We start from the raw sequence: 286,731 nt of genomic DNA on the forward strand, positions 1-286,731 counted from the left end.
CTTCCTGACAACTCAGTTCCTGACTTAGAATGAGCTGGCAGACAATGCTTTAGACGTAGATTCCTGGGACATCCTGGATCTTTTCTAGCAAGACAGCCAGAATCAGTATTTTGAATATTTAAAATTTTATTTACTTTTGTGAATAGATAATATGTATATTGGTACAGAATTCAGAAAGTTCCAGGACTTTATGTCTTTTTACCGATTTTTCATATCTTTCCAAAGAGAGACAATTCTTCGTTAACTGACGTAAATATTTTTTCCCCTTTTCACACAAATGGCAACATGCTCTACTCAATCTTTGACTTCCTACTGCTTCTTCTACTTAACTCTGAATCTTGGAAACCTTCCCCCAATAATACACGTGGAGCTGCCTCCCTTTCTTCCATGGTGATTTGGTAGAATTAAGACTTGTGTGAAGATTCCCAGGTAATCCTGATGCGGCTAGGGGCTAAGAACCAGAGGTTCTACACAAGATGCCCCGAGTTCATGATGCAAACCTCTGCGGACGCCTCCTGGCCATGGAGTTCGAAGATCAATCACAGATACCGCCTTCAAGGAGTTTATGGTTCAGTGGGGAGCCCCCAGGATGGGAACGCTGGTGGGTGGTCAGTGCTGAGGACAGGGTGGACTGAAAGGCCACCTGAGGGTCCTGGACAGGGACAGCAGCATGAGCACAGGTGTGGAGGGAGGGGAACACGTGGTATGGGGGGAGGGGAAGAATAGCCAGGGACAAACTGGTTGGAGGGAACTTTGATTGGGAATGTATTAGTTTCCTATTGCTGTCCTAGATTACCACAACATTAGTGTCTTAATACAAATGTAATGCCTTATGGTTCTGTAGAGGTTGGACATGAGTCTCACTGGGGTAAAATCAAGATGTCTGGAGGGTTGCATATCTTTCCGGAGGGTCTAGGGGAGAATCTATGTCCTTGCCTTTTCTAGCTTCTAGAGGCTATCCCCATTTCTTGGCTTGTGGCCCCTTCCTCCATCTTCAAAGCCAGCAATATCCTATCTCTTTGACCTTCCATCATCATATCTTCCCACAGCCATGAAAGGTTCTCCACTTTTAAGGGCTCCTGTCATTAGGTTGGGCCCAACCAGATAATCCAGGATGATCTCCCCATTTCAAAGTCCCTTTTGCCATGTAACACATTCACACGTTCCAGGGGTTAGAATGTAGACACCTTTGGGAGCCATTATTCTGCCTTCCAGGATAGGAATTGTATCCAGGTTATAGCAGCCCTAATGTCAAATCAGAGCACATCAGCCTGAGTGATGTAGATGGGAACTACTGAAGGATTTTGAGCAGAAGCTACTCCGTTAGAGCTGTCTTTATGGGAGAAGATATTTGCAAATGACATATCTAATAAAGAGTTAGTATCCAAAATACATAAAGAACTTGTAAAACTCAACACCCAAAAAAATAGTTAATCCAGTTAAAAAATGGGCAGAAGACGTGAGTAGACATTTTTCCAAAAAAGACATGCAGATACATGAAAAGATGCTCAACATCACTCATCATCAGGGAAATACAAACCAAAACTAAAATGAGATGTCACTTAATGCCAGTCAGAATGGCTAAAATTAACAACACAGGAAGCAACAGGTGTTGGTGAGGATGCAGAGAAAGGGGAATTCTTTTTACACTGTTGGTGGGAATGCAAGCTCGTGCAGCCACTCTGGAAAACAGTATGGGGGTTCTTCCAAAAGTTAAAAAAGAACTACCCTATGACCCAGCAGTTGCACTACTAGGTATTTACCCAAAGGATACAAAAATGCTAATTTGAAGTTTTAAGCAGCAATGTCCATAATAGCCAAATTATGGAAAGAGCCCAAATGTCCATCAACTGATGAATGAATAAAGAGGATGTGGAGTCTATATACAATGAAACACTATTCAGCCATAAAAAAGAATGAAATCTTGTCATTTGCAACAACACAGATGGAGCTAGAGAGTATAATGCTGAGCGAAATAAGTCAAAGAAAGACAAATACCATATGCTTTCTCTCACATGTGGAATTTAAGAAACATTAGAGCTGTCCTTTAGCAAGAACGGGCAGGGCTGGAAGCGTGGGGTGGAGGAAGAAGGCAGGAAGCAGTGTTTCATCTGGAAGAGACCTCAGATTTCTCACAACCCTCTGTAGATGTAGATGTGTGTTCTTGGGGATCCATGTGTGACAATGAGCTCTATGTGTAAACTTGGGAGGGTAATGATCAGCATGAACTGCAGGAGGCAGGCGTACCTAGGTCCAAATTCATGACTCTGGAACCAGTTGAGCTGGTCTTCCTACAAAGCCCAGTAAAGATCCCCCAGCTCCTGCCATCCTGGGGCCACCTCCCAGCAACCTCCACACACTAGAATAATCCAGGTAGGACAGGCCATCTTCCAGTAACTGCTGAATCACAAAGGGACCCAAAGCGTTCTTTAAAACTAGAATATGAATTCCCCAAGGTACATTTGACAAGCGCAAGAGTCTACTGGGACTTATACACACACGAGTGTTTTCTTAATGCATTGGAATTGGATCTTGCAGTTTCTAAACAGATTAGGAATTGGGGGGGTGGCTGACACCAAGACCCCATTGCCTTACAGGATTCACTACTCCACAGGCTCCTGCACCAGGGCACTGTTTCTCTAGTTTCCAGAGCATAAGAATCCCTTAACATCCGAATTCCTGATCCTGAGCCAGAATGTACTGAACCCAACATCTCCTAGGCAGTGACAGGAAAACTGCATTTTTTTGCAAGTGCCCCCTGTGATCCAGGTTTGGGAAATCCTAGACCTGGATAAAGAGGCATTCAGACATTTTTGGAACTCCCCCTACTCCAATGTCTTGGAGGTCCCACCGAATTATACCTGCCAGCTTCCTCGTACCAGAGCTAGACTTTAAGGCTCTCTCCCCTAAGCTGGATTTTGTTACTGACAATCTTACGGCGTGTGTGTGTGTGTGTGTGTGTGTGTGTGTGTGTGTGCGTTAGTCATTTCAGACGAGATCGGGCGCGTTCAGGGTGGTATGGCCGTAGACTAGTGCGTTAGTCATTTCAAAGGCTGTGATCTACTCCTGAATTTAAACATCGACATAACTTCACCCCTAGGTTAGTTTGGGCAAAGGCAGGTCCAAGCCCTGCCTTCCCCTCCCTTAGCCTCAGTCGCCTAGAGGAGGAGGCGAGGGCAGCTCCAAGTTGTCCCACTGCCACCTGAGCTGGGGACCACACCCTGCCCTGAGCCTCTGTTCCAGTGACTCAGCACTTCCCCGCAAAGTTCGCCCTGGAATCGGACTGGGCAGGCCCGGGCAGGCTGGAGCTGCAGAGAGAGCCCTGTGCTGGGCATCCGGGACCTACATTCTAGTTCTTCCTGTGGCCCGCACCCACCCGGGGCAGCTTCTCCACCTCCGGCCTTGGTGACTTCCTGCGTGAAATGAGAGGGCTGGACTTTGATCTTCCTGGGCTTCTTCAAACTGCAGACATTCTGGAACAGGGCTTCTCAACCCTAACTGTACTCAGGATGCCTTTTTTAAAACACAGATTTCTGGACTCCACTTGCATCCCAGGTTCTAATTCACTGGGACCCAAGCATCTGAATTCATCCTTCAAATATTTATGAAGCACCTACTATGTTCCAGGAATTGGAGATATAGCAGTGAACAAAGCAAACGGTAATCCCTGCTCTGGGGAGGGTATCTGTTGGGAGGAGACCTACATAAATAAACCAGTAAATATATGGTATATCAGAGAAGTGTCACAGAGCAAAATGGTAGGGAAGAGAAAAAAAAGACCTGAAGAAGGTTAGGTTAGAAAGCAAAGGGAAGAGCAAGTGCAAAGGCCCTGAGACGGGAGCATGCCTGAACATTGGAGGGAAGCAAGGAAGCCAGCGTGGTTCAAAGCATGGAAAGGGGAGAGTGGTAGAAGATGAAGTCACAGAAGGAGAGGGTGGGAGGTGGCATGTCTGATTCTATTGACCTTGAAGGATATCATCAGGGTTTTAGCATTTAATCTGAGTGAGATGGGAAACCACTGGAGTAATAGAGCACAGAGCTGGGAGGATTCCTTTGGATACTGTGTGATGAATAGACTAGGAAGTCAGGAGCTGGAACGGAGACCAGGTCAGATGCCATCGAGGCAATCCAAGTGAGAGATGCTGGTGGTTCAGTCAAGGTGGCTGCAGTAGAGAGGGTGAGAAATGACTGGATTTCAATACGTTTTGAGGGTAGGACCAACAGATTTGCTGATGGACTGGATGGGGGAGGTGAGTGAAAGAGGGGTCAAACAGGACCCCAAGGTTTGTGGCCTGAGCAAGTAGCGGCTGGAGCTGCCCTTGAGATGGGATGACCGCAACAGGAGAAGGTTTGGGGGTGGACTTCAGCATTTTGGTGTTGGACAGGAAAGTCTAAGATGCCCATTAGATGTTCAAGTGGAGATGTCAAGGAGGAGAGTTCTGGGCTGATACAGAAAGTTTGGAATCATTGGTTTCGAGATAATGTTTCAAGTCATGAAAACGGATGAAGTCACCAAGGAATGAATGCAGACGGGAGAAGGTTGAAGCCTGAGTCCTGGGGCTCTTCCCCATTTGGAGTCGAAGAACATTCCATGGAGCCAGCAGAGAGGGCTGAAGTTGGGAAGCCAAGTGGCTCATCCGAACTAACATTTTTGAGTTGTCTCAGTTTACTGATTCCTCTCTGTCAAGGACTATTAACTGGGCACCTACTATGTTCCAAGCACCATTCTAGACACTGAAGCTACAGCAACAAACAAGACCAACAAGGCCTTAGCTCTCTCACAGCTTACCCTCTAGGTAGAACATGTTTTCATACATGTTCAGTCTTTGTAACAATCCCAAGAAGGCAAGTTCTATTACCATCATTTATAGGTGGAGCCCCCCAAGCTGGGAGAGGTTAAGTCACATACCCAAAGTTACACAGCTAGTAAGTGGTGAGATAGGTGTTTAAATCCAGCCACTCTGACCCCAGGCTCATTCTCTAACCGTGGACATGTATTGCCTTGTGGGGAATTTTGGTGCCCAGCCAGGGTTGAGAACCACTGCTCTACGACTGGAGGGGCGGGGGGTGAACTCTCTTAGTTTTCTATTGCTACCTAGCAAGTTATCCCCAAATTAGCAGCTTAAATCAACAAACATTATCTCACACAGTTTCGGTGTGTCAGAAATTCGGGAGCACCTGCCAAGGACACCGACTTCCAAATTCTCCCACCCTCTTGGTGAACACACCCTGTATGCATCTCCGTCCACCTCCTTGGTCTCCTGCCCTCAGTGTGACTGGGGGATTTGTGAGCCAGGTGGGAAATAAAGCCCCGGGGGCGGGAGGTGGGGGCAACAGGGTGGGTTGCTACTGATGAGGAGGAACACAATCAACATTAAACACTCACCGAGTTCTTACAATGTGCCAGACTTCCATAACACTCTTCATCCCCACAGCAACCCTGTGAAGCAGCTGCTGCATTCCCATTTTAGAGATGAGGAGACTGAGGCACAGAAAAATGGAGTAAGATTGCACAGGTGGTAAAGTGGGAAGACAAGCCCGTTTGTTGAGCCTGCTGGGCACTTTTCACAAGCGACATCGTGCATCCTCCCCATCACCTCTAGCAGAGGTACAGCCCCTGTTTTCACAGCCTTCGTCTTGTCCTTGAGTAGCCCACTCTGCCCCTGCCATCAGAACACGGGGGAGCACGGCTGTCACAGCGACGCCTGCTGGCTGGCGCGGCATGTGCGCCCCTCCAGACCCGGAAACGAAGAGACCACCCCTCCCTGCGTGTCAGCCCCCTCCTCGCGCAGGGCCCCCGGAGTCCGGGTCTCCCTGCATTCCTGGGCTTCCTGCTGCCGGGCCAGCGACCTCCCTCCCCGTCTCCTCTCTTGGTCTTGGCCCAGGAAAGATTACGGATTCTGAACTTTGGGTCCTAGCTCTGCCACGGGCTACCTGGGCAAACTTGGCCAAGTCTTATAATCCCTCACTTGAAACACGCCTCCCCGGGCCGGGCTCTAGGAGGGCTCTAAGAGCAGCGGGCGGCTCTGCGAGGGCTCTAAGAGCAGCGGGCGGGGCTCTAGGAGGACCGCAGGAGGGAGGCGTGTTCCGGCGCTGGAATGGGTCCTCTCCGCCTGCCTAGAGCCAGCGTGTGACCTAGTAGCATCCCACTCATCTGGGAACCTCCGCATCTTGCCCTCCCCTGGCACCCCGCCCCTTCTGAAAGATCACCATGGATGGGGATGGGAGGTTTCAGGGCCCCAGGAAGGGGGTAGATGGGGAGCTGGGGTTGGGAGGAAGTCAGTGGGGAGCTGGAAGGAGCGGGGATGAGGTAGAGCCCTGGGAGTGACCCGGCTGGTGAGTTCTTGTCTGTTTAATGGATCCCTTCAGGCAGGTCAGCCTGCTGCTCTGAGTCTCCGTATTTCTCTCTGTAAAACGACCCTAATGATGTGTGTCTTCAGGCCCGGGTGGGTAAGGGTAAGGGCTCCCCAGGGCAAGAACTCATTGTATTTGTGGGTGGCCTGAGGCCTCCTTGCCGGATCACACCTGGAGCAGTCTGGAGGGACAGGACTCTCAGCTCTGCCTCCCCAGGGGCTTACAGAGGCCTCTCTGGCCTGGGGCAGCTCTCAGCCCCTGCCTTCCTCCCTCCACCTCTGCAGCCCCTGCCTGCCCTCCCAGGATGGCGATGGGCAAAGGGCCCTCTCTCGCTGTCACAGAACTTGGCCCTGAGAACCAGCCACCATTTCCTTCTGCCTTCTCTCTAGCCGGGATCTGCTCACCTTCCTGCAGCCTTGCCCAGGAGCCCTGTGGCCCTGTGAGGTCTCTCCAAGCCTCCACTGTGATGAGCACTCCCATTGCCTAGAGGTGAAAACAGAGCCCCTGGAAAGGAATAAACGGTTCCAGGCCCTGCGATGATCATCTCCCCAGCCCCTGTTGCCTGCAAGGATTGGCCAGGCTGGAACTACTGCTGGGGTCACACCGTAGCTTTGGTCCTAGGCCTGGTCCTGTCTGCTCTCGGTAGGTGTTTGTTGAGTAAGTGAGGGAAGGAATTGGAAGGAAGGAAGGAAGGGGAAAGAAGGAAGGACGGAAGAAAGGAAGGAAGGAAGGGCAGGGTAGGTGCTGTGGTTATTTCCTTTTTATAAACGAGGAAACTGAGGCACAGTGAGGCAAAATGCCATCTCCCTGACCTGGCCACTCCCCGTCTTAAAAGTCCTTCTTCTCCCCCCTGCAGAGATCCTGCTTCTCTGCCTGCCTCATGCAGCACTCCATGCTCTCCACCGGCATGGTGAGAACAGTTGGCCTGATTCCCTGGGTTTTAAGGGCCCTGGGGGCCCCACGTCACTCATCCTCCTTTCTCCGGGCCAGGTATCCTGGCAGGAGGCGCCGCGGCCCCTCCTCCAGGGTTTGTGCACATGTGCTGGGGGCCCCCACTCAGCCCCGCCGGGAGCTGCGGTCACCACCACCACCACCGTGACATATTCCAGGCCCTCTAATCCTTCTGACTTGGCCAGGCCACAGTTCTAGAACTGGAGCCCAGGCTCCGATCCCAGCTCTGTCTCCCCCTCCAAGCTTCAGTTTTACATATTTGAAATGCAGATCCAGCATTTGTGTGTGTCTCTCTCCCTCTCTTTCTTTCTCTCCCTCTCTGTCTCTGTCTCTTGATCTCTCTGGATTGTGCTGGGTTTGTAAGAAACCATGCATCACTGGGCCTGGCACACAGTAGGTGCTCAATATATATGTGCCCTTTTGGTCCCGTGTCATCAGTGTGAGATACATCAACACCTCCATTGTGAGGCCAGTGCCATGGGGACCACTAAGGACTGTCTCAGCTTAGGCCAGCCAGGGAGAGATGGGGTGGCCAGCGTCTGCCTGTCCAGCCACAGCCCTGCCAGGGTGCAAACGAGGCTCTCATTGCTTTCCTTTTCCCACCAAAATATCACTCACCTGCCCTCCTACATCCTGGTGGCTGCCCAGCCAGCATCCTCGGGCTGGCTCCCCCAGGGTCTTGTTCTCTGTTCCAATTAGCTATTGCTGCATAACAAACCAGCCCCAAGCACGGTGGCTTGAAACATTCCAATGTATCTCGCAGTTTTGTGGGGCAGGAATTTAGGCAGGGCTCAGCTGGGTTATTCTGCTCCAGATGGCATCAACTGGGGTCACTTGGCAATATTTAGTGGGTGGCTCGTTGGACCTGAGGGTCTAAGACACCCATGAGGCTTCACTCACATGCCTGGTGCCTTGGTGGCATCAGGAATAAAATGGAGCCCAGCTGGACACGCTCTGCGTAGCCTGATTCTTCCCACATGGTCTCTCCAGAAGGATCACTGGAGTTTTACATGGGAACTTGAGAGCCCCAAGAGACCAAGGAGGATACTGCCAGTCCTCTTAAAAGCTAGGTTTGGGGGCGCCTGGGTGGCTCAGTCGTTGAGCGGCTGCCTTCGGCTCAGGTCACGGTCCCAGGGTCCTGGGATCGAGCCCCGCATCGGGCTCCCTGCTCGGCAGGAAGGCTGCTTCTCCCTCTCCCACTCCCCCTGCTTGTGTTCCCTCTCTGTCAAATAAATAAACAAAATCTTTAAAAAAAAAAAATAAAAAAAAAAGCAGGGGCACCTGGGTGGCTCAGTCGTGAAGCGTCTGCCTTCAGCTCAGGTCATGATCTCAGGGTCCTGGGATCAAGCCCCGCATCAGGCTCCCTGCTCGGCGGGAAGCCTGCTTCTCCCTCTTCCACTCCCCCTGCTGTGTTCCCTCTCTCGCTGTGTCTCTCTCTGTCAAATACATAAATAAAACCTTTAAAAAAATTAAATTAAATTAAATTAAATTTTAAAAAGCTGGGTTTGGGGGGCACCTGGCTGGTTCAGTCGGTAGAGCGTGTGACTCTTGATTTCAGGGTCATGAGTTCGAGCCCCATGTTGGGCGTAGAGATTACTTAAAAAAAAAAAAAAAAAGCTGGGTTTGCAACTGGCACAGTGTCACTTCCAGCACAATCCATTGGTCAAAGCAGCCACTGGCCAGCTCAGACTCAAGAGCAGGAACCACTGGCCCTACTTTTTTTTTTTTTTTTTTAAGATTTATTTATTTATTCCGGAGAGAGAGGGAGAGTGTGTGTGTGAGCGGGGGGCGGCAGAGGGAGAGAATCTTCAAGCAGACTCCCCACTGAGTACAGAGCCTGATGTGAGGCTTGATCCCAGGACCCTGAGATCATGACCTGAGCTGAAACCAAGAGTCAGATGCCCAACCGACTGAGCCACCCAGGTGCCCCTGGCCCTACCTTTCGCTAGGAAGCTTGGCAAAGAGTCTGTGACCACTTTCATTGGCCACACCACCTGAAGTCTCCATTCCCCTGAGTTTAATAGGACACAGGCAGCCTCAGTCCCTCCTGTGCCAAGCCCTGGAGAGGGTGATGGTGATGAAAGTGTAATGGCAGAGGAAAGGGGACGTTTCAGCCCACAGCTGTGTCCTAAGGCGTGGCCTCTGGTTTCTTCTGAATTCCTGTTAGATTCACAGACGGGTCTGGAAGTAGGGGCTGGAGAGAATGGAACATGTTCTGCATGACTGGGTGAGAATTTTGGAGGCCTTATGGGACAAATTGGTTCCAAAAAAAAAAAAAAAAAGGTGAGAAAGGGGACAGGGAGAAGGCCTGAGAAACTTCGAGGGGGTTTCCCAGTGGAGGATGAACATTCAAGACGGATGTCTGATTTCACAGTCATTCATTCATTCAACAGCTGCCTACCTCACACCTTCCAGTGCTGAGCACTGCAAACATGACGGCAGGCAAGATCAGTCCGTGCTCCGGAACTAGTGGAGGAAGCAAACTAACCAAGAAAAAAAGTTAAAAGACACAGAAATAAAATAATTGCAAATTGTGATAAGTCCTGTGAAGCAAACTCAAAAGTTGCCGAGATAAAGAAGTGAACAGGGATCAACTTTATATATTAAAACCCTCCCCCCACGTCCATCAAATCTTCTGTAAAGTCCGCTACCTGTGCTAAGACCTGTGTGAGGGGGATTTGTGGAAATCAGAGCAAGAGGATGAATTCTAAATCTGGTTTAACAAAATGTGTTCCAGAGACAGGAGACTAGGATGGAGATGCTTCCATGAGCTGCACTCACTAAGAATGAACAGCAGCTCAGATTGTCAGCTGACCTCGAGAGCCCTAATTTCATCACCCCCCTGTATGTCCCAGGGTTTTGCAAAGTTCAAGCACTACGGACTGTCACAGGGTATGAACGGAGGAATCAAGTGATCCATTACAACCTGGGTTCACAGTCCCTTGCAGGGTCACAATCCGATGGGGGAGGGCCCCTGTACCTCACCAGAGCATGCTGGAATCTGGTGGGGGTTGTAACAGAAGCCTATAGGAGGGACTTAGGAGTACAACCTTGAAACACAGGTGAAAAAACAAAATTCAGGGGTGCCTGGCTGGCTCAGTCAGAAGAGCAGGCAACTCTTGATCTTGGTCATGAGTTGGGGCCCCATTTGGGGTGTAAAGATGACTTAAATAAATAAGCTTTAAAAAATTCAAACAAGTACACTTGAAGATCTGATTGGCTTTATTAAATGATTCATGAATCAGGCAGCATCCCATCTCGCAAGTGGAAAGTAGCTCCACAGTGTACAAAATGGAAGGTTTTTATAGGAAAGAGGAAGGGACAAGAAAGTTATGATCAAAAGAAAAGAGGGGCGCCTGGGTGGCTCAGTTGGTTAAGCGACTGCCTTCGGCTCAGGTCATGATCTCAGGGTCCTGGGATCGAGCCCCGCATCGGGCTCCCTGCTCGGCGGGAAGCCTGCTTCTCCCTCTCCCACTCCCCCTGTTTGTGTTCCCTCTCTCGCTGTCTCTCTCTGTCAAATAAATAAATAAAATCTTTAAAAAAAAAAGAAAGGATTATTCCAGGCAAAGTCATTTTCCCTTAGGGGGGAAGGGTCATGCAGATAACCTCATCTTCTGGGGAATGGAGAGGACCCATGTGACAGATGACCTCTCTGGTGCTTATCAGAAAATTTCTGGGGCGCCTGGGTGGCTCAGTCATTAAGCGTCTGCCTTCGGCTCAGGTCATGATCCCCGGGTCCTGGGATGGAGCCCCACGTCGGGCTCCCTGCTCGGTGGGAAGCCTGCTTCTCCCTCCCCCACTCCCTCTGCTTGTGTTCCTGCTCTCTCTCTCTCTGTCAAATAAATGAATAAAATAAAGAAAAGAAAAGAAAATTCCTGACTGACCAGTTAAGACTTACATTTCCAGGGGAGGTCGAAATGGCCATTAGATTGGATATTAAGTCCTGGCCTGGACTTGCACAGGCCCAAGTGACATCATTTTGGGCCTGTGGTTTTCTTTTTAATGCACATAGCAAGGAGAGCTGATCATTCTTCTGGGTGAGTTCAGAGAAGACTTCATGGTGAGGCGACGTTTGAGCTGAGCCTCAAAGGTGGAGAAGGAGCTCCCTAGGCCTCAGGGAGAGTGAACTAATTGGTGTAAGGCCAGCCTGCTCTTACAGAGAGACCCAACCGTGCAGGGGCTTTCTCTTTCTCACAGAGCAGCCCCCATATGAATGCTCCCTGTGGGTGAGCGGCTCCTTGTAGTGATGCAGGGACCTGGGCCATTCTTGGTAAAAGTGTCATAAAAGTTCCCTGCAGTGGTAGGGCCCTCACACCTTGGCTGCCTGTTCCTCTCCTGCTGCTCAGTCTGCACTGAGGGCCCTTGTCTTCTCCCTCCACATGCCTATGACCGTCTTGCTCTTCCAAGAAGACACAGCATGGGGCTAAGTCATCGCCTCACTGAAAAGACAGGATAGGGGCGCCTGGCTGGCTCAGTAGGCTAAGCGTCTGCTTTCTGCTCAGGTCATGATCTCAGGGTCCTGGGATCAGCTCCCTGCTCAGTAGGGAGTCTGCCTTTCCCTCAGCCTCCCCCCCGCCCCCGTGTGTGTGCATGTGCGTGTGTGCTGGCTCTCTCAAATAATTAAAATCTTCTTTTTTGTAATTTTTAAAAAGATTTTATTTATATATTTGACACAGAGAGAGAGCACAAGCAGGGGGAGCGGCAGGCAGAGGGAGAGGGAGAAGCAGACTCCCCACTGAGCAGGGAGCCCGACACAGGGCTCAATCCCAGGACCCCGAAACCATGACCCAAGCCGAAGGCAGATGCCCAACCGACTGAGCCACCCGGGTGCCCCAAATAAAATCTTTAAAAAAAAAAAAAAAAAAGGCAGGATGGACTCACATCCAGGCCCTTCCCAGATGGGTTTCACCAATGTTCCAACCTCAAGAACCAAGTGGCAGAAAGCCTAATGCCCACCAGGGGAAGCACAAAGTTATTGGCCTCATAACACAACAGCCCAGGAATGGGCCTGGCCGCAGGTTCTCAAGTGATGTCACCAGGGATCAGTTTTTATCTTCATCCTGCAGTGGCAAGGCCTCTGGACTGGCTCAGCTCTCAGGTCCTATTGTGAATGGATGTTACAGCCCCCAACCTCACTGGGATGTCCTTATTAACTTACTTACTTACTTTATGTATGTATGTATGTATGTATGTATGTATTTATAAGTAATGTCTACACCCAAGGTGGGGCTCAAACTCGCAACCTGGAGATCAGGAGTGGCAGGCTGCACCAACTGAGCCAGCCAGGCATAAGGAGGCTGTCCTCACTTCTGAAACCCATTCTGATTGGACTGGTGGATGTCATGTGACCATGCATGCGCCAATCATCACAGCCACGAGAAAGTGATCTAAAGATGGGCCAAGCCAGGGGGCGCCTGGGTGGCTCAGCTGGTTAAGAGTGGGACTCTCAGTTTTAACTCAGGACGTGATTTCGGGACTGAGCGACTTTGGAGCCCTGCGTCTGGCTGTGCCCTCAGTGGGGAGACGGCTTGAGATTCGCTCTCTCCTCCCTCTGCCCCTCCCCCCGCTCGAGTGTGTGCACACGCTCTCTGTCTCTCTCAAATAAATAACAAATAGTTAAAAAAAAAAAAAAAAACTTGGCCAAGCTAGATCATATGCTTCCTTCATCCCTGATGCTGAGGGTTTAGACCCATCCTCGTGACACTACGTGGGAGGGGAACAGTGGCTCTCCAAATAAACATCAGGCAGGGGATGGATACTAGGGAGGCAGCCAACCAATGACCATTATGGTGCAAACCTTCTCCACTTGCTACCAGCCTGGAAGTCTCTTCCCCTTTCCCCAAATCAGTTAAGTCTGTTCCTGCCTCCTGCCTTTAGCCTGGACCCTCACTTGGCCAGAAGCGCCCTTTTTATTCCTCCTTTTCTGAGACACAGATTGAATGCCCCCCTTTCCAGTTTGGTTCACAAACATTTGCTGAGCCCTCTCCCTCTATCGTGGACCTGTAGACACAGAGAGGAAACAGGTACAGTCCCTGACCTCTAGGAACTTACACTTCAGGGAACAATATTAGAAGCTACCATTTGAGGGTCTGCTGTGTGCTAAGCACTGTTATGCCCTTTCATACATACATCACCTCATTTAATTTACACACAAAAAAATGTAGCACTCTCCTTATTAGCCTCTGAGCACCCCCCCCCCCCTTTTCTCAGACTGAGCTTTGGGAAAATCCACCAGACCTTCAGCCTCATCTCATGCCAGTCCTTCATTCTTGCTTGCATGCACCAAACTTTTTTCAAGTCCTTGAATATACCATGCTCTTTTCCACCCCAGGACTTTTGCATATTCAGGTTCCTTCATCCAAAATGCTCTTTCTCCTATTTTGCCTAATTAAACTATTCATCCTTCAGGGGTGCCTGGATGGCTCAGTCGGAAGAGAAGGCAACTCTTGATCTCAGGGTTGGGGGGGGCCAGGAGTTTGAGCCCCACATTGGGTGTTAGAGATTACTTAAAAATAATAATAAACTTAAAAAAATGTTACTTTTGGGGGCACCTGGGTGACTCAGTTGGTTAAGTGTCTGCCTTCTGCTCAGGTCATGGTCTTGGAATCGAGCCCGGCATCAGGCTCCCTGCTCAGGAGGGAGTCTGCTTCACCTTCTTCCTCTGCCCACCACCCACCTTGTGCTCTCTCTCTCAAATAAATAAATAAAATATTTAAAAATAAATAAATAAAAATGTCAGTTTTTAAAAAAATAATTTAAATAAATAAACTATTCATCCTTCAGATCTCACATCAAACATTCCTCTGAGGAGATCGTCCCTTACCTTCCAGACCAGGCCAGGGCCCCTGCTTGGAAGCTTTTAGGGCACACTACTGTTCTTCATAGCACTACTCACAAGTATAATTATATACTCATTTGTGTTTAGTGTCTGTTAGCAGTCTCTCCACCAGCCAGTAAGTTCCCATGAGGGCAAGACTGGGGTCTGTTCTGCTTACCAGATGGTTTTATGTAGCACATCAAAAGCTCAGCAAATATTTGTTGAATGAATAAGTTGGATATCCATGTAGCTATCCCCCAATCCGGGATGGAGAGGAGCCGGGTCAATACCTGTGAATGTTGCCATAACCCAGAATGTGACAAAACAATGCTTAATTTGGAGCCAAATGGTACAGACATTAAGTTCAGTGGTTGTTATAAAAGAAAAGTAGTTAATGCTGTATCTTTAGATAGGAGACAGTGAGACATTCAGACAGACCTGGTTTTGGGATTCAGCTTTTGCAAGGGTTTAGGACAACTTCAGGGAGTTTAGGGAGAAACAGTCCCAAGACTGCTTTTCTTACGCTGAAGCCACTGGAAAGTATGCTTTCTCTTTTGGGACTGAGAGCTGTCAAGTCAATGAAACCTAGAGCTGTTCTATAGCCATCTTTCTTTCTTTCTTTCTTTCTTTCTTTCTTTCTTTCTTCTTTTTTTTTAAGATTTTATTTATTTGACAGATAGGGACACAGCGAGAGAGGGGACACAAGCAGGGGCAGAGGGAGAGGGAGAACTAGACTCTCCACTAAGCAAGGAGCCCGATGTGGGACTCGATCCCGGGACGCTGGGATCACAACCTGAGCCAAAGGCAGACGCTTAACGACTGAGCCACCCAGGCGCCCTATAGCCATCTTTCTGGACTGCATGGAAAGAATTGAGGGATGCTGAGACAGAGGGAGCCCTGAAAACCTCTCTTGAGCCTTTAGGATCTAGCCATACCCCAAACTCCTGTACTTCTAGAGATTGTCAGTAATTCTTTTCTCCCTCACCCCCTTCTTTGCTTTAGTTTTTGGAAGGTTCCTGTCATTGGCAACTGCTAGAAATTTGGTTAACACAATGTTGAAATAAATCTGATTGAGATCTTAAGTGGGCAGGAAACCCAAGTCAAATAATAAAGGCTTTATTTTTTTAAAAAAGATTTTATTTATTTGAGAGAGAGAATGAGATAGAGAGAGCGAGCATGAGAGGGGGGAGGGTCAGAGGGAGAAGCAGACTCCCTGCTGAGCAGGGAGCCCCATGCGGGACACGATCCTGGGACTCCAGGATCAGGACCTGAGCCGAAGGCAGTTGCCTAACCACCTGAACCACCCAGGCGCCCCTCATAAAGGCTTTAGGATAGAACCTGGCACATGATAGGCACTCATCGTTCAGGAAACACCGTTCCTGTAGTTCCCTATACTTGTCCACTAAAGTACATATCACAATTTTAATTGAGTAATTATTGTCATTAATTGCTCACTGTCTTCCAACTACATTGTAAGCTTCATTTGTGTGGGGACTGTAACTTATTCCCTGTATTCCTTACACCCAACAGATGACCTAGCACAGAGGTGATCAGTAAATAGCTCTGAATGAATGAAAGAATGAATGCATGCATGCTACTTAAGAGCATGGGCTTTAGGGTGAGAAAGACTCCAAAAACGCCAAGTGAGACCCAAGGCTGAAGTCCTGCTTCTTGCCACTTACTTGTTGTCTTCATGTGGGCATGCCACACAAGCTCTTCTGAGCTTGTTTTCTCAGCTGTAAAATGGGGATGATAATATTACCTTTTTCATGGATTGTTTCGTACAATAAATGGAAATGTGTGAGTGAAGTGTTAATACAGCTATTAAGACAGTTCTTCCTAGCAAGTACAAAACAGACGTCTGTGAAGGAGCTGTCTGTTAAGGAGACTCCTCCTCACTTCCGTTCTCTCAACCCACTCTTCAACACCCGGCAAAACAAGACCGGTCTTGTCAATTCCCAGAAGAGGAAACAGGCAGGACCACGCAGGAGAAGGGCTCGGTCCAGGACCCAGCCCCGAGCGGCAGAGCCTCGGGCCTGCGCGCACTCGGGGCGGGCGGGAGCCCACCGCTCGGCCCTCTCCAGCAGCCCGGTTCCTGGCTGCGCGACCCCGCGGCTCCCCGCCCGGCCGGGCCCGGGGCCGGTCCCCCTCTGGCCCCACTCTCTCCCGCACAGGCCCCGCCCCTCTCCCCGGGGTTGGGCCCCGCCCCCACTCCCCCTCCCCCGGCGCAGGCCCCGCCCCTCTGCCCCCATTCTCTCCGGCGCAGGCCCCGCCCCACTCCGCGTGGGCGCCGCCGCTCCCAGCCGACTCCTCGCGGTCGGGCCCCGCCCCCACTGCCCCGGCTCCGCAGCCTGCCTGCCGCCTGCCCCCTGCCCCCCAGCCCCACGCGGACTCTCTTTGTTCCGGAGCCGCCCGCCAGGGTCCCCGGAGCCGCTGACTCAGCGCAGTGGAGCCGGCCTTTGGCGCCCCCGCCCCCACCCCACTCTCCCTGGAGACCTGGAGGCTGGCGCCCCGGGAGGTGGGAGGTGCGAGTGCGCCGGCCCAGCCCTTCTTTTGTTCCCCAGGACGTTCCTTTGCTCCAGCCCTCCCAACCTGGAGAGTCTGCGGTTACTGTTTCAGGTTATGTTTCGGGAAACTGACACCAAGTCAGCCGCCCTGAAACCTGGCTCCTGCCACGTCCTAGTTGTTGGTCTTCCGTAAGTCCTTCGACCTCCCTGAACCTCCGTTTCCTCACTTGTAATGTGGGAGCCAGAATGCCAGATTTGGAAGGGTCCCTGTGAGATTAAATGCGAAAACAGTACTTTAAAACTGAAGGCACAAAGTGAACGTTAGAGACTTGCTTTTGGAAGGTCTCCACTGATAAAAAGCTAACATTTATGTGTTGAGTTAGCCCCTCCCTCATCCTACTTCGCAGGGACAATTTGTCATCCCCTTAGGGCCTTTCAAATCTCTCTTTGTTAGTGGGGGCCCTCCCTGATCTCTAGGGTACACCCACGCCCGCATGGAGTCATCCTGTCGCACATTTCCCTAGTATATGGTAACTTCCCCTATTCAAATACTTTTTTTAAAAAATGAGTTATAGTTTACCTTTGATGAAATGCACAGACAGAACTTACACATACAGTACCACGAGTTTTGAGAAATGAAAACACCCCTGTAACCCACATCTCTTTCCAGACAGAACATCTCCAGCCCCACAGAAAGTTCTCTGGAGTTCCTTCCCAATGAATCCCACACCCCACCCCAGGCAACCACTGTACTCACTTCTCTCACACTAGGTAAGTTTTGCCTGTTCTAGAACAATGTAAATTAAAGCATACAATCTGTTGTGTTTTTTCTTCTTTTTTTAAAGTAGACTCCCTGCCCAGGGTGGAGCCCCAAATGCAGGGCTTGAACTCAGGACCCTGAGATCAAGATCTGAGCTGAGATCAAGAGTCAGAGCTTGACTAACTGAACCACCGAGGCGCCCCTAGACTATGTTTTTTTGAATCTGGCTTATTTCATTCAGTATAATCTTCTTGAGATTCATCCATATCCTTTCTCCTCTCCTCTTCCTCCTTCTCCTTCTTTGAGAGTCATCCATATTGGTGTATCAGTAATTTTTAAAAGTTGATTGAAACTGATGAGTAGTATTTCATTATATAACTACACCATAACTTGCGTATCCTTTTTTCCCCCCTGTTGATAGACAGTCGCATTGTTTTCAGTTTGGGGTTGTTATTAACCCCAAATTTGTATAATATTCTTATACAATTTTTTTTGTGGCCCTGAGTTTTTATTTATCTTGGATAAAGGAGTGGAATTGCTGGATCATAGATTTAATCTTGTAAGAAACTGCAAAATAGTCCTCTAAAGTGGTTGTAGCATTTTACATTTTCACCATCAGTGTGTGAGAAGTTCTGTTGTTCCCCATCCTCCATTTGGCATTGCCAAACTTTTTACTTTAGTCATGTAATGGATATAGTACATCTTTTTATGGCATTACTTTTAAAAATAAGATCAATGTTTTTTTTAAAAAGTGATTAATACAAGTATACAATTGCAAAGGTACAAAAGGCTATTCAGTAAAAAAGAGGCCCAGGTCACTCGATTTTTCTCCCTACAAGGTATCAGTCTTATGAATGGCTTTTGTCTCCATTCAAATTGTTCTTTTTGACTATCTTTTTTCCACTAGAACGTACAAGCCCCAGGAGGAGAGGGATCACCTGTGGTGTTCACAGCTGTGATCTGAGCTCCTCTCCGGTGCTAATAAAAGCCCAATAAATATTGTGGATTGAATGCCAGGCACTGTTCTAGACAAGACATATAACCTATTACATTATCTCATTTTGATTCAAGAGGGTAGCAGAGTCCCTTTGGAGGAAGCCTGGAATTAAGTGATATCAATAAAATTTTGTGAACTGAGTGAATGTTGATGAAGGAGACCCCTGGGGGTTCTAGCAGGCAGTGCAAGCTGATCTTTTCTTTTTTTCCCATCACTTCTTAGGTGTCAGACACTGTGCAAACCAAAAACTACACATGCTATTTCTTTTTTAAAGATTGTATTTATTTATTTGACAGAGAGACACAGCGAGAGAGGGAACACGAGCAGGGGGAGTGGGAGAGGGAGAAGCAGGCTTCCCACCGAGCACAGAGCCCAATGCAGGGCTCGATCCCAGGATCCTGGGGGTCATGATCTGAGCCGAAGGCAGACGCTTAACGACTGAGCCACCCAGGCGCCCCTATACGTGCTATTTTTGTTGCCCAGCATTATTTCACCCTCAAGGTACAGGACCTCAGGTTTTCTCGGGGAAATTGTCTTCCACTCAGCCCGCACTTCCATTGGCTCCAGGTGGGCAGGTGACTTGAGCCTAACCCAGCAAAGCGTCTCAGCTCCTTGGCAACAGTGATTGGTTCAGGGATATGCCCACCATGCAATTTGGGCCAATGAAAGCCAGCCCTGGACTCGTGTTCAAACTGGTGGGCAAGTGGGCTCTCTCCTTTCTACTGGACTTGGAACTGTGGGGCTGGAAACCTGTGAGAGATGAGATCAAGGGAGGCCTAGGGGTGAGGAAAAACGAGAAGGCCAGCACAGTGGCGTGAAAGAGGAGGACCCTTCACCGGGTCAGACAGAGGCCAGAGCTTGAGGGGCCAGGTGGGCCATGGACAGGGATTTGGATTTCACACTGAGAAGCTATTGGAGTCATATGATTTGATTCACATTTTTAAAAGATCATTCTGTGGAGATGATGCTGGGAATGAGGAGCAGGGGCATAGGAAGAAGGGAGACAGTTAGGAGGCATCGAGCTAGAAACCACAGACTTTGGACTGGGGTAGTAGCTGTGGTGAAAAGTAAGTGATTTAGCGTGGCTTTTTGGCAATGGAGTCAGAGCAAAAGAAAGAGTCTACAGGGTTGTTTCTTTTTTCTTTGCTTTTTTTTTTTTAAATTTTATTCATTCATTTGACAGAGAGAAACACACAGAGAGAGGGGACACAAGCAGGGGGAGTGGCAGAGGGAGAAGCAGGCTTCCCGCCAAGCAGGGAGCCCGATGCGGGGCTTGATCCCAGGACTCTGGGATCACGACCTGAGCTGAAGGCAGACGCCCAACGACTGAGCCACCCAGGTGTCCCTACAGGGTTGTTTTTGATGACAATATTTGAGCCACTAGATCCAGCTATACCTGAAGCAAGTCTTCCTCCTGGACTTTCCAGTTATATGAGCCAATGAATTCTTTTTTATGATTAAAGATAGTTTGATTTGGGATTCTGCCGCTTGGAAGTAAGATGAGTCATAGCTATGTGTATTATTTTATTAATCTTCAAAAGAAATCTTTAGGATTGCCACTATTAGCCCAATTTTGCAGTTGAGAAAATGGGAGCTTAGAGAGGGAGAGTGAGTTGCCCAGGGCCATATAGAGTTGAAGTGATAGAGGTGGGATTCAGACCAAGTCACTAACCCCAAAGCCTGGGCAATTAACCCTACTGGCCACAGGTTATAAACTATACCCACCCAGGCCTAATATCATCTTTCTGACTGGCCCTCAATTCCTTTTGCTCTACCCTAAAGGAGAACCCAAGGCCTTTTAGTTCTATGGTGTGGCATGAGACCTTGTGCTCCAAAAGAGCCCTGAAGGGATCAGAATCCCACTTATCTCTTTACATGGTACTTATGCAAAATGAGAGGGATCTTCAAGTTCTCAAGCAAGTTCTCAGTATTGACCGAGTTATACGTAGAGCATCTTCATGTATGTGAGAGACTCAAAAAGCACATGTGTCAGTATTGGGAACTATAATGTATGATAGGACTGATCCTCTTAAAAGAGGCAGAAACTGAGATCAGGGATGCCTGGGTGGCTCACTCCATTAAGTATCTGCCTTTGGCTCAGGTCATGATCCTGGGGTCCTGGGATCGAGTCCCACATCGGGCCCTTTGCTCAGCGAGGAGCCTGCTTCTCTTTCTCCCTCTGCTTCTACCCCATGCTCCTGCTTGCGTGCTCTCTCTCTTTCTTTTTGTTGTGTGCGTGCGTGCGTGCAAAAATAAATAAATAAAAATACTTAAAAAAAACAAAACAAAAATTAAGAAGGAGGTTTTTATTCCCCAAAAGGATAAGGAAGGAGTGCTGGCAGGCCAGTACAACAAATCTACTTCAGAAAGCTCTGGCCATTCCGTTATGACTTTATGCTGTTGAACCTGGGAATTTGTGTTGAAACGAGGCCAGATTTTGGAGGCAAACAGGCCTGAGTTCAAGTCCAAGGTCTGACACTGAGCTCTTCGAGCCTCCATCATTAGCTCACAGCATTGTTATGTGGCAGTGATTCAGTCTTGAATTTTTTGATAGCAACCTGGACAGGATGAAAAGAAGTCATTCTAGTGCAAGAGGAGCACGGAACTTGGATATTGCATGATGTGTGCCCAGTGCTCACAAGGATCCTGCCGGGTCAAGGGCTTTTAGTACCGTTTCACTGTTTGAGAAGAATGATTTCCTGCCTTCACTGTGCTCTTTCATACTCAGAAAGCCAAGGTCTTGCATGTTACAGTCAAGACACGTCTCTCCCGGGCCTCAGCTGGGGTTGCTGGACCTCTCAGCCATCTGTCTGCCAGACATGAGGCTAGCAGTAGGTGTGCTCAGGAAAAGCATGGAAAGTGCATTGCACACATGGATCCGGATTCAGCAGCATACCCGTGAAGACTGCAGTGAGGGACAGTTGAGGACACCGGCCTGAATCGGCTCCAGTGCAGCTGTGGCCCAGAACAGGAATCCCAACGGAAACTGGTTGGAGCAACAAGGATGCTTATCATTTCCCATCAAACAAGGTCCAGAGGTAGGGGAGAGCTTTTGGGCTGGCCGACAATGATGACTCCACAGTGCTGCCCAGGATGCGGGCTCTGGCGCTTTCTCTGCCCTGCCAGTCTCAGGGTCGGCTTTATCCTCAGGCCGGTAGAAAGACAGAGCTGCAGTTCCTAGTGCTCACACCCGAGCGCCACAGGGTTCAGGGAATGAGGAGAGTCCATACCAGTCTGTGGCTCTCTCTTTGGAGAAAACGTTTCCCAGACGCTCTCCAGCAGAGCCCTCTCGGGTCCCGTTGGACGGAATTGGGTCTCACGACCAGTCTTGAGCCATCCCTGTCTAAGGGAAGGACTTACCATGATTGGCTCAGACACGTCCTCTGGGTGTGGAATGGATTCGGGAGGAGGGGGCTGAGCAAGCCACCACGGACCGATGCAGGTGATAGATGTCAAGGGCCTGGTGGGCCCTCAACTACAAAGAGCTCCCTTCTGTTTCCATCTTGGAATGCTGCTCTGATTAGGTGATGTGTTCGAGGAAGGCCAATGTCAGATGGCCCTCGCATCCAGGGAGAGCAAGGTCTTTGATAGGGACCTGGTGGAGGCTATTTGTTTATGAGAAACTGAGTTCCATTCAACCTCGATCAAATACAAAGGCGTTTGTGAAAAGATTTGAGAGAACTGCAAGACCCCTCCAACCATCTCCCAATTCAGCCCCAGCCCTGGTGTCTCTCTCTGTCCACTTACCACGCTGCGGTGGTCTTTTGTTATTGTTGTTTAAACAAACTTGTTACTTCCTGTGAATCATCTTATACCTAAAATTCTTTCTTTTCCTTTTCATAAACTATAATCTTCTTTTTGCTTCAGTGCCGGGGAGGACAGAAGCACCAATCAAAGAGACGTAAAAGACTTCTACAGAAGATGCCCTCACCTGAGTTAAATAAGCTGTCAGGATTTTCATAATTTTTGGTGGGAGTGTAACTCAGTACCAGGCCTAGGGAAGGCTATTGGCAAATATCTATTTAAAAATTTTGGGGGGCACCTGGCTGGTTTGGTCAGAGCGTGGGACTTTTGATGTCGTGGTTGTGAGTTCAAGACCCATATTGGGTGGAGAGATTACTTAAAAAAATTAAAAATCTTTTTTTTAAAGATTTTATTTATTTATTTGTCAGAGAGAGAGCACAAGCAGGGGGAGCGGCAGGGAGAGGGAGAAGCAGGCTCCCCGCTGAGCAAGGAGCCTAATGCGGCACTTGATCCCAAAACCCTGGGATCAGAACCTGAGCCGAAGGCAGACACAACCGACTGAACCACCTAGGTGTCCCAAAGTTAAAAATCTTTAGGAAAAAAAATTTTTGTAAAGATTTTATTTATATATTTGTCAGAGAGAGAGTACAAGCAGGGGGAGCGGCAGGCAGAGGGAGAGGGAGAAGCAGACTCCCCTCTGAGCAGGGAGCCCGATGCAGGACTCGATCCCAGGACTCCAGGACCACGACCTAAGCTGACGCAGATGCCCAACCGACTGAGCCACCCAGGTGCCCCAGGAAAAAAAAATTTTTAACTCTGTATAACCTTGGATCAAACATTTCTATAAATCTGACTTTGAGATATACTTGTTCATGTACACAAAGATATAAGCAAAGAATACTCATTGCAGTTTTGTTTGTTGTAGTAAAGACTAGATGCAATTTAAATGTCCCTCAGTAAGGAAATGCTTAAAGTTAGGTCATTCCATGTAACGTAATACTACGTAGTCACTGAAAAGAATGAAGAACATCTTAGTGTAATGCCATGGCACCGTTTCCAAGGTGTGAAATGAGGAAAGTGAAAAATGATATACACAGTATGCCCTTTGTGTTTGTTTTTATTTTTGTTTTTAAGTTTTTCTTTTAATTCCAGTTAGTTAACACACAGTGTTATATTAGTTTTTTTTTTTTTTTTAAGATTTTATTCATTTATTTGAGAGAGAGCGAGCAAGAGAGAGAGCACGAGCGGTGGGGGGGAGGTGCAGAGGGACAGAGGGACAGAGGGAGAGGGAGAAGCAGATTCCTTGCTGAGCAGAGAGCCCGATGAAGGGCTCGATCCCAGGACCCTGAGATCATGACCTGAGCCGAAGGCAGACGCTTAATGACTGAGCCACCCAGGCGCCCCCCTTTTATCATTTCTATGTGCACCTCCCCTGGTTTCCATGATGGTGATTCAGCTTCCAATGCTTCCCTCCCCGCTCTATCCGCCCCCCCCCCCACCAGGGGGAGGGAGCTGTCTGCAGAATGTGCAGACTGGACTAAGCTACTGGAGCCACTTTGCCCTCAAGAGAGCTGGAAGTACCCCGGAGTTTAAGTTCCTGCCCTGGCCCCATTCCCACGCCCACTATGGGCGTGTTTGGCCAGTGACTGATCAGAATAGAAAGGAAAGCCCAGCTTCATTGCTTCAGGGCAAGACGACACAGAGGTTGTACCTCGACTCCAGCATTCCCAGTGCCCACAGGGATCAGGCAGAGGCTACCGGCTTTGGGATTTTACTGAAACCACATCTTTGTTTGCTCTTTTCCCCATCCCCGTCCTGCTTCCCACACTCCCCTACCAGCTTCTCCTGGGGGGCCTTTCTTAATATATCACCTGTACAAGAATCTTCACCTTGGGCTCTGCTTCTGGAAAAAACAACCTATTTGTTTGCTTTTATTAAAATGACGTTTATTTATTTATTTGGTCACTTATTTAATTAAGTAATACAGACATTTACTATCCCTGTAAAATTCAAATAAAACTGAGCCCACAACAATGTTTAATTTCACAAATCCCAAGTCTGTGGCTCCCTGAGAAGGCAAATTATGCTATTGATTGATTATATATGTGTCCTTTCAGAACTTCGACTGTGTGTTTTCACTCAGACTTGTATTTTGTCTGCTTGTTTTCTCATAGCTGGGATAGTTCTGCATGTTTCATTTGGCAACCTGCCTTTTTTCTTTAAGAATCCATCTTGAATGTTTTTCCATGTCAGCCCATCTAGTCCAGCCTCCAGGGTGACCTTCCTAAATTGCCTGTGACATGAAGCTGCTCTCCTGCTTAGAGCCCTTGAAGTAAAGCTTCCCACAGCCCTTGGAATAAAATCCAAACCCCTGACTTGGCCCCACCCACCACTGCCTGCCCATTCCCGCTCCACGCTGGACTGCCCTGGTTTTCTTGAATGTGCCATATACTCTTTATTGCCTCAGGGCCTTTGCACAGCCCATTTCTTCTTTCTAGAATATTCTTCTCCCTTCCTCTTTGCCCAGCTAACTCCTATTTATCTTTGAGGTCCCAGCAGAAAAGCCTTCCCCTAGGCCCCAGACTGGGTGACATCTTGGGCCCTAAGTCTTTATCCTACATTCTATTTTACCTTTGGAGCCCTTGTAAAGAATTAATTCATCTTGTCATTAATGCACATTGGTCATTAGGCTGCTAATGAATGAATTAATTATCCCTATGACTCTGTTTCATGGTTTTCTCCCTGACTGGAGTACAAGCTCCACAAGGAAAAACTCCCTTCTGTCTCGTTTGCCCACATCACTAGTGACCGGCACAGCTCCAAGCAAGGACGAGAGGCTCAGGGGTTGTTGAGTGAGTGGAAGGAAGAAGTGAAAAGCTGTCGGAGAGCTTCTCTCTGTTTCCCTCTCTCTGAGGCAGCCCTGTCTCTTGTCTCCGCTGTGCTCAGGGGCCTCCTTGCTTCTCCTGTCTGCAGACCAAAGGCTACTGCTCTCGGTTAGTTGCTGTTCTTCCTCACTTTGGCCTCCCCACAGCATGCCCTCAGCCAACTGCAGTCCCGACTCTACACCAGGACCTTTCCACCCTCGAGCCCACCACCAGCTGCCCGTGGCCTTTGGGTCCCTGTGCTCAAGTCCTTGGGAAAGAGTCTTCTTTGGCTCGACCCAACAAAAAGACTGGGGTCCCTCAGGCCAGGGATCCATCCTAGCCATTCCTTGCTGGCCAGGACCGCCCTAGGAGGGACTGTGAGAGCCAAGCCAGCTTAAGTCAAAAGGGGAAGTTGAATGTGGCAGGAAACTTGACTGGCATTTTTGCCACAAATGTAAAAGGGAACCAAAAATACAAAGGACTTTATTGTTCTGTTTTGTTTCTGGTTTAAGAAAATCTAGGTGGCTGCTACCACTGTCCAGATAAATTTTAGGTTGCTTCTTCACATTCACAGCGCCTTTTGGGGCCATCTGTCCAGCTCTGATTCTCTGGGAACTGACCCGTACCACGGAGAAGTGTGTGTATATAGATATATGCATCCCAGAGGCCAGAGCTGATGGGTCCCGGGCTGAAAACTTGGCTCAAACTAGGTCAGTCGGAGTCCTTGGGCTGAGAATTTGGAATTTATCACAGAGCTCCAGAACTGACCCCGCAATTTACCACCAGATGCTGAGGAAAGCAAGAAGGAGGAGGAAAGGAAGGAGGAGAAGGGGGAAGAAAAGGAGGAGGATGAAGAGGAGGAGGAGGAAGAGAAGGGAGACTACAGAGAGAAAGGAGAGACCAGACTTTCATTGACTCAATAAATATTCACTAAAGGGGGCGCCTGGCCGGCTCAGTCAGAAGAGCGTGCAACTCTTGATCTCAGGGTCCTGAGTTCGAGCCCCATGTTGGGTGTAGAGATTACATAAAAATAAATAAATTAAAATAAATAAATATTCACCAAGCAACAACAGTGTGTCAGGCACTATTCCGTGTGCTCGGGATGCATCTATGAAACACGAAAGCCAAAATCCCTGCTCTCTTAGAGGGTACATTTTAGTAGGGAAGAGACCATAAGGGATATAAGAAAAATAATAAGTGGTGGTAGGAGCTAAGGAGGAAAAAGAACGAAAGCTAGGAAGTGGGGTAGGAAGTGTAGGGGCAGGAGAGGGCAGGTACTGAAATAGTAAAGATCTGAAGGAAGATGGAGCTCCTGGGTGGCTCAGTAGGTTAAGCACTCTTGATCTCAGCTCAGGTCTTGACCTTAGGGTCGAGAGTTCAAGGCCCGTGTTGGGCTCCATGCTGGGTGTGGAGCCTACTTAAAAAAAAAAAAAAAAAGATCTGAAGGAAGACAGGATGCTGTCGCGTGGCGGGGGTGGGGGGGTGAGAGAATAATCCAGGGAGAGGCAATGGTTAGAGCTAAGGCCCTGAGGGGGAAACTCTGGCAGCAGCAACATGGGGAAGGGGACAGGAGTGGGAGATTCAGGCCGAGAAGCCACAGGGGCAGAATCTGGGGTCCCCTTAGGAGGCCACGGCAAGGTTCCAGGCCCAAGGTGCCAGTGGTTTGGACCTAGGGGATAGCAGTGGAGTTGGTGGAAAGGGTCAGATTCTGGACGTATTTTGAGGGTAAAGCCAACAGAACTTGCCATAGATTGCAGAGAGGTGTCGGAAACGAGAGCTAAGGCTGACTCCCGTGGGGGACTGGCAGAGCCCCCAGAAAGGGCCCAAGTGACCGCCAGAGGGCCACTGCAGACGACGGGTGGCTTTGCTGCTTTCTGGGTCCAGAGCCTCTTGCCCACAAATCTGGCCCTGGGAACCCATAACCTGCACTCTGATCATTCTTTAAAAAACCCCACTCCCACCCTTTCTGCATAAGCCAGTTTGAGTGGGTTTCCATCAACTGAGAGATAATCCCCTCCTGATGCGCCCCTCCATTTCTCATTTCAGCGACCTGAAACCTTGTAATTCTTCATATACGTGTCTGTCTCTACCACTGGACCCTGAGCTCCCCGAGGGCAGAGACTTCATTGTCCACATCTGCATCCTCAGGAGCTAGTGCAGGGCCTGGCTTAGAAAAATCTTGTGATTGCTGCCCATTCATTGGACTCCAACATAGAAAGCATCCAATGTGAAGAGCGTCTCATTCCTACTCCAACCAAAGCAACTGTACTTTTTCTCTTTAATATATTGGACTTCCAAGTAGCTTCCCTCTGAAACCAGATTCTCTGGCTTAAAAAAGTGCAAAAGAGTTTGAAAAAGCACTGTCTACTCCCAGGTAAGTGTGGCAGACTGTATACACACTTAGTCTGTGTCCCTGCTGACAAAAAGGAGAGGAAAGTCGATTGAGCTGAATCTACACCAGCAAGGGCACCACAGAGAAGCAGACCCCAAAGCTCCGGGGATGGTAGAGCCGAGGGGCTCTGGTCTCCACGACAGGGGGCCAGGCACTGGAGCCTTACTGAAATGCTGTGTTGGATGAGTAGACCTCAGATCCCTCTCCTAGTTTTCATACCACCGACACACCATTTTCAACCTCTGCCTCCCAAAGTTGAATTTTGCTCGAATTTATGAACGTTTTAAGTACCAGTTAACTATTTTCATGTCCTCTTTGAAATTTTTGGTCAAAAAGAGGTCAAAAGAATAAAACCTTTTACAAGGACAATAGTGACCTTCAACAAATCTGAGCAGTAAGAATTATTCACAAAAAGTCTTTATTTGAGCCATAAAATTTATATCTTGGAAGCCTATGTACTTCGATATGAAATATTGGAAGTGATATTCTGATCCAAAATAGAAGGGATTGTAGCGGTTTGGATTACTTAGATTCATCATATTCTTTTTCTTTATTTTATTTTCTTTATTTTTATTTTTTTTAAATAGGCTCCATGCCCAACGTGGGGCTTGAACTCACAACTTGGAGATCAAGAGTCACATGCTGCACTGACTGAGCCAGCCAGGCACCCCAGACTCATCATTTTCAATAACTTCATTTTTAAAAAAGATTTTATTTATTTATTTGAGAGAGAGAGCACAAGCAGGGGGAGAGGGAGAAGCAAGCTCCCCGCTGAGAAGGGAGCCCAACATGGGGCTCCATTCCAGGACTCTGGGATCATGACCTGAGCCGAAGGCAGACACTTAACCGACTGAGCCACCCAGATGCCCCTTCAATATCTTCATTTAACATGGAATTCAGATCTATAGGCAAACTTCTACATGCTTACACAGAAAAGCTTTTCTTTTTTTTTTTTTTTTAAAGATTTTATTTATTTATTTGACAGAGAGAGACACAGCAAGAGAGGGAACACAAGCAGGGGGAGTGGGAGAGGGAGAAGCAGGCCTCCCGCGGAGCAGGGAGCCCGATGTGGGGCTCGATCCCAGGACCCTGAGATCATGACCTGAGCTGAAGGCAGGCGCTTAACGACTGAGCCACCCAGGCGCCCCCAGAAAAGCTTTTCTCAGAGTAAGACAAATATCACCTGCCTCATGTTTCTCAGAGGGATTTTTTTTTTAAGTTTTATTTACTTAAGTAATCTCTGCCCCCAATGTGGGACTTGAACTCATGACCCTGAAATCAAGAGTCACGTGCTTCTTGGCCTGAGCCAGCCACGTGCCCCTCCCAGAGGGAATTCTTGATACCCTATACCATCAGTACCCAGACTTACACATTGTTTCCAAAATATCTCATGTGTTTCAAAATATTTGTTACCACATTGAGTGTTTCATCCCAGCAGATTGTCTTGGAATTTTGGAAGTTCTTCCAGACATTTCTCTTTCGGGATTCTAATTGATACCACATAAATACAATAGTTAGTAAGATCTATAGGGTCATCAGTCTACGGGGAAAGCTTTACTGTCAATGTGCCCACCAGCGGCATGGAGTTAGTCTAAAGTAACACCTTTCTCATTTCCAGCGCTTCCAAATGTGATGTTTCCTTTGGTCCAAGATGCGGTGTTGACTAGTTACACGCAAGCCAGGAAAACCAGTGCTTTGGCAATTGCACAAAGGCGTCTTGGTTTTAGCTACTAATTGTTTGGAGTTGAAACTACCTTCTTGAGCTGGACCTGATACTGTGAAAACCAATCTCATAAAAGGAACTTTGTTCTGTATTTTGCATGAGGAGATGCTTTAAAAAAAAAATTCAAACCTTTCTTCTGTGTCAAATGATGTCTTACGCACATAGAACACAGCTCTTGGAATTAAAATTATGATAACATCCAGGAAGATTAGAACAGAAGAGCTGTAAATCCTGGTATGGGAATGTCACAGAAAGTACAAAAGAACAGAGATGGAAAATAACTGAGAAATTATCAGAAACTTGGAGGGCCAATCTAGGAGGTCTACTATCTCCATTTCATGAGTTCCAGAAAGAACAGAGGAAACAGAGGGGAGGAAATCCTCCAAGAAAACAATTCAAGAACTCCAAAGAACACTGGTTACCATAGTGAGGCCCACTAAATTCCCAGAAAAGTAGATGAAAATTGGCCTATGCCATGTTACATTGGCAGGAAATTTCAGAACAATAGGGACAAAGAGAAGATGTTACAAGATTGCAGAGAGAAAAACAAGTTTTCCACAGGCATGCACACACAGAGAGTCTGGTTATGGTGTAAAACTTGCTATACAAAGGACATTGATTCTGTTATGGTGCAAAAAGCAATATGTGCAAGGGTGTACTTTTTTTTTTTTTAAAGATTTTATTTATTTATTTATTTGACAGAGAGAGACACCGCGAGAGAGGGAACACAAGCAGGGGCAGTGGGAGAGGGAGAAGCAGGCCTCCCACAGAGCAGGGAGCCCGATGCGGGGCTCGATCCCAGGACCCTGGGATCATGACCTGAGCTGAAGGCAGACGCTTAACGACTGAGCCACTCAGGTGCCCCAAGGGTATACTTTTTTTGAGAGTGAGTGAAGTGTGGGTAAACTCATTTGGTCTGTCTGGAAGTACATGTCACTCTTCTGGGAAATGGTTCTGTCCCTCCTTCCTTCGCATATACCATGTGTTTCGAGTGGGTGCTCCCCAGTCTTAGAGGCCCCTTCCTCCGTGGCCATGTTATATCAGAACCACCTCCAAAATTATGAAAACAGAGCTCAAAAGTCATTACTGATTTCCTGCTGGGAAGTAAAGATGGAAGCTTCCATAGCTGCTGGCTGCCATGAGCCCAGGAGATGTTTAAGAGACTAGAGTCCAGGCAGAGAGAAGCAGAGGTGAGATTTGGCTGAGTCACAGCCCTTGGATCTGGCTGTCCCTGAAACTAGTGCAAGCTAGACCCTTATGCTTTCTGTGGCAGTGTGAGGTCTTCCAAAACAAAACACAACAAAACACATTTGTCTGACCTGAGTTCCCGTCACTTGAAACAAAGTCTTGTGCATCGTACAGAAACGTAAAGGGCAACCATACTTTCTGGTGTAGTAATTAATCATTAGAACTGACATGTATTGGGACTTAGGCGATGCCAGGCACCGTGCACATGTTTTCAGCATATTATCTTGCTGAATCCTCCCAAGAGACCCGCGAGGTAGATCCTTTTATCATCTCCATAAACCAGAGAAAGAAACTGAGGGCACAGCAGGGGGGTTACTTCTTCACACTCTGAGATTAAAGCTCAGGCACTTAGGAGACCATCGGAGACCCTCCCCTCAATGGGACGCCTCCCTCCTGCTCCACACTCCACTCCTGACACCGCCCCCCCCCTTTGTCTTCTGCCAGGATGCCCTTCCTCCTAGCTCTCCCCTGCCAAATCCTACTCACCCTTCAGATCTGTTCAAAAGTGTCCTGCCCTGGGGCGCCTGGCTGCCTCAGCCAGTGGAGCGCACGACTCTTGATCTCAGGGTCGTGAGTTCAAGTCCTACATTGGGCATGGAGCTCACTTAAAAATAACAATCATAATAATAAGTGTCCTGCCCTGCTCCATCCTGAACTCCTCATCCTCAAATACAGATTACTTCCTAGCTTCTTCTCTCTCCTCACCCCAGAGGCAAAATATTATGAAATTAAGGGCATAAGCTCTGTTCAGATGGAATTTATATCCTAGCTCTACCACTGACTTGTTTAACATACCTGGGTTTTGACACATCTGGGCTTCAGTTTCTTCATCTGTAGAATGGGACAAGCTAGTACTGCCTTACAGGGTTCTTGGGAGGATTAACTGAGTTTAATACATGCCTATAACAAGTTCTTAGTGCCTGCTTTGTAGTGAGCATTCAATAAATGTTAGCTAGTGTGAATGCTAGCATATGACTCTATCCTCAAGCAACCCCCTTCCTCTTTCTAAGCCTTAGATTCTTTATCCATAAGGTGGACACAATGATAGTCCAGCCTGCATGATTAGCATGAGATTGAGATCCGCTACTGCTCGTGAGCACCTGACATTATCAGCACATCATGAACAGGAGCTCCCGGAAACTGATGTCTCCATCTCCATCTATTTCGAGACCTTCCACAGTGTACTTTTCTGGGGTTCTGTCTCCACCCCAGCATTGGCATCTCCAGGGCAGAGATCCTCTGTGGTGATCCAAGTGGCTACTCACCGAAGACCTCTCCCCGCCTTCCAACTGATTGGCTTCCCAGTTAGAAACTCAACATTTGAGTCTGGTTAGGTTCTTTTAAAAATAGTTCCTGATTGCATATGAAACACACAAATCCAATCTCCTTATTAAAAATGTATGCATTACTGCTAAGGCTAAAATCTGCTTTGAGCATCACGCCAATCCCAACCATTTCAGAGCTGCCCACTGCTATCAGTTTGAGGGCTTAGTTTTATTGAAGCTGCTCAGTACTTGGGTACTTTCAACCTGGAGACCGATATCTTTCTTCTACTCTGGAAAAATCCTCACCCCTTGTTTCTTCCAGTGCGGTCTCTTTGCCATTTGCCCCATTCTCCACTCCTGGAATGCTGGTTAGATGCTCTCAGTCTAACCTCCAAATGTCTTAATTTCTCTCTCTTTTCCCTCCTCTCTTTTCCTTTTGGGTCAGTTTCTTAGTAGTATCTTCATTTCCCCCCACCCCCCGACATTTGGTTGTGTTATAATAGGCAATAAAGAATGCTTTAGACACCAGTGAGGTGTCTAAACACTTCACAACAATTTTGAAAAGCACATGATATTAATATTAAAATGTAGCAATATCTGGACACCTGGGTGGCGTCTGCCTTTGGCTCAGGTCATGATCCCAGGGCCCTGGGATCTTGTCCCACATCGGGCTCCTTGCTCAGCTGGGAGCTTGCTTCTCCCTCTCCCTCTGCCTGCTCTGCCTGCCTCTTCCCCTGCTTGTGCTCGCTCACTCGTTCTCTCTGAAAAATAAATAAATAAAAATCTTTTAAAAAAATGTAGCCATATAAAATAAAAACTTTTTCACTAACAAATGTTAAAGGTAAAATGTAATTGTACTTCTTTTAAAAGTCTTATCCATTTTGAAAAGCTGGATATTGAATATAAATTTTTTTTTTTTTTTTAATATGGAGAGGTACCTGGGTGGCTCAGTCAGTTAAGCATCAGACTCTTGATTTCAGCTCAGGTCACAATCTCAGGGTCGTGAGATCAAACCCAGCCTCAGTCTCTGTGCGCTCAGCATGAAGTCCACTTGAGATTCTCTCTCTCCCTCCCCCTCTACCCTTCCCCTCCTCCGCTCACTCTCTCTGTCTAAAATAATAAATAATCTTTTTTTAAAAAATTGAAGTATGGAAAAAAAATTTCTCACCAAAACATTTCAAGAACGATTGGCTAACATTTGTCTTTTAAGTGCCTTGAGTAAAATATTAGGAGGCGGAACCATTTTTTTCAAAGGCGAGTAATAACATTCAGTTTGTGAATGTTTATTGGATTTAGCCCAAAGCGAAGTGAAGGTGAAATGTGCCTGTCGGTCTCTGATACGCTGCTCCGCACCCGCCCCATGCCTGGCACAAGCAGGCAACCCCCTTTGCCTCACTTGGGACTCCAGCACCATAATGATTACAAAATGGCCATTCAGACTACACTCAGTAGCCCGGAGGTTGAAGGGCCCTGAAAGCTGTGGCCAGTACCACCTGCTTCCAGTAGGAACAAAGATCCCTCTGTCGCTGAATTACTTTCCAAGACCTTCTTAACCTGTGACCTTTGCCATGTAAAGTCTTTTATTGCTATTCCTGTTTACTCATGATGACTGCAATTTGTGTCTGGAGATTTTTTTTCCCCCAGATATGCCTGCCGTCCTTCTGCTTCCTGATGACAGAGAACATTGGCGGTCCACGGGGCCACGGCTATCTTTTGCCCTTTTTATTGTCCTTTGGTTTGTTCCCCATCAAGGCATTTTGGGGCAGAAAGAAAAACTGGGAGGTCAATCACAACACACACATTTCTCAAGCTGAGTAACCTCTGATAACACAAGATCTAATTTAGCTTGCCCCTGGAGAAAATTCAAGCAACTTTGGTGCTTATTCAAACATTCAGACCATGGTGTCAATTTCTAGCATAAATCACAGCTCTCAACACACATGTGCTTTCTTTTCTTTTCTTTTTTTAAAGATTTTATTTATTTATTTGACAGAGAGAGACATAGCGAGAGAGGGAACACAAGCAGAGGGACTGGGAGAGGGAGAAGCAGGCTTCCCGCTGAGCAGGGAGCCCTACGCGGGGCTCGATCCCAGGATCCTGGGATCATGACCCGAGCCGGAGGCAGACGCCTAACAACTGAGCCACCCAGGTGCCCCACACATGTGCTTTCAAAACAAAAATAAAAGCAAGCCATTTAAAAATAATGTTTTCCTAAATGTCACTTGATGGATTTTTATAGCAGATTTGGGTATCCAAAACTCAATCTCGAGTTATTTTTGAAACAGATAAACTGAAATGTGTTCACCAATGGAATAAATTCAGTACGTGTAGCGAACTTGTTTACATGTTTCTTATTTAAAGGCAGTAGGGAATTTATATTCTGCAATATCCAATCTGCAAATCAGGTTATTTTTACTCAGAATTGCATTTTATAGATAACAGAGCATCACAGACTGTGTCCTAGGGTAGGAAATGTGGGTTTTTGACAGGAGTCCACACAAAAACTCTTGTTGGGGTACTTTCCCAAATTAGTAGCATGTAATTTTTTATTACTTTCCCAGAAAAGCAGGGAAACACTATAAACACATTACCCTTACGGATAAAAAGAGGTAACAACCGATTGCTCTATTATTCTTTACTGTAAACATTTTTTTAAGTTCAGTATAATTAGATGTTTAGACATTTCTATGTTAATTGTTCATTCACAGGAGATAACTAAGTAAACCACTTTAGACTGTTTTAAAAGCTAAATCTTTTTTTAAAATTTTATTCAGCTTTTTCATTTTAATTCCAGTAGAGTTAACATATGGTGTTATATTAGTCTCAGGCGTACAATATAGTGATTCACCAATTCTATACCTTCCTCAGTGCTCGTCATGCTAAGTGTGCTCTTTAAAAGCTAAATCTTAATATTGAACCCTTTTGTTCATCTTTTGGTATCCAGATTAAAATCTGTGGAAATGAAATGGGAACACGATCAGAAAGAATTTATATCGGCTAGGGTCTTAGGCCAAGTGTCTTCTGAATGACAGGAAAGGGAAGTTCTGCTCATTTTACTAATTACTCATTTTTCATCTTGAAATAACTGCTGCTTTCTATCTTCTTCGTGGCACTTTTGTTTGCTTGCTTTTTTGTAGGAAAGGATATGAATAAGGCCAGATCTTATTGGTTTCTTATCAGGAGACTGTTTCTCACATCCTTTTTTTTCTTTTTTTCTGTTAATGTTGAGGACTGCAGGACAGGTTTCCTTTGGGCTTCCTAAGCCTTTGGTCTCTTGGTAACAGTGTCTGGTCAGATCACAGATGCCAGTGGGTTGGGGAGAGTTGGATTTGACATGGGACTCAGGGCACTGGCTCTAGGAACCCAGGAAGTAGGAAGGCGTTGCTCCATGGTCTTTCAAAGGCATGCTCAGATTGATGACTATCTCTGTCGGATAAACTTGGTCCAACATCCAGCTCTATGGGGTGAGGTTTTTCAGCTGAGTCACACCGCCTGGGTTGAGCATCCCATGCACAATGAAAGTCTTTTTTTTTTTTTTTAAGATTTTTTATTAGAGAGAGATAGCAAAAGTACAAGCAGGGGGTATGGTCAGAGGGAGAGGGAGAAGCAGACTCCCCCTGAGCAGGGAGCCTGATGTGGGGCTCGATCCCAGGACCCCCGGATCATGACCTGAGCTGAAGGCAGATGCTTAACCAACTGAGCCACCCAGGTGTCCCACAATGAAAGTCTTGACTGAACACTGACTTCTGGTTCCCTGGGTGTGTGGCCTTGGAGCAGTGACCGGATAGAGAGATGGAGGCTGGGGTTGTAATGATGGCCCACAACAGAGTAGTACTCTTGCCTAAACCCAGGGCCCTCCTGGTCTCTGTGATCAACAGCTGCCTGGACACCTCCATGATGGAGAGAGAGATTAGGGCCATCTCTGGGGTAGGGTAAGAGGAGGGTTTTGGCCTGGCCCAGTGAAGCTGCTCACCTAGATCTTCCTCATGTCCACTTGTTAATTTGTATGCTTTTGAAAGTCCATTGTAATCATAATCATGCCCTGTCCCCACTTTTTTTCATTTCTTTTTTTTTAAGATTTTATTTATTTATTTGAGAGAGAGACAGAGCAGGGGGAGGAGCAGAAGGAGAGGGGCAAGCGGACTCCACACTGAGTGCAGAGCCCGATGCAGGGCTCGATCCCACGACCCCAAAATCACGACCTGAGCCAAAATCAAGAGCTGGATGCTCAACCGACTGAGCCACCCAGGCATCCCTTCAATTCTTAATAGAGTTAAATTTCCATAGAATGAAATCCTCAGGTCATAAGTATGCAGTCAGGTGGGTTCTGACAAAGGCATGCACCAGGTAACCCACCCTTTTCAAGATAAAGAATATTTTCATCACCCTTCAAAGGTCCTTCAGCTCTCCTCTGTTAATCTCCCCCACCTCCATCCCAAGCAACCGGTGCATTCCTGATAATAAAGCACAGGAGGAGTTTGGTGTTCTGATTTTTGCAAATTGTGTTATAGCATAAGCAACTACTCGTGGTAATGCATAAAAGGAAGTCAGATTTATCGACTCATTGTCAAGTACTTCACGAATATTACCTCATTTATGTCTCACAACAACCTGGTCAGGTATCAATAGCCCAGTTTTACAGGTGAGGCAACTGAGGCCCAGGTCGGTCAGGTGGCTTAATTAGTAGCACTGGTCCTAAGTGGTGGGACTGCCGTTGGGAAGCCAGGCTATGAGACTCCCAAGTTTCTGTCCCATTCTGCTCACATTGCCTCCACATAATGCCTTACAAGTAACATTTTTTTTTTTTTTTTAAATAACAGGGGACTGCTGAGGTGGGACAGAGGCCAGACTTGACCTAGAAGGTACCAGAACCCTGGGTCTGCAGGCCGTCGGGAAGGTATGCTGCGGTCGGCTCACTTGAGAGCAGACCATTGAAGCCAGCTGATGCAGAGTTGGAAACCAGCACGAAATCAGCCACAGTAAGAGGGTTCACACCAAGGAAATCGGCAAACACTATAGATCCAAGCTGTCTTTTCACCCTGGGGCCAGTTGGTGGACACTGAATAGCATGCTGCTGGTGACACCTGTCAGGCCGATCGCCCTTGCCTGTGCAGAATCGTCCACTGTCAGATCAGCCCTCCTAAACAGCAGAGTGGAAAAGGCCCAGGAGACCAGCATCAGAGCTGAGTCTGGCAGTCCACTAGGTGGGTGATCCTTGAGCTCATTGCTCACCCTTAAGTTTCGGGTTGATCCCCTGAAAATGAGGGGAGGAGCAAGCCAAGGCATATGGAGTTAGGATCCTGATAGCACATCTACTTGGGACTTTCTGAATCTTCTAGGCCATATGGGGTGCCTGGGTGGCTCAGTCGGTTAAGCGTCTGCCTTCAGCTCAGGTCATGATCCCAGAGTCCTGGGATCGAGCCCCACGTCGGGCTCCCTGCTCTGTGGAGAGCCTGCTTCTCCCTCTCCCTCTGCCTGCCTCTCTGCCTACTTGTGCTCTCTCTCTCTGTCAAATAAATAAATAAAATCTTAAAAAAAAAAAAAAAAAAAATCTGACTCTTCTAGGCCATAGGGCCCAGGCAGAGATGGGCAGGACCAGGCAGGTTTTAACGGTCTCTTAGCCATTAATAATGTAGAAGGCTGCCTGGTGAGACAGGCCTTAATTTTTGGTTTGGCAAGAGAAGCTGTTATTTTAAAATGACTGCTTGCTTCTCACCCTGGAAGGACACAGAAAGTCACCCAGGGGCTGAGTTGTCTAGGCAAGGATTCTGGGAGTGACCCCTATTAGGTATATAATGTAAGGCTGGTTTGCTCCCTGTCTCTTTGCCTGTCTGTCTCTCTGCCTGTCTGTCTCTCTCCATGTGTGTGTGTGTGTGTGGGGGGGCACACTTTGTACCCTGACAAGGGCTGCTTCTCCAACTGGAGTCTCGACGGAGACAGAAGGAAGGAAGGAAGGAAATTTGCATTGTGGGAATGACCAGCTGGAGACCCTGAGACCCCTTCCCTTTGAGGGTCAGTGTTTTTAGACCATTTCTGTAGGACTAACATGTCTTCTATTCTCTTTCTGGAATTCCTTGTCATTAGACGCTGTTCTTCTGAACTCAATTCTCTTTATCCCCCTCAGATCTGAAGTTAATTTAGAAAAATTTGAGGGGTGCCTGGCTGGCTCAGTGGGTTAAGCGTCTGCCTTCGGCTCAGGTCATGATCCGGGGTCCTGGGATCGAGTCCCGAGCGGGGAGCCTACTTTTCCTTCTTCCTCTGCCTGCCACTTCCCCTGCTTGTGCTCTCTCTCTGTCAAATAAATAAATAAAATCTTGAAAAGAAAAGAAAAATTAGAAAATGCACGTAAATGAAATTAAGGCCAGCATGGGGAAAAGGGACCGCCGCCCCCAGATCTCACAAGCGCAGATATTGCTGGGAACTTTCTCGCCCATTCAGGCTGCCTTTCGTTTATATTCAAATACACACATAGAAGAGATCTCACTATGTATGTGCATTTGCAGCCTCTGTTTTTACCGGACATATTCGTCATAGAAATGTACAAGTGCAGCATCGTTGTCCAATGGTTATCATGTATTCTTCTGGAGCTATTTCCATCCCATTATTAATTTAATCCAAACCCTGAAGCTAACAGTGAGATCGTTCCCTCTAATTTTTGCCACTAATGTATTTATCGTACTTGTTTAAGAACAACCATATTACTGTCCTTGTTTCACGGACTTAAAACTTTTTTTTTTGACTTTTTTTAACCTCTTCTCTCCTCCTCTCCTTCCAAGCACCCCCGCCCAAAGGTAATCAGTTTGAACCTTGTGAACATGATAATGTATATCCTTCTACATCTTTCCTCGCGCTCATATAGTTATTATATATATACACACACTTTATCATGGTTTTTTGTCCATAATAGGATCGTGTTATGTATGTTTCCGTGCAATTTCTTTCTCTCACCTGACAATTTGACATGGAGGATCTTACCAGTCATGAATGGAATTACCTCATTTTTTCTTTTAATAGCTGCCAGATATTCCATAGTGGTGATGGGCCACCACAGACTCGACCATTCTCCTACCCATGGGCATTCGGGTTCTTTGCAGATTGCGTTCTGTTTTGTTTTTTTTTTGACTCTCCAAACAATATTGTGATTAACATTCTTATGCATCTGTCCTTTTACTATGCCTTCAATTCTATCAAATACTTTTCCAAATGGACAAGTTTAAATTGTAAATTTTAATTTAAAATTCACATTCTCACAGCCTTGCTAAGAACCATGGTTATCATTGTCTTTAATTTCACCAGGTGAGAGACAAAATATAGTATTTTATTGTTATTTAGATTAGCAGAGAGCCTAATTTATTTATTTGATTTGATTACTAAGGAGGATGAACATCTTTTCATATACTTATTGGCCATTTGGAGTCCCTCTCTTATAAATTGCTTGTTCACATTCTCTGCCAACTTGTTTTAGAGAGTTTGCCTTTTTCTTATCAAGTTATAAGAGCTCCGTATGTACAAACTATGGAAGCTCTTTTATCTGTCATCTGTGTTACAGGTAATTTTATTGGTTAGACATTTGTCCTTTGGCTTTGTTTTTGCTTTTAAAATTTTTATGGGACAAATACATCTATCTTTTATTTAAAACTTCTTTACTTCCTATCTTGCATAAAATTATCTCCCTGAACTCAGAGTCATTCACATATTCTTCTAGTTTTTCTTCTAAAATTTTTGTTTTATTTTCATATATATTTTTTTTCTCTTAAAGATTTTATTATTTACTTGAGAGAGAACAAAAGTGAGAGAAATCACAGAAGGAGAGGGAGAAGCAGACACTCCACTGAGCAGGGAGCCCAATGCAGGGCTTGATCCCAGGACCCTGAGATCATGACTGGAGCCAAAGGCAGACGCCCAACCGACTGAGCCACCCAGGAGCCCCAATTTTCATATATATTTTTATATATATTTTAAGTATTTTATTTATTTATTTGAGAGAGACAGTGAGCAAGAGAGAGCACAAGTGGGGAGGGGCAGAAGGAGAGGGAGGAGCAGACTCCCCACTGAACAGGGAGCCCCACTCCAACCCAGACCCCAGGGATCATGACCTGAGCTGAAGGCACTTAACTGACTGAGCCAAGCAGACACCCTTATTTTCATATTTAAATCTTTAACCTGTCTGGAATTCACTTTTTAAAAAAGATTTTACTTATTTATTTAGAGAGGAGACTGTGGGGGGGCGGGGGGAGGTGCAGAGGGAGAGAGAGAAAGAGTCCTAAGCAGACTCCATGCTGAGTGCAGAACCCGACAGGGGGGACGGGGCTCTATCTCACAACCCTGAGATCACAACCTGAGCCAAAACCAAGAGTTGGACGCTCAACCAACTGTGCCACCTGGGTGTCCCTGGAATTCCTATAATAAGGATTTAATAAGATATAAGAGGGGAGTAAGCCAGCTTCATTATTTCCTAGAGTAGACCAATACCAGTTGTGCTAGCATCATTTAATACATGACCACCTTTTTTATCTGAAATTAAATACCACCTTTGCCATTTGTTATACATGCCTATTTGCAGGTGTGTGTTTATATATATGTGTGTGTATACATACATATGAGTCTATTTCTGGATTCTGTTTCTTTTTTCTTTTTTTAAAGGACTCTATTTTTTTTTTTTTAAGATTTTATTTATTTATTTGACAGAGAGAGCGAGAGAGCACAAGCAGGAGGAACAGTAGAGGGAGAAGGAGAAGCAGGCTCTCTGCTAAGCAGGGAGCCTGATGCGGGGCTCCATCCCAGGACCCTGGGATCATGACCTGAGCCGAAGGCAGACGCTTAGCCATCTGAGCTACCCAGGTGCCCCCTTTTCCTTTTTTTTAAGATTTTATTTGTAAATACTATCTATACTCAACCTGGGGCTCGAACTCACAACCCTGAGATCAGGAGTTGCATGCTCTACTGAATAAGCCAGCCAGGCACCCCTGGATTCCATTTATTGCTTTTAATTTTATCATATTTAATATATTTATTGTTACAATATTATAATATTTGCTCACTGCTATCGGCTGGTATGGCAAGACCCCATCTTTATTTTTCTCCTTTACAATTTTCTTGGCTGGTCTCAAATGTTATTCCTCTGCATGAAGTCTGAAATAATTGCATGTTTCCCTCTGTGTTTAGCTCTTGTTTTATATCATTCTATAAGATTTTATACTTTTCTACAATTAGGTGCAGTAACTTTTTTTAATTGTGTGGCTTTCCTAAAATATTTTTTCTAATTGTTTATTGTAAACACAAAGAAAAACTCTTGATTTAGTCATATTTGTCTTGTTGTCATCCTCCTTGCCAAATTAGTTTTCCTAATCTGACAACAAATTATGGTAAACTTGGTGGCTTAAAGCAACAGACATCTTCTCTCTCACAGGTGCAGAGGCCAGAAGTCCAAAATCAAGGTGGCAGGACTGCGCTCTGTAAGGAAGGGTCCTTCCTTGCCTCTTCCAGCTTCTGATGGCTCCAGGTTTTCCTTGGCTTGTGGCTAAGTCCAATCTCTGCCTCTGTCTTCATATGGCCTTCTCTTCTCTGTCCATCTCTGTATTGTGTTTCTCTTAAAAGGGCATTAGATTTAGAGACTACATAGATAATACAGGATGATCTAGTCTCTACATCCTTTTAAAAAAATTTTATTTTTTTAAAAAAATTTTATCTATTTATTTGACAGAGAGACACAGCAAGAGAGGGAACACAAGCAGGGGCAGTGGGAGAGGGAGAAGCAGGCTTCCCACTGAGCAGGGAGCAAGATGCGGGGCTCGATCCTAGGACCCTGGGATCATGACCTGAACTCAAGGCAGACGCTTAACAACTGAGCCACCCAGGTGCCCCTAAAAATCTTATTTTTAAGTAATCTCTACACCCAACATAGGGCTTGAACTCACGACCCCAAGATCAAGAGTCACATGTTCTACGGACTGAGCCAGCCAGGCGCCCCATCAACATCTTTTTTTTTTTTAAAGATTTTATTTATTTATTTGCCAGAGAGAGAGTGAGAGAAAGAGAGAGCACAAGCAGGGGGAGTGGCAGGCAGAGGGAGAAGCAGGCTCCCCAATGAGCAAGGAGCCCGATGCAGGACTCGATCCCAGGATGCTGGGATCATGTCCTGAGCCAAAGGCAGATGCTTAACCTACTGAGCCATCCAGGCGCCCCCCCATCAACATCTTTAACTTAATTACATCTGCAAAGACTCTTTTTCCAAATAAGGTCACATTCATGGGTCCCAGAAGGTAGACATATCTTCTTAAGGAGAAGGAAACTACCTACTGCAGGTAGTTTGGTGTTTCTCTTTGTTTTTTATTTTGTTTGTTTTTTAATACCTGGAGTTTACTGGGTTTTCCTTAAGAGAATAAATATATCATTCAGCATTCTTTTTTTTTTTTTTTAAGATTTTATTTATTCATTTGACAGAGAGAGACACAGCGAGAGAAAGAACACAAGCAGGGTGAGTGAGAGAGGGAGAAGCAGGCTTCCTGCTGAGTAGGGCCGATGCAGGGCTCGATCCCAGGACCCTGGGACCATGATGTGAGCCGAAGGCAGATGCTTAACGCCTGAGCCACCCAGGCGCCCCCACTCAGCATTCATTAATTCAACAAATATTTATTGAACAGCTACAATGGGCCAAGGGTTCTAGGCACTGGGATACCATTAATAAACAAACATAAAAGTCCTTGTCCTGGGGCGCCCGGCTGGCTCAGTCAATGGAGCATGTGACTCTTGATCTTGGGGCGTGAGTTCAAGCCCCACGTTGGGTGTAGTAGATCTTACTTAAAAAAAAAAAGTTCTTGTCCTTACAGAGCTAATATTCTAGTGGAGAGAGGTAAATAATCACACACAAATAAATATAAAATGTATCAGGGGATGGTAACTGTTATAATAAAAGTCAGGCAGGCTTTGGGATAGAGAGTGACTACAAGGGCTATTTTATTTTTATTTATCTATTTAAATATTTTATTTTTTTAAGTAATCTCTACACCCAATACAGGGCTTGAACTTAGAGCCCCAAAACTAACCCCGAGATCAGGAGTCTCAGGCTCCACTGACTGAGCCAGCCAGGCGCCCCTAGAAGGGCTAGTTTAAATACATTGATTAGGGAAGACCACTCTGATCAGGTGACATTTGAGTAGTGACTTGAATCAGGTGAATTGCTGGAAGAATATTTTTGATGGAGGTAAAGGTCCTGAGGTGAGCTTGATGTGTTTTGGGGATAAAGAGTTAAGTAGAGAAGTTACAAGTTTTAAAAGTATCACTCTAGCTGCTGAGTTGGCGAGTAGACCACACAGGGCAAGGGCAGAAGCAGTTAGGAGCCAAACTGAACAATCCAGAGAGAGATGATGGTGGCTTGGACCAGCTTGGTGACTGTGGGGTGTAGGAAGTGTTCAAATTAGGGATGTATTTTGAAGGCAGGGCTGACATCATTGCTGATGGATTGAAGAGGTGACACGTGAGAGAAAGAGAAGAATCCAGGAGGACACAATATTTTTGGCCCGAACAACTAGATGAATGGAGGCTTTGCTGGGAAAATCAAGTTTCCATTTTGATGAAGTTGTGTTTGAGATGCTTATTTGGGCCACCAAGTGGAAGAGGTTAGCCGGCAGTGGATTTCCTTGTCTGGAGGTCAGGGGAGAGGTCGGAGCTAGTGATCCAAATCTGGGGTTGTCAGGATAGAAACAAAATTTAAAGCCATGGAATTGGATGAACTCACCTAGGAGGAGAATGTAGATAAGAGAGGTCCAAGGACTGTGTCCTGGGGAACTCTAACATTTAGAGGTTGGAAAAGTAGGAAAGATTCTGCAAAGAATACAGAGGAAGAGAAACCAGGGAGGTAGGAGGACCAAGAGACTGATATTCTAGAATTCAACTGAATTCAAAAGAAAAGGTTTCTGGGGGCACCTGGGTGGCTCAGTGGGTTAAGCATCTGCCTTCGGCTCAGGTCATGATCTCAGGGTCCTGGGATGGAGTCCCACATCGGGCTCCCTGCTCAGTGGGCAGCCTGCTTCTCCCTCTCCCCCTTCCTTGGCTCTCTCTCTTGCTATCTCTCACTCTCTCAAATAAATAAATAAAATCTTAAAAAATAAAGTAAAAATAAGAAAAGGTTTCTGGGCGGAGGAAGTGGCCAGCCGGATCAGGAGCAGCTATTCGGACAAGTAAAAGGGAGCTGAGATTGACCATGGCACTTGGCAGCAGGAAGGTCATCAAGTGACCTTGTTTCAATGGAGGAGTGGGACCAAAAGCCTGACTGGAGCAGATTTAAGGAAAATGAAAGAAGAAAATGTGGAGACAATAAGGCTGGATAATTATTTTGAGACGTTCTGCGGCAAGGGGACCAGAGAAGTAGGGTGAAAGCCTCGTGGGATCTGGAGATAATAATTTTATCCTTTCTTGGGGCGCCTGGGTGGCTCAGTCATTAAGCGTCTGCCCTCGGCTCAGGTCATGATCCCAGGGGTCTGGGATCGAGTCCCACATCCGGCTCCCTGCTCCATGGGAAGCCTGCTTCTCCCTCTCCCACTCCCCCTGCTTGTGTTCCTGCTCTCGCTATCTCTCTCTCTCTCTCTATCAAATAAATAAATAAAATCTTTAAAAAATAATAATTTTATCCTTTCTTTTCCAATATTTATACTGGTTACTTCATTTTCTTGTCGAACCGAATGATAAAACCTCTGAAAACAATATTGAATAATAGCATGCAAGCAGAAATCCATTTCTTTTGCCAATTTTGATGGAAAGGGTTTTAGGGTTCAACCACTTAGAATGATAGTTGCTGTTGAATTTTGGTAAGGAAGTTGTGGGCTTTTAAAAAATAATGTTCAAAGAGTTTTTAAATCCATATTTAAAGGAATTAATGAGGAGGCATCTGGGTGTCTCCGTCAGTTAAGCCTCTGACTTGATTTTGGCTCAGGTCGTGATCTCAGGGTCCTGGGATTGAGGCCTGTGTGGGGCTCCCTGCTCAGCCCCCTCTCCCCCTTCCCCCCAACTCGTGCACATACACACTCTCTCTCTCTCAAATAAAGAAATCTTTTAAAAAAAGAAATAAAATAGCATTAGATATACCTGATTTTTGACGATTAGAGAAAATTGAGCTATGAAAAGCATCTGATCTGGTATTTTTTTAATGATTTTTAAATTTATTTTGATATAATCTTAGGCTTACAGAAAAGTCATAAGAACCATACAAGGATTTCAGATTCAATAAATATTTACATTTTGCCCTACATAATTCTCTCATCTTTCTCTCCCTGTCTCCCTTTCTCTCTGTGTATATAAAACAAGAACATTCTCTTATATAACCACAGTACATTTATAAAAAATCAGAACATTTAGTATTAGTGCATGACTATTGCTTAATATACAATCCATATTCAAAGTTTATCAATTGTTGCAATAATGCTCCTTAGAGCTATTTTTTTCAGGTCCAGGATTCTAATTCCAAGATCACAAATTGCATTTAATTGTCCTGTCTTCAATCTCTTTTAATCTGGGGAATAGTTCCTCTGACTTGGCATTTTGGAAGAGTCCAGGCCAATTATCTTGTAGAATGCCCGTCATATGGGTTTGTCTGATGTTTCCTTGTGATTAGATCCAAGTTGTGCATTTAGCAGGAATACAACAAAAGTGAGCTGTGTCCTTCTTGGTGCATAAGATCCTGGTAAACTGTCAGCTTGTCCCAGTCATGGGGATGCTACTCTTGAACATTTGGTTAAGTTGGTGTCCTCCAAGTGCCTTCACTGCAAAGTCCCCATTTTTCTCTTTGTAATTAATAAATATTTATGGGACATAGAGTCCACTTAAATATCCTGTCCTTATCGAAAATTTGGCCTCACCCCTTTTAGAAAAATAATAGAGCTTTCATCACTTTCCAATCTCTTCTTGATGATCGGTGTTCCAACTTTTCTATTTATTCTTGGGTTAGCTCTTAAATTTTCTGCCCGTCTTCTTAGCTCTACATTCTGTGGAATTTTGTCACCTTTTGTTTAAAATCATTTAACTGCACTAAAAAGGAAAAGCTTAAGCAATCATATAATTAATTTCAAGAAGTCTTTCCTGTCCTCTGTTTATTTTTTTAAAGTGTGCTGTTGTTGTTGAAGGGATTATAATAACTTCAAATTTCTCTAAGGATACTAACTAGGGTCCCCTGAAGTACCTTTGCTACCTCCAAGACTTTTTTTCCTCCTTGTTTCTCTTGGTATTCCTCTTTCACTCTTTCCCATAGAGGCTTTCTTCAACTGCCTAGCAAATCTTGTTTGGTGTGCATTTCTTTTCTTTTTTTAAGATTTTATTTATTTATTTGAGTGAGAGAGAGTGCACAAGCAGGGGGAGGGGCAGATGGAGAGGGAGAGAGAGAATCTTTTGATTTGGGGCTCTATCCCAGGACCCTGGGATCCTGACCTGAGCCCAAGGCAGACGCTTAACTGACTGAGCCACCCAGGTGCCCCCTATGGGGAGAGAGAATCTAAAGGAGATGACGCAGGGCTCGATTCCAGGGCCCTGAGATCATGACCGGAGCCGAAATCAAGAGTCGACACTTAACAGACTGAGCCACACAAATGCCCTGATAACCAATTTTTAAAAATTTAAAACATTGTTCTGGCCAAAGGAAACAGGCTTTAAGGCCACATTTGTTACTTCTGATTTAATCCCGTAGGTTTTTAATCACATCTGATTTATGGGACACTTTTGTTACTTCTGCTGGTGACAATTTTACTGTGTATTTACTACTAGGCATCATGCTAAGTAATTTATGAACATAATTGTATTTCACTGATATTACTTTTCCATTTTATAGATGAGGTTGTCTGTGCAGCAAGAGTGATCCTTTTGAAATATAGCTCTTGGGCGCCTGGGTGGCTCAGATGGTTAAGTGTCTGCCTTCGGCTCACGTCATGGTCTCAGGGTCCTGGGATCGAGTCCCGCATCCGGTTCCCTGCTCAGTGCAGAGCCTGCTTCTCCCTCTCCCTCTGCCACTCCCTCTGCTTGTGCTTTTCTGTCTATCTCTCTGTCAAATAAATAAATAAAATCTTTAAAAAAAAAAGAAATATAGCTCTTAAATCCTTAAATCTGTTCAAGGCTTCCTGTTCCCCTTAGAATAAAAATCAAACTCAGGATCCCTTAGCTTGGGGCACCTGGCTGGCTCAGTCAGTGGAGTATGTGACTCCTGATCTCAGGGTTATAAGTTCCAGCCCCACAGTGGGTGTAGAGATTACTTTAAAATCTTTTTTTTTTTTTTATGGGGCGCCTGGGTGGCTCAGTCGGTTAGGCGTCTGCCTTTGGCTTAGGTCATGATCCCAGGGTCCTGGGATCGAACCCTGCATCGGGCTCCCTGCTCAGCAGGAAGCCTGTTTCTCCCTCTCCCCCTCCCCCTACTTGTGTTCCCTCTCTCGCTGTCTCTCTCTCTCTGTCAAATAAATAAATAAAATCTTTAAAAAAAATAAAAATAAAATAAATAAAAAAATTTTTTTTAAGATTTATTTATTTTTCTGAGAGAAAAACAGGGGGAGGGGCAGAGAGAGAGGGAACAGACTCCCCGCTGAGTGTGGAGGTGGACACGATGATTGGTGATCGATCCCAGGACCCTGAGACCATGACCTGAGCTGAAATCAAGAGTCAGCTGCTTAACTGACTGAGCCATCCAGGCACCCCCCTAAAAAATCTTAAAAAAAGAGTAGAGAAATGGGAAGTAAGGCTGCCCTTGAGAATTAGCCTGGTCAATGGAGTAGAGTTTTAGGGGGGCACAGACCCTTGAGGCAGATAGACCTGGACTCAAATTGCCTCCTATCAGGTACACAGTATGACCTTGGGCAAGTTAATCAGCTGCTCTGGCCCTCAATTTCCTCATTTAGTCATTCAGCTGACTATTGAACACTAACTCTGTGCTGGGCACTGTGCTAGATGTTCATAATACAAAGGTGGACAGGGCAGTCAGGGCTGATGGTACTTGCCTTCATGGAGCTTAAAGTCCACTGGGAGAGACAGACTACAAAACAAGCTACATTTATTACGATCGGGTTAGCTGCAAATGCAATTACGCCCCAAGCAACTGTGTCTGAGTGGTGGTCCAGGGTTTCTATGTCATTCTGTTGTCAGGAAAATAGGTTTCCTCTATTTTGTGGCTCTACCATGCTTGGTCTCAACTTCATGTTGCAAAAAAACAGATCTACACTCCAGAAATGAATGAAGAAGTGAAAGAGCCTCACATTGGGGATAGAGATTACTTAAAAAAAATTTTTTTAAAGATTAATATTATTATTAATAGTAGTAATTATTATTTCATTTCCTTCCTTATTCATTCTTTGTGCTATGAGAAAAAATCTATTCCATGCCTCTCCCCTAGCTTCTGGTGGTTTGCAGGCAATCTTTGGTGATATTTGGCTTGTAGAATCAGCACCCCAATCTCTTCCTTCATCATCATATGCTGTTCTACCTGTGTGTGTGTCTGTCTCCAGATTTCCCCGACTAGTCCTATTGGATTAGGGCCCATACTAATGATCTCATTTTAACTTGATTATTTTTGTAAAGATGCTGTGTCCAAATAAAGACACATTTTGAGGTGCTGGGGGTTAAGGCATCCACATATGAATTTTAGGGGGACACGACTTAAGCCGCAACAGTCTCTCAATGGCAAAACGAAAGTTTCAGCCTGGATAGTTGTTAAGTTCCTCCAAACCCAGGGACAGGAAGTGGTTGGCCCAAAGCCACAGAGATAGTGACTGGAGCTGGGATTCAAATCCAGGTCGGCCTGACTCCAAACCCTGAACTTCTAAACCAGTACAGATTTACGATGCCCAGTTCATGGGGAGGGAGCCTTCAATTTCACGGACACATAGACCTCTGTTCCAGGGTCAGCGTGCCGGCCATGTCTCCTGTCTCTGCAGCCATGCTCAGCCTGACCCCCACATCCTCCCGCGGAGCTTTCTGTCCCATCCTGAGCTGTGCGCAGGAGCTCCCCAGCTATCTACCTGTCCCACCCTCAGCCCCAGCAGGGAAACAGGGAAGCCCAGAGCTTCTCCATAAATATTTGTTTTATGAATGTGTGATGGGTGGATGGTGCTGGGTTGCTAGAATCCCCAGAATGGTTGGGGAGAAATCCACAGTGAAGGGAATCTGCATCTTACCTCCTGTGCTGAGGCCAGGAAACCTCTGGGTTTTTTCCAACATGGTACCCAAGGAGTGTGTGGTGTGGGCGATGAGTGAAGAGACACCTTTATGGGTGGTCTCCCACACGGGGCACTGCCACGAAGTCTCAAACACCCCAGAACAATGCTAAAGAATCACAGGAATGGCTAGTGTCACTTCTCATTTCTTTCTTTCTTTCCTTTTTTTAAAGTAATCTCCATACCCGACATGGGGATCGAACTCACAACCCTGAGATCGAGAGTCACATATTCCACCAACTGAGCCCACCAGGTGCCCCTCACTTGTCATTTCTGACTTCAATTTCACCATCTGTAAAAATAGAGATAAAACTACTGATCTCTTACCATTGTAATAAATAGTTAACATTCATTGAGCTCTTTGTAAGGGTGAGGAATTGTACTAAACCAGGGGTTGGCAAACTTTTTCTGTAAAGGGCCAGATAGTAAACATTTTATGATTTGTAGGCAAAGAGCCAAAATTGAGGCTATCATGTAGGTATGTTTATGACAAGAGAGAAAAACAAATTTCCACTAATTTTTTTGATGATATTAAAAATGTAAAAACCACATTCAGCTCGTAAGTTGTGTAAAAATAAGCAGCAGGGCGCCTGGGTGGCTCAGTCTTTAAGCGTCAAAGGACTCGGGTCATGATCCTGGAGTCCCAGGATCGAGTCCCACATCGAGCTCCCTGCTCAGCAGGAAGTCTGCTTCTCCCTCTGACCCTCACCCAACTTGTGCTCTCTCTCTCTTTCTAAATAAATAAGTCTTAAAAAAAATTGAAATAGGCAGCAGGCCAGATTTGGCCCATGGACTGTAGTTTGCTGACTCCTATTCATTGTATTAGGTGTAATGGCTCAGTTAATCTTCACATCAACAGGGATGTCTGTTGATGAGGGATACGCTGTCTTTATCCTTGTTTTACAGACAAGGAAACAGAGAATCCCAGAGAGTTGTTTCTTCTTTTTTTTTTTTTTTTGAAGATTTTATTTATTTACTTGTCAGAGAGAGAGAGAGAGAGAGCACAAGCAGGGGGAGCGGCAGGCAGAGGGAGAGGGAGAAGCAGGCTTCCTGCTGAGCAAGGAGCCCGATGTGGGACTCGATCCCAGGACCCAGGGATCATGCCCCGAGTTGAAGGCAGATGCTTAACTAACTGAGCCACCCAGGCGCCCCCAGAGAGTTTAAATAACTTGCCCAAATTCACATAATTTTTTTTAAAAGATTTTATTTTTTTTAGGTAATCTCTATACCCAGCATGGGGCTCAAACTCAGAACCCCTAGATCAAGAGTCATGTGCTCTAGCCAGCCAGGCGCCCCCTAAATTCACATAATTCTTCAGTGGTGGAGCTGGAATTTGAACCAAGGCAGTTCACTTCTGGAGTTTGCAAACTTAACCACCTCATTGTGTAACAAACCTAAGGCACATGTAGGACTTGTCCCTTATATATATGTTTATCTATGACTGCTTCCCTTTCTCATCTCAAGGGTGCCGGATTGGGAAAAAGATATCTCCAATGCAGAATGATAAGTACAAAGAAAGAAGGACGTGCAAAGGGCTTTAGGAGCAGAAGACCACCCCAACACTTCCAGTTTCATGCCCATCACCCCCGACAACCCTCTAATGACTCAGTGAGGGCAGATTTGATGATCTCTGTTTTATAAACACAAAGGAGAAACTTAGAGAGGTAAAGCGACTTGCCCAAGTTCACACAGCAAATATGTGGCAGAGCCAGGATTAGGGCTCCAGTCTCCTGGAGCTTGTCTAGGTGCATCCTATCATCACACTCTGTCTCAGACCCTGTCTGAGTCTGCAACCTCCTCTGTTGGGGATTAGGTTATCCAGGGCCTGGTTCTTCCAGAGAACACCATGTGTGATCCTGGGTTATGCACCAAACCCCAGAATGTTGGAACCTCTAGAAGATCAGAAGTAGTGAGCCCATGAAAGACGATCAGGGACCCTCCTACTTCTAGTAGATGTCAGTATCCCAGGCATTGCTGGCTGCTTGGCACCCATTATTCCATTCAATCCCACAAGAGTCTCCTGGCTCAACCACTTAGCATGTCTGCCACCCCAGTTAAGTTGCTTTACCCCTCTGGGCCTCAGTGTCCTCAACTGGAAAATTGGGATAATAAAACCTATCTTGCACAGCTGTTGTAAGAATTCAAATTAACATTTGGGGTTCTTTTTTTTTTTATTAATATATAATGTATTATTCGTTTCAGGGGTACAGGTCTGTGATTCAACAGTCTTACACAACACCCAGTGCTCACCACAACACATACCCTCCCCAACGTCCATCACCCAGCCACCCCATCTCTCCCACCCCCCTCCCCTCCAGCAACCCTCAGTTTGTTTCCTGAGATTAAGAGTCTCTTGTGGTTTGTCTCCCTCTCTGGTTTCATTTTGTTTCATTTTTCCCTCCCTTCCCCTATGATCCTTTGTCTTGTTTCTCAAATTCCTCATATCAGTGAGATCATATGATACTTGTCCTTCTCTGATTGACTTATTTCGCTTAGCATTATACCCTCTAGTTCCATCCACGTCATTGCAGATGGCAAGGTTTCATTTTTTGATGGCTGCATAATATTCCATTGTATATATATATATACCATATCTTCTTTATCCATTCATCTGTTGATGGACATCTAGGCTCTTTCCATAGTTTGGCTATTGTGGGCATTGCTGCTATAAACATTGGGGTGCCTGTGCCCCTTCGGATCACTACATTTGTATATTTGGGGTAAATACCCAGTAGTGCAATTGCTGGGTCATAGGGTAACATTTGGGGTTCTTTTAAAGATTTTATTTTTAAATAATCTCTACACCCAACATGGGGCTTGAACTCACAACCGCAAGATCAAGAGCCACACGCTCCACCAGATGAGCCAGCCAGGCACCCCCAAATTAAGATTTGTATGTCAAATTGTTCTCAGTGGTTATCACTAAGGGGCAGAATTATGGGAGACATGTTTTGTAGACTTCTATAATTGTAAATATTTTATAATAATCATGTATTATTTTGTAAGTAGAAAAATATGTATAGATGAATATGTCATATATATAATGTATATATATAATATGTATAGTAAGCACTCAATTCACTTGCTTTCATGTTTATTTATTCAACAAACATTTAGGGAGCATCTACTGTCTACAAGGTCCTGGCTATAAGAACTTGTATGTGGGATTTGAGCCCTGAAGAAGTTCCCAGTATGATTCTCACTGGGTGAGGGTGGGAGGCATCTGCTGGGGTGGGAACAGAGTGCTGTGTGTAGGTGACAAGGCCAGGCAGGGAGTGTGAGCCTCTAATTGCCAGTTAGGGGTGACGGACACACTGGGGGAGGCGGGCACACAGAACAAAGGGTAGGTTTTATGGATTAGTAGAGCTTTGCCGGAGGGCAGACTGGAAAGGTACTTTCCCACAGCAGCAATGGTTTTTTGCCGGATTATAAGGAAAAGAGTTCTTTGTTTGAGGATGGCTCAGTATATGTCAACCTCTGTCGCAGGGAAGACAGGGCCATAAGATTTAAGGACCCACAGGTCGCTCACGGTTGGGGAGGGACAGTTCCCTGAGAGAGGCTGGACTGTCATCCAGATGGAGTCCAGCTCCCTTGAGATTTATTTATTTATTTATTTATTTATTTATTTATTTATTTTAAAGATTTTATTTATTTATTTGACAGAGAGAGAGAGACAGCAAGAGAGGGAACACAAGCAGGGGGAGTGGGAGAGGGAGAAGCAGGCTTCCCGCTGAGCAGGGAGCCCGATGCGGGGCTCGATCCCAGGACCCTGGGATCATCCCTTGAGATTTAAATGTTACACCTACAACCAACAAAGTTCAGGAAGAAAATATGTGAATGAGTTTACAATGCAGGGTTGAGAAAGGTGATCCCTCCTAAACATAGAACCAGAAGCTATGATGTAAAAGACTGATTAATTTGATGGGGGAAAAAAAATCTAAACATAAGTACTGCAAGAGTCCAAAACTAAGTTAAAAGACAAATGACAGATTGGGGGTAAATATTTCTAACAAATATAACATGCATAGTATAAGCACAGAGCACCTATAAATAAGCAACAGAAAGACAAAGAATATAGACAGTTCACAAAAGAAATGACTGAGAAACATAAAAAGATGTTTAAAATTCCTACTATTTATGAAAAATCCAACAAAGGAATACAATCTTTTTTATCTATCCGATTGACAAACTTCATGAAAGTTAATTATAGCCTGTGTTGGTGGTGGTGTGTCTCTGTGTATTTGTGTACCTTTTTTTTTTTAATGTAAACTCTACCCTCAATGTGGGGCTCAAACTCATAACCCGAAGATCAAGAGTCCCATGCTCCACCGACTGAGCCAGCCCCTGTGTACCCTTTTTAATAATGGTTCTGAAATTGGACAACTACTTTGGAGAGCAGTTTGACTGTATGTATTAGCACTTAAATTATTTGCTCTCTCCTTCTCCCCTCGCCCCCCAAGAACATAAGATCCATGGGGGTCCAAGGACCTCATCTACCATCCCCACTGCTATATTCCCAGCACCCAGAAGAGTATAGGCAGAGCACAGTAGACCTTTGATAAATATTTAACTCACTCAATGGAGGCATGAATTTTACATTCATGTTTCTCTAGGTGTGGAAATTCTTTTCCAGAGAATGTCTTTAAAAAAAAGTTTTTATTTATTTGAGAGAGAGAGAGAGAGAGCAAGAGAGAAAATAAAAGCAGGGGGAGTGGCAGAGGCAGAGGGAGAAGCAGACTTCCTGCTGCAGAGGGAGCCTGAGGTAGGACTCGATCCCAGGACCCTGGGGTCATATACTGAGCTGAAGGCAGATGCTTAACCGACTCAGCCTCCCAGGCACCCCATATTCCAGAGAATCTCTTGTTGAAAATACTTTCACTCCAGAAATCCCAATATTACGCTGTATGTTAACTAAAATTTAAAAAAAAAGAAAAAAGAAAAATACTTCCAAGAGTGGACAAAGCTATTCCTATAAAAATATTTATTGAAGGAGCTCGGTCAGCAGAGCATGCAACTCTTGATCTAGGGGTTGTGTGTTCAAGGCCCAATTTGGAGGCTTAAAATTAAGCCCTTAAAATTAAAATAAAGATTACTTAAAAATAAAACCTTCAGAAGAAAAAATTCATCGAAGCATTATATGAAATGGTGAAAAGAAGATGACAAACAGGGATGCCTGGGTGGCTCAGTCGGTTGGACGACTGCCTTTGGCTGGGGTCATGATCTTGGGGTCCTGGGATCGAGGCCGGCATCAGGCTCCCTGCTCAGCGGGAAGCCTGCTTCTCCCTCTCCCACTCCCCCTGCTTGTGTTCCCTCTCTTGCTGTCTGTCTCTCTGTCAAATAAATAAATAAAACCTTAAAAAAAAAAAAAGATGACAAACAAAATAAATGTTCCTCAGTAAAAAGGATGCACAAAAACAATTTTTCACCATGGGATACTATGTAATGAGTATGGATATCTCTTTGAAATCCTGATTTAATTTCCTCTGGATGTATACCCAGAAGTGAGATTGCTGGATCATAACAGTAGTTCTATTTTTAATCTTTTGAGGAATCTCCATACTGTTTTCTATAATGGCTGTGACTTTTTGGTTTTGTTTGAAATGTTTATCATGAGCACATATTAGAATTATAATTGAAGAATAAAGAAAAGTTAATGAGACATAAGTATTATTTTAGAACAAAAAGCACTAAAGAGAAAAAAATCAGCAATCTGCCTAACCAGAGTCTGGATTTGGGGTTTTTGGTTTTTTTCCTCTTCTCCTTTCCCTCCTTCTTTACTAGCTCTTCTCCTTCTCTTCTTACTCCTCTTTTATTTTTTTTAAAGATGTTTATTTTTCAGTAATCTCTACACCCAGTGTGGGGCTCGAACTCATGGTCCTGAGATCGAGTCATATGTTCTTCTTCTTCCTGGGCTAGCCAGGCATCCCTTCCTTCTCCTTCTTTTAGATTCAGTATCTTTGTTTTTGTTTTTTTTGTTTTGTTTTGTTTTTGTTTTAAGCACAGAAAGACTCTATCATGTTTGTGCAACTGGGGCCAAGGTTGGGACTGGTTCAGAAGGCCACCTGACGATGATGGATGGCAGTGGTCTGGTGTTTACTGGGGGGTTCCAGGCGGGGGGCTGGTGTTTACTGGGGAGGTTCCTGGGGGCCTGGTGTTTACTGGGGGGGCTCCTGGGTGGGGAGCTGGTGTTTACTGGGGGGGTTCTTGGCAGGGGGGGCTGGTGTTTACTGGGGGGTTCCAGGCAGGGGGCTGGTGTTTACTGGGGGGGTTCCTGGTGGGGGGGGCTGGTGTTTACTGGGGTTTCCAGGCGGGGGGGCTGGTGTTTACTGGGGGGGTTCCTGGCAGGGGGGGCTGGTGTTTACTGGGGGGTTCCAGGCAGGGGGCTGGTGTTTACTGGGGGGTTCCTGGTGAGGGGGGGCTGGTGTTTACTGGGGGGTTCCAGGCGGGGGGGCTGGTGTTTACTGGGGGGTTCCTGGCGGGGGGGGGGCTGGTGTTTACTGGGGGGATCCTCAGAGCAGGTGCAGTGGAAAGCACTTCGCATTCCCCGTCTCCTATACCCCTAACATGGAGTCTCTGAGGCAGGTGCTGGTGAAGGCACCTCCCGTGTGGGGCCCCGAGAGCTCAGGGTTGTCACACTGCTTGTGTTCCAGGCTCCCCTGTGCCACCCACCGGCTGTGGGGCCTTAGTTACTTTCTTCCCCTTAAGTGTCTCAGTGAAATGAAGAGAAGAATAGCACTCCCCTCGCAGGGCTGTGGTCAGGATGAAGTGAAGTGCTCCCTATCAGACTTCCAGAGCAGGGCCTGGCACAATCCCGCAGAGGAAGAAATCGAGGTAAGCCAGCGGGGATGCGTGCCCACATCCCTCGGCCCGGCTCCAGAGCCTGCTGGGTCCTTCCACTCGGCCCTATTTTGGGAACCAAGGCCTCACTTGGACTCTGAGGCGGAGTGGGGAGGCGGAGTCGGGAGAAGGTCCCTTCTTGCTCCTTCCTGTGTTTCTTCAGCTGCGGAGCACAGCAGGGGGCAGCCCTGGGAAAACCAGAAGCAAGGCCTCCGCGCTCCCAAAGCCCCCGGATTTGTATGCTGGGCGTAAAGTGAATTTGTCCGAGTGCCTGCGAGGGGCTGGAGTGGTGAGGGTCTGAGAGCACCGCTCGCTGCTCCTTCCCCGCCACCACGGCAGCCTGTGCAAGCGGGCCGGGCGGCACCCTCGCGGGACAGGCCCTGACCCGCCCCCCCCCCCCCCGCCCCATCCCCGGGGACCCCGTGTGGCGGCCGCACGGCGAGGTAAGTGAGAGAGAGCGCCACGCAGAAGGTTGTTTGGAAAATCACCTTTCAAAAACAGTTTTGCATCGAAAATTTCTAGATGTTTATAGAAAAAGAGCAGATGTGAAATCATTTCTTTTTACGAAAACTGAGGTCACAGAGGGAATGTGGCAAAAGCCAAGGCTTCCTCTGGGCTGCCCCTACGCGGGCTGGCCCCACACCCCCCATTCCCTGCGCCCCTCCCCATCTCCCCCCTACTAGGTGTGTGTGGAGGGGGTAGAACCTTCGGTGGGGTGTAGCCTGACACCTGGTCAACGGGTCTCTTCCTACCCAAAAGCTTGTCCACACTCTGACCTCTCCAGGACCTGGACGCCTCCCCCACCCTCTTCTTCCTACTTATAATTTTGTATAATAATTTAATTCCTGGGGTTTGTATGTGTGCTGAGTCTGTGTGTGCCTTGTGGAAAGGAGTCTGGCTTCTACTCAACTGAAAATAAAGAATAATAAACCACAAAATCAAAACACATACACAAAAAGGCAACCTAGAAAGCAATATTTATTCTGGTTTTGCTTTTGCTTTGAAAGGTAATACACGTTCTCGACAGCGCAAAATGGAAAACACAGCTACTCCGGCACCAAGAGCAAGCCAGCCTTTCTGTTAACAGTTGGTTTCTTCTCTGTGGGTTACAGGGCACCTGCGATGTTTATTTACCCCCCGGGCTGGGGAAGACACGGCAACCTGTCACTGCACCCCCTCACTCCCCGCCCCCCTCCAGCATGGAGAGGACAGAGTCAGGGGCATGGCTCTGGGAAGTGGGTGGTTGGAGCTGAGGACTGGGCAGGAACCCGAGTCAATTTGTGCCTTTGCTGTTGTGGGAATGGTTTTGGGAAATGATAAGTTGACCAGAGATTCCATCTGGGCCCCTTGACTCAGCAGAAGGGCTCCCAGAGGGTAGAGCATAGACTCCTTTTTCCTCCATCTTCCTTTAAAAGATACGCATTCACTCACTCATTAAACATTAACTGACTCTCACCTCGCCAGGCTGTGAGAAGTGGCCTTCCTGGCCTTCCAAGAGCTCTCTGAGGCCTGCTGGGGACAGGGGGAAGGTAAGACAATGAAGATGACCAATGGGCACCCCAGGGATGTAGGGGGAGAGAGGGGGGAAAAGGAGAGAAGGAAGGACCTGTAGCAAAATCTAAAATGTGTGTGGACCATTTAAAAAAGAATATTATATATTATAACAGCATTTTTATTTGGAAAATGCAAAACAAAACTTTTTTCTTAATGCAGACTATGGAAAGTAAAGTGGGAGGAAATCTGGTCAAGAAATCTGGTCTTGGGGGGGCACCTGGGTGGCTCAGTCGTTAAGCGTCTGCCTTCGGCTCAGGTCATGGTCCCAGGGTCCTGGGATCGAGCCCCGCATTGGGCTCCCTGCTCTCCCTCACCCACTCCCCCTGCTTGTGCTCTCTCTCTCTAGCTTGCTCTCTCTCAAATAAATAAATAAATTCTTAAAAAAAAAAAAAAAAGAAAGAAATCTGGTCTTGGGGTTATCACAAGTCTTATACAGTGACCCCAAACCTGGTGGGAGTGGAGGGGGTGCCGGGCCTTGCCCCTTCCCAGACTCCTATCAGGAATGGATAGGTATGACCTGTTTTTATTTACCAGAATGAGGAGGACTGAAAAAGGTGGATTCCAAAAGGATGGGGGAGGACTGGTAAATGGGAGGTTAAAGGACCATCCTGAATAGGAAGCAGGGATCTGAGCCCTGGGGGTCAAAGGGAGAGCTTGGCCAATTCTGGGACACACCAGAAGCTGGAGGGGGGAGGTGCTCAGAAGGGTAGTGGCAGGAGGTGACACTTAGGACAAAGTTTCTGCCCTGTGTCCACAGGGGCAATGGGAAGCCACAGGGGGTGTTGGCTAGAGTTCTTTGGTTAAAAGGGACAAAATTCCACTGGAACTATGTTCAGAAAGACAAAGGAACCTCTTTTTTTTCTCTTTTTTAAAATTATTATTATTTTTAAGTAGGCTCCACGCTGCAGGGCTTGAACTCAAGGCCCTGAGATCAGGACCTGAGCTGAGATCAAGAGTCAGATGCTTAATGGACTGAGCCACCCAGGCGCCCTGACCCAACAAAGTGTCCTTCAGTCCTTCATGTGTATGAACCTAATTAATCCTCAAGTGGTTTGGCCCCAGTAAGTAGGACCTGTTGTTCTGACCCCCGTTGCACAGGTGAGGGGGGTTATGTGACACGCCCAAAGTCACAGCTGAACGAGCAGTGGAGCTGCAATTCAAATCTAAGCAGTATGACTTTAGAGCCCATACCCAAACCCCTACCCTATAAAGCTGCTTCTCATGTCGATTAATTCAGCATCTAGGCATCTTCACTCAAGATGGAAATTCCCAGGAAAGAGAGCATGACTGGCCCAGCGTGGGACACATACCCAGCAAGGGGTGGTCCTTGGGGCCATTTGCCAGGATTGTCAATCTCATCATCCCCACACAGAGAGAGGCCTGAGGAAAGATGGCGCCATGACAGGATGAGATCATGAATGGACGCATGGTCTAGTTCTCCACCATGGAGGGGCTGATGAGGTCAGAATTGTATTCTAGGAGGACCACTCTGGGTACTTGGTGGAAGATGGGTGAGAGGGCTCCAGAGAGGGGGCCAGGAGCCCCACCAAGGACACCGGTCCAGCCATCCTTCAGGAAACTCCCCTGACTTCAGCCATGGTGGTGGCAGGAGGTGTGTGGAGAAGGGATGAATTTAGAAGATACAAGAGATGATTAATAGGATAGAGGAACAAGGAAGTTCAAATGGAGGGAAATCAAGAATAATTCCAAATCTCTGGTTGAGCAACTGGATTGATGAGGGTGCCAGAAGGAGCAAGTATGGGGCCATGCTGAATTCAAGATGTCTGAGGGCCATCAAAGTGAGATGCTCAGGTGGCAGCTAGGTGTTTGAGAGATCCAGAGGGACCTTTGCTTGGATTCAAGTTTCTATGGGGCTGCCCTAAACCCATAGGGTGGTTTTTAGAGTTGGGGTTGGCAATAATTTTCTGTAAAGGGCCAGATGGTATGTATTTTAGGCTTTGTAGGTCATATGGTCTCTGTCGAAACTACTCAGCTCTGCTGTTGGAGCATAAAAGCAGCCACAGACAGACAATACTTAAACAAATGGACGTAACTGTATTCCAACAAAATTTTATGTAGGGACACTGAAATGTGAACTTCATATCATCTTTATGTGTCAAGATATAGTATTCTTCTTTGGATTTCTTTTTCAACCATTTAAAAACATTAAAACCGTTCTTTTTTTTTTTTTTAAGGATGTTATTTATTTGTTTGACAGAGAGAGACACAGCGAGAGAGGGAACACAAGCAGGGGGAGTGGGACAGAGAGAAGCAGGCTTCCCACTGAGCAGGGAGCCCGATGTGGGGCTCGATCCCAGGACCCCGGGATCATGACCTGAGCTGAAAGCTGATGCCCAACGACTGAGCCACCCCGGCGCTCCAACATTAAAACCATTTTTAACTTAGGGGGATTGTATAAAAACAGGGAACAGGGGGAGAATTAGGCCCTCAAGCTGTACTTTGCTGATCCCTGAATGAAGAATTAGAAAAGTAGCCCCAGGGATGCCTGGGTGGCTCAGTCGGTTATGCGTCTACCTTCAGCTCAGGTCATGACCCCAGGGTCCTGGAATTGAGTTCCACATCAGGGTCCTTGCTCAGCGGGGAGCCTGCTTCTCCCTCCGCCTGCCGCTCCCCCCCGCTGCTTGTGTGCTCTCTCTCTGACAAATAAGTAAATAAAATCTTTATAAAAAAAAGAAAGAAAGAAAAGTAGCCCCATCCTCCATTAAGACATTGTAGGATTTAGTTAATTATTTCTCAATAATAACAATTATGACAAATATTCAATCATTCTGTATAAATTATACAAATCAAATGTTGGTATAAAATAATGGAAACATATCATTGATGCAAATATATTGCAGTTTTTCAACAGTAATCATACTAGATTTTAGAGAAGAACAAGATTTTTGGTTCTTAATACATTAATATCCCATCAAAATCACTTCCTTCTTGGGGCACCTGGCTGGCTCAGGCGGTGGAGCCTGCGACTCTTGATTTCGGGGTTGTGAGTTTGAGCCCCACATTGGGTGCAGAGATTACTTTAAAAAAATAAAATCTTAAAAAAAAATCACTTCCTTCTATGTATACGGTTGATTTCAATTGTAAACTTTTACAGAGTGGCAATGGTCCATATTTATCATAATCCTTTCAATTTCATATGTTGTCTGGATTAGAATACTTTTAAACGGCCATGATCTTTCAGAATCACAAATTTCTCTTAAGGATGTTGCTAGTGGGTCCCATATAGCAAAATAAAATGAAATAATTTTGAAATTTAGTTTTGGATCTTGGAAATCACAATAAAATGAGTCTTCCTCCCTTTTCTTAGCATTGTTTACATGAGTAAGGGCACCAAGATTGAAATTCTGTAATTTGGCATCAGTAACCTATTTTTCATAAATCTTGCTTCCTTGTGGGTTTTTTTTTTTTGCTTTCTTTTTAAAACAAAGAACATCTTTTTATTTTTTTTTTTGAAGATCTAATTGGCTTTATTAAGTGATTCATGAATTGGGCAGCATCCCATCTAGCAAGCAGAAAGAAGCTCTTAAAGAGCATCTTAATTCTTTTAATGCTTTCAAGGGCAGTATGTGTGTTAAATTTTGGCTCTGGTATGATTGATTGACTTATAAGATTTCACCCTAATGCCATGTCATATTAGCTAATACATTTAAAAGTTGAAATTTGCTAGAGTGTACTTTGCATTTTAGAATCTATCTCTTTATTAATATAATTAACCATTCCTAAAAGGTATCTTACCTTTTAAGTTTTTAGTGACACGATGGCATCCACTTGACTTTCTCATTGTGGATTCAACATTGACATTCAATATTTGAAAATTTCTGTTTGAAAATACTTGTTCAAGGGGTGCCTGGGTGACTCAGTTAAGCATCCAACTCTTGATTTTGGCTCAGATCACGATCTCAGGGTTATAAGATCAAGCCCTGCATCGGTCTTCGGTGCTCAGCAGGGAGTCTGTTTGAGATTCTTTCTCCCTCCCTACTCCTCCCCCGCTTCTTGTGCGTGCACTCTCTCTCTCAAATAAATAAATAAATAAAATCTTAAAAAAAAAGAAAATACTTGTTCAAAACACTCCAACATTTCATCAAAACTGAAATTTTGCTGTGTAGTTCCTAGACACTCTTTAAAAATTCAGTAATGTCGGGACACTTGGGTGGCTCAGTTGGTTGGGCGTCTGCCTTCAGCTCAGGTCATGATCCCAGGCTCCTGGGATCGAGTCCCGCATTGGGCTCCTTGCTCAGCAGGGAACCTGATTCTCCCTCTGACTGCCGTCGCCCCTGCTTGTACTCTCCCTCTCTGATAAATAAATAAAGTCTTTTAAAAAAAATTCAGTGATATCAAAGGAATTTTTTAACACATCATTCACTATCAAGTTTAAAGAATGCACAAGACAAAATAAAGTAGATTTCCCTAGAATTATTTTTCAAGGCTCTTTTATTACAATCCATCATAGTTTTCCATGCATTTTTGTTGCATTGTCATATTCCTGGCCCTCTGGGTTATTTTTGTCTTCTTCTCAATTCAGTTTTTATAAGTCGTCTACTGAGAATATAAAATCTTTCCCTAGTCGAGTCATCTGCTAAACAAAATCCCCCAAGTGTTCACACATAGATATATCTGCATTTTGGAAATCAACAAATCTAAAATAATTGTTATGTATTCTGCATAGCTTGTTCCTGGAGTTGTACTTGAAATAATTGAGTAACGTCTAACATTTCTTTATTCAACATGATCTTATTCATTGCATCTCTCACTTTAATTAGTTTTGTCTTTTATTCCCTAAACAATGTGTAATATTATTTTGTGTCAATGTTTATATTTTGCATAACTGTTCTGGCATAATCGTATCAAATTTTGCTGTGATTCCTGCCAAATAAAGAACATTTCTCATTATCACACTCATTAACTTTCTTGGCTGAGCTTAGATATTCCCTCACCAAAAAGTGAATCATAAGTATCATATGCTCAAAAACAGCACCCAGTTTTTCTTCTCATTTTCACATGGATATCATATATTTTTGGAATCCGATTTCAATTTGGTTGGTGTGCATTTCACTTCATGTTTATTAGAATATGCAGTCAACACTGCCAATCTTTGCTTGCATTCCCGTTCTCGTGTTGATTTGATTTTTTCCATCCCTGAAGATTTTACAATGTAGACAAAATATAGAATCCGTTGGAGTAGAATAAAGTAACCAAAATTTAGTGATTTTTTTTCTAGAAAAACTATGAGTATTTTTTTTCAAAATTTTATTTTAAAGTAACTTCTATACCCAAAGTGGGGCTTGAACTTATAACCTCAAGATCAAGTGTCCCATGTCCACCGACTGAGCCAGCCAGGTGCCCCAGAAGTATGCATATTAAGTTTCTAAAACTTTCTACCTGTGATGTTATCTGGAAATTTAACATTTCTTACCTGAGATAGATCATTTCCACCAGAGTTGCCCATTTAATACGTGAAGTTATGTGGTCAGGTACCTGACAGGCAGAAAGTACATTTAGTTTAATGGATTCTTTGAGGGTTTTGTTTTGTTTGTTTTTGTTTTGTCCTCTTTTACAGCATTTCTCAAATTCCTTCTGTTACAGAGTGTTGAAGTCCAAGGTAAACTCACAACCTGTAAGTTGTGTTAGTGCTACATTTTGCTAAAACTGGTACCTCTGATGTGTTTCCTTCTCTTCTAGCAATCTTTCTAATTTTTCCAGAAATCCAATCATCTGGAGGAGTCCTTAAGTTTGGCCACTGGAACCGAAATGCATAAGAGAGTGCCTAGATCATTTTGTAAGCAAATTATCTATCATCTATCTATCTAACTATCTATCTATTTTTTAAAATTTTTTATGGTGCACCTAGCTGGCTCAGTTGGTAGAACACGAGATTCTTGATCTTGGGATCAAAAGTTCCAGCCCCACACTGTACTTAAAAAAAAAAAATTTTTTTTTAAGTACAGTTGACACACAATATATTTTATTTATTTTATTTTTTCCAGGAAAACAGCTTTATTTGGACTGAGAGTTGGAGAAGGAGAGAGACCTGAGCCAGCCTACTGAGCTAAGGGGTGAGATTAGGTGCCAAAATGGCAGGCAGAGCTCATCAACCAAATGGACTCCACCTCCCAGCAGCCTTCCAGTTAGTACAATCAATAAAGGCTGCTGGGAATTGTATTTGCCACTAAATCACCAAAGGTGCCAGCCACCATCACAAAAAAAGGTACAGTTTCTCTTTGTCCATAATTACATTTCTACAACACCACCCGACCACAAGTATTACAAACGAAAATTAAAAAAAAAAATCACATTTTACAGATCTTAAACTCATCTTTGGCATCTAGGTCTCAACATCCTCAAAAACTAGTTCTCCTGGTAAACTCATCAGCTGGAAGTTCTACCCAAGTAGTGAGAAGCTGGTGTTTGTTAGCCCATGGTAATTCTTTTATTTATTTATTTTTAGAGATTTTATTTATTTATTTGACAGAGAGAGGTCACAAGTCGGCAGACAGGCAGGCAGAGGGAGCGGGAGAAGCAGGCCCCCCGCTGAGCAGGGAGCCCGATGTGGGGCTCAATCCCAGGATACTGGGATCATGACCTGAACCGAAGGCAGATGCTTAACGACTGAGCCACCCAGGTGCCCCAGCCCATGGTAATTCTGCTCCCATTTTCCCTAGCCAGTTAGGGCTGAATAGCAGAGTGAAGCTCAGATTGGGGGGTGAGGGAGGAGGGGCACGAGGGCTAATTATCCCCAGTACGAGATGGCATCTGGAGTGTGATGGGGAACAGAACCGGAGAGGCTTGAGGGAAGGGTTCAGGCCCTATATTCTAGAGTCCCTGCTGGAGGAGGAGGAGGAGAAGGAATGCTTTGCCCTGCTTGTGGTGTATGTGCTGCTTCTTTTTTTTTTTTTTTTTTTAAGATTTTAATTATTTACTTGAGAGAGAGAGAGCACGAGCGGAGGGGAGGGGCAGAGGGAGAGGGACAAGCAGACTCCACGCTGAGCACAGAGTCCCGCACCAGGTTCAAGCCCATAACTGGGAGATCTTGACCTGAACCAAAACCAAGAGTCAGAGACTTTAACCGACTGAGCCACCCAGGTGCCCCTACTTTGCAGATTTTTAATGGTAGATTCATACTAGTTATTACATAAGTTTGTCACAATAAAAATTCTGATAAATTTAATTGGAAACTCAGTAATAACCTCGTGGTATAGATACATAGTAGCAGATGGTATGAACTGTAAGATAAAATACAGTTGGCCCTGAATAACACAGGTTTGAACTTTATGGGTCCAGTAATATATGGATTATTTTTGATAAATATAGTACAGTACTAGGGTACCTGGCTGGCTCAGTCAGTGAGGCATGTGACTCTTGATCTCAAGGTCATGAGTTCAAGCCCCATGTTGGATGTAGAAATTATTAAAAGTAAAATTTTTAAAAAAACAACATTTTCATTTTTTTCTTTCCTCTAGCTTACTGTAAGAAAACAGTATATGATACATACAACATATAATACTGTTTATGTTATCAGTAAGGCTTCCGGTCAACAGTAGGGTATTAGTAGTTATGTTCTGGGGGAGTCAAAAGTTATATGTGGATTTTCAACTGTGCAGAGGAGTCAAGCACCTCTTGTTTATATTAGATGATATTAGAACAACAAGGTTTTTTTGTGTGTGCAAGAAAATTTTTTTATTATTGTCAAAATGGAATGACATATGGTGACTTTGTTAGAAAAAGATATTTTAGTATGCGCTTAAATATTGTTGCATTAATGATACAAATCACTAATCTTTGGAGTCAGCAAAATTTAAGATTTTAAGTAATCTCTACACCCAACATGGGGCTCAAACTTACAACCCTGAGATCAAGAGTCACATGCTTTACTGACTGAGCCAGCCAGGTGCCCCTATAATGAGATATTCTTTAAAATTCTAAATAGCAAAGCTATCTACCACTTGAAGGACACTCCCTTAGATAAGGTGGTGTTGTGCAGTGTACAACCTTAACAACAACACCCAGAGGCTCTGCTATGAGAGTGATAAGATGAGAATGGTGATTAATGCCATGGGAAGGGACACTGATCTCAGATGAGGGGCATGATTTTATCCTAACCCCATGACCACAACTGCCAAGAGAGGGTGGAAGGGGAGATAAGAGGAGGGCTACAGATAGAGCCTGGAATGACTCACTCCCTTTGAAGGTTACCCCCAATTATCCTACAGTGTAGCCTCTTTCCTCTTATTTCTCTGACCTGAAGAACTGGCCCCTAGCAACAGCCTAGTCCTTACTCAAGCTTACTCCTGCTTGCCTTTCTGAGCTGCAGCGCCATTTTGGTTCGCATATTCCCTCTCAAAGCTTTTTGACTGGTTCTTCCTGCCTTCCTCAGGACCACAGTGATGTTCCCTTTTATTGCTTCTCTAGTCTTTCTCCCTATACCATCTTCTCGATCACTCACTCACTCATTCATTCATTCATTCATTCACTCACTCACTCACTCACTCATTCAATAAGCCTATCAGACCTCATGCTAGACTCTGGACGTTTGAAGATGGACCAGTCATGGTCCCTGGCCTCTGGACCTAATGGAAGACACAAACAGGTAGACTTACTATGTTTCAGACCCTGTTCTCAATACTTTACATGGGTTATCTCATGTAATCCTTGCTACACTTTCAGTAGTGGATTGGAGGAAAGAATGTGAGAAAGAGGAGGTGCAGTGACCTGAGGTTTCTGGGCTGATTGGATGAAACAGAGAGAAGTCTAGTATAATTTTGGGGAGCAACTGGGTGAATAGTGATGTCACTTACAGACATAGGGATAAATAGTAGCTGTGGAGAGAAGGAGCAAGATGATGGGTGAGAGTCCAGACAAACCAGGTTTTCAATATCTGTGGCTATCCATGCAGGAGAGTCTATAAACAGTTAGTGGCTATGAGAGAAGTCTGTACTAAACCCTTGAATTTGAGCATATTTAGTATATAAATTGGAGCTGCATGGATAGAATCACTCAAGGAAAGACTGATGAAGAAAAGAGAATCCAAGATTGGGGTGCCTGGCTGGCTCAGTCAGTAGAGCATGTGACTCTTGACCTCTGGGTTGTGGGTTCGAGCCCTATGTTGGCTGTAGAGGCTACTTAAAATCTTTAAAAAAGAAAGGTCTAGGGGCACCTGGGTGGCTCAGTCGTTAAGCGTCTGCCTTCGGCTCAGGTCATGATCCCAGGGTCCTGGGATCAAGCCCCGCATCGGGCTCCCTGCTCCACGGGAAGCCTGCTTCTCCCTCTTCTGCTCCCCCTGCTTGTGTTCCCTCTCTCGCTGTGTATCTCTCAGCCAAATAAATAAATAAAATCTTTAAAAAAAAAAAAGAAAGGTCTAGTAAACAATGGAAATTTCAGAATCTGAACCCACACACATGCCTTCCCACTGGCCACAGCAGATGAACTTTCTTTGTTCCTGTCTAAAGCCGATCATCTCTCCTCTGAGCCACCAGACTCAATGACAGCCATCTTCCTCCCTCCCCTACATCATCAACTCTAGCTCTTTGCTGGCTCATTCCCACCAGCTTACAAACATTCTGCTGTTTCTCCCATCTTAGAAGAAAGTCCTCTTTTTTTTTTTTTAGAGATTTTATATATTTATTTATTTGACACAGAGAGAGAGACAGCTAGAGAGGGAACACAAGCAGAGAGAGTGGGAGAGTGAGAAGCAGGCTCCTGGCTGAGCAGGGAGCCCAATGCGGGGCTCGATCCCAGGACCCTGGGATCCTGACCTGAGCCGAAGGCAGATGCATAACGACTGAGCCACCCAGGAGCCCCAGAAGAAACTCCTCTTCACTCTACCTCCCAACCAGTCTAATCTTCTTCGAAGTCAGTCTCCCCCAAAGAGTTGACCTACCCACTGTCTCTGACCTCTCTCGTTCTCTGTCAACCCTTCTTCTCCAATCTGGTTTTTGCCTCCAGCATTCCACTGACACTGCTCTGGCCAAAGTCACCATTCACCTCTGCTTCATTAAGTTCAGTGGTTAATTCTCCTTCTTTCTCTAGTTTGACTGTCTTATTCCTCCTTCATATACTTTCTTTTCTTGGTTTCAGGACACTACATCATTCACCTCCATTCCTTCTGTCTCTCAGTGGAACCCTGCCCTTCTCCCAGACCTCAGTGTAGCAGTGCCCCAGGGACCCGGGTTTGATCTCATTCTCTTTCTCCACCCACTGTCACTACCCCCAAACCCCCCACCCCCGGGTCATCCAATCTCATGGTTTGAATACTAGTTGTGTGCTGGCAACTTCCAAATTCGTATTTCTAGCCCAGACCCCTTTCCTGAACTCCACACTTCCTTATCTGTCTAGACAACAAACTGCTCAAATCTGCTTGAATGTTGAATAGCTATCGCAAATGTAAAGTGTTCAAAACTGAACTCCTAATCTCTCCTCCACCCACTTCCTTGTTCCATAGTCTTCCCCAACCAAATTGAGGACAACTGTCTAGTACTCAGGCCTCTAATCCTCAAGTCATCTAAGTGACATGCCAAGATTGGGGGTGGGGGTTGGGAGAGAGAGTGGCCGTAGCCTGCCATAGTGGGGAGGGAGTATTTTATAACTTTTTGGACCATGCTTGAAATTGGTGGTGTGTGGGGGCCAGCTCAGTCGGTGGGACATGAGACTCTTGATCTCGGAGCTGTGAGTTTGAGCCCCATGTTGGGTATAGAGATGACTTAAAAATAAAATCTTTTAAAAACTAAAAATTCAATAAAGTCGGTGGTGCATGATGATAATAAACAGCAGAACAACATCTAGTCTATTTTATTATGATTTTAAAATTCTCTACAGACAAGGCACCCCCCCCTTAATCCTTCTTACCTACACCCAGACATTCTAGAACCATCTCATTGCCACGCATCCCACCCCTCCCTTGGTGGGCTACTGTCTTGAGTCCTGCCTTTTCTTTCATCTTCTTCATTCTTCCGTTTAAGAAATTCTATTACTTCTACCTTCAGAAATATCCAGAATCCACCCTCTGCCACCTCCTCTGATGCCACTTCGTTTGAGCCACCATCATCCCTTGTTCACATCTATTATAAGTAGCCTCCAACGAGGTCTGTGCCTCCAGCCTTGCCCCCTCAGTCATTCCTGACACAGCAGCCGGAGTGATTTTTTTTAGAAGCATGAGTCATGCCTTGTGGAGGCCCTGCTCAGTATCCTGCAATGGCTCCTCATCTCAGTCTTTGCAATGGCCTCTATGTCCCACAGTCAGCCCAGACCCTTCAGTCGCTCCTCCTCTCTACTCTTATGTCTCCCCGCCTTGTTCTTGCTGCTCCCACCCCAGTGCCTTTGCAAGAGCTGTCCTGGTTGCCGGGACTGCTCTTCCCCCAGATGTCAGCTTGGCCAACTCCCTTACTTCCCTCAAGTGTTTGTTCAGGTGTCACCTTCTCCGTGAGGCCCACCTACCCTGACCACCCTCTTGCAAAGCTGCCATCCTTGCTGCTTTCCCCCACCCGGAACACGAGACACATGTGAATCCTCTTACCTTTTCTTTTTATTTGAAGATATAATTGGCTTTACTAAACGACCCATGAATTAGGCAGCATCCTATCTAGCAAGTAGAGGGGTGCTTCAAGGAGGAGGTGTACAAAATAAAAGGGTTTTTTTGTTTTTTGTTTTAAAGTAGGCTCCACACCCAATGTGGGGCTTGAACTCACGACCCTGAGATCAAGTGAACTCAGGACCCTGAGATCAAGAGCCACATGCTCTACCGACTGAGTCAGCCAGGAGCCCTCAAAATGGAAGGTGTTTGTAGAAAGGAAGGTGGGGCAAGAAAGTTATAAGCAAAAGAAAAGAAAGGATTGGGGTGCCTGGGGCCCCTGGCTCTTGATCTCAGAGTCATGAGTTCAAGCCCCATGTTGGGCCTACAGCTTACTTTAAGACAATGAGGATTATTCCAGGCAAGATCACTTTCTCTTAGGGGGAAGGACGGGGGTCTCATCATGCAGATGACCTCATCTTCTTTTAGGGAATGAAGATGGCTCTGTGAAAAACTCACTGGCACTCAGTGGAAAATTCCTGACTGACTGGTTAAAGCTACATTTCTGCGGGGAGAGGGGTGGTGTGAGTCCGCTCACCTTCATCTCTGTTTTGTTTTTCCTTTTTCTTTAGCAATTTCCCTGGCTAATGTACTACATAATTTGCTTATTATGTTTATTGTTTCTTGTCTTTCTCTCCAGACTAGAATGTAAACTCCCGGAGGGCAAAGATCTTTGTTTATTCACTGATGTTTCCAAAGGTATGGTAACCATGACATTTATCATCTCAACCCAGAGTGAAAGAAGGGGTGATTTTCTGTGATATCTTGTGTGTAGAGACTTTTTGCCAGCAAACTGGCATAAGGTCATCCTACCCAAAGACACAGATAGAGTCAAATTTTTCACCTGCTTATATGAAAATCTTTGAAGTTGCTGCACACTGGGTCTGAGGACGGAGAGGAAGGTCCTTGCCTTCGTGCAGGATAGAAATCAAATGGGAGCTGGAGAAAGTGAAAGCAGAATTTACTGAATAGCGTGACAGGTAGAGAAAGGCAGACGGAGTGTCTGGGAGACTCGGAAAGGAAAGGAGAATGGGTCTCCTTGTTGCTTCGAGTGAGAGGTTTATATAGGAAAGGGGTCTAGGGTACGTGTTCCTTCAGGAATCCAGGGTAGGGTCCAATCAAAGGAGAGTGTCAGGTGAAAAGTAGGTGCTATTTTATAAATCATCAAAGGTAGGGGGTATCAAAGTCAGCATCAGCCGAGGTTTGTTTGAAACTAATGCTCTGGAACAGGTTTGGGATCTGGCTTCTCTTAGGATTATCAGGTATTTGGGGCCTAGGACAAAACTCAGAGAATGATTAACTTTCTTGTCTCCTGCTTGGAAAGGGAACATAGTTTCTTTGTCTTTTTCAGAGGCAAATATGGAACATGAGTAAATGGGGCCCAACAGAAAAACAACAGAGATCGAACCTTTCTAAAATGGGGCCCCAGGGTGCCTGCCTGGCTCAATCCGCAGAGTATGAGACTCTGATCTTGGGGTTGTGAATTAGAGCCCCACGTTGGGTGTAGAGATTACTTAAAAAAATAAATAATAAATAAAAAAATAAAGTAAGATGGGGCACCTGGGTGGCTCAGTTGGTTTAAGTGTCCAACTCTTGCTTTTGGCTCAGGGCTTGATCTCAGGGTTGTGAGATCCAGCCACCTCGGGCTCCGCACCCAGTGGGGAGTCTGCTTGAGATTCTTTCCCTCTCCCTCTGCCCCTCCCTCCCCTGCAAGCGTGCGCTCTCTCTCCCTCACTCTCCCAAATAAATAAATCTTTTAAAAAATTAATTAATTAAATAAAATAAGATAAAATGGAGTTCTCTCATCTTCCCTACCTCAAAGGGATCCAAATATGTAGTTGACAACAGAGCTTTCCCCATCCAGAATTTTCCATCACAGTTCTCACCTCTTTGCTTTCATTCTGAACCCTTTATGATACAGTCTCTTCACTCCTGCCTGAATACATCTCTCTTTCCCCATTTCCATTCACTTAACTCTCCTCACCCCTCAAGGATAATCATGAAATGTATTATACTTAGAATTATAATGAAGTAAAATTATAAATTCTATTTTAATACTAATATTTTTGTGGGTTTGAATTTAATTTATGAGAACGGGACTGTGTTTCTTAAAAATTTTTCTTTTCGGGATGCCTGGGTGGCTCAGTTGGTTAAGCGTCTGCCTTCGGCTCGGGTCATGATCCCAGGGTCCTGGGATTGAGCCCCGCATCGGGCTCCTTGCTCAGCGGGGAGTCTGCTTCTCCCTCTGACCCCTGCTCCCCTGCTTGTTCTCTCTCTGTCTCTGACAAATAAATAAATAAATAAATAAAATCTTTTAAAAAATTATATATATATATATATTTTTTTTAAGTGAACTGTGCCCCCAATGTGGGGCTCAAACTCCTGACCCCGAGATCAAGAGTCACATGCTCTAGTGACTGAGCCAGCCGGGAGCCCCTGTAACAGTGGTTTAAAGATCTATTCATGGTGCTATGTGTACTGAAGCATAACACTTCACTGAGTGCATCCACCCCATTTCATTCTTCCAAGGCCCCAGTGACGACCACCAGCTGCCTCATGGTCTCTGCTGCCGCAAACGAGGCCTTGATGGACATCCTTATACACGTTGCTGTTAGGACCCTTACAAACATTTCTTTGGAATGGACGTTAGGAGGTGAATTGCTGCATCATAGGAGGTGTTCATCTTTAATCTGATCAAGTTCAGATATATTGATCCCTAAATGGCTGCAGGGCCTGAGGGATCTTATATGTCTGTCTCTCTCCTTAACAGCGTTCGGATTATCTAGCTTTTTACTTTTTGCTACTCTAATAGTATAAAGTGGTATCTCACCATGGTTGTAATTTGCATTTTTCTGATGACTAATAAGCTTGAGTGTCTCTTCATATGCTTGTTAGTCTTTTGCTTTTCCTTTTCTTCAAATTATCTGCTCATATATCCTTTGCCAATATTGATTTGCAAGAATTCCTTGTTTTTTAGTCATTATTGGTTTTAATGATTGCAAATATCTTCTTCCACTCTGTCTTCTTTCTTATGACTTTGTCCATTGTATCATGCTTTGAAAAGAAATCCTTAATTTTAAAGATTTATTTATTTATTTTAGAAAGACGAGGGAGGTGCAGAGAGAGAGGGAGAAAGAATCTCAGACAGACTCCCCACTGAGTGTGGAGCCTGATGTGGGGATTGAACTCCGGACACTGAGATCATGACCTGGGCCAGAATCAAGAGTCGGACACTCAACCGACTGAGCCACCCAGGCACCCCAGAAATCCTTAATTTTAATGTGGTCAAAATGGTTTGTCCTTCAGATTTAAGTAGGGTTTTTTCCTTAATTTTTAAAAAAGATTTTTATCTTTAATCTCTATACCCAACATGGGGCTCTAAGTCATAACTCCAAGATCAAGAGTCACACACTCCAGCAACTGAGCCAGCCAGAAGTCCCTTAATTTTTTTTTTAAGTAAGTTCTATACCCAATATGGGGCTTGAACTCACAACCCTCAGATCAAGAGTTGCATGCTCTACCGACTGAGCCAGCCAGGAGCCCCCAGATTTAAGTTTTATTTAAAGAATACTTACCCACTTCTGGGTCACAAATATGTTTTCCTATTAACTTGAGACTTTTGCTTTTCATGGTTAGGTCTTTACTTCATCTGGAGTCTATCTTTGTATATAATAGTAAGTAGTTGGGGCGCCTGGGTGGCTCAGTTGGTTAAGTAACTGCCTTCGGCTCAGGTCATGATCCCGGGGTCCTGGGATCGAGCCCCGCATTGGGGTCCTGGGATCGAGCCCCTCATCGGGCTCCCTGCTCAGCAGGGAGCCTGCTTCTCCCTCTGCCTCTGCCTGCCAGTCCCCCTGCTTGTGCTCTCTCGCTCTGTCAAGTAAATAAATAAAATCTTAAAAAAAAAAAATAATAGTAAGTAGTCATGTTTATTGTGAGCCAATTTTCCCAATTGCGCTTACTAAATGAACTAGCCCTTCTACATTGATTGAGGTGCTAACTTTCTTGTACATTAAGTATTCATATCTACATGGGTTTGTCTCCAAGTTTCCTTTTTATTCCATTGGTCTATTTGTTCATGAACAAAAATGTGTTCTTGAGCAATGCTACAATATATTTTATTCCAAAGGTTTTGTAGTGTGTCTTAATATCTGGTACAGCTGGTCCCCTTCTTTACTCAGCATTTTCTTTTTCTTTTTTTCTTTTTAGAGATTTTATTTATTTATTTGTCAGAGAGAGAGAGAGCACAAGCAGGGGGAGCGGCAGGCAGAGGGAGAAGCAGGCTCTCTGCTAAGCAAGTAGCCCGATGCGGGACTCGATCCCAGCACCCTGGGATCATGACCTGAGCCAAAGGCAGACGCTTAACTGACTGACCACCCAGGCGCCCCGCATTAAGGTTTTTGTTGCTATTATGACATGTTTCTTATTTTTTTAAATTAGGGGTGCCTGGGTGGCTTAGTTGCTTAAGCGTCAGATTCTTGATTTCGGTTCACTTCATGATCTCAGGGTGGTGAGATTGAGCCCTGCTTCAGGCTCCATGCTGGGCATGGAGTCTGCTTAAGATTCTCTCTCTTCCTCTCCCTCTGCCTCTCCCTGCCCTCTTGTGTGTGCACACATGTACCCACATGTGCTCGCTCTCTCTCTTGCTCTAAAAAAATAAAAATAAAATAAGATCTTTAAATTATATTTTCCAGTAGGGTGTACCTGGTAGAGAGAAACTTCCTCCTTGTCTTTCAAAGCATCTTTTGGTCAAACTTCTTCCTCAGATGCTTGATTTTCAGCTTGATGAAATTCCTTCCCTCTTTATTAAGGGTTTCTGGCACAGCAAGAACCTTCTTTTTCTCCTCTTCTGTACCCTCTGTGGTTCCAGCTGGAAAAGGGGAAGAAAAAAATTTTTTTAAATCTAATGGAATAGACACATCTCTGGTAAGATGTAATGAGAACAAAAAAAGAAACACAAATAAATAATATTACAGATTAAAAAGGGGTTATAACAACAGAAAACAGAGATTTATTTTTTTAAGATTTTATTTATTTATTTATTTGAGAGAGAGCAAGAGGAGAGAGAGCACAGATGGAGAGGGAGCACAGAGGGAGAGGGAGAAGCTGACTCCCTGCTGAGTAGAGAGCCAGATGAGGGGGCTTGATCCCAGGACCCCGAGATCATGACTGGAGCCAAAGGCAAATGCTTAACTGACTGAGCCACCCAGGCGCCCCAAGATAGATTTAAAAGATAATAAGAGAGGGACGCCTGGGTGGCTCAGTCTGTAGAGCATGCGATTCCTGATCTCAGGGTTGTGAGTTCGAGCTTGATGTTGGGCATAGAACTTACTTTAAAAAAAATAAATAAATAACAAAACTATCATAAATTTTATGCCAATAGATTTCCAAATTTGTATGAAATGGACAACTTCCTAGAAAATATAACAACTATAATTGACTCAAGAAAAAACAAAAAGGCAAGTAATCTTATAATTATTAAAATTACAGTCTTAAGCATTTATCACAGAGAAATGAAAATAGTGTTCACAAAACAAAACACCTATACACGATTGTTCATAGCAGCTTTATTTGTAAGAGCCCAAAACTGGAAAGAATCAAAATGTCCTTCAATGTTTACGTCTGTGGTTCATCCCTAGCACTGAATACTACTTGTTCAGCAAGAAAAGGAACAAACTATTGACACAGACAACAACTTAACTAGAACTCAAGGGAATTATGCTCAGTGAAGAAAGCCAATCTTGAAAGATTACATCCTGTATGATTTCATTTCTATAACATTCTTTAAAAAAAAAAAAAACACCCAGATTTTATTTTTAAGCAATCCCAGCATGGGGCTCAAACCTACAACCCTGAGATCAAGAGTCGTGTGCTTCACCTACTGAGCCAGCCAAGGGCTCCTATAACATTTGCTATTGAAATAGCAGAATTGGGGCACCTGGGTGGCTCAGTCATTAGGCGTCTGCCTTTTGCTCAGGTCATGATCCCAGGGTCCTGAGATCGAGCCCCGTGTTGGGCTCTCTGCTCAGCGGGAAACCTGCTTCTCCCTCTCCCACTCCCCCTGCTTGTATTCCCTCTCTCTGTCAAAATAAAGAAATAAAATCTTTAAAAATATATATAGCAAAATTATGGAGATGAAGAGCAGATTTATTGTTGATGGGAATTAAAAATGAGGGAGGGGATGGTTATGGCTATAAAGGGGTAGTAGGAGGAATCCTTGTGATGATAAAAACAATTCTATATCTTGATTACAGTTACACAAATCTACATGTGCAATAAAACTGCATAAAAGTGTACACACATCCACCCCATGAATGAGCGCATGCAAAACTGGTGAAATCTGCATAAGCTGTGTGGGCTGTACCAAGGCCAATTTCTGGTTTTGATATTGTACTTTAGTTATGCAAGATATTACCTTTGGGGAAAATTGGGTGAAGCCTACACTGGACATTCCAATACATTTTTGCAACTTCCTATGAGACTATAATTACTTCATAATAAAGTTTTTAAACAATGAAGCAGTAAACAACATCTAACAAACAAAACACCAGGCCCTGATGGTTTTACAGGCAAATTTTGTCAGCTTTCAAGGCAGAGATCATTCTCATCATATACAAACTCTTCTGGAGTGTGGAAAAAGAGGGACTATCCCCTCCTGCCAATTACATGAGGCCCATATAACTTTGATGCCAAATCCAGCTAAAGGAAGAACAGGGAAATGATATTATAGACTCATTTCACTTGTGAATACAGGTGCAAAGATCCTAAACAAAGTATTAGTGAATAATATCCAATAATGAAATAAAAGAAACAATATGCCATGACCAGTTTGGGATTATGCCAGGAATAATGTATCTCCAAGTTAGAGTATCTCTAGATGGGAGCATCTGGGTGGCTCAGATGGTTAAGCGTCTGCCTTTGACTCAGGTCATGATCTCCAGGCCCTGGGATTGAGCCCCATGTCGGGCTCCTGGCTCAGCAGGGAGCCTGCTTCTCCCTCTGCCTCTCCCCCTGCTTGTGCTCTCTCTGTCTCTGTCTCGCTCTCTTTCAAATGAATAAATTAAAAAAAAAAAAAGAATATCTCCAGATGTCACTCACAATAATAATAAAGGAGAAAAAAATCATATAAACATTTCAAAAAATACAAGAAATTATTTGACAAAATCCAACATAAATTAAAAATAGAATAGTAACCCAGAGACCTGCAAAAAACTTAACAATAATTGTTAAAGTTTTGAAACTTTAAAAGCATTCCCTTTAAAATTATAAACCTGATATTCAGGGCACTTGGGTGGCTCAGGTGGTTAAGCATCTGCCTTTGGCTGAGGTGATGATCCTAGGGTCCTGGGATCAAGCCCTATGTTGGGCACCTACTCAGTGGGGAGTCTGCCTCTCCCTCTCTCCCTCTCCCCTGCCCATGCTATCTCTCTCAACTAAATAAATAAAATCTTAAAAAAAAAACAACCTGAAAAAAAAAAATACCTTAACTATCGTTCTTTCTTTTTTTTTTTAAGATTTTATTTATTTATTTATTTGAGGAGCGCCTGGGTGGTTCAGTCGTTAAGCGTCTGCCTCCGGGTGGGGTCCTGATCCCAGGGTCCTGGGATGGAGCCCCACATCGGGCTCCTTGCTCATCGGGAAGCCTGCTTCTCCCTCTCCCGCTCCCCCTGCTTGTGTTTCCCCTCTCTCTGTCTCTCTCTCTCTGTCAAAAAATAAATAAAATCTTTATTTAAAAAAAAGATTTTATTTATTTATTTATTTATTTGAGAGAGAGAGAGAGAGAGAGAGAGATAGCGAGAGAGCACGAGGGGGGGGCGGGGGCGGCAGAGGGAGAGGGAGAAGCAGGCTCCCTGCTGAGCAGGAAGCCTGACGTAGGGCTCCATTCCAGAACCCCGGGATCATAACATGAGCCTAAGGCAGATGCTTAACTGACTGAGCCACCCAAGCACCCCATCATTATTTCTATTCAACAATATGATGGAGGTCCTAGCCAGAGCAATAAGATTATAATAAGAAATTCATGGCATAACTACTGAAAAGGAAGAAGTGAGATTGTCATTATACTCAGATGATAGGATTATTTTTTCTTTTTTTTAATAAAGATTTATTTATTTATTTGAGAGAGAGAGAGCACGGGCAGAGGGAGGGGCTGCGGGAGGGAGAAGTAAACTCCCTGCTGAGCAGGGAGCCTGGCAATGGGCTCGATCCCAGGACTCTGGGATCATTTCCTGAGCTGAAGGCAGATGCTCAACTGACTAAGCCACTCAGGTGCCCCGATATGATTATTTTCATTAAAAAACACAGAATAATCTATAGACAAGTTATTAAAGTATTAAAAGAGTATAGTAAGGTAGGTGATTATAAGGTCCATATACAAACTTGATTGCAATTCTATACAATCATATCATGTAATTATACGAAGAAGCCATTAAAATAGCAACAAGACTATGACACGCTCAGAAATAAACCTAACAAACGAGGTGTAGTAAGATCTGTACATAGAAAATTATAAAACTGTACCAAAAGATAACGAAAACCTAAAAAAGTGAGAGCTACTCCATATTAACAGTAGGAACACTTAATGGCAGAAAAAGACAGTTCTCTGCAGGTTGATCTAAGATTCAACAGATTTTTATTCAAAATCAGTACTGGATTGATAAACTGATTCTGAAATGTATACATAAGAATAGACCAAGAATGGCAAAGAATAAATTTTAGTTTTAAACTTATTATGTATATTTGAAATTTTCTACAGTAAAGATTTTTTAAAAATCTTGTCTGTCCTTTGTCTTTTATTCTTCCTATACTATAATAAAACTCTCATATACTCGTTCAGTTTTAACAATTATCAGTTCCTATACCATCTTGTTTCATTTATACTCTCGTCTATTTCCCCCACTCCAGATTATTTTGAATCAGATCCTAGACATTACATCATTTCATCCTAAATGGGGAACTCTCTTTAAATGTTTTGACAACATTGCTGCAAGAGGAATCTTTTTGCTCTCCACTTAAGTTACTCATACATTCCAATAAAATAAAATAGAAGTGGAAGTTAGATTATGTTTCACTGAAATGTATTTTCAAACTTCTCTTTAACTTGCTAGTTTCATAATACAACTAAAATTTATAAATAAATGCAAAAAATGGAGTTATTTACCTTTTCTTTTTGAACAATCCAGAAGTAAAGGGTTAACTCAAATACATCAGACAAATGGATTGTGGAATTGATTTATCTCAGACATGATGTATTGCATTTTATATTTATTTATTTATTTTTTAAAGATTTCATTCATTCACTTGACAGAGAGAGTGCACGAGCAGGGGGGAGCAGGAGAGGAAGAAGCAGGCTCCCCGCCGAGCAGGGAGCCTGATGAGGGGCTTGATCCCAAGACCCCAGGATCACAACCTGAGCGGAAGGCAGATGCTTAACCAACTGAGCCACCCAGGTGCCCAATATATTGAATTTTAGCCTCAAATTTGGCAAAACATTTATCATAATTATGGAAAGTTTTGGTCCATGATGAATTTTTAACTCCCAGGCATGTTCAATTTTGTTACAGTACATGTACATTATTTTATTCCTTTAAAAAGTGACACATAGGGACGCCTCCGTGGCTCAGTCAGTTAAGCGTCTGCCTTCGGCTCAGGTCGTGATCCTGGGGTCCTGGGATTGAGTCCCACATCAGGCTCTTTGGTTGGCAAGGAGCCTGTTTCTCCCTCTGCCTGCTCTGCCTACCGCTCCCCCTCCTTGGGCTCTCTCTCTCTCTGACAAATAAATAAATAAAATCTCTAAAATATATAAATAAAGTGACACATACACGCACACTCCAGATATAGTTTGGTATACAAAGTGAGGTTTTCCCAAGAGTTATCTATACGATGTAGTCAGCTACGTGCCAGGTAAAATGATGCTGGGTGCTGGGTCAAATGAAAGATTTGAAAGTTTCGTCTACTTCCATGGTAGCAACTTTATTCCCACCATGACTGCAATGAATGGTAATCAGATACTTGGAAAATGGTAGCCACATGTGGATGGTGACACCCGTTATATCCTTCCAGATTGATGACCACAAGAAAGCAGTGTGAGAGTGTTGACAAAGTTAAATGTTTCAGAAATGTGTCATCAGATGTGTGATCAGTTGTCCCTGGCTGGCTCAGTCGGTACAGCATGCGACTTTTGATCTCAGGGCTGTGAGTTCTAGTCCCACATTGGACGTAGAGATTACTTTAAAAAAAATGTGTGATCACATGGAGAAGTAATGCACTTTCTTTTTTATCATCTGAACAGATAGGTCATAAAAGCCTATGTATTAGCAAATAGATGCCCAAAGCACTTATTTTTACATTTTCTTTATCTATGTATTTATTTTTAAAGATTTTATTTATTTATTTGACAGAGAGAGAGAGAGAGAGAGAGAGAAAACAGGCATGGGGAGTGGCCGGCAGAGGAAGAGAGAGAAGCAGGCTTGCCTCTGAGCAAGGAGCCCGATGTGGGGCTCCATCCCAGGACCCTGGGATCATGACCTGAGCCAAAGGCAGACTCTTAACTGACTGAGCCACTCAGGCACCCCTAAATTTTATCTATTTTTTTAAGTAATCTCTACACCCAGCGTGGGGCTTGAACTCACGACTCTGAGATCAAGAGCCACACGCTTTACCAACTCAGCCAGTCAGGTGCCCCATGTTCAAAGTATTTCTAAACACTGGCGTTCCCACGTGTTATTACATTCATTTAAAAAGTCAAGTACTGGGACACCTGGGTGGTTTAGTCAGTTAAGCATCTGCCTTTGGATCAGGTCATGATCCCGGGGTTCTGGGATCAAGTCCCTCATCAGGCTCCCTGCTCGGCAGGAAGCCGGCTTCTCCCTCTCCCACTCCCCCTGCTTATGCTCTCTCTCTCTGATGATTAAATAAATAAAATCTTTAAAATAAATAAATAAATTAATTAATTTTAAAAAGTCAAGTATTGGGGCGCCTGGGTGGTGCAGTCGGTTGAGCATCTGACTCTTGGTTGCCACTTGGGTTGTGATCTTGGGGTGGTGGGATCTGGCCTGGTGAGGGGTTCGTGCTGGGCACGGAGTCTGCTTGGGATTCTCTCTCCCTCTGCCCTTCCCACTTGTGCTTTCTCTCTCTCTCTCTAAAATAAGTAAATAAATATTTAAAAAAAATAAAAAGGGGGTGCTTGGGTGGCTCAGTCATTAAGCGTCTGCCTTTGGCTCAGGTCATGATCCCAGGGTCCTGGGATCGAACCCCTGCATCGGGCTCCCTGCTCTGTGGGAAGCCTGCTTCTCCCTCTCGCTCTTCCCCTGCTTGTGTTCCCTCTCTGGCTGTCTCTCTCTCTGTCAAACAAGCAAATAAAATCTTAAAAAGTAAATAAATAAATAAGAAGAAAAAGAAAAAGTCAAGTACTTGGGTAATTTTTCAGTTCTCATTATTTCCTCACAATATCATAATGCATTCCAGACAATATACTTTCAGTGTCACAAGCAAACTCTGCTTGTGTCCATTGACTAATTGTATTTATCCAAATATTAGCCTATGAATAGACGGTTCTGTCTGGTGATTTTCCATTTTTTAAAAAGTCCAACAAGATCATACAATTGACCATGGGCCTCTCCACAGAGTATAAGAGCCAACAATTCTTTTGCAGTTGGATTTTTGTGTTAGTATACCCTTAGTTTTCTCTCACAGGATCCACATGGCTCTCCTTACTTTTTCCTTTGGGTTTGTCCTGTAACTTTTTCTAACTTCTTGAACTGGAGTGGTTGGTCTGCTCATTTGGAACAATTCTATCTCCAAAAAATATATCGTAAATAAAGTCTATTTAAAATTATATACTTCTGGGGTGCCTGGGTGGCTCAGTCGTTAAGCGTCTGCCTTCAGCACAGGTCATGATCCCAGGGTGCTGGGATCGAGCCCCGCATTGGGCTCCTTGCTCCGCGGGAGGCCTGCTTCTCCCTCTCCCACTCCCCCTGCTTGTGTTCCCTTTCTCGCTGTGTCTCTCTCTGTCAAATAAATAAATAAAATCTTTAAAAAAAACTGTGTTGTTCAGATTTTTTATATTTTTACTTATTTTTTGTTTGTATTTTGAAGGAAGTTATGTTAAAATCTTTCATTTTCATGATTGATTTATCTATTTCTTCCTGTTGTTCTGTCAGTTACACTACTACATTTGGAGGTTGTGATGTTGATTTACAAAGGTCTGTGATATTTATAATTCATGATCTCTTGATGTTTTTACCAATATGCGAAATACTTCTTTACCATTTAGGTTCATATTTAGCTTGTATTTATATTTAAGTGTGTCTCTCATAATTTCATCCATATCATAGAATTCTTGTCTTTTATTGGCAAGTTTAACCTTTTTATACTTATTGGAATTACTCTTTTTTTAAAAGACTTATTTATTTATTTGAGAGAGAGAGAGAGAGTGCATGAGAGGGGGGAGGGTCAGAGGAGAAGCAGACTCCCTGCTGAGCAGGGAGCCCCAAGCAGGACTCCATCCTGGGACTCCAAGATCATGACCTGAGCCAAAGGCAGTTGCCCAACCAACTGAGCCACCCAGGCGCTCTCTCTCTCTCTCTTTATTTTTTTTAAGTAATCTCTACACCCAATGTGGGGCTCCAACTCATTACCTGGAGATCAAGAGTTGTGTGCTCAACAGACTGAGCCAGCCAGATACCCTTTTGTTTTCTTTTTTCTTTTTTTTCCCATTTTCAGGGTGATGTTTTCTTCTGTTGGTTTAAAAGTTGCAAATGCTATTTTTATTTTTTGGTAATTGTCTTTATCCTAAAACCCATACTCATGTTTATTTAGTTCCTATCAATTCCTAAAATCTCTTCATACCTTATCTTTCCCTAACAAGTCCGTACTTTTGTATCTTTTTCATGTGCCATTGGATTCCTCTGTGATTATTTATGGTCATATTGTCTAAAATTTTAGTTCTGGGATTAATAAGCTTGTAATTCTGGGGCACCTGGTTAGCTCAGTCAGTGCAGCATGCAACTCCTTTTTTTTTTTTTTTAAGATTTTATTTATTTGGGGCACCTGGGTGGCTCAGTCATTAAGCGTCTGCCTTTGGCTCAGGGCATGATCTCAGGGTCCTGGGATCGAGCCCCACATTGGGCTCCCTGATCAACAGGAAGCCTCCTTCTCCCTCTCCCACTCCCCCTGCTTGTGTTCCTGCTCTTGCTCTCTCTCTCTCTCTGTCAAATAAATAAATAAAATCTTTACAAAAAAAAAGATTTTATTTATTTGAGTGGTGCCTGGGTGGCTCAGTCGTTAAGTGTCTGCATTCGGCTCAGGTCATGATCCCAGAGTCCTGGGATCAAGCCCCATGTCAGGCTCCCTGCTCAGTGGGAAGCCTGCTTCTCTCTCTGCTGCTCCCCCTGCTTGTGCTTTCTCACTCTCTCTGTCAAATAAATAAATAAAATCTTAAAAAATAAAAACAAAAACAAAAACCGGGGTACCTGGATGGCTCAGTGGGTTGGGTGGCTGGCTCTTGATTTCGGCTCATGATCTCAGGGGCGTGAGATCGAGCCCTGCATGGGGCTCCATGCTCAGCAGGGAGTCTGCTTGAGATTCTCTCTCTCTCCCTTTCCCACCCACATGTGTGCGCACTCTCTCTCATATAGTAAGTCTTTAAAGTGGAGTCCTTTGGGATCCCAATCCAAAGTGATAGTTATTTACTAGGTGCTTCCTCTCTCAGTGGGTTCTAGACTGCAGTCTCTGCCCTTCTAACTCCCCAAGGCTGCTAAAAGCACCACTCTGTTTCTTAGCTACCTCTCAGGAAATGCCCCACCTGGAATAGTAGTCCTAAATGTGGGTCTTACATTCCTTAATTTCTTTCTTCCCAGATCCTGGCTCAGTAATTCACTAACTTGTTAACTTTCCAATGATTTCAACAAGAGATTTTTTGATTTTTCCAATTTTACTAGTTTTCCTCAGTGGGAGAGTTGGTCAGAATTACCTAGTCACTCATACTGCAATCCCAAACCAACCCTCCCTCTTACCTTCTTATGGAAAAAGTGCTGTAATAGCCAAGATTTGATAAGAAACAAAATGACAATGGAAATATTAACATTGTAACCATTACCCAAGCCCCAAAACAATGAGAGGAAGTGCCACCTAAGGGAGATTCCACAAATATCCAAAAACACAAGTGTAACACAAGTTTAAAAAAGCAACTCAAACCAACACTGCTAACAAATTATGTTTCCTGAAAATCGGGAGTATCCCAACTCTGCTTAAGAATGCTTTATATTCAGTTTACAAATACCCTATTATAGCAACATTTACTAGCCCATAGCAGTTGGCTGTGAGAGAGAATAAAGGTCTGTGGAATTGAAAAGCATTTGCTCATTCTGGAATTTGTTCTCAGCTGTCAGCTTGGCCAGGTTGGCTGACTCACCAGTGAGCCTCAGCCCATACTTTGAGAACCACTACCTTATGAAGGAAGAAGCAACTGTTTGAAATCCTTGAACCAAGGCTTTCTTAAATGGCCTTCACTAAATATTTCTGTCTTGAGATCTCTGTCTTTCTCTGATTAGGTTACAAAGGAATGGATTAGGTTTCTACTGATTAGACCAAAGTACCCTTCTCAAATCTACCCTAATCTTCACCCAAGGCCAGCTTGATGAGACTTGTTTTTTTGTTTTTGTTTTTTTTAAAGATTTTATTTATTCATTTGAGAGAGAAAGAGCAGAAGCAGGGGGAGAGACAGAGGGAGAGGGAGCAGCAGACTCCCCGCTGAGCAGGGAGCCCGACTGGGGATCATGACCTGAGCCGAAGGCAGATGCTTAACCGACTGAGCTACCCAGGTACCCCTAGACTTGGTTTTTGAAAGCTTCCAGAGATTGGTTATATTATCTATTATAGACAGTTTTAACCAGATGAATTGTGGAGAGTCCCAAGTTTTGGGGATGATTTCGACATCCTGCTGACCAGACAACTCTCAGCAAATAGCCCTAGATGACACGTTTGGGTATATGCTAATCTGGTTCCTTAACCTCCAGGAGCCTCAATTTTCTCATTTTTAAAATGGGAATAATTATGTTGTCCATGTCACAGGTATTTGGGGAGTTTGAAATGAAATAATGAATATAAAAATCTTAGCATAGTACATGGCACATAGGTAAGCATTGTCTCATGAATTTGTTGGAAGGTGATGCTCTGCTAGGGTTGTTTTGGGGCTGGACAGGGGCCTCAGGTCCTTTGAGGGCAATTAAGGGAAATCAGGGATGGGTAGCTAGTATTCTGTTGAGATTGCAACATGTGACTGGGCGGGGGCCTGGGTGTGGCATGGTAGCACATGGCTGTGGCTACACGGATATTTGAATCTTTACGGCTGAGTAATAAAAGCTAAAGCTGAAAACTAAGGAGTTAGTCATGGATCTTAGAATGAAATCATGGAGCACAGAATCTGGTAAGATTCTGGAAACTTTGTAATTTTGTCATGTCTACTATGTTTCTTCCTCTAACATGCTTTTCTATTATGGCTACTCAGCACACAGTGTCTTGGCCCCATGGGACTAAATGTTTTATCTGCTTTATTTCATTTAGTGCTGTTATATTAACCTCATGTTTCATGGGAGAAAATGGAGACTTAGAGAGGTTAAGTAATTTCTTGTCTGGCTTAAGAGCTGGATCTCTGAACACAACATATTACTTTTAGGGTTGTTGAATTTGAGAGTTGACACTCCAAATGGCTGTTGAATTCATTCATTTAACAAAATTTAGTGAGCAATGACCATATGCCCTGCACTATGTTGGTCTCTGGGGATTCAGAAATGAGTACAAGACTACAACTACAATAAAACAGCTACATTTATTGAGTGTTAATTCTGTGTCAGGCACTTTGTATATGTTAGTTCATTAAACTGTTGTAACCACCCTGTGAGAAGAGTATTGACATCCTTATTTTGTAGATGAGGGGGCTGAAGGGACCTGCCCAAGGCCACATAGCCAGGAAGTGGCAGAGCTCAGGACCTCTAACTTTCATGCCTTGCCTTCTTTTTCAGAAATGAAAATCTCACTTTTTTTTTTTTTAAAGATTTTATTTATTCATTTGACAGAGAGACAGCGAGAGAGGGAACACAAGCAGGGGGAGTGGGAGAAGGAGAAGCAGGCCTCCCGCCGAGCAGGGAGCCCAATGCGGGGCTCGATCCCAGGACCCTGGGATCATGACCTGAGCCAAAGGCAGACACTTAACCAACTGAGCCACCCAGGCACCCTGAAAATCTCATTTTTTAATTTTTAAAATAAAAATAACATTCTTTTTAAAAAATAAAATATATACTCAAACAACTTAAACAAGAGTGCCGATTTTCTCACAAAACTTGCCACAACAGGATGTTAATAATCATTTATATTTTTGCCAGTGTATTAATAGATGAAAATATATTTCAAAGTTTCTTTTATTATTTTCCCATTTTTTACAGCTTCATTGAGATATATTTCACATGCCATAAACTTTCCCCATAGAAAGTACATCATTCAGTGGTTTTTAGCACACAGTATTCTCAGAGTTGTGCAACCATCATTACAATCTAACTTTAAAACTTTTTAACACCCGGGAAAGAAACCTATACCCACTAGCTGTCCCTCCCCATTCCCCTACTCCTCCTCCCATCAGCCCCAGGCTAGTTATCTTTATGTGTTTATTGGCCACTAGTGATTTTGTCTGTTTATTTTGGATTACTCTTTTTTTTTTTTTAAAAAATAGATTAGAGACGTTCTGTATTTATCATGAAGATTAACCATCTGTCTACCATGCATATCGCAATATTTTAAAGCTTATTTTCTCATTTGTTCTACTTTGTTGGTGGCATCTCTTCCTGACAGATGTTTAAATATCTTTCAATTTTAAAAATAACTAATTGATTTTCATTCATTATAAACGTTTTTCCCTCCTCCAATTATTATAAAGTTTCTCCCCATATCCCCTTCTGGTCTTTTGTATGTACTATTGGGGTTTGCCTAAGTTTTCAGATCCATCTTGGGCTTAATTGGAGATAGAATAGCAATATCTTATCAAATACTACTGATTTGAAAAGTCAGTTGCATCAGATGGCCAAATTTCTATTCCTCTTTGAAACTGAGCAGTATGACAATGGCGAACACTGGTTGAGTGCTTACAGACAGGGTCGGCTTTATGTCTTTGGTTTTAGTTTACTGTTCTGCTACAGCAGTTTTGAAATTCCTTAACAATTTTGAACAAGGGGCTCCGCACCTTCCCGTTGCACGGAACCCTGAAAATTATGCATTGGTCCCGTTTACAGGCACTGTACCAAGCGCTGGACATCTTTAAAAGGAATAACAAGCCACATTATTTAACTTAATCTTCACGGCAATTCTGTTGAGTAGCCGTTCTCATTTTCCTCTTCGTTCTCCAAATGGGGCGATGGAGGCAGGAAGATTAAATAAGGCCCCAGAGCCAGAAAGCTGCAGCCCAGGGGTTAGAAGCCAGCACCTGCCCAGCCCGAGCCGAGCGAGTAAGCAAGCGTCCCTTAACCCCGGAGGCTGGTGCAATCTGGCGGTGAAGCTGGGAGCGCGCGGGGGCGGGCGGTGCTGCGTCTATCGTTCCTAGCCCGCCGGCGAGGCGCCCCTGCCCGGCCCCCGGGCCCTGCTCCGTGCCGCGCGTGGCTGGGCCCCGCGAGCACCGCGGGCGCTCCAGTGCCGGTGCGGGACCCCGCCTTCTGCTCGCGACGGCGCGCGCTCGCCTAGCGGGCGGGCACTCGCGCGCGCAGCGGTTGTGTTGCCTGCGAGTTTCCCAAGTTCACACAGGCCCTGGGTTGGCATGGCAACCAGGCAACCTGTTCCAGAGCCGCCTGCCTTCTCCGCACATGCCGCTGCCACCGCCGGAGCCGGGGCCAGAGCTTATCCCAGGATGCACCGCGCCAGCCCCGTCCCCAGTGGGCCGCCATGTTGTCGGAGTGAAAGGTAAGGGGGAGCGAGAGCGCCGGAGAGAGAAGATCGGGGGGCTGAAATCCATCTTCATCCTACCGCTCCGCCCGTGAGTATCCGCACCCTGCCGGCCCCAAACGCTGCTCCGGACCCCCAGCGAGCAGATTGTCCCTTTGTATTGGTGTTTGAGAGCGGTTGTGGGGGTGAGAAGGGCTTTAGAAAAGCCGCCCGGGGCCCTGGCTGAGGCTTTTCACTCGCTGTTCCTCGTACATGTTTTGGAGTCAGCAGCAAGGCCCCTATTGTTATCAAAGGAGGGAGGGGGTGGGGAGCGGGGTCGAAGCGAGGAAAATGCCGAGGGTTTAGGCCCGGGCCCAGGGCATAGACGTGCCTGTACATTTCTGCTCGGCCCCGTTGGAGCCCCCGAAGATTGATGTTGCCATTCGGGTTGCTTTTTTGATGGGTTTGCGAAGCCGCGAGTCTTCTGTGTGGCCATGAAGTGTAATTCTGGGCCACCCTGGATTTCTTCGACTTCTTGAGCTTCCGTGGCAGCGCCGAAGCAGGAGGAACAATAAATCGCTTTAGGAACAGCCTTGGCCCTTGTCTACAGGCGAGACCCACCATGGGGGAACTTTGCGAGCCTTAAATGTGGAGAAGTGGCGATCAGGAAGTTTCAGATCGCTTTTTAGTCTCCTGGGTGCTTGTGGCCTTTTGTTTCCGTGAGAGCTTGGGTTTTGGTGGGTTCTTCCTCTTTGAGCCTCCCTGTGTTGGTGAGTGTCTGTCTTAACTCAAAGAGGGGCTCACCCGTCGGTAGTAGGAAAACAGATACGCAGTACCACATAGTTTTAGTCCTCACAGACGTTCTTGGTAAACAGACATCGTTTGTTATACTTGTCAGTACCACTCCCATGTCAAGTGAGAAATAAGCTCCTGTAACTTTTTCCCCCCACTAGAGCCCCCCCATACCCCCCGACGCGCGCGTGTACACACACACACACGAGAGAGAGAGAGCGAGAGCGAGCGCATTATGGAAGGTTTTATCCTCCCCATAACTTGAGGAATTGTTACTCTTCATTGTCTAATTGAGAAAACACTGTTTTTAGTTGTCGATACCCAATCCGTTCACTTCCTATTCTTCCTGGGATTAAGAATGAGAGTTTATGGAAGGTTTTTTGGGGTTCTGTTTTAAAGTCACTTACTTCTGAAACAATAGGCTTGTAGCTTTAGCTTTTTGTTTGTAAACTCACCAAAACAAGCCAAGATACGTGGCTCCCAAAGCACTTTTCGTAAACAAAGTAAACATTTTGACTCATTGCTAATTTTAACTTTATAAAACACTTTTTGGGGCTGTTGATTGTTTACCTGGATCTTTGGGAAATATTCACTGGATTTTGAACTTTGAATTCGTATTTCGCCTTAGCCACAATTGAATTTATTTTGTCCAAGGCCACAGCTTTTTGAAGTTGGGTTTGAAGTTTAGTTTGGGTTTGAGATGAACTGCTTTAAAGTAAATTTATGACCACAGAGGTTTTTGTTTTTTTTTTTTCTTTCAGTGTGGCAAAAAAATAAACACCTTTTAAACTAAGCATTTTAGTTAAAAAAAAAAAAAGGTGAGTGGTGGAGAGATTAAACCGTGCTGCTTTGCTTGAAATAAAATCTATTAGTGATATTCCAGAAAAAAACCAAAAAAAACAAACACTTTGATGGACAGTTTGAAAACTTTGGAAGAGTAACTAGAATCAGCACTTATTTCTGGTTGCTTAAAATATTTTTATAATTGCTATTTGTAAAAAAAGTCACATTTCAAATGCTACACATAACCTTTTAGTGGGCTGTGAGAGTTCTCTAAAAGGCATCAGCAATTTAAATGTTTTGTGATTTAATTTAAGTGACTGATTTCTTAATTTTTGTGCTGTAGTTGCCAAGATATTACACAACTGCCCAAGACACATGTTAATTGCTTAGGTATTTGCTCACTTTCAGAACTGTCCCTTCTGCCAGGTTTTCTCTTGTTTGAGAAACTGCCTTGCCTCATTAGGTAAAGCAGGAAGTCTTAGGGCATCCAGATAGCTTTACAAAAGCCAATTGTTTTGTTCGAACTTTTTTATGGGAACTCCTCTCCCCTCCCCAACCCCTTGGTTAGACTGTAGTAGTGTTCTGTGAGTTTCAGAGGTAAACCTTTTTCATATGGAAATTCTTTGTTAGAAAAGTATTGTGGCAAATCTTTTATTTCAGTGAAGATTGCATTTGCTATTTTAGGAACCCTCTTAGGGACTGGAGCTTCATTGCCTTAACTGGTGGTAACTGAATGCCTGGGGTCTCAGCGTGGTGACTTTAAAGTTACCAAAAAGTTTTATATCATTTTATTTTGATTTAAAAAAAAAAAACTTGTGAGTCCTAGAGAAAGCATTTCTTCTATGTTCTAGGTGGGGAAACAGGCTCAGAGAGGTTGCTGCGTTAGTGGTAAAACTTAGGTTTTGGGATTCCTGGCTTGCTCTAGAACAGACTGTTACATTGATATTCCCTCGTGGAAGAAAATGGGACTGGCTACTATTGGTAATAAGAGGGTAATGACTGTATGGTGTGATGGATGGTAAATAGACTTATTGTGATCATTTCAAGTGTATACACATATCCAGTCATTATGTTGCACTCATGAAAACTAATACAATGTTATGTGTCAGTTATACCTCCATAAAAAAGGGCAATTAATTCTTTTGAAAATCAAACGGGAGGTTATTAGGCTGCTTGGCACTTTGCAAAGGCCTATGGTAAACACAGCTATGACTTTTTGGTTTTGGTACTTAAGCAAGAACATGATTCTATTCATGAAAGCAGAAACTGTAGTCTAGAAAGCTAGAGTACCCACTACTCTAGTAAGATTCTGATGGATTGGAATTGTTAACTGAAACTAGGCATTTCCAAATTAGGCTTTGAATAAATTACAGATTCCATTGTGTCTTCTGGCTTCAGAACATGAATTGTGAGAAGCAATTCTTTATCAGGAGGCTTAATACTGTAAAGAAATAACTTAATAGATTTCTCATAAATCTTATGAATCTGTTTTTGAAATGTTACAGTAGGGCTTGGTAGAGAGAGAGAAGGCATTTGTAGCAGTGGACTATTAAATTGATAGCCTTGAAATTAGACTCCGGAGAGTATAGACAGGTGTAGTCTAATAGGTAACTGATTAATTACTTTGTAGCAATTTTTTAAGCACCCACAGGCTGACAGATGTTCTATATTATGTACAAATGTAGCTTTTGATTTTAAGAAATTTAAATAGTAATGTTTCATAGTAACATTTTGAAGATTCTTTGTTCCAGAGAAGAGTAGTGGTGCAAGTGAGAGAAATAGTATCTGTGTTGATTTACTGGGGAGTAGCAGGGGAGTAGCAAGGGGTTGATAGAAAGAACTAAGCTTGGGTGCAAAACAGATTTGTTTGTTATTTTTTAAAGATTTTATTTTTTAAGTAATCTTCACATCCAACTTGGAGCTCCAGCCCACAACCCCGAGATCAAGAGTCGCAAGCTCCACAGTCTGAGCCAGCTAAGCATTTTCATTTGTAAAGTAGGACTGATAAGATACTGTCTGTAGTATATTTGCCACACAATTGTTACTGAAGTGTCTTTTTTTTTACAGTGAGGCTTTCTACACTAGTAAACTGTTTGAACTTGGTTGGTCTCATCCTGTTTATAATGGAATAATGATGTGATTACAATTGTAAATTATTCGTAAAAATTTTGACACTCCCCGCCTCTCCTCCCCACCCCCCACCCCCCACCAGCGGCTAAAAAGGTTCAGGCTAAGAACATCTGTTGCTGTTTTTGGTCAGGGGGCCTTACTGTTTCTTCAAGGAGCATCCTATGAATATGTTTGTACATTTTAAAGGATCTTTTCAAGTTTTAGACAGTGAGTCATTGCTAATTATATATGGAGTTTGGATTTTTGTTTGGTTTATTGGTTTATGTCTGCTTGACTTGTAAAGTGATATTTTATAGAGCTCTTGTTCATTTCAGAAGTATCTGCAAAATTGGCTTAAGGTGTAAATAAGTTGGGTAGAGGGGCCTTTGATTGAAGTCCAATTCTGTATTATTAGGTTTGGTAACAACATAAGCTTTCCTGAAGTTGCTGTATTGAATTCTGATCTCAGTACCTTGTCATATTGCCTGCCACCAGCCAACTACATTTATTTCCACACCTGCACATATTCAGCAACTTAACAATAGAGGTTTCAGTTTGGAAAATTGTGTATATATTATAAAACGCTTAGCTACTTGGTAGAAATTGGTTGTAGATGTGGTATTGCAAAAGACATGGGGCTCATATTTTTGTCTTGGTATATATCAAGTTATGTTTTAAGAAACGCAAATTTTAAACATTTGTAACCTCTTTGTCCTTAGGTGTTGGTGGAATGAGCGTTGCATGTGTCTTGAAGAGAAAAGCAGTGCTTTGGCAGGACTCTTTCAGCCCCCACCTGAAACATCACCCTCAAGAACCAGCTAATCCCAACATGCCTGTTGTTTTGACATCTGGAACAGGGTCGCAAGCGCAGCCACAACCAGCTGCAAATCAGGCTCTTGCAGCTGGGACACACTCCAGCCCTGTCCCAGGATCCATAGGAGTTGCAGGCCGTTCCCAAGACGACGCTATGGTGGACTACTTCTTTCAGAGGCAGCATGGTGAGCAGCTTGGGGGAGGAGGCAGTGGTGGAGGCGGCTATAATAATAGCAAACATCGATGGCCTACTGGGGATAACATTCATGCAGAACATCAGGTAAAAAAAAGTTCACTATTTCAGCTTTGAAACTCTTTTATAATCTCTGTTCACTTAGGATATGTGCTTTCAATGAATGTCTTTAAAAGCCTAAATTGCTAATTTCATTTGGTCTAAACTTAAGAGTCATTTGTTTTAAAGGATAAATGTTGTAATATTGTTACTGGGTCATTTATCATTCTGGTGCTAAATAGTAAACCACCAATTCATTTAAGAAAAGACTGTTTTAATGGGCATGTGCTACATTTTCACATATACTTTTTTTTTTTTTTTTTAAGATTTTATTAGAGAGAGAGAGGTGGCAAGAGAGAGCATGAGCAGTGGGGAGAAGCAGAGGGAGAAGCAGGCTCCCTGCTTAGGGATCATGACCTGAGCCGAAGGCAGACGCTTGGCTGACTGAGCCACCCAGGCGCCCCTCATACATACTTTTTAAACCAAGAATACTTTTTTCCCTTTGCCATGTATTCTTTTAAGAATTGTTTGGGCTGTTTATAGGCTGCATCCATATTTTCAAAGCCTTTCCTGTTGGGTGTGGGTGACTTTTGTTTTTTAAGATATTATAGTTGAAGGTACTAGGAAGTTGATAACAAATTAGCTGCTCAAGTGAAATTTATTTGAAATGGAACTGGTATATTTGATGTTTTGTGTCAGAGAGGAGTGGTTGTGGCTTTTAGGTTTCAACCATCTTTGTCCTCTTGTTCTAAGCACTTGTTGGGTTTGGTTAATTTTAACATGCTTACTTTTACTAATCCAAAACCACAGCTGGAATCACAGCATATTTTACTGAGGAGAGAGTTTTGCCTGATCTGTGTTTCCTAACTTCCTCATAGTGACGAAAGGATTAGAATGTTTTAATCAGGCTATTCTTTGACATAGGATATAGATTGAATTTGTAGAGCGTTCATTTTATATTGTCCATATCTGAGTACTGACTAGCAGAAAGAACGGACATCTTTCACTAGGTCTCTGGTGCTTCTGTTCTGCTTCAGAAATAAATCAGGTACGAGCACATCTGCAGATTTGAATTCCAGTTGTGCTTTCCCTGACCCTTCCAAAAAAGGCAGCGTGTGTGCCATGGTTCTTTACCATAGTAGAAATGAAGAGGTGGAATTTACTTCTTATTCACGAGATTTATTGAGCACATTGATTATATGTCTTTAGTTTATTGGAACAATCCTCAACGTTAGTGCTGCTTTATTAGAACCTACTATGTGTAGGTAGGTGAGGGACACTAAGAAGTTAGACATATAGAGGGCTTTTTTTTTTTTTGTAAAGATTTATTTATTTTAGAGAAGGTGAGAGAGTTGGGGGGTGCATAGGAAGAGGGGAACCGAATCCTAAGCAGATTCCATGCTGAGTGCAGAGCCCGATGTGGGGCTTGATCTCATGACCCTGAGATCATGACCTGAGTTGAAACCAAGAGCCAGACACCACCCAGGTGCCCCTGTGGGGCTTCTTATGCACTTAGGGCACATTCTGTCTTTTTTGTTTGTTTAAAGATTTTATTTTATTTATTTATTTAGAGCACAAGTGGGGGCAGGGGCAGAGGGAGAGGGAGAGGAAGAATCTCAAGCAGACTCCTTGCTGAGAATAGAGCCCAGCACAGGGCTTGATCTCACAACCCTTGAGATCATGACCTGAGCTGAAATCAGGATTCTGATGCTTAACCGACAGAGCCACATAGGTGCCCCAGGGTGCTTTTTATCTTTAAGGCACTGTATTTCTTTCCTATTTGCTAGGAGTCTTGGGGTGGGAATTAGATTTTATTCACCTCAATATCCCATTCCCTAGAATTTGGCATATAACAGAGCTTCAGAGGAAATCTATTAAACACATGAGTCCCTAATCCTTTGGCTTTAAAATAAAATTGGAGGAAAAGGATATTGTCACAAAGAGAAGGGCCTTGAATGCCAAGACTAAGATTTATTAATTCACTAGGCTGCAGGGTTTTTGAATGTGTATGTGTGGCTTTTATCCAGTGGTGTTTGGGAAGATTGAGTTGGCAGTGAGAGATTAGAGTGGGTAAGGGTTGGTGTGAGCAATGAAAAAGAAATTATGGGACTGAGAAGTACAGAGTTCGGTGACTGAATTAGAAATGTTAGGTCCCTGGGAAAATGAAGTAATAGAGGAAAAGGAATAGAGAGGGGTATCTGATTTGGGGACAAGATATTTAAATTTGGTAATGTATATGTTGAGTTTGAGATGTAGGCAGCTGTACATGCAGAGAGAGACCTAAGGAGGAGGTGTTTGGTTTGGATGGTATCTGTGTAGGGGCAAATGTGGAAGGCCTGTAATCTTTGCCTTATTTGGCTAAACATTGTTTAGAAATCATAAACATTGGTTTGAAAAATCTCTACTATAGATCTTGTGTTGGCATTTCTAATGACAGGCTGTTGGGTAAAGCTTAACAGAGAATCAAGGTGCTCGCCTGTCCTATGCGGGTGGGAAAATCAAACTCCAGGTCGGTTTTTGGCAGAGCTCTAAGATCTAAAATCTGGTTGTACTGTGCAAGTCAACAAGTGTTTATTGAAGGCTTAGTCTGGGCTGTGTCTTATGCTGAGCCTTATCATAAGGAACTACTTCTGACTTGTTGAGCAGTTTTATCTGGGTCAGTTAGCAAACTGGAGTTACTGTTAAATGGTAAAGCCTGTTCCATACATAGGGGCCTAAATCAGTGAACCAACTTGGAATTGGCACTCATCACAGCACAGTTCTGTTGGGCCAGACACATGATATAATGAAGAGCGTTAGAGAAACTCAGGGTAGTTGCTGTGTTGCAGATGTAGGCCACACACAGATTACCTCTTCTGTAGTCATTATAGTGTATTATAATTTACTGGTTTTGCTGTTGATCTCATCTTAGTTTGAACTATTCCGGGGCAGAGACTGTTATGTTTTTCATGCCCCTTTGTCAGGTGATGTCTGTAATTTTTGTGTTGATTGAATGAGGGAGGACCATAAGTTCTTCAGATTTGTACTCAGGTAAAGTGGTAGATCTTAGAGCTCAGCTGTCCTGCGGGGAAACACATGGCAACAGGTGAGGCAGAGGTGAGTGGAGGGGCTTATCTTTAAGCGGAGAATCACTGCCCTCATCAGCCACTTACTAATTGGAGGAGTAAAAAGGTGTTTGATCTGTCAGATGGGAACTACTGATGGGGATAGAAGCATTTATATTTTAGGCACTGGGCTATATTTCCTGTATTTAAGTCTCAGAACAATGTCATGGGGGAGGTAATATCCTTTTTGAGAGATGAGAAACTGAAGCTTAGTTACCAGGTAGAATATGGTTTTGAAATCAGGTCTTTGTGATTCCAGTTCCCATGCTCTCTCTATATTTCTGCCCCCCCCCCCCGCCGCCATAGTTCCAGCCTTAAAAACTAAACCAAAGCAAACAAAGCGATTGCAACAACAACAAAGTAGCACTCTGAGGTCAGAGAATTAGTGGCCATAATTTTGCTTGAATTTTAGAGATGATAAACTTGATAATAAGGAGAAGAATACAAATAATGTTGAATTTTCTCCTAGAATTGCAAGAGTGCCTTTTTTCCACAGAAGCAGTAGTGCGAAAGTGCATTTTTTTTCCAGATTTGTTTTTATTTACATGTGTTTTCTACGTAGTAATTGTGGGAAACTTATCTATATTGAGACAGAGTGACTCAATATAAAGTGATCTGCTTGCCAGCACATTTTGCCATAACCCCTGGGCTATTAATTCCTGTTTGGTGGGCCTATTTCCTTAGCTTTTTTTTTTTTTAAGGCCTTCTGACATAATGGAACAAAATTTAAGGCCAAATTGGCAGAATGCTTTTAGCAGTGAACTGGTAAAGTAAAGACTATCACAGGCTGTGATGCCACCCAGCAGTGTTGGAGGGAAGGAAGCTATTTATTGTTCCAAGTACTTTATAGCCATTTCTCTCATCGTTATTCTTGTTTATGAACAATCAGTTTTTTCCCACCTTTTAAAGTTAGGATTTTCCTGTCTGATGTAGAAATTCTCTTAGTGTCTTAGTTTTCCCCTCTTTTAATAGTGAGCTCTTTAAGCTGTGCCTAAATGTGTGTGTGTGTGTGTGTGTATCATATATATGCCTTTTTTTAAATATTTAAGTTTTAGTTTCAAAGTATAAACTTTGACAGATAATCGGCATGAGGCTCTTTAAATAAAAACTTAGGGGCACCTGGGTGGCTCAGTCGTTAAGCGTCTGCCTTCGGCTCAGGTCATGATCCCAGGGTCCTGGGATTGAGCCCCGCATCGGGCTCCCTGCTCTGCGGGAGGCCTGCTTCTCCCTCTCCCACTGCCCCTGCTTGTGTTCCCTCTCTCGCTGTGTCTCTCTCTGTCAAATAAATAAATAAAATCTTTAAAAAAAAAAAAAAAAAATAAAAACTTAAACAACAGCTTGAGAACATATGTTGAGGTGATATGCACTACTTTAAAAATCTTGCAAGCTTTATTTACAATTTAAAATAATTTAATTTTAAATATTTTAAAATTTATTTAAAATTTAAGTTTAAAATTAAACTTTAAGTTATTTTTATTTATTAAAAAATTTTTTTTTAAAGATTTTTTTATGTATTTGAGAGATTGAGAGCGAGAGAGAAAGAGCATGAGCTGAGGGAGAGACACATTCCCCTCCGAGCAGGGACCCCCATTCATCCCAGAACCCCAAGATCATGACCTGAGCCGAAGGCAGATGCTTAACTGACCCAGGTGCCCCAAGTGTCACTTCTTTTAATACTTAAGATTATTGTATTTGCCATACTTAGAAACTTCAAAGCCTCATTTTTGGGCCGAATTGAAGTCTTTGGAGGGGAGTGAGGGAAAGAAGTCTCATGAATTTTGTTTTTTTGGCCTGTAAAACATACCCATAGTAAACAAGACAATGGATGTGGATCAGGATATTATAAAATACTAGAAAACACATCTTCCTATCTAAGTAAATTTTAAATAGTACTAATAGTATCATTTAAAAATCTTGCCTACAAAACATTTGTGTATTTATTGTAACAGTAATTTTTATAACCTGAGAACTTCTGTTTTGAATAGTGTTAAAGGTTTCGTCATGCAAAACCCAAGGTCAAGTCTTTGACTTGTTGTGATTGTTTTATTCTCTTATTGTGAAATCTGTTTTCTCTGTAAACTGCTGTGAGATAAAGTGAGTGATGAAATAGGGAAAAAATTTTAGGGTCGACCAATTGAACTGTGTGACCTCTGTACTGGTTTTTAAGGGGCAGAGGTAGGTAGCTCTGTTTTGGTGAAAGGAAATTTAGAGGACAACTTCACAGATCTTTTTCACTTTTGCTAGTAGTCTGTTGGCTCTAGGATGGATCAGTATCCACCGTAGGGTTGACAGCCATTGGGAGATAATTCTAGATAGCCAGGCAAAAGTCAGTGGATAAACCTTCTTTTTGACTCTTTGTACCCCCATTTTCTTTCACTTGGTGGTGTCATCTTTTAGTGGTATCTTGACTCCCACCCTTGATATGGCTGTCTTACTCTCCAATGACTGTGAGTTAATACTTGCATTTGTAATTATTAAATACTGTGTTAAACTGGGAGGGAGCCCAAGTATTCCCCATACTGACAATCTTGTCATTCCCTGGAGATTCTTTTCTATTGTCCCTGCTGAATGATTGTGTTAGACTATGAGCCTCTTATCTTCCTGGGTAGATTGCTTAGATGTTTCAGCATTTGGGCCATTGCCATTTGGTTAACATCATACTCTAAAGCTGAGTAGTCCATGCTTTCATATTTTGTTTTACACCAGTACTCCTGGAGTCTTTTTCATTATATTTGGAGTTCACAAAGACTTAACGTTATGTACTTGGTCAAAAGGATCATCAGCAGGCTTTCTTTGACTATAACTTTTAGAACTGTTTTCCTATTTTTTTTTTTTTTTAAAGATTTTATTTATTTATTTCAGAGAGAGAGACAGCGAGAGAGGGAACACAAGCAGGGGGAGTGGGAGAGGGAGAAGCAGGCTTCCCGAGGAGCAGGGAGCCTGATGCGGGGCTTGATCCCAGGACCCTGGGATCATGACCTGAGCCAAAGGCAGGCGCTTAACGACTGAGCCACCCAGGCGCCCTGAACTGTTTTCCATTTTTAAGAATTAGGTTCCAGTGTGGAAAAAAAAAAATAGCATTTAGTCAGATGCTCTTCTCTAATACTGTGTGTGGTACTTGATTGTATGTGCCCCCTAGATAGCAACTTGCTGAGGTTTATGATACATCTTTGTTTTGTTTCACAAGGTGTTTGGTGTGGAATTAGAAAAAAAAAATTATAGAATAGGTGGTAATGAGATGTAACAATGGGAAAATAAGGGTATGTCAGGAAAATGAAGGGAGTAAATTTAGAATTTATAAATATGTACCAGAAGGGGGGGTGGGTTATAGAATTTGCTCTTGGAGTCCCTGTGGCCAAAGAAGAGGGAAATGTGATGAATTATGAGATTCTTTTTTTTTTTTTTTTTAAATTTGTTATTATGAGATTCTTAGAGAAAAACAGTTATTTAGGAAGAGCTGTGTTTTAGATTTCAGTTATGGACGTGTTTGAAGTGCTTTGTAAGTAAAGTAATATGATACTGTTTCTCAGCACACTTCTCTGTACTTGCAGAAGAGGCACACATCTTTTGTGCATGTGTCTGTTTTCTCTCAGGCAGCAGCATTTGCTGAATACTTTCTACAGGCTGAGCCCAATTACAGAATTATGCTTCTGCATATTGTGGAAAAAAATACTTAAAAAACAAAAGTTCTAGCACTTGCTTAGAATCTATCCACCCTTGGGAAATGGCTTAACATTCATAGAGAAAGATAGGACTGACAGACCACACACTGCTAGAAGAGTAGTTAGTGCTGAGGATAGGGTAAATAATAGTTTTTGTTGTTGTTGTTGACGGATTTCTGGACCTCTTTGCTCTATTTTTTACATTTAGTTTCTTCATTTTCTGGATATAGGAAGGAGACGTAATGAGAGAGTGGCTTCTGCTCATTGGACTGCTCTGGTAGTTTGCACCCTGCCTACCACTGTAGTAAGGAGTGATGGTCAGTGATCAGTATTAGGTTGGGAGCTTAATATTTGGAAATTTGTCTAAAGAACTTGGGCCTGAAGGATGTACATGGCATTGGTGATACAGCCTGCAGTTGAAGAGTTATTGCACCTTTTTCAGAGGAAGGCTCTTCTGTGTTTTTTTCATGTAATGTTGGAGAACTGTTGATTTTAAAGTGACTTCTTAATGGTTTCAGAAGATTTAGCAGACGTGGATTTGTCTATTTCCTTTAGTAAGTGCTCTTTTATGGTTAAAGCACCCTTCTTAGTGTTTTTATGAATTTCATCAGGAAAATTCTTAGGTTTATGGAAATTGAGGGCCTAAAGACTTTTTTTTAATTGCTTTATTGATATATAATTCATCCATTTAAAGTGTACAATTCAGTGATTTTTAGTATATTCACAGAGTTGTCCAGCCATATCACAGTCAGTTTTAGAATATTTTAATCACCGTGCAAAAAATATACCCAGTAGCATTCACTTTTTTTTTGTTAAAGGTTTTATTTATTTTTTGAGAGAGAGAGTGCGCACGCATGGGAGAGGGAGCCGAGGGAGAGGGAGAGTGTCCTAAGCTGACTAGAGAAAGTGTGAAACAGAGAGAGAGCATGAGCGAGCATGAGCGAGCATGAGCGAGGAGAGGAGCAGAGGGAGAGGTTCCCAAGCCGACTCTGTGCTCAGCGTGGAGCCCGATGTGGGGCTCGATCTCACAACCCTGAGATCGTGACCTGAGCTGAAATGAAGAGTCCGATGCTTAACCAACTGAGCCACCCAGGTGCCTCAGTAGCAGTCACCTTCTCGTCCTCGGCAACCACTAGTCTACTCTGTGTGGATTTGTCTATTCTGGACATTTCATCATTAAATGGAGTCCTCTAATATGTAGTCCTTTGTGACTGGCTTCTTTCATTTAGCATCGTGTTTTAAAGGTCCTTCCATGTTATAGCATGTATCAGTACCTCATTTCTTTTTATAAGTATACACCACATTTTATTTATCTGTTTATTGATTGATGGACCTTTGGGTTGTTTCCACTTTTTGACTATTACGAACATACGCTATGAACATTCACGTACAAGTTTTTGTCTGGAGATAGCTTTCATTTCTTTTGGATACCTAAAGATTTTTAAAGGTATATAAGTCTCTAATGTATAAATATAAACATAATGGAAATTCTTCCCTGGTGGCAGTGCTTTGTATTTTTTGTTTATTTAATTTTTACTTACTTTTTCTTAACATTTTATTTATTTATTTTTTAAAAAGATTTTTATTTATTTTTTGACAGAGAGAGAGAGCAAGAGAGGGAACACAAGCAGGGGGAGTGGGAGAGGGAGAAGCAGGCTTCCCGCGGAGCAGGGAGCCGGATGCGGGGCTCGATCCCAGGACCCTGGGATCATGACCTGAGCCGAAGGCAGACGCTTAACGACTGAGCCACCCAGGCGCCCCTGGTTTTACCTTTTTAATAATTGATTGAAACCCAGGATCTGAATCACAGGTGTCTGGTGGCACTTTTCTGTAGGCTTAATTTTTTTTTTTAATGTAAGCTCTAGGCCCAGTGTGGGGCTCGAATTGATGACCCCGAGATCAAAAGTCAAGAGTTGCATGCTTTACTGACTGAGCCAGCCAGGCACTCTGTGTATTTTTTATTTTTAAATTTTAATTTTTTTACTGAAGTGTAGTTGACATTTTAGTTTCAGGTGTACAACACAGTGAGTTGACACATACATTATGAAATGATCACCATGATAAGTCTAGTTACCATTTGTTATCATATAAACTTATTACACTGTTATTGATTATAATCTCTACACTGTACATCCCCATGACTTACTTCTTAAGTTTGTACTTCTTAATTTACCTTTTTGCCCATCCCCCGAAGGCCCCCCATCCCTGCAACTATCAGTTCTCTGTATTTATGAACCTGCTTTGTTTTGTTTGTTGTGTTTTTTAGATTCCATATATAAGTGAAATCATACAGTATTTGTCTTTTTCTGTATGATTTCATTTAACATACTATCCTCTAGGACCATCCATGTTGTCACAAATGCAAAGATTTCCTTTTTTTTTCCTTAAGATTTTATTTATTCATTAGAGAGTGAGAGAGAGAGTGCGCGTGCACAAGCAGGCGGTGGGGGGGGCAGAGGGAGAGGGAGAAGCAGGCTGCCCGCTGAACAGAGTGCCTGACATGGGACTTAATCCCAGGCCCCTGGGATCGTGACCTGAGCCGAAGGTGATGCTTAACCAACTGAGCCACCCAGGTGCCCCAGATTTCATTCTTTTTTTGTGGCTGAGTAATATTCCATTGTATATATATACCACATCTTCTTTATCCATTCATTTATCAGTGGACACTTAGGCTGTTTCCATATCTTGGCTATTATAAATAATGCTGTAATGAACGTAGGGGTGTATATATCTTTCTGAATTAGTTTTTTCATTTTCTTTGGATAAATACCCACAAGTGGAATTGCTGGATTGTATGGTATTTCTAGTTTTATTTTTTTTTAAGTTTATTTAAGTAATCTCTGCATCCAACATGGGGCTCGAACTCATGACTTCGAGATCAAGAGTCTCATGCTCTTCCAACTGAGCTAGCCAGGCACCCCTGTAGTTTTAATTTTTTTTTAAAAGATTTTATTTATTTGAGAGAGAGGGAGAGAGAGAACGAGTTGAGGGGGAGAGGCAGAGGGAGAAGAAGCAGACTCCTGCTGAGCAGGGAGCCCGATGCAGGGCTCTGTCCCAGGGCCCTAGGATGATGACTGGAGCCGAAGGCTCTGCTGACCAAGCCACCCAGGTGCCCCCTCTAGTTTTAATTTTTTGAGGAACGTCCGTACTGTTTTCCATAGTGGCTGTACTGATTTACATTCCCACCAACTGTGCACAAGGATTCCCTTTTCTCCACATCCCTGACAACACTTGTTATTTCTTGTCTTTTTTTTTTTTTTTTAAGATTTTATTTATTTATTTGAGAGAGAGAGTGTGCCTGCCTGCGCAAGAGGGGACGAGCCTGGGGGGAGGGAGGAGCAGAAGGAGCGGGACCATGACCTGAGCGGAAGGCAGATGCTTAACTGACTGAGCCACCTATTTCTTGTCTTTTTTTTTTTTTTTTAAGATTTTATTTATTTATTTGGCAGAGAGAGAGAGATTGAGAGCACAAGCAGGGGCAGTGGCAGGCAGAGGGAAAGGGAGAAGCAGGCTCCCTGTTGAGCAGAGAGCCTGATGTGGGGCTCCATCCCAGGACCCTGGGATCATGACCTGGGCCAAAGGCAGATGCTTATCTGACCGGGCCACCCAGGTGCCCCTCTTGTCTTTTTGATACTGGCCATTCTGATGGGTGTGAGGGGGTATGTCATTTTGGTTTTGATTTGCATTTCTCTGATGATTAGTTATGTTGAGCATCTTTTCATGTGTCTATTGGCCATCTGTTTGTCTTCTTCGGAAAATCTCTATCCAGGTCCTCTGTGCATTTTTTAATCAGATCATTTGATATTTTGGTGTTGAGTTGTACGGTTTCTTCACATATTTTGAAATTAACCCCTTATTAGGTACATCATTTGCAGTATCTCCTTCCATTCAGTAGGTTGCCTTTTCATTTTGTTGATGGTTTCCTTCACTGTGAAAAAGTTTTTTAGTTTGATGTAGTTTTATTTATTTATTGGGCCTTGCCTGAGGAGACAGATCCAGAAATATATTACGGAGACTCATGTCCAAGAGTTTACTGCCTCTGTTTTTCTTTAGGAGTTTGATGGGCCTTGCCTGAGGAGACAAATCCAAAAATATATTACGGAGACTCATGTCCAAGAGTTTACTGCCTCTGTTTTTCTTTAGGAGTTTTATGGTTTCAGGCTTTACATTTAGGTCTTCAGTCCATTTGAGTTTATTTTTCTGTATGGTGTAAGAGAGTGAGTTTCATAGTTTTGCATGTAGTTGTCCAGTTTTTTTAACATGATTTATTGAAGAGACTGTCTTGTTTATTTCCCCATTATATTCTTTCCCCATTGTATATTCTTGCCTCCTTTGTTGTAGATTAATTGACCAGTCTCTGGCTCTCTATTCTGCTCCGTTGATCTGTGTGTCTTTTTCGTGCCAGTGCTATACTGTTTTGATTATTATAGCTTTGTAGTATAGTTTGAAATCTGGGAGTATATCTCCAGCTTTGTTTTCTTTCTCAAGATTGCTTGGGCTCTTTGTTATTTGTTTTTGTTTTTTTTTGGTTCTGTACAAATTTAGGATTATTCTAGCTCTGAAAAATACTCAGTATTTTTTTTTTTTTTTTAAGATTTTATTTATTTACTTGACAGAGAGAGAGAGAGGGAGAGAGCAAGCACAAGCAGGGGGAGCAGCAGAGGAAGAGGGAGAAGCAGGCTCTCGGCTGAGCAGGGAGCCCGATGTGGGGCTTGATCCCAGGACCCTGGGATCATGACCTGAGCTGAAAGCAGCCGCTTAACCAAGTGAGCCACCCAGGCGCCCCAATACTCAGTATTTTGATGGGGATTGCATTGAATCTGTAGATTGCTTTGTATATGGACATTTTTAACAATATTAATTCTTCCATTCTGTGAACATGGTATATTTTTTCATTTATTTGTGTCATCTTCAGTTTCTTGTATCAACGTCTTACAGGTTTTCGGAGTACAGGTCTTTTACCTTCTTGGTTAAATTTATTTCTAGATGTTTTATTCTTTTTGATGCAATTGTAAATGAGATTGTTTTCATAATTTCTCTTTCTCATAGTTCGAATAGAAATGCACCAGATTTCTGTATATTAATTTTGTATCCTGTGAGTTTACTGAATTCATTTATTCTAATAGATTTTTTTGGTGGAGTTTTTTTTTTTTTTTTTTTTAAGATTTTACTTATTTGACAGAGAGAGAGACAGAGAGAGAGGGAACACAAGCACGGGGAGAGGGAGAGGGAGAAGCAGGAGCAGGCTCCCCGCTGAGCAAGGAACCCAGCTTGGGGCTCCATCCCAGAACCCTGGGATCATGACCTGAGCCGAAGGCAGATGCTTAACCAATTGAACCACCCAGGAGCCCTGGTGGAGTGTTTAGGGTCTTTTCTGTAATAGTATCATGTCTTCTGCAAATAGTGTTTATTTCTTCCTTAACAATTTGGATGCCTTTTATTTCTTTTTCTTGTCTGCCATGGCTAGGACTTCCAGTTCTGTGTTGAATAAAGTGGCGAGAATGGGAGTTCTTGTCTTGTTCCTGATCATAGAGGAAAAGCTTTCAGGTTTTCACCCTTGAGTATGATGTTAGCTATGGGTTTGTCATATATGGCCTTTATCATGTTGTGGTATATTTCCTCTATACCCATTTTTTTTTTTTTTTTAATTTATTTATCTTAGAGAGAGAATGGGAGACAGAGAGCATGAGAGGGGAAGGGTCAGAGGGAGAAGCAGACCCCCCGCTGAGCAGGGAGCCCGATGTGGGACTCGATCCCGGGACTCCAGAATCATGACCTGAGCCGAAGGCAGTTGCTTAACCAACTGAGCCACCCAGGCGCCCCACCTCTATACCCATTTTGTTGAGAGTTTTTGCCATATATGTGCCAGGGCTTTTTAGAAATAAGGTTGGGAGGGTCAGTTTTTTTTTTACAGCTTTACACTATAGATTTAGAATTTTTCTAAGCAACAAGTTTTACTGGAACTAATGGTAACTTTCTTCTCTGTGAAGTAAGTGTTTTCAAATTAATGGCATAAGTAAACTTGTTTACAACCTTAGGAAGAGGAATGCTTGAAATACAGAGAGCTGGTGTTTTCAGGGAACTCTCCTCTTTAGATGTCATGAATATACAGTCAGTTGATCCACTAATGAGAAATAATTTTTTTCTGTTAAAGGAAATTCCCTAAGGATTTTAACAAGGAAACAGTTCATTAACCTAATTCTAGTTATCGTATGTATTTAAAAGCACCATACCTGCTGTTAATTAAAAAATTTCTTTAATTTGCTAAGAATCTATTTAAATTGTTTTTTTTTCCCCAGTTGGCCAAATTAAGGAGATACTACTTATAGGGGTCAGAAGCCTAGTAAAATTCAAACCAATGAAATTAATATATTGTTCTTTCTATGAAGAAACCTAGTTTCATGAAGTGATGAAGGAATTATAAAGAAAATTTCTTCCAGGTGAGAATTTCAGTGAGTGTCTACATTGTAATGAGTTCTAAGATGGGGCTGTGGTGTGTGTGGGTGACACAAATCAGGTGAGACTAATTTTATATTAAATACAGTTCCTTTGTTAATTTATTATCTAGAAAATGGGCTTTAAGCTCTGTATATTCATTAAGAGTGAGTACATGGGAAAAATATGACTGGGAGGAATATGACAAAATCCTCCCTTTATTTGGGTGGGTGGGGAGATTATGGGTAATTTGGTTTCGTCTTGTATGTTTTGTATTTTCCAAATTTCAAACCGTGAAATTTTTATAGGTTTAAAAAGGCAAAAAAGATAAACCTTATACCTTTTTAAATTTTTTTATTTTTATTTTTATTTTTTTAAAGATTTTATTTATTTATTTGACAAAGAGAGACATAGAGCAGGAACACAAGCAGGGGGAGTAGGAGAGGGAGAAGCAGGCTTCCCGCGGAGCAGGGAGCCCGATGTGGGACTCGATCCCAGGATCCTGGGATCATGACCTGAGCTGAAGGCAGGCACTTAACGACTGAGCCACCCAGGCGCCCTATACCTTTTTTTAAAAGATTTAATTAATTAATTAATTAATTAATGAGAGAGAGCGAGCGAGCGAGCAAGCGCATAAGCAGGGAGAGGGGCAAAAGGAGAGGGAGAAGCAGACTCCTGATCATGACCTCAGCTGAAGGCCGACACTTAACCAACTGAGCCACCCAGGCACTCCAACCTTATACCTTCTATTAAGAGCTTATTGGGGCGCCTGCCTGGCTCATTCAGTGGAGCATGTGATGCTCGATCGATCTCTGGGTCTTGAGTTTGAGCCCCACATTGGGTGTAGAGCTTACTTACAAATAAATTGTTAAAAAAAAAAACACCAAAAATGCATACAAAAAAAAATAAAGAGCTTGGTTTACTGTATTGAATGAAAGTGAGTTGGCTTATACATTCGTGTTTTGAGCAGAGGTTGCTAGGATAGATTGAGTGTATCCAGTGAGATCTAGAGGTGATTTTATTATAGCGTTGAGTACTGCCTTTCTGTATCTGGAATAACTTCCAGGCTCCTTATGGTACTCTCCATAAGCGGTATGCTAGAGCCATTCTCATATGTTTTACATATGATTTGGATCCCCAGTAACTGTTGGTTTTTATCATTTCCATTTTATGAATGAGGAAATGCAGGGTCAGAAAAATGAGACACCATGTTTAATGGTCTCAGATGATACATGTTGAAAGGTGATACCTCATGCTCTTATCACCGGACCAGTCTGGAGACCTGCCATTCTTCATCATGGAGTAGTCAACTTTTCCTTAAATCATAACAGGCCTCTTTTTACACATCATACATTTTAAGCCCTACCTGCTGTGCATATATTAAAGTTTAGGGACAGCAGTTAAGAGTTTAGTTTGTATGTCTAATTATAGGAGCCCAGTATGGATGCATAATAGGTGCTCAGGGAGTGCTGTGATGCTGTTCAAAACTGAAGTCATTAGTGTCCATCATTCCCTACATCCTATTTCTGTGGATGCCATCCCCATTATGGGCAACCTAGGAATCTTAGCTTCCTGCATCCAGCCTCCAATAGTTCCCAGGTTATATTCATACTGCCTTATTTGGTAGGGTTATATTTCTTGCCAGGACATTTACAGTAGTCTTCTGATTGGTTTTCTGTGTCCCCCCCCCCCCCCCCCCCGGCTCTTTTCTGTGTTGCTGCCAAATTGATATTTCTGAAGACACAAATCTCATGTCTCATCCTTGCCTAAATCTTGTTTTTTTTTTGCTTTTCAGTTGCTTTTAGAATAACTTCCAGGCTCCTCAGCGTAGCATAATTTAGGCCGTTCATGTTTTGAACCAGCTTACCAGTCTTTACTGGTACTCCACCTCAGCTATACCGAAGTATTTGTAATTTTCAGAACACAGATGCTGATTTTATAGTGTATGTAATTCCTCAACATGGTTGGGCATTTTTTATTGATGTACTTTTCTCTGGAACCCCCTTCCTTTCTCATCCACCTAGCCACTTTCTCATCTTTCAAGTTTCAACTAAAGTATCTCCATCTCTGGTAAACCTCCTTTGTTCCCTCCTTTTTTTTTTTTTTTTTTTAAGATTTATTTATTTATTTTAGAGAAAGTGAGCAAGCATGGGGGGGGGGAGAGAAACTTTAGCAGACTCTGCACTGAGCGCAGAGCCCGACATGGGGTTTGATCCCACGACCTTGAGAGCATGACCTGAGCCAAAACCAAGAGTCGGACGCTTAAGCAACTGTGCCACCCAGGGGCTCCCCCTCTCTTTTTTGAAGGTTAGGTTCCTTTTGGTGCTGTTGTCATATTTGATACTCATCTTACGGAAGCATTCAGCTCCCTATATTGGAGTTGAGTATTTACTTTTTCTTTTACCATTGGGTGCTAGGAAGCTGTTTCGGTAAACACATTCTTGGGCTTAAGTCCAGACCTCCTGAATCAAAATCTCCAGTGATGAGATGCAGTTCATGCGTTTTTAAAAAAGCACTCCCTGGTGATCTCATGTGCACTTTGGTTCAGAACTACTGTGATGGTTCCTCTTGAAGAATCTTTCAGCCTTCTATCTCTAGCACCTGACAAATAGTGTATACCTCATAAATGATGAATGAATACATTATGTTATCAGGGCATATTGAAGAGCTTTATTGAGTGAAGTATTTTATTTTGAAGGGTATTAAGATGTAATTTTGAGGGGCGCCTGGGTGGCTCAGTCGTTAAGCGCCTGCCTTCGGCTCAGGTCATGATCCCAGGGTCCTGGGATCGAGCCCCACATCGGGCTCCTTGCTCAGCGGGAAGCCTGCTTCTCCCTCTCCCACTCCCCCTGCTTGTGTTCCCTCTCTCACTGTCTCTCTCTCTCTGTCAAATAAATAAATAAAATCTTTTTTAAAAAAAAGATGTTATTTTGAATTGATAAGGTGTAAGTTGTAACAGAAATGTGGGATCTTGAATACTGAAAGGCTTTTGGGCCTGAAGATGAGGAGCCAGTTAGCATTTATTGAAGGATTGCATTAAAGAACTTTTAAATTAATTCTTATCAACTCTGCTTTTATGCTTTTTTTGCTTTGCCTTTTTTTTTCTTGAGATTTCTTTTTTTTTATATATATATATTTTTTAAAGATTTTATTTATTTATCAGAGAGACAGAGGCAGGCAGAGGGAGAAGCAGGCCCCTTGCTGAGCAAGGAGGCCGATGTGGGACTCGATGCCAGGACACTGGGATCATGACCTGAGCCAAAGGCAGACGCTTAACCGACTGAGCCACCCAGGCATCCCGAGATTTCTTGAAACCATAAGGGCCTGGAGGAGCAAGGTTTACTCTCCTTAATTTGTGAAGCTTTGAAACTTTGTTTCTGTTCACAGTTACAACACATAATTGGAAAACAGTGCCATACTTTTTCAGCTTAATACATTTACAAGGTTCATTCCTGTTCTCTGAAGTGAATAGTATGTGCCAGCATAGTTCAAGAAGATAGTATCCTTACGAACGTAGGATTAAGGTTGTAATTTAACCTTAAGGTTGTAATTTAACCATATATTGTCAGTGGTTAACTGCTTTTAAGACTAGTGACTCACTTTTCCTACTTAAAGCTTCTTAAGAAGTGCTGTTTGGATTTGAGCTTTCTATTGGGCATGGTATAAGGTACAAACTGTGAATTTTATTTTTATCTTATTTATTGTTTAAATCTTTATTTAATTATTTTTTTTTTTTTTAGATTTTATCTATTTATTTGACAGAGAGAGAAACACAGCAAGAGAAGGAACACAAGCAGGGGGAGTAAGAGGGGGAGAAGCAGGCTTCCCGCCGAGCAGGGAGCCCAATGTGGGGCTTGATCCCAGGACCCTGGGATCATGACCTGAGCCGAAGGCAGATGCTCAACGACTGAGCCACCCAGGCGCCCCCTAAATATTTTTTAAGTGATCTACACTCAGCGTGGGGTTTGAAATCATGACCCCCGAGATCAAGTTGCATGCTGTACTGACTAAGCCAGCCAGGCGCCCCCCAACTGTGAATTTTAAAATGCACAATTTTTATTCTGTATTATGGTTACGAATTTTGTTCTAAAGTGGAATTTTAAAAAGTTATTGAGATATAATTCACATACCATACAATTCACCCATTTAAAAGGTGTACTATTCAGTGGTTTTTTAGTATAGAGTTGTACAACTGTCACCACAATCAAATTTTAGAACATTTTCATTTTGCCAAAAAGAAACTATGTACCCAATACCAGTCACTGTCTACTTCTCCCATCCCCTTAGCCCTAAGCAACCACTAATCTATTTTCCGTCTAAAAAGGAAATTTTTTTATGATCTAAAACTTTTCAATAACTTTTTCAGAGTTAAATACTTAATAGCACAGGTCATTTCCTTCTAGATGTTTCCTTCGCGTATATAAACACAGATTTAGGAATGTGTTGTACTTTTAAGCCAAATGGGAACATTGTAAATGTACTACACTGCACGTATGTGTGAACACACTGTATGATAGTCTTTTTGCCCTTAATACATTGTGGCTATCCTTTCAGGTTAGTAAATAACTTTGTATATTCTTTAAGGGCCATGGTGCATGGAACTACAATACTTTATTTTGACTGACTTATCCCAGATCACTGAACTTTTTTTTGGCTTTTGACATTCTAAACGGTGCTGTAGTAAACAATGTGGTAGTTTTATTTTGTATTCTGCAATCATTTCTTTAGAATATATTTACAGAGGTGAAATTGACAGATCAAACAAAAGAATGCATTTAAAATTTTGATACATATTTTCACATTGTTCTCCAGATTTCCACATTGTTCTCCCAATTTAAAGTTCTACCAACATTGTATGAGTATTGTTTATTTTTTCTGTTGGTGTATATATTATTTTTCTAAATTTTTTTTTTTTAAAGATTTTACTTATTTATTTGACAGAGAGATAGTGAGAGCAGGAACACAAGCAGGGGGAGTGGGAGAGGGAGAAGCAGGCTTCCCACGGAGCAGGGAGCCCGATGCGAGGCTCGATCCCAGGACCCTGGGATCATGATCTGAGCCGAAGGCAGACACTTACAGGCTGAGCCACCCAGGTGCCCCTTATTTTCCTAAATTTATAAGACCGCTTTTATATCTCTTTTAACTTTGTTGTGTCTTTTGCAATGCAGAGTTTTAAAATGTATGTAATCAAAAGTGTTGGTCTTTTGCTTTTGACTTCTTTATATACTTAGGTCATCCCTCACCCAGTCTCCTGCGTTTCTTGTACTATTTTTGTAGTTCTCTTTTTATGTTTTAATCTGTAATTCATCTGGAGTTTATTTCTGTGTATTGTGTAGGCAGGAAGCAGTGATGTGATTTACTTTTCTCACATTGGTAACTAGTGATCCTAGCACCATTTATTGATTTGAAAGACCTCCTTTACAGTAAATTAGGTCTCCTTCTATATGTGGATCTGTTTTGACTCATTCGTTTTATTGATATGTTTATTCTTACTCTAGGGCTAGAATTTTTTTTTTTAATTATCTTTATTGAGGTATAATTGACATAAAATGCACACATTTTAAGTGTGTAATATGAGTACTGACATATCAGTATTCAACCTGTGGAATGATCACTATAATCATAATGATAATTCCCATCTTCTGCAAAAGTTTTGTGGGCCTCTTTGAATTCCCCCAGCAGCAACTGCTGATCTGCTTTCTGCCTAGGTCTAGACTTTAATTATTGTATTTTAATGGCATTTGGAATGACAGTAAAACAATTCTTGTTATTTGTAGAATCACAGGTATGCCCCAATCCCGAAGGGATGAATGCTCCTCCACAGATGTCTGTAAAAGTGGCTCCCTTGGGGCGCCTGGGTGGCTCAGTCAATTAAGTGTCTGCCTTTGGCTCGGGTCATGATCCCAGGGTCCCGGGATCGAGCCCTGCATCGGGCTCCCTGCTCTCTGGGAAGCCTGCTTCTCCCTCTCCCACTCCCCCTGCTTGTGTTCCCTCTCTCGCTGTGCCTCTCTCTGTCAAATAAATAAATAAATAAAATAAAATCTTTAAAAAAAAAAAAAAAAGTGGCTCCCTTACCTCCTTTAAGTCCTTTGCTTAAATGTTACCTTCTCATTGAGGCCTTCCATTAACATTATTTAAATTGCAGCTCTGTCCACTTTAATTTTCTCAATAGCCTTTAAACCATTTTGTAATTTTCTGTACTTTCCAAAATGTTTGCTGTCAAGGTTTATTGTTTTTAGAAATCAAAATTACCTCAAAGACATTAACTTTAATGGGAGGAAAAAAAAACCTTTGTGTTTTGATTTTTAAATCCAATTTCAAACATTATTCTGTGGCACCCGTGGCACCCATAGTCTTTTAAGTTTAAAAGCCTAATAAATTTGCTATACCTTAAGTTCCTCTCAACCCCAGGATGGAAAACTTGATGCATCATGACCTCACAGTAATACAAACTGTAGGGTAATGAGCTAAAGATAGTAACTGCTCAAAAGAGGAACAAATTAAGGTTTACTGTTCGCATCATATCAGGTGGAATTCTTATTTTCTCTCCCTCAGGTGGAATTTCATAAAGAATCAAACCACATAAGTTGATACATGCCAGTGCTTAAAAGATTATTTTGATTAGCACATCTTTTTCTTTTTTTAATTCAAAGGAGGTAGGAACTCTATTAAAATATATTCTCCTACAGATACAGTTTTGGATTTATGACTCTTTTAGGATCATAAAGTCCAGAACGAGCCATTTGATGTGCTTGGTAGCTGCCCTTCTTCCTTTTTTTTAAAAGATTTTATTTATTTATTTGACAGAGAACTTAAGCCAGGGGGAGTGGCAAGGAGAAGGAGAAGCAGACTCCCCACAGAGCAGGGAGCCACGGTGGGACTCCATCCCAGGACCCTGGGACCTGAGCCACAGGCAGATGCTTAACTGACTGAACCACCCAGGTGCCCCTGATAGCTGCCTTCTTAATTATGTTGCTGTGACTTACCTGGATAGATTTACTCAATGAGAAGGTATAGTGAGGGTTCATGTCAAGGTTGCTGAGTGGAGGAAGACAGTTTGTAGGCCTCCTGGCTAAAGACTTGTTAAATACAGGAAGCTCCTATTTCTTGTGCCAGTTGTTTGTATTGTAATAATGATAATGAAGTGTTCAACTCATGAAACCTTCTGGGTTATCTCACCAGATTTATTCTCCTTACATCTAAAAATACATGCAGAGGGGCACCTGGCTGGCTCAGTCAGTAGAGCTTGTGACTCTTGATCTTAGATTGTGAGTTCAAGCCCCATGATGGGTGTAGAGATTACTTAAATAAATAAATAAATAGGTTAAAACAGATAGGTTAAAACAAGGGTCATTGTTATTGGCGACGAGTATAATTATGTTTCTCAATATTACAGGTAAACTAAGGACTTTTTCCATGGCCCAGTTTCATTCTGTGTATCATCATAAACAGTGATTTAAAAATCAAATAACGCCTGGATGGCAGTCCGTTAAGTGTTTTGCCTTCGGTCCTGTTGGGATTGAGTCCCGCATCGGGCTCCTTGCTCAGCGGGGAGCCTGCTCCTCCCTCTGCCTGCTGTTCCCCCTGCTGTGCTCTCTCTCGCTCGCTCGCTCGCTCGCTCTCGCTCGCTCGCTCTCGCTCTCGCTCTGATAAATAAATAATCAAATAAAATCTTTTCACATCCTATTTAATACAATATAACTTGTAGTTACTTTTGATTTCTAAAATCCATAAATGCTTATTGTAAGTATTTTGGAAAGTACATACGATTAAAAAATTATAAAAACACCCAAGAAGCAAACCTCAAATCCAGCCAACCAACCACCAACTAACTGTAATTCAATCTTCTACAAGATTCTCCTGTTAGTTTACCTTTTGTGATAGGACCATCTGGTTTTTTATTCAAAACTTGTAAAAATGTAAATGATTATATTTTTAGACAGAAAAATCTCTTTGGTGCTATTAAAAGAATGATTGCTTCTTGAAGTTTGCTTTTTTTTTTTTAAATCTGATGGCAGTATGAATTTTTACTGATTATTTCTCTGTTTTGGTTAACCATTGGAGAGATTAGAGCTAAACTTATGACTCATTTCTAGCAAGTATTTAGGACTCAATTACATTATTTTATAAATGAGGCTCTTCTCATTTCCCCTTTGCCTTAATTTTCTCACTAGTTGAATTTATTTGATTTTGTAAGTCACTCTGAATCCTTTTTGGAACAAGTTGAGATAAAAATAAAAACATTTCTGTGATTAATAGTTTTCTATCTTTTTTGGGCTAACATATCAAAATATTTTATGGTAGAATATTTCCATAGATGATTTTAAGGTTATGTAATATTCTTTTCTATTTAAGGGTCTCATTCGTTTCTGTGTTTCCTAATATTGATCATTTAGGCTTCTAAATTTTTACCATTGTAGGTGGTGCTCTAATGAGTATTTTTGTTTATCAATTGTAGTTTGAATTATTTTCTTCACTTAAGCCTTAGAAGCGGAAAAATACTGTTAGTCCTTTATAATGCTATTCTACCTCTTGTGTAATTATTTTTTCCCATTTTTAAGATATAACTTACATACAGTAAATATATTAGTTTACAGTTTTGTAGGTTTTGATAAATGGATATATTCTTGTAACCGCCACAATCAGGATATAAAACTGCAGATTCCCTGGAGTCCCTTCATAGTTCTTAACTCCATTCCCAGCCTCTGGTAATCATGAATCTTTTTTTTTTCCCCTCTAATTTTGCCTTTTCCAGATGTTGTATATTGTAAATGTATGTAACTTTTAAGTCTGGTTCTTTTCACTTAGCATAATGCATTGGAGAACCTGTGTTGTATATAACAATACATTGGTCCATTTTATTGCTCAGTAGTATTTCATTAAATGGTTGTGTGACTTTATCCATTTTGTGTGCTTAATTTTAATTCTCAGCTGGAATGCTTGGTACACTCATTACTTGAAAGATGGCATGTGGGTGGCATATTTTATTACATTTCTATTTGTGTTTCTTTCCCTTTTTTTTTTTTTTGAGAGTACAAGCTGGGGAGAGAGGCAGGGGGAGAGGGGTGACGGGGAAGCAGACTCCCCGCTGAGCAGGGAGCCCAATGCGGGGCTTGATCCCAGGACCTTGGGATCATAATCTGAGCTGAAGGTAGACACTTAACTGACTGAGCCACCCAGGCGCCCCTGTATTGTGTTTAAGACAGTTGTGTCAGGACATAAAAATCTTTGGGCCATAGATAGTATATATTATTTTATTGTCTTTGGCACATAGTATTTTAGAGAACCAAGGATAAGGCATTTTTTTCCCCCTGCTGGGATACTTAGGGAATACTCCAACATTAGGACAATTTGTTCAGGATGTGATTTTTATGTGCTATATGAGTGAGACCTTTTTATCTTCATAGTTTTGTAGATTGAGAGAAGGTTCCTTTGGTTATATATATGGTTATTTTAATTTTTTCCTCAAGAACTATCTTTTTTTTTAGTTAATTGTTGATTCACATACTATTGTAAGAAATAATACAGAGAAATCCTTTATATACTTTGCTCTACTCCTCCCGCCCCCCCATAACATTTTGCATGTAACAGTTCTGTAATATGACATCACAGCTAAGATAATATAAAAATCCACCCAATCTTAGGTATTTCCAGTTTTGGACTCATCTGTGTGTGTGTATTAAGTTCAGTATAATTTTTTCACCTGTGTAGGTTCGTATATTTACCATGGTAGTCAAAATACCAAATACCAAATAGTTCAAAACCACAGAGACCTTTGAGTAGCCCTTCTTATAACCACACCCACCTTCCCTTTGTGAGGTAGGGGTAGGAGAGCTCCCCCCATCCACTAATCTATCTTACTCTCAAAATTTGCAATTTTGTTATTGCAGAATTGTTATATGAATGGAATCATCTAGTATATAGGCTTTGGGGATTGGCCTTTTCTTACTCTGCAGAGGGTCCTGCAGATTCTGGGCAAATTCTGGTTTTTAGTTGCTACAGATAAAGCTGCTATGAACATTCATGTTCAGGTGTTTCTGTGAACATAAGTTTTCATTTCTCTGGGATAAAAAGGCCCAGGAGTGCACTTGCTGGGTCACGTGATACTTGCATGTGCAGTTTTTTAGAAACTGCTAAATTGTTTTCTAGAGTGGCTGTACCATTTTGCATTCTTACCAGCAATGTTGGAACAGTGCAGTTCTTCTGTCCCCTTACCAGCATTTGGTGGTGTTACTGTTAGATACGTAATGATATCTCATTGTGGTCTGAATCTGTATTTCCCTGATGGCTAATGATGTTCAGCATCTTTCATGTGAGCAGTTTCTTTATTTTTTAATGTGATTTTATTCTTGTTTTACTTTTATATGATCTTAATTATTAATAAAACATTAAATTCTGTTTGATAAATTTCCCCTGTTCCCTTTATCCTAATAATATTTGCAGAACTCCATTTATAAGTTTGAGAAGAGATCTTTAAGTTTATGGATCAACATTAACTTAGTACGTATTCACTTGGAAAAATTCTTTTTTTTTTTTTTTTTAAAGATTTTATTTTTGTGAGAGAGATCTAGCATGGCGGGGGAGGGGGGGGCAGAGGGAGAAGCCGACTCCCTGCTGACCAGGGAGCCTGACTTGGGACTCGATCCCAGCACCCTGGGATCATGACTTGAGCTGAAGGCAGACGCTTAACCGACTGAGCCACCCAGGGGCCCACTTGGAAAAATTCTTAATGATTTATTTTTTATTTTATTTTTTTAAAGATTATTTTAGAGAGAGAGCAGGTGTGAGCATGAGTTGGGGGAGGGGCAGGGGGAAGAATCTCAAGCAGACTCTCTGTTGAGCCGTGGCACCTAGGAGGGGCTCGATCTCACGACCCTGAGATCATGACCTGAGCCAAAAGCAAGAGTTGGATGCTTAATGGACTGAGCCACCCAGGCGCCCCTTAATGATTTATTTTTAAACCAGATTTGGCAAACTTATGGCCTCTGTGCTAGATCTTGCTTGCTGCCTGTGTGTGTATGGCCCTTGAGCTAAGAATGGTTTTTACATTTTTAAATAGTTGAAAATAAAAACAAAGCAAAGAATGTATGACAAAGACCCTGTGTAGCCCACAAAGTCTGTATTATTTGGCCTGTTAAAGAAAAAGTTTGCCAACTCTTATTATTTAAATAACAGCTTTATTGAGATGTTTTTCACATACCTTAAAATTCGTCCTTATATTTATAATTCGGTGGTTTTTAGTACATTCACAGTGTTATGCAACTATCAGCTATATAACTATAGGACATTTTTAGCACTCCCAGAAGAAACTTTGTACTCATTAGTAGTCGTTGCCTATTTTTTCCTTTCCCAAGTCCTTGGCAAACACTAATCTACTCTTGTTTTCTGTAGATTTATTTATTATGGATGTTTCAGATAAATGGAATCATATAATGTGTAGCTTTTTATGTCTGACTTCTTTCACTTACCTAATGTTTTTAGGGTTCATGCATGTTATCAGTTCCTTTTTATGGCCAAATAATATTCCTTTATATGATACACTATATAATTTTTATACATTCATCAGTTGATGGACATTGGATTTCCACTTTTTTCATTTATCTTTTAATCTTTGATCTTCTCCTCCAGATTGAGTTCTTTTCAGATTTGTTTGCATTATTATTTGTCTTACTACTTACTGCCTTGTGGGTTTTAATTTTGCTATGAATTTTTGTCTTTGTATGTTCATTCCCTCTTCCAATAGATAAATCATTTTCAGAAATCTTCAGGATGTGATTTCTTTTTCCTCGTTAAGTAGTTAACTCCCTATAGTCTCATGGTGACTTACTTCCTTTTGATCATCCTTGAATTGACAGAGAAGGAAGAATCCTAGAGTTCTGGCCACAGATGGGCTGTGTGGGTGGCTGTTATATCTTCAGATACACAGTTGGGTGGCAGAGTAATGTGCACAGCTCCTTCTCCACTTTTGAGTTTCTAGCAGACTTCATCTAGTGCAGCTTTGTTGGATCTGGATGGGTCCTTTTGTCTTTGTTGCTGAAACAGTTGGAGTACCCCAGACACATTCTGATCCCCCAGTCTAGGACACTGGTAAGAGTCAGACTCTGGAGTCTGCCTGCCTGGGTAACTTTGGGCAAATTTTTCACCTTTCTCTGCCTCAGTTTCCTCCTCCATTAAAAAAGTGGGGAATGGAGGATGATTAAGAATTATTTCACATAGCTGGGGTGCCTGGGTGGCTCAGTTGGTTAAGCGTCTGCCTTCAGCTCAGGTCATGATTCCAGGGTCCGGGGATCGAGTCCCGCATCGGGCTCAGCGGGGAGCCTGCTTCTCCTTCTCCCTCCGCCTGCGGCTCTGCTGGCTTGTACTCTCTCTCTCTCTCAAATAAATAAATAATAAAATCTTAAAGAATTATTTCATAGTTTGAGAATTAAATAATACATATTGCTACCTACATAGTCGGTAAGTACTAGTTGTTAAAACAGTTATAAAAGGCCCTCCTGTTTCTGTTCTTTTTCACAGTGCTGTCCCTGTGGAAACTGCTTCTGGACATACCATAACGAACCTTTTTATTTATTCGTGGCTATTCCTACCCCTAACTTTTTATTTAGAGTATTTACTGTTTTTTCTTAATGATAAAAGTAACTGCACAGTGAGCACCTTGGCTTATGAACCTTTCCCTGATTTTGGTTATTTAAGATGTTTTTAGAAGAGGATTCTTGGTTTGAAAGGTATTCATATTTTAAAGACATAAATGTCTGTCAGATTCATTTTTAGAAGATTCTTTCTGATTTTTTTTCATAGGCGTTACACAAAATATAGAAACTAAAGAAATTTTAAATTAACATTTGAGTATATTATCTTTGAGTCTTGTTTTATTTATGTCTCTATATGGAAATATATATGTAACTTTTTATGTATGGAGATTTGTAGAATCCTTACAGATAAACATTTTCTTCTGTTTAGCAATTTTAAAAATGTCTTAAATAGCTGTGTAAGATTCTGTAAATGAATATATGCTATATTTAATGATTCCTGGTTTATTTAAACTTTTTAAAAGATCTATTTGAGAGAGAGAGAGCGCTCGCACACGTGTGCGTGGGAGAGGAGCAGAGGGAGAGTGAGAATCTCAAGGAGACTCCCACTGAGCAGGGAGCCCAGTGTGGGGCTTGATCTCACGACCCTGAGATCATGACCCAAACCTAAACCAAGAGTTGGTCTCTGTACCGACTGAACCACCCAGGCATCCCATAAAACCTTTTTACCACTTTTGCCCTCACAGTGCCTGGTTGAAGACCTGTGATCACAAATCTTTGATCATATTTCTGATTATTTGCCTTGGCTAAATTCCTAGAAGTGGAATTACTGCATCAGAGGGCATGACCATTTATGAAACTTGATGCATATTGTCAAATTTCTTTCTTGAAAAGCTCTAAAAAGTCTGACAAAGTATTAAGCAGGATAAGAACCATTTTAAAGAAGCTGCGCACTAGAAGTCCTCTTTCTGCTATTTTTATCACTCCTAAGACCAAGGGTAATTTCTCACATTACAAATAATTGTGTGTAATGCGTGTCGTATTTTTAATACTGTGGGGGTTACTTTTAGGGGAATAAGGTGAATTACCATGGCACTATGATAGAGTGCAGTTTTACTACTTAGTGGTTGTTAACTTCAACAGTTAAGAGAGCAATAAGACATAGGTACCATGGTCTTTGAACTTCTGTCTATATCCATCGACAAGGGAGAGCAGATTAACTCGAGAAGGAGTCTTTAAATACTCCTCCTACGCCGAGACCAACACTGTAGGCATACCCTGTAGCAGATAATTTCTCCTCTGAACTTATTTCCCAAAATTGGTAGTTTTCACTGGTGGTAAGTTGTACATCTGTTTAGAAGTATTCACTGTTTTGGGGCACCTGGGTGGCTCAGTCTTTAAGCGTCTGCCTTCGGCTCAGGTCATGATCCCAGGGTCCTGGGATCGAGCCCCGCATCGAGCCCCGCATTGGGCTCCCTGCTCAGCGGGAAGCCTGCTTCTCCCTCCCACTCCCCTTGCTTGTGTTCCCTCTCTCGCTGTGTCTGTCTCTGTCAAATAAATGAATAAAATCTTTAAAAAAAAAAAGTATTCACTGTTTTATAATTTATAGAAAATTCTTATCAGTGACTGTGTAGGCCCGTAGTTTTTTTCTTTGACAAACTCTTACGGTTCTTGACACACTTCTAAACCTTTTATGCCTACTATTACATACCTGTTAGCACAAGGAATGACAAAGTGATCTCAGAAAATTTGATATTAGTAAAACTTCGGAAAAGCCAGTTGTGTGCCTTTTTTTGGACAAATAACTTTCACATTACTTTACATAGATTCCAGTACTCTGCCAGTAGTATTGTTCCTGATTCCAGTGATGGCAAACATGTTAAATTTTCATTTATTTTTTTTAAAGATTTTATTTATTTGACAGAGAGACAGCGAGAGAGGGAACACAAGCAGGGGGAGTGGGAGAGGGAGAAGCAGGCCTCCCGAGGAGCAGGGAGCCCGATGCAGGGCTTGATCCTAGGACCCTGGGATCATGACCCGAGCCGAAGGCAGATGCTTAATGACTGAGCCACCCAGGCGCCCCTTACATTTTCATTTTTTTGAAAAGATCCTGGTATTTACAGATTTGCCACAACCCGATTTAATAATTTTTGGACGAGTATTTTTCATTTATCTTTTATTTTTTCCATATGTCCTCTCTTTAGATTGATATTTTAGAATGAAGTTTTTTACTGCTAATGAACACTTTTTGGTGTGTGCTCTATTTGCAGATAAACATTTTTTGATGTAATCTATATAGTTGTATGGGAGTCCCTTTCATGTTTTTGAAGTTTGTTCTTTTGATGGTCAGGAATATGCCATTCAGGTATCTGGCTGTAGTTTATAGACAGGCAGAGATAATACTATCTTTTTAAGATTTTCTTTCTTCCTTTCCTTTCCTTTTTCCTTTTCCCTTTTCCATTCCATTCCATTCCATTTTTATTGCGAGAGAGAGCCTGGGTGTGAGGGGGCAGAGGGAGAGGGAGAAGCCGACTCCCTGCTGAGTAGAGGGAGCCTGCTGCGGGGCTCCATCCCAGGACCCTGAGACCATGACCTGAGCCAAAGGCAGATGCTTAACTGACTGAGCCACCCAGGTGCCCCAAGATTTTCTATTTTTAAGTAATCTCTATACCCAGTGTGGAGCTCGAACTCACAACCCTGAGATGAAGAGTCTGCTGACTGAGCCAGCCAGATGCCCGGATCATTATCTTAAGTTTTACACTTTTAATTAGGTTCTTCCATAACAATTTAACAGTTTCTTTCTGTAGTTAAAATGGCCTAGTCCTCATTGATTTCAGCTTGAACATGATTGGTGAAGTAAAGAAGAAAAAGAATGGCAGAACCAGCAGTTGTGAGGTTTTTGTGTTTAAAGGTCACTAGTATCATTAAGTGATTTTGAAAATATATGTTCATCCTTTTACTTTCTAAATTGTTTTATGTCTAGGAAGTGCTGACATTTACATGAGGTGTATATGTTCTGGTAGTCTGGTAACAAAACAATTTTGGTAACTTAATTATAGTAGTTTATTACATGGGTCTGTTAATCATCTTAGCAGAATGCCACAGGCACATTAGGTAATCTGTAACTCTGATGTTTTTACTTTTAATTGCTAATGATAGTAGCAATCTTTAATGATAATAAAGAAATGGAAGTTCATTCTGACCCTGGCTATTGTGGTGACTTCATTTCCCCCTTATGTATCATGGAAGACAGTATCATAATAGTACAGTGATCAGTTGCTGGAACAACTGTTTAACCCACGTGTGTTTTTGTGCTTGCTTTTGACGAGAACAGAGAAGTTGTAAGGGTAGAGACCTGAATTTGAATTCCATTTCTGATCTTTATCTGCTGTCTGACTGCACAAGTTACTTCACTGAACCTTGGTTTCCTCATACATAAAATGGAAGAATAACGTCTATTTTGCAATAGAGTGCCTTGAAACTCAGTATGGTATTTACTGTTGTTATTGACAGTGAAAAAATAAGAATGGAAACTTCATGAATAAGGTCATGCAGTAGGGTTTGCATCCACTTAGGCCAAAAGAGTAGGCCCCCCTCCCCTAGGAATGTAATCACTTTTTGCCTTTTTTTTTTTTTTTTTAACAAAGTGGGTACCTGCATAAGAGTAGCTGCATTTCCTTCCTTCCTTGAGAATGGTAGGGGGGAGGAGAGGAAGAGGGGAGAGAGAATCTCAAGCAGGCTCCAAGCTACATCCAGCTTGGAGCCTGACTCCAGGCTTGATCTCAGGATCCTGAGAACATGACTTGAACCGAAACCAAGAGTCTGACGCTTAACCAACAGAGCCACCCAGGCGCCCTGAGTACCTACATTTTCAAATTACTAGGACTGTTAAAGACATCATAAAGCATATAAAGAATTTATAGGACACAGACTGACACAAAATAAGTCTCAGTAAATATTAGTTCTTAATTGTTTATAATACAGGTAGTAGGGGTGCAGAAGATGCTGTAGAACAGTTTTTTTTTCCTCTTAATTATTTTGTTTTTAAAGATTTATTTGAATGAGTGAGAGAGAGAGCGTCCGCATAAGCAGGGGGAGTGGCATAGGGAGAAATAGATCCCCCGCTGAGCAGGGAGCTCTCCGTGGGGGGGGGGGGGTGGGGGTCGATCCCAGGACCCTGAGATCATGACCTGAGCTGAAGGCAAACGCTTAAGCCAGAGCCACCCAGGTACCCCTTTCTCTTTATGGTTAAGTTCAAACTAGGTTAATTCTCATATTCTTTTAACGTATTCTGTCAAGTTTCTCCTGCCTTTTAAGATTTTATTTTATTTCATTATTTTTTTAAGGATTTTATTTGTCAGAGAGAGAGAGAGAGAGCACAAGCAGGGGAAGCGGCAGGCAGAGCAGGCAGAGGGAGAAGCAGGCCCCCTGATGAGCAAGGAGCCCGATGTGGGAACCAATCCCAACACCCCAGGATCATGACCTGAGCCGAAGGCAGATGTTTAACTGAGCCACCCAGACCCAAGATCTTATTTTTTTAAGTAAAATCTACACCCAGTATGAGGCTCAAACATGTAACCCCAAGATCTAGAGTCACCTGCTCTACTGACTGAGTCAGCCAGGTGCCCCTCAAGTTTCTCCTGCTATTGCTTGTGTTTGTCTCACTGGTATCTCCTTCTGGTAATGTTCTTGACACCAGCTCTTTTGCTTATATTGTTCTGGATCTGTGTTAGTGAAACAGAGCCATCGTGATCTAGGAGATCCTCCAGGAGAACAAAAGATCTTCCAGGAGAACAAAGGTAGTTGTGGAGGAGAAAATCTCCTGACAACTTAGATTCAGTAGTTAAGGAAACAAATATTTGAGTAAAGACAGTTTTAGTCTCAAGGTATAGAAATCTATTCTAGCTAGCAAAAATTCAGGGCATTAAATGAAAGAACACTGGGTATTCTCTGACCCCCTAAGCAGGAAATATGTGGACCTTCTTGGTACTAGGTGGATTTCTGTTTCTATAGGGGTTCCATAGTGTTGTTTCTGCCTTTTTTCAACACATTCTCTTTATGTTGACTGTTTTATGCTTATTCACCCAGTTATACTCGAATGAAAATGATAGTCCCAACTGCCAGATATGAATTTCATTTTATCTCTTCCTAGCTATCTGGTCCAAATGCTTAGAGAGGAACCTGAGTAGGTCAGTTTATCATTTCTCACCAGGTACTAGTGATTTGGCCATTTAGGGGAATACTTTCGCCGTAGTTGGTGGCCAGAGGTGGTGGGAATCATGACTTCCCCTTTCTAGGCAGGTGTCTTGAAATGTGTCCATTACCGAGAATACTCAGCAAGTATTGATTTGTTGAATTTTACTTTTCTAAGTGTACTATATAGCTCTCACTCTTTATTAAAATATAAACTTCCAGTGTGATTTAATAAATATCAACTCAGTGATACCCTTGTGTTTGAGTTTGGTTCTTCTGTACAAGCACCAGATAACTGGTCAAGCTGATTCAAGTAAAGGGACATTCATTGTAAAGACACACTGAGCAGTTAAGGGACAGGAATGCTAGCAAAGTAAGGCCAAGAACCTAACGACAAGGCTATCAAAACTTGCTTCTTTTTTAGGTCTTTTATTCTGGACTGCATGGCCTACTATGGTATCTGCTTCATTCTGCTCTTTGATTTTTTAATGTTCAGTAATAGCTGCTTGAAAAACTGATAAATTGTTATTTGTGCCTAAGTTTCTTTTTTACCCCCCTATGACTGTAATGTTGGCTGGCTAAAAAAGAGACAAACATCTAAATGGTGAGGTAGGAAGAGAATCAGGAGATAGGAATGAAGGAATTGTGGAAGGTAACTTTGTGTAAGGTAACTTTATAGAGATTTCTTTTAAAAAACTGAGAACTGGAAGAACATGGGCTTTAGCCACTGATTTTTTTTTGCGGCGTGGGGGGAGGGGGAGCTTCTGAATGGATTGAGAATGGAGTGGAAGTTCCTCTGAATTGATGACTTAGTTGGGAATTGTGGAGAAATGGATGTGTTAAGTTTAGAAAGTAATTTAGACATTTGCATGATCTAGGTGCTTTTTGAGGAGTTGGGGGAGGGAGGGAGAGAATCCTCAAGCTGACTCCCTGCTGAGCTCAGAGCCTGATTGGGCGGGGGGGGGGGGGGGGGGGCTCAGTCTCATGACCTTGAGATAACAACCTGAACCGAAATCAGAGTTGGATGCTTAACCCACTGGGCCCACCCAGGTGTCCCAGATCTAGGTACTTCTAATACATTGATTATGGAAATGCTGAATTGGACAACCAACCGCCCCCCCAAGAAAGGATGAGTAGGGCTTCTCGGGGTGATGGGAAGTGATGCGGTTTTGGAATATATGTGAGGTTCGGTGGGGGGTGGTCCAGAGCTTACGACCAAGAAAGAATGAGACGTCTGTGGTGCAAAATGGTGGTTTATTAAAGCATGGGTCCTGTCCCCGTGTTGGGGCAAGTAAAGAAAAGGGAGGTTTCAAAAGAACTTTCATATGCTAAAGAGGACTGACGTACAAGACACCAGAGCCATTGTCAAGCTTGTTTCTCCCCCAGCAAGGTATTAACATTAAAACAGTTGGGAGATTCCTGGAGGAATGTCACACACGTCCCACCCAGAGGGGAGGAGGGGGTGGGGTGGGAGAGGTTGTTCATATTATGCTTTGTCTTCAGCTTGCCCCTTCTGCTCCCTCATCATTTCCTCCCTGAGCAATTTTTACCCTTAAATCTAAGGTTGTTGAAGGCAGAAGGTCTCATTTTCTGTAATGTCCTGCTGAATAGGGGCGTAGAGATGTCCCTACCTAGGGGAGTTACGAAAGGGGAGGCAGCTGAATCTAAGGCTGACAGGAAGTCAGGAAATCTCTCTCTGGGTGGTAAGAATCATCTGTTGATGTGAGGTCATTGTAGGGACGGAATCTCGCACTAAGTGGAGAGATACTGAAAAAGGCAACACATTAAGATTAGTATGGCTAGAAGAATGAGAAGTCCAATAAAGTGACCCTTAACAGATTTTTTTTTTAACATATAATGTATTATTTGTTTCAGAGGTACAGGTCTGTGATTCAGCAGTCTTAATACAATTCACAGTGCTCACCATATAGCACATACCCTCCCCAATGTCTGTCACCCAGCCACCCCATCCCTCCCACCCCCCACCACTCCAGCAACCCTCAGTTTGTTTCCTGAGATTAAGAATTCCTCATGATACATGACCCTTAATAGTTGACCATAATCTTCCTCTAAGCCAGGAATTTAACCAATCATGAATGGAGAGAGAGATCGATCTATTTAAAGCACCAGTTTGAGTATTCATGTCAGTTAGAAACCCAGAAGTATTTCTCTGGTAATCTGGAATGTATACACAGCATTCTGTTTTTATGATTGTACAAGTTCTACCTTGTGCAACACTTAAAAACATCTAATGCCATTCTGTTTTGTAAAACTGCTTCACACATTTGTATTCCTTTAGTATTTAATAGAGAAATGCTATTTTCAGTGTCATTTAGGGCTTTGACCATGTACGTATTAGAGCTTCCCTGTGCCAAACATCCTCCAGTCTCAAAAAGGGAACAAAGATGGATGCTAGGTGGTCATATCAATGTAACACAGAACATGTCCACTATTGTTTTAAATTTGGAAGGTTAGCTGGGTTGGTAATGGTTTTAATAATGCCTCCGTGCATCCAGGCAAAACCCAGAGTACAGCAGCACCTGGGGGAAGCCATGGCCAGAATTTTAAGAGTCACATAACCATAGGAGCCAGCCGTCTAATACTGGGCCTCTTTGAAGTGCAGTCAGGGTATCAAGGGGTATTTGGTTTTGGAGGGCTAGCCTTTGAATTTGTGTAATAATTTCAGGGTCATATTTGATTATCAAGCCATAATTCCCTCTTTAAAATTGCTCTATGGGCATGAAGGACTAGGGAAGCATATTTGGAGTCAGTATGAATATTAAGACTTTGGCAATTGCCAAGCACGAGTGCTATAGCATACCCAGCTTTTATTATTCCTTTTTCCATGAAACTATTGCCATCAGGAAACCAACTGTCATCTGCATTTTTTAATAGGGGTATCTTAAATCTGGATGACTAGAATAAAAACCTCTGAACAGTTATGCTCTATAGAACATAGTCAGTTCCAGGCATAAGGGTAGATGGGTTTAAAATATTTCAGGCATATCTATAAGCATTGTCTGGTGTTCAATAAGTAGGCTTCCCATAATCTATTGGTGGCTTTTGGTCTCTTAAGACTGAAGTCGTTACAGTCAGGGACTGTCCCATAGTGAACTTTGAGGCTCCTTTTACCAGGAGGGCTGTTGTATGCTTAGCTAAAGCCTTTGTTTGCAATTGTACCTCAATAGAGGTGGCTCAAGCAAACAGCATTTAAGCCCAATCCAACTAGGATTTAACATCCACAGAGGTGGGTTATCAAAACAAATTTTTCTCTCTAAGGGGTGCCTGGGTGGCTCAGTTGGTTAAGCGTCTGCGTTCAGCTCAGGTCATGATCCCAGGGTCTTGGGACGAATCCCGCATCAGGCTCTCTGCTCTGCAGGGAGCCTGCTTCTCATGCCCCCCCCCCCGCCCCGCCCCGAATAAAAAAAAAACACCCTCATTTTCAGAGATAGCCAAATCAAGACTAATGTTTGCAAAACAAGTCCCAATTAACAAACCTGGCCTAATTATTTACATAAGCTCAGTAAGAATGATCATACAGATTTTTTAGAATCTGCTTTGCTGGAACTTTTCTAAGGAATCTCTAGGTTGAACTTTTAGTAGTGCCTCAGGCTAGAAGCCAAGCCACCTACTTGCCATCAGACATGCCTGTAATACCTGTAGATGTGGGCAGATTCCTCTTCTTGAGGTCCCCAATATATCCTGAGGTTCCCGCACCTGCCAGGAAGTGACATTCCTTACTCAGCTGGTGAGGCTGTTGGGAACTCTGTAAGCAAGGTATCAGTCCAACATTTCCAAGGGGCTTTATGGCTCCAGGTTTCATAAAGTCACCCTTATTTCCTTAAAGCAGTTCAGTCATATCTGAGTCTATGCATGTCTTTCTCAAATAGGACAGTCCAGTAAGCCTTGGTAAAATAACCAACATTTCCAAGTGTGTCCTATTACAAGGAGAAACAGATTGTTACTGAACTTATGCAAATGACTATAATTGCCATGGAAGAAAGAATACTGAACTGAAACCTTTTGAATTTCAGAGGGTTCAGATAGAAGTTAAATGCTTCAGTTTGTCTACAAATGAATATTTTCTCATACTCTTGTAAGTCATAGGTATCTTATTAGTTTCCTTAATCTAGAAGAGTTAACATCTAGAGTCACAAAACGATAATTTTTAGTTCATTTAGTCCCATGTTACTAATTCTTGCTTAATTTAAATGCAGCTTTTGTTCATTCTGGAAATTCTTACCCATTTCAGTTTTAGGATTTTATATTGAATACCTGTATTTGTCCCTGAAAGTCCTTTATATGTATCTCCTTGAAGATGAAACATTTTACAAGAGAATAATAATAACTATAAATGACAAAAAGTCAGAAATGGACATGGTTAAAAAAATCTGGGGAGAGGTTACAGTATAACTGGCAAGGCTGTGACACAGAACACTTCAGTAATCAAAATATTGAGTGATGATCTTATACCGTAAGGTAACATACCAAACAAGCCTAATTAGACTGTTCATGATTTAAATTTGGGGGAAGTTTGTTAAAACCTTAGAAAGTTTTAAAGCACATGCCTAAACAGGATTAGGGATCATCAAAGACCTGATAAAGGCCAAACATAGAGACTGGTTTTCTGGGCAGACAAAAAGAGGAAAAAATCTTTTACATTTTCTTATTAAGAGCCGATCAAAGATTCCAAGAAAACTTGTCTTTTGAACAGATAGAATTTCAATCTTACACCACTGTACTTTTAAAAATCCCTTTATTTTCATCTTCGTTCTGACCACACCTAAAATTCCCTTCCAAAGATTTCCCATCACAAATCTTCTGCAACTTTCCTTTGCATTCAGAATTTGTCCCAAGCCATTTCTTTCCAAACAAGCATCTTATTTAGGACAAAATTACCTTCTTTTACCGTAAACAAAAATGCATTCCTATTCCTTATATCTTTCTTATATATCTCCTACTTTTCTACATAACAGAGTTGTTTCCCTTATTCCCATCAGTTTTCTTTACATTTAGCAGAATTTTGCACTCCTAGAAATCTAAGTCCCCAGTGAAAACTAAGTAGTAACCGATTGTGAACTGTTAACACCAAAACTTTAAACATTTTTTTGAAGATTTTTATTTATTTGACAGAGAGAGAGCACAAACAGGGTGAGCAGGAGAGGGAGAAGTAGGCTTTCCGCTGAGCAGGAAGCCTTATGTGGGGCTCGATCCCAGGACCCTGGGATCATGACCTGAGCTGAAGGCAGACGCTTAACAATTGAGCCACCCAGGCGCTCTAACACCAAAATTTTAGATGGCAAATTTTTGAATCAGTTAAGCACAAAGCATGTTTACCAGCAGACCCAAATATCCTTCGTTTCTTTGCAATAAGAAGTCAAAAGCGCAAACCTATATTCAGTAATTAATGCTTTAGCACTTTTTATCCTATTTGGAAAAGACCTAGATGTCCAACGAATTCAGTTCCATTTATCATCCAAGCAAAACTTTTGTTTTTTTATTATTTATTTATTTATTTTTAAAGATTTTATTTATTTATTTGAAAGAGAGAGAGAGGGAGAGAGAGCACAGAGGGAGAGGGAGGAGCAGACTCCCCGCTGAGCAGGGAGCCCGATGTGGGGCTCGATCCCAGGAGCCTGAGATGATGACCTGAGCCGAAGGCAGACGCTTAACCGACTGAGCCACCCAGGCACCCCACTTTTGTTTTTTTTAAAGATTTTATTTATTTGACAGACACAGCGAGAGAGGGAATACAAGCAGGCAGTGGGAGAGGGAGAAGCAGGCCTCTTGCTGAGCAGGGAGCCCGAACTGGGGCTTGATCCCAGGATCCTGGGATCATGACCTGAGCCAAAGGCAGACGACGCTTAACGACTGAGCCACCCAGGCGCCCCCAAGGAAAACTTTTTAAAGTTTCAGGTTACCAAAGACTTTGAAAGCTATCTTAACAGTTACCCATGAAAACTTTAAGTCAGACAAGATTAACCATCATTTTAAGTTATCTTTTTGCTAACAAATTGCAACATAGTTAACATGAATTTGACCTTCAGCAAACCTCAGGAGATTAAGTTTTACATTTAATGTTGATTTTTTAAAGACATGTCTATATTAATTAAACCAACAAATTTAAAATTAGTTTAAATACTGAATATATTCTACCTCGGCCCACCCCATTTTCCAATTTTTTACCTGGTGGGGAAATCTGGAGTGGGTGGTGTTAAGTCCAGGGGGTGCTCTTCTTGATGGGGTTTTGGAATATAGGTGAAATTTGGTGGGGTGAGGTCCGGAGCCGACGACCAAGAATTCTTGAGACATCTTTGGTGCAAAAGGATGGTTTATTAAAGCACAGGGACCGGATTGTGAGCAGAAAGAGCTGCCGCCCCGGGGTTTGGAGGAGTGGCTGATTATGTAAGGAAAAGGGAGGTTTCAAAAGAACTTTCATTGCTAAAGAGGGCCGACCCTATAAGATATCTACAAGATACCCGAGGCCTTGCCATTGTCAAGTTAAGGTTGTTTTCCCCTCTAGCAAGGTATTAACATTAAGATAGTTCAGAGCTTCCCGGAAGAAATGTCACACATATCCCACCCAGGAGTGGCGGGTGGGGGAGAGGTTGCAGGGTGTCAGCTTATGCTTTGTCCTCAGCTAGCCTTCTGCTCCCTCTTGATTCTTGCTCCTAGACAGTGAAGGGAGGAGCCATGGTGCCTGAGGCACTGAGGATAGTCTAGAAGCCAGTTATGCAGGCCACACCCAAGGTGGTGTGGAGAGGAGGAGGGGGAGAGGGAGACCGGAGAGGCAAAGTGTTGCCAGGAGGCAGAGAAAGGGTTCCCAGTTCTTGATTTCATCAGCTCCAGAGGAGCAGATGCCACGTTTTCCTGCCAATAAGGGGGAATAGGCAGTCCTTGTTGGGCCAGAGAAGACAGGGAATTCCCCTGAAACAAAGGGAGTTTTGGCAGCTGCTTGGGAATATTCCTTAAAGTCCTCGTCGCTAGGTAGACTAACCACAGATGGCTCCAGTTATAGCCATTAACCCAGGAAATGAGTGAGGGAGAAGCTCCCACATCTATTAGGAAGAACAGAGAGATAGTCAAGAGTCCCCTTTGTCTGGGATGGTGTGAGTTTACTCAAAGGAGGCCTATTTAGATAATTATCACCCAATATGTCCGGGGAGTTTATAAGCCGACACATTTGGGCAAACACATTTTGCAAGAGGCCCTTAGGTCAGGGTCCTGGTGTAGAGCAATGAAGGCCTAAGTATGAGCAATGAAGGTAGCACGTAGGTCCATTTGCCCTATTTCCTGCAGAGATCTGGCTGAATAGATCCCACTGAGGCCATGCAGTGTTACAGGAGCTCAGACCTTCCCTAAGTTTTGCAGTCCGAATTGTGTCCAGTGGGTTAAAAAGGCATCCCAAGGGAGAATCCTTGGGAACTGAAGAAAAGAGAATGTCCATTACCTAGAAACCGCGCCCCCCACCAGGTGGCGTCCCACGCACAGGATGTGTATGTCATAGGTTCCTGGTGTCAAAGCAACCCGAGGGCACCTGGGTGGCTCAGTTGGTTAAGCGACTGCCTTCGGAGTCCCGGGATTGAGTTCCGCATCGGGCTCCCTGCTCAGCGAGGAGTCTGCTTCTCCCTCTGACCCTCCTCCCTCTCATGCTCTCTGTCTCTCATTCTCTCTCTCAAATAAATAAATAAAATCTTAAAAAAAAAAAAAAAAAAGCGATCCGAGGTGTCCCTAAACAAAGTCACTATGATCACCGCAGCAGTTAAAAGGCCCCTGTAGGAGGGAGGCCTGCCCTCCGCTCTGCTTCCCCAGTGCATCCTAGGCTACAGATGGGTGCCTGGCGTATGGACTGAAATACCGTGCCTTGAAGAACCTGCTGTTTTTCACCCATGGAGAACACTAGAAAAGTTTTACAAGGGGAAATTACCGATGTAATTTTGTAGCTTAAGTAGTTAGTAGAGGACATTGACAGAAAACAGTAAAGCTAGAAGTCCATCATGATTCTAAGTGATATTCCAACACATGTGGTCCTCAGAGCCAACTTCCCCAGGAAACGGTCCCCGGTTGGGTTTTAATACCATCAGGTACTGGTTTCAGCCAGCTCCTAGTGGAGGTCCCATGGCCAGAAGGAGGAGGTCCCATGGCCAGAAGTGGCTAGACCAGGCATGTGAAGGGGATCACAGTAGATCAATCAGGAGGAAACCTCACATGGGAATCTTAAGATTGGCAGCCGTGCTAGTCACTTAGGTGGCTGTCCTGTGCCCAAGACAGACAACTTTGTATAAGAACAGGAATAAAGAGAGGGGCATCAAGTTTCTGGGTCTTTTTTTTTTTTTTTAATATTTATTTGAAGAGAGAGAGCATGAGCAGGGGCAGGCAGAGGAAGAGGGAGAAGCAGACTCCCCGCTGAGCAGGGAGCCCCAATGCGGGGCTGGATCCCAGGACCCCGAGATCCTGAGACCATAACCTGAGCTGAAGGCAGACGCTTAACCATCTGAGCCACATCTGCGCCCCAAGTTTCTGGGTCTTATTACCGTCCCGGCTAAGGTACTAACTTCTAGCCAGGCTTTCTCCTCCCCATAAGTAGCCATGGGCTAGAGAATTGGAGCCTGAGCAATGGACATGCAAGTGTTCCAGTAAGACTGTACTCCTTGAAGAGCCCCTGAAATGAGAGTAAAGGAAGAGGAAAGAAAGTATTCACCAAGTTTGCACGGAAGCTGAGTTCAGATGTGAAGACTCAAAGCCCCACATTCAGGCGCCATATGAGTGGTTTTGGAATATAGGTGAGGTTCTGTGGGGTGAGGTCTGGAGCCCACGACTTATTGAGACGTCTTTGGTGCAAAATGGTCGTTTATTAAAGCAGTGGGACAGGACCGGTCGGCAGAAAGAGCTGCACCGGGATCTTCAGGAGTGGTGATTATATATATACTCGGGAGTTGGGGGAAGTAAGGAAAAGGAAGGTTTCATTTTTTTTTTTTTTAAAGATTTTATTTATTTATTTGACAGAGAGAGACAGTGAGAGAGGGAACACAAGCTGGCAGAGTGGGAGAGGGAGAAGCAGGCTCCCTTTTGAACAGAGAGCCTGATGCGGGGCTCGATCCCAGCACCCTGGGATCATGACCTGAGCCGAAGGCAGACGCTTAACGACTGAGCCACCCAGGCGCCCCTCATTTTTTTTTTTTTTTTAAGATTTTATTTATTTATTTGACAGAGAGAGACACAGTGAGAGAGGGAACACAAGCGGGGAGTGGGAGAGGGAGAAGCAGGCTTCCCGCGGAGTAGGGAGCCCGATGCGGGGCTCGATCCCTCATGACCTGAGCCGAAGGCAGACGCTTAACGACTGAGCCACCCAGGCGCCCCAGGAAAAGGAAGGTTTCAAAAACACTTTCATATGCTAAAGAGGACCGACCTACAAGATACCTGCATTAGGCTCCCTGCTCAGTGGGGAGCCTGCTTTTGCCGCTCCCCCTGCTTGTACTCATGCTCTCTCTCAATAAATAAACAAAATATTAAAAAAAAAAAAGATACAACATATCGGAGGCCATGCCATTGTCAAGTTAAGGTTGTTTTTCCCTCTAGCAAGGTATTAACATTAAGACAGTTGGGAGCTTCCTGGAAGAATGTCACACATGTCCCACCCAGGAGTGGGAGGGTGGGGAGGTTGCAGGGTGTAGGCTTATGCTTTGTCCTCAGCGAGCCTTCTGCTCCCTCATCGGAAAGGGCAGGTACTTTAGAATGTGATTATTTTAAAATAAAGATTTGTAAGGTGCTACTTTTGCTTAATTTTTAATTTTCCAAGTGTGATATATAGTTCTGGGTTTCTCTTTTGATTTTATAACTTCCTGTGTGGTAAAACATGCAACTTAATTTGCTGCATTTATAGCTCTAGTTAGGACAGGATCCCTGAGAGGAGGAGGCAGCTGTTGAGGCTTTCAGAAGAAAGTTCTGGGATCTGGGTAGTGGAAGGGAAACTCAGAAGCATAGGGTATGTGTATTGATGATACCTGTGGTGGGATGAAGCTAGGAATATAGAGGTAGGTCAGGCAGTAAAGTGCTTATCTTGCTTTGCCTCTTCAGTAGAGGGAGCAGGAGATGCCTTTGTGGGGAGGGGCAGCAGTGTTGAGAAAGTTTTGGATGGTTATGAGAAAGTTACATGTTACTGGCAAATAGCCCAAAGAGGAAAAGTAGAAATAGATTGGTGAAACCAGAGGAGATAGGGAAGATCAGTTGGTGGAATGAAGGACATCTTACATTTAGCAAAAGTGGAAAAGGAATTAGTAAGTAGTGCTAGAAATTAACATTAACCTGGCACTCAAATTAAATTCTAGAGAAAGGGAAGGTAGAGCACGAGAAGTGGAAGAGAGTGTTCTGTTGTGATGGGAGCATTTACTCTGATTATAATTTACAGCCACCTTTTCTCCTTTATGATAGAAAGGGCTTCTTTGTTACCTGCCTAAAGTATTTCTGTTCTTTGATTTCTCTGGATTCCTGAGCCATCTTCCTTTGGTCATTAGTTTTGTTTCTTAGGAAGAATTTGTGTGCAGAGTCGGTCTGGTGTCGATGACCATACCAGGTATAGCTCCTGTAATAAACAGTAAGTTCCTGACTAGTTAAAAACATTTTTGTGAGAATGGTTTGGTTTATCTGGTCTAGTCACCTGTGGGCAGTTGGTTTATAATGGAGTTTCTGGACTAGCACTGCAAACTTTGGAGAGTGAGGCTCCTTCTCACCAGTGTCTACAGGAGTTAGGAGGGAGTACACAGAGGGAAGAGGAAGAGTGTTCCTCCTGTAGGGGAGGCAGAGGGAGACCCCCGGAAAAGACGGAAGGCTGGAGAAGAGAATTGAAGAGAGGGAGAAAGACCTGAGCAAGCTAGGAAATTAGGAAATGAGAGAGAGGGAGAGAGAGATGTGATAGATGGGAAGATCATATAGAAAGGAATGCAAATTGCTCCAAGGGCAGGATGGGCTGACTTTGAAGGTGGGGGGAGGAGACTGGGGAAAGCAAAGGCAAAAAGACCAAGAGAGCATACTCCTCAAAACCCAAGCAGAAAGGGAGGTCACTTTGATCTGCGGGTGGTAGCTTCCTGTGGCTGCCTTGGAGGCAGCATGGTGACATAGGAAGGACATTGCATTATGAATTGGAAGACCTGGATTTAGATTCTGGCAGTGCCATGTAAGTGCTCTTCCCTCTTAACAATAGTTGGAAGGGCATTTCTCGGAGGCTTAGTTTTCTCATCCTTTTTTTAAAAAGATTTTATTTATATATTTAAAGAGCGAGGGGAGGGACAGAGGGAGAGAGAGAAAATTCTTGAGCAGACTCCCCGCTGAGCACGGAGCCTGATGCAGGACTCCATCTCACAACCCTGAGATCCTGACCGAACCCAAACCAAGAGTACAGATGCTTAACTGACTGCAGGCGCCCCTCTCATCTTTTAAATGGGAATGATAGCTGTGACGACACGTTTGTGATGATGACCTGAATATGCATATGCATGTTCTGTACCTTCCCTTACTACTCCTACTTTTTCCTTGGGAAATATAAATAGAATTTCCAACATTTTTGGTTAAAGTTCTTTGTAGATTTTTGGATTTTCAAGAAATGCCTAGCTCTAGTTAAACATATGATTAGATTCCACAGAAAGAGCTAGATAGAGAGTTTTTATGCATTTGATTTACATGCTTTGTAAATGTTAACTCTGGTCTGAAGGTTCAAAATAATTTCATCTGACATTTGTAGTTTTCCAGCTAATATCCTGTCCTTATCCCCTCCCTGGCCCCCCTCTTACCTTTACTACCTATAGGTCAGGAGCTCATTCAGTGTGTTTACCTAAATAATGGAAACACCTTGTAATGTGTTCATAGCTTCTGTTTCAAGGCCCTTGGAAGTGGTTTTACCACAATAAAAAACTTTGTCTCTATGTCTCTTTGTTCTCATTGGGCTGAATTTTAGCTTCATTTTGAATTTTATAAATTTACATTTTAGCAGGCATCCCAGAGCTGTTTTGTCTTAGTGACACAATGTGTCATTTTGTGGCATATATCAGCTCTGGATTTTGAAAATATATGATTTAAAACAGCAGTGCAACTGTATTTTTGTGTAGTGTCAGTTCAGTCAAATTAAGATTATTGGGTGATAAATAGGAAGCTGTTAATAAAATCCTTGAATTGGTTCTCTTACCTGTATTCTAGGTCATGCTCTCCGCACTCATCCCTCTCCCTGCCTAGCCTTAGCCTCACCTCCTTCTTTGTATGTACCCACTGCTGGCAGCTGTATATCTACCCCGGGAGGTAGTGATGGTCAGATGAGGGGGTTTGGGAGATTGCTGCTTCAGGCACTCAGCTGCCATCTTTTTCCGGTAGGTAGAGGAGACTTCCTCTTGAATAAACAAGGGACTGTCCTCCAGCCTCAGGCAGCAGGGATGGTTTGCCTCTCATAACTGAGAGCACTAATAGAATATTGGACAACACAGGTTTTTGAATTATGATTGCTTTGAATGAACTCTTTCACACTTCATCCTTGATCTAACCTTATCTTGTAGCAATGACCTTAGAGATGAGTTAACTGAAGTCTGGAAAGATTGTTATGATGTGGGTAGTACATTTAATGATGGGTGAAGTTTGAAGGGATTCTTGTGATACGTGCTGTTTTTTTCCTACTGGAGTTGAGATCCCAGGAGCCCCCAGAAATCTTCCAACATGGAGAAATGTTGGGGCACTCCGTTATATAGTTTGTAGTACCTTTCCCTGAGGTTTATCAAAGAATAGCTGGGTCAGATCAAATGAGTCCCCTGGTTTCTACTTGCTGTTTGCAGTTGGGGGCAAGCACTGTGGCCTTTTGAGTCTGTAGCCATATTCAGGTCACTCATCATATGTCATTGCCCTTCAGATTATTGGTCTTTACTTATTAAATTAAAATGTATGAAAAATAGTTAACAATTCTCTTGTGATAGAATATCCTTTTCCTGGATTATGTGTTTTTCATGTTTTGAAAAAAAAAAAGGAATGGGAGGGGAGAAAACAGGTCATTGGCTTTGAACCCTGATGATTAAAGGTAAGTGAATATTTAATGTCAGTCACTTGATTATTGTTACTGTCTTTGTTAGTATCTGAAAGTAAACATAGAAAAGCCTTTCAGTTGTGTTTAACGTGTATGTGAAATTCAAGATGCTAACTTGAAATTTTCCCCTTCTCTATTTTGAATGATAGGTACGTTCTATGGATGAACTGAATCATGATTTTCAAGCACTTGCTCTGGAGGGAAGAGCGATGGGAGAGGTAAGTGAACTGGTGTGTCAGAAAAATGGGACTGTTTTTAAGGGAAGTTTGGAGCTGTCTTTCATCAAATGTGTCTGAATTTAGTCTCCAGAAGTATGTGCTTGCTTTTCCTTGTTGCCATCCTCATGATAGAAGTGGGATATTGCAGAATTTTACCAGAATGATCTCATTATAGGAAGAATGTTAATCTTACCCTAATGTCTTAAAAACAAAACAAAGCAACCAAAACATGAGCACAAATTATTGATGATTATATTAACCAGTCAGTTGTAAATTGAGGCTTTAAATTTTACAAAATAATTTTATATACATCAGATGTCCTTACTTTTGTCTCATTATCCAGTTGCTAGGTTCTTTTTACAGTGGAAGGGAGTCTTAGATTGGCCGCTAATCAGAACATGTTGATAACCTATTTTTAGAGTAGTGCCATTTTCTGAGGAGGTTGTTTAGAGCTCCATTATGAAGAGGAAATTGTTAGATTTCTGGTGAAATAATTCCAGAAGGTAAAGGCCTCAGTCAGTCCTCCCTTACCTACACAGAATTACAGAACAAGAATTTTGGTTTGTTTATAATGTTTAAAATTTGCAAGAACAAAATTTACTGTCACCCAAACATGGATAGGGAAGAGTGCCATAATTCTAAAAGAAATGGGAGTATAAAGTACAACTGACTTCTGGTGATTCTAGTTGTTGACAATAAGAATGTATTGGTGATAAGGTAGAACATATAGTTTGAATTAATAGAGGTATGCTAGGTTCTCAAGCTGGGGGCATATGCTTTTGGTTCTCTTGTTCTGGAGAGTAATTGTAGGTTTTTTTCTTCTGTTTTATTTTTTGCATATCCAATATTTAATAGCTCCCACATCTATTTTAATGTTTTAAAGGAGGGAGAATAGCTGTATTCTGGATTCTCTTTTATACCAATCATTAAATACATTTTTTCTTTGATTTAGCAAATATTCTTTAATCTAGGCACTGTGCTAGGTTCTGAGGATTCAAAATTAAGGTAATTCTTCTCGTGATTTGTAGTAAATATTCATTGACTGCCTTTGTGGTTAGGCATTAGTTAAATTCTTTTGGTGGTTTTGGTTTTGAGAGTCTTGCTTCCTGTGTTAAAAGATTTTGTTTCCAACTTTTCTGAATCATCTTGTGGTTGGAGTTCCAGTGTCCTATCATCTTAGATTATGGGTTTTGGGTCTGTTCTTGTTTTTCCCCTAGAGCTTTAAGAGAAGATAGGTAGGTGGCTTTATGTCTCCTGTACCTGCCTAATATCATTAAAATAGTGCTCAGCAATAAACCTTATATGGTTATTGGGGAAGAGATTTTTCTCAATTAGCTTTTGGACCAAAAAATTTTTTTTTTTTTTTAAAGATTTTATTCATTTATTTGAGAGAGAGAGAACGAGAGAGAGCACATGAGACGGGGGAGGGTCAGAGGGAGAAGCAGACTCCCCGCCGAGCAGGGAGCCTGATGCGGGACTCAATCCAGGGACTCCAGGATCATGACCTGAGCCGAAGGCAGTCGCCCAACCAACTGAGCCACCCAGGTGCCCTGGAGCGAAATTTGAACAGAAAGTTAACAGATGAATCAGATACTAAGTATAGAGGGGAAACCATGTTTATCTTGTGATTTTAGCCTGGTCTACTCTACCAAAAATCTAATCCCAGATTTTAAAAATTAATTATACAAAATAAAGGAATGCCGTTTGCTGTTTTGTACACAATACTTTATAATCTCTAAAGGCTTAAGTCTAATTGAAGAATAGTGAACAAAATTGAGTAGAAAGTTGATTTTATTTACATGATGACAATAATATTTTAAAGTCATTTTTCCCTTCCAAAAATGCCTTTTCCCCCCACAAGGTTTCCAAACCTCGCTCTTCTTATTTTTGTTAGAAATGTTATTTTTTTGGTATCCATATATAATTCCTCAGACCTGGATGTAGGCATATGTAGATAACCAAAGTATATTCCAGCAGTAATGCAGTGTTACTCTTCCTTCTGCATTCCTCATTATTTATTCATAGAGTAATAATAACTACCATTTGCTGACCATGTATTCCATAGGTTCTAAGGGGGTCTGCATGCATTGTCTCATCAATAACTCTATCAGGATGGATCTGTTATCCAGATAAAGAAATAGGCTGAGATATATGAATTAATTTGCCCAAGATCACATATGATGGATTTTGGGATTCTGACCTGGTTTCCTCTCCAAAGCATGTTTCCTTAGAGTATATGAAGCCAATACTTGTAAAATGATTGATGGTAAAAATCTCATCTTGGTGAGCTGTATAAAAATTGATGTTTTGGGGGAGGATTTAAAAAAATGCCTAATATGCGTCCCTCCCAAAATACAGATACTGAAGTTATTTAAAAATTTTTTTAAATTTTTAATTATTAATTTTAATTTTTAATTATTTATTTTTTTAAATAGACTTTATTTTTTAAAAATATTTTATTTATTTATTTGACAGAGAGTGATAGTGAGAGCAGGAACACAAGCAGGGGGAGTGGGAGAGGGAGAAGCAGGCCTCCCACCGAGCAGGGAGCCTGATGGCAGGGCTTGATCCCAGGACCCTGGGATCATGACCTGAGCTGAAGTCAGATACTTAACGACTGAACCACCCAGGTGCCCCTAATTTAATTTTTTAAAAGATTTTATTTATTTATTTGAGAGCGATAGAGATAGAAAGAGCACAAGCAGGGGGAGAGAAGCAGACTCGCCGCTGAGCTGGGAGCCTGATGCAGGGCTCGATCCCAGGACCTAGAGATCATGACCTGAGTCGAAGGCAGATGCTTAACCGACTGAGCCACCCAGGCGCCCCAGAAGTTACTTTTTTCAATTAATATTTATCTATTTAAAGATTTTATTTATTTATTTGACAGAGAGATAGAGAGCACAAGTAGGCAGAGCGGCAGGCAGAGGGAGAGGGAGAAGCAGGCTCTCCGCAGAGCAGGGAGTCCAATGCGGGGCTTGATCCCAGAACCCTGGGATCATGACCTGAACCAAAGGCAGATGCTTAACCAAGTGAGCCACCCAGGCACCCTGGAAGTTATTTTTTTTTATCTTTTATTTTTTAAAGATTTTATTTATTTGACAGAGAGAGACACAGCAAGAGAGGGAACACAAGCAGGGGGAGTGGGAGAGGGAGAAGCAGGCTTCCCGCAGAGCAGGGAATCCGATGCGGGGCTCGATCCCAGGACCCTGGGACCACGACCCGAGCCGAAGGCAGACGCCTAATGGCTGAGCCACCCAGGCGCCCCTGGAAGTTATTTTTTTTTAAAGCAAACTCTACCCCCAGTGTGGGGCTGGAACTCATGACCCTGAAGATCTAGAGTCACAAGCTCTACTGACTGAGCCAGCCAGGTGCCCGTACTTTTTAAATTTTATTTTATTTTTTCAAAGATTTTACTCATTTATTTATTTGAGAGAGAGAGGGTGGGCGTGAAGCTGGGAGAGGAGCAGAGGGAGAGAGACAAACCTGAGATCATGACCTGAACTGAAATCAAGGGTCAGATGCTTAACTGAGCCACCAAGGCACCCCATTGGTACCCCTATTTTTTGGAAGCATAACCTACTGTTTAGGCACAAAGGAGACAAACTAAGTATAGAGTGAGGTTTCTGTACTCAAGGAGCTACTCTGTAGCTAGTCAAGGAGGCAGTGAATACGAATGACAACAAAAAGAATGTATAGTGTTTCCTATATATGGTTCGAATTTAGGGAAGGGAGTGATCAGTATCGGCCAGACTAGTTTGTGATTACTTGAATGGAAGTTAAAGTGTAAGACTTGGGAAACATTTTCTGGTTTAGTTAGGATCTGCAGAGGTGCAGGATGGGAGAATTTTTTTTTTTTTTAAGATTTACTTATTAGGGAGAGGGAGAGCATCCTCAAGTGGACTCCCCCATGAGCGTCGAGCCGGTCATGGGGCTCCATCCCAGGACCCTGAGATCATGACCTGAGCCGAAACCAAGTTAGATGCTTATGGACCTGATTGAGCCACCCAGGCTCCCTGAGAACGTGTTTTTGTTTTTGTTTTTGTTTTGCAGTGTTACAGGGGAGAACGGCAAAAGAGAAATGAAGAATTAATAAGCTTTTATAATATAAGCACAGCTTCTAATTAGTTTAACTTCATTAAATTTACTTCCCTTTAAGCAATGAAACATCTCTGGGAGAGGGGATGTGTATAAATATAGTCTTTACCCATATGAACACTAAAATTTGAAGTAAATTGCATTGACTTTTCAGCCAGCCACAGTGTATTTTTGCTACACTTACTACATGTGTATTGGTGTGGGTGTGTATGTGTGCTTGCACTTGTGTGAGTCTTCATTAGGGTAAACAATACCTATATCAAGAATGCGTGAATCTTTAGAATTGAAAGAGAATTGGTTCCATTCAGAGTAATTGATCTCTGGTAAAGTTAGTGCTGCTTGGCTCTTGTTAACATTTTTTTTATCAAAGCCAATACTAGCCTCTTGGTGTCACTTTGCAAAATTTAGAGCATTTTTTTAAAAAGTTGAAATCTTGCTAAGAAGTGGCTACTTAAAACATCTCAAACCTTGCTAGTTGTCTGAAGTACAGTTGTTCTTAGCCGAAGGACTCAAAATGCAAGTAAATGCAAGTGCTTTACTTGCCTCTTATTCTTGAAAGTCAACATAAAAAAGGAGATAGTAAAATGTCTTAGGAGTAGGGCCAGAAATTATTTTCAAATATTTTAGCTAGGGATGCCTGGGTGGCTCAGTCGTTAAGCATCTGCCTTCGGGCTCAGGTCACGATCCCAGGGTCCTGGGATTGAGCCCCGCATCGGGCTCCCTGCTCGGGCTCCCTGCTCAGCGGGAAGCCTGCTTCTCCCTCTCCCACTCCCCCTGCTTGTGTTCCCTCTCTCACTGTCTCTCTCTGTCAAATAAATAAATAAAATCTTTAAAAACAAAAAACAAAAAAACCCCAAATATTTTAGCTAGTCTCCTTGCTGGTCACTTTCATTCAACTTAAAGTTGTAGTCCTGAAAATTTAAAGGCACATTTTGGAGCAGCTTTTTAAATTTATATATGAAAAGATGAGCCTGTTAGTTGAATATTTAAGAGTGTATCTTTGTAGTACTGAGGAAGGCTCACTAACCTTGGGTTACTGGACTTGGTTTCTACATTGGTTTGGTTTAGGATCTTGTAGGACTTATTTGCTCCACCTGGGGGAGGGCAGCAGCGTTACTACTTTCTGTGTCCTAAAAAAGGATGGATTTGCCAAGGGCAGAGCTGTTGGCAGAAAAGGCACCTTCTGCTGCATAATTGGTTTTCTAATTTTTAAAAACTGAGGACTTTTTCTGTTTAAGATTCCTTAATGTTTTACGTGTAGGAAACTTGACCACTTTCAGGGACGTTAAGATAGTAGTGATTATTTCAGGAATAAATGGAATGTAGATATGTGGCCCTTCATCTTTGTTTTAGAAAACTGAAGCGATAGAAAAATTTAGAATAGACAAGTTTGTAAACCTGAGGAAGGAGATCTGGCAAGTACTCTTGTATGTGGGGACATAATGAATCCTATCTTGTTCCCTGGAAGTAGAATAAGGTGAGATATATTTTAAATAAAGCTACAGATTCTCATTAGACATTACATAGGCATTCTCTCTGTAAGTGTAAAATAGCAGAATGGCTATTAGAGGGAGGGATTTGGTAGTGATTTGGAGAGCTGGAGAGATCCTCACTCAAAGAAAGGTATACCTTGGTGATAGAGCTCTCTCTGGACCCGAACTCTGAAGCCACCGTCCAGCCGTGGCTTAGATGTTCATCTTCTTTGGACTTTGCTTTTTCCCATCTGAAGACAAAGATATTGGACTAGTTTCCCAGAACTCTTTCAAGTCTAAGATTTTGGAGTTTGTCCTTATTTCTCTATCTTTAAAAAGATAGAAAAGAGGAACAGTTCTACTTTTTCTAGGATATGCCAGAGAGCATCTAAAAGATGTCTTTTTAGATTGTGTTCCCCCTTGTGATGTGGAGGTTCTGTAACTTTTCACTGGGTTTTCTAAGTGACTCATTCACCAGTCTGCACCTGTCTAAGGCACTGAAGTGTCTATCTCTAAGGGCTTCTGGGTGCTAATTTTGAAATCAGGGCAAGTGGAAACCCGATGTGGATACCAAGTCTGTTAAGTTCTTTTCCACATCTTTCCATCATGGCAGACAGAATGGCTTGTGGAATTGGAAGCTTTTTGGCTGGCTAAAAGTACTTTTAGGATTTACAGCCTAAGAAGGGCTACCTTACACTGGCAGCTTCTTGTACCTAGAGTCCCATAAGAGTAACTCAGTTGACTCCAAAATGGATTGAATTTTGGAAAGGAGATATATTGTCTGCCAGCAAAATCATGCATCCTTTCTTGCAGAAAAGGGAAGAAAAATTAATAAAGCCTTTGATGTATTAATGTAAAAACACCTGACCAGTGTAATGAATCCTTTTTTCCTCAAAATGTACCTTTGAGTATGGACAGGAATGGTAAATCTGCCTAGTTCCTTGAACTTTGTATTGATACCATTTGGTTGTTTGGCATTTTTGGCATCTTGCTATTGTAATGTTTACTTCAGAGAAAACATAGCTAGCCAGACCAGGTGATCTGGAGGAATGAGATCTTAGTTCATAACTTTCTTGTATTAGATTAGTGACTGTGTGTTAGAGATGAAGGGACCTTTTAAAGAATATTGTTTGGGGAAGTTCCTGGGATCCATAATAGTTTTGGGATTGTGCATTTTGAAGAACAAGATAGAAGAAAGTGTCTTCTAACTTTGAGAATGTGGATGCATCTGACGTTTGGAACCTGGTTCTTAATTCTGTCTCGTCACTTTGAGACCTGTTTGGAACCCCACTCATTCCAATATCTGCCTTCTATCCTATATTGGGATGACTAGACAGACCTACCATTGTATATGTTGAGCTGTCTTGCAATGTTTGAATGCAGGAAAACATGTTCTTTTGCAGCAGGATATAACTTATCCACATACTTAGTCTCTCTTCATTAAATTTCTCCCCTTTTATCCTCCTTTAGCTAATGTGTTCATTCTTTTCATCCACATCCCTACGCTTTATTTGAGGGTAAGCCAACTAAAGAACTACAATAATGCATTAACACTTTTTAAGATACTTTGGCATTGATTTCATTGCCTATGTGAATGTCCCAACAGATTTTTGGGAGATATTTGTACCATGGTTTTTACATGAGGAAAATGAGTACCAAGGTCAAGTGACTCCAGCTAAGGTCATGAGTATTCAAGATGTGGATTTGACTCCCAAGTTCTATTTTGTTAGGTTCAGGAATAATAATAGCTGCAATATATTGAGCATATATGATTTTCCAGGTGCTCTGCTAACCACTTTATATACATTATAGTTTTCACAGGGGTCCTGCAGTGTTATGATGTCCTTTAATAGACCAGGCAAAAAGGGATTAGAGAGGTTGAACTGACATCTTTGTCACTCCAAATCTTGGGTTTTTCTGTTATTTATTTCTGCATGTCCAGAGTCTACCCATTATTTAAAATCTAACTAGAGTGAACAGCTCCTCTATAAAATCTTTCTTCCTCTAACCAACCAGAAAGCTATGGAGAGGAATTCAAGTAGCAAGTTATTTGTGTCATTCTTATGGCCCTAGTTTATTTTATATGTAGTGATTTGTGTAAATGTTTTCTATTTCCTTGCACATAAGTTTGTTGAGGGCAGGGGCTTCAGCCAATAACATACTTTGTAAACCTTGGCTGCCTAATATATGGTGTTGAACGAATCTTACACACATACTTTTTTTCTAAGCATGGATTCCTCTTTTTCTCTTTTATTCCAGAAGTTGATATTGCCCTCCCTTTAAGGGACCTTAGTTCAATTCAGTAAATATTTATTGCCTGTATTCTTTATTCAGATTACTTTTCCATCCCGAGGGATATGGGGTTGTGAAGGGGAAGATGAAGAACTAACAAAACTGAAAAGCCTCTATTCATTCACCCTTCTCTGCATATTTTTACATTTTCAAACTATTTGATTATTACTTTTGCTAAGACGAGTACATAAGATGAATAGTAAGTCAGCAATGCTGTTACCATCCAAGTTGAATCTGACATAAGGGATTTATTATAGAGGATCTTTTGTTTAATATAGTTGTAACTAGATCAATGGGACACTTTCTCTGGGCCATCTGCTGAGACATGGAAATACCCTCATTATATATACACAACCAGACATAATAGTGTTAGAAAAGAGGAATTATTTTGTTGTTATATTTCTTGTTCAAGTGTGTATTAAACAGTATTGTGTGTAATTCTCTCTTCCACTATTATTTTGCTGATGAGGAACCAGAATTAACCAATTAATCCGTTGTCTCTTGATTGATTAATGCAGTCTGTGATTCTCATTATAGGAAAGCATGTAGAGGAAGTAATTTTCTGTATCAGTCTTCCTGGTATACATAGTAGTTATATCTATGAAATTTTCATCTCCTGGAGTGCATGAAAAGGGAACTTATCCATATCTGGTACACTGAGATCTTTGTCTTGTCAAATTTAATAATTAAAAATGCCCGGAGGCTGACTGGGTGTGTGGGTGGGTTTAAGTATTTTCTCCCATCTTGAGGCAAAGGACTCTCTCTTCTCTTAGTTGAGCTGTTTCCTGCTTTGCGGATATGAGGTGGGTAGGTCATGAAGCAAATCTGGATGTTTTCATGGTTTTATTCATGAACTTTACAGGTTTCCTAAGTGATCTGGAGGCTTATCTTTTGCACATTGGGCTCTTACGTGCTACTGCAGGAATCACTTATATAATGATTAAGTCTAGACCTAGTGTAACATATGAATGTGGTTATGTTATAGGTCAAACCGTATAGTTTATACATGTACGAAAACAAACGACCTTATCTGTAGGTAACCTATAGATAGCTACCTATAGGTAGCCAAGGTAACATAGTCCTCTGTTCCCTTACATCTGTTCTTTGTCCTGCAGAAAAGCCTAGTTCACCCTGGCATTTCTTCATTTTCTGAACATATTTTACTGTCAGTCTATCAAGTTTTACAAGAGAGCAGAGAAAAGAAGTCTCTCTTGGCCCTGTTCCAATAATTTGAACGGGGAAGGTATACAGAATTTTACTTTCATTGGATTGGTGAAAAGGTGTGCAGCTTGGTTTGGAGCTTGCCCCAGGGTAATTTATCACAAAAGAACATGGAGATTGAGGTGCTAATGGTATCTCTGAATTTTTTTATGTAAGTGTGACCAGTGTTTTGTGTGTGTTTCATTTCCCTCATGAAGTCATTCACAGTGATTGTGTTCTCTGTGTGGTCAAGAACTGCTGTGCTCCTTTGAAGGGTGCACTGTGGAGTTCAGTCATCAGTTGAACTGACTGCAATTCTGTCTAACCTGTGGTTGTCCTAAAATTTTAGATTTACCAAATTCTTATGTCTACTTAATTGGTCTTTTTGCTCATAACTGTTCCCCAGCAACCCACCATGGATCTTCAGGGCATTCTAAAAACTTTAACTTGTGAACTTAAACTCGGAATACCATGTTTGTATATACTGGGGTCCTGTTTTCATCTAGACTTTGCACTCAGTTGACTCTACAGAGTAGATTCCTGGTTAAAAGAATTTCAGTGATAGACTTGCTTATGCATACTTACATCATTCTTGATCAGCATAGTGGGCTGCGAATCCTCATTTTTGAAATTACATAGTTTTGTTTTTTTATTATTTTATTTTTATTTATTTATTTGAGAGAGAGCAGAGCATGCAAGAAAGAACATGAGTTGTGGGGGGAGGGGCAGAGGGAGAAGGAGAAGCAGACTCCCTGTTGAGCAGGGAGGCTGCATATGTGGGACTCAATCCCAGGACCCTAGGATTGTGACCTGAGCAGACCCTTAACTGACTGAGCCACCCAGGCACCCCAGTTTTTTTTTTTTTTAATGCTTTGAAAGCTGAGAGAGGCATCAAAGTAGCCATTTATACCTTCCTTGCCCCATTACCACAGGTCCCCTCTCTTACTGTTTCATGCCTAGTTACTGCAGTGACCTCTTTGCTTAGCTTCTCAGCATCCATTTAAGTTGCCCTCACCCCATTTTATGGAGGAGTGTCAGATTAATTTTCTGAACTTAATTTTTATGATGTTACTTCCCGTTGCTGCCTGTTGGATTAAGAGCCCAGTGCTTTGGTGACCCACGAAGCCTCACTGGTCACTGGACTAAGTGCCTTTTCTACCTCTCCTTACTGCTTCCCTGTCCTGCTGTCCAGACTCCTTTCCTCTTGGTGGGCATGTGTCCCACCTGCTTTTCTTTCTTTCTGTCTTTGCTCTTTGTGGAGAGTCCTTCCCACTCTTCTCGCTCTGAACTCTCCCCCTCCTCTATGGCAGTCCTGACCAGTCCTGTTGCCAGTGTAGTGTTCCTTTCTTCATCTGAAGTAGGTGGTGAAGTTTAACAGTCTGAAGCACTGTATGCTTCTCTTAAAATGAAAGCCTTAGAGCTACATCACTTTGACTCCTGATAGGTTTTTTTTTTTAGTTTTCTCTTTGGGTGAAGTGTGTATTTTACTACTTTTATTTCTAATTTCTAGTAGTGGCTCCTACAGGCTGTGCATTTCAGGGCCTGTTCAAGTCATACTTTACTTTTTGACATCAGTATTTCAGATGCTGAAACTCTTGAAATTTTTCAGTAGCCAGAAAAGCAGTAGTGGTTTTCCAGATGTGAGAGAGAAGGTCAAATTTTACCTCATATTGGCCAGGCCTGAGTGATTTATGTCATTTCATCCTTAGGGGTGGGAGTGTTTCTAAAGGATGTTAGATGTAGCTATTGACCGTGCTTAGGAAAAGTGCTTGATAGCTGGAAAATATTTTTCAAAAAACCTGTTAATTTTATATACCACATAATTATGATTATGCAAAATATTAAACTTTTCTTTTTTTAAAAGGAGTCCATTAAATTTTAACCACAAGACATATTTACTTAAGAGAACATTAATGTGGAAATTTGTTTTCAGTAGTGAGCATCTTGACACCTAGATGAACAGCTTAAGCAATAATTACTAGGTGCCAGGTTCTGAATCTGCCTGGTAGAAAAATGTGAAAAAATTATACCAAATATTGATTCTTAGGTTTTTTTTTTTTTTTTTTTTTTTGATTTGAACGTAATGGAGAGGGCAAAAATGTTTTTTTTTTTTTTTTTTTAAAGATTTTATTTATTTATTTGACAGAGAGATAGAACAAGTACGCAGAGAGGCAGGCAGAGGGAGAGGGAGAAGCAGGCTCCCCGCTGAGCAGGGAGCCCGATGTGGGGCTCGATTCCAGGACCCTGGGATCATGACCTGAGCCGAAGGCAGCCGCTTAACCAACTGAGCCACCCAGGCACCCCGAGGGCAAAAATGTTTTAACATTTAAAAATAATCTTTACATATAAGAATTGCCTAACTGATTAAAAAGAATGCAGGGCACTTCCTTAATTAGTAGATACATAAACAGGAAGTTTGAATTGAGAAGATCCTATTCCTTAAGTGAAACTGAAAGAGAAAATTTACTTTTTTTTTTTTTTTTTTTTAAAGATTTTATTTACTTATTTGAGAGAGAGTGAGCGAGAGAGAGAGCACGACTGGTGGGGGGGGGGAGGTGCAGAGGGGCAGAGGGAGAGGGAGAAGCAGACTCCCCGCTGAGCAGGGAGCCCAATGTGGGGCTCCATCCCAGGACCCTGGGATCATGACCTGAGCTGAAGGCAGATGCTTAACCGACTGAGCCACCCAGGCACCCCTATATTTATTTTTAATTAAAAAAATAACTGGCTTGTGATTAAACCATTGAACACATTCAACACTCCTTATGTAAGCTACAGTTTTCAGAGTGGATTAGATGTTATTATCTGCTTGCTTAGAAATACTTGAACCATATGGTGAGCTCTCTCCTTAAAATTGCGACTAACTTTTGTTACTGTGAAATTAGGTTGAAGTGAAGAGTGCTTAAGAGAAAATGCCGTATTTGTAGTGAATTCCATACCACTATAATCTCAATTTTTATTTGTAGAAAGTCAGTTCTAAATCATAAAAGTATATTATATTTTGTAGCAAATCATTCATAATCCCACCACACCAATAAACACCTATTTCAGTTTTTATTTTTCTTTACGGTCTTGATCCAAAAGGGAAGGGTACACAAGGAGAAGTAGTCTTTACACATGCAATTTTGTATTTTACTTTTTTAAAAGTTAGTATTTTTTTGTAAACAGTACATATAGTCGTCATGGCTCTTTTGGGTGAGCTTCCATTGTTGTACCACAGCTACCTTGGTGAACATTTAGCTTGCTCCCAACGTTTTTGCTCTTAGGCTTTGAATGTAGAGGTTTTTTTTCCTTTTGAATTGTCTTTTTGCTGTTGTTGAGATAAATTCTCAGGAACGAATGTGACTCTTGATGTATTTATTTTCTGAACCCTTTCCCAAAGAATTGTCCTAACAGTGAATGGATGTACCTTTTTTAAAAAAAGTCTTGTAAAGTATGTTGATGTATACTTTTATATTTAAACTGTTTCTTGTTAAAGCTGTTTTAATGACTTAATGAGTGTAGTTCGTAGTATTTATGAAAGCACTTTGTGTACTGTCTCACTTGATATCACAACAACCCTTTATGGCATGGGGGGTGGGATTAGGTAAATCCCTAGGGCATTAAGCTTTTGAGAAGGGATTTCTGAAAATTATACAATTGTCACACATCAGAACTCTGCCTAGAACATGTGACTGTCAGTGGTTACCAACTATACTTTATTTCAGTCAGTTCTGAGTGGTCCTTTCTTTGAGTTGATGTCAAATTCTATTTTAATGCAATGAGAATGTAATGAGAATATGTACTAAGAGATTAAGAAATTTGGGAGGGGACTGTATCTTACTACCTGGCTAAAATACCAGGTATTTGACTCCTGCATTGGTTACATTCCAGTGATGAAACTGAGCTTGTGTTGGAAGTTTGCATTGCCAGGTAACATGATCAAACCTGATCGTGCCTGCAGGGCTGTAGCATGCATCCCTGTGAATAGTACTCCTTTAGAAGCCTAATTTCTGCTCTGAGAGACAGCTCTATGCAGCCTCTGTTGAGTGTGTAAGCAGTTACCTGGTATTTTATTCCTCTTGAGTACAGAGTACTTGTTGGAGTGTGCATTTAGTGTTGAGAACATCAGGAAACCTCACTGATACTTTCCTGTGCAAATATTAGTGACTGTGTGGTCAGACAATTCCAGTCCTTAATAATCATCTTGCCTCTTTGTTTCTGCAAAGCTGTAATCATGGCTCTTTTGTTAGAGCTCTTAATTTTATGGGATTTACACTGAAGTGGGCTGGTGATGCTGTGCTCACATCTGCTAGCTGAGTACCTAGGAGCATTTCATTGACTAGTCATTAGTAGTGTTCTTAAATCATGGTAGCAGCTGATTTTTTGAGTGGTTGTTCAAGGCTCAACATTGTATTGCTTTTTTACACAGATCTCATTTAATGTTCACTACAGTTCATTTTATAGGTGAGAAAACTGAAGCCAAGAGGGGTTAAATTAAAACCAGGTTGGTCTTTAAAAATGGTTTCAGAGCACTGGCGTGTGTTTTACTACTATATTATTTCTTAAAATAAGACCTTTATTGTCTCCACGTCTGTTTAAAGGGCTGTTTGTGGGGGCTAATGTTATAATTGATTGTGCAAGTGCGGCTTTGGGTATTGTCTCTTTCTTGTTAGATGATGAAAGAGAAAAGGTGTTTCCAAACAAAATTTAGAGGTTTTCCAAGTGGCTGACATTGCTTGTAAACTAGTACTTGATTTCTCTCTTGTTCTCCAGAAGCCTCATGAATAAGCTTACTGATTTCTTTACTTTCTATAAGTCTTTTTCTTTTATAAACCTGTGGTTCAAACTGGGATAAACAGTGTGTGGTTTTTTTTCCCAAAGATTTGAGAACTGACACTTTTGGGGGTTTGGGGCAGCTAGGAATCCCATTTAATGGGACAAGACAGGGAAGAGTACGAGGTCTGTTGTATGGCTGAGGAGGATGCTGGGACTTCCCAAATCCTGGTTCTCAGTTTGTAGGTCTTGAAAGGGATTTCCATCACTAATTCAGAGGTATTAGATTATGGGATTGACCTACACTAAGGAGAACCACAAGAGAATTCTGTATGAAAACCAAAATGCAGTTTACTAATTTATAAGGAGAAATAATAACTCTCAAGTGGACAGGGTAATTGTGTTCAGTGATCAGCATGCTTGGCTATAGGAGGAAGCCAAGTTCTCATAAGAAGTTTGCTTGCTAAGCAGAGTCTGAGCCTGGGAAGTTACTTGGATGTTTTTAGTGGCTAGTGTAATCAAGCTACTATGTAGCTTGATTCATTAATTGCTTTTATAAGGATAGGCTTGTTTGTGCATCATATGCCCTCTCCCTAAATATGCCAACTGGGTCGTACTACTTATATCTGACTCCCTGGGTCTCTTTTGCTTTTGTTGGACTCCTTCCTAATTCCAGTTATCTTCCTTTGGAATTGTCAAATCTTTTAATCCTCTTATTGCTTAATCGTTCTTTAAAGTAAATTTTGTAAACCTCTGCTGTGATCTGTTCTTTTTTGTCCTGTCAGAGAACAATTTTTATTTCCAAGTTCTTGATGGGGTAAGCAGGAATATAATATAATAGTTGGATTTAAATTTGATTAGGTGGGGCTTGAGTGAAGGTTTGGCAACTCCCAGCGTTGATGCCAGTGGGTTGGAGAACAAGTATGTTTTAGCCAGTACTGTAGAGATGTTACCTCCAGAGGGTTGCTGTTGAATTTGAAATAACAATTGGATACTCATCATCACTTAGTTTTATTTTATAACTCAATAGATACAGCTTCTTTTACTCTGATCAGATTTGAACAGTTAATGTCTTTAGTTGACTTGGATATGTGATTGCTACTAGTTCTTGGTAAGCTTAATATGTCTAAGCCGATCTAATTTTGCATAAGTTAATACATTTTTTAATACAGAAGGGCTATAAGACAAAGTAGGGGAGAACATGAAATAGAAAGCATGTAATTTTTTCCAAATTCAAAAGCACTTGGATTTTAGATACTCGAAATGGAATGAAACATGCTTCTTAAAAACAAACTTGTAAAGAACTGTGTAGACTATCAAAACAACCCATTCAAATATATTTATAACTGTATTAGTTCCTGTTGCTACCTAGCAGATCACCTCAAAATTTAGTGGCTTAAAACAACAGAGTTGTTTATACCTCATAGTTTCTGTAGGTCAGCAACCCAGTCATGGCTTTGAAAGATCCCGTTTCAGGGTCCCTCACAAGCTGCACTCAGGATTCCAGCTGGGGCTGCAGTGATCTCAGAGTTCAGCTGGGGAAGGGTCTGCTTCCCACCTCACTCACAAGGTTGATGTCAGGATTAAGTTCCTCACAGGTTGCTGGACGGAGGGCCTCAGTTCTTAATGAATTGATGTCCCATGACCTTTCTTGGTTTTTTGCCATGTGAGTCTCTCTGTAGGGCAGGTCACAACATAGCAGCGAGCTTTATTAAAGTGAGCAAGCAAGAGGGCAAGAGAGACGAGAGCAAGAGGGCAAGAGAAAGAAACAAGACAGGTAGGTAGTTTTTTGTAAGGTAATCTTGAAAGTGACGTGCCATCACTCCTACCATGTGTTACTCCTTAGGAGCAAGTCACGAGGTCCAGCTCACGTAAAGGGAAGGGGATCACGTAAGGGCGTGAGGACCAGGAGGCAGGAGTCCTTTCTGATGCTGCTTACCACACAAGTGAGGGGTGGAGATGGGTATGTTTTAGAGGAAAGTGAGAAATGCTAGGTTCTGTGAAAGATCCAGAGACTCGGAAGAGCTTTGCTAAGTTTGCTTCTGTCTTTGCCCATGTCCCTCGTGTTGGTATTTAAATTTTCTTCCCATTCGCAGAGCACTCTTGGAACCCATAGGTTCCACCTTCCTCCTTTCCAGAATTGTCATGATAGCACCTTCCTCCCATCTCCTTTTTCTTTATCTCTTATACACTTGCCCCTTCAGTCCAAGCTGTTTTCATTGATAATAGTTAATGGGACCGCCTCACTACTACTTTGCCAAAGCATGTGGAGTTCTAGTACTTTTGGGGCTGCTTCTAGCCTCTGTGTAGGATTTACATTTATACTGATGGTTAATAGTGGGAGATAGGGTTGCCTTTTAGTATCTGACTAGGGTCTTGAGGTTTTTGGTGTTTATTCCTTTGAGACTTGTTGCATCGGTTACTACTTTGAAGTAGAATCTTCACCTTTTAGCACCTTTCTACATGTTTGTTGTGCTGTTGTTTCCTTTTGAGAGAATTTGGCCCAGAAGCAGCCTTGCTTACATGTTCACCTGCTTTTGCTGGCTTTGCATGTTATGACAAGGCTCTAGAAGTCATTTTTGAAGCCTTGAGTTCAAGGGCTGCTGCTTCAGCCAGTAAGCAGTTTGACAAATTATAGACAGACTGTATTTGCATATGGAGGCTAGTACTTGAAGAGGCTTTTCCTTGAGCTTTCAGTAAAGATTTCCAAATTTGTGTGGAGAGAGATGAGTGCCATATTGAACGTATTTTGATCTCCTTTGCTCTCTTTTCATTATTATATGGAGACTATCCATTATTATATGAAAATTCATCAACAAGTGAGGTGTCCCTTCTGCCGACATTCTTTCTTATACACAAAGGAGAAGTTGGTCCTGTTTATTCACACTCCCTACAAAATACAGGAGAAAAATCACAATTTTAGTTGGAAAAGATACAACCAATAGGGAAATATTTGTAATCTTGTGAGAAGGCATTTTTGAGACTAAAAGAAGAAAAAGAAGTTTAAAAACAAGAATTCTTGAATTGTGCTTGAGTAATTCACATTAATTTTCAGTGTCCCTTCTGTGATTTACAGCTATTTTGCATTGGTATGATGCCACTGAATACATTTATTGAGAACCTACTATGTGGTGGGCATCATGCTAGGCACTCATCAACAATATCTCTAATCATCACAAACTGAAAATTACTTCTTTCGTCAGTACAGAGAGAATGAGGCTCGGGGCAGTTCAGCAATTTGTCCTAGGACACATCAAAGTTGTCTAGGCCTTTGCTTCCTGACCCTGCTGCTTCCTGACCCCACTGCTTAGCTGTCCCTCACTCCCACCTTTCTCCCTACCCCTGGCCCTCATCCCCTCAAGTTCACAGACCAGCTCTGTCCTTGTTTCCCTCAGAGAATGAATCCAAGAGGCACCCTGGGAATTGACTGCTTATAACTGCTCATCTTCAAGTAAACCTATGTTTACTAAATGTCAGACCAGAATGTGTCTTTCGTCATGATCTTACTGGATTAGAAAATAACAAATTAGGGGCTGAAGAGAAAAGTGTGTGGGACACTGCTTTGAGCAGGTTGTAACCCAGGCCTACCAGATAGATTTATAGAGCTAGATTGAAATTATGCTGAGAAACCCACGATTCAGATTTGGAAAGCCAAGATGTGATTTTCGTGAGGGCAAAGTTGAGTTATTCCCCCCTTATCATTGGGGTATAAGTTGGAAAGGTAAACCTTTACTGTCAAGGAGGAGAGCAAATGCTTTGCTTTCTGGTTTTTGATTCCGTTCCTCTGAGAAATTCAGCTCTCCAGGTGCCTTCTTTTATGCTCACAAGCAGTTACTAAGTATGGTTTCAAAGTTTCTGAATTTCTTGTCTGGTAGTAGCTGAAATGAAAACATACTTAGAAGCAATGAGGGGGACATTTTAGTGAGTAAAGCTGATGACTGGAATGAAGAATGATGGAAGTGTAGTGGAATTTCACTTTGTAACCCTGGTGGTCACTAATGCTTTGGTCTTGTGCACACTGTACTGGGTTTTACTTGAAGGGTACTTTGCATTTCTTTGGTCATAGCTCGTTTAAAGTTCTCATATTGGTTTAGGGCCAGTGGTGTGTACATTTCTATGAAGCATGGAATGTTATGTGAAGTCACTTTAATGGTATTACTAAGTTTTGTTAAAATTAATTGAGGTTAAGAGATTTTATTTCCCTTCCAGTAATGGGGAAATAGCTCTTCTGTCTTTCCAAAATCTTGCAATAGGTTAATGTTGTGGTTGGGAAGCTTTCTGTTTGTTTTTTCTTTCTGGTAATGAAAGTGTTTTTGGTTAACACAATCTGTGTGTGTGAAGGAGGTGAGTTTTGCCTCTAGCATTCCGTAGCTGGGGTCTGAGTTCATGCCCCAGCTTGAGTAACTTTGTATGGCCAGTTAGTACCCATGAAGGCAGAAGTAGTGTTTTAGTAGTTGTAGGTACTTTCTTTTTCAAAAGGAGTCTTCTTAGCAAGCCTTTAGCTAATGGGTCTAATATTACTCCCTTTCCTCCCCCACCCCCCGTAAAAATCTTGGCATAGATAAGTGAATGATTCTAGATATTTAAGCCGAGCCTCTATTGTGGTGGGTTGATCTGTGGCCCCTCCTTGCCTTAGGCCTCTCTGTGACTTTTACCAAATGCAGAGTAGTGCTCTGAGCACAATCTGTCTAGTCAGAACACCGTGATTAAAGACCTTCAGGGACGTGAGCATCTGCAGTACCCTTGTCTAAAAGAAAGTGTTGACTGCTGTACTTTCATCCTTTATGAATTCTTTAAAAGCGTCTATTATTTTTAATTTGCAGCAGCTCTTGCCAGGTAAAAAGTTTTGGGAAACAGATGAATCCAGCAAAGATGGACCAAAAGGAATATTCCTGGGTGATCAATGGCGAGACAGTGCCTGGGGAACATCAGGTAATCTAGATCTAGCATCTGTACTGTGATTTATGCCTGTCTTAGAGCTCCTTTCCTCAGCAATTGGCAAGTCATGAATTTCACATCAGTGACATAAGCATGTCAAGCAATGTCCTGTCCTGTAGTATAATTGCCGTGAAGGAGCTTATATGATGTAATTTATTAAAACATAATTAACACAAAATCAAATCTTCAATATTTTATTGAAGTGTTAGCCACAGGGGAGTGGTCTTATTTGAAATGACCATAATTTCAGCTATAACTTCTTGTTCTGTACTGCTGTCAGCATACTTGGAATTAGAAAATCCATGCCTGCCATTTGAAGTTCATGTTTCTTTTTCCTCCCCTTGCTCCCCTGTGTACTGTGTATGGGATGATCTATTTGTAAATGTGGTTGGGGCCAAATGAAGTCACTGGGCACAGATGCTCTTCTGACAGACTAACCCTGAAGAGGGGTGGGGAGAACCTGTAGAGGCACACACTGACAGCAGAAAGAACGAACCGAGGCTAGGGAGGAAGGAGACCGAAAACCTAGAAGCTGCTGTGCTGTGTTACAGCACAATGTAAAAATGGAACCTCAGATGACAGTGAGTCATCAGAAAATATCAAATTATGTTGTTGGTTTTAAAAAGGGCAGTAACATCACATTTTGTTTTAGTAATATTACCAATAAAATATATTAATAAGAAATTCTGCTACTTGAAAGGGGTAAACAGTTTATCCACTATAGCTAGATAAACCAGTTATGTGAACTGCTGTATTGCTCTGCTGTCTGGATATATGAGGAGTGTGTTCCGTTTTCCTTAGTTTATGTAGAATTTTATACTTAGGGAAAAACACAATAGGAGGTTTTGGCTCACCTGACCATGGCAGGCTTCCTGATTCCCAGTCATTGGTTTATCCATGAGACATCACTCATAATTTGTTTGAGCCTCTGGCTGCACTGTATCATGCTTGTGTATCTTTTTTGTAGATCATTCAGTTTCCCAGCCAATCATGGTGCAGAGAAGACCTGGTCAGAGTTTCCATGTGAACAGTGAGGTCAATTCTGTACTGTCCCCACGGTCGGAGAGTGGGGGACTAGGCGTTAGCATGGTGGAGTATGTGTTGAGCTCATCCCCGGGCGATTCCTGTCTAAGAAAAGGAGGATTTGTAAGTTGGCTCGAGGAACTTGTTCCTATATCTCTCTTTTTTTACCCCCCTAAAGCAAAACATGCCTGTTTAGTTTCCTTAGATATTCACAGCACTAAGTAACAGTGTATTTTAAAAACACTTTTATTTCAATTAGATGCCAGCAAACACAGTAGGAGATGCAAACTGAACTTTTTAAAAAACAAAGACATGATGTTTTTGGGGGGATACATTGATAATGTGAGGTAGAACTGAAATCTAGTTCTCAGTTCATTGGTCTATCAGAAGACATTTTTAGTTTAAAACAAAAAACATAAAAAGAGAAGGAATTAAAATAAGAAAGCCAAAGCTGGGGTGTCAATAGGGAATAGATCTGAGAGCAGTGATTTGCCAGTTCCCAATAATCCTTAAAGTGTATGGGTATGTAGGATCATTCTTGTTTCGCTTTGTTTAATTATGGTATGGTCTTTAGCCCTCTTTGAATAGCTTTGCCTCTTACACCTTGCCTGTTAGGAAATTCGAAGTTCTGTTAATTCCAGACCTGCAGGGGTTTATTTTTATTTTTTTTTTATTCATCACCATTTGAACTCTCCGATGCTCAGTTGTGCTGCCAAAGCAGCTTGTCTGTCCATAGCCTTTTCCCTTATAAGTCTTAAACAGTCTTCCTCAAGCATCTTTGATAGGCTTTCTTTCTCAAAACTGCTTCTTTGTCATTAGCTCTCTATAGATGTGAAGTCTTACGATGCATTTCCATTTGAGTCTTCCTCATTTTGTGGTCTGTGCCTGGTTTTGTATTCCATGTGGTAGCCAGGAAGGTCATGAGAGGCAGCCTGAATCTGTCTTCCCTCCTTTCCTCCTGACTTGGCTTGCTTTGTACCTTTTCAAAGTCCTTTCTCTGTGAAGTCTTTTTCAGCTAATCCTTTTTGTTGGCAGTCATATAAAAGGCCTTCTTTCCCCCAAATCATATTAATCATTTTGCCTCCATAACTATCTTATGTTACCTTAGAGCATTTGTTGTCAGTATTTTTATCGTCCTGTGTCTGTTTGTTGCTAGGTATCAGAGGCTTGTTCCTGTTTTCCTCATTCCGCCTGAAACTTCTTTAGAGTAACAGGAGTTCATTCTTGGTACAACTTCCTCAAGTGTCAAGTACAATTCCTTCATATGTTAGTGGACATTAAATGAATGTTGACTTGGTTGGCATGAGGAGAACAGGTGAAGTTTAAGGTAACCAGAATCCACATGGAGTTAGCTTTCTTCTAGGCATGCCAAAGATGATGCTTCGGCTGCCATTGACATTTGCCATGTGGCTGGAACTTTTGATTGCGCAGGAAAACCAGAAAAGATTAACTTCTCTAAGAGGGTGTTTTGGATTTCTCCCAGCTTCACACCTAGAAATTTGGTGTGAGGAATTTAGCCAGAAAAGGATCTTTTTGTTTTATAATGACCCTTAGGAGGATCAAGGGACTGAACTGGGGCTTTTGTCTTGAGTCTTGAGTACCAGTCATTCCAAAGCTGACCTGATTGCTTCTGGGTCTTTTGACACTGCAAAGACATAGGTCAGGTTTAGTGGCTTGTGATCAGCTAGGAAAAGCCTTCTTATTTGAACCTTCCCAAGAGACTGCTTGGGAACAATAAGATCTACCCTGTGGATGTGAGGAATGGATTTGGGCAAAATGATCATTTCCTTGTTGTCCCATGGGAAGGATGGTGTTACTCCTCTTCTTTCACCATATCCCCTGTTCACCTCTTCTTCTGTCCTCACACTTTCCCCATCTCATGAGCGCAGATTTCTTAGAGGAAGTACTGCCTGCTGATTTCTGTGTATAACTTCTAGTTATTTACTATGGGAGAAAAGTCAGTATTGTGTGTAGGTAAGTGGTCGGTGTGGTGAGTTGAAACCTGTATGACACTTCCCATGAATTCTGTGTCATGCGTGTGATGTGTTTCTAATCCTTGGGTATTAGCCAAGAGGCACATGCCTGGGTTACTGTAAAGTTTGTAAGCAGGCAGAAAAATAATTGGAATTAGGAGAAAGATAAAACACTGGGACTGAATTATTATTTTTGCCTGCTTCTCTCTTTTAAGCAATCACTTTGGCGGTTAATCTTATGACAGAGCATTAGCTTCTGCATTCATTGTCTTGTATTTGATTTTGTAAAGGTGGCTTTCATCCTTAGTTGTCCTGAGAGACTGGTAATTTTTAGCTTTTGTACAGTATTGTCACTAGAGGAGTTTAAGATCTCAGAAAATTAAGAGGTCAGAAAATTGAACTCTCCCAATCAGATAATTTACTGGGCTTCTGAGGTTTGCATGAAGATAAATGAAACTTCTCTAAATCTGTGTTCCAACTTCTCGGAAGGCAGATTGTGGGTATGAGATACTGTTGTGTATTTTCACTTGAGTTGCATCTAAAGGGTGATCCAGGAGGACTGATTGGTGACATCAGGCTACCACATTGCATATCCAATCTTCTGGTGGTTGGAGGCCTGAGGATCAGTGAACTACTTTATCAGCTTTATGGCCTGGCTTTGCTCTGCCTGTTGGTTAGGATGACATTTGACCAAAGTTCTGGTCATGGAAACCTGAATCACTTGTTGGTGGTCATGGTATGCATGCATCTTCTTGGAAAAGGTGAACCTCCTTTTTTTTTTAAAAAAAAAATCCAGTCTGTCATTGAAAGTTCAGAGGCCAGGGAAGAGAGAATATGTGCTGCTTTGTAGATAATTGTTCTAAGAGTGGCAATTGATTGTTTATGGGTCAGAGCACTCAGGTATTTTTACTTTGGGTGGCTGTACGTCCAGTAAACCATGGAAAGGCTCCATTTTAATTCCAAGAGCTGAAAACATCATCTCTGATGGTGTAATAAATGTAGATCTCAAAGCAAGCGCTTTAGGGGCCGTTCTTGGATACTGACAACAGGTAATCCAGACTCTGACTAATAACTTTTCAGTTAGAGGTGGTTTAGAACTAAATCTACTCCTTCTACAGTGATTTCCACTTTCGGTAAGGTTGTTTCTTGGTTACAGCTTGAATGAAGGTATTTAACTCTTTGTCTAGCTTTCCTGAGCTTTCTTAAGTTCATTTTGATCATGCAAATGGATTCAGTTGAGTACTTTTGGCTTCTGTGATGAGATTACTTTCAAGCTGACAATAAGAATCCTAGAGCAATATTTTGTTCTTAGCACCCACTGTAAGATTTTGGTACTTTTCTACATATGAATCCAAAACTTCAGGGTAGCAGTTTTCAGAATAATAGGAAAACTCAGAATACCAATTAAGTCAGAGTCTGTCAATTCTAAAGTTTTCTTTTCTATCCTTTATTTTATTTATTCCTGGAATAAGACAGCCTCCCCTCCGTGCCCCCCCCCCAATAAAGCATGGTTCAGAGTGGTTACAAAACCACATGTGACTACTGTATTGTGAGGCCACTGAGTGAAATATACCATCGAAGGACGCTGCTGTTTGCCTTTTGGAATACCAGTCGATCTTCAAATAGATTGAAGTCTAGCCAGTCAGAAGAGTGGATCATAATTTCTACCTTTCTGAGAAGGTTTATGGTGCCTAGGGAAATGAGAAGACCACTTAAGCTTCAATTTTAGGTGAAGATCACCTTAACCTTGCATAGGAAAGATTTTTAGAAAAAAATACCTTTGGCAGGCCTTTCTACTTGTATAGAGACTGGCTGCTTTCTGACCTGGAAGAGGCATACACACTCCTAGCAATTCATTTGGGTCACAAAACTTGATAACTGTTTTTCTCACTGCATTTGTTTTAGGTAACCAGTGCTACTTAATTGATTTTGTTTAAAAACTGTGTGCAGTGTAATGCAGTTAGAAGTCAGGGGTTTGAATTTCAACTGACCGTAGTTTTCTCATCTGTGAAATGGAGTAATTAAAAACCCTAATTTATATGGATGTGTAATATATATGACAATGCCCTTTTTTTTTTTTAAGATTTTTATTTATTTATTTGAGAGAGAGTGAGAGCGAGAGGGATCACAGAGGGAGAGGGAGAAGCAGACTCACCGCTGAGCAGGGAGCCCGATATGGGGCTCAATCCCAGGACCCTGAGATCATGACCTGAGCCGAAGGCAGACGCTCAACTGACTGAGCCACCCAGGTGCTCTGTATATGAAAATGCTTTGTAAACCTTACAGAATCTTGCTCCACAAAGTCCATGGGCCAATAACATTATCACTGCATGGGAGCTTATTATATATTATCAGTTTAGAATCTCTGACTCAACCCCAGATCTATTGAATCAAAACCTGTATATTGCCAGGAGCCTCGGGTGATTTGCATGCACACTGAAGTTTGAAAAATACATAATTTTCTTGGAAGATTAAATTACCAGGAGGCCATGGATCACATTCAGAAACTTCATCTACAGGGTAGAGCCACTTCAGATTTGAACTTCCCTTGAACAAGAATTCTACATGCTCTACTTTGCCCTGTCAAGCTTTTAAGTACTGACTAGATAAAAAATTAAAAAAGCACCAATCAAGTTTTGGAAAACTTGTTTTGTTTTCATCTCTGTCATAACATACCATTCCGCATGGTCAAGATACATTTTTTTGTTTTTTCCCCCCTTCTGGATCTGGTGGTTACCACAGCAGAGGGGACCACTCTTCTTACCTTTCTGTACACCAGGAATTAGGTGATCGTGTACACAGTGCCTGGGATATTCTGTGTTCCACTGTTTCTAAAGTATACACTTCCCCACTTTGTTCATTTTGAAATTGGGATGCATCTTTCAGATGGTAGTATATCATAGTTTAATTGTCAGCATTTCATAAAATGATGGTATTGTTATTAATTGATGATTTGATGAAATGTAGTTGGTGGTGGCTCAGTTCTGCACACATATCTCCTGAAAATCAGTGGTACAAAGGGTCTGATGATCAGAGCTGTAAGTTTTTTTTCCAAGGGGAGAGACATAAGGTAACTAGCAATTTTGAGGCTTTGGGAGATTGAAAGGTGGATGTATCTGAAAAAGGCAGTAGGGAAAAATGTGAAAATGGAATAAAGTACTTTTAAGAATTTTTTTTTAAAAAGAATTGCACTTTTATGAATTGCCTTATTGAATCCTTGAAACAGTCCTTTGAGGTGTAGATAGTGTTGTCCCTATGAGTTTATAGCTGCGAAAAATGAGGCTTAGAAGGGAAGTGGTAGGGCCTGGATTCAAACTTCATTCTAATTTCAAATATGCAAAATATTCCTTTTTAGAAAGAAGGGAGGAAAATTACTAATCTTATCGAATATGACTTGTTCCATGGAGCTCTGCGGGTAAGATCACTGCAGTAAGAGGAGAAATTAAATTCTCATTTCTCTGACTCATTCAGAATTAATAGATACTCTCTGAAATATTCCTCCTGTTATGTGAGGCCTTTGAGGAAGCTGATCCCTAAATGGATGGACTCTAATCTCCACAATAGAAGGTTCTTCTCTCTGTCTGCTCTTCTCTCAGTTCTTTGGTATCTCGCAGTGGAACTTAGTCTTGCGCCTCTGTGTACACAGGGGACCTCTCAGAACCGTTCTTGGCCCCACTCTTGAGATTTTAATTGGGCTTGGCTATGTGTGTTTTGAGCACTCATTGAAGCTTATATGTGAGTACTACAGGTTTGGGTTAACATTCATTTAAAGGAAGCCCACAATAAAAAGATGCTATTAATCCTTCTTTGTTTTTTCTTTTATTTAGCTAATAGACTTTTTTCAGTACTATTACATACTAGGGAATATGTGACAAAAAAGCCCAACAAAAACCCTGCCTTTATGATGCTTATGTTGGACTTAATTACAGTGGTTCTCATTTGTGAGTGCTTATTAGAATTGCTGGAGGGGAAGCTTTTTATAACACTTGTGGGAGCTTTTGCAGACCAATTAAATCAGAATCTCTGGGTGCGAGCCCAGACACTTGTAAATTTTAAAAAGATTGTGATGTTCAACACTAACCATACAGCCACTACACTGTGAAAATGAGTGTCCTTTGGAGGGCCAGATTGGCTGTATACTTCTATTAGAGTTAAACCACTTAATTGGGCCATTTAAGAGTTTTAATCTTGATATCATGGATAATGTTACAGAAGAAATACCATCACAAAATTACCCCTGTGCATAGATGAGAGAACTCAGACTCGGATTTCATGACCTGTCCCAAAGTCCTCTGCCAGTATGTATCTGCAGTTGAGATGGAGTGTAGATTCTGTGCAATCTGGATTAGTTCTTTCTTTAAGACCACATAGCTGTGAATACCTACCCTTATCTTAAATATTAAAAATATTTATAAAAATCCCATAATGTACCAGCCCATTTCTACCCCTGTTCTTCTCTCTCTAGGGTGTTCACATTTCTAAGAGACCATTTTCATGATCTTGAACCCTGTGTTCTCTTTTACTGGCAGACTTTTGACAAAAAGTCTTCCCACTGTGCTTTTGGTATCCTTAAAAATCAGACTTGTCAACCATTTTTATTTAGGGCTATTATTGAATTCCTGAAATTTTTTCTCTTAAGTAAACTTTTTACTGAAATATGACCTGTGTGCTGAAAAGTGTTTAAGTCATAAATGTTCATCTGCATGCGTTTCTACAAAATGAATATACCCAGTGACCATCCAGATCAAGGAATGGAAGTCTCCCTTGGGCCCCCCGCCTTCAAATAGAAGGAACCTACTATTCTGAGGAATTTATAGCCTACGCAGAGCAGAAAACCAGGTAGCTATATTTTATATGAATAGACTGTACAATATTGGTGAAAAACAGCCCATTCTAGGGATTCCTTTGAAAATCTAGCCCTTGGCAGTATAATTAAGAAAGTTAAGTATCAGGGACTGTTTTCAGAGACAGGCCGAGCTGTCTCTGTTAGGCCTCCTTTTAAAGGGTCACTGAGGAGAGATACTGCAGAGTGTTGATTTGGCGAGTGACTCTCCCCCGTCACCAGCTTTCTTGCTTGTTGGTGACACTTCCTACTGCTTCTTTATCCCATTTCCTTCCTATTTTTGCTGGTAGACCTTTGCAAGTGCTGATGAGAAATTGGAGCTGGACTGCTCCTTCTGAGCCAGCGACTTGTAGATTTATGGAGGATTACTTAGGTGTGTTAGTGGGATGATCCTTCTAATTAATACTTTTGTTACTGACATTAATAGTGGCTAATGCAGGCAGAGTTGTTTGTTATCTAGACCGTGTCACTACTTCCTGGACTCCTATGATAAAGACAATGGGAGGATCCTTCTAATTTTAGTGGTTCAGTTTTTCAGGATTTTTTGGTCATTTCAGTTTACTTTGTCATAGTTTTTGAACTTCTGCCAAGCGCTGTATTTAGTGCTGGGGATATGAAAATGAATACATGGTTTTTGTCAGTTTTACCTTTGCAGTAGGAGGGAGGTATTGTTTCTGGACGTTTTTAAAGATCTTTCTGTCTTTAGAATCCTATCATATTTCCATCTCTGCTTTTGGATCTCACTGTGGTGCTTAATTGGCTGTCATTCACTCCTCTTGAACCAGTAACAGTCTTACACTTTGAAGATTCTACTGTGAAAGTCACATCTCAGTGGCTGCCAAAACTGTAGTTTACCCTCTTGATGCCGCATGAAATGAAGTTGTGTATCCTTTCTTTGTTCCTTCTTGTACGTGGTCCTTGGTTCACATTAGCCATGAAGTCTTTTTCTGTGTCTTGACAGAGAATGATTTTGAAAGTAAAATGGGCTCTGAACTGGCAGGTGAAAGCTCTAAGAATGTCAAGATTCATGAGTTACTCTTTTTGGGCCAGAGATCTCCAGGAACTGCCCATTCCCGGGCCTGCCTATTCACAACCCAGTGTCTGCTGCTCCAGCATCCATTACTGATCCTCTCCTGCCCCAGTGAAATTTGGTTGTGGTGACTGGAAATGTTGTGAAGTAGCTCTCATCTTTTTCTCTCTGGTTCTTGCCTTTTGCCGGGAGCTTTAATTTGGTCCAGAAGTCAGTGGGGAAGACAAGCAAGGTTGCCCCTCTCCAGTTTTATAAAAGCAAAGGTTACTTACCATTTGGTAGGATTCTGCCAAGATCTCTGACCCGTGTCAAGTCACTCTACCAAATCTTCTTTTCCTTTTGGAAATCAAGGCACATTTGCTTTATATGTCGGGTTCTTAATTTAGGATATTGCTAAGAGGGGACAGACTTCATTTCCTTAGAAGAGAAAGCATCGGTGTGCTTGGCACCAAAATAATTCTTTAGGTCTAGTCTTTCAGAGATGAAGTCCGCTGCATCAGCGATCCAGCTGAAGGGGCTTCCCTGTAGTCTCAAAATAATCTGGCATGGGGCAGGCTCAGAGTGAAAAACAACAGATAAGCACTTAGAGTACTCTTGAAAGAATTTCACAGATTTAACGTGTTCTGAAGGATTAGAACAAAATTAAAGTGAAGGATGATCGGTGAATTATTGATGCAGTAAGCCTTGAGACGGAGAGCGGAGCTGGGGTGATGGTAGGTGGTACAAATTGGCAGGGCATGTGTCCCAAGGTAAAGTGGAGGGTAATTGAATTGGAATGATGTCAGACCACACTTAGCTCAGTACTCAGAAGTAAGAGAGTTTACACAGGCAATGGCGAAGTAGGGAATTCTTTTTGTAAGCTTACCACTTTCCAGCTATACTGTTAGCTGCCATACCTGGAGCTTACTAGGAGTTGTGCTATTGAATAGTGTTAGATTTGGAAGTAGAGAAGTGGGACCAAGAGATGTAAAGTTGTGGCTGGGCTTCGGGTAGAAAGGAAAAAATGGGATGGTGGGACATTTGGGTATGGTAAGACTGTCCTAAACTCTGTAACATAATTGTATGTCTGTCTCCCCCATTTGGCAAGACTTTCTGCAGTGTTCCTGCCTCTGTGTTGTCTGTTAATTAGATTGTAATGTCTTGAAAGGGCATGGACACTACCCTGTTTTAATTAGCATCTAGTGTAGTCTCGTGTCCACAGTGGTTGCCCGCTATTGTTAGTTGATGATGATTAGTGAAGCTGAAGCTATTTTTTAAACAGGGCCCAAGGGATGCAGACAGTGATGAAAACGACAAAGGTGACAAGAAGAACAAGGGTGCGTTTGATGGAGATAAGCTAGGAGATTTGAAGGAGGAGGGTGATGTGATGGACAAGACCAATGGTTTGCCAGTGCAGAATGGGATTGACACAGACGTCAAAGATTTTAGGTTTGTATGTTTTACACTTCTGACTTTTGAATGGGGGCTATGGGTTTTTGTTTTGATTTAGTTTTATTTGGATTTTAGGTTTTTTTTCCTTCCTTACCTGTCCTTTTTAAGAATTGGGTCCAGTGCAGGCCATACCACAAAGACTGTAAGTTTACTGGTAAGGTAGAACTTCTAAGAGCCGTCAATGCCTGGTGCTTTCCCAAAACAATAGACTTTTGCATTTGCAAAGGGCTCTATTATTTGCAGAATGATTCTATAAATATCATTTCAGTGGTTCTCAAATATCAAAGTCACCTGGGATGGGTGCCTTGGGATTTTCCCTAAATTTCTCCCAAATCACTAGCTTGGGAGTAACCATGGTCACTAATGGAAGCGTGTCCCCTCTCTCTGGCATGTTGGTGTGGAGAGAAACAGTTGAGAACTTACGCATTATTTTATTTGAGACTCCTAAACTCCCTGGGAGGTAGGTGGGTCAGTATCATTTTCCTCAGTTTGAAGAACCAGAGATGCAGCTTATATGACTTGTTCTTAGTCGTCTCCCTTCCATGGATGCCTCTCATTCCATCTCTGGTCATGACTGATTTGCAGGTTTTACCCTATAATTTAATATACACACTATTCAGATGATGTTGCATATTTGTCTTCTACACTTGGCAATATTCCTCATTTATGTAGGTAACCTTTAGTGATGGTATATAATTCTAAAAAGGTAAAAATCCTTGGTCAGTGATATACAGATAGAGAATTTAATTTTGAATAATTTTAATGTTAGTCTAAAGCTAATATATGTGTGTCTAAACACACACACATCTATTTCTGATCCTGATACCTACCAAAGCCAAAATTAAAATTCATTTTGGATCATTGTATGCAGAACAACATTCAGTTGTTTAGTATTCCTAATTTACTATGTTAATCTTGTGAGTATAAAGAATTACAGTCTTTGGAGGAAATTTGAGGCACAGAGTAATAACCACTTACCTAAGGTCTTTCAGATGAAGTAGATAGCCTTTCCATCCTGAACCTCAGGCAGCCTGTAGTAGGGTCTGGTAGTAGTTGACTTCTGGCTGGGTGGAGATGGTAGGGCAGGTGTGTGAGAGGGAATATGGCAGTAGCTTTAACTTGTACCAGCTTAAAGGGCTGAAGGGCACGGAATGTAGCCACAGGCTATGCTCCCCTTACTAGAATGTAACAGTGTTCTATATTAGTCTGATTTGGAATTATACTGTCCTGCAGTCCTTTTACATAGGGTGATCCTATATCCCCGGTCACCCGAGACAGTACTCGTTTCTGCCGTGTCCTAGGATATTTATTCATAGTGCCTCTTTTTTGCTCTTAGGAATATCCTAGTTTGGATGATAAATGATACTCTCACACTACTTTTAATTCTTAGAGCTGTCTCCTCAGCAGGGGCATATCCTAGATAATGAATTTATTTTGTACTGTTTTGTAATGGTTTGCTTCTGGTTTCTTAGAAGGGGAAAAGGGAGACAGGTTTAGCACTGACCAGTAGTACCAAGATAATACTTAAAATTTTTTTCACCTATAAAAAATTTTTTTTAAAAATAGAATCATTCTCATATATGGAATTTCCCCCTAGAAACTACTTTTTCCATTGGCTCTCTGCTTAAAGAGTAGGTGTTACTTGGGGCGGGGGGCGGGGGGGGGGCGGGGGCGGCGTAATTTACCACCTGCATTTTGGGAATCTTGTTTTCATGGTTGCCACAGGCAGTGTTTTCCAGTTCGTTCATTGTTCCTCAAATCTGGGCCCTTTGGTTAAAGGAATTGTAAATTAATACTAGTTAATGTGAATTTACAGGGTGGGTTGTGGTGGGAAGGCAAGCAATAGAAGAGTTGTTTTATAGGCTATAACATGTAAGCCCCGTAAAGTGCCTTTGGTTGTTTTGTAGAAATAGTTTTAAGTACTGTTGATGATAAACTATGTTCAAGGACATCGTCCTTAAACTTGGGTTGCTGTAGTGTCCCTCCCCGCTCAAAATAAGGTTTAATGCCCTTTACTTTCTCTGTTTAGCCGTACCCCTGGTAATTGCCAGAACTCTGCTAATGAAGTGGATCTTCTGGGTCCAAACCAGAATGGTTCTGAGGGCTTAGCCCAGCTGACCAGCACCAATGGTGCCAAGCCTGTGGAGGATTTCTCCAACATGGAGTCCCAGAGTGTCCCCTTGGACCCCATGGAACATGTGGGCATGGAGCCTCTTCAGTTTGATTATTCAGGCACGCAGGTACCTGTGGACTCAGCAGCAGCAACTGTGGGACTTTTTGACTACAATTCTCAACAACAGGTACTGTGTGTGTCTCTCTGTCACTCTCTTTACTCTCCTCCAGCCAGCACATGATTCAAGTGACTAAGAATCGGGGGGATGGGAGGAGGGTGGCATTATTTTAGGCTGTAGCCAGCCCTTCTTAACCCGACAGTGATGTGGGCATACAAAGCCTCTGTATCTTCCCCTCCAGAGGCGGATTCCCATGCTGAGATTATGGGCAAGAGATCACTCTGCTCGACATGTGCTTCTTTTGGCTCCTCTGTCACCCCAGGGCCTGGGGAGTGGGTGAGGTCGTGTTACCGCTTGTGACACAATCTTCTTGGATGCTAAATTGATCTCTCTGAAGATTAATAAGATTGTGATGCTGTTGGTTGGTTTTGTTTTTAAAATAGTAAACTCTGTTACCTACTGCTGGCAGGAGTCCAGTGTGAGGTCGTCTTGTTAGTCATGTCTTTTAATTAAGTGAGTAACTATAGATAACAAACATACCTGCTATCTTTCTGAAGAGTTAAAATACAATTAGGGGAAAAACACAAATCACTCCTGTAAAAATCTACAGTGAAATTATGTGGCTCTTTCTTTTCTTCATGAATCCTTGGAAGACATTATATATGTGCCTTCTGGTTTTAAAGGCATGGCATGATTAACTCTGGGGTTTACTGATCCTTCTGTTTAATTTTTTTAAAGTAAAAAACCAGCTGTCTGAATTATAAAAGGGGGGAAGTAGCTTCCCCATCTTGTCAGGTACCACAAGCTCTCTCTTGTGGCTGAAAGCACTTTGATGGGCCATGAATTTCTGATATTCATTAGTTTTGGACTGGAACATAAATATAAACTTATCTCTAGGCTTGAAAGGTTAAAATCTCATTTTGATAGTTAGGAATTCTACATCTATGGGGGAAATTGGCTTATGGTCTATCCCTTTGTTGTTATAAATAGCTGATTTTAAATGAATTTTGATGTATAAAGCTAACCATTTAATATTAATAAGAATTAATAGCAGTAATAATAACATTAATAAAGTTTACAAAAGGAAATCCCTTTAAGGGATGATGTGATATGTGTGCTCTGGTCATATCAGGTGGATCTATTAGGTTTAATTAACAAACTCTTTTTCTAGAGAGAGTAAATTTTAAGTGTCCGCTACTCTCCCTGTGGTTCCCAATAGATGTGCCATCTCTCTGAAAGGGTGATTTTTGTGCTTTTTCTCTTTTTTCACTGTTTTGCCCCCTTTCAAAGTGAATCCTCAAAACAGCAGTTTTGAGTGAAGCCAGAAATTACCTCAGGTGCTGAAGATAGATTAGACTTCAACTTTGTGCCACATCAGCAAATGTAGGGGACACTGTTACCAAGTAGACTTCAGCTTGCTCAGCTTAGGATAGGAGTGTGGTGGTAATTCTCTGTCTAAATTGAGGTTCGTGAGTGTAGGCTACTTTTTCTTCTTCTTCTTCTTCTTTTTTTTTTTAAGTAGGCTCCACACTCATTGTGGAGCCCAGTGCGGGACTTGAACTCACAACCCTGAGATCAAGACCTGAGCTGAGATCAAGAGTCACATGCTCAAGTGACATCTCTGTTTACACTCAGGGAGTGTAGGCTACTTCTAATCAGGATTCTTAACCTGGTTATATCAAGAAGTTTTATCTGAATTCTTTCTTTTACTTTGTCTTCTGTGGTCTGAACTTCCATAGCAGCCCCTAGAACTCTGGCCATTTTTGGTGCTTAGCTTCCCATTCCTCATCTAATCGAGTCTAACCCTTTGCTTGTTATTTAAGAAGTGTTTGTCTTCAACCTTTTGTGAAGAAAAATCTGATGCTCTTTCATTGAATTGTTCTTTACTTCATAATCAGAGTTGGGATTTTTTTTTGATGTATTGATCTCTCGTTTCAAACTAATTTTACCAATGTTTTGGGAGGCTGGATAATTATTAGAACTTGAACAGATGTGTCCTTTGGCAAACTCACAAGCAGTTAACATGATTACATCAAAGACAACACCCACTCAGATTTATGAAGCCTGGGATGCCTTCACCACGTATCCCACTTCAGTAATTTTTGAAGCTGAGTGTTATTATTTTGAAAGTTAAACTATTGTTGGTTTTTGGCTTCCCATGAATGTCTTGGTTGTGGTTAACATAGGGGCATTGTTACATAGGTAGACCACAATCACGTGATGTTATCATTGTTGTTTTATCCCATGGGCCTATAATTCTTGCTTTTCTGAGTAGATTGTTTTACATGGTCATGTAGTGGGCTCCCTGATAGCATGCCCGGGAACTATTGGGCCAAGACTCCTAAGTATTTTCAAGACCCTTAACCTCCCAATGGCTCCTGCATAGAGGTAGGAGTAGCTGTTAAGATGGTAGGATCCTTTTTCTACTGGAAATTGGTGTTTGATCTTACTTTTTATCCCTCCAATATTCCTTACTCTTTTGCTCTACATTGTTTTATTCCCCTTTCCCTTTCTATTATTTTAATTGATTGTCATTCTTGAAGATCCAATGCTTGTTAAGCTTTCTTGATCTCCATGAGTTGCATTATCTGTCTCCTTTGAACTCTAGTGCTTTGTACTTCCCTTAAGAGAAGGAGTCACCATCTTCTGCCTTGTGTATAATTTCTTGTTTAAGAGTCCTTGCTAGATTGTAAGCTCCTTGAGGGTAAGCCCTGGGTCTTGTTCTTCTGTGTCTTCTGCTTTTGCTTTAGCAGACCAAGTTTTCAGGAAGCTTTTTCCATATTCCTATTATAGTATCTCAGAATATCCCCCATTACTAAATACACCTCCCCAAACTGAAATTTGGAACTAGCCTTCTAAGAGGTCTGGAGGCCATTCTTTGAGGCCTAGCTTGTATTCTACTATGCAAGTCCTTTAGATCTAGCCCACTAAGCTTGTGCTCATGTTTGTAACTAGACCTGCACAATATCCAGGAAATTACCTCCTTTTTAGGGTCACAGCCCTCTGTTGCCATCTGATCAAAAAAAAGTATGTAATTCGTTCAAAATCCAATTTTGTTGGTAATTTCAGGGAGATCACAGATTTGTGGACTGTGGATTATAACTTTGTGTTTGCATTTTTTGTTCTCACCTGTAGCTTGGCATATATTTCATGAATGAACTATGGTTCCCCCCTCCCATAGCTCGCGGTTTAGGTATTGTGACTCATTTGGTCATTTCGGTAGTGCAAGGACATGCTTGAAGACAAGTCTAGGACATGCCCATGTCCTAGAACCTTAGACAAGGGAGAGCATACTCTATTCTGGGGAAGGAAGGATTTTTGGAAGAGGTAGATCTTGAGCTGTGCCTTGTAAGACTTGTTTTTTTTTTTTTTTTTAAGATTTTATTTATTTATTTGACAGAGAGGACACAGCGAGAGAGGGAACACAAGCAGGGGAGTGGGAGAGGGAGAAGCAGGCTTCCCGCTGAGCAGGGAGCCCGATGCGGGGCTCGATCCCAGGACCCTGGGATCATGACCTGAGCCGAAGGCAGACGCTTAACGACAGCCACCCAGGCGCCCTGTAAGACTTGTTTATATCAGGAAAAGAGTGAAAATTCCACTAGAGGAAATAGTAAAACTTAAAGGCTTACTATGAGAACTTAACAGGTGCACATTCGGTAGATAACGTAGTAGTCATCCTAGGTGGGGGGTGAGGTTGGGAAACGGCGACCTCTGAGGTCTCACAGGCAGGGTTGTGGGTCTTAGCAACTTTGTCATGCTACCTGATTGACAGTGACAAGACAGAAGGAATGACTTAATTACCATGGTTTGGTTTTTTTGTGCTGTTTGTTCAGTAGCAACTGTAGACATTACTTACCCATATTAATCAGTTAATTATTGATGATTGTGTCCTTCCAGAGAGCTGGTTCTACCGGTAGTGAACAGAGCTGGTGCTCATAGTAAGGCCGTCAGACGTGGAATTGAATGGGACAGTTGAGGAACCAAGTGCTGAATTGGTTGGTCAGGAATGCTGTCAGGCCAGGGGAGGGCTTGATGGAGACGAAGGTTGTATAGACCTTCCTTGAAAGACAGATGCAGTGTATATTGCTGCAGTTAAGAGAATAGAGTTGTGGAGATAGAAATGAGCATGGTGTGGTCATCGACTGACAACAGTAGAAGGCACACTTAGAGTGAAATGCAGCTTGCTGCGTTGGGCTGTTGAGTCTAGGTCCCAGAGGCTTGAGAGCCAGGCTTGAGTCCCAGACATTATTAATGATTGTGAGAATTAAACCACAGATCTAGTGTAGTGCGTGTTTTTCTATACATTTCTGCTTTTTTATATTGGCTTTCTTAAATGAGCATCAAAGGCTATCCTTCTCTCTCGCTCTCTTTTTTTAAGTTTTGAGTTACTTGCTATAGTTAATGAGGTAGCTTTATTTGTGATTTCATGATGGGATCTGGTTTGGAAGTTGACAAAATAAATAATTCCTTCTTGTGTCCTATTTCCTTTTTATCAGGATTTTGATTTGGTTTCATAAAACTGTTAGTATCAACTTCTATTGAGATACATAGTATAGAGCAGCCTGCAAATACAGGAAAGGTAATTTTCATTTAGTTCATCACAAACATAATGGTACTTAGGGATACTTTGGGTTTTGGATAGTTAAGTTACTTGTTTATCATAAATTTAACCTAAGATTTATTTAAAGCAAGGATTCCTTTTTTTGTGCCATGAACCCTTAGCAGTTTGATGAGATCTATGGGCTGAATTTTGTGAATGATGTATAGTATAAGTAGTTTACAAAAGAAGCAGTTATACAGAAATAGTTACAGAAATATTTAACAAATTGAATATGTATCTGCTTTATCAAACAGTGCATGCAGCAGAAGTAGGCGTACCTAGTGATCATGATGAGGATAAACATGGCTTTGGGATGTCTAATAGTTGTAAAGGAACGTGAAAATGTATCTGACTTTTTGAGAGGGGCTGGGAGGAGCAGAGGAAGAGGGAGAGAGAATCTTAAGCGGGCTCCACATCCAGCGCTGCAGCCAGACGCAGGGCTGGTCTCACAACTCTGAGATCACAACCTGAACCGAAATCAAGAGTTGGATGCTTAACCAAGCCACCCAGGCGCCCCATATGTGACTTCTCTTGGTGATTAAGTCACAAGTGTATAGCTAAGGTTAATGTGGTTTATTGCCTACAATCATAATTGAAGGCATGCTAAATTTCATGAAAATAAGGATAATTTTACTATCCCAAGTATGAAGATCTGGGGTTTAAGTACCCGTAATCTAGGGCGCTTTGAAATGTTCATTGATATCTCTGGAGTATTCTCCTTCTTTCCCTCACTTTCCCTCCATTGTCTTCTTAATTCTGGACAGTGAACAGTGAGCATTAGAAACAGTGCACAGTTCATAATAATGTGAACCATTTTGTTTTATGGTACATGAGTGATCTTCTTTATTTTAATGAAGAGCCATACAATTATTTATATTTCCCCTAAATATATTTTATAAAGTTACTGCTAGATTTCATTATATTACAATTATATGTAGCAGAAATCAAAGCCAGGATTCCATCTTTATAGATTAATCAGGTTAATTGTTGATGCTCTTTATTTAGAATTCAGTTAATCTAAAAATAGCCTAATGTAGCATGTTGTACAAAATTGCATACTGATGTACTAAAACTCTCACTTGTTAAGCATGAATTTTAGCAAAGAAACAGTACTCCAAAAATCATAATGGAAGTACAGATTCATTCCCTCACAGCTCTAGACAGATAGGAGAGGAAGTGGCACACAATGCTTTTAAAAGTGTGGTAGTGATTAGATGTCATTCTTCTGAAGCCAAGTTTGTGCAGTTTTAATATAGGTCTTTAATATTCTTGGCTTTCCTTTCAATTGACAAGTGAGAGGAAGATTATTTTATCAGTGTCATGTATAGGCACTGTTAAAATGCTGACTTTAGCTAGCGGTTGGGTCAGTTGAAGCTTACCTTTATTGTTCTTTGACTTCGGTGAAATTTTATGATTTTCCTCAAAAGTACTTAATTACTTGGTTAGAAGGACATTGTCGTTGTTCAAATAACCTGGTTGAAAATGAGCTTTGATCTGGAAGCTTCAGACAGTAGCAGACTTTCACATATTTCATGTACTAAAGACTGGTTGCCATGATCAACTTTTTTTTTTTTTTTTTAAAGATTATAGTCCCACCATAGATGTAATAATACCTTAAGTGTTTTGAAGATCTTTTCTCTGTGAACCCTTACAACATCCCCATGGGATAGGGCAGGTACTACATTTTTACAGATAAGAAAATTAAGACCTCATGAAGCTAAGAAAGTTATTGAAGGTCATATACTCCAAGCTGTGGGAACGTCTGTGTTCTGGTGTCTAGCTCTGGGCTCTGTCCTGGGGACCTAGTACTAGAAACACAAAGCCTTTTGATAATGTGGGGATGTCTCACCTGCAAATTCAGTTCCATTTGTGGTTTTCTCTTCATGGAGTATATGGTCAAGCATATTCCTCCACAACAAAACAAAAAAGGTTTTTCTTCCTTCCCTATTACCTTTGTGCCCTGTTGACAGCAGTTGGTGCTCATGAACTCATTGGGATTTTTAACATTAACATTCACTGCAAGGAGTTTTGCCCTCTGCTTTCCTCATCCTGAGCTGCCTTGTTGGGGGAGGAGTTGTAAGAGGTGACTCACAGAAGGGCCGTGTCTGTATGGGGGTACTCCCCCCATTCATCAGAAAGAACACACATGAAGGACTGTTCCTAGCATGTGTTTTACGTGTGTTAATTTTAATACTTCCAGCAACCTTATGTGTTAGACATGTCTTAATTGTCCCTAGTCGAGAGAGGAGGAGAGTGAGTCACAGAGAGGTTATCTTTGCCCCATGTCACGTAGTCTGTGTTGGAGCTAAGATATGAATCCAGGCTTTCTGGCCCCAGAGTCTGTGCTCTTATCCCCTGTCCACTGTGTATATAGCTTTAAAAATTGGTCAGAAGCCATGGCTGGTGGGACATTTTATTTTGGTGGGGGAGGGGGATAGTCTTTCACATACATCAGCTCCATATTTAGGTATTACTCCACATTCTGAAAATTCAGCAACTGTTTTTATGCCAACAGGTATTATTGATAACATAATAACACTAGTAGCTGTCTTTATCACTTAGCACTATACTGGGGGTTTTTGACTGCCCCTTTCTGGAATAAAAACCCTGCAGGCTATCTTTTGTAAAGTCATGTAGTGACAGAGAAGGGAGTCAAATCAGCTTGCTTGTGTAGTTCCCAGATTATACCTTCAGTGTTTCTTATTAGGAACCTCGATGAACTTGAAATAGTTGATATATTTTCCCTTGCATTCAGTCTCTTGAACAACTTAAGAATTCAACCCAAGTACATTGTAATCAGTAGTGGCACATTTATCATTATACCACCCTTAAAACCAGTGTTCTCTCCAAATCTCACAGTATTGTTTCTCAGTTACCTTTGGCTTGCTTTCGAAAATGATGAAAATGTTAACAGAGCTCAGTGCTTTGCCCAGCAGATGGCATTTGTATGAGTTTTTCAGGATCCTTTGGAATCCATTACTTGCCAATTACCCAATTTTGTTTTGAATACCCTGTATTTCCAGTTAATATTGGACCATTTACATAAAGAGAATGTGCCAGAATTGCTGTAATCTATGCTATAATCAAATCTGCTTGCTGTAGATGATAATTTACTTTTGTTAATTGTTTACTGCAAAATGCACTCAAGAAAACAGCTCCTTCTCTATTCACCATAATCACTGCGATATCAGTCAACTCTCAAACACAGAATATGTGGGAGCTCTTGTAGGACCTGTATGTTTTTAGTTAAAAGTAATAGTTTCTACTTCTCAAAGTGTGGTGAAGTGGTGCTAAGAACCACAAACTAATGTTGTGCAGGATGGTTGGTATTAACACACACTGGATATATATGGCTGTAGTACACGTATATTTAAGGAGTTATACGCCATGTTAAAAACCTGTGAAGTGGGGATAAGTCGGATGGCATGACAGTGAGTACTGTTTTTGGTTAATAAGATCACTTCAAGAGTTCTATTCTGAACACACCGTCTTTATTTCCCTGGTTCCATGTCATAGCGCCTCGCTAATAGGTGCTCAAAAAATGTTGAATGAATTATTTTGTTTGTAGCAGGGCAAAGAAGTGTAGAGGGAAGAGGCTAGCATGAGCAGTGTCTGAGATGTTAAATATTTCAAAAGGTTTGAGGCTAGGAAAATTCCAGAGACCCATTGAAGACACAGTAGATACCTAGTGAAACTATGAGGTATTTTTACAACGTTGGAAAAAACTTAGAACTTTCCACTATTTTACGGTAATGTTTTCTCCCTCTTGGCTGCCCCTCTTGGGTGAGCTGCTTCCTGTTGGTAGGAATACTGTGGGACACTGTCCTTTAGGTAAGACAGACACGTGAAAAACAACTTGGAAAAATCACAAGATCAGTTACCCAATAGTACTGATTGGCTCCCTTCCTGGAGCAAAAAGTTGGTTTTTTTTTTTTGTTTTTTGTTTTTAAAGATTTTATTTATTCATTTGAGACACAGAGATACAGAGAGAGAGAGAGAAAGCATGAGCAGGGAGAGAGGCAGAGGGAGAGGGAGAAGCAGGCTCCTCGCCGAGCCAGGAGCCCGATGCGGGGCTCGATCCCAGGACCCCGGGATCGTGACCTGAGCTGAAGGCAGACGCTGAACCATCTGAGCCACCCAGGCGCCCCCAAAAAGTTGTTTTGATAGGTTTGTCTATAAATCCCAGTACTGCTTTTGAAGACTTGATATTTAATCATTGCCCATAAAGGAGTACTTGTCTTTTTACCAGCATCATAATGAAGTTTCTTTTTTCTATAACCTTTGAAAATAAAACTCTAAAAGTATTTTTGAAATCTGTACAGGGTTACTTTGATTTCCTTTCATACTGTAAAGGCAAAGGCTAATTTTACTCTGGTTTTTAGAAAGATGAATATTTACAAAGAGAGGTAACAGGTGACGTTGGTTAGTATATTTGAAATATTCACCTTTTTTCTTTTTATTTAAAATCTGCCTACTTGTATAAAGTCTCTCCACCACCTAAGATCGCATTACAAGTCCAGCTCTGACGATAATTAAGCTGAATTGGTGGGATGACATTATGTCTTAATGTCTAAAACAGTCAGGTCTCTTTATGAGGAAATCTGTTATTTAAGATCCATTTAAGATCCTCCAGTGATGGCAGCTGAGCTATTGAAAACTGTAGAAAGAGCAGGTAGGGAGGTTGAGGGTACTTTCTAGGGAGGTGCCTTCAGTAAGCTCTCTGTCTGACCTTAGCAAATGAAGACGTTTTCAGTATGACTCCCTGGAAGGTGGCATGTCAAGGCAATCGAGGACCCCCTTTCTTTGCACCAGTACTATTCATGCTAAAGTGTGTCCCCATCTTATGCAGTGTTGCATCCCTAGTCCCTTGCACAGTGCCTAGCAGGTATTACTGGTTTCATAATATTTGTAGGATGAATGAGTGAATGATTGACCCTGTATTAAGATAGAATTTTAGCATATTCTTAGTGTCAGGACCTTTGCATTCCTATCCTGGTCTTGTGAATTCAGAAGTGTGCTAGGTCTGAGCTCAAAATCCAGGTTTTTTTTAGTAGCAGCTGTATTTCTGTTGTTTGAGTTCCTACACATAAAGAATAGGTATCCTAGGAAACTGGAGGGCTCCCAAAAGTTGGCAGCTGTCTAATTTATTCATTATGATAAGCCACTAGTTGAGGAAGGTATCCAGTATCATTTCCCTGGAAGAGGCAGCCAGAGGACGAAATGAACTTTTCATTTTCCTTTCCAAAGTGTTTGTGGGGTTCTCGAAAGAGCCGAAGAGAGGTAACAGCATTAGGGCTAATGTGATGTGGCTCATTTTGTAGTAGATTTAATTTTGAGTGTGCTTTGGATCAGGCAGGACCCTCAGACCTGTTGACGGCTGTTAGAGCATTTGTATGATTGCTTGTGGTTCAGGGGACATCAGGCTAACCTGGGAGGGTAGTGGGCAGCACGTGGGGACCGGGTGCACCAACTTGAGGTAAAGAAGGAGAGGGAAAACCCTACTGTGAAGTTTCACGGTGCCATCAAAATGGGAATGGAGTAGAGCAACAGAACATTTTTGTTGAAAAATGTCATTCCTGAACAAGGGTTTGTAGAAATTTCTGTTCAGAGAGGTTTTAAAATTATTTCACGAGACAGTTTCTCTAACCTCATCACGTCTTTTTCCTACTTCAGCTGTTCCAAAGGCCTAGCGCCCTTGCTGTCCAGCAGCTGACAGCTGCCCAGCAGCAGCAGTACGCCCTGGCAGCGGCTCATCAGCCCCACATCGGTAAGTGCGTGAGTGTGCGGCGCATGCCCCGAGCTGAGCGCGCCAGCTGCCGCAAAACCCGGTAGCGCAGAGTGGTTATAATCAAGTCCAGGCAGATTCCTCAGAGTAGATGGCCTCTTCCTCTTGTCCTGCTGTCTTTTGCCACATTCTTCATTTTTGGCAACCTTCTAGACTTCAGTTCATAAGATTTCTTAGTGTCCCGGTATTGGTCTGCCTCCGCTGTTGTAGGATTTAAAGTAACTACGGTAGGGACTAGCATCAACTCTGTTGGTAAGGTTGGATGAAATCGATGGCATAAGAATAGTTTTGCTCTTGTTAGGGTTGCCTCGACTGTGAATATATCAACTTCTCATCTTACTAAGTAGCAGGTAGTATGTGTAAATCCATTCTCCAGGCCGCATATATTGAGGATCTGAAAAAGTATTCTCATTTAATTACTGGTTTTTAAAGTAGCTTTGCCCTTTTCCTATAGCACGTGTTAATATTTTGGTGTACATATTTTGTCTTACTGCCTAGACCTTCCCCCCCCGGACCTTTTTAAGGTCTCTTTGAAACAAAGTGCTGTGTGTGTAAACAAGTACGTGTAGAATTTTTTTTTTTTTTTTGATGTGTCAAAATGATACGGGTCAATAGAAAGGAGATCGCTAATCATAGATTGTGGTATACTGTGGAAGAAAAGATGTGCTTCCAACCTAAATGTATTAAGGCTAGGCATAATGGCTTTTGCCTAGGTCTGGTTTAATTTATAATTGAAGATGCTAGTGTTTATAAATACCTATACATTTTCTTTGAGAAAAACTGTTTGGAAAATTGTTTTAAATGGAGATAAATTCTTCCTTCCATCCCATTACAAAGTCTTTTAAGTTGCTTTATTTTAGCCTGCCATAATTTTAATAGTCCTTGAGAAATTGTGCTGAATTTAAAACTGCCTCACGGTTTAAATTGTTAGCAAAGATAAACAAAAAACAAAACAAAACAAAAAAAACCGACAAAAAGAAAGACAACAGATAAATGTTACCCTGATCTTTAGTATAGGGATTATTTTATCTTTTTAAAAGTCCTCTTTCCTCTCAACCTATCCTGTCTTGTCTTTTTTCTTTTTTTCCTCACCTGCAGTGAGTAGCCAAATTGTGTAGGTATTTGGTAGGGCTGCAGTTCTAGTTGGGTTTGTTTTTACTGACAGGTGTGTTTTCAGCAGGTTTAGCGCCCGCTGCGTTTGTCCCCAATCCATACATCATCAGCGCTGCTCCCCCGGGGACGGACCCCTACACAGCTGGACTGGCTGCAGCGGCGACACTAGGTGAGGTGTTCTTCTGCATGCGGGACTTTATCCCCTGCTAAAAAGTCGTGGGGGCTGGCATGCATTCTTTGTACTCTGTCCTGAATCCAGGTCTCCGGTGGAGATTTTTCTCCTGGTTTCCAGTGTCCTCTCCCTGTTTGGATAGCTCTCCTTAGCTGTAACCTCAGACTCGAACATATCCAAAGGCAAATTCATGAGCTGCCTCTTGTATGGGTATTTGTGATCCACGAAACCACCAAGTTGCTTGTAGATAGTTGGGGAATTTATCCCCTTTCCTAGGTCTTCCTACTACCTGTAGTCTGCCACAGTGCAGGTCCTTATACTCTTTACCTAGGCTTTGGCACCTGTTCTCACTTATGTATTCCTAATTTCCTTACCCCTCCCCTCCAGTGTTCTCGAAAACTGTTTTAAACATGGATCTTACCTTTTCACCTTTCTGCTTTAAACCATCACCAGTTTCTTTTCTTTCTCTCTTTTTTTTCCCTCCTCATGCTGTATTATCTTTAATAAACCCGCAGCACCAGTGTCATCTGCCATTTGGTGTTTTCTCGGTGAAGAAGCCCGTCACCAATTTCTGTCTTATCCACCCAAACCATAGATCAGACATGGCTGATTATTCCATCCTAATTGGGTGGTGGTGTGCTGTTCCTTGGATCGCTATTTTTAAGGAGCTGCCATGGCATACTGAGGATTAGTGAGGATTGGGACCCACTCTGATCTCTCTATGACTTGTATATAGATGTCTCTGCATGCATACCACTTTCTCCCCCTCCAGATTGGCTGTCACTGGCTCACACCATACATTCTAGCAGTGCTAAACTGGTTTGAGCTTGCTGCGGGCACCACACCTGCTGAGGCCTCTCCAGTCCTCCGTAGTAAACTCTTCCCATTCTTCTCCTGGGGATCTCCTTAGCTGGCATTGTCACCACCTAGAAACCCTTCCTTTGCTGACTCCCCTGTTCTTTCTCTGTTACTTACTTTTACTTTGTATTTATTTGCTTGTGGATGTATACATGAGTGGTTTGTTTCCCCTTGAGATTGAGCTCTTTCAAAAGCAGGCCTTTCTGTTACTTGACTCTGGAGCACAGTTGCTGGCGCCATAATGGACTCACACATGTCTGGTAGATTGAATTCAACGTTAGGACAAAGTCAGTGTCTTCCAAAGTAAAAATTCTCTGGGAACAGATCCCTCCAAGTCATGTTAATCATAATTAAATATTATTATTGTAAGATTTTACTTACTGTTATATAGCATGCGATTTGCCATTGTGAACTCAGATGCAGTATAGAATTTCTTACTATTTTCTTTAGCATTATTCACATTTTGGCATGCGTTGTGATGGGAATGTATGTAGTATAGTTCCTCTGTCCCCCTTGCCTTTGAGGGAGATAGAAAGCTCTTCCTGGCAGAATGATCTTTGCTAACCATCTTTAATATTGATTCAGCCCTTATTAACTATTTGCCAAGCATTGTGCTGAGTGCTTTTCTTTCATGAGTTGTTGGATGATTTATTTTTTTTAAGATTTTATTTATTTAATTTCAGAGAGAGAGCGAGAGCGAGAGTGCACGTGTGTGAGCGGGGGTAGCGGCAGGCGGAGGGGGGGAATCTCAAGCAGACTTCACGCTGAGCATGGAGTCCGATGCGGGGCTCGATCCCATGACCCTGAGATCACAACCTGAGCTGAAACTAAGAGTCGGATGCTTAACCGACAGAGCCATCTAGGTGCTCTGGATGTTGATTTTACAGATTAGGAATTTGGAACTCAGCTGTCTTTTTTCCAGGTCACACTACTTAAATACTACAGAGTTGGGGTTTGAACCAGGTCTATCTCAGAGTCCATGCATGCACTTCACTATAGTGTACAATGCCCACACTATCTTGAATTATCTTTTCTCTTTCTTTTCTCTGCTGACTTACTATATGTTATTTAAAACAACTATCTTAGGGACAACACACTTGTCCTCACTGAAATCATAGTTTGGTGACGAGAGTGTTGCTTTTTGTACCTACCCATCAGCTGAGCCAGACTGAAAAAGACTTCAGGGCTTTCACACAGAACCAGAAATGTTAACCACCCAAACTATGAAATTGCATATGCTTGTGGGGTGTGCATCACAAAGGAATTGGAGCAGGCATCCTGATGAGCCAAGCTCCATTGATCATGCATCCCGGGGGGTATTTTCCTAACTGCAGTCAGAGGCCATGTGAGCAGGGAAAGTAGTAGAAATGCTAGTTGAGAAAATTGAAGAGGATTATATAAATATTTATGGTAACAGCAGTCTGTGCACAGCTGAGGGTTTTATTGTTGACATGTGGCGGAGCCTTGAGATTGTCATTGCAGGTTACAATCCAGCCTTTCCCCATCGATGTGGCAACATCCTCACCCTTATCATACCCATTCGCAGGTGAGGAAACTAGGGCATAGGTTAAGTCTCCATTGTATTGTTGTCTCTTCCATTCTCTTCTGTAAATGCCCAAGACCACCCTACTTTGTAAACACTAGTCAGGTGGGTTTGGGGGCTCCCTACTCTCTAACTTGGAGGTATGGTTCTTAGGCCCTTCAGGTTCTGAGGAGTTAAAAGATTTTTACCCCTTTGCTTATTATAAAAAAAATAGCTCCTACTGTAACCTAGGTTCTCTAAGCAGCATGTTTATTTTACATCCAGATGTAGTATTTCACAGTGGGTAATCTTATAAACAGAGCTGCTTGATCTTGGCTAATAGGCCCACAGGGGCAGAAAATACCAAATCAGAAATGTCAGAGCAGTACTGGGCAGTGATGTAATTTGACTTACTTGTATCTTAGAAGCTTAAAACTGGGAAACAAAACATATGTTCCAATTAATTTTGACTTAATGAAATCTGTGTTTCTTTCTTTTTAAAGATTTTATTTATTTATTTGACAGAGAGCACAAGCAGGGGGAGTAGCGGCAGGCAGAGGGAGAAGCAGGTTCCCTGTTGAGCAAGGAGCCCGATGCAGGGCTCGATCCCAGGACCCTGGGATCATGACCTGAGCTGAAAGCAGACGCTTAACTGACTGAGCCACCCAGGCACCCCGAAATCTATGTTTCTGCAGGATTAGCTACCATGTCAGAATAGACACATTCGAAATAGCTCTTTGGAACTCTATCTATATTCAGTCAAGTTGCAGATATTTTAAACTCTGTGTTTTAAGAAACTTTTGATTGGGGGATGTGTTTCAGCAGATCTGAGGAGCTTGTCTTGGTTGGCAAAATGAAGCCTTGGTGTTTCTTGCTGCCATCTTCAGAGAATTCTGTGGTGTAGATTTCTGCCACACCCAGGCTGCGGTCTGCATGGCTGTGTTAGCTCTGTGTTGCATACTGCGTACGGCAGACACTGTAGCGAGAGCCTGTTGCCAAAGGTGAACAGATCATTGAGATTGAAGCAGAGTGCTTGGTTTTGTTTAGGACACTCAGCAGGTCTGTAAGGTTTTGTTTGTTTGTTTTCAACATTGACTTAAATTCAAAATTTCATATATCAATGTCTGAATGTAGTTGTGTTGAATGACTTCCAACACAGAAATAGGAGAACCAAGCCTCTTAGAAATTGAGCAGTGGAGGTTCAGTGGAGTGTCTGGGTTATGTCGTTGAAGACTGATGGATTTTCCTGCTTCAGGAGTTAATGAAGCACCAGGGCCCCTGTCCCTGTCAGTCATTTCAGGTGCCATCCTTACCATTGAGAGCAGGGCACAGCTTAATCTTTTATTCTCTTCCTTCACTTGATGCACACAGACTCGCCATTTATTTCCCTTCAGACAACAAACTGTGTTTCTGTCTGTCCCATGTCCTTTCTTTCTCAGGGGAAGCACAGGCCTTTTGCCTTCTTCCTGCCAAGGCCAGTTCTTCTGTTCTTAAACCCATCCCTTCCAACTTCAATCAGTTATTCTCCCTTTTGTGATATCTTTGGTGTTTTGTCCTTCACTAGCTTCTTCATCTAGGCCTGGAGTAAATTAGTGACTTCAGAAGACTTTCATAAAAATATAAAAATATGTTCTATTTTTCAAAAACAGAATTCATGATCAGTTAGAACGAATCAATATATCCTTACTATTTTACTGTAGGATCTGCTGAGTCCGATGTAGCCTTCGGAAACCCTGAGATGATTCTGACTAGTCTAAACTTGTCTTCTTTTCTCTCGCTATTTTTAGGCCCGGCTGTGGTCCCTCACCAGTATTATGGAGTCACTCCCTGGGGAGTCTACCCTGCCAGTCTTTTCCAGCAGCAAGCGGCTGCCGCCGCGGCAGCAACTAATTCTGCGAATCAGCAGACTACCCCACAGGCTCAGCAAGGCCAGCAGCAGGTAAATGTAAACAGAATTTACCCCCTCTAAGTGTGAATTTTAGTAATCGTGTATCATTAAAAGATAATGCTGCTCCTGATAGAGAAATGCTGTGGATCGGCGAGTTCCCACTGTGTGTGTTACCTGAGTTCAGGCTGAGACTTAACGGGGCTTACCGAATGCCTTTTATGATCAGGTTCTTGGTCTGCATACCTAGGTAAGATCATGAGATTGTGTAGGGGCAAAGCACGTAGAGGATCATCCACTTAAGGGTACATGGTTAGCAAGTGGCAAACGAGTACTCATACTGCTAGTAAGAGCTACTTTTCTGCCATAACTACGGGATGCCGTCGCTGCTTTCCAAACACTGGTCTCAGATCACCTCTGCCTCTCCCGCAGGCAGCTTGCCACGGACGGGGAGGCTCGTTCTCCAGACTGCTTATTGAGAACATCAGCTGAACTGGATATAAATCTTTAAACCTATTACGTCTCTTTTAACTTAGAGCTTTTTAATGAGTTGGGAAAGAATAATGAACTACAAAACTAAGTATGCCCTTTTATTTTGAATAGGCCATTTTCTCCTTCTTACTAGAAGAATACCTGTTTATTGCTGAAAATTATGGTGAATTGGAAAACTCAAAGGAAAAAAATCCTCATGTCAGGATAAAACAAAATTAATGGGTGGTATTTGTCGTTCTAGCTTTATTTTTCAGTTTCTGATAAAATCGGGGTTATGCTGTCCAATGGTTTTGAGTTTCTACAGTTTTTACAGTTTTCCATGTTATTTAGTGCTTTTTAGAAATATTTACTGGCTATCTTTAAATCTGTCAGAGTATCCCATATTTTATTTTCACCAGCTTACTATTATTTGATATTTAATTTAGCAACATTTTGATGTTATAAATGACTGATAGCCTTTACATAAATGTATGATTATTTCCATGGAATAAATTCCTAGAAGTGGAGTCTTTCAAGCAAATAAAATGAATGGCTTTGGTACACATTGTCAAATTAAAGAGGCAAGACACCATGCTCGTCCATGTACTTGTGACGTGATGCAAACAAGAACGCTTTGGTTTTTACTAGTCCCACTAAGAGAGTGTATGTTTAATTTTTTAGATTCTGCAAAATTATAGAAAAAACACAGGTCTTGAAATTCTAGCCAATTTATCCTTGGTCAGTAATTTTATAGTAAGATAAATTTTTGGAAGCTAATACATGATTTTCTTTGCAGTAGATACAACTCTTGTCCCCCAGGTATGTAAGGGAATTTAGCAGATAATTTGTTGACATAATGGGTGATCCTTGTGAATATATTTAATAAGCTTACTCTTTGTGGATAGTCAGTATTTAGTTGCGTGATGATCTTTGTGTTTAAATGGCTGCCCAGTATGGATTTGGTAGACAGAAGTAATTGCTGTGTTTTTAAAATTAGTTCTACTAGAGTGCACAAGAAAAATAGTAGTAAATACTTCTTCTTGAAAGCTTTTTGTTATAAAGATTTTTTTTTAAATTTTATTTATTTGACAGAGAGAGAGGGAACACAAGCAGGGGGAGTAGGAGAGGGAGAAGCAGGGTTCCAGCTGAGCAGGGAGCCCGATGCGGGGCTCGATCCCGGGACGCTGGGATCATGATGACCTGAGCTGAAGGCAGACGCTTAACCGTCTGAGCCACCCAGGCGCCCCGAAAGCTTTTTGTTTAAAGCTAAGTGCTCTACCTATAATTTCTTTTATATTTTCTAATTCTGATAAATTACATGACTTGCCTTCATAAGATTGAGGAAATGGAATTTGTGTGCCCAGGGTCACACAGATATTAAATTGTTAAGATTTGAACACAAATCTGTCATTTCACAACTTGTGTTATTTTCTGACCATATGGTGATGTTTGGAGTTACAGAAAACCGGAGATTTCGTCTTTGTTCTATTACTGACTGGTTTTGCACCTAGGGGTGTGTTGCATGAATATAGAGAATATAGAGAACCTCTGAATATAGAGAAGCTATATCCTTAGCTGTAAAATGGGCACTGTAATCCTTTGCATTTCAGGGTTTTCTGTCATCCACTATTACAGATGCCACTGAGAAAAGGTTACTGGCATTTTTAATAAGCAGCCATATTTTAGTTCCAGTGTTGTTTTTGTCAGTTTTTGGTTTCAGTTGTTTTAGGAAAATATGATTTTCTTGGTGAACTCCTTTGTCATAGTCATTGAAATGAGAGGCCCTTTTTAAAAAAAAGTTTGCTTTTGATCTTTTTGGCCTTGACATTTTTTCAGAAAACAGAACATTTGTTACATTCTAGGCATGGTAACTGTTCCACACCTAATTGCTGGAACCTTGAGCACAGTCAGTGACGTTCCAGGCACTCCGTCTTACTTCTGATTCCTTTTCATCCTTTTTGTGAAGGTTCCTTTGACATTTGACAAAAATTTTGTTCTTTTCTATTTCAAAATGTTTGCTAAAGAAAAACTCTTTGGGTGTTGGGTTGAAGCCAAGCACATGTAGGCACACTTGGTGGTGATTTGGTGTTAGATATGGCATTTTGACAGAGAAGCGTTTAGAATGGCTTCTGAACTTTCTAGATTGGGGGAGACTGTGTAGATGATAATTCTACTGAGCATGGTGAACTATAGAAGGATGAATGATTATTAATTAAAATATCCCCATTGAGCATCTACTTGCATATTAAGTATTGGTAGATCTCAAAAACTGTGTATGTAAATCAGTAACCTTTGAAAAGAAATTTGAATTTAACAGCTTTTGCACTGTAAAGGTAGATAGTAAGCAGACTCTGAGAATAGTGTTTTACACCGATCTTCAGTCGTTTTTGTTGATTTTATTCGATGTTAAACTGTTACTTGTAAAATTGTACATATTTGTTTCCATAAAATCCAGACTTGATAGCTGTTGATGAAATTAAAATACATGAATACTGGCAGCTGACTTAAGAACATTGATTAATCATCAGGGTCCCACACAGATTTCTAGACAGTGGACAAAAAGGAAACCTGCTGCTCTTCTCATTAAAACTGGGCCCAGTAGTCTGGACTACCTCTTTCTTCAGGCACCTTGTCCCTTCGCCTGTCCCCCAACCTTTTACACAACTCCTAACCATACATAAACCTGGTTCACAATACCCTATGGAAATGATGCTTTCATTGATGTTTTAGTCGTTCTTGAACTGTTAGTATTTGCCATATCTCTGTACACGCTGTTTACTTTATTCCTAGAGTGAGAGCTCTTCTGGGTCATTGGTGAGGCATCTTCTAAGTCTTGGTGCAAGCACTCAACTGGGCAGCCTCCCTTGACTCTTCTGTCAATGTGGATTGAAGCACTCCTTCTCTTTTAAAGTCCATTAGATTCTTTAGATCACAAACAAATATTTTGATAGTAATTAGCTCTTGGTTATTGATTGTCTCCTGGGTACCAGGTATTGTGCCTTGCAGACATTAATTCTCATATTCCCAACAGATCTGCAAGATCAGCCATTACTCTCACTACTTTTACAGATAAGGAAATAAGAGACTTGGAGTCAACCAAGTGTCTACATGACTCTTTTTGCCAGTACGGATGGTGGTGTTTCCCTTATGCTCCTTTAATAGTTAAGTGTTAGTGGTGTTTCTCTTTTACATTTTTTACCAAATGGTACCAAGAATAATCTGTACCCAGGTTCCTGATCATATGTCTAATTTTTATAAAAAGCAGAGTGATAGTGAAAGTGATTTGATAAGAACTTTCTTTGCCTTTGAAAACCTGCAAAACACATTTTATAATTTTAGCCTTGGTCTGTGGGTTTTGCATTTTTACTTGCTGGAGTATATAGATCATGTGGAGTAGATTCTTCAGAGCATTCAGAATAAGAATGATTACCACCATTTTGATACCGTGTTTCATTCATAAAAAGTGGATCCTTCAGCACAGTGACAGAACTGGTCTTCTGTACTGAAAAAGGCAGTGTTCTTGACACTCATCTCCATTTAGATTGCGGTCTATTTTGGAATTTATGAGAGGAGAAATAGAAACAGGTCAGAAGCCTCCTAAGTCAAATCTGGGGAGCTCATTTGGGGCCATTTGGGCCTTGTAGAATGGGAATAGTGTTATAAGGTAGAGAAGGTGCTCTTATATTCCATAAAGAAAATACAGACTTTTGGTGGGTTTTTTTTTCCCCCTTTAGACACAGATATTTTAATCTGTGTGGGTAGATTACCCTTGTTCATCCTATCTGAACTCCCCTCCCCACTCCATCAGACTCCTCCACCCACTTTTTGTCAGAGCACTGATATTTTATAGAGTTGCCATTTATTGTCTGTCTCATTCACTAGAATAAAAGCTTCAAGAGGGCAGGGGCTCTGTCTAGTTCATTGCTTTATCTCTCGTACCTGCCAGATGATAGTCATTATGTATTTGATTAATGAATCATCATTTTTTTTAATGCTTTTGGCTGCTTATAAAGGTGTAATAATGTTTAAAAATGGTAGAATGAGATTTCACTAAATGAGATGTTGCTAATTGAATTTTTATCCTAACAGCAATGTCATATAAAACATTATAGGAAAAACAGTTACAACTATCAATTTCTAAAAGTTGGCCCAACTTAAGCACACGGTGGGTCTTAGGTATTTTCAGTGACAAGAAAGTAGTTGACTTATTTCTGTCTCCCAGGTTCTCCGTGGAGGAGCCAGCCAGCGTCCTTTGACCCCAAATCAGAACCAGCAGGGACAGCAAACAGATCCACTAGTGGCAGCTGCAGCAGTGAATTCTGCCCTTGCTTTTGGACAAGGACTGGCTGCAGGCATGCCAGGTGAGGCTGCATTGTTGTTTCTAATACTTGGAGGGAAAAACAGTCTGCTTGTTGGGGGAGATTGAGAGGAGAACAGGCAGTGCTTTAAGCTTGTGTCGGCTCGTCATTATTTGGGCACTGGCAAAGATGACGTACACTTGCCCTCACTTAGACCGTAGTTCGCTGATGAGAGCACCTAATTGTTCTGAGCCAGTCTTCGTCTTACATATATCTCCTCACACATTGCTTAGAGTATGCTGTATTCCTTTGTGATGATCTGTTCTCTCCCTTAGGATTAGGGATAATAAAAGGAGTGGGCAGGCTACTTTAGCATCACTCCAGGGCCTTAGCCTTCATGCTGATGTCTCTGAACAGTATTATTAGGAAGTTCCTAGTGTTCCTTGATGGGGCGATCCCTCACGTTTCTAGGATTTCTCCCAAGCCAACAGCAGAGGTGCTTTATAGTTGCCTGCCCGTGATTAATATTTATCTTGAATATATGTTATTCTTGGCTCACTGTCACCTGGTCCTATTCTTTGCATGGGTTGGAAGTAATTTGTGCTTCTTCCTTTGAAACAGGTCCTTGTAAGACCTCAGCATAAATGTATGGGTTCTTACCGATCGTGGAGTGTAGCCCAATTAATTGATCTATTTATGAATTCACTGAGTAACTTTAACATGTATCATTTGTTATATTAGTTATTAAGCATTCAGGTTTTATTGGGAAGTCACCTATAATTTCTCCTATTATTCAGTAGGATTTGGAGATTCCATCTCATATGGTGATGTGGAAGATCCTATTATTTGAAGTGTGTCTAGGTTTTACCTGCTAACTTGCAGGATATTTGTGCTTACACTGTTGTGAGGTATGAAAGTACTGTAATTGTTGTAATCATTTGTACCCTCCGTTACTTCTCTAGTCAAAAAACATAAAATATTGTCAGTGTATGATTTCTGGTGATAACCTTGGTTAGCACTTTGAAGAGCACAGGTGTTCACTATCCTGCCGAGTTCCCTTTCTTTTACTTATTTTTTTAAAAGATTTTATTTATTTATTTGTCAGAGAGAGAGAGAGAGAGAGAAAGCACAAGCAGGGGGAGTGGCAGGCAGAGGCAGAGGGAGAAGCAGGCTCCCCACTGAGCAAGGAGCCCAATGTGGGGCTCGATCCCAGGACCCTTGGGATCATGACCTGAGTCGAAGGCAGACACTTAACTGACTGAGCCACCCAGGTGTCCCCCCGAGTTCCCTTTCTAACACTTAGCGGATGGTAAGTAGTACTACCCCCTATTGTGCCAGATATCATGCTAGATCTGTCACATTCGTCCTTTAATTGTCACAGGAACTTTATGAGGCAGGTATTATTATTATCCTCATTGAAGAAATGGATGCTCAGAGATACAAGGTCATACAGCTATCTAGGTGGTGAAGCCAGGAGAGACATCTACGTCTGTCTGTCCCCACAGCTGAGAGTCTGTGACTTGACAATATGCAACTACCCAGGAAACACTGTTAGTTTCATATATACTTGTATGTGGCTTAATATTCCCAGGTTACCCAGTTTTGGCTCCTGCTGCTTACTATGACCAAACGGGCGCCCTTGTGGTAAATGCAGGAGCGAGAAATGGTCTGGGAGCTCCTGTTCGGCTTGTAGCTCCTGCCCCAGTCATCATCAGTTCCTCGGCCGCGCAAGCAGGTGAGCTTCCGTCTTCGTGAACTCCTGTCAGTAGTCCAAAAGGGGCGATGGATGATGTTCTTACAATATGTTGAAATGTACTTTATTTGACAGTTCTCAATATAGCAATTGTGCCCTGTAATATTTCAAAGAGAAAATCAGAAGCAGCAAGTGACCTCGATAGATTCTGTTGACAGCCATGTACCAGCTGGTTAGCAGCAAGGACCTGCTCCACCGTGAACATAGGAAGTTGGATTACTCACACAAAATGGCACCGTTGGCAGAAGTCCAAGGCTAATTTCACAGAAATCCTTGACATTATTTTAAGATAATACTTGTTTTTGTGGGTTTTTTTTGGGGGGGGGGATGTTTTTTGTTTTTTGGAGGGGGGCGGGATGGAGGGGATAGTGAGAAGTGGGCAGAGCAATATATTTTGATGGGGGACAGAATAGGTTTTTATTTTAAGCTTTATATATGTGTGTATATATATTAGGAATATAAATTAAGAACAATAGTGGGAACATCTAGAAGAGAGCAATATGTTCAGGAATTCGAGGGGCTTGCGTATATTGCCAACAGTGGTTCTGGAAAAGTCCTCAACATTGATATTTGTGGAACTTGAGATTTTAGGAAGTAGTCGTATTTAAAATGGCTACATTTGACATCTGTACCTATTTTAAACTGCAGACTCTTTAAAGCTACCACCATAGTGAATTTGGCTTCCATGGTATTTTTACTTCAAATTGGAAGCAGAAGTAGAAAATAGAAGCCTCAGATGGAGGGCTCAAAGGCAGATTCGTGTAGTTCTTTACAAAGCTCATGTCTGCTTTGCGAAGCTAGGAGCGCGTGACAGCATTTCTGGAAGGCTAGCGCCGAGGCTGGGGTACGCGGCCAGCGCCTTTCCCAGCCCAATGCTTTGCTTTCTTCTTCGTAGCTGTTGCGGCGGCCGCAGCTTCAGCAAATGGAGCAGCCGGTGGTCTTGCTGGAACAACAAATGGACCATTTCGCCCTTTAGGAACCCAGCAGCCCCAGCCCCAGCCCCAGCAGCAGCCCAGTAACAGCCTGGCATCCAGCTCTTTCTATGGCAACAACTCTCTGAGCAGCAATTCACAGAGCAGCTCCCTCTTCTCCCAGGGCTCTGCCCAGCCTGCCAACACATCCTTGGGATTCGGAAGTAGCAGTTCTCTCGGCGCCACCCTGGGATCAGCCCTCGGAGGGTTTGGAACAGCAGGTAGAAATCCGACTTAAGTGCTGTTAAAACTGAATTTTTGTTGTTTTTGCAATCTTTGTGGAACACTGATGATGCATGGAACCCTGGACAGATACCCCAGGCAGATCTGGACCGAGCCCCGTGGGAATTCGGCCGTCCCACATATCTTTGAGATGACGGACTGTTAAAATCAAGTTTTACAGTTGGGGCTGATTTCAGGTTTATGCTCATATTGCTACTTATTTATACTCTCGTAGTTGATTTGTTTCAGGGATCAGAAAACCAGGGGAGGTTTTTTGCAGGCATTGGGAAGAACTTGGAGGGAAGTGTAGAAATGTGAATGTTAAAAACTGAGGGAGGAGGACTGACCAAAGACGACAGGGTAGTGTACCCCTCAATCTGCAGGCCTTACAGAGTCAGGAGTTTGCTCCAGTCTTTTGAGAAGAATTAAGGTGGATATTATGGAAAAGTGGGAAGAAGGACATTAGACCAAGATATTTTTAATGTTTCGATGGGAGGATAAAGCAGGAAAGTAGTTAGGAAAACAGTGGGATAATTGCAGTGTTTGTAAAACAATGTGATCTCAGAACAGAAGGGCATGTTTGAGAGAGAGAATCTTAGATTGGAATTGGGAGCTAGCAATAACTCTTGATTGAACCCATTGAGAAGATAGGCTTTCACATGTAAGTCTTGTGTAGTGGGGAAATACCCCATTTACAAATCTTTTTTCTGTATTCCATTTTTCTACTAGAACCTTTGGGTTGATGAAAGGCATTCTTTCTAGCCCATTTTCTTTCACCTTTTCCATAGCTTATGTGGCCGTCCGAGCTTTTTACCCCATCTCCACCCCATAATATGTGACACCAAAGGAAGGTAAATTTAGCATTCGTGTGATGGTTTGAACAAAAGCTTCATGTTAACCTGAGCCATGTCCTCTTTATTACTTTACCTGCCCCTAGAACTGCCACATGAACAGTTAGGCTGTCTCTGCTGACAAATTTGCGGTGGTAAGGAGTCTGGATCAAAGTGTTAGGAACAGGTCACTGGGCTTGTTCTTCAAAGAACAGGCCTTTTCTTATCTGCATTGTTTTAATTCCATTTTAGTTGCAAACTCCAACACTGGCAGTGGCTCCCGCCGTGACTCCCTGACTGGCAGCAGTGACCTTTATAAGAGGACATCGAGCAGCTTGACCCCCATTGGACACAGTTTTTATAACGGCCTTAGCTTTTCCTCCTCTCCTGGACCCGTGGGCATGCCTCTCCCTAGTCAGGGACCAGGACATTCACAGACACCACCTCCTTCCCTCTCTTCACATGGATCCTCTTCAAGCTTAAACCTGGGTAAGAACCATTACTCTAACACCACCTTGAACTCTAGAAATCTCTTGCCACTGATGACATTACAAGTACTTTGCGTAAGCAAAGGACAGTCCCTTTATCCCAGGAGTGTCCTGGGTGTTCTGTGCCTTCCTTAAGTGCCTCATGTTATTTAGGCTGTACCTAGAGAGCATAGCAGTTTTGGATTTATTCAAGTTTGGGTGCATCCCCTATATATTCACTTCAGCTTCAGTCTGAACATCTTGTTCTTTGGCTACACGTGGGAGTCTTTCATTATAAATCCAGTACAGATTCATTTTCAGGAAAGCTGGAAAACACAGAGACATAGACAAAGAATGTGTTCATCTAGTGTCACCACCGAAATATCACAATTAATATTTTGCCTTATTTTTCAGACTCCCTCCCCCCCTCCCCATATACGCCTAATATCTTACTTTCCCACATAAAACGTTTTATTTGAAAAAATTGCCAGATTCTTGATTTTTTTTTCTTTTTTGGTATAAACTACCTAGTATGCTAATGAGTATAGATGTGTATTTCTCAACTGTATGTTTAGGTTGTTATTATGTATGGGGATTTAAAAATGTTACCATCTAGATCCTAAAATGAGGAAGGAAAAGAGGATTGTAAACAGCAGGCTGTAAGAATGAGAAGAAACTTAACATTAATACTTCGGGTGGCAAATTCCTAAGTCCTTCAAGAGGTGGAAGGTGGTGCATACTTCCTTTCCTCAGATACTTACCGAGTTTGCGTTTTGAAGTGCTGATTTATTTCTTAGATGAGGAGAGTTGAGGCATTGAAGTAGAGTGACCATACAACTTACGGTGCAAGGTAGGACACATTTGAGAGTAGATGGGAGTGCTGTTAACAATGAACTCTGTGATGACAGACCTAAACTGTCCTAGGAAAAGTCATCATGTATGGCCACTTTCCCCAGAAGATTATGTTTGGTTTTTATTTTTAATCCTCTGTTTACTTATTTTTTTTAAGAGCAGTTTTAGCTTCAAAGCAAATTTGAGGGGAAAGTACAGAGATTACTCCTGTACCCTCTGCCCTGCACATGAGCAGGTTTTTCTAATAGCAACACCCCCAGCCAGAGCGGTACCTTTTACAGTTGATGAACCGACATTGACACACAATTATCTTCCAGAGCTCATAGTTTACATGGACTCTTTTCAGTTTTTAACCAGCAAGATTATAAGTGGCTTTATGGGCTCCAAGATGAGGACGGACTAAACATGAATAGTATGCTTTCATTTGGAAAGACAAAGACTGGGAAGTGATTTATAAAAGTCAAAGAAGTCCTGAAGGGGATAGGATAGTAGAGGTCTTATTCTAGGACCAAGAATGCTATCTCTGAGTTGGAGAGGTGGTTTTTAAGGCAAAAATACGTACCTGTGTATGTACCTACACATTTGTGTGAGTGTGTGTGTATCCTGAAATCGCACGCGGTCAGAGCTGTCCTTGTGGAACTCATTGTCTCAGGTTATATATGGACGTTACTTTAGAGAAGTTGTCAGGCCATTCTAGATTGGTAAATCCATGTTGGACGGATAAGGCAATGGGGGGTACATTGCACAACAGTGTTTCCTAGTGACAGAATGCTTGGCTTTAAAGACTGAGGGTTAATGCAAATTGTAAGGGGTAAATCAAAGTCCCAGTTTAGTGTGTAGATGGAAGGAGCTAATACTTATTGTAGTTATTATCTGCTACTATTAATGGTTTTGAGTGCTGTACATATAACTCTGGCAGGTGTAGGTATTTTGCCCATGGTACAAGAGTGAGGAAATTGCCTGAAATACCTTGCCGAAGTCTTCTCATTATCTGAAGAGATTTAGCATCAAATGTGTTTGGCTCCAAAGCCCACACCATCATTGTACGTCCTGTCGCGTGATATGCCCAGGGTATCTTTTAAACCAGTGCATTATCAAATCCAGAGGTCTTCCCTTTTAATTCCTTGATTTAAACATTTGAACTATGTCAGCTCATATTGACATTCATAGTAAGCCAACTAAATCTTGCAAACTTTTTTTTTGCGGGGGTGGGGGGTGAGGGGTGGGGTGGTGGTGGTCCAAGAGCCAGGTTGTAAATATTTTAGGCTTGCAGGTCAGATGGTCTCTGTAGTAAGTATTCAGTTCTGCTGTGAAGTACAGAAGCGGCCACAGACAAAATGTAAATGGACGTGTAGCTATCATGCAGTCAAACTTTATTTCCAAAAATAGGTGGCAGGCCAAATTTGTCCTGTGGGCTGTAGTTTGTCAGCCCCTGAACTAGATGCTGTGGCTCTTGGGGTTTGAAAATGGAGCTGGAATCAGTACTTGCATGCATGGTACCTTTCCTCTTCCCAGTGGATCAACATTGTCATGAAGTATACTTCCTTCTTCATTCCTGTTTCCCCTGTGAAGGAGGAAATGACTGTTGGGGCAAACGATTTCTCAATTTAATGACTCTTGCTGTCTGCCTGGTTTTCTTTCTAACGTATCTTCTCTTTTAGAAACAGTTGAGCTCATTTAAGCAATTTAGTTGCCTGTGTTTGCATGGGACTTCCATGGCTGCGGGTACTGTGTGAGTCAGACATGTCATTCCTCAGGAACCCTGTGTCTTGATCAGTAGAGCTTTGCCTTCGCTCAGTCTGTTTCCTTGACAGAAGCGTTCTTGTGTGCTTTAGTCTTAACCTAGAGAAAATACAGGTATGGGAATTGGTTTCTAACAGGGTTCATGTAGAGGTCCTGAAGCCATTTTTGGTGCAGGAAACTTAACATTTCTTTGCCAGATATATATTGGGCCACACGTGATACGGTTTCTGCTGTTAATAGTGCTGTGCTGCTGACCCTGGCCATTGGTTCTCAGACTGGGAGCCGTGCTGTGCGCGCATTCGTTGTGTTCACTTCTCTCGTAACTGTCTTCTACAGGGAAACTTAAACTCAGCATGGTCTCGTGCCTTTCGTAATACCACACAGCTAGCAGGTATTTGAACATACATACCAGCCTGTAGATCTCTCTTGTTTTACCGGTGTGGATCTTTTCTCCATCATACGATTTTCATACTTCTTCCCCGAAGTCACACATGTGTTAGGATACTCTCCAAATGATCACTGACCTGCTTAGTTAGCTTAGTTTTTTTTTCCCCTTATTATTTATTCAACACTTTTTGGTGTCTCATTATTTATTCAACAATCACTTGTTGGTGCCTGCTTATGACTCTTAAATGTTTTTTCCATTAGCAGTTGTTTAAAGACCAAAATTCTTTTTTTTTAAAGAAAAACTTTATTGAGTTATATTTTACATATAAAATTTACCCATTTCAGGCTTACAGTTCAGTGATTTTTAGTAACTTTCTGAATTGTACAACCATCACCATAAATCAGTTTTAGAATATTTTCATCCCTTCAGTAAGATTTCTCAAGACCAATTACAATTAATCTGCATTCATACCTTTAGCCCCAGTCAGCCACTGATCTACTTTCTGTTTTTAAATTTGCCTTTTCTGAACATTTCATATAAATGGAACCATACAATATGTGATCTCTTTCGTTTGGCTTCTTTCCCTTCTCATGGTGTGTCCCTCCCCCCAGCCCCACCCCCCACCACATTTGCACGTTTTTGAGATTTCATTCATAATCTTATATGTGTCAGTAGTTTGTTTCATTTTCTTGCTGAATTGTCGTCGTCTTTATGGACATACCACATTTTGTCTAACCATTCACAGTTGAAGATTTTTGTTGGTTATAGGTTTTGGCTATTAGAAATCATGCTGCTATGAACATTGCAAGTCTTACTGTGGGCACATTTTTTTATTTCTCTAGTAGTAGAATTGCTGAATTTTGTTTCAGTTTTATGTTAAACTTACTGAGAAAATGCCAAAGTGTTTTCCAAGTTGGTGCACCATTTTACATTCCCATCAGCAGTGAGAGCTCTAACTTCTCTGCATCTTTACCAGTGTTGTTCTTGCTTTATTTAATATAGCTATTCTAGTGGGCTTGAAATGGTATGTCATTGTGGTTTTAATTTCCATTTCCCTCATGACTAAGGATGTTGACCATCGTTTTCATGTGCTTATTAACTATTCATGTATCTTTGGTGAAATGTCTGCTCATATTTTTTGCCCATTTTAAAATTTGGGTTGTTTGTCTTATTACTGAGTTGTAGGAGTTCTTTTTATATTCCTGGCTACAACTCCTTCATTAGATACCTGCTTTGCATGTTTTTTGCTTGTCTTTTCTTCCTTCCTTCCTTCCTTTTTTTTTTAATACTCCACACCAATCTTTTTTTTTTTTTAGATTTTTATTTATTTATTTGTCAGAGAGAGAGAGAGAGAGTGCCCGTGAGCACAAGCAGGAGGAATGGCAGGCAGTGAGAGAAGCAGGCTCCCCGCTGAGTGAGGGGCCCAGTACGGGACTCAATCCCAGGACCCTGGGATCATGACCTGAGCCAAAGGCAGACGCTTAACCGACTGAGCTACCCAGGCGTCTCGTCTTTTCATGTTTTAAAAGTATCTTTTGAAGTGCAGTAGTTTTTAATTTTGATAAGGTCCAGCGTATCATGCTTTCTGGTGTAGAAATCTTTGCCCAGCTCAAGCTCTTAAAGATTTTTCCCATGTGTTTTGTTCTAAAAATTTTACTGTTTTAACTCTTACATTTAAATTTATCATCCGTTTTGAGTTAATTTTGTGTTATTGCCTGAGGTGGAAGTTCATCTTTTTAAGCGTGCACCATTTTCCCCAGCAAAGTATCTAAATTTTCGGTGTACAGGTCCTACACGCCTTTTGTTAAATTTGTTCCTACCTGTCTTCTTTTTCTTATGCTGTTATGAATGGAATTGTATCCTTGGTTTGGTTTTGGATTGTTTGTTGCTTGCTTATAGAAATACAGTTGATTTTTGTGTATTGATCTTATATTCTGCAAATTCACCATACTTACTTAATTAGTCCCAATAGGTATGGGTAGATTCCTCAGGATATTCTATATATAGGATCATGTCACTTGTGAATAAAGCGTTTTTCAATCTGGATGCCTTTTATTTCATTTTCTTGTCAATTGTCTAGAAGCTGCAGCACAGTGTTAAATACAATAGACAAGAGCACACATCCTTGCCTTGTTCCTGATCTTGAGGATAAAGTATTACTCTTTTACTTTTTTAAAGTATGATCATTGTAGGTTTTTCATAGATGCCCTTTATCAGGCTCGCTTCTATTCTAAGTTTAAGAGTTTTGCCATGAATGGGGTTTGGATTTTGTTCAGTGCTTTTTATGTGTTTATTGATGATTGTGTGGTTTTTATCTTTTATTCTGTGAATATGGTATGTTAACATTAATTATTTTTTGGTTGTTAATCCACCCTTGCGTTCCAGGGATAAACTCTGCTTGGTCCTGTTGGAGTCGGTTAATATTTTTGTTGAAGAGTTTTGCATCTATATTCATGAAGGGTTCTGTCATTTTCCTTTCTTTGTCTGACTTGTTATCATGGTGACATTGACCTTATAGCATAGGTTGGGAAATGTACCACCCCTCTCTGTTTTCTGGAAGAGTTTGTGGAGTATTGGTATTATTTCTTTAAACAATTTGATAAAATTCAACAGTGAAACTATTCTGGCCTGGGTGTTTACTAATGGGAAGATTTTTAATTACTAGCTCAATTTCTATTTACATCTTACGGGGTCAGGTTTTCCATTTCTTCTTGAGTCAATTTTGGTAATTTGTGACTTTCTAGGAATTTGTTCTAAGTTGTCACATTTGTTGGCCTAGAGTGGAAATGTCTTAAGAAATAAAATCTCCCACCCACTTCTCAGTTTCTCCCTTCCATCTCTCCCATACATAAACGTACATATGTGCATATGTGTGTTTAGTAATATAAGTAAGTTTTGTATGACACCGAGCAAGTCAGATGCTGAAAATAGTTTGTCTTAAGTGTGTGTTACACTTCTAAATTAAAAAGTATTGCTTTTGTAATTATTAATATTACTATTGATAATATTATTAACAACTAGACTTACAGTCCCCGTTTGTGGCTTATTTGTAGGTGAGGTGAAGCCTTTAGGGTCTCACCTGTACCTAAAACATTCGTCTCTAATAAGTTCCATCTTACCTCAGCTAGAAAAAGTAAGGGATGTGGAGATGAGTCTCCCAAAGGTCTGATTCTTACTTAATAGTTTTGTGTCTTACCTCCCTGTAGATGTCTCCATTCCACACCCATCTCCTCCCCATTTCCTGAAATGCTTCTTCATGCTTATGGTTTTCTCCGTAATCTCCAGATTGTGCCATTTTTAAACTCTAAGCATCAAGAAGTAGCAGATGTAATATAATGTGCATGGTTGACAACCACCAGCCTTATCATGTGTCCTGGAAGAAGTATACTGTGCTTGTTAATTCCCACAGTGTTGAAATACAATAAAAATAAGCTTGAAAGTTCATAATCTGTCCAAGGCAAAAAAAATGTAAGCACTTAGTTTTATATGGTAGAATTCCTGTCTTCTTGAAATTAATTCTTGCTGTTCTTATATGTACTTAGTCCTTTAAGAAAAGCAAAGTTCAAACACAAAATGGTTTTCTCTGTCCCTGCATGAACTGCAAGAGATGTTTCTAATTTATCGTTCAGTAACTTGTACTAATTTTGGATTATTTACTAGTCATGTGTGTGCCTTTCCTACTTCTCCATTCTAAAAGGTAATGTAGTATTTTGTGATTGCTCACCTGATTCTCTGAAAGTGACTTGTCATCTGTAAAATTAACCATGTGAAAATTAACTTATTTTGTACTCAGTAGTATGCACTGATGACAACTCATTTTGGGCTTATTTTAATTTAGGGCTACCTGGCTGTGGTATTAGTATTAGAGAGTAGACTGGGGAGAACTTGCTGTAAACATTTTGGTGAGCGGTGTTGCCTCTGCCTGTGTTAAATAGAGTCAGATGTTGGGGACCTTGACCGTTTTTTCTTTAAAGGTGAAGAAGGCAGGATTTTTCCCGTGGGTATTCGATTCTGTTTTTCTTGGTCTTTGTTCTCTTTCCTTTTTGGTTTCTGGGGATTCTGTTGATGCATCCTCTAGCCCAGGGATTCTTCCCTCAGGTGGGTCCTGTTTACTAAGAAGCCCATCAAAGAGTTCTTCATTTTGGTCACAGAAGTCTTTATCACTGGCATTTCTTTTTAGTTCTTAGGACTTCCATCTCTGCTCACATTGCCCACCTGTTCTTGGATGCTGTCTCCTTTCTCCTGTCAGAGCCTGTAGCGTATTCACCAGAGTTGTGTTCAGTTCCCAGTCTGATGACTTGAATATCCCTGCCGTGTATGTCTCCGATGCTTGCTTTCTCTTCACATTGTGTTGTCTGACTGTTGGTGTGCCTTGTAATTGTTTCGTGAGAGCCAGCTGTGATGTGCCGGGTAAAAAGAACTGCTGTAAAGAGGCTTTCGGTCATGTGTTGGCGAGGTGTGCGGGGAGGGGCAGTGCTCTGTGGTCCCATCTTTGGGGCTCGGTCTTTTAGGGAGCCCGTGCTTCCGGACCTCCAGCTTCACAAGGGCTTCTCATTTGTTTCCTCCCCCTTTTGGTGGGACAGGATGGGTTGAATAGGCTGGAGTTGTGTATCTCCCTTCCCCAGCTCAGTCGGTCTCTGATGGTAGCCCAGCAGGTTGTGCTCTGGTTAACTAGTTTCCCCAGAGGGCAGACTTGGTGAAGAACAGAGCGCTCTGGCCTGTCTCAGAATGGTTTCTTTTCCCTTCACCTTACTTAAGCCAGAGAAAATTTTTCTCTTGTATTTATTGTGGAACCTGGTTGCAATCTCGGAGGTAAATCTCACAATATGGGGGTTTTAACTCTCAGGGCTGCCCATTCTAAGTTAATAAAGCAATTTGTCAATTACAGTTCAGGTTTCCTTATGTTTGTCATCCATATTAGGATGGTTTTTTTAGGAGTTTCGTTCTGTTTCTCCGTTGATTTGTTACTTTTTCCTAAATGCCTTTATTAGTGACTAGATTCCTAAAATATCTTTCTTTTCAAAACTGTGTGTGTTTGTGCCATTCCTTCTTCTTAAGCACGTTCCTTGCTGTTCCCACACTCTGCAGGACCTGCTGACTTACTTGATTTTCACCTCTTTGCCCATTTCTCTGCTTTCTCAGGCCAGGGAATAAAGAATTGTTTCTAATGGTTTAATAAAGAACAGCCATATGGCTACTTACTCTTCTCTATTCTTATAAACCTCCTCCCTTTCTTGATATAACTGAGTCTGAAAATGAGTCTCATTTGGTTGCAAAGGCACTTACTCTGGAGTTGAGTTGTGTCACAGATTCTAGCCACAGTTATCTTGGGTTTTGTATCTTTGGGTGAGCATTTCACCTCTTTGGGCCTTAATTATCTGTTACTTAAATGGTAATTTAAAACTTCTTTTCCAAAATACCAGTGAGAATTCAGTAAAAGTGTATATGGAATACTTCTAGCATAGCGCCTGGCATAGGACAAGTGCTCAGTAAATGTTTCACAAATGTTAACATTGAGCCATTTCCTTTTGGTTCCATCACTTTCATTGAGATCCAGACCTTTGAAGCTGGGCCGTAGAATTCTGTGGAGAAATCCAAGCTGGGTATCTTTTTGTAGCTGCCATTAAACTCCAGAGCAGACATTCATTACTTCTCATGAAGTTAATGGACAGTTCATGCTGGGTGACTTTTCTCATGGATTCTGAGTTGTTGTTCATCTGTGCTCTTTGTGGTTTATTTTGGTTTTTCTTACCTACTTTGCCTTTTTGTTTAAAAGGAGTGGGGTAAAGTAACACACAGAAAGGGTTTTTTTTTTTTTTTTATAGTGTAAACTTAAGAAAAAACTACCATTGTAAAAAAGAAAGAATATTGAATATATATTCTCATGATACGTTTTTACTCTGCTTTACATTTTGATAAGCTTTTTGGTCTTACCTCTATTTTATCTGTGTAGAGATTCACAATTATTATTCCCTTGTCATCAATTCAGTCATCAGTCTCCGTGGCATGAAAGTTGTTGCTACTGCAATCATTTCAGGCTCTGTCCCAAAAGAAGGTGTTAAGAGCTGCCCATTCCGGATGCAGATCTTGAAAACCTTCCATTGCAAAGCATATGTCCTTTTTTCCTACTCCTTATGTCTCTTCCTCAGCCTAGGGTGCCTTAGTGATTTTTCAGATTTCTGTTTAGTGGCAGAACCATTCCTTCAAAGCTTTTTGGGAAGCTCTTTATATAAAACAGACCAATCTGGATACTCTTGATTTTTTTTTTTTCCTTTTTTAAGGAAGGGTTTCCGATGGGCATTGGATTATTCTACTCATGGCAGGAATCTCCCCAGAGCTCAGAGCAGAAAACGACTTGCGGTCTCTGTGCATTGTGTGTTTTCGGATTCCTGGTGCTGAGGTGTTGGGTCACAGGGCAGGCACTTTCCCCATCATTTTCCTTACTAAGGGCTGTGTTAACCATTGCTCCGTTATTGCTAGCGGTCCCCTATCAGTGGGTCCAAGCATTTCCCCTCTCAGTCTTTGTGCAGAAGTTTCTTTCCGTCTTGGTGAGTTGGCCTTATAAAAACTGTGGCACTGATAGAATCAGATCTTAACACAAAAGCAATAGAATTGAAACAAAATCAGAAACGATGCAGGCTTTCATGTGTGAGATGCTTTTTCCCTCTCTTGAACAGAATTCCTTAAGAATGAGTCTTGAGTTGTCTTGTTCTGTAACCAACAGGAGGCCTCACCAATGGCAGTGGGAGATACATCTCTGCTGCGCCAGGCGCTGAAGCCAAGTACCGCAGCGCGAGCAGTGCCTCCAGCCTCTTCAGCCCCAGCAGCACCCTGTTTTCTTCCTCCCGGTTGCGATACGGAATGTCTGATGTCATGCCCTCTGGCAGGAGCAGGCTTCTGGAGGATTTCCGAAATAACCGGTACCCCAATTTACAACTGCGGGAGATCGCTGGGCATATAATGGAGTTTTCCCAAGACCAGCATGGGTCCAGGTGAGGACTTGGCTTTGGCACTTAAGGTAACTGAAATCTTAATGCCTTAAATTCCATGCCTCAGATAAGGTATACACTAAGTAAATAGCCATGAAGTAATTGAAACAAAGTTTGCCTCTTAGTATGCTTCCTATTATTTATTTCAGAGGGATGTGGGGGTATGAGGGTCATCAGATACACAGGTGATTGAAAAGAGCCCTTTAGTAATCTGGATCACATGTTTCAAACAAACCTTTTTATCTTATTGTGGTGTTCCTAGTTCATGGGAACCTCACAGAATGTCTATAATTTAAGGAACAGAAACACTAACACAAAGATGTATGTACACTTTTGTTACTTAAATCACTATTAAGAGTCTTGCTCTTTTTTTTTTTTTTTTTTTTTTAAGATTTTATTATTTGAGAGAGAGCACAAGTGGGGCGGGGGGGAGGGGCAGAGGGAGAAGTAGACTCCCTGCTGAGCAGGGAGCCCAACATGGAGCACGATCCCAGGACCCTGAGATCATGACCTGAGCTGAAGGCAGATGCTCAACTGACTGAGCCACCCAGGCACCCCAAGAGTCTTGCTGTTAAAGAGAAATTATTCACATGTAAGTTTGGATGTCTGCTTGCTCAGGAATAAGATAGCTCCACTACTTTTCTGTGTCGTTCCACTCTGTAGAAGTGAGTCTACGTAGAGGTGAGAGAGAAGAGGCTGCTCTAAAACACAGAATCTGCTTTGGCTTATCCCTCCCCGTTTGGCTGTTTTAGTGGCCTTCGCAGAAGGGGACCACCCTGGTTCTGGGGGAAAAAAGCCTAATTATGGTGACATCACCCATCCTTTCCTATTTGTCTCCATTTCTCTTTCTTGCTCTCTCTGCCCACTGAAACAGCTTCTAAAGAACCCATCTCCTCTTTCAGTTTTGCCATCTTGCTACTGGGCAAGGATTTCTCATACTTGGATCCTATAGACCAGATTGGGAGACAGCATGTTTTTTCTTATATAGTTACCTGAACTGAAAATTGCAGACTTGAGTACTACTTCAGAAGACCCTGCAGTCATAAATCACAGCTCTTCCATATCATGAATGAGTACTGCTTCATATGCCCATGAGCTAAAGGAGACAGCGAAGGGCTGTAAGCACAGAGTTCATTGATGTAGGGCTGGTTTCTAAAAGAGAAAATCAGGTAGAGTTCTCCCTGAGTTATGCCCACCTTCACCCTCGTTTCCCTGCCCCCCTGCTTGTCTCCCCCTCATCCCCACGCATACATACGGTTTTGTATGTTTGTAATGAAATATACTAAAATTTAAATATACTTTTAAAAGCTCAGTGAAGTTAGGGGTACTTCACACTATAATTTTTTTCCTTTTCAGAGATTTCAATGAAGTGAGCTCGACTAATTCATTTAAATAACGCTATTTGTGTGTGTGTGTATGTGTGTGTGTGTGTGCCCATATATGTGGGTGCGTGCACATGCGCACAATTTCAGAATGGATACATTATATAAATTGAACTAATCCTTATTGATTTCCAAGTCTTCCTGAGATGCTAGGATTGCCATTTTTACTTTGTACTTCAGATTCATTCAGCTGAAACTGGAACGAGCCACACCAGCTGAACGCCAGCTTGTCTTCAATGAAATCCTCCAGGCCGCTTACCAGCTAATGGTGGATGTATTTGGAAATTACGTCATTCAGAAGTTCTTTGAAGTAAGCCTTTGTTCTTTCTATTCTTTGACGTTAGAGAATCTCCGGAGCATTTTGATTTTCATTAGCTGTTTTTAGAATGGCAATCTCATTCCAGTCCTCAAAATGAAGTGTGTGTGGTCTTTTTGAAGAGCTTTTAGATGTTTCTCCAAGTTATTAGCAGCAGTATATCGTTTAAATACCCAAGCAGATGTGCCAGTCTATTTTAGGAATGTGTTTGGAGAACCGCTGTCCCCATTAGGATCCAGCACATTATTTCTGATTGTTATGATAGATTCACTAAACATGTCATTTTTAGAGGAAATAATCCTCGTAAGATAATTTTAGCAGGATCACGATAAAGTGTTCTAAAAAATGGGTTTTTAGGATTCCTGGAGAGTTATCTTTGAATGTCAACTGTAGTCTTTTTCATCATGAACTACAGTCATGAGGATTGTTAAATGCTTCTTTTTAGGTGATCCTTCAGCCTTGGTTTCCTCTTTTACTTCTGTTATTATGAATAACGTCCACTCTTGTTACCATTGCTTTTGGAAAGGATTAATGAGATTGTTGGATTAATGTGTGTTTCCCCTACTAAACTAAAATGTCGGAAAGGCAGGGATTTTTTGGTATGCTGTTGTAACCCTTGTGGGCCGGTATCAGCAATTCCAACCAAGTCCTAAATCCAGAAAGGAATGAGACATTGAGATGAAGAACCTGTTACAGGGGGAAATGCTGGGACTGCACATTACCTGCTCCAGACAGAAGAAATTTGTCAGTTTATACATCTTACTTTGTTCAGTTGGTGTGAAGATTTTAAAAAAAGAAAAGGCTCACTCACAGCCTTTGTATTCCTACCTTTTCTCACAAAGACTGAACTTCTTTGACTCTTTTTTTTTTTTTTAAGATTTTATTTATTGATTTGAGAGAGAGAGACAGAGCACAAGCAGGGGGAGAGGCAGAGGGAGAAGCGGGCTCCCTGCTGAGCAAGGAGCCCAGTATGGGGCTTGATCCCAGAACCTGGAGATCATGACCTAAGCCAAAGGCAGACGCTTAACCATCTGAGCCACCCAGGTGCCCTACTTCTTTGACTCTTAACTCCTTAGTGATACACTAAGAAACCAGCATATTTGTAACATTTTTATTTACTGAGATTTTGTGATTAAATTCTGAGCAAAATGAAAATGCAGTGACTTTTAAAGGAACTTTGTTTTATAAACACATCTGTCATCTTTGTGGTCTGTATTAACAGCAGTAAAAATTGTTGCTATTACTTTAGGTTCTTGTAACAAAGAGTAACCTTTTTGTGGTTCCTGTAAAATTACTGTAATATTTGGTAGCAAACAATCCATGTGCCCTTGCGAAAGGTTAGAGTTAATCCATTGTATCTTTAATTTGAATGTTTGTGCTTTTTAAATTGATCCAATACTTGAGGGGCAACTATCAGTCAAAATCAGTTTGGGGAATAAGCAAAAACTAGGGGTGCTGTACTAGATATGGTCTGTTTTTAAAAATTCAGAGAACTGAAAAACCATTTATGATGATTCTTGTTTCTGAGATGCATCTATTGAATTGGTAAAGTAATACCAGTGACTTTTAGGGGAGCCTGGGTGGTTTAGTCGTTGAGCGTCTGCCTTCAGCTCAGGTCATGATGCCAGGGTCCTGGGATCGAGCCCCGCATCGGGCTCCCTGCTCAGCGGGAAGTCTGCTTCTCCCTCTCCCACTCCCCCTGCTTGTGTTCCCTCTCTCTCTGTGTCTCTCTCGTCAAATAAATTTAAAAAATCTTAAAAAAAACAAAAACAAACCAGTGACTTTTAATCCTATGCTTCTTCCCCTTAAATTTCACTTAAAATTAAAAATTCCCAATTAAAAATAAGAAACCAACATAAAATGACTTATATTTTTGATTTTAGAATGTCTTCTCACCACATCTTGTTCCAGATAGAAGAATGTAGGGCTCTGCAGCTCTAGAGGTCCATGCGCAGGCAGAGGTGGCTGGCTGAGCAGGGGTCATAGCTGTACGACTGGGGACAAGCTGGAGAACTTCCCCGGCTCACACAGTATCCCTGGTCCATAGTTCCCTTGCGTGGAAACTGAGTGGGTTTGGGAAGCTGATTATATATAAAATCTCCTCCAGTCTCATGATTATGTCATTCAAATGAAAATAAAAAGCCAGGGATGGGAAATCCTTCTAGGAAGAGCTTTAACATTTGTGCAGCCTTACCTCTAAATTATTCTGCTAACTTGGCCCCCCGGACTCTGTTGCCGTATATATAGAGAAAATTTCAGTTCTTAGAGTGATGTAGAACCCTAATTCAAAACAGAATGTCCATATGTTTAATTTCATGTGGATGAAAGAGGAGCTTTCTAACCCATGGGCCTCAGATACCTGAGCGCTATAGATTTGCTCTAGGAAGTCCTTGAATCTTTCCCATACACTTCGTAAGGTTCCAGTAAACAGTGTCTCCCACATGTATTACTATTTTTAGAATAAATGTAAATGCTCTTATAGTTAATGGGAATATAGGTTCATAGTATTAGTGAATTAATGGCAGCTTTGAGGAATTAGCAGATAAGTAGTGAAACTGCTGCTGTTGGGTATGTGAGAAGTTTTTCAACATTAAAATGGGTTCCTCATAATCAGAGGCTGAGAACTCTTGGCTTGAAAAAGCAAAGAGTTTTTGAACAAAAAAGTTTAGTTAATTAATCATAGGGTGACAGGGCTAAAAGAGGTTATGCCAGTGGTTGATACAGAATAATGGATGCTTTGCTTTCTCTGGTTTCTTTCCTTCTACCTAAGTAATGGTGTTCACCCACACATTATGTCTAGTTTGGCAGCCTTGAACAGAAGCTGGCTTTGGCAGAACGGATTCGAGGCCATGTCCTGTCATTGGCCCTGCAGATGTATGGCTGCCGTGTTATCCAGAAAGCTCTTGAATTTATTCCCTCAGACCAGCAGGTAATTGTAAGTTTCCCCTTTAACTTTTCTCTTGGTGTTCGATGTTTCTCCATGGTACATGTAGTGAGCCCTGTAAATTTGTCAGTCTTTAGTTTTCTTGTACAGTTGTGTGTGTGTGTTTTTTTTTTTTTTTTGGTGCTTGTGGCTGCCTTCCTGTGCATGGCAAGCATGAACTGTGCAATTAATTGTGTAAATTTACAATAGATCCGGTGTCTTATGTTAAAGCCATTGGTTTCAAACACTTCTCTCATTGACCAGTCTAGTAGGCGCAATTTTACAGGTGGGTATTTTGTTTGACAAGAATTAAAGCAGGTTAAAATGCTAGAACTGACCACTCCAACAAATCAAACTTAGATGATCTAGCCCACCTACAATTTTCCTTCACTTCTTCCTTACTCATTCGTCCTCCCCCACCCTTCACTGAGAGAGTGCCTGCCTGGTGCCTGGCCTGGTGCCCACTCTGTGCCAGGCACCAGCGCAGACACGACGCAGATCGGTCCCTGCCCACAGAGCATGGCGGGGGGGGGGGGAAGAGAGGTGGAAAGGGCTGGTGAGCACGTGAGACCCTGTGCTCGCGGCTTCGCGGGAGGCTCTGCGGGAGGGAAGTCCAGGCTGAGGACGAGTGAGGAGAACAGGGACAGAAATCTGAACTGTTAGGTGCTGTGTGTGGGGCTGACAGCGAGAGCCGCCCATGGCTTTTGGAACAGTCGCAGAGCCGGTCCAGCCACCCCGCGCAGCCCCTCCTTGGGCTCGGGAAGCAAGACACACCCACGGGCAGGCCCGCTGCAGCTGTGTTTGTGCTGGGCAGGGCCGCGAGCCCCAGCTGCTTCTGACCTGAACCCCAGCCTTTGGGCTCTGGACTCCCTCGGCCCTTGTCATGGGAGAGGTTGGCCACGGTCTGGCGATGATGAGCCACTTGCCCTCACTGAGAACAAAGTTCGGTAATGAGAATCTTTGTTACGGACTCAAGTTCTGAGCCAGACGAGGGCCCCCTCCTTCACCCCCGCCTCCAGTTGGGAACACAGCACGACACAGCGAAACACTGCAGTGGTGGTGGCGGTGGCGGTGGAAGGCCGGGGGAGTCCAGAGTCCTTCCAGCCGTGAGGCTCGCGGATGCGTGGGTCAGGACGCTGCGGAAGGCCGAGGCCGTGTCGGAGACCGTGGCGTTCGTGCAGCGCTCAGCACTGCAGGTGCGGCGGTGATGACGCGGTGTTGTATGTGAGGAGCTAGGAGCAGGGCAGAGCTGCTACTCTTTTTTTTTTTTTCTAATGTTCAGATCATTATCAGTTTTAATTTTCCTTGCAATTTTCATGGATGAAAACTTCATGGTTGAATTTTTCCTCTTAAATTTTCTCATTTCTTTTGAACATGGAAGTGTCTTACTCCTTTTTTTTTTTTTTTTTACTATAATGCTCACTTGCTCAGAGAAAGCAGGAAGAATGTTACAGTTTCTCAATCTTTGCCCTCTTATGACTGTGATAAATTGTTGATTTAGTCTCCATCTTTTCAGATTTTACTGTTTTCTCTTTTCTGATTGGATGGCTACACTGTAGTAGTTTTCACTTCCTTTCTCTCTCCCCCACGGTGTGCTCTTCTATCCTATATTTCTGTGTGTTCTTTTCTGGTCTGGTTTCTTTGTCTACCTTGTTCTGGGCCTGGTATGGTTCTTCCTCTTGTGGGTAGTTTACTGTTTTCTAGATGGAAGTTTATTATTTTAGGTGAAATTAACTCCTCTCCAGTGGAGTTTTTACCTCTTTGGGCTCCAGAACATATGCAAGGAAGCCACCTCCCCTTTATTTTGATTAAAAGTGTTCCAGTCTTTCTCTTTATATATACTATCATTCTCCACTTACCATTCCGATAATTATATTTCCAGAATAAATGTTCTTCCTGACATTTGATTAATTGCTTTAGGAAACTTTCCTGAGTCTGTTGCTGTTGGCTTGTTTAGTCCCTGGCATTGTAATCTTGAATTTCTTTAATGGGATGATCTCTTAGTTGCTTTGACATATTCCACATCTCAGAGATTTATGACATTGTTCTCATAAACGTCACCATTATGGAGTGGCTTGTAGTTTCCACCATAAATACATACTCAGCACAAGGGAACAAATAGACAGAGATTGGATACAGCAAGGAGATTGGGCAGCAGGTGCCAGGGCCCAGCCTTGGTGCAGGTATTCAGCTTTAAGGAAGGGATCTCAGCATCTCTTCCTGTACCCTTGTCACCTCCACTCACTCCCTGCGTGCACATACTCGCTCACACTCTGAATCTCCCACAACTCCAGTGTCTGGCCTTCTGTATTCCCTGAGTACCCTTCCTGCTGTCCTTGCTGTCACTGGCCTGGGGAAAGATCACGCTGGAGTTCCAGACCTGGGGTAGAATTCTGGGCCAGTCGCCATCTACAGTCTTGATCCCGTTGGTTGCTTACTCCCTCTCTCAGTCTCCCTCATCCGTGTGGGTGGAGGGTGTGTGCAGGGTAATATATAGCTGGCTGACAGGTGCTTTACTGACCCACATTGTTTTACCACACAGGGACCAGATTGCTTGGGTTTGAATCTTGGCAGTATAGGTCTGTGATTTTAGCAAGTCAGATAATTTGTCTGTGCCTTGGTTTCCTTATCTATAATAGTGTCCAGTGCGTAGGATTATTATGAGGATTCACTGAGTCATAACATGTTAAGCACTTACAGATATGCCTAGCCTATCGTAAGCTGTAGATTGACTCTTCTCATTATTAATAACATGTACCTTACAGGGTTGTCATGTTAGAACATGATAGATTATACGTGAAATTCTCTAGGACAGTGTATGTCATACAGGGTTCTATAGATGTCTGCATTTTTAAAAAATCTGAGGTCTTTTGTAAGTTAGAGAACTTTTTTTTTTTAAGATTTTATTTATTTTCTGACAGTGACACAGCGAGAGAGGGAACACGAGCAGGGGCAGTGGGAGAGGGAGAAGAGGGCTTCCCGCAGAGCAGGGAGTCCGATGCGGGGCTCGATCCCAGGACCCTGGGATCATGACCTGAGCCGAAGGCGGACGCTTAACGACTGAGCCACCCAGGTGCCCCGGGCACTTTTTTTAAAGATGGGTTGCTGTTACAGGAAATTTGCTAATCCATGGAAACCCTGCAGTCCTCACTTGGTGCTGCTGTGTTGTCACGGTGCCACGGCAGTGTGCTCCCACTTCATCATCATAGATTCCCTGCCTTGTGCTTTGTGTTGGGTAAGGAGACTGTTCATTTTCCAGGTGTTTGGCTTGCTGTGATTCTGGTGGTGCTTTCTTTCCTTGTCTCCTAATAGAACGAGATGGTTCGGGAGCTAGATGGCCACGTCCTGAAGTGTGTGAAAGACCAGAATGGTAATCATGTGGTTCAGAAATGCATCGAGTGTGTGCAGCCCCAGTCTTTGCAGTTTATCATTGATGCGTTTAAGGGGCAGGTAAGTGACTTAAGAAAGAAACAAAGGAAACAAGTGTTTGGGTGTTTCCACCGTGAGCAGAGAACAGGGTAGCATTTGTGGGGTGTCCCCACGTGGCCACACCACCAGAGATAGCTTCTAGTTTCTCCTATCTACCTGTATGTCGTAAGAGCCTCTATGCTCTTAGCACCAGCTTCCAAGCAGAGCTGATATTTTCTTATACCATTTTCCCAGAATTGCCCCCTTAATTAGCTATTATCATTAATTTCTCTTTCCTAAAACATCATCCTCACACCCTCCTAAGCTATGTGGAACAAAGAGAGTAAAACACACACCTCCTTCTTGGGTCTGTGAAATTGTTTTTTGATACCAAGTAGATTTTTAGGTACAATCACGTGTACTGCTAAGCCTAGATTGAAATGGGATTTTAGAGTTGTTTAGGCTTTGGGGTTTGCTCAATTATGGCAAGCAGTGAGGAGATTGCAGGCGTTAACTTAGGGGGTTGTTTGGGTTTTCTGAGTTAATGAAAAAAAAGTGGATCTGTTTACTTTAAGATCTTACATTTATCAAAATAGACAACAAGGAAAGTAAAAGGATTAAACTGCCAAAGAGGAGAGAATACTTTCAAGACGAAATCACCAAAAATTAATAACGAACATATAAAAAACTCCTGTAATCAAAAGGTAGAGTACAAATTGGTGCAAAAATGACCACAAGCACTAACAGACAAAAGAAACACCAATTGCCAGTAGACATAAGACAAAATAATTCCCTTAGTAATCAGGAAGATGCAGAATAAGGGCACAGATTATAGACCACTGTTTCCCCACTGGTCGGCCGCTGTGTCCTGGCAATATTGTGGGATCCGGTCACTATTGGTGGGAATAGACATTAGCACAGCCGTTTGGAAAATCATTTTGCATCATCTTTCAAAGTCTAACATTTATATTTCCTGTGACCCAGCATTCCTAGCCTAGGTGTGTACCTGGTGGAACATCTACACGTGGGTACTAGGAGACATATTTCGACATGTTGAAAGCAGCCTTATTCTCCTAGGAAAGACTAACTAATCTAGATGTCGGTCAGCAGAGGGTTAGAAATTAAAGTAACAAACTCAGGTACTTGCCCAGCAGAAGCTCCACAGTATAAGTAAATACTTGAAACATAACATTGAGTGAAATAAGTTAATACGTTATAGACTGCGAGTTTTTAGCATTTTTATAAAATGGGGAAGAACTGTACTTTATACTGTGGAAGTACACTGTTGTACACATACAGCTACACATTAAAAACCACATAAAAAGCACTTAGTGTGCTGACACTTGGTCAATATCTAGCAAGTGTGAGCTGTTGTTACTGTTCTTATTATTCCTGTGATTATTCTTTTTTTAAAGATTTATTTATTTATTTGAGAGAGAGAGCGAGTAAGTGCACGGGGGAGGGGCAGAGGGAGACAGTCTTCAAGCAGACCCATGAGATCATGACCTGAGCTGAAACCAAGAGTCGGACGCTCAACCGAATGAGCCACCCAGGTGCCCCCTGTGATTACTCTTAATAACAGACTTGAGGTGCAGGTTACTCCATGTCATTCTTGCTAGGAAGGCCAGAACTGAGATTGGGTGGTCCAGAGCTGAAGCCCATGTGCTTATCTTCTCCAGACCCAAGAAAAGAGGAAGCTTTTCTTGCTTATTGCTGGAAAACACCCTAATTAAATTTAGAAGATTGCAGCATGGTTAGGTGAAAGCATTTAGGATTTGATTCCAGCCATTTCTTTTTCTATTTTTAACCCTGTTCTTCGACACTGTGGACTCTTAACTATGTTTTTTATGACCTCGAATAATTCTCTGTCGGTTCTAGGCTTCTTGGAAAAGTCCTTTTCAGGTCTGAATTTATGTACATCTCTAAATTCTTAGTATAGTTATGAAACGGGTTTACACATACGCATACATACACACCTTGTTCTTTGTAGAGAGAACTCAAATGTGCCATATTTATAATTTGGGCTTTTGAGTCAGACTAGGACATAATATCCTGGCTTTGTCAGTTCCTGTCTGTATGACTGCAAGCACACTGTAGAAACTTCTGGGAGCTTCAGAGTTCTCTTCCGTATGCCGAGAATACTCATTACTCACTCTCTCTCTGAGTCTTTGGGAAGATGAATAATGTGTATGAGCGACACCGAGGCATGGAAAGTGGCAACTGTCATTTTTGGCTTTGTTGTTTGTGTTGTCTGCCCTAGGTCTTTGCTTTGTCCACACATCCTTACGGCTGCCGAGTGATTCAGAGGATCCTGGAGCACTGTCTCCCTGACCAGACACTCCCTATCCTAGAGGAGCTTCACCAGCACACAGAGCAGCTTGTACAGGTAGTGGAGTTGCCAGTAGAGTAACCGCAAACACCTGTGGGCTCGTGCAGGCCCAGAGCTTGTGTGTTTTCTCAGCACAGGTATCCGTTCCCGAAGAGTTCGTGTTCATGTGTTTAAAATGCCCACTGAAGCTTTGGGGCAAGTTCTCGTTTCTACCATCCTGGTTTGGGCTTTTTGAATACGGGTGATGAAGGGAGCCCCGGCCTTGGAGGGAAGTGCGCTGCCTGCCAGCCTTCTGTCCCTCTGTGGTAGCCTGGCCAGCCCCGTCCCCTCAGGCGGGCCACTTCATCTCTCTGGGTCTCAACTTCATCATTTCAAATGAACTTAGTGGATTAGGTGACTTCTTTTTAGCTTTGATACTTTCTTTTGCTTCTGCCACTAAAAATTTCTCCCCCATCACAGTAACCAGTAGAATACTTCCTATGTGTAGTATTTTTGTACTGAAGCAGCATTTTTGTTGGAGTTTGTGGTTTGTTTTGGGGGGATGTGTGAGGTTATAAGTGTATTAAATCCTCATTGTAGAAAAAAATTGGAAGTGCAGAAAGCAGCAACAAAAGAAATCATCCATAATCCTACCATCCAGAAGCAAACACATTTGGCCTTTGCACTTGTTTTTAAAAATATTATTTGTACATTCTTAATTTTTCCCATCTTACAAATAAATACTTTTGCCTCCTTGTACACATTTATTCTCTCCAATACCTTTAACCTTAGATGAGTGAATATATCTGTTGTATGCTTGTGATGTTATTTAATTAGGTATTGTCTGTTTTGTTGGACATAAACAGTGTTTCCCATTTTTCTTAGAGATAAACTTCTGTTTGAGAGAAAAATAGCTCTTTTTTTTTTTTTTTTAAGATTTTATTTATTTGTCAGAGAGAGAGAGAGCACAAGCAGGGGGAGTGGCAGAGGCAGAGGGAGCAGCAGACTCCCCACTGAGCAGAGAGCCTGACACGGGGCTCGATCCCAGGACCCTGGGATCATGACCTGAGCCAAAGGCAGACGCTTAACCGACTGAGCCACCCAGGTGTCCCAGAAAAATAGCTCTTTATTCCCACCTGCGCCTTCCTTTCTTTGTTTCTTTGTTGTTGTTGTTTTTAAACGAGAGGAGGCCTACTCTTTTGTGTCTAGACGTAGCTTATGAAGGAAGAACCCAAAAAAGACCTTTGGGCATAAATATAGAGAGAAATATTCCATCATCTGGTAATATGTTCCTTTTTCGTAACCATAGGGAAAAATTATCACTCCCTATCCATTTTTAAAATTCTTAAGTGTTCATTAGTATTCAGGTAAGCCATCGTGGTGCTATAGGAAGGTAGGTAGGTGTTGATTAGATATAAGGATTTAGGTAATCCACAGAACTCATTTTTACATAAATTTTATTTCTGTTGTTTCTCAAATAGGATCAATATGGAAATTATGTAATCCAGCATGTATTGGAGCACGGTCGTCCTGAGGATAAAAGTAAAATTGTAGCAGAAATCCGAGGCAATGTACTTGTATTGAGTCAGCACAAATTTGCAAGGTGCGTGCTTTGAATCACACGGACTCCGTTTTCCAGAAAAGATGATAAAATAGTATTTCAAGTCTAGAGAGAAAGAAAGAATTTTCATTCTCTTCTTTTTTTAAATGTTTATTTTTCTCAAAGTATGCACAGCTTAAAAAGTCAAATGGTTCTACTATAAAGTATAAAATAAAGCAGGTCCCTTAATGCCTCCTCACTCCCCACTTTGAAATCTGGGGATTATGTTTCTGAAGAACTTAAATCTTATACTTTGGTGAACTGGACATTTTATTCACTTACTGGTTCGCAATTGTGAGGTGTTCTTTACTCAGTTTCCTCTCTGGTGCCAAAATTAGCATACCATCTCTATGTATACAGTATTCTTAGAGTCTCTTTTCCAGTCTTTGTATTGTGCCAGGTCAAGAATAAAATGCGCTAGTTATCTCCAGATTTGGAAAGATGTTTTAGGTGACTTATGATTATTAGCAGTGGTTGGAGAAGAAATTGATGGCCTTTCCAAGGGATTAGCGGTATGGTCTTTCTAAGTGGAATGTGTACCCTACAGCACACAATATAGTAATTTGTATTTTGGGAATATTTTTCTTTGTTTTTTAGAATAGATTGCAAAGCAGGTATGACTCTATGGCCTTGATTGTTCATCTCTAAGTTTTGAAATTTTGTAACATTGCAGCATGGAAAAGAGAAAAGAAATAAAAATATAGATAATAATAACTCATAGATCCATAAATAAAATAAAAACTCATAGATCCATAAATCCATAGATCCATAAATTAAAAAAAATAAAATAAAAACTCATAGATCCAGCGTTTCAGTAGGCTGACCACATCAGGGTCTCTGTGACCTTGTATTGTCTTTTTTTTTGACATTTGGCAGGACCAGGGAAGTAGGGGCAGAATCTCTTAGAATTCTTCCTTGGGTCACTGTCCTCTGTTTACTTTTTTTTTTTTCAGTGTATTTAATATCTCATTCTTAGGTATAAGTATTAATATTACAATAGACTTGTGGTCTGGTAATGACTGAGTAGCTATTTTGGGCCTAATCCTCCCACAGATAACAACTATAAATTGTGTACAAAATGCCAAAAACCTTCCTGAAGGCATTAAGCCATTAAGAGAGTGGCCAAGAGTAGGTAGATACCAGAAGGGGTTGGGGGACGGGAGGCTTGTTGATACTTGGAAGGAGGTAATTGCACTGGGGAAATCTCCCTGTCCCTCTCCGCCTTCCCTTTTGATTTTTCTTTTTGTATTGAGTTGTATTGAGATATAATTGATGAATGACATTATGTAAGTTTGACGTGTGTAATACGTTGGTTTGATACATTTATATATTGCAGTATGATGACTACAGTAGCGTTAGCTAACACCTTTATCATGTCATTATTACTTCTTTTTTGTGTTGAGAACACCATTAAGATCTAGTCTCTTAATGACTTTTTATAATGATAGGAAACTTCCCAGTTTTAATCGGCTTTTAGCCTGTAGGCAGTTCCCATTCTGCTCCATGCTGGGCTTCTAAAGTTGGGATAAAAAAATCTCCAGTGTTCCCAGAAGGCAGAGTTAGGGACAGCCATGTCAATGAGAGTGACAAAGCGACAGGGCAGAAATCCTGGAAAGGAAGAGAAGGGGGGCGGCGCGGAGGCCCACATTTAAACTTCCCAAAAATCTGCTTGACTCCTGAACCACATTTGCATAGGGCGAACTTGAGGCAGCCCAGCTAAGGGTGAAGGAACTGAGATTCCTCTTGCAGGGGAGGTTTGCAGTTTTGAGTTCAGCCAGGTTACTTGCACTAAATAAAGGAGTGGGGGAAGTAATATCCTTGGGGGAATGTAACAGAACTCAGTTTCTATTGTGTATCATTCATTATGTCTAGAAAGCAGGAAAATGTAATATGGCCTATAGTCAAAAAAAAAAAAAAAAAAAAGAAAAAAATAGAAAAAACCCCAGCTAGTTCCAGACCTCCCTGATATTGGAGTTAGCAGAGAATGATTATAAAGCACCTATTTTAATTATAGTCAAAGATGTAAAGGAAGATATGATCGTAATGAATGAAAAGATGTTAGTAGAGAATTAGAAGCTTTATTATAAAAAGAATAAAATGGAAATTCTAGAATAGAAAAATAAGTCCTCTGAAATAGAATTCACTGTGTGGCCTTAACAACAGCAGATTAGAGATAACACAGGAAAGAGCTGATACATTTGGACATAGATCAATAGAAATAAAATAGATTAGTGACTTACAGTTTTGATGGTGACCCAAAATAAAAAGTAAAAGTTTCATTGACTTTGCACACACACACAGATGCATACACGTGTAACTGAAACTGTGTTGTCCATGATTAATTCTGATACTTACTGTTCTGTTTCATTTTTTTTTTTTTTAAAAGAAAAAGCTGGTCACAAATTACTAAGTTGATCTCACCACCCACAAATGGGCTGGGAACTATAGTTTCAGAATGCCTAGAATAAACTTTAAAGACTGCAACACTCTCGATCATGTATTAAGGTGGAAGTCTTTGGCCAAGTGGGATCCCATGGTGGTAGCTGATTTACCTGCTTGCTTTCTTGGAAGACAGGTCAGTGTTGAGGATTGAGTCCTGTACCCAGAAGAATGAGTGTCCTGTCCCCAATCCAGTTTAGTAGGAAGTCCTGACTAGTTTCTAGGGGAAGCAGGCCTGGAGTGGATGAAGGTACAATCCAGCCAAGCAGTCCTGAAAATTGATGAATTCTTTGCCTGAACATTTGGAGATCATGACAGGCTTTGTCCTCTCTGAACGGGATCAGTAATACCTTAAGTCCCTTTTCTGATAAGGGAGAAGCCGATGGCTATTAGGAGATTCCCTTCCACAGTGCTACACTTTGAGCTCACACTAGAACAGTACTGTATAGTAGTTAGATAGTGCTGTAGAAGGAAGGTGGGGAAAGAAGTTTTTCTACGATGCTGTGTCAAAGGGAGAGGCTGTTGTCTTAATTAGACTTGATTGGTTAGGTCACCAGACTTGACAGACATTGTATCTTTTTTTTTTTAAGATTTTATTTATTTGACAGAGAGAGAGACAGTGAGAGAGGGAACACAAGCAGGGGGAGTGGGAGAAGGAGAAGCAGGCTTCCCGCTGAGCAGGGAGCCCGAGGTGGGGCTTGATTCCAGGACCCTGGGATCATGACCTGAGCCGAAGGCAGATGCTTAATGACTGAGCCACCCCGGCACCCCAGACACTGTGTATCTTAAAGTTTGAAGAAATGACCGGTAGGATGGTAGTTTTTAAAATTTTATTAAGAATTTTGTTTTCTTTTCCTTCCTTCCTTCCTTCCTATTTATTTATTTATTTATTTGAGAGAGAGAAAGAGAAAGCATGCATGCACTGGGATGGGGAGGAGCAGAGGGAGAGGGAGAATCCCAAGCAGACTCCATGCCGAGCACAGGGCCCGATCCCACGACCCCCAAGATCACAACCTGAGCTGAAACCAAGAGCTGGACGCCCAACCAACTGAGCCACCCAGGCTCCCTGAGAATTATGTTGTCCAAATAAAAGCTCAGTGTGCACAGTGAGCTAATACTGAGAGCTCTGTGGAACAGCATCCTCTTACAGTGTAAGAACTTGTGGAGGAGGGAATTATTCTGGTGATAGTTCCTGGACTATTCAGATATCCGGAGGGCTGGCCTCTGGAAGGAGTAAGAGTTCCTGCATAAAGGTGCTCCTGACATAGGTATACATGTCCTTTTTCAGTCCCTGAAGGCAAAATTAAGACGAATGGGTGAAATTTGAGGGGAGAGCATGTTTTGCTTCAGTATGTAGAGAAGACTGTTTCACAGCCCTTCGCCCATGTGGTAGGTCGCCCTAGAAAGTAATTACTTCCGGATGATGAGAAATTCCCAAGCAGACGCTAAGTGGCCATCTTTCAGGACTGTCACAGAAGAGCTTCCTGCATTAGCTAGGTCTGGACTCTTAAGTTCCTTTTCTCTCTGAGAGTTCTGTGGCCCACAGCAGCTCTTCCCCCAGTCACAAACTCTCTGCGAAGCCCTCAGCTGCACACCGACCCAGCAGATGCCCTCCTTGCCAGCTCCAGCGATACAGAGAATACATATTATTCTTGGACATCACACAACCTCCTCATACCCACGGAGCCACAGGTGCATAGTGGTGTCGGACTTAATCACCCCGAGATGGTAAAGACCCATTAGCACAGCCGTGTGTAATTAAATCGCCCTCTCTGGCCCCCCTGGATTTAGTGTAGCCACAGTCCTGTCTTCCTTTCCCAAGGCGATGTATTTGAGAAGTGCTCAGAAATGCCGGCAGGCCCGTAGGGTTGTTGTTGTTCTTAGACTCTGAAGAGGCAGCAGCAGGCTGCTGAATGAGTGCTGTGGTTCCTGCTTACACCCTCCTTGACTGAGCGTGCCCGGCCTCCTCTCCTGGGGGCCGCTCTTTGTGGTGGGCACTAGAGATAGAGACATAAGGAAGGCTTGTTCCTGACCTCCGTACACTTAGAAAGGAGACGATTCATGGATTTTGGTTGTGTGTTGAAATTATAATCATTAACAAGGGCGGCTATTAAGCTGTCACGTGAGCCTCATATGTGAGTCCCTTCGCTTACCTGGGCTTGTTACCCTCACCTGTGAGAAGGTTGGGCCTGCTCTCCCCCCGAGACCTGGTGTCAGCCACGGTTCACATTGGCAGCCACAGATGGCAAAGGGGGAGACTCATAGAGCCAGACAGTTGGTGAATGGATCTTCCAAAAATGTCAGGCTCTCTTTTGCTGCTGACTGTGAGTCAGGACAGAGACCAAACAAACACAGCCTAACAAGGTCTTTGTTCTAAGAGTTGTCCCTGGATTTGTCTCATTACAGCAATGTTGTGGAGAAGTGTGTCACTCATGCCTCCCGTACGGAGCGTGCTGTGCTTATCGATGAGGTATGCACCATGAATGACGGTCCACACAGTGCCTTATACACCATGATGAAGGACCAGTATGCCAACTATGTGGTCCAGAAGATGATCGATGTGGCAGAGCCAGCCCAGCGGAAGATCGTCATGCATAAGGTAGGCCAGGTTGGGCAGATCTCACTTAGAAAGGGTGCAAGGCCTGAGGTTCTTGACATTTCTGAAATGCAAATGAAGGTAGACAGCTTGCTTCTTTTTGTGGAGTTTGTCACTGGACTAGGTCTCATGCTGTGCTCGTTTCCTTTTATCTAGAGTGGCCGTTGTCTTCATGTTTTAGTAGCTCACTGGTGTGAAAGAGTCTTAAACTCCGGTCTTTGTGGGGGATTTCCGTCTGTGCTCCTCAGGGCAGGCTTCTGCCCCTCTGCTCCTGGGAGGCCAGCTCTCAGTCCCGCAAATCAGCCTGCTTGCCTTATTTCCTTTCCTCTTTCCTCTTATTCATCCCCCCCCGCCCCCACTTTCACTGAGAGAGTGCCTGCCCGGTGCCTGGCCTGGTGCCCACTCTGTGCCAGGCACCAGCGCAGACACGACGCAGATCGGTCCCTGCCCACAGAGCACCGGCGGGGGGGGGGGGGGAAGAGCAGTGGAAAGGGCTGGTGAGCACGTGAGACCCTGTGCTCGCGGCTTCGCGGGAGGCTCTGCGGGAGGGAAGTCCAGGCTGAGGACGAATGAGGAGAACAGGGACAGAAATCTGAACTGTTAGGTGCTGTGTGTGGGGCTGACAGCGAGAGCCGCCCATGGCTTCTGGAACAGTCGCAGAGCCGGTCCAGCCAGCCCCATGCAGCCCCTCCTTGGGCTCGGGAAGCAAGACACACCCACGGGCAGGCCCGCTGCAGCTGTGTTTGTGCTGGGCAGGGCCGCAAGCCCCAGCTGCTTCGACCTGAACCCCAGCCTTTGGGCTCTGGACTCCCTCGGCCCTTGTCATGGGAGAGGTTGGCCACGGTCTGGCGATGATGAGCCACTTGCCCTCACTGAGAACAAAGTTCGGTAATGAGAATCTTTGTTACGGACTCAAGTTCTGAGCCAGACGAGGGCCCCCTCCTTCACCCCCGCCTCCAGTTGGGAACACAGCACGACACAGCGAAACACTGCAGTGGTGGTGGCGGCGGCAGTGGAAGGCTGGGGGAGTCCAGAGTCCTTCCAGCCGTGAGGCTCGCGGATGCGTGGGTTAGGACGCTGCGGAAGGCCGAGGCCGTGTCTGAGTCATATAGAAGTTTTCAACCTGTCCATTCGTTCAGTCCTGCATTTGTCAAATGCTCGTGTGCATCCTCAGAGCAAGCCCAGCGGTGAAAGCTGGAGAAACCAGAGAGCTGGAAGACTGGAGAGCAAGCCCTCCTTTCAGCAGGGCTCCGGTATCTGTGAATAGGGCAGCACCTTGACGGGTAGCTGCAGTCGTGCTGGGAACATATGGGGGAGGGCTGTGCGGGAATGTGTCAGGCTCTCTTCTAATGTGGGGGTACAGAGAAGGCTCCCCCAGAGAGTGACATTTGAATAAAGCCCTGAACCCTTCCAGGCAGAGGGAACGTGGTGCATGAAGGCTTAGGAGCAGGAGACAAGACCGTGTATTTGAAAAAGTCAGGCGTGTTCAGTAGGGCAGGCCTGTGGTGCCAGGTCACATTTACGTTTCACATGATTGTCCTGGCTGATGAGTAACTTAGAGGAGGCCAGGCAGCAGGAGAGGAGGCAGTGAGGAGGCTGGATGGGTGGTTTTAAAGCCAAGAGGTGGTGATGGCTTTGGGATTGAAGACAAGTGGACAGAATGGGGCTTGGCAGTTGGCTGGTAGAGGGAGTGGAAAGAGGAAGAGTCTCACGGATCCAAAAAACTGAGAGTTTTCCAGCTTTCACTGCTGGGCAGTGTCCTTTTCAGCAAGAGGAGACCGTGGAGCAGGTTGATTCCTTTCCACCTCCCACCAAATCAAGTAAAAAATGGAGTTCAACAACAGTGTGTGTGCTTGTGCATGAGGGTCGTTAGTTTCTTGCCTGGGAAAGGAGAGGGATCCAAGTTCAGCGGCTGGACTTAGCAGTCACCAGTCCCAGGGACAGAGAGGTGAAAGAATTGAATGTGAATGTCATTAATGTTTCTAAAAGGCAAGCCACCAAAAACCCAGGGGGTCCTGAACTTCCCGTTCTAATGCCAGAAACACCAGCCGTGTCTGTCGTCCTCACTGCTACCCAAATGAAAGTGTAGCATTATCGCATGTTCTTTTTACAGAGCTGTTGAGGCGAGTGCTCTGGGCCACCCAGCTCAGAATTGAACCCAGGGCTGTTAACGGTTCCCCACACGGGCTCGTAGGTGAGAACGTAGTAGCTGCTGTGGGTCTGTGTCCTGTGGCGCAGCAGTGGTTTCTAGAGCTGCTCGAGCCTTCCTTGCTTTGAGGACCTGGCCAACCAGACAAAAATAGTGGCCTGCGTGGAGCTCTCAAGGTGGAGAGCGTCCATGTACCCTGGTGTGGGTGTGAGTGTGCAAGTGCACGTCAGGGTGGGGTAGCAGGTACGCACGGTCCTTCACTGTTGGACCCGTCGGCGGCTAAGCCAGGGATTGTCGAGGTGGCGTGCTCCACGCCCTAGCCAGGGCACGTGGAAAGCTCCATGAGCTCCCAGCAGAGAAAGGGTGGCTCCAGTGAGGAAGCACCTCTCGTGTCTGGGGACTGGAGAACAGAACACGAGCCGGACGTGGGTGCAGAGGGTGAGGGGCCAGGCGGGCGCGGTGGGCAGCAGAGCCCTTGCTGCAGGACCCGGCACCTGCGCCCGCGCCCGAGTAGCCGTCTGGCCTTGGATGCGCCGCTTAGCCACCGTGCTTCGGGGCTCATCGGTAAAATGGGGACGATCACACCTGCCATGCGGGGCTTCAATGAACAGTACCCCGCCCACACTAGTCATTTTTACTGTTGTCAGTCGTTTTCTGGGATCCTCTGTGAACTGGACGACAGGGTCACATGGTGCGCTCAGGGCTCATGGTGCCCAGAAAGAACCCTCCCCGCACTGCTGAGGGGAGCCGAGGTGCCTCGAGGGGGGCCAGCGAGGCTGAAAGCTCGCCCCGGAGGGTGCCATGCAGCGGCGGTGTGGTTGTCAGTGAGGACGCCCGTGTTCCGCGTCCTGACCCGGAAGTGGTCTGTGGCCAGCCGCCTCCCGAGCCCTCGTGCCCGTGCTCAGAATAGGAGCTCGTCCCTCGCGCGCTCAGCGTGGTCACTGTTCTCTGACCGAGAACCCGGGGGAGGTGTTGCCTCGCGGACTCGCGTGCGCGCTTCGGGGCCTGGGAGCGGTGGGCTCACGGGCCAGAGTAACACACACTGTGCTTCCTCCCCAGATCCGGCCCCACATCGCCACTCTCCGCAAGTACACCTACGGCAAGCACATTTTGGCCAAGCTGGAGAAGTACTACATGAAGAATGGCGTTGACTTAGGGCCCATCTGCGGTCCCCCTAATGGTATTATCTGAGGCAGTCACCCTGTCCCCTCATTCCCACTGACCTCACTGGCCCACTGGCGAATCCAACCAGCAACCAGAAATGTTCTAGTAGAGAAGCTGAAATGGGTAAATGGTTGCTCCAGGATTACCCGCTCCTCCAAAAAAAGGAATCAAATCCACAAGTGGAAAAGCCTTTGTAAATTTGTTTAATTTTATTACGCATAACATGTACTAATTATTTTTTTTAATTGACTAATTGCCCTGTTGTTTTACTGGTGTATAGGATACTTGTACATAGGTAACCAATGTACATGGGAGGCCACATATTTTGTTCAATGTTGTATCTATATTACACGTGTGGAAACTTTCAGGGTGGTTGGTTTAACAAAAAAAGTTTAAAAAAAAAAAAAAAAGAAAAAAAGGTTTTTAACCCATTTTGCCTTGCCGGCAAGTTTTGCAAATAGCTCTTCCCCACCTCCTCATTTTAGTAAAAAACAAAAACAAACAAAAAAACCTGAGATTTGAATTTTGTTAAATGACCCAAACTGGCATTTAACACTGTTTATAAAACATATATATATATATATATATATATATACATACATATATATATATAAAATGAAAATTGTTTTAGAATTGCAAAAGCTTCAGTTTATGACATTAAGTTTAGGAAACTTTGAAAAATTGCCTTTTTTGGAGACTATTATGCTGAAGAAGATGTGTAGTCTGTTTTGGGAGGAGGAGATGTGAGCTCCTAGGCTGTCTTTCAAGGCCGGGCGGGTGTATTTGTTTACTGCCTACTGGATTTTTGTCTGTTAACATTGAAAGGCAAAATCTGATTATTTAGCATGAGAAAAAAAAATCCAACTCTGCTTTTGGTCTTGCTTCTATAAATATATAGTGTATACTTGGTGTAGACTTTGCATATATACAAATTTGTAGTATTTTCTTGTTTTGATGTCTAATCTGTATCTATAATGGACCCTAGTAGTCGAACATACTTTGGATTGTACAATTGTACATTTGTATACCTGTAATGTAAATGTGGAGAAGTTTGAATCAACATAAACACGTTTTTTGGTAAGAAAAGAGAATTAGCCAGCCCTGTGCATTCAGTGTATATTCACACCTTTTATGGTCGTAGCATATAGTGTTGTATATTGTAAATTGTAATTTCAACCAGAAGTAAATTTTTTTTCTTTTGAAGGAATAAATGTTCTTTATACAGCCTAGTTAAATGTTTAAAAAGGAAAAAAATAGCTTGGTTTTATTTGTCACCTAGTCCCACAGTAGCAAGATCCTTTCTAAATGTTATTCAAGATGATTCAGTTCACACTAGTGTTTTTTTTAATCCTAAAAAAGTAATGTTTTGCTTATTTTGTGACAGTCATAAGGACGTGCAAAGTTCAGCCCCGCCCTAGCTTTCCTTACAATCAGAGCCCCCTCACCTTGTAAAGTGTGAATTGCCCTTCCTTTTTGTACAGAAGATGAACTGTATTTTGCATTTTGTCTACTTGTAAGTGAATGTAACATACTGTCAATTTTCCTTGTTTGAATATAGAATTGTAACACTACACGGTGTACATTTCCAGAGCCTTGTGTATATTTCCAATGAACTTTTTTGCAAGCACACTTGTAACCATATGTGTATAATTAACAAACCTGTGTATGCTTATGCCTGGGCAACTATTTTTTGTAACTCTTGTGTAGATTGTCTCTAAACAATGTGTGATCTTTATTTTGAAAAATACAGAACTTTGGAATCTGAGTTTGTGCTTCTGTGTTAACGCCTCCTCTCCCCCTTAACATTAGTGCCCCAGGACAGCCCATTCCTTCTTTATGCCTTTTTTCCTGCTTGTTTGGTTTCTGTTTGCAGGACGGTGGGAGTGGGATTGGAATATGGCTGGGGTGGCAGACTGATAGCTCTGGAGTGCATTTTGACCCAAAGATGTTGGCTTTAGCCTTTGTCGTGCTTTCAAAAGCAAGACTGTTAGTCCAGATTTCCAACTTCTATTGAAAAGTCAGAGTATCTGCCTCCCTGGGCCCAGGGTCTGCCCATCAGTCACAGGGAACATCTTCAAAGAGCCAGTGCCCTGCGGCGGGACCCAGTTTGATGCTCTTCATTTGCTCTTGCCTTTGCAGCATTGTGAGCCTGGGGTCTAGATTTGAATCCAGTCGGTTACAGATGTCTCCCAGCTCCGTTACGTGCTGGGGCATCTCCTTTTCTGAGGTGGGCGGCCCCTAAGGCATCTCGGACTGCTGTCTGGGCTGTCTCAGCCTCCCCTCCCGAGGCCCCCCTCCCTTTCCTCAGTGTGGGCTGCTGCTGTCCTCGTCCGGCCCAACCAGGCTGGCCCAGGAGCCTAGCTTGCTCATCTTGCTCATCACCCTCAGATTGGGGCCGCCTTCCAGTTTTTAGTACAGGAGGCTCTAGCTCACGGAGGTGGGCCTGCCACCTATGTCTGGGAATGCTCATCCTTTGACCACCTTTGCCCCACGAAGACTGGTCGGTGTTGGCAGCTACGGGATAGGCTCAGCCAGGGAGGCCAGGTGGGAGCCTGCACTACCTCACGTCTGCGAGTGGAGCCCCAGGCCGGTCGCAGAAGGAGCTTTGCCGGATCCCCTCCCGAAGGTAAGGGACTGTCACTAGCAGGCTCTGCGGTCCTGGGGATAAGAGAGGGAAAGGAAGCTAAGCTAAGGCAGGTTTCGATGATTGTGCTGCAGTAGCTGAAATCAGGTCCTTCCCGAGGCTTCTCTCACTGATAGTCCTCATGGGCCCACCAGAGACCGCACGCTAGAGCTAGAGGGGCATCGCCATCTGTCACTGCCTGTGCGACACTTGAGTGTCATGGCTCTGGAATCGGACCAGGTTCAAATACGGGTCCCTCCACTCACTGGGCCTAGGGGTGTTACTTCGTCTTAAACCAAACTTCCCCCTGGAAACTGAAGGTGCTAATATGTACATGGGTGGGGATATCACTTCATGTCTTGGGAAGTCATGGCTGGGAAGTGGTGGCGGGTTTACCAGCCGCTCGCAGGGGCGGCGTGCGAAGCAGGCCAAGCAGGAGGCCCGGATCTCGCTCTGCCGTTTGCCCACCCGCCACCTTGGTGACCTTGGGCGAGCGGCATGAGCTGTTGGCGCCCTGCTTTCCCTCGGAAGCACTGGCGCTGCGTGAGCCCAAGCTGTTGCTAGATGGGTGTCCCGTGCCCGGCACGTACCTGGCATTCGCTCACTTGTTGGTTTTCTTCCTTTCCACCCGGGCCACTTACGTTCGCACTCTGTGTCTCTTCTCTCTCCTTTTACTCTTAGCATTTTGTGAAATGTTTTGTCTTGGTGCTTTTTCGTGGTAGCAAGCCAGGTACTAGCTTGGCACCGTGAGAAGCCCCCTCCCCACCACCGTGTTCAGGCCTGTGTCTTGGAGGCCTGGGGAGGTGGTACGGTCAAACATGGGGTTTAATCCCTTTTATCCCATGTCATCTCTCTCTCTTTTTTCAAAATTTTATTTTTTTGACAGAGACACAGAGAAGGAACACAAGCAGGGGCAGAGGGAGAAGCAGGCTTTCCGCGGAGCAGGGAGCCCGATGCGGGGCTCGAACCCAGGACCCTGGGACCATGACCTGAGCCGAAGGCAGATGCTTAACGGCTGAGCCACCCAGGTGTCCCGCGTGTCATCTCTTGAGGCCGAGTTTCCATCTGTGCAAAGTGAGGGAAGTAATAGAAGCTCTGTATCAAAGGTTGGTTGTGAGGATTACGTGAAATTATGTAGTTCAGCATTGTGCCTGGCACATCGGGGCAATGAAGGGCTGGTAGGGCGTGTTTCAGCTTTGACTTCACTCATCCCGCGTCTGCGCACGGGTGCTGGTGAAGCCAACCACCCTTGTCCGTCACGTATAAAGTCACCTGCTGTGAACCAGCTGTTCCTCACCCCGGTCCTGTGAGGAATGGGGTCGCCCCACCGCAGGGGAACAGGTCTGGGATCTGAGGCAAGTCTTTCGGGCATCACGAGGGGGCAGGGCCGGGGCAGGCCCCTCCCTCTGCAGGATTGAGTTTCTCTCCGGGGCTCCTGTTCGCCTGCGCATTTGGCCGCCCACCACTTCTGCTCCAGGATGGGGTACCCCGGGCTGCCACCAGCCAGATAGCTGCGTTCTTGGGTTTCCCTTCCGGAGTCCCTCCAACACCGTTTATATAATAGTCTTTTACCTGGTCGCAGTGCTTTACGGTTTACAGAGCGCGTCCGTATTTGTGATTCCTTGATCCTCATGAAAGCCTTGGGGGCTAAGGGTGGGTAGATGTTATCAGCCCATTATACAGATGAGGAGTTTGAGATCCCAGCCATACAACGAATGAGTCAATAACCAGGTAAGGATTTTATCTGAATTTTTCCCGACCCCAAGTCCAGGGCTCTATCCGTGCCGTCTTGCTCTTGTCACCTTCCGTTAGCCCCAGGAATAGCTGTGTTCTGTCTTTCCCGCGCTCAGAGTCGGGTTTCAGAAGCGGGAGGCGCTGGAGAGGGAAGCATTTTGTGGGAGGAAGCTGGGGACTTCATGTAGTTACCAGCTGTAGCCACACGAGGGTGCTGCTACCTAAAGAAAGCATTCTAGAGGCCAAAGGGCTCCCGCCTCCAAGGTCAGGGCTGGGAAGGGTTTCCCCTGGCTTGAGGGGCTCAGGAGTGGAGGCCCACCCAGAGACCGGAGGTCCGGCATCTGCCCTAAGATGGAGCTTCCCCTCTGTCCCCAGCTTCTCCTGGGTTTAGGGCTAGTACCTCACTCTGGCTTGGGATGGCAGGGTATGGTCATGCGAATCCCGCTCACAGGCCCCAGCGTTGCCTTTGACTCACTGGGTTACCTCTGCCAAATCACTGACTTCTCTGAGCCAACTGTCACTGGAGTGGTAACCCAGCCCTGCCACCCTCACGGGGATGGTATGAGGTCAGGTGGGTGGGGCTGACGGGGGCAGCCCCATGTCTCTGTTAATATGACCAGAGGCCCTGGTGCCACTTGATGGGGCCACATCCCTGGCTTCTGCTCCAAACTTTCAAACAACTAAAACCTCTGTCTTTTTATGATCCCAGCTCCACTGGCCCCGTGCAACCTCTGTGAATCTTATTCCTCCCTTTGGGCACTCGGCACAGGGCTGGGCACAGAGTAAGCCATAAGTAGGAGTTGTTGTTAATTATCATTGCCTCCGATTTTCCCTGCCATGTTGGGGCCCTTGGAATCTTCACTAGAGCGACTACTCAATTTAGCTTCCCAACTGGGGCGCTTTCCAGCATGCAGGCAGAAGCACCGAGTTATCGCTGCTCAGTAGCCCGCATGCAATGGGCCCCTGCCTCCTGGTGTTTTCCCCCCTGATGAATAGGGCCCCAGGGACATGAGAGGACATTGTGGAGACCTGGGGTGTGACTTCCGGGCCAGGTCACACAGGACATTGCAGCGCCAGCGCGCTCTCTCTCGAGGATTGCTTGCTCGCTGTCTAGGACACTCTATGGCGGGGTCCCCGTGGGGAGGGGCACACCTGCCACCTTGCAGGCAGAGCCTCCAGCCCCCACGGAGCCTTCCAGGACTGCAGGCTCGTGGGAGAGCCCAGGGCAGACCCACCCAGCTCGGCTGCTCCGGAACTCCTGCCGCCCAGGAGCTGGCTGAGACCGTCAGGGCTGGTCGCTGTTTCAAGCTGCAGTGTTTCGGGGTAACTTGTTACGCAGCGATAGGCAACAGCCCCCGAAACTGCTGTAGCGCAGGACGGTCCCTGGCAAATCAGAGGGCCCGGGGGGCACAGGCTGCCCCATGTGTGCGGGCCTCTGAGAGCCGGCTCCGGCCCCTGCACACCCTCCCCAGGACTCCGGGAAGCTTCCCGGCGCTTTGCGGAGGCCGGGGTGCAGACGCGTTCTGCGGTGGGGCTGGACCAGGGGTTCTCAGGAGGCCACAGCTGTCCCGTTCCAGAGGTGGCTCAGCCCCGGTCTCTCAGTCCCAGCGGAGGCCCCGCCCCAGCCCACCGACCTCAGGCCTGGAGCGCCCCACAAAGGGAATGGCGGGAAAACAGCGGCCAATCGGGTGGTGACTGTGGGTCTGGCCCTGAGCGGGGCGCTGCCCTGCGTTACCCTGTTCACCTCCCTCAAACCCTGGAGCGGGACAGTCACTCACTCTAACTTCCATGGTGGGAACGTGGCCCAAGGTCCCTGGGCAGGGGGTGGCAGACCCAGGATTTGACCCGGGCTGCTGAGTCCATCCCTGCTCCTGCCCTCTGCCAGGCCCGTCCTTGGGCCACCTGCGGGGTGCTGGGAATGAAGTTGGCCACCCCCTGGGACCTGATCCATGTATGGGTGAGGAGACTGAGGCCCGGGGCGAGGGGCCACACAGGCGGTGAGGGACAGAGCAGGGACCTGTCCCACGTGAATGTGGTTGCTTGTCTGTTGCCCACGCCCGCCCTGGGACGCCAGCTCCCTTGGCTCCCAGTCTGTGCCCGCCTGGCCCGGGAGCAGGGGCTCCAGGACTGGAGGCTGAGGTTTGGAAGGAGTCCCTGTGAACCTCAAAGCACTCAGAGAAACACAAGACCCACCAAATACCTCAGTGACAGTGGTGCTTGCTCAGATCCCATGGCCTCAGGGGGAGGGGGGTCTCCTTGCCCCCCTCAGTCCTCCTTCTCGTGCCCCCGTCCCGCTCTAGGTCACTCTCCTGCACCCCCTTCCTTGGCTGTCACCCAGCTGGGCTGCTCTAGCCCCAGGATGAGGTGAGAAAGAAAAAATATTTTTAGAGAGGCTTTTTTTTTTCTTCCAGGAAAATGACTCCAAATGTGCAATTTGTTCCCAAGAATGGGGGTGTGCTAGTGGGATGGCTTCTGGAATGGCAGAGCCCTCCCCCTCCCGCCCCCCCCGCGTGCTCTCTCCCCTTCCTCCACATCCCTGCAGCTCCGTCCTCTTCCCTCCCCTTGCTGGGAAGACGCACCCCTGGGCCTGTCTCTGCAGCCCTTTCCTAGCCCTGTGACCTGGGCCTGGCAGGAGTGGGCCACCCCATGCAAGGAAGGGCTTGAATGAGGCCATTGGTTGCAGGGTAGGTCTGACCCCACTGAGTTTTCACAAATAGGAGGAAGGAGTGGGTGAGAGAAAGCCCCCAGGGCAGGGAATGAAGCAGCCTGGGGTTCTGGCACAGACTGACTCTGTGACCCCGGGCCAGTCACTTCCTCTTTTTGGGCCTTAGTTTTCTCACTTATAAAATGGGCAGAGGAAGGGGGTGCAGTAGGGAGAGCAACACGACCCCCCCGCCCCATGCTCTGTTCTTTCTAGGTTACAGTGAACAAGCCCCTAGAATGTTCTTGGCCTCATCCACACACACCTGGAGCTGGAGCTCAAGGCCTCAGAGGCCATCCTCCTGGGCAGGGCTCAGCCTTCGTGTGACCTGCCTGCCACAGATCAGGGGAAATGCTGCCACCACCACCACTGTGAAGCCTTCCTAGATTGCTTCCGTGGCAACCAACCCTGTAGAGCGGTGTTATCGCTACCTTGCCCAGTGCCCTGCTCACTCACAAAAACTTAGAGGCAAAGTTGTTGTAAACTTAAGGAAGCTGAAGCTTCAGGGCCCCTTGCCTGCATGGCCCCCTTCCAAAGCCTTGTTCCTAATTTTGTATTTGTGGTCCCCTCAAATTGTGTAAGCTTCAGGCCCACAGAGCTGAGACCCACCCCTGTCTATATCACTACCCAGCTTGAGGTCCCAGAGCCCTCCTCTTCCCTCAGGCAGCACCCCCTGACCCCCGCCACCACCAGCTGGCCTGGCACCTGGGCCAGACCTGGCCAGACAGGAGTTTCTGCTCAGAGTCTCTGGGCCTCCACTCACCTTGCCTGCAAGACCAGCCCGGTCACTCAGCTCAAACAAAATCTGCCTCACTCCTCCCTGCTCCTCTACACCTGCCCTGAGGGGCCCTCAGGGAGCTCTCTGGACTCCACAGTTTGTGAACCCCCAGCTCACAGACTTAGAAGAGGCCTGGGTTCAAATCCTGCCCCCTTCCTGGCAGCTGTGTGCCCAGGGGGGCGTCACCCACCCCTCACCTTTTTTTAAAAAAATTATTTTTTTTTTTTAAATTTTATTTTATTATGTTATGTGAATCACCATACATTATATCATTAGTTTTTGATGTAGTGTTCCATGATTCATTGTTTGTGCATAACACCCAGTGCTCCATGCAGAACGTGCCCTCTTTAATACCCATCACTAGGCTAACCCATCCCTCCACCCCCCTCCTCTCTAGAACCCTCAGTTTGTTTCTCAGAGTCCATAGTCTCTCATGGTTCGTCTCCCCCTCTGATTTCCCCCCCTTCATTTTTCCCTTCCTACTATCTTCTTCTTCTTCTTTTTTTTAACACAAAGTGTATTATTTGTTTCAGGGGTACAGGTCTGTGATTCATCAGTCTTACACAATTCACAGCGCTCACCATATCACATACGCTCCCCAATGTCTATCACCCCACCACCCCATCCCTTCCCACCCCCCACCACTCCAGCAACCCTCAGTTTCTTTACTGAGATTAAGAATTCCTCATATCAGTGAGGTCATATGATACATGTCTTTCTCTGATTGACTTATTTCGCTCAGCATAATACCCTCCAGTTCTATCCACATCATTGCAAATGGCAAGATCTCATTCCTTTTGATGGCTGCATAATATTCCATTGTATATATATACCAGATTTTCTTTATCCATTCATCTGTCGATGGACATCTTGGCTCTTTCCACAGTTTGGCTATTGTGGACATTGCTGCTATAAACATTGGGGTGCACATACCCCTTCGGATCCCTACATTTGTATCTTTGGGGTAAATACCCAGTAGTGCAATTGCTGGGTCATAGGGTATCTCTATTTTCAACTTTTTGAGGAACCTCCGTACCGTTTTCCAGAGTGGCTGCACCAGCTTGCATTCCCACCAACAGTGTAGGAGGGTTCCCCTTTCTCCGCATCCCCGCCAACATCTGTCGTTTCCTGACTTGTTAATTTTAGCCATTCTGACTGGTGTGAGGTGGTATCTCATTGAGGTTTTGATTTGGATTTCCCTGATGCCGAGTGATGTTGAGCACTTTTTCATGTGTCTGTTGGCCATTTGGATGTCTTCTTTGGAAAAATGTCTGTTCATGTCTTCTGCCCATTTCTTGATTGGATCATTTGTTCTTTGGGTGTTGAGTTTGATAAGTTCTTTATAGATTATGGATACTAGCCCTTTATCTGATACGTCATTTGCAAATATCTTCTCCCATTCTGTCGGTTGTCTTTTGGTTTTGTTGACTGTTTCTTTTGCTGTGCAAAAGCTTTTTATCTTGATGAAGTCCCAATAGTTCATTTTTGCCCTTGCTTCCCTTGCCTTTGGTGATGTTTCTAGGAAGAAGTTGCTGCGGCTGAGGTCGAAGAGGTTGCTGCGTGTGTTCTCCTCTAGGATTTTGATGGACTCCTGTCTCACATTTAGGTCTTTCATCCATTTTGAGTCTATTTTTGTGTACCCACTCCTCATCTTCAAAGGACTTGCCTAAGCACACACGTGGGGCTCAGGGCAAGCTCATGGCATGGGCCTGTCCCTCACACAGCCAGGTCCCTTGGGTGGGTGGGGGCTCCCCCCCCAGATGAAGGCCCCCATGGACGGAGGCCAAGTCATCTACCTACTCGCTCTGGCCCCTTCCCAGACCTGAGGACTCCCGCAGAAGCTGAGGCTCACCCCTGTGGGCCTCTTACTTGCTGGGGCAGCTGACTGTGAGTGTCCCAAGCTCTCTCTGTGGGCTCTTGCTAGAATCCTGTTTCAGTTCCTGAATTTTGGGGTCACTCACCTCAGGACTTGCTCAGAAGCAAGCCCGGGCTCCGGCCTCCATCCTGAATCCAGCCAAGGCTGGAAGTTGTGGTGAGGAAGGTGCAGGAGAGCAGGGGAGGAAGGGCAGCCTGGGGGACACGGGGACTTCTCCCCCCAGCCCCTGACTGCCTGGAGGGGCAGTGCCTTGTGCCCACGGGGGGCTGCACTGTGAGGGCTGTCGGGAGGCCCGCTTCTGCCACGTGGGGCCTGTCACCGGCTTCTCAGAGCCCGTCTCCCCAAGTGTAAAACGTGAACATCAAATGCATGCATCATACTCCCCGGGGGCCAGGCTTTGTTGGAAGGGCTCCCAAGTGTTCGCTCTTTGGTCCTCATGGTGGCAAGTGTGTTTGTTGTCCCCACATCACAGGACTGTGGGGACAAGCCAAGGAGACCGTTGCCAGCAGGTGCTCAGAACAGTGCCTGGCGAGCAGGAAGCCCTCCATGGATCCTGGTTCTCATCTTACATGGCAATGATGGGTGACAAAGAGCCAGTCTGTGGAGCCGAACCTCTGGGGGGCGGGTAGCATCAGGCAACAATTATTGAGCACCTACTGTATGCCAGGCTTGCAGATGCAACTGTCAACAGGGTGACTCAGGCACTGAGCTCAAAGGTGTTGGCCGAGGCTCCCACATCCCCTGTGCTGTCTTTTTGGAGCCCAGGGGCCAGGCTGAGGGCAGAGAACCGTCTGACTGGATGCAGTGGTGAGGTATGGAGGTCAGGCGTGCCTGCCGGGGCTGATCTGGATCCAGGCTCATCCCACTATGTCCGCGAGTTGGTTGTGTTCACGTGACAGTGGGAATCCCCTTACTGACTCTTTCATTCACCCAAAGCTTCCTGACCTACCTCTGGACTTGGCCTTACAGTGTGATTGTTAAGAGCCTGGGTCAGGATCTCAGCTCTCATTCACCAGCTGTGTGACCTTGGGCAGATCTCCTAGCTTCTCTGTGAGGATAATGTCATGCGCACTTCTCAGAGCAGCACTGGGCCCGCACTCAGCCCTGCTGGAGCTCTGTGATCATTGTCCACTGGGGATACCGAGGTGCTCCCACTTCCGGGGGAGCCAGTAAAACAAGGTGGGGAGCGCAAAGACGGGGCTTATCCAGCCCTGCCCAGGGAAGTCAGCGAGGCTCCCCAGAGGGGCCCGGTGGGCCAGATGCCTGCGTGGGTCACGGCGGGTGAAGGGAGACCCCAGGCGCTGGGGCGGAGCTGGAATGCACAGGTAGGCACGGGGGAGGTGATCGTATGGTGCCCTGCGTGCACGAGGGCCGATGAAGGGGAGCATCTGTTAGCCCCGAGAAGAGCACCAGCAGGTGGGTGAGGAGCAGGATGAGACCCTCAGGGGTCCAGACCCTGGCTCACTTCTGCCGGACACCAGCGCCTTCGACGCGCAGCAGGTGGCGCTCCTGGCCTGCCCAGCCTGAAGACCACCCCCCCCACCACCACCCGGAGATCCTGGAAGAGGGGCTGCAGCTTCTAGAAGTCTCAGAACTGGCAGGAATCTCTGAAGATGAGCCATGCTCACTGCCCACCGTGTGCATGATGACCCAGTGGCCTCCCGGATAGCTAGTTTTCAGAGCCTTGCATACCTCCCAAGACACAGGATCCACTACCTCTCCGAGTAGCCATGCGTGGCCAGCTCCAGCTGTTCGTGAGTCCACCCCCCACCAACTTACACCAAACTGGCTTCTCATACTCTCACCCTAGCCTTGCTGGCCCTAACTCTGTCCTTTGGAAGCTCCTCAGAACCAGTCTGTTCCCTGGCCTGTGGCAGCCCTTCTGGGAGGTGACTGGCCCTCTAACCAGGTGCCTTACTTTATAAGCACCATCCCAGCCACGTTTGCTGAACCCAGAGTACAACGGCAGGGGAGAGCTCGTGCGGGCACGACCTGGTGCCTGGCACTGCGCCGACACACAGAGGCCCTCCAGTGAGGTTTGGAGAATGAATGAATGAGTGCACCAACCCTGCGTGGTCATTAGTTCCATCTCATAGCTGGGAAGCTAAGGCTCAGATCTAGCCTCCAGTGTCACACATCTCATTAACTGGCAGAACTGGGATCTGCCCAACCCAGAGCCAGCGCGCTTCACCTCCAAGCTGTGCTGTCTCAGCTGGAACCCTCTCCTGGGCCCCGTCAGCCCCTCTGGACCCATCTCCCCAAGATGCCCGTGGGCCAGAATTCCAAGACTTCGGAAATATGATTCCCAGAGGCTGGGACTTGAGAATTCCTAGGGATTTTTGCATCTCAGAGTTGGAAGGTTCCCCTCCCTTCCTTTCCAGGACCTCTGCCACACGGCAGCTAGCCTGGTCTTGTGTACCCTTCAGGGACTGGGCTCTCTCACTCCCTCTAAGGGAGCATCTTCTGATTTGTCTTCTGGACCTTTTCACCAGGCCCTGAAGGACAAGTCCCAGTCCCCCTGACACCCCAAATCATGGCTGGCACCCCAGAGTCTTTTCCTCCGGGCCCAATCCCAGCCCCCTCCCTATTGGCTCCATTTGTCCTGGTTTCAGTTCCCTTTTTCCTTGGGGGAACTGTCCCAGTTTCAGCTCAGTTTGGTTCTTATTTCCTGATAGCAGGCCTGGGACGGGGTGCCAGACACAGGGGCAGACTGCCAGCCTGCCATCATTAGCAAATGGCCTCCCCTCTCTGGGCCTCAGTTTCCCATCTAGGTAGTGGGGGCACTAACAGCACCTACTTCGTGGGGTGAAATGAAACAACTCACGTAAAGCGCATGGGGTCATGCCCGCCTGGGATGAGGGCTTAATCAATATTCACCTTGCCCACCCCCCCAACACCTGGGGCCAGGTGAGCACAGGTGAATGGGAAACACATTCATTGAAATAAATTGATTTTGAGCTCCCAGTATGTGCCAGGGCCCCTGCTAGTGTGGGGGGCGCAGCGGTGAAACAGATGACCCACACCCTGCCCTCCTGGAGCTCATGTGCTTCGCGATGGGACTTGAATAAAAAGTAAAGCGCAGAGAATGTTGGACGGCGGGGGGGGGGGGGGGGGGAAGGCAGTAGAGAGAGGCCAGGCCAGCACCGGGCACACCACTTCTCACGCCAGCTGCACTGGAGGCGGGGAGGGGTCTCCATTCTCGGAGTGTCAGAGCTGGGGCCGCCCAGCTGGTGGGAGAATGGCCCCACTGCAGGCCTGCCCAGCTTTTCCTCTGCAGATCCCGTGACAGGGGCAGAAGCCTACAACCCTCAGGTGCGCAGGGGACACGGAGGCCCAGAGAGGACCAGGCTTGGTCCGAGGTGTCCTGAAGATGCCAAAGCCCCTGGACTTGGATGACCTCTGGCCCACTGTGTCCACTGCCTTGGGGGTGGGGGGTGATGGGTCCCGGAAGAGCCACGTGAAAGGTACCCTTAGGGGGAAGCTGCTAGTGATCACACAAATGTCACCCATCTACTCAGACCCTCCAATGAGCCAGGCGGGTCCTCCTGCCTTCCCACGCGGGATCCTTTTCCTCCAGCGCTCCCGCCGGCCCTCAGAGGAGCGCAGCGTCCTGCGGGATCCCCATCCTCGCGGTCGAGGCTCAGAGAGGCAGCCCACGGGTCCCAGGTCGCACAGCAGCCACTGCAGGGGGGCCGGCGAAGGCCGGGGCGCGGAGAGGGGGGAAGGGGCGGGGAGGGGGCGCAGGGCCCGGGCGGGGGGCTAGGGGGCCGGCGGCGGGGGCGGGGAGCGGGGCGGCAGGGGGGGTGGGGGGGCGCGCTCCGGCCCGCCCCGCCCCCCGCCCCTCCTCCCGCTCCGCCCGCGCTGGGGGCGGCCCGGCGGCGGCGGCGGTGGCGGCGGCGGCGGCGGCAGCGGCGGCGGCGGCGGCGCACGCTTCCTGCGGGCGCGGCTGCTGTGGGCGCGGAGCTGCGAGGCGGAGCCGGGCCGCCGAGCCGGGAGCCCCGAGCCGGGAGCGCGTCGGTCCAGCCTCCGGGCCGCGCCGCCGCCGAGCAGCCGCCCCGCGCGCCGCGCCTCGGGAACAAAGGCGCCCGCCGCCGCCGCCGCCGCCATGAAGCCGGGGCCACCGCACCGCGCCGGGGCCGCCCACGGGGCAGGAGCCGGGAACGGGGCCGCGGCCGGGCCCGGGGCCCGCGGGCTGCTGCTGCCGCCGCTGCTGCTGCTGCTGCTGGCCGGGCGCGCCGCGGGGGTGAGTGACGCGCGCCGGTTCCCGCGCGCCCCACACTGCCCCCCGCCCCGGCCCCCTGCCCCCTGCCCCCTGCGCCCCTCCCCCCGCGGGCGCCACCCCCCGGGGGCTGACCTCGGGGGGGAGGCCGCCCCCGCCTTCGGGGCTCTGGGGACCCCACCCCGGCGGGCGGCCCGGCGGGAACCGGATTGCGGGTCGCGGGCGCTGCGCCCCCCCCCCCCCAGCGGCCCCGCGGGCGGAGCGGGGTCCCCTGCCCGGGGTCCGGAGGCGCGGGGAGGGCCTGACGGTGGGCCGGGGGTCGCCGGGCGCGGGGCCCGGGCTGGGTGTGTCGTGGGTCTTGAGCGAACGTGGCTTTTGCTTCGTGGGTGTGCCCAGACCGCGGCCACTTTTAGGGAATTGGGTGGGCTCCCCCCCGGGGCGGGGAGGTGTGCGTTTGGTTCCTCCGACGGTCGCTTTGGGGAGGACAGTGGGGGCCCGGAGAGGGGGAGGGGTGGGAGGGTGACTTGTGTGAAGGTGACCTGAGGGGGTGAGTGAGGGTGACCCTGTGTGTCTGATCCCCTCCGTGCGGGGTGTTGGGACCTGTGGGCCGTGTAGGGGTGAAGGATGAGGGATGAGCGCCAGTCCAGCACATGGCTGGGTGCCACCATGCCTTACCTGTATGTGGATCCTGGGGGGGTGACCTATTGTGTGTACCAGTGGCCGTGGCTGTGTGTGCTTGGGGGGGGGCTGGTGAGTGTGTGTGTGGGAGAGACCTCGGTGGTGGGTGTGTGCTTGGACCAGGGGGAATGTGTGTGTGCATGCGTGCGTGCGTGCGTGTGCTGTGGATGCAAGGCTGACCCTGTGCGTGGGGCAGGTACCGTTGAGGCGGGCAGAGTGTGTGCGGGTTGAGGTGAGTATGTATGTACACGGTGACCCCTTGAGTGTCCCTTTGAATGACCACACAGCTGTGGGGTTGAGCTCAGTCCCCGCTCCATTAGGGGGAGCAGGAGGAGGTATAGAGAAGAAGGGCCACTTCCCCACTTTGAGGGACCCAGGGACCCAGGCACCCTAAGTGAGTTCCCCCATGGACACATGTCTGGAGCCCGGGCTGGGGATGAGCTGGGGGTTTCTAGGCCCAGTCTCCTTGGCTGGTTCTAGGAGCTGTGCCTGTCCCTCATTCCCCAGGCTGAAATGGATCCAGGTCTCTCAGGCATCCCCCAGGTGCCGACCCTGTCCCTGCGTGTCTCCATGGGCCCTGGTTGGCCGGTCTGTAAAATGGGAGGAGGACAGGCATGGACTCAGAGGTTGCTTCTTGGACAGACAAGCTCCTCAGCAGCCTTCCCCATCTGGGAGCTGAACTAAGGGTAGAGGGAGTATTGAATGCCAAGTCAAGTACGTGCCTGGTGGGCTGGTTGCCTCATCCCCAGTCCTCCCCCAAGGGGGTTGAGCAGAGGTCCCTGGGTGGGACTGGGACCCAGCCCATCCTAGCACCTGGGTCACTTTCTCAGCCACGCTTCTTTCTGAAAGACCATTTTTGAAATCAAAAGCTTGGAAATAACACAGCCTTGGGTTCAAACCCTGCTACCCCCACTGACTCATGCTGTGACCTTGGGCATGTTGTGTCATCTCTCTGGGCCTCTGTTTTCTCCTCTGTAAAATGGGGCTGCTAACACCTTTCTTAGAAATGAGATGAGATGATATGTGTGCTCGTTCACAGAAGTAAACGTTTGATGTATAGATGAATGAAAAGGGGCTTAGGACAAAAGGCTTTACATTTGGAGACCCGGCAGGCATCTCGAGCTGTATGACCCTGGGCAAGTCCCATCCTTTGCTGAACCACTGTTCCTCACTAATAGAACAAGGCTAGTATAATTCATGCCCCACGGGGTGGTGGAAGGAAGGAAGTGAGCGCCTGTGAGGTGGAAGACTATTCTGGAGGGCCTCGGTGAGACAGGGTCCCTGAACCCCAGGGCGAGGTAGAGTGGGTGTGGTTCAGACCCAAAGTTGAGTGGCAGATAAAGCAACACCCCCTCACAGGGTCTGGGCCTGGAGGCCAAGATGGTGGGCTTGACTGGGAGGGGCTCCAGATGAGGCGGGAGAGGGGGATCCCCTCTCCTCGCCTCACATCTTCCCAGGGGTTAGGCTGTCCGGGAGGAACATCACCTCCTTTGGCCCAGGAGCCAGAAGGGTAAAGGGTGGTGCCCAGCTGCCGGGGATTCCACACCAGAGGAAGAGGGTGATGCCTATAGCAGGAGGGACCGAGGTGAGACCAGAAGAGCCCCACCCAGGATGGCTCCAGGACTGGCCTCCATGGCGGGGTCCTCTAAGGACATCACTCGATGGGCGGTGGCTGGCTCCGGGCAGGGGAAGGACAAGATGACCCCTGGTCTGCCCACCAGCTTGAAAGGGAGTGTGTGTGTGTGTGTGTGTGTGTCCTGGCATCTGCTCTGGGGAGTCGTCTCTCCTGAGAGACCAGGTGACCAGGACTCTGAGGGACATCTGCCTTCAGGGCCACCTCCATCACCACCCAGAAAGGCTTGGAGTGTGGGGATTCTGCAAGTTTTAGCTTGGAAACGTGTTCATTTAGAAGGTCAGGACTGGAAGGAATTTTCGATGTCGTCTAGTCTTGTTTGAATATTCCCAGCGACAGGAACTCACTACTTTGTGGCTGTGAGACCTTGTGAAAGCTAGTTAACCTCTCTGTGCCTTGTTTCCTTCTTTGTAAAACCGAAAGAAGGATGACCACGAAAGAGGTTAATGTGGAAAGCTCCCAGCACAGTGGCGCAGAGTCGACACTCAACAAATGTTGATTTCTTGTTCTTTTATGAGGTTGCAATTGCACGGCCTGGAGCGTGGTAGGGGTAGGGGGAAAGGTAGGGATGGGACCATGGGGAGGGGGAATCAATCAAGGAATTCTGTTGAAGCCCCACCCCCAGGCCTTGTGGCTCCTGCCCCCTCCCCACTGCGACTGTTTCCCCTGTCCTTGAACTCCCTACTCTTCCTCCAGCTACCCTGGTTGACTGTGAATGCCGAGTTGTCAGAGCAAGATTGTCCTCACTGTAAAAATGAAAAGTTGGGGACCCTGGAGCTGTTGGAGGCCAGGCTCTGACGCAGGGACACCACAGGGGCCTGCTGTCTGTTAGCCCCCAAGGTGGCAGGGGCTTCAGGGATAACCTGCTGTGTGACTTTGAGTGAGGGATTTCTCTCTTTCAACATCCTCATCTGTAAAATGGGGACTGTAACAGTGCCAACCTCACAGGGATGTTGTGATGAGAAAATGAGCTCCTTGGGTAGAATGAGCACAGCCTGCCATGTAGTGAGCTCTCAGGAGATAGGGCCTTTCCAGGAGGGGGCCTCAAGAGGTCAGGGAGGGCTTCCTGGAGGAGGAGGTTTTGAGCTGTGCAATCAAAGTGGTCACCACGTGGCACAGAGCAAGCTGTAGCCTGCCCTGACCCGAGGCTCTCTCACTTGTCAACTGGGGACAAATACTGGACTTACAGGACTGCTCCTGGGGGTTACAGTATCCTCATGGCAGAGTTGGGATGGGGACCCGGTGCCTTCTACTCCCTGGGGAGCAGCACAGAGCCTCCAGCTGCGAATTCAGTATGTTTCTTCCTCCGTGTTGGGGGTTGGTGTGGGGTTGAGCTCTGCTGAAGAAAAAAGTAGTTTAGGGGCATCTGGGTGGCTTGGTCAGTTACATGTCTGCCTTCGGCTCGGGTCATGATCTCGGGGTCCTGGGATCGAGCCCCATGTCAGGCTCCCCGCTCAGTGGGGGTCTGCTTCTCCATCTGCCCCTCCCTCCCACGTATGCTCTCTCTCTCTCTCTCTCAATTAAATAAATAAATAAAATCTTAAAAAAAAAAAAAGGAAAAAGAAAAAAGCGGTTTGGCCTTTTGAAAACAGATGGCTCTTCCCACCTCATGGACTAGGACATGGGGTCCCTGGGGGCCCCAGGGCAGCACTGGGGCAGGGCAGTTCTGGGCCTGGGCTCTGGAAAATGCCGGGGCACCAGTGGGGTGGGTGAGGGGGGGTCGTCTCCCTGAAGGGGAGAGAGAGGTGGAGACAGAGCTCCTCAGAAGCCAGACCCTGCCACAGGCATCCCTCCAAACCCTCCCGTTGGAGCTGGGACCCCCCTTCCCCTCCAGGCCCCGCTGCTGCTTCGGGGCATTCTAGAAGGGGCCGCGTAGGATCGCTGAGGGCTGGAGCAGACTGAGGCAGCTGGGACGGGAGGGGTAAAGTCTCCATCTGTCTTTGTCTCCCCCCCCCCCGCCGCCTCAGGGGCTGTGGGCATGATTTGGGAAGGGCTTAATGACAAAAACAGCAAACTAATGCTCACTGAAAGCCCCGCCCACTAAGCACTTGTTATGTATTGGCTCACTGAATCCTTATAATAACCTCTGGAGGTGCGAATGATTAGAACCTCCATTTTACTGAAACGGAGGCACAGAGAGGTTCAGTGACTTGCCCACAGTCACACAGCTGGAAAGTAGCTGAGCTGGATGGAGCCAGGGCCTGCCAGGCTGAGAGAACTGGGCTGCATTCTGATTTTACCCCCTCTTGCTCTGTGACCTTGGACAAGTTGCTTCTCGCTGGGGTCTCCTTACCCCCCCCCATGAAGCCCATGATACCCACTCTTTCACAAGGACTTGCTCTCTGCCAGGCTCTGGGCTGGGTGTGTCCCCTATCTTTCCTCATCTACTCTCACCCTGGCCTTGGAGGTGGGGGACACTAGCCGCAGGTTGCGGGTGGGGGCAGGGCTTACCCAGTGCTTGGCTGTGGGGCCCTTGCTCCTCTCCCACCTCACAAGGCTTTGTCATCTGTAAAATGGGTGACTTTGAGGGTCATGGGTTTGGGTTGAGGGAGAGCGTTGAGGACCGTGCAGGATAGGGGGCGGGACTCAGGTCTGGTCCTGGCACAGGAGACGGGAAGTATTGAGAACTTCAGGAGGAGAGGGGTCTAAAAACCCGGCATTCCCCCTGGCACACACGGGATGCCCGCAGTGTTGGGGCTCACTCTGCATAGGCGAGCAGGCCTGCTGACCCTCGGAAAGTTGTCACGTGCGGAGCCCAAATCTACATCCCTGCCGCCCCATCCCTGAGTCGTGGCCCCCTTGCCCCTAAGGTTCCCTGGGGCCCGAGTGACTTGGTGGAGCTCCCGCAGCCTGAATGCTTCCCTGATAGACCGTGAACCCCCGCGGGCAGGCTTTGTGGCTGTTGTCTTCTTTGCTGAACCCCAAGGCCAACTTCGCGCCTGGCCCAAAATTGAACGGTTTGAGTGAGTGAGTGAAGGAAACCAGTACTGGGAGCTTTGGAGCCCAGGCTGGGGCTTTGTGTTCTCTCCTTTGGAGGCGGGTTGAGGGACAGAGAGGGACAGTGAGACTGGCAGAAGTCTGCCAGGCCCAAGCGTGTGCCCGTGGGCTGGGAGGCGCCCTGGGGCCGCGTGGGGTGGGCCTGCGGTCTGACTGCCACGGCGCCCGCCACCACGTCTGGGAGGGACAGAGGCGCTGTGGCTCTGGGCTCCAGCTCAGCTGCTTGGAAGCCTGTGATTTTGTGTCTGGGGTGGGGGGGGGCAGGGTGCCAGGAGCCATCCTAGGGGCCCAGCCCCTTGCTCCCAGCCCTGCAGGGGGTGGGGTCTGGGCTGGTCTTGGACCACCTGGCTTGTCTTACTGTCCCCACTAATGGCCACCACATCCTGGGCACATCAGGCCAGTGTCTGGTAAATATTTGTTGACTGGCCTCCTTGTGGGGATGGGGGGCCCTGCCTTGGCTCTCAGACTCCCAAGATTCCAGGAGGCTGGGTAGCCTTTACTTCCGGCCCCCCCCGCCCCCGCCTCCAGAGCAGGCTCTGGCCAGAGGGGTGGCTGCTTCCCTCCCCCCACTGACCGGGCCTAGTCTCAACGCCAAACAGGAAGCTGTGATTACAGGGGGGAGTCTGGGGAGCAATGGCTGAGGGCCCAGCTGCAGGATGGGGGTGGGGGTGGCCCCTGACAAATGATCTGGCCTTTTCCCTACCTGGTTGCTGATGGTGGCAGGCGGGGAAGGCCTGTGCTAGCCTTTTATACCAGGTGGAGAGAGTTCTACCACCTCTGTGACCCAGCTGGTCAAGGGCTGCCTGCTTTCCACCCCGGGGCCCCCACCCGGGCCTTGGTGCCATCTGTTTTGGGGTCTCCAAACCTGAGGCTGTATCTTGAGGTAGTAGAAGGAGCAGGGGCCCCAGAGCCAAGTGGACTGGTGTCGAAATCCTGGTTCTGCCATTTTCTAGCTGTGTGATCTTGGCAAGTTCCCTTAGCCTCTCTGAGCCTCATTCTCCTGTTTAAAATGGGCTCAGAGTACCTCTGTCTCAAGAGTTGCTTGAGTGTGAGCAACATGAAATAATAAAGTGCTTGATAAGGAGTGGGCACTCCTGTAAATACGGATTTCTTCCATTTCCCCGCTTTGGTTTTGCTCTTTTCCTGTCCCTCTCTCGGTCTCACTGAGGAATTGCTTTTGGGGGTGAGAATAAGGCTTTCCCTTGGAGAGTGGGAACCAAGTTGGAATGATCATGGCTGAGCCAAGTAGAACCCTAGAGGTGGGGCTGCCCTAAAAGGGAGAAGCTGCTATCTCACAGGTGGGAGTCCTGAAGCCCAGAGACAGCCTGGAGCCTTGCCCCAGGGTTGGGCTTGTTATTCAGCCTTACTTGGGCTCAGGGGCTCGCTGAGCCTTCGGCCACTCCCAGAGGCTGTGGCATTCCCCTCATTGAGAAGTCTCAGCCATGTGAAGCCACTTGCCAGGGCTCACACAGCCAGGCCCCGGGGCAGCCGCGTGTTGAGTTACCCTTCGCCTGCTCTGGAGTCTTGTCTGTCCCACTGCTGCCCTTGTCATCACACCCCCTTCGGGGCCAGGGTTTTTGGAGACGGGATGGGGAGGGGAGTCTGAGGGGTGGGGTGGGGATCACGCTAGTTAGGGTCTTCCTCCTGCTTCGGGGATGGGCAGTGGGCTTGCTTCACCCTGGGATCAGCGTCAGCCCAAGCTCCCCTAGAGCTCAGTCTACCCCTGCACCACCCACCAGCACCCCCATGCTGCACCCACCCCCCAGCCCTGCTCACCAGCCCAGACTTTGATAAGGATAATTTAGGATCAATCACCAGTGGGACCTGGGAACTATTGCGGCAAACTGATTGCCAGTGGGCCTGCGGGTGGCCCACGGTGCCCATCCTTGGGCTGGGGTTTGAGAGGAGCCAGGTGGGGGCTCCGGGGGCTGAACAGACAGGGTTGTTCTACTGGGAGCAGGGGAAGGATTCTCTTGCTTGTCAGCGTGCTTGGTGTGGCTGGGGGTAGGCGCCCATGGTCCCAGCTGCCCTTCACCGACCTACCATGTGGGGACTGCCCCCTCCTTGGGGGCCAGGCTGCCGTGGAGGTGGAGGTCGGGGTGTCTGCAGCTGAATTCTGGCTCCCGCCCTCGAGATGTGTGCTGTGTTGGGTGGGCACCTGGGTGGCTCAGTGGGTTGAGCATCTGCCTTCGGCTCAGGTCGTGATCCCAGGGTCCTGCGATCGAGCCCCGCATCGGGCTCCCTGCTCAACGGGGAGCCTGCTTCTCCCTCTGCCTCTGTGCTGTCTCTCTCTCTCTCACATAAATAAATAAAATCTTAAAAAACAAAAGATGCTCCCTGCACTGGGGAAGACGGGCACAGATGGTGACAACAATAGTACAGTGATAATGGCCAGTACTCATAGGGTGCGCGGTGCCCGTGCTCACCACGCTTTATCTCAGTTCTTACCATGACCCCGTGAGGGGGGTGTCGTTACCCCATTTTGCAGATGGGGACCCAGAGGCCCAAGAGGGTAAGCAGTGTGCCCGAGCTGAGGCAGCTAGCGTGCTTCGGAGATGCCGTGACGTCGGGGGCAGGGGCCGGCCGAGCAGGTGTGTGGCGGTGCGTGCTCGTGCGTGAGGGCATCTTTTGCTCCATGACTTTGTTCCTTCTGCAGCCGTTTTGAGCACCTGCTGTGTGCTGGGCCCTGGGCTAGGGGCCGTGGCTGTGCAGGTGTACGTCGTGTGTGTGTCCTGAGTCTTGTCGGCGAGCCTCGCTCAGTGAGCTGTGTCTTGGTGGCGGGCGTGGGTCGTGCGGGTGCCGGGGTGCGAGGCTTCGGGGGCAGCAGGTACTGAAGGGAAGCAGGGAGGGTGGCCCCGCCTCCCCCGGCCAGCCGAGTTCGAATCCCAGCTCGGAGCGGACTTGGGCAAGCCTTGGGCTTCTCCGCTGTTCGGTGGGTCGGTAAGGCCTCGCTCACTAGGCTGGGGTGAGGGGTCGTGTGGGGGTGGCGCAGCGAGTTACCTGGTTGGCAGCTAGGTAAAAGGAAGCTGCTGCTGGATAGTTACTTTGATTATAACTTACTTTAATTATGCTTTCTCTAAGATCGTTTTGTTTCAGAGGTGAGCCTGCTACTGGCTTTTGTCAAGTGACCATGGGCAGCTTTTTCCCCCTCCGAGCCTCTACTTTCCACATCTGTGAAGTGGGGAGATTGGACGGGGCGACCCAGGGACCCTTCCAGTCTTCACATTTGAGGAACTGTCAGAGAGACATGAGGCCAGGGCCTGGCCCCGGGGTGGCCCCTTTGGGAAGAGAGAGCTGGGTTGCGGGGGACAGGAGGTGGTGAGGAGAGGAAGCTTGTTTCCTTCACGTGGCCTGTCTGTGGTTCCTCTTGGGCCAGGGTGGGACGAGCCTCTTCCCTCACCCATCACCCTGAACACCACCTCTCTTCCCAGCCTCTGGGACGTGATCCGTCAAATCCAGGCTGCCTGGGGGCTGGGCTGTGAGTCTGGTCTCCTGGACGGGGGAGGAGCACTGGGCAGGGAGTCCAGTAACTGGGTCTAATGAGAGTGTGTTGTTTCTTGCATTTAATACATTCCCTGGGCACCTGCTGGGTACCTGGCCCTGTGCCAGGGGGTGATCTGGGGCTGAATGGTTGAAGCCCCCGGGGCATCAGCTTCGAAGACTTCGTGGTGGGCTTTGAGTCCAAACCGGGGCATTTGGGCTCCCTCCTGCAGGTAGGGGATGTTGGTCTTGAAGTGGGTGCAGCCCCACTGCCCCGAGGGGCTGGCATGGCATGCCAACAAGAGCACAGATGTGATAGTATTAATATTGAATTATGCCTTTTGAATGCCTGCCCTGTGCAGGGTTCTCTGCCAAACATTTTATATATAAAAGCTCACTGAACCCTTACAACAGCCTTATGAAGGAGGTACCGTTTTCGTGATTTCACAAAAGAGGAAATTGAGGCACAGAGAGGTTAAGGAGCTTGTCCAGGCTCACAGAGTGGCATACTTACTAGGATTTGAGCCCAGGCAGTCTAGAAGGCTCTCTGGTGTACAAGCACTGCTCCGTGTTCTCTCGTGCATCGCGAACTGTAAAGTGTGGGGCCCTGAGAGGATGAGTGTAGGGCTCGGTACCTGAACCTGGGTGGCCACTGTGGGAGAGGCCCTGATCCAGGCTCGGGGGCTCTTGGCTTCCCCATGGGTCTTTCCTCTGCTGCCTGTTTTCTGTCTAGTTGGGCCATGGGCTGAGGCCATCCTAGGCTGGGGAGAGATCAGAGGGCCGAAGAGGCCTTCAGCTGGAAGGGCCCTTTGAAACACTCTTGTCCAGCTTGTTCATTGTCCTGAAGGGGAAACTGAGGCCAAAGGAGTGATTTCTAGTCCTAGCAAGGATCTTCCGAGATCTGGTAGTTCAGCCTTCTTCTTTTGCATGTGGGGAGACGGAGGCTGAGAGAGGTATGGTGGCTGGCCCAAAGTAACCCAGCACGTCATTTGCTGAGCTGGGACTAAGCACTGTGTCCCCTGACTCCCAGGCAGGGCCCCATCCCTTGTACCATGTTTCTGCTCTTTACCTGTCTCTCTTCTGCCCGGACGGCAGCCCCAGCTCCCACGGGGTTCCTCTCCAGGGAAGCCGTCCCTCGCCCAAGACTTGGTGCCAGACGGATTCCTATCAATACATTCAGTGGACTTCTCCAGCTTCTTCCCTTTGCCCTGTGCACCCTCGCTGCTCACACCCGCGGCTCCCAGCTCCTCCCTGGGCACAGAGTACGACATCATTTCTCTCATCTTCACGTCTCTCTGTGGACTGTTCCCTTCTCCAGGGAACTCCTACTCATCCTCCAAAACCCAGCACGGATGTCCCCTCCTCTGGGGATCCTTTATTGATCTCTCCCCTGCTCTCAAGCACCACGAGCCCTCCTTCAGCCCCTTCTCTCTTCCCTCCTTCTAGGTTTCTATTCGTGGCCCTCTTCCACATGTTAGGATTCTCTGCTGAGCCCCAACTCTGTTGCTGCATTTTGCCCTAGCTTTTGGCTCCCCGTGGGGTCCCACCCTCACCTCCTCGGAGCTCTCACTGAGGATACTTTGGCCATTAGCCATTTACATCATCTCCCGGTTCCACCCTCCCACAGACTACCTGCTTTCCCTCCCCCAGTCCTGACGTTCCTGCATCGTTTCCTTTCACATGTCCTGTCCCCTGGCCTCACACCTTGTCCTTCTCCCCAGCCCCTGCTCCTGGGATCCCCAGACTTGGAGCTGAGGAGCATGGAGGCTGGCCTCAGAGATGCAGCCTTCCTGCCTCATTTAGCTGGGGGAGGAGGGCACACCGGGTCCTTTTGGCCTCCACCTTTCTGGAAGGTGGACACACTGTGGGCTTCCGGAGGCTCAGGCTTGGTTACCAGAGATCTTCCCGCCCCTGCCCTCCCCGGCAGCCCCCCTGCCCACCCCCTCCTCCTCCTCGGTCTGCCCACTGTTCCTCTCCTTCCCTCTCTGCCTCCCACCCTCCTCCATCTCTCCTTCCTCCTGCTCTGCTTCCCCAGAGGCCCCGCTCCACTCCCTCCCTTGCTGGTTGGAACCTCTCATCTCCCTGACTGCCACTCAGTGGGACCAGGACCTGAGGAGTCCCTGGCAGGACAAGGGTCTTGCAGGCCGAGGGGGTGGTTAGGGTCAGAACTAGAGGGACCCTTCCTTACTCTTCACTCTCCTGGACCCAGACTCCCCTCCTCCCCCCAACCCTCCCCATGCCTTCATCCACCCCTGCAGAAGTGCAGTTTCAAGGGCGGAGGGCTACCGGAAATCAACCTCCCACCTTGCTGTTCACATGAGGACACGGGGCCCAAAGACAGCGCTGGACTGTTCAGGACCCCCCGGCAGTGAAGGCAGAATGGCTCCCCCAGGGCAGTGGCTCCTTGGGGGCCTCTGGGAGCCGAGCCCCGGCTTGGTTGAGTCCTGTTCTCATGTGAGGCCTGCCGGGACAGTCTCAGATCCAGAAGAAGGGATTCTGGCACTGTGTTTGGGGGACAGTCCATGAGATGGTGGTTGAGCCCACGGGGATCCTTTTTCCCTGTGGGGCTAAGACCATGGTTCAGTTTAGGTCTGGGCAAGGGACAGAGTTTATGTACATGTTCATGTGTGTGACAGTGTCACCGTGGGTCTGTGCTGATGCGTGGGGCCCTCGTGTCCCCCTGCCTACTCCCTTGTTTCAGTGGCTCAGGCCCGGCGAGCCAGGAAAACCCAGGTTGCTCCCTCTCCCCTTCTCAGCTGTGGGGAGCTCGCCCCCAACACCTTGGATGGCCGTGGACATGGAGCAGCTCCCGGGAGAGTAGTGGGACAAGTTGGGAGACGCCCTCCCTACCTCAGGGAGGTTGATGCACACGTAGAAACGCGCATGCATACGGACCTGCCTGCGTGTGTGAGCCCCGAGCACACCCCCTGGTCCTGTGCACACGCGTGGAGACAAGACCCAGGTACATACGTGAACACATAGAGGCACCCACAGACAGGGACACACACACGCGTCCCTCCCACCCCCAAGCATATGTGGCTCTCAAGCAAACACAGCCAGGCCCACACGGGCATCTAAGCGCACCTAAGCCCCCCGGCAGGTGCACACACGGGACTGTGCATGCAGTGTGCCTGGAAGCACCCCCGAGCGTGCTAGCACGTGTGCACCTGCACGCCGGCATGTCCACACGCGCACGCGCGCGTGCGCACACGCACACATGCACACACGCACACACGCACGTTGCTGGGGCTCTGAGCTACCAGGACTGTGTCCGTCCTTAATCCCAGCTCTTAATCCCAGAGTCTAGGGAGCCCAGGCCAGAGGGGCAGCTGGTCATCTGGCCTCCTTAGCAGTGATTAAGGCAAGGGTGGGGGCAGGGGGCAGAGGGACTCGGAGCTTTGTCTTCTGCCTGACCTCTAGGGACACCGCAAACTCAAACCTCGGGTTCCTTCAGAGACTCGGTTATATGTCCGTCACGGAACCCTGGGGACAGACAGCCTGGGGAGGAGGGAGATGGGTGTGGCTGTGTGTCCCTGAGGAGAGTGACAGCTGGGGTCAGGGAGGCTAGGCGAGGTGGTCCCTACCTTTAACCACTTACCCGATACGGACCCTGCGTCGGAATCTTCAGCATGAGGTGTCCCGGGGATTCTCATCCCTGGGAACCCTGCTCTTAGCCAGAGCATTTCTGAACCGAGTGGTAGGATGAGGCCCAGCCAGGACGTGCTGAACCTGGGGCCCTGAGCAGGGGTGGGGGTGGTCACTGGGACGAGGGTCGGAGGGGGAAGCTTCCAGGACGAAGTGAGGCCTGAGCTGGGCATTGAAGGTGTCAGCACCTGGGCATTGGGAAAGGCGCGGGGACATCTTTGGCTGTCGCAGTAACGGGGTGCGGCTGGCATTTCTGGGGGGGAGAGGTCAGGGCTGCTAAGGGGTTGTAGCGGCATCGGTGCTGAGAAATGCCATCAGGTCGTGAGGTGTGGCGGGGCTGCTCCTGGTCGGGGGCAGTGTGGATGGCGGCTCAGCGGTGACTGTCCCCGGCACGTGGTGGGAGGGAGGCACAGCCCATAGGGCCCAGGGTGCCGTGCGGGCTGGGTCCCCCCGTCGCCCCCCCGGCCCCGCTGGTGTTTGGGTGGATGTGTGAGGCGTGGTTGTGATAGATGGCGCGCTGGCCCCACTTGGGCTCTGACTGTGACCTCTGCCGGTCGGCGGGCTGACTTCGGGCCGCTCACTGCACCCCTTCTGTGAAGCTGGGTGCTAACCGCCTCACGGCAGAGCAGTTGCCAGGACTGGGGTCTCCTTAGCCCAGAGTGCCGCACGTTGCAGTGCCCAGAGCTGGTAACCAGGGCTGGTAATCCCGGGGGCAGTGGTCATGAGACGGCTCTGTCACCACTGAGGTGACAGTCGGACCCCTGTCCCCATCCTGGCGTTTGGGGAACAGGACTGGGTGCCAGTGTCAGCCCTTCCGAGCTGTCCCATCTTTGAACCCCGCTTCTGCAGCCCAGGCCCTTCTCCTGCAGGTGCTGTGTGCTCCAGGCCTTGGGCCGGACCGTTGGGCCTCATGCAGCCTTCCTTGGGGCCCTGCTCTGGCCTGGGGCGGGGCTGGCCCTGTGGGGCACCCTGCGGGGAGTGGGGCCACGCTGGTGGGACCGGAGGCTGGAGCCTCTGGCGTCCCTGCAGAGGGTCAGCTGAGGGCACAGGTGAGACCCGAAGGAGCTCTGGTCAGGGAAGCTGTCTGTGGTCAAGCGACGCGTGAGGACAGGAGGGCCTGCCTCATCCTTGGGCTGCAGGGCCCTTGGGCGCCGGGGCACTTAGGGTCCTTATATCCCTAGTGGGCATCGGACTCCATCTGAGCTCAGTGGTCAGGGCTCTGCCTTTGGGCAATAGATGGAATGCGGGCTGGGTGGACACGAGGATGTGCTGGACCCAGAGGAGGCTGGGTGGATGGTGTCAGGGGAGGGGACACGGGGCACTGCGGTTTTCTCTGGCACCTTCCACTTCATGCTTGGGACCGAGGGCTGGGGGGGTCCTGGTGGAGCTTTTGGCTTCCCCTCCTGGGGATCCTCCACGGCCCCTGCTGCGCAGTCTGCGCTGTACGGCTCTCTGAGGTCACCCCTTCCCCTCGTAGTGATCAGATGGGGGACCGGAGCCAGGGACAGAGAAGGTGCCGAGATGGTGGACTGGAGCAGGGCGCTGAGTGGGAGCAAGCTTCGTACCTGAGTTCAGCCTGGTGGGGGTGTACGGGGGTACGGAGCACCTGTCAGACACAGGCCTGGCCCGCAGACGGAGGGGCCGCTGCGTGGAGAGTAGAGCGTGGAAACCAGCGGCCGGGGGCGGGGGGGAGTTGGTGGCTGCCAGCTGAGATAGGCAGGGGCTGGTGCCTGGGAGCCTAGTGGAGCGTGGCACGGGGTGAGGGGTGGGGGCAGGGGACAGACGGACTTGTCTTCAGCTTCAGAGGGGCTTTACCACTGGGCCCTGCCCCCATTCCTGTCCCCTTTCCTGGCAAGGCCACAGACTCACGCCTCTCCCTGAGGGCAACCACGGGCCAGCCGCACGGACCGAGGGCACCGCAGAACCCCTGAAGCCTGGAGGGGGGGCGCTGGCAGAGACGGGTGGAGAGGGGCCAGCCTGAGTTTGGAGCTGCCTCACCTCTTGGGGTCACTCTGGGCCAGGCCTGCCCCCTCCCAGTGGTCCCACCCGACAAAGTGGCCTTTGATAAGCACAGGGAAGGCAGTCGTGGTGCTGGGCCTCTCCCACTTGCGGTCTGCAGAGTCAATGTTTGCCCTTTTGGACGGGGAGGTAGGGCGGGGGGCTGGGGAAGCTTCACCTGGGGTGTGGTTGGGGGATACGCCATGGGAAGGGAGGTGAACAGGGGGAGAGCTTACCTCCCCTCCATCTGAGTATTTGAGTTTGGGCTCTGCTCTGTGACCCTGGGCAAGTTCCTTACCCTCTCTGAGCTGCAGTCTCACATTCACTCTTTTGTTACCCCCCCAGACAACAGCTTTATTGCGATTTGACTCACGTACCGTACAATCCACCCATCTAAAGCACCTAATTCGGTGGGTTTTAGTATATTTACAGAGTTGTACAGCCATCCCCAATTTCATACATTTTTCTCACCCCCAAAAGTCTGTCCCTTTTAGCAGTCACTCCCCATCTCCCCCCAGCCCCCCAGCCCTACGCCGTCTCTTCTCCTTTCTTTCTCTGCGGATCTGCCTTGTGCGGTGAGTGCGGGCCGCGTCCACACTGTGTGGTCTTCTGCGGCTGACTTCTTCCCCCGACTATAACGTTTCCAGGCTTCGTCCGTGGGGCAGCAGGTGCTGGGACCTCAGGGCTTTCTTTGTGGCGTACTATTCCGTTGTGTGGACGTGCCATCTCTTACTTATCTGTCAGCGGATGGACGCCTGGCTCGGTTCCACTTTTTGCCTATCATGAATTAGGCAGCTATGTTGTTGTTTTTTTTTTAACTTACGTGGACAAATGTTTTCCCTTCCCTTGGATGCACGGCCCGGGCGTAGAGTTCCTGGCTTGTTCGCGACTCTCCGTGTAACCTTTTGCGGAGCTGCCGGGCCCTTTGCCCCCGTGGCCGCCTCACGAGGCTCCAACTACTCCGTCTTCCCCCCCACACCTGTTCTCTTGTGACCCTGGTCACCTTCATTCCTGCATCCATATATCCCTCAGGTATTTATGGAGCATCTATATTTGACAAGCAGGGTGCTCACCGCAAAAGTAGGGGGAGAATGGGTCCCTCGAGGAGCTGTTTAGATTCGGCGGCACAAGATCTTTAAAAACCTCTGTGTGTTTAGTGACGGGAGATAAAGATGATCACGGGTAGAAGCTGGGGGTGGTCGGGAATCACGGGGAAAAGAGAAAGCAATCTGTGTGTGCTGTGTATGTCAGAGCCCAATGCTTCAGTCCTCAGGACCCTCTGGGCTGTGTTGTCCCATTTGCAGATAGGAAGACTGAGGTTCAGGCCAGGGAGTGGCCCCCAGGTCACCCAGCTGAGAAGTAGCCGGGCTTTGGGCCAAGAACCTGTTTGGCTAATCTCATTTCATCTTCCCAACCCTTTGAGGTTGGTACTGTTATGATGTCCATTTTGTAGGGAGGAAATAAGCTCAGAGAAGGGGAGATACTTGCTCAGGGTCACACAGCTCCAGAGGGCCAGGGCTGGGATCTGGACCCAAGCAGTCTAGCTTTAGAGCCCCTGCTTCCTGCCAGGCCCTGCCTATCTCCCGGGACTCAGGAGAGGAGGGTGAGAGCCCCGCCCTTTCCCCATCAAACCCACAGAGTCTCACAGAGTGTCATCTTGAGCTGGAGGCAAGAGTGGCCCTCGGCGGGCTTCAGGGGGCTCTGCATGTTCTTCCCCCAGTGTTTTGGTCTGATTCCTTGCTCTGTGTCTCACCTTTCCACGTGGGCAGTGGTGCTGGTGGGCCCCCATGGCTCACTCCCCGAGTCTGGCTCGTTCCATCCCTTGAAGTGGATCAGCTCCGAAGCCAGTGGGAGAGCTCGGGGCTGGGGGTGGGGAGTCGCATCTCCGGCACGTGTGAGTTCCTGCTAGGTTATAAATAACCTAGCAAATGGGATGGTGAGGGGGACCACAGCCCGATTCCTCAAGGAGGCTGGGCTTGGACACACACACAGATGGGGACACTTTGGGGGGGGTGTGTATGTGTTGTGCGTCCTCAGGCTGTATGCTGGCACGTGCCTGAGAAGCTTTGGGGAGGGTGTCAGAGCTGTAAGGCTTCCCAGGACAGCTGGAAGGGCTGGGCCTGCCCTGGGCTGATTCCAGGGTCTGTTCAGTGTCCTGGAGGAGGCCTGGGGGCCACCTGGCTTCAGGGGCCCCCCAAGATCAGGCTGAGGATCCCTCTGCCTCTTGGGCTCGCCTTCTTCCTTCCGGTCCTGTGAGCATGAGAACCAGACACAGGGCCCTGGGTCCTCTCTTTGCATCCCCCCAGCCCCTTCCCTACTGCCAGGTCCCATTTCCCTCTGCCCGGCCACCCCTCAGCTCCATCCTGACTCGATTCTCCACCTGAGTTCTCTGTGACCTCTAGCAAGTCGCCTGGCCTGTCTCCGGGGTGAGGAGGATCATTTCACCTGGCTCCTTGTAAGGAGCCTGGCATTCAGCAGGTGCTCGGGAAATGCTCCTTTCCCCCCAACCCAGGCCTGCTTGTAAAGTGGCTGGAATTGTAGGCTCCAGTGGGAGCCTGCTAATCTGCAGGTTTTTGCATATAATTTGCAGAGTCATTTTATGAAAAAAATATGCTGGGATCAGTCTCAGTTTCTCGTCCCTCCTCTCAGCTTTAGCTGGAGTCCTTCCGGCTGGATTTTGGAAGGATCAGAGAGAAGCTTTGTAAAATCCCCTGGTTTTACACATGGGGAGACTGAGGCCAGAGGCCAGAGGCCAGGGCCTCCCGCAGGATCACACAGTGACTGGGGGCAGGAAGGGGGTGCCGTGGGGCTGTTGAGGGTGATCCCATTCCCAGTGATCATTGAACAAATATGGAGGCTGACTGTGTCCCAGAAATATTCTGGGTCTTGGGAACACAGGAGTGGCCTCGGCGGACCCAGTCATCGTCCCCAGGAGCTGTTGCAGGGGGTGATAGACATTAAACGAGAAAGTCAGTAAGCGAATTTTGCAGGCACTAGTGAACTGGGAGACAACCCTGGCGTTGATGGAGTGACTGGGTGTGTTGGGAGGTAATTTGGTTGGATTTAGTGGTCTGGGGTCCCTCTCTGAGAAGCTGAGCTTTGAGTTGGGACACCGTGTTGCGTCCTAGCACCTCCTAACTGCCCAGCCCCGGCTCGGCACATCACAACGGCATCTCTGTGTGGGGAATCATGATCCCCATTTCATAGGAGGGCACACTGAGGCCCCGTGAGGTGAAGGTGCTTGACCAGCGTTCTCTGGAAGCTAGGACTGGAACATCTGACCTCACACCGGGTTGCTCGTCGGAGGTCTGTGGGCCCCAGGAGTGGGCAGGCCCTCACCTTGATTGGTGGCAGGGCTGTTTGCAGAGCCCGGAGACTCAGTCCGAGGCAGCTGCTGGTGAGTCACAGGGTGGTGGGTGGGGCTGCTCACCTGAGCCATCTGTCAGGGGAGGACTTGTCCTTCATTTCTACTCATTCCCGGGCATTCAGTCAATCTGTCCGTCTGTTCGTGTCTGTACAGGATACTGTCAGGGGTGGGGGTGGTGTGGTCCCACCTGGTGGGGCAGGCTAGTGAGGGCTGGGAGGAGGTGTGCGCTGCAGTACAAAGAGTATGGTCTTGGGGGTTCCGCTGATCCTGGGTTCAAATCTGGCCCCACTGCTGCGTGACTTTGAGCCGGTTGCTTCACCTCTCTGGACTCTGATATGCCCATCTGCGAAATGGGGAGAATAATCCCTCACTGGGAAGATGTCTGTGAGGAGAAGTGAGGCAAGGTGCATATTAGAGAGCCTGGCACATAGTGAGGGCTCCCTCCGTGGTGACTAACTGTTGTTCAGGATAAGGGATGGAATGGCCCCAGGCGTCTTCTGGAAAAACACCCAGTGAAATGAGTATCACATCACAAACTGGGATCGCTGCTTTTAGTCTCAGGGGTTCAGGAATTCCCTGAGCACAGGATCTGGTGTCAATGAAGCCAGGGTTCAAGTCCCCTTCTGGTAGCTTAACAGCCCCGTTCTCATTGTAGATGGGGACAGTAGTGTGCGTCCCAGGGAGACCGAGTGGGTTCAGTGAGATTTGGTAGAAGGGGGGGCCCGTTCAAGTGGGAGCGTGGTTGGTGGCCCCTCTTCCCTGGTAAATGACAAAATGGTGGAGGTAGTCCCCAAGAAGGGCCTTCCTAATTTGGACCAGTCAGGTGGTTGGCACGTGGAGGCCTCCCAGAGGTGGCATGTTTTGAGCTAACTGAGCTTCATGAGGACATACTTGTCCTGCTGATCGTAGGACCCTAAGTTCCTAGAATCGTGCCTGGCACACAGTAGGTGCTTCATAAATCCTGCTTGTAGATCGAGTAGGTGCCGACCAGGGTGGAGGTGGGGAAGAGGGTTCCCCTCAGAGGCAGGGACAGCTTGGGGCAGGCCTGAGAGTGCCCCACCGTCCCCAGCACCGTGAAGGGTTTAGTGTGGGGGGAACAAGAGGGGAGGGTGGGCCGCTGGGGGAGTAGGCTGCTGAGTCTGGAAATGGGGCCTCAGTGGGTAGTCCTGCTTTGAGGCACCAGCTTGGGGACAGGAATAAATGAGCAGTGTGAGTCAGGATGGGCTCTCTGCAGAATGAAGGCGCCCAGGAGTTTCACAGACCAGAGAATGGCAGGGATGGGGGTGCAGAAAGAACATGCTATTTCTAATCATAAAAGTACTCTGGGGGCGCCTGGGTGGCTCGGTCGGTAGAGCGTCCAACTCTTGGTTTCCGCTCAGGGTGGGGGGATGGAACCCCGTGTGGGGCTCTGCGCTCAGTGGGGAGTCTGAGATTCCCTCTGCCCCCCCCCCCCATAAATACATCTTAAAAAAAAAGTACTCTGAGTTTATCATAGAAAACTTGGAAAATACAGACAGGTCCTGAGAGAAAAAAGTGAAAAACTGTCTGTCATCCCACCACCCAGAGAGTCTCTGGAAAGCTTTAGTAGGATTCAGTGTTAAGAAATTCACTTTGGTGGGGAGTTCGTTAAAGCAGGATCATGTTCTCTATTTTTTTGTCATCTGTTTTCTAAACTTAACGACGATGCTAGCATTAATAGCCAGTGTTTATTGAGCAGTTGGTTAATGTGGGGGAGTCTCCCGTGAACCCGCGAGGTGGATATCATCTTTGTTTTTTGTTTACCAGGAGAACCAGGCCGAGAGAGTTAAGCACCCACCCAAGGTCACCCAGGTATTGAGGGACAGAACCATCTGCACAGTCCTCCCAGCAGCGTGGCTGTACGTCCCGCCTCCTGACAAGCAATGCGTGCATTTCCCCGGGTCCTGAAAGAGTCTTTGAAACAAGTGACAAATGGAAGCCTTCTGTTATCCAGTCATGCCTTTTAATGACCGGATAGAAGAGAGTGTGGGTTTGTGAAAACACAGTTATTGAGAGCTGCATAATATTCCATGTTGTGGTTCTGCCTTAGCTTACTGCACTAGTCCTCTGTTGCTGGGAATGTTGGCGATTTCCGCTCTTTCTCTTATAAATAACACCGCCCTGGATCTCTTCGACCCGAGGACCGGCTGCCTGGCTGGCCCGTGGTGTCGGAATCAGACAGGCCCTTAGAGCACCAAGCTCCACTGTTCGTTTTGCAAATGAGGAAGTATGGAGAAGGAGAAGGGGGCTTGTCTAGCTCGCAGAACCAGGCAGGTCTCAGCAGCAGGGTGCCTCCTGAGCTGGGAGTGGCTCGCTCTCTGCGGGGCCCCCAGGGGGTGTGGATGGGGGGGCAGTGCTGCCCAGGGGCCGGCGGGGTCCGGGGAGGTGGTGGGAGCGCGGGGTTGGGTAGTGGACGAGGTGAGGAGCTGATAGTGGAGTCTGGGCGCGGGGTGGGGAAGGCTCTGCTGCCAGGATGCCCTTGGCTGAGACGGGATGCGCCCACAGGGGTGCGTCCTGCCCTCGCGGGAGCCTGGAGCTGGGTGTCTGGAAGAAGGGCGCTGGGAGGGTGTGTCCGTGACAGCGTGTGCCTCTGGGCTTTGCTGACTGTCAAGTTCAGCCTGGGCCTTCTCTGCCGCTCCTCACTCTGCTCCTCCCCCAGGCCCTTCTGCCCTCTGGCACTGGGGCCCTGTGGCCTCTTACCCAGCAGATGCCGCCTTCGTGCCCCTCACCCCTCCAGCAGCAAGCGAATGTGGCGGATGCTGGATTCCCAGCCAGGGCAGCTGTGGACGGGTGGGGGCTGGGGACCGAGGTGTCCGCCCTTTCCCGGGCCCGGCTCTCCATTGTGTCACCCCCTTGGCTGTCCCGCTGCCCAGAGCCTGGCCCCGGCCCACATTCCTGCAGTGACGCTCTGGGTCTCCAGGTTGGAGCTGGTGAGCGTGAGGGGCACTGAGTTCTCACAGGACTGAGGGCCTTTTGGGGACAGGGACTGGTGGGGACGGAGCCTGTGGGGATCCAGAGGGCTCTGCTGAAACCACCCTGCTTCCACGAGCTAGTAGTTACGTCACTGTGTGTCTTTGGACAAATCACTTCACTTGCCCAGTGCTGCTGGGCAGGCTCATTCCCCACCGCCCACCCCTCTAATCGGGGGAAGATGCAAGTCTTTCCCCTCTCTGAGCCTCAGTTTTCACATCTGTAAGAAGGAAGAGTGGAACTCAGTGAGCACTCAGGCCTAGTTCAGCCTTGAGATTAAGGACTGAGGTGGGAGACGTGCTGGAGTAAGGCTGACCAATGGGTATTGTATGCCACCTGTGTAATTAGTGTCCCCGTTTAACCCAAGAGAGGCTCAGAGAGGTTAAGTAACTTGCCCGGAGTCACCCAGCAAGTCAGCCGAGACTGTGTGACTCTAAAGCTGGGCTCCCAAGCCCTGCTCACATTGCCTCCAGTCACCAAGAGAGTGGCGCCTGAGTCTGGCTCACGCGGGGAAGGAAGCTTGGGCAGAATTAATTATTCCTGATTTTATTCTTAGCTTTTGCAGCATGATTAGCAGTGCATGGGGGTGCTGGGCTCCTGGCCCCCTGCCAGCTGACCTAATTTGTGTGTCTGTGTCTGTAACCGCCCTTTCTCCCTGCTCATCCAGCCTCTCTTTCTCTCCGCACACTCCCCTGCTGTGTGGCCTTGGCGATGCCTCTTAACCTCTCTGGGCATTAGTAGCCTCGTCTGTAGCGTGGATGTAATCATCCTGATTCTGTTTTCCACCATGAGGATGGTAAGGCTTAAAGGACATAAAATCTTCGGAAAGGATAATAGAAAGATTAGCATATAATTAACAATAATTGCAGCTGTGTTGATTGATTCCGCTCTGCACGTTGGGTCCTGTGCTCAGCCCGTTACCTGTATGATACTATTTGATGCTCATAGCAACTGTAGGAGCTACACACTATTATCAACGCCCCCATTTTACAGATGAGAAAGCTGAGGTGAGAGATTCAGAGACTTGCCTGATATCCTCCGAGTAGTAAGGGAGGTGCTGATCCATTCTGGCTTAACCTCTATGCTCTCCTGTTTCTCAGAGGAGGCTTGCGATGGGGGCGGCAGGTGATAGGAGCTGGGCACGAGTGACCCCAGACTTCTCCCGGTCTGGGTAGGAGGCTCCCTGGCTTTCTCCCTGAACGCACGCCCTGCACTCGGAGCGAGTGGCTGCAGATGTGAGGAGACATCCCCGAAGTCCACCTGATTTGGGTCCCTCACCCTGCCTAGCTGCTCTGAGACTTTGGAGAGGATTGGGTGGGCGTGAGTCGTGGTGAGGGGGCCCTCTGATCACCGTGGGAGCCTGTGGTGCCTCTTCCGGGGAGCTGTGGGTCAAGATGGGGTGGCATCGAGGAAAAATGGCAGGGGTGTGGCAGCCCTGGGAAGGGGGCCGTGTCTCTCCCCAGTGCTGTGTGTGTGTGTTTGTACCCACAAGGAAAGCGTGCATGGTGCGTGTGCGTGTGCGTGCGTGTGTGTGTGTAGGAGACTGAGGGGTGCGGGTGTTAGGGGCCTGCTGGTGGGCATCTGGGAGCGGGGCATAGGATGATGCAGTGGGTCCTCTTCGGAGCACATGGCTGGAGTGGGGTCTGGGAGCACAAGGTGTGTTTGCTGTGCGCTAGCGTGTGGGGACAGTGCCCGGACATTGGTGTGTGTGGAGGGCTGGGTGGGGGGTTCTGGACAGCGGTGGGGGGTTCCGAGCTGAGGCCGCACAGGGAGGGAGTGGGGTGTGGGGCACAGGCGGAGGCTGAGCCGTGGGCTGGGGGGCCCAGAGCTTCCCCTGCCGCTCCCGTTGGGCTCCCAGCTCTCTGGGACGGGCGGTGGCAGGAAGCCGGAGAGTCGGGGGCTTGTACCTCCCGTCGGTGCGGTGGTGTGGGGCGCGCGAGCGAGAGCGGGGGTCATGTACAGCCGTGAGGTCTGTGTCCCTGCCGTGGGGAACGTGTGCAGGGATGTGTGATTTAGGGAGCGTGCTTGGGCGTGGGGAGGGGTTGGCGTGTGCCCTGGGTGAGGTGGGAGCCACCCTGTGGTTAGAACGTGCCGAAGCCCGTGGGGGGTGCGTTGTCTACGAGCCGAGGTGGCGCGCGGGTTGGGGCCAGGGAACGTTGCTCAGGACTGTGTGTGTGCTGGGGTCTCTGTGTATAGCTGCGTGTCTCTGGGGCACGGCGGGGGGTGTGTGCATGAGGACACGGCCCGGACTGCCTGCTTGCTGCAGTGTGTGGGGGTGTTAGGCATGTGGATGGGTTTATCAAACAGGGGCGGTGTGGGAGTTTCCCTGGAGGTGGGGCGCAGTGAGGGGCAGGGGCAGGCCACAGGGTCCTGGGGCCTTCGGATTCAGTGCTCCTTTAAGGAATGGCTGGGATAATTATGCTAATTATGCATGGAATTATGCAAATAGAGAGGTCGTTTGGGGGTCGAAGGCGAAGGCTGTTGTCACCATCCTCCTCTGGCACTTTGTGACTTGGGAGGCTTTCCCTGCCCCCATCTCTCCTCTCGGCTCCTCTTGGTCCCCTGGGAGCTGCAACCCCCCAGCACCCCTGCAGTGTTCCTGGGAGGCCCTGCTGAGCCCCTGCCCCCCAACTGGCCCAGGGAGGGGTCAGGCTGGCCCTCAGCTGGCTGTGGGGGGAGGGCTGGGCAAGATGGCATCCTGTACCCCACCCCCTACCCCACAGGTGTCCCCCTGGTTAAGCTTTCCGGCGGGGGGAGTTCAGGGGTGACTAGGCTGTTGACCATCCCTCCTTCCATCTCATCTGGAGGCCGCTTATTATTCAGAAAGGATGTTCTCTTGGATGCAGGTTTGGAAAATCACTGAGGTGGCCCCTTCCCCAGCTTTGTCTGATGAGCATGAGGCTAAATTAAGATGTGAGAGAGTTCTCTCCCTCTGCCTCCCACTCTCGCCTTCTCTGCTTTCTCTCCCTCACCGAGTCCTCCCTGCGCTGCTCCCGCCCCATCCCCCCTGTGCCCCTCTGACCCCTGGCTTCCCTCTGCCCTGCGTCTCTGCTCTCCCCCCCCTCCCTGGCATCCTCTCTGTTCTTCCATGATCTTTCCCTCTCCTGCCCCCACCACATCTCTGTGGGGAGCTGGAGCTCCTGGTCCTTAGCATGGAGGAGATGGTCGCCATGGTAACGGTTGTCATGTCGATGGCTACTGAGCTAGGGATGAATAGTATCTAGGTGAGAGCTACCTGAGTGGAGGCTGATGGGTTCACAGGAGGCCCCATGCTTGTCTCTGAGCCTCAGAGCTGCACAGTGTGTGCCCCCACCCTGTGCCTGCCCCCCTCCCCGTGCATGCACCTGTTTGTACCCAAAGGCACGCCAACACGAGATGCCTCTCTCTGGCTGCCTTGTGTGTATCAGGGTGTGTCTCTGTATGTTCTTTCTCTGTCTCTGGACGTGTCATTTCAAGAGTCTGTGGCTTTGGGGGGAATCTTTGGATTCGTGCAGGCCCTTCCAGGAGCTGATCGTTAAGGGCTGTTGTATGGCAGGGGCCACTGAGGAATCATGTGGATTCCCTATTTTGGCCCCCACATTTACTCCAGTTTGGGGGTCTCCAGGGACCTCAGACTTCTTAGAACCCCTCCTCCCAGCTAGAGGTCTTTCAGCTACTCCCTGGCCTTTCTGGAAGGATGGAAACACTGTGAAGGTGACATCGCCCACAAATGGGAGTCTGATCACTGGTCCCTGCTCAGTCCCCATCTTGCTGTGTGGCCCTGAGCAGGAATTGCCCATCTCTGGCTCCTGGCTGCTTGCCTGAGAACTGCACAGAACATCTCCAAGGGACTCCAGCTTGGCTGGTGGTGCAGGGAGCCTTCCATCTCCTTCGTCTGGGGTCCTGGGATTTGCTCTTCTGGGCAGTGGGGGCAGAGATGGGGGCTGGGGCAAGTCGGATGAGAGCCGCTCTGAGCTCCTGGAATGTCTAAAACCGAGAAAGACCCAGCAATTAGTCACGGGAGCAATTACACTCATTGTTCCACTCCATGACTCACTGGTAGCAAGTAAATACTGATTAATTCATTACTTGGCGTGTGTGTATGGGGGGGGGTAACGGGTGGGGTGGAGGGACGGGGGGAATCTCCTGGCTCACTGCCCTGGCCTTTTGCCCTGGCTGGTCTGCGTAGGGCTGTGGAGCATGTGGTCGGGGCTGAGGCAGGAAGCCAGGTTTGGGGGCCTCACCCTAGCTGTGTGTGAACCCCAGAAGGGGGCCCGTTGGGTGGGTGGGATTGTGAGAGGCTGAGCACTGCACGCGGCACTGACCCGGTCCCCCTCCTGCTCACACACCTTTCATGGTTCCCCACGTTGGGCAGACGGTGCGGATGCTTGGACTCTTCCTCAGATCAGTGCTCACCATCTTCTGACGTGCGGTCAGGATGAAAAGTAACCCATTTCCAGGATGAAGTTGTCGGCACGTCACCGAGAGCCTCCTGTGATGGGGCTTCCCGGGCTGCAGCTCCAGGGTGCCCCTACTCCGCCCCTGCCCCAGGAATTAGTCCCATCTTCCAGCTCAACTGTTCCTTAATAGATACTTCCTGAATACCTACTATGTGCCAGGCAAGGTCCTGCCTCTGTCCTTCAAGGTGTAGTTTGGTGGGGTGGGCAGTCACCGAGTGGGGACACACGCAAGCGGCGGTGGTAGGTGCACATTCAGAAGCACAGGATCCTCTGAAAGATCAGAGCAGGGGGGCTTCTCGGCAGAAGTGAAAGGGGCGTCAAGGTCGGCTGGCCAAAAGTTGGAGGATGCGGGGCTGGGAAGGAAGAGTGTTCTGGGTGGAGGGAACAGCATAAGTGACAAGAGAGATCAGGCACATTCCAGGAACGGAGAGCCGCCAGCGGGGCTGGAACCCAGCAAGTGGAGGGGTGCAGAGGGACCCTGGGTGAGAGCCCAGGCTGCACCTCCCCACCTCGGAGCCTGTGCTTGCTCCCTTCCTTCTGCTGGAGATGCCTTTCTCTCTCTTCACTTGTTTCAGCCCCAAGTGCTAGTCCTCCGGATCTGGGCCCCAGGCGTCCATCTCCCTTTGCTTGGGAAAGCTCTCAGGGGCAGGGATTGGCTTGGCCCAGCCTGGAGCCAGGGTCAAAGGTGTGGCAGGGGGTGGGGCCAAGCCTGCCCCTGCGGGTGGGGGGTGCCCCCCTGCCTTGCTTGCCTTTGTGCTGGCTCTCACTGCAGGATTGCCGTTGGGAGGGACACCCCCTGCTCCGGGAAGAGTCTTAGGCCAGGTGAGCTGGACCCTCGAGAAGCCGCTCTTACCCCTTCTGACCCTGTTGAAGTGGAAACGGCCTTCAGGCCCTCAGCTAACTCAGGCATTAAGATGCTTTGTGGGGAGGTGGGCCAACTTCCTGTTTGGGGGAAGACCCAGGGCCAGGGCTAGAGCCTACACTCCCTACTCTCACCCCCGCCCCCAGCCACTCTTACCCAAGGTACTTCCCTCCGAAAGCCCCAAATCTCCCCAAACCCCATGTCTGTCTGATGGGACTAACTACACAGCCTTTGGGATTGCGGGGTCAGAAACTTTGGGTCCCGGGCAGGGTCTGAATCTCATTGCGTCACATGCTGTCTGGTGACCGGGGGTGGCTGCATGGGCCTCAGCTCCCTCCTCTGCGGAATGGGGGCCCCGCCTCTGTTCTTGTCTGTGACAGGCACTTTGAGGGTGGGTCTGATGACAGCGGCCACACCGAGAGTCACGCTAACCTGTGTGCAACAGGCGCTCGGCACCGCACGTGTGTTAGCCCACTGCGTGCTCACACCCACGTTAGCCCACTGCGTGCGCACAGCCACGTTAGCCCACTGCGTGCTCACAGCCACGTTAGCCCACTGCGTGCTCACAGCCACGTTAGCCCACTGCGTGCGCACAGCCACGTTAGCCCACCGCGTGCTCACAGCCACGTTAGCCCACCGCGTGCTCACACCCACGTTAGCCCACTGCGTGCGCACAGCCACGTTAGCCCACTGCGTGCTCACAGCCACGTTAGCCCACTGCGTGCGCACAGCCACGTTAGCCCACTGCATGCTCACAGCCACGTTAGCCCACTGCGTGCTCACACCTACGTTAGCCCACTGCGTGCGCACAGCCACGTTAGCCCACTGCGTGCTCACACCCACGTTAGCCCACTGCGTGCGCACAGCCACATTAGCCCACTGCGTGCGCACAGCCACGTTAGCCCACTGCGTGCTCACAGCACCCCAAGAAGGCAGGCACTCTTTGCTTATGGGTAATGAGTAAACAGGCAGGGAGAGACTAAGTAATTCACTCCAGGTCACACATGCAGTTAAGTGCTGGAGGCCAGACTCAAAGCCAACATTCTGGCTCTAAGCCCAGCTCTGCCACCTAGCAGTTCTGATCAGGGCATGGGGGAGTGGCCTGGTCCGTAGGGGTGGCCGTCAGGCAGGAAGATGGAGCTGCTACCCTGGCCCCTGGGTGGGTGGGAAGTGATAATCAGGCCCGCCCTGGCTCTGTTTTCCCACGTGGTGGCCATACCCGATGCTGTCCCTCATTGTCACTTGGCCCATGAGCGTGTCTGTTGTCACTCTGGGCCCATCCGGGCTGCTGGCCTCAGGTGCTGAGCTCTGTGCCCGACTCTGTCCTCCCCAGGCTCAGCGCTGGCGCAGCGAGAACTTCGAGAGGCCCGTGGATCTCGAGGGCTCTGGGGATGACGACTCCTTCCCCGATGATGAGCTGGATGACCTCTACTCAGGGTCGGGCTCAGGCTGTGAGTACCTCGCCTCTCCTCTCCCCTGTGTGTGGGCAATCCTGTCTGCCTCCAGGGGCCCACGCAGGCTCGCTTCCACGGTGGGGTGAGGGGAGGGGGAGGTCAGGCAAGGGAGGCTCCTGGACCGCGAGCACCGGAAGGGCAGACCACCCTCCTGGGACTGGAACCAGGGCCTTGAGACCTCAGAGCTCGGGACCCCCTGCTCCCCACGGTTCTGTCTCTGTGAGCACTGCTCGTGTCTCCCTGCAGACTTCCCGCCCCTGGCAGGGAACACGACACTCCTCAGTAACCCAGGGGACAGTACTGCCCTGACCTCTTGCAGGGACTTAGTAGCCACGTCTGGGTTGAGTGGCATATCCTCAGTGAGATCATTTGGCTGACTCAGCTTGGGTCAGGGGGCCCCCTCCCGTCCAATCAGCAGTAGCCCAGGGCAGGTTCCGGGAGCCATGGAAAGGGGCAGATGCCGCCACTGTGCCTGGGACAGCCTGGTTCCGTGGGAAAGGCCTGGGAAAGGCCAGCAGAGTGGTGCAAAGTGAGGGAGGTGCCCTGAGTTTGAATCCCAGCTTTGCCACGTAACAGCTATACCTCCTTCAGCCACTCCCTCTCTCTCAGGCCCTGTATTCTCACTTGGGAATGATGAGACCAAATATGTCCTCTTAGAGCCTCTGGAAGTCTTCAGCACAAGATGTCAGGGTCTAGAACAGAGAAGGAGCTCGAAAAACGGTAGTAAAAAGGGCTGTGTGCTCAGGGCACCTGGCTGGCTCAGTCAGTAGAGTAGGCGACTCTTGATCCGGGGGTTGTGAGTTTGAGCCCCACATTGGGTCTGTGCTGAGATTGGGCCCAAGGAGGGGACAAGATGGTCTGATGGGATGGTAGGAGATTGGGTGCCATGGCCCTGGCCTCCCATGGTCCCCTGCCTTGAGTCTCCCTGCTTTAGCTTACTCCATGTAAGCCTCTTGCAAGTTAATCTTCGTAAAATCCATCTCTGCTGGGTCATGTCTCTCCTCCTGAACCTTCCTGGCTGCTTGCCACCCCTCCTCTCTCTGCCTGGTCAGGCGCCCCTTCTCTCTCTCTGTCTCTCCTCATTTCCTCCCGGGCCCCTTCATGTGTCCTGGCTCAGAGGCAGCCAGGTTGCTCCAGCATTCCCTATAGGAAGGGCTCCTTCCCCTCCTTGCTGTCTCCCTGTGGCCTGTGCCCGTGGGGGGAGCTCTGAATGTGCCCGCCACCACGTGCTCATGGTAGGGGGTACCCAGGTCTGACTTTTCCTAGAATGCCACTCCCCTGCTTGCCCCCAGCCTTTAGCAAGGGCTGAAAACCCTGTAGGGCTTTAGTGGACATTGCCGGGGTTCAACCTGCCAGAAGGTCCAGGCGGTGTGGTCTGGAATAATCACAGAAGACTTCCTGGAAGAGGTGCCCCCCTAGAAGAAATTTTGGCTAAGCAGAGAGGACTTAGGGAACAGCCACCAGCCGACTGGTAACCTTTGGCCAGGCTTTACCTTCCTTCTTTCCCTCATCTTGTCCTGGGAAAATTGTGCAGAGTGAGGGTTGGAAGCCCCCCCTCTTCTTGATGGCCATTCCTTACCTGGGGCCCTCACGCCCCGCATAATCACCCAGCTCCCTAGCTCTCTCCTCTCCCCCGCCCCCTCAGACTTCGAGCAGGAGTCGGGCATCGAGACAGCCATGCGATTCAGCCCGGATGTGGCCATGGCAGTGTCGACCACACCCGCAGTGCTGCCCACCGTGGACATCCAGCCTGTGGGCACCCCGTTGGAAGAGCTCCCCTCTGAGCACCCCACCCCGGAGCCGGCCACCAGCCCCCCCGTGGTGACAGAGGTCCCAGGAGAGCCCAGCCAGAGAACCACCACCATCCCCACTCCCATGGCTACCACTGCCGCCACGACTGCGGAGGCCCTGACTATGGCCACGGTGCCCGCCACGGTGGCCACCACCGCCCCCAGCCTCCCCGCGGCCCCCCCTTCCACGGCCACCCCCTCCGTCATAAGGACCACCGGCGTGCAGAGGCTTCTGCCTCTTCCACTGACCACGGCAGCCACGGCCCGGGCCAGCACCCCAGCAGCGCCCTCACCTCCCACCACGGTGGCCGTCTTGGACACAGAGGCCCCAACGCCCAGGATGGGCAGCACAGCTACCTCCAGGCCAAGGGCCCTTCCCAGGCCAGCCACCACCCAGGAGGCTGACGTCCCCGAGAAGAGCACCTTGCCCCTGGGGACCACTGCCCCTGGACCCACGGAGGTGGCTCAGGTGAGCAGGTGGGGAGAGGAGGGTGGGTCAGGGCCTGGGGGAGGGAGGATGCAGCCGGGCAGGAGGGCCTGAGGACCGGGAGGGTCTGGGGACGGAGAGGGTGAGAGACGCATGAGGCCGGAGGGCCGAGGCTGGGAGTAAGGCCCAGGATGAGGACAGTGGTCGAGGTGGCCGGGGATGGAAGGGAGACCGGGATGCTGGGACAAGATATGGATGGGGAAGGGAGTGGGTGAAGCGTGGCGGCGGGGGCGGGGCCAGGGGCTTGGGAGACGGGCACCGCGGCGGGGAGTTCTGCCACCGCCTTTGGGAGCCTCGGGACCTCAGGAGTCACTGGTCCTCACTGGACATCCATTTCCTCGTCTGCGAGGAGGAGGAAATAATAGGATGCGAACCGTAGTGTGGTGGGAATTGTCCAGTGCCTGGAACAGTGCCTGGCAGCGGTAAACCAACCAGAAGTTTCCCTACTGTCATTGTCACCCCCGTCGCCATCGTTGTTAGTCTGAAGGTGACTGAGAGGGAGGCTGCGGGAGAGGAGAACCCGCAGCTCTCGCGTGCGGCCTGCTGCCCGGGGAGGGGGGGAGCATGCCATCCCTCAGCCCGCACCCGCCGCTTGGGGAGGCGCTGCCTCTTCGTCCTGCGACAGAGGGGGCTTGGCCGGCGACGGCTGGTCAGGGTCCGAGCCCTGCAGTTGGCTCCGGAGGCCAGGGACGCACGCGCATGTGTGTGTGTGTGTGTAGGGCTTAGGGGTGAGGGGTGGAGGGTTGAAGAAGGTGAAGATGTCAGGGAGGCAGGGGATGCATGGGATCAAGGAAATGGGAGAAGCAGCCGGGTCCCTGCTGAGCATGCTGGGCGAGGGGGCAGGTAGCAGCACTGATTGGGGTACTGAAGCCCTTTGCCGCCCGCCTCACGGACGAGGGCCGTCGGGGCGGAGCTGCCGCAGGTCAGGGCCAGCCCCGGCCGGATGCAGGCCCTGCCCTCAGCTACCCTGAGCCGCCGGGGCCGCCTCGTGTCTCGTGGTTGTCAGCCAGGCGGGAAGGGTATGGAGAGCAGGACGCCAGGCACAGCATCTGAGCCCTGGGCCCCCATCCACGCGGTGGGAGCCCCCGGGCTGGCCTCCCGGACACACCTCCAGGGGGCATGATGCTCTGTGGGTGTGCTCTTGGAGTGACCCCCAGGCCGAGGGACTCCCGTCTGCCTCAGGTGCGTGGACGGCGGACCAGTCTGCATCGAGCAGCCCCCAGCCAGCAATTTGGCAGCAGTCTCCCAAAGATGATCACTAAGGCGGCTAGAGAGAGAGGGGACAGAGGCGGGCTGGAGACAGGATGGGGCCCGGGAGAAGAGAGGCAGGGTAGTGTGGTGGTCAAAGACACAGCCGCTGGAGCTGGGGAGATTGGGATTCTAGTCCTGCCTCCACCACTTCCTAGCTGTGTGTCCTTGGCAAGTTGCTTCACCTCTCTGAGCCTGTTACCAGCTCTGTAAGTCAGGGGCAATGATATTTCCTTCCTGGGGACGTCGTGAGGGTCAAATGCCGGTCACGTGTTTTAGCGCCATGCCGGACATGTAGCAGGTGCTTCCTAAGTGTCAGACCCACTGGGGAAGGGGGGTTAGGTGGGGGGCAAGGGGGGTGGGCTGCCCCACGGCAAGAGGTGCGGGCAGGCCTGGCTCCTGGGCTCATGCCACCCTCCCCACAGACCCCAACTCCGGAGTCCGTCCTGACCACGATCCGGGATGAGCCCGAGGTGCCCGTGAGCGGGGGGCCCAGCGGGGACTTTGAGCTGCCAGAGGAGGAGACCACACAGCCAGACACAGCCAATGAGGTGGTGGCCGTGGGCGGGGCTGCAGCCAAGCCGTCACCTCCGCCTGGGACGCTGCCCAAGGGTGTGCGCCCAGGCCCCGGCCTCCTGGACAATGCCATCGACTCAGGCAGCTCGGCTGCTCAGCTGCCTCAGAAAAGCATCCTGGAGCGGAAGGAGGTGCTCGTAGGTGAGGCTTGGGGCCCGGGAGGAGCCAGAGTGAGGCAGCGGTCGGACCTCAGTTTGACCTCTAGGAACCCAAGAAGAGGTCAGGGCGTGGGTTTCTAGGAGCCTCATTTCCTAGGAGGGAAAGCTGGGGCCTCAACACCCAGACCTGCCCTCTGGTTCCTCCTCTGACCTTCCCCTGTCCCAGGGTCTGACCCTGACACCTGCTTCCCTGGGCCATGCTGGTCAACCCTTCCGGGACCTCAGCCCCTGGACCCTAACCTCTGACCGCATCCTTTGGCTTGACCTGCCCCCAGCCTTCATGCCCTGAGGACCTGCGTTGGCTGCCTCTCCCGAAGAGTCTCTGGACTCGTGGTCCAGACCCTGCTCCCCACTCAGGAGCAGTGTGGCCTCAGGCAGGCCCTTCAGCTCTCCAGGCTCCCTTCTCCTCATCTGTAGAATGGGGATGGCCATTTTGCACTTCACCTGTCCTCAATGCACATCTGCTCATAAGTTAACTCTTTTTTAAGTAAGCTCTAGGCCCTTCCATAGTTGGGATGTGTTGTAGTTCCGCTGGCACAGTTTTTTGCTTTCCTAATGTCTATGAGACGTCGGAGCGTCTTCCGACTGGTGGCATCTTACACCCCCTTAGAGTGTGTGTGGGCGTCTGTGAGTGTGGGTCAGGCACCCAGAAGGGAGCCAGGCCCTGGCGAGGGGCTGTGAAGGCCGGCCGGGGCTGGGGGTGTTCGAGTTGACTTCACTCCACCCCCCGCCCCAGATTCAAGACTCTCAGCCCCCTGCCCAGGCTCTAAGCTCATCCCGCCCTGTCTTTAGCCCGTGACCTCTGCCTTCTTCTTCCACAGCTGTGATTGTAGGCGGGGTGGTGGGCGCCCTGTTCGCTGCCTTCCTGGTCACGTTACTCATCTACCGCATGAAGAAGAAGGATGAGGGAAGCTACACACTGGAGGAGCCCAAGCAGGCGAGCGTCACGTACCAGAAGCCTGACAAGCAGGAGGAGTTCTACGCCTAGAGGAGCCACAGTGCCTCCCGTAGCTCAGCATCACCCCTCTGCCTAGCCCCCGGCCCGGCCTCACCAGCCCTGGCCTGGGATTGGGCCTGGAAGGGAGCCTGGCCCCAGTTCATCTCTGCCCGCCCTCCCAAGGTCTGCCCAGACTGCCAGCCTCACACAGACCTTGCCTGAGGGACGGGGGCGCTGCCATCTGCCCTCGGCTGTGCCCTTATGAGCTCATCTCTTGTCCCCCCCCCCCACCCCACCCCGCGCTGTGCTCTCCCCGCAATCAGCCAGCTTCGGGGCCTCATGTCAGACGGACAGGAGGAAGGAGGCTGCGCATTGGCTGCTGGGAGAAGGGGTGGGGCTTGACATGGGCTTGAGCCCCACCCTGGCCCCGGTCTCCTCCTGGAGCTAGAGAGGCCCTCCGGCTGGTTTCCAGGACAAGCGTTGGGCAGGCTGAGCCCTCAAAATCACCGAGACACTGCAGCCTCTCGCCACTGTCCCAGGGCCCCTCTCTGCCCGGGACAGAGGGTACCTGTTGCTGCCAGCCTGGTCTGTCCTGGCCTCTCTGGGGCTGTGGGGTCATTCTCCCCTCACCCCTGCCCCGTGCACCCCGTGCACACGGACCACAGGCCTCCGCCTCATCCCCTTCTGCCCCTAAGGAACTGACTTCCTGAGAGTGCCCTGGGGGCCACTGGCGAGGCGGGGCGGGGCTGCTCGGACCTCCCTCTTGCTAGTGGGCTCTGCCCAGACACCATCTCCCACGCGGTCACACATCACGTCACACACAGAGAAGCACGCAACGACAGAAGCATACACAGTTCTGACCAGCCAGCCGGTGCAGACCTGTCCCAGACACACACATTCTTCCAAAGATGCTGAGTCTCACGGGTTTCTCACGGCCCCCCAGTGCTTACGACCATGCGAGTCACCAGACATCATTGCCTGATGGTGACGGTGCGGCCTGCCCCTCTCTCTGCCCCCCCACCCCCCCACGTACACTGTGGCACCACGCATGTTGTCTCCAGCTTTCAGGCTCACTGGAGACGGTGGAGTCAAGCTGGAACAGTCAGCCCATATTGGGTCCCCTGAGTTGCCCTGTCACACTCAGTCCCTCCCCACGACGCCAACACCACCCGCATTGCCAGTGACCCCGGCACGTCAGATACAATCCCACGTGGATGCACAATCTCCCCCCCCCCCCCCAACACACAGCCCCGCACTCACACTGGAGAATAGGTGGGGGCACTTACTTGCCTTTCCCGGAATAAAGTGTGGCCCGGAGGGGATGTTGCCACGAGCCCCCCGGGGCATTGCACACCGGGGAGGCCTGCTTCCCTCCCCTCTGTCGCTCGCCAGGGGGTTGGTCCGGTTGGTCCAGGGCCAGCCCCTCACTAGCTAGGAGCCTTGCTGAGGAAGGCAGGCTGGTTCCTGGAATGCGGCCCCAGGCTGGGGAGGGGGTTTGGGTCTCCCAGGACTGCAAGCCCTGGGCGGGGAGGGGCATGTGGCCTGGCTCCTGGTCTCCCTGTGTCCCCCTTCTGCTCTGAGCTAGGGGCCGACTCTGCCTCCCAGGACACAAGTCCCCAAAGTGCCTGCGAGGGTGGGCCCTGCCGCCCGGGGCCTCCTGCACCCTCTCCCTCCCCCCCCAACTGGCCTCGCCAGGCCCACCTCGGTCCCACCCTGGGGCCCCCCCGTGGACACTGACCCACTCATTGGCCAAACCACCTGATGGTTCTCCTGGATGCAGCTGGATGGACCTGCAGCTGGGAGCAGCCCGTCCCGACACAGGGCTCCAAGCCAGGAGCTGAGAGCGGGTGGGGGTGGGGGTGCCGCAGGCCTCAGCCCGCCTCCCCCCTTCTTTGTTACCCTTGCAAGGGGCCTGCTTCTGTAGATATTTTAAATGTGGGGCCACAAATCTCCTTTGGGGAGGGTGTGCTTGGTGGGGGCTCCTGAAGCCACGGGATGTGGTCTGAGTTGTGCTTGGCTGGTGCTCACACCCCACCCCTCACCTTCAACCCAGATTAAAGTCAGGAACCCAGCTCTTATTTCTGTTCCCTTTTCAAGACTCCCTGGCAGCCGCCTTCTGCAGGGGGGAGGGGGAGGGAGGCCTGAGGTGGTGAGGGCGAGCTTCTGGGGAACTTCACCCCCTGTCTTTTCTATTATCCTACTTCCAGGCCAGGGCTCCATCTTTTAGACTCAGTGTCCCCCTGGGTAGGGCCTGGAAGCTTGTGAGGAACCCAGCCTTTGAAGGGGGCAGGAGTGAGGGGAGGCTCCCTGGGCCTACGATCTGTTGAAGGAGAGGTGACCTGGCCTCGGTTGTCCCTGGAGCAGAAGGGCTGGGGTAGGGGGAGACCAAAGGCCCGGCCTCCCTCCACCCTGCTCCCTGGCGGGCTGCTCTCTTGGGGCCAGCAGCTCTGGTGACAAGGCCTGGGCAGGCCGAGGCTGAGAAGCCAGGGAGCATGGAGGAGAGAGGACACAAACCCAGGGATGGTGGGCCCAGGGTTGGAGACCCCAACAGAGGCCAGGGCCTATGGTGGGGTAGGGCCCGGCAAGGATGGGTGAGCTGGGCTTGGTCTGGCTGGAATGGGCTTGGGGTGGCCTGCGTGGGTCTAGCCGGGCCCCAGCAGGCCTGACTCCCCACATCCTGAGGGCTGGCTTCTAGCCTGGGGCTTGGGGCTTTGCCTCCTGGCACTGGCCTCCTCTCTCTGTCCTTTGCATTTGAGAGAAGAGGCCGAGGGCCTTGTTCATGGAGCCCTGGACCTGAGACAAAGGCCCAGGCTTTGTCCGCATGAAACTGAACACAGTCTGACTAGTCCAAATCCCCTCCGGCCAGCCCAGCTCGGCAGGGCGGGCCAAGACCGAGGTCGGTTAAAAGGACGAGCTGGAGCTGTCCTAGGTGCAATGTGGGTGCGGGGCTCTCACCCAGCCTGGGTGCGATGTGTCTGGTCACACCCGAGTGTGCCCGGGGAGGGCGCCCTGCAGGGCCCTGGCATTTTCTGGAAGCAGGGCCAGTTCCAAAGGGGAGGGAGCTTGTGTGGCTTGAGAACCTCTCTGAGAACCAGGGAGGGCAGCTGGGGCCTCAGGAGGTGGGGTTTGGCCCCCCCCCCCAAACTCTCTGGCTGTGACTTTTTAGAACCCAGGCTCTGTCTCCCTAGGAGGCCCGAGGGGGGACGTCTCCTGAAAGGTTTGTCCCCTTGAGCCCTGGAGGTGGATGGGTGGTAACTAGGGCTGGATGAGGCAGGTCTGCGGGCAGTGGCTTGGGGTGCTCAGGCCAGACCCCGCTGGGGTCGGCAAAGCCATCTGTCCGGGCCTCCGGGCTGGAGCCCTGGGCACAGGAAGCAGACCCATCTCTGCCTCTCGGGTGGGGCAGGAGTGGCCACCACCTCCTCGGCTCTCCTGAATTTCTCCGGACAGCCCCCACCCTGGACTTGCTTCCTCAGCCTCCTGCCTGTAAATAGAAGCCCACGGCCTGTACAGATTTACGGAGATGCCGAGACCGGGTCCTGGGGTTGCCATCTAAGGGCTGATGGTTCCAGCATCCCCCAGGTGCCCACCTGGCAGCTCCGCGCACCCAGCCCCAGCGTGGCAAATACATGTAAATATTTTTCGTAGGCAGTGTGGCTCCAGAGAGCCCCCTGAAGACAGTGTCCCTCCTGTGCGTCCTTTCTCTTGTACAGAGCCCTCCGAGAACCCGGCCTGGGGTGGCTGGGAATTTGTCCTTCCCTCCCCCAGGCCTTCCCTGCCCTTTCTCTCCCCCATAACCTGTTTATTAACCATACCTGTCCTGAGTTCATGGCCAAATCTCTAAGGAAAAGTGGAGGGAAAAGACTGGAAAAGGAGGCCCAGGTGCCTGCCCCACCACGGGTACTCACCTGTCCCAGCCTTGTGAAGGAGCTGTTCGGGTGTTTTGGTTCTGTTTTTTTGTTTGGTTGTGTTTTTTTTTTTCTTTTGTTAACACTTCCCGTGCTGTGCCCATTTATAAGAGGAAATAAAATTAAGCTGAAATGATACAGTGTGGCCTGAGTGTGAGCTAAACATGGACACTTTGTGGGGAGGGGCAGCCCGTGCCCCCCTCCTTGGGCCTGCGCTACCTTCCCCTTCGGGAGAAATTGAGAACCAAGCAAGGAAAATTGACCGGCAACCCCTCGCGGGAACCTTTATGGTCAAAGCTGCTGTTGGTTGAGAGTGTTTGGGAAACCACAGAGCTGACAGAGTGGTAAGGCCGGGTGGGGGCTGTGGTTGGGGGGGCAGTCTGTGGTGGCGCTGGGGGCCCTGTGGTCCACCCCCTGGGGAAGAGCTGGTTTCAGGCCGCAAAGAAACAATCCTGGGACCACGGGATGTTGGAATCAGATCGACCCAGGCCGGTTGGTTTTGGTGTTGGTAAAAGCTCAGATGACATTTCCTAGCTCTGATTCTGGAGAAGCTACTTGTGAGCTCTTTGAGCCCCAATTTTCTCACCTGTGAAATGGGATAACAATGACCATCCCCTAAATGGAATGGGGTAAGGATTACATGAGAAAGAACACTGCACGGTGCTGGAACAGAACAGAACATCAGCAGAGGAGGAGTTCCCCGACCTGGGACCACAGACTGATCCCTAGGCTCACAGGGTCATGGAGCTGGGAGGGCTTTGTCCCGGCCCCTGCCAGCACACCTCCTGTGACAGGCGGTTTGGTGTATCCTGGGGACCAGTTGGTCACTCTGCCTGTTGAAAAGTCCTTTGTTTTTAGCCAAAACCCGCCTCTCCAATGTTGCCTTTCTCTGGGGGCACGCCAGGTTCTGCCCTCTTGCCATGGGGTGGCCCCGAGGTATGAGTGTCATGGCCTGAACCTACCTCCTCCAAGGGAAACCACTCCACGGCCCACAAATATTTCCTGTAGAAATTTATTCCTCTTAAAATGTGATACTCACCCAGGGTCTTGGGGGTTCTGGGGTGCGTTGGAGTCTAAGGCCTGCGGATGTGATACAAGATCCTACCCATTCCTCCTTCCCTCCCTTCACTAAAGGTTCTTGAGGCTTCCTCTGTGCCAGGCCCTGCGCTTGGAACTGGGGGACGAGGTGTCACCAGGACAGACCCAGCCCCTGCCCTCAGAGCATGTAGTCTACTGGGGAGAGAGAGACAATAACCGGCGTCTCGTGACCACGTAATGGGTGGGGGTGTCATTTCTCCTCAGCCAACACCTCCAACCCCCATACCCCCATCCACCTCACTGCTGGACAGTTCTGTCCAGGCCCCGAGGCCTGGGTCCTCGCTGTGGGACCTCAGACAACAGGTCCCCCGAAAGCCTTGGACCACATGGTTATAAAAGGGGGTGAAGGGGGGCGCCTGGGTGGCTCAGTCAGTTGGGCATCTGCTTTCGGCTCGGGTCATGATCCCAGGGTCCTGGGATCGAGTCCCACATCGGGTTCCTTGCTCAGCTGGGGAGTCTGCTTCTCTCCCTCTGCTGCTCCCCCCCTCATGCTCTCTCTCTCAAATAAATAAATAAAATCTTTAAAAAAGGGGGGGTGATGGGACCAGCCCTGTGCTACCTCGAGCTTTTATCAGATCTGGGCCCCAGTTGGAAGCCTGCTGTGATGTGATGGGTTGGTTGGCCACATTCAAGGCCAGGCTCTCGACACAGCCCCTCATCCAGGAGGCTTTCGGAAGGTGATTCCGCCCTCTGATGAATCCCTACAGCCTAGAGTTGTCTTCCTCCGGCAGAGTTCCCTTCACCTTCTCAGCAGCGCATCCCTAGCCCCTGAGCCGGAAGCGTGGGAAGAGGACGCTCCTGCAGTCCAGTGGACCCGGCTGTGCGCCCTTGGGCACGCTGCTCGGCCTCTCGGAGCCTGCGTTCTCACGTGCGAGCGTGGACGGTAAGGCGGGTATTTGGAGCTTTGTGAGGACGCCATGAGATCGTACTGAAAGCAACTCGCATGCCCGGGGACCGCGGCGCCCTGGGCGCCTTCCAGCTTTTACAGGCAAACCCTTAATCCCAGCCCTGCCGCTGTCTGTCCGGCTGAGTGGCCTCGGGCGAGTTAGTCACACCAGGCGCTCAGTCTCCTCACCTGTGAAGTGGGGACAATAGTGGTCCCCGCCCCATACGGGTGGCGCTTAGAGCCTGCGTGGCAGGGGCGGGTGCTGTGCAGCTGCGGGCCCTTTTTATTCCTGTTCCCGTCACTGTTCTCGTTACTACGATTTGCAGGGCCCAGCATGCTGCCTGCTGAATGGGTAGAAATCCAAACGTCGGTGTCCGCCCTGGGGTGAACCAGGACTCGGGCCCCGGGGCTGCGAGGGCCGAGCTGGGCACCTGGATATCGGCCGCAGGGGCCGCGCAGATGGGTGTGTGTGCGCACAGGACGTGGCGCCTTTCTCGGTGTGGGGGGGGCCTTGGCTCAGGGATGGGCAGGGAGCGGAGGGGAAGGAGGAAGAATAGCGGATTGTTTCCAGCAGCCCAGAAGGTTGCAGCCGCCTGCCCAGGCTGCCCGCAGAACAGAGCGTGCTCAGCTTCCCAGGCCGCCCACCCCGTCTCTGCTGGCCTGCAGGTGGGCTGCGTGCGGACGGAGGGGCCAGGCCGGCCACCGCCAGAGCTGTGAGCCCTCTAGCCTTCCCCGCACTCAGGGAGGACAGAGGCTGGGCCCGATGCGGGATGGGGGGATGGAGGCCAGAGAGTGGACTGCCAAAGCGCCAGGGTGACACACTGTGCCGGGCACCCGGACGGAGGCTCTTCTCACGTCACCTCATTGCAGCCTCAGGCAGGTCTGGCCTCCTGGCCGCTGGAAACTGAGGCTCAGAGAGTTCGAAAACCTGAGGCCAGAAAGCTATTGGAGGGTGGAGTAGGATTTGAGTCTGGGTCTCTGCCCAAAGTCAATATTCTTTTAGTTTCACCCTCCCATTTCCTTCCTTCCTCTACCCACAGCTGCTGTGTGAGCACGGGCGGGTTACTAAGCTTCTCTGAACCTCAGTGATGTCAGAGAAACAGAGGCAGCAGGGTATGGAAAGACTCAAAAGATAATTAACACATGACACATCTGTGGGGCGCCTGCCAGTCATCGGTGCCCATTCGCAGACACTCTCTCCTTTCGTTCTCAGAGAGAACTGCTGCCGCACCTCACAGAGAGAGACCGGGAGCCTGTGAGCAAAGCCCCACAATGTGGGACACTTCGGTAGGACAATCCCTAGCTTCTTAATTAATAAATTCTTACACATTCTTACAAGATGAAGAGCGAATGTCCAGGGAAGCTTAAACGGCTTGTTAACTGATAAAGGTGGGAACTTGATTCTGATCCTGGTTCAAAAAATTCTTAAAAAAAAAATCCAAGCTAATTATGAGGCAGGTGGAAATGTGAACTTTGAATGAATATTTGTTATACGGAGATCATTGTCAACGTTCTTAGACGTGATAGTGGTTACTATACTTAACGTTTTTTAAAAAAGCGTCCTTATCCTTTGGCAGACCGAACTGTTTGCCCATAAAGCCATAGGATGCTTGTGACGGGCTCGCAGCTAGTGCAGGGAGGAGGGCGCAGGTGGGAGAGCAGGGAGAGAAGTGACAGGACATTTGGGTCGGTAATTGGAGAAGCTGAATCATGGGCACATGAGGGCTTCTTATATTATATTCCCATTTAATTGAAGTTTAAATTTTAAATTCTTCATATTAAAATGTTAAAAAAAAAAAAAGAAATTGATTACTGGGGGCAGGAGGACTTGCCAGGGGTCGCACCGCCAGCAAGTGCAAAGCTGGGTCCTCTGACTCGGAGCCCGGCCCCCGCCTGCCCTCCCCGTTGTCCCTGTCCCCGCCGTCAGGACTGTGGGCTCCCGCAGTGCCACACACCCCTGCTGTGTGTGGCCCACTTCCAGGAGGCCAGCCCCTTCACGGGCCTCGTCCCCTTCCCTTTTGCGAACACTGACACCCCTGAGCGGCTCTGGTGGAAGAATTCACGTGGAGTTACGAGGGCTGACGTCGGGGGGGCTACCCTCCTGCAGAGAAAGGGGCAGCCACGGCCCTTCCCATGCGAGGAGCGTGTCCCCGATTTCCGGGGGATTCTTGGCCTTGCTCACACTGTTCACGTGGGTCCCGGGAGGTGAGCTGGAGGGGGATTACTCCTCCTACTTTGAAGGACATTAGATCTGGTCATTTCCCTCCATTTACAAGGCTCTGGCTGGGAATCCTGAAAGAGACTCTTACCGCCCTGGCGGGCTGCGAGGGAAGAGCACGGGCTTGGCATGAACAGACGTGGGTTATCCCCCAGCCTCAGCCGGTGCCTCCCGGGCTGTCCCCGGGAAGCCACTTTGCTCCCCCACCCCCCGACTTTGGCTTCCTCCTCTGTAGAATGGGCACAGTGGGACCACTAAAGGGGTTTGTGGGGATCCAAAGGGCGGGCAGATCCAAGTGCTCACCACAATGCCTGACACAGCAGGTGCAAGTCAGCACCAGCTCTGCTCCTCCCTGTAACAGCAGCCACAGGATGCTCGGACGCGCTCTGCGTGTGCCCGGCATGCCCCAAGTGCTTTTTTTTTAAAAGATTTTATTTATTTATTTGACAGAGAGACACAGTGAGAGCAGGAACACAAGCAGGGGGAGTGGGAGAGGGAGAAGCAGGCTTCCCGCTGAGCAGGGAGCCCGATGCGGGGCTGGATCCCAGGATCCTGGGATCATGACCTGAGCCGAAGGCAGACGCTTAACGACTGAGCCACCCAGGTACTCCCCCACAAGCGCTTTTTAATGCGTGTGGCATTTAGAACACGGCCTGGCACATGGTACGTACTATAGAGGTGTTTATTAGAATAGAATACTTTTTCACATATTAGCTTATTTTATGCTATGGACTGAATTGTCTCCCCAACAAATCCGTATTTTGAAGCCCTAACCCACAAGGTGACTGGATTTAGAGACGGGGCTTCTAAGGAAGTAGTAAAAGTTAGATGAGGTCATAAGAGTGGAGCCCTGGGCCACTAAACCAATACGATCGGTGTCCTTACTTTCTAAGAGACATCGGAGCATTGGAGCTCTCTTTCTGTGTGAGCTCAGAGGAAGGCCATGTGAGGACACAGCAAGCCAGGAAGAGGGTTCCTGATCTCAGACTTCCGGCCCCCAGGACTGCGAGAAAACAAATGTCTCTTGTTTAAGCCAGTAAACCCGGTCTGTGGGATTTAGTTATGGCAGCGCGGCCGAAGCAGATGAATACGTTTAATTGTAGGTCGTAGGTACTCGTATTACTCTCATGTTTACAGATGGGGAGACTGAGGCTTATGGACTCCAAGAACGCTGGGGGTATAGGTCATAAAACTGTCCAGTCAACCTTGGCCCCCTCTCCCTGCTTCTCCTGGCATACTCCTGTGCGTCCTTCAAAGCCCTGCTCCGACCACACCTCCCCCGGAACTCCCAGGGAGCGCTAGTCATTGGCACCAGTAAGAGAAGGAAGGGAGGCCAGGAGGAAATACTTAGACCTGGAAGAGTGGAGGGTGGAGAGAAGGGAGGGCCTGATGGAGGCCGTCTGGTGAATGGGGGAGGGGGGAGCAGCCGAGCTGAGGAAGGGACGGAAGTTTGAGGGAGAGCCTGTGGGTTGGCTGTTGGGAAGGGCGCGAACAGAAGAGTTCTTGGTCCTTCCCACCATAGGTGGCTCTGTCTCATGGCTCAGCCTCCAGCTTTCTTGAGGTTAGCTGTGTGGTGCGCAAGTTAGGAAACAGACTGGGGCCACACTGTCCTGGTTTGAATCCTGGCTCCTTTACTTACTGGCTAAGTAATAAGTGAACTTATAGACTCTCTTGTGCCTCAGTTTCCTTGTGGGGATAAAATGGGAATAGTAACAGTCTCCATCTTACAGAAGGGCCTGAGGTTTAATTAAGTTGATACATGGTACATAGAAAATGCTTAATGCATATTAGCCGACAAAGTCGTCTCTGGATTACTCCTCGTCATGGTGCGCTCTCTTTTCTCTGAGCTCCAGTGGGCTTATCTATAAACCACACAATTTAACACAACAGTCGTGATTAAAAACAATGAACCTGGGGCACCTGGTTCCCCTTAACTAACTTAGTTAACTGCGGGTTAGGGCTTCAAGCGTCAGTTAGTTAAGCGTCTGACTCTTGGTTTCAGCTTGGGTCATGATCTCAGGGTCATGGGATGAGGCCCCACGTCGGGCTCCATGCTCAGCACAGAGTCTACTTGGGATTCTCTCTCTCTCCCTCTCCCTCTGCCCCTCCCTCATCTCTCTCTAAATAAAATAAAACCAAACCAAACCAAACCAGAAACACCCAATGAACCTTTATTGGACATTTACTATTGGCCAGGCTCTCTGCCTGTTCTTTTGTATAGTGTTCCATTTAGATATCATAATAACCCCACAAGGTAGATACTGCTAATGTGCCCATTTTACAGATGAGAAAACTGAGACCTCTTTAAAATGTGTTGAAAATCACAGAGCTAATACATGGTGGAATGAAGATTTGAACCTAGGCCTTCTGACCTGGAGCCCATGTGATTTGTTCTCATCTGTTAGTCATCCACCCAATATTGGTAGCCGGCCACTGCACTGGGTACCAGGGATATGGAATTAAAAGACACACAGTCCTGGCCTTCGGGGGACTCATAGGCTGAGGTGGGGGAGATAGACCTGGAATCAGATACCTGAGGATACTCATGATGTGGAAGGAACAGGGCTGAGTCTCCCATCTGCGTTAGACCCATTAGAGGCTATGTTTTATTTAACCATATTCTAACAATTACCGGGCATATGGTCTATACAATAATTAATGCTCTCTCTTCCCAAAGACAAGGCAAGCAGGTTTCTACAGTGAAAGTGATGTAAAAAGCACAGCTTTGATATTATTTTTAGACTTCCAAGGAAATCTGAAGTTGTCAAATATGAGTACTGCTGGAGCCGTGGTTGATCAGCTGTAGTTCTTAGAAAGCCCCTCCGATTCTGGCAACTGCCACTCCTTTCCTAACTGGCCCGGAAAAACTCAGCTAGCTTCTGTGCGACACAAGGGGCACACGGTATGTCAGGTTCAATGATGCCTGGTGACAGGGATATGGACAAAGCCTCTGGGAGTACAGTGGAGGGAACAATGAATTTTGGGGCTTCCAGGAGGAGAAAACATTTGAGTTTTTTTTTTTTTTTTTTTTTTTTTTTTTTTTTTTTTTTTTTAAAATGCTGTTCTATGTGCTTTATTTTTTTTTAAAGATTTTATTTATTTATGAGAGAGAGAATGAGAGAGAGAGAGCATATGAGAGGGGGGAGGGTCAGAGGGAGAAGCAGACTCCCTGCCGAGCAGGGAGCCCGATGTGGGACTCGATCCGGGGACTCCAGGATCATGACCTGAGCCGAAGGCAGTCGCCCAACCAACTGAGCCACCCAGGTGCCCAAACATTTGAGTTTTGAAGGCTACGTAGGAGTTCCCCGGGAAAAGAAGAAGGAAAACTATCCTTAAATGAGGGGGAAAGCGTGCAAAAAACACCCCAGGATGTTTGGGGACAGGCAGAAGGCAAGTGAGGCTGGAGTGTTGGGTTCATGGGGGTGGTAAAGGCTTACCTTATAAGCAATGGGGGGGTTGCTTGGGAATTTTTTAGGGAGTGATATTGACAGATTTGCAATTTAGTAAACACGGCTTTGGCAGCTTGCCCAGAGGTAGGTGGGAAATTGGTGGCAAGACAATCAATTCCCCAACCAGACTGTAAGTTCCTTGCGGACCAGTGACAGTCAATGTCTTTCCCTCTGGTATTTTCCATAACGCCTAGCAGGGGTGGGGCATGAGGCAGGTGTTCAACCAATGTCTGCTGTATGAAATCCATGCATGTCCCAGTTCATGCGTGCATGCCGGTGGATTTTAGTAGCACCCAGAGCCTGCCCCCCCCCAGTGCTGTCCATGGTACTAACACACATTCTAAGGCTGCCAAGCCTTGTGGGCTCCCTGGTGGCAGCTTTGTGTGTGTGTGTGTGCACACGCGTGTGCTTGTGTGTGTGTGTGTGTGTGCATGCATGTAGGATGAGGTACAGGAGGGGACCCTCAACATCTGTTTCTTGGCATCAAAGCAGGGTCCCAGCTGCTCCAGCCTTAGAAGGGCTTCCCCGGGTACCTGCGTAGTCTGGGAGGTGGATCCTCACTTGATCTGGCCAAGGCTTAGTGCATGGATCCGAGGCAGGAAATGAAGATAGACAGAAAGGATGGGACCAGAGCTGGGAATGAGTTTGAATGCCACGCTGGAGAGTCAAAATCTATTGAAAGAGAGTGACAAGGTCACGTTTGTGGTCCAGAACGATTGCTCTAGTGGTAGCAGGGAGGAGAGCCTGGAGAGGAAAGGCATCTCTGGAATCTCTGGGTCACATAGTACCACTCAATGCCATGCAACACGACTTAGGTGAGAGAGGAAATCAGTGAGGGTTGGAGTAACCAGGCAGATATCCTGGAGGAGGTGGGGCCCGAGCTGGCCCTTGAAGCATTCATAGAGGGAGGAGAGGGGGAGGGGAGCGGGAAGGGAGAGGGGGACGCCAGGCAGGGGACTGGCAGGAGCACATGTAGAGAGATCAGAACGGCTAAGAAAGAGGGAAGAGGCACCTGCCTTTCTGTTGTCTCTCCTCCCCACCTCCTTGCTGGGGCTCTTCTGAGCGGAGAGGGGGCCTGCTCTGGGACTGAACTCAGCTGCATTTCTGGGTGAGGGCGGCGCGGGGGGGGGGGGTGGCAGACTGGGTGCAGCCTCGAAAGGTCCTTCCATTGTATGCGAGCCTGGGCCAGGGCGGCGGAGGCGGGTCCATGGAGCTCTTTGTGTGCAAGTCACCACCCCCCCCAGCACTCTGGCGGCCTCCACAGTCCTCGCTGGCCCTGGACTCAGGGCCATGTCATAGAGACAGGTTGTTCTGTCTCGGCTGGCTCCGATGTCATAGCTGAGGGAGGGGGCGGGGCGGCGGGGTGGACACTGGCGGCCTTCGAGGCTGGCTGAGGGCTGACAAATTGCCTCTTGCCCTTGAGGTTCAACGAATCACCAATTCATGAAATCCTTTAACTCTGTGATCTGCAGACCAATGGCTGAAACCTTCTGGGACCTGAGTACCCCAGAATAATGGAATCTTTTTAGGATGTGGGATCTTTCATAACAGACCCTGTGGGAATCATAGAATCCTATAGAACAGCAGGATCCTAAAAATCATAGACTCTTCATATCTTCCTTTTAGGGCTAAGAGATGAGGATAAAGTGAAACCTTACATGGAAGCACATAGAATATCCTGGAATGTGGTAAATGCCCCCTGAGTATCAGCTGTTGTCTGGCTCAGAGAGGTGACGTGACATGACTTGCCCAGGGACACGTGGCTGGGACTGGTGGCATCGGATCGCAGTGGCCCGGAAGAATCCTGGGTGGGCTGAGGCTCTCTCTGTGATGCTGACGCCCCCTGCGGCCGGGTCAGCTGTTTCCCTGTAAGAGGCTCACTGGTGGGGCACGGTGGGAGGCAGGGAGGAGGGTGCCCAGGATTCCAGGCCTTCGAGCTAGCCCTGACTCTCCACGTCAGTCCCTGCGTGTCTCATCTCTTTGGGTCCCAGTTTCTCCCTGTTGAAAAGAGGAACAGCATTGCCCTCCCTGCCTCCATCTCAGGGGAGGGGTAAGGCAGGCTCTGAAGTCAGATGGCCCCTGGGTCCTGGCTGTGTGTTCCTAGGCAGAAGACATCACTTCTCTGAGCCCATTTCCTCATTAGTGCAATGGGGGGTGGGGTGGGCATAAGGACCCAGACTTGCCATGAGGACGGAGTGAGCTCAAGTCCTCTGAGGCGGCAGTGCGTGGAGGCTCCCTGCATTCAGGATCCAGCTCTGCCGCTCAATGGGCTGGTGATTCGGCCAAATCCTCTAACCCGCAGGTGCCTCTGTTTCCTCAGCGCAAAGTGGACACGGCAGGATCCCTGACTCAGGTGAGATGGGCTAATGCAAGTGGAGCACTCAGACCAATGCCTGGCGGGTGCGAAGCGCTCGGTAATCGCCTTCTGCCATTGCTACGATGTAGGTGCGGCACACTGTGTGTGACTGTGAGTGGGCCTGAGCGTGTGTACCCTGCTGCGTGTGCAAGTACGCACGCCCCCCGGTGTGTATGTGCCTGTGTGTGTGTCCCCCCGCGTGTGTGTGCCCGTCTGGGTGTGAGCGTGTGCCCCCGGTGTGTGTGACGGCGTGTGCCGGAGCGTGTGTGAGGAGGCTTATTAAAAGCAGAGGCTGCAGCCCAGAGTTGAGCACTGTGCGGGGAATAGCTGTTTCCCCTGGCGGCCTCCCCGGGGACGGAGCGTAATGAGTGTTTACGGAGCCCCTGCCAGGCAGAGATGAGAGGCTCGGAGGAGCTCTGAGCCAGGCAGCGGCTGGGAGCCCAGTGTTATTATATTAACGAGCATCAGGGTGATGATTACCATTAACGAGATTATTCACCAGGCGGCCTCCCCCTCACCAGGTCGTGCCTGCAGCGGAGAGGCAAGCAGGCATCTCTGCCCCATCCCTCCCTCCTCTGTCTTGGGAGGTGAGGGGAGGAGGGCTCCCTGGTGCCAGGCGTGGTGCCGAGCCCCCTACATCCCCATCTCACTGCATCTCTCGGAGCCCCTGAGGTTCAGCACTGGTACCCCACTTCACAGAGGAGAAAACGGAGGCTCCGTGAGGGGGCCTGGGACGCCCCTTTATGCTCTCTGTGGACACTTGGGATGGGCAAGCCTTGGGGGTGCTGCACGTGGATTTACCCTTTAATCGTCGCCAGACCCCGGGAGAAAGACGCTATTGTTATCCCTCCCGCAGTGGGGAAATTGAGGCACAGAGCATTCTAAGTACTTGCCATCCATGTCACCATGTCTTCTGCCCCCAGTGGGTCCCTCTCAACCCGGGCCGTCAAGATGAAGGTGTGGCTCCCTAACCTTTTGTTTTTCTTCTTGTAGCAGACCCAGCCCAGGGCTCTGGGATTGGGGTCAGTTTTCTCCTTGTCCCTCATCACCACGGGCCCCTCAGGCAGGCTTACCCCTGGGCACAGGCTCTTGGCGCCACCTGCCACACTGGGCCGAGGCTGCCACCTACCCCCTTGTGCCACAAACGCGATCCCCACCCTCCTGGGGCCCGAAGCACCAACCCCTTTAGACACAGTGCTAGGGGTCAGGTTCACGCCTTTGATGGCCCTGGCCAGTTACTGTGTGTCGAGTGTTGTGCCAGGACCTGGGGACACAAGGGGAGAGAGACCCGCCTCCTGGAGTGCGCAGTCTCGGGGACAAGCTGGGCCGGGCGCTCCGGAGGGCAGGACCGGGGCCCATGGCTGGGCGTAGCCCCCCTCGGGGGTGTCTTGACGTGCGGCGGCATGCCGGGGGCCAGGGAGGGCCTCTCTCAGGCAGTGACACTTGAAATGAGACCTAACGGCTGAGAAAGAGCTGGGAGGTCACCGGGGCAGAGAACATTTCAGGCAGGGGGAATAGCACGATGGGGGTGTCCCCAGGGAGGTCTCCCCTGCCTCGTCAGCTGAGTGCAGCATCAGCGTGTGCCGTGGGGCCCCCCAGGCCCACCATCATTCAGTCGGTAGTCACGTGCCCGCTGAGAATTTCCGATTTAGGAGGTTCACTTCCTCAGTTGCTCCTCCATTCCCTGTTCCCTGCTGCCCAGGCTGTTGCAGGCTTGGTGCTGGGTAGGGGACACAGAAATGAATCAGGTGTGACCCCTGCCCTGGGGTGGGGTGGGAGGTCGACCCTCACCCACAACACCATGTGATCAGTGGGCATGGAGACCCTTAATCCCAGGCCGGGGCGGTGGTGGTCAGGGAAGGCTTCTTGGAGCTGGAGGCAGGAAAGGGGAGGTGGGCACAGGTGCCCAGCATGCACAAAGGTGCGACTCCCCAGACCGAGGCTGGCTGTGGCGGGCTCTGGATGTCAGGCCTTGGCAGAGACTGTGGCAGAGACTTCCTCCCACAGTAATGACACGCGGCTGCTGGGAAGATGGACTACATTTCCCAGCTTCCCTTGTGTCTGGGGGGCAGGTGACCAGTGTGGCCAATAGGATACGAGCAAAGGGTTGGGCAGTTTCAGGGTCGTTCCCTGAAAGGGTAGTGGTGTGCCTTCTCTAGCTTTTCTTCTTTTCCGTGGGCTGGAAGGTGAACATGGTCGCATCCTGGGACGTGTGAATGAAGGCAACAGCCCAGAAATGATGGAACGTCAAGACGGAAGGAGGAACCTGTGTGCCTGATGCCAAGGAGCACCAGCCACTGGATGGTTTCTGTGTGACTCTCTATGTGATGACCAAATAAACTTCTCTCTTGTTTAGGCTAGTGCTATTTGCTGTCTCTGCCTTAGAGGCTAAACCCATATCCTAGCTGATGGGCAGGCTAAAGGCTATTATCCCCGAGGGCAGAGGCAGTGAGCAGAGTTCTGTTGGATGGGGAGTGACATTGTCAGATTTGCATTTTTGGAAGGTTTGGCTGCAGAGTACAAGGTGGGTTGGAGGGGAGAGAGACGGCAGGCTGGAAGACCAGAGAGGGGGTTGATGCCTCAGAAGAGGGCAGAGATGGGGCGCCTAGGTGGCTCCATCAGTTAAGCATCCGACTCTTGATCTCAGGTCTTGATCTCAGGATCATGAGTTCAAGCACTGAGTTGGGCTCCTCGCTGGGCGTGCCCATCTGTGGCCCATCACTGGTCGGGGATGGGGGTGCTACGATGGCCGGGCCTGGGTCTCTTGTCCAGCCTGGGACAAGGGGCTAGGGGCTTGGGATTGTGCCCCCCCATATGGAGTAAAGCAGAGGAAACTCCCTTCAGGAAGAAAGTGTTTTTCTGTTACCTGGAGGCCAGGGACATGATCTCCCTGGGTAGACAGTGATAGCTCCGGACAGGGAGGGGAGAGACTTCTGGGAGGAGGCAGGCCAATGAGTGGTGGTGGGGAGGGGTGGGCGGGGGAAGGCCTAGTTGGGGGAGAGGCTGACGGTGCTTGAGGTATGATTTTTTTTTTTTTAAGATTTTATTTATTTATTTGACACAGGGAGAGAGATAGAGAGAGAGAGCCAAGCAGGGGGCACGGCAGGCAGAGGGAGAAGAAGCAGACTCCCCGATGATGAAGGAGCCCAACACGGGGCTCGATCCCAGGACCCTGGGGTCATGACCTGAGCCGAAGACAGACGCTTAACTGACTGAGCCACCCAGGCGCCCCTTGAGGTATATGATCTTTCTGTGCCTCTCCTCCAGCCGTGAGCACACCCCAAAATATACCTCCAATCCCCTCGTCCGGTCTGGACTCCTGGCGTCCTATTTAATTGTTAGGAAAGAACACATCACACCGATTCCTATGAGAGCGGACGGACTGAGGGGTGCCAGGCTACTCTTTCTAAAGCACATCCTGTCACTTCCTCTGGGAAGTCCGCCTTGACCTCACCCCAATCTCTCCTCTGGGCCCTGTGCTCTCTCTCTCTGCCCGGCTCACTGTGTTCTCCAGGGAGGGACCCACATAGCTGTGTCCCCCTCAGTACGAGCCTTTTGAAGGCGCATCTCTGTCTTCTCTGAGATGGCACCCCTCCCCCAGGCTTTGGTCTTGCCAGCTCCCGGGTGTCTGCATGTGTCTTTGTATATGTCCCTGCGTGAAGATATGTTGGTTTGTGTGGGTCTGTGCTTATGGGTGTGTGTGTATATATATACATTATGTGCACCCATGTGTGTCTAAGACCGTGGGGGTGCAGTGTGTCTGTGTAGGGGTTTTGTGTGTCTGCCTCAGTGTTACTGGGCATGTGGGATGGTCTGGGACACTACTCCCCTCTGGGGCTTGGTGACCTTGAGATACACACACACAAATAGATACACACAGACCCACACAGAGGTTCAGATACACGCACACATAGACGTACACTTACACACACACACACACACACACACACAGGCCCGTCTGGAGGCCTCCCATAACCCTGCCCAGGGCTGGCTCTGCGTGGGGCTACCCTCCGGCAGGAAGGCTGGGAGCCCTTACCCCCCCGGGCAGGCTGGCTGGAATGGAT

The 286,731-nt window shown here is 45.9% G+C and overlaps 2 protein-coding genes, 1 long non-coding RNA gene and 3 other non-coding genes across 25 annotated transcripts; all 6 read left to right on the top strand.

Annotated features, from left to right (window-relative positions):
* The first annotated feature begins 16,489 nt into the window (after nt 1-16,489).
* On the top strand, nt 16,490-27,355 carry LOC118539695 (uncharacterized). Of its 2 annotated transcripts, none has more exons than XR_004919277.2 (3): nt 16,490-16,818; nt 17,300-17,400; nt 27,041-27,355. It is a non-coding gene; the product is annotated as an uncharacterized LOC118539695 (long non-coding RNA). The 2 variants fall into 2 exon arrangements; XR_004919278.2 differs by lacking the exon at nt 27,041-27,355 and adding an exon at nt 20,941-20,996.
* A 59,170-nt stretch (nt 27,356-86,525) lies between these two features.
* On the top strand, nt 86,526-223,852 carry PUM1 (pumilio RNA binding family member 1). 19 transcript variants are annotated; one of them, XR_013448294.1, is made up of 23 exons: nt 86,526-86,714; nt 91,079-91,452; nt 135,535-135,603; nt 154,238-154,346; nt 155,320-155,498; nt 164,483-164,649; nt 166,682-166,952; nt 177,157-177,250; nt 178,434-178,550; nt 182,721-182,872; nt 187,512-187,650; nt 189,179-189,322; nt 190,236-190,532; nt 191,616-191,852; nt 201,538-201,805; nt 203,365-203,494; nt 206,301-206,435; nt 209,736-209,873; nt 212,092-212,217; nt 213,621-213,742; nt 216,126-216,314; nt 217,075-217,906; nt 218,585-218,723. XR_013448294.1 is itself a non-coding variant. In XM_078073503.1 (22 exons), exons 1-22 carry the CDS (start codon nt 86,618-86,620, stop codon nt 222,112-222,114), a joined length of 3,684 nt encoding a protein of 1,227 aa, XP_077929629.1. In that variant the 5' UTR covers nt 86,536-86,617; the 3' UTR covers nt 222,115-223,852. The 19 variants fall into 19 exon arrangements, 16 of the variants coding, with proteins under 16 accessions (XP_077929636.1, XP_077929629.1, XP_077929635.1 ...); XR_013448292.1 differs by having other exon boundaries at nt 216,126-217,906; XR_013448293.1 differs by having other exon boundaries at nt 216,126-217,870; nt 218,585-218,721.
* LOC118539891 (small nucleolar RNA SNORD103/SNORD85) lies at nt 187,767-187,844 on the top strand. The gene has a single exon (XR_004919378.1). It is a non-coding gene; the product is annotated as a small nucleolar RNA SNORD103/SNORD85 (small nucleolar RNA).
* LOC118539889 (small nucleolar RNA SNORD103/SNORD85) lies at nt 207,327-207,411 on the top strand. The gene has a single exon (XR_004919377.1). It is a non-coding gene; the product is annotated as a small nucleolar RNA SNORD103/SNORD85 (small nucleolar RNA).
* LOC118554080 (small nucleolar RNA SNORD103/SNORD85) lies at nt 219,619-219,703 on the top strand. Its single transcript, XR_004926362.1, has one exon. It is a non-coding gene; the product is annotated as a small nucleolar RNA SNORD103/SNORD85 (small nucleolar RNA).
* Nucleotides 223,853-235,723: 11,871 nt separating the features above from the next.
* On the top strand, nt 235,724-272,798 carry SDC3 (syndecan 3). The gene is made up of 5 exons (XM_078073517.1): nt 235,724-236,042; nt 263,439-263,556; nt 265,205-265,818; nt 267,510-267,801; nt 268,640-272,798. The coding sequence occupies exons 1-5, from the start codon at nt 235,905-235,907 to the stop codon at nt 268,804-268,806; spliced, it is 1,329 nt and encodes a 442-aa protein (XP_077929643.1). The 5' UTR covers nt 235,724-235,904; the 3' UTR covers nt 268,807-272,798.
* The last annotated feature ends 13,933 nt before the right edge of the window (nt 272,799-286,731 follow it).

The sequence above is a fragment of the Halichoerus grypus genome, chromosome 5 (assembly GCF_964656455.1).
Source record: "Halichoerus grypus chromosome 5, mHalGry1.hap1.1, whole genome shotgun sequence".
Classification (NCBI taxonomy): Eukaryota; Metazoa; Chordata; class Mammalia; order Carnivora; family Phocidae; genus Halichoerus; species Halichoerus grypus.

What these genes read in the sequence shown, in the direction of transcription:
- PUM1 (XM_078073500.1), top strand. Translation starts at nt 86,618, where the DNA reads ATGCCGCTGCCACCGCCGGAGCCGGGGCCAGAGCTTATCCCAGGATGC. An exon ending in CGGAGGGTTTGGAACAGCAG is followed by an intron (nt 190,533 to 191,615) that starts GTAGAAATCCGA and finishes ATTCCATTTTAG; the next exon opens with TTGCAAACTCCAACACTGGC. An exon ending in TTGATGCGTTTAAGGGGCAG is followed by an intron (nt 209,874 to 212,091) that starts GTAAGTGACTTA and finishes TGTCTGCCCTAG; the next exon opens with GTCTTTGCTTTGTCCACACA.
- SDC3 (XM_078073517.1), top strand. Translation starts at nt 235,905, where the DNA reads ATGAAGCCGGGGCCACCGCACCGCGCCGGGGCCGCCCACGGGGCAGGA. An exon ending in TGGCCGGGCGCGCCGCGGGG is followed by an intron (nt 236,043 to 263,438) that starts GTGAGTGACGCG and finishes TGTCCTCCCCAG; the next exon opens with GCTCAGCGCTGGCGCAGCGA. An exon ending in CTCAGGGTCGGGCTCAGGCT is followed by an intron (nt 263,557 to 265,204) that starts GTGAGTACCTCG and finishes CCGCCCCCTCAG; the next exon opens with ACTTCGAGCAGGAGTCGGGC.